We start from the raw sequence: 288,358 nt of genomic DNA, 5'->3' as shown, positions 1-288,358 counted from the left end.
CTCTGATTCATCCCAGCTGCGTCCACTCATCTCATCACGCCTCCAGACCTTCTTACGGAGCTCCAGGACCGGTATTCATCGCCAGTTCCTTGCCCCAGATGGTGCTTAGTCTGGTCTACTTAGTCTTCAAGTTCCATGTTTGTACTCTCGCCTAATCAACCTTTGCCTTGTCTTCAGGATTACCAAAACCGCGAGTGGACTCCTGAGTTTCCAGACAATCCAAGCAGTACTACATCACAGAAGCTTCTTACCTCGCCAAGAAGCTTCGCCGAACCTCAAGTCACGTCTCGAGCCGTCGCCGAACCTACAGCCACGTCACAAGCCATCGCCGAAGCACCAGCCACGACAAGAGCCATCGCCGAACCTCCAACCTCGCCGCCTTCCTGAAACCTTCCTGAAACCTCAAACCAAATCACATCGGAGAAAATAAAACTCCGTACTTACCACTTCACTCACCTGTTGTCTTCCTTCCGGGTTCCAGCGTCTGGGTCTGTCCAGCCTAGCAAGTCATGACAAACTTTAGGTAAGATTCTAACCTAATGAGGATTTTTGGTGTTCCAAAGCAACAAGCAATTTTAGTCCGATATGGGGGAAGAAGACGGAACAAACATCCTGAGTTTAAACCACTTTCCATTTGAGATGCAGTCAGCCAGCCAGCCAGCCAGCCAGCCAGCCAGCCATTTTCTTCACCCACAATGTCTGGTTTTCAGTTCTACATTGTCAGGTCATCTGCTTTATTTGTTTTTTGTTTCTTCACAGTTTTTTTCCTGTTTAAGTTAACCTCCAGTCAGTTCCTGACAGTTGTATCCAATGTGACTCTTGTTCTATGTTGGGATTCACAGCTAAATTCTCCTTTGCATTTGATCCTCCAAGCACAGGCTTTTGTCGTGATTGGAAAGATTTTAAGACAAAAATATTGTGAAACTGATACAGCGTTTAAAGACTCAGAAAATGTTATATTAAAAAGATACATTAGTTTCAGATCTGTTGGGAGGAACCTACAAACTCACCATAAATAGGGTTAATTTATTTTGGAATTTCTGTGGGAAGAAGCCGGAGTGCCTGGAGATAAACCCATGCATGCACAAGGAGAACTCTACACAGAAAGGTTGCACCTGGGATTTGAACCAGGCTTTGAGATGAGAGCACTAACCACTATGCCACCGTGCAGCAGAGCTTTTGAGACCTTTCCTGTGCACAGCTTTTCAGAGGTGACAGTTCCTGTGAATTGCTTTTTTAATTTGGCTAAATCAAGCTTGTCCTTGTTACACTCCCTATCCTGGTATTACCCCACTCTAATGACATCAAGACATTTTACAGACATAGTTATAAAGAAATGTTGGATCAGAATTGTCTAATACTCTTGTTTATTACTTATTGAAATGTGGTGAATTGACTATAATGCATGAGAACAATATACTTTTTCAGCTGATTCAAATGTTATGCTGACAATTACGATTGCTTCTAAAACTCTCTCTAAAAGCGTGTGTGAGTTTTTGGAAATTTGTCAAAAGAAAGCAATCTTTAAACCTAAATGAAAATGTTCGATCATTCTCCGCTCCCTCATACCTGCAGCTGCTTTAATTAAGTTGTGTGAAGAGGCATTCGTCCTTCTCTCAGAGTGGATTCGAAAAAGAGCCTTTGGAGCCGTGGCGGCGTAGGACTATCTTCCTCCCACTAATGAGCTGAGCTTTCAATGCACCCACTAATTAGTTCATCTATAACTCTAAGCAGTCAATTACTCTCCATCAGCACAGAAAGTCCATAGAGGCGATGAGACTGATAAATGCCTCAGCAGTGTGTTCAAGAGCTCACTGCTGCACACACACTTTGGGTGTGAGAAGTTTGTCTGATGTTCCTTGAAATATTCTGTTCAGTCAAAGTGAATCTTCACGATCCTTTTGTTGTTCTTACAGTTTTCTGCCTCATATTCTTGGAAAAACTGGACAGTATGAATGTTAACTGGGGCCTTAGTATTAGTATAAGTGGAGAAAAGTGGATGTAGTGAGGAGTTTCACAGCCTTAACCTCCATTTCATCTCAGGTTATTTTTGGAACATAACTTCTATAAAAAATCTGGGATAAATCTATCAAGATTTTTCTTGCTTACAAGACATTTTTAAATAGTAAAAGCGTAAACAAACTCAAATCTTAGACATTTGCACAACTGTTTTAAAAAAAAAACAAAATATCACTTACCAAAAATCCGAGCAACAAACGCTATCACAGTTGTTGTTCCTCAGGCGTTCCTTGTTTCCTGAGATTAAGCATCAGATCCACCAACAGCAAAAAATTGAATTTTTAGCAGAAAGTATTGAGCTTTCTGCTACAAATTCAATTTATGTCAATCAAACCAAGGCTGCTAAAGGAAGCAGCTCCTGGTTTGTTGTTAAAGTCTTGGCTAGAATTAGTTTGTGGTCTAAGCTCACTCTTATTAAAGAGGATGTCTTATTTTGGTTTAGACGTAAAACTACTAATTACTCCATCTGTCTGCTTGAGGTCTGTCAGCTTTAAAGCCACATCCGGAGTGTGTTTTTGTGTGCTGAACAGAAGTTTTGTGCTTGCCATGGTGATGTCACACAGCCACTACGTACATTTTGCGCGTACTGCACGGATGAAAATTGGTCACACGTGAATATACGTGATAAAAGTGAGAAAAGTTGTGGTCTTTACGTGACATTTATTGTTATGAAAGAAGTAGAAATAAACCACGGAAAGAACACATAAGTCAACTCAGAACATGAACCATGTGCGGTTATTGCACTGTTTATATGAAATTCCTTAGTGATTCGTGTGTCTACTATGTAATTTGAACGTGATATGTGCTGAATATGTGATACAAAAGTTAGACATCGGTGGTACATGCATATAAAATCTGTTAGACATACATTGAACGGTCGTGGTAAGGCACAAATTTGCGTGTGCATCTCGCAAAAAATTATGCACAATTGAGTAAGAATAACGTAATAATTGTGCATAAACTACGTGAAACACCTCAAAACCGGATTAACGTAAAGGCATGTGAGTCAAAACCCTCCATGGACATCTGCGCACATCAACGAATGCAAGGTATACTTATGAATTACGTAGATCATGCATTTGTAACGAAAGACCGAAATTTCATGCGTTGAAAATGTGTAAAATGTACGTGTAAACTTCAATGGCAGTTTTTATTGTAAAAAACACACACACAAAAAACGGGAGAAATTATTGAGAAGTAAACGATGAAGTTAGTACATACATGTCAAAAACAATATGATTTATGGGGATGAAAATGCTTTTATTAATATAAACACTATCAGAACATTCTTTTCTGAAAAAATCTGTAAACATAATGGTTCATTTTGGTTCCATTTCTCACCTGGCAATATTTTTTCACATTGTCAAATAAACACTTTCACTTCTGATTCTCACGTGTTGTGCTTTAGAGGAAGCATCGATTTCAGTTTGGCTCCTCAAGAAGAAAAGTTACTGGAACAACAAATGTAAATGATTTACTTTCTAACACCTGTTTATCCTAAAAGTAACTTTTGTGCATGCTTCCCTAAATACATGCAAATGTACCGCAAGTGGATAACCACTTTATTTGACTGCAGTTGTTCGTCTGCTGCACAGACAGACAAACTGCTGCACAGATGAACAACAAGTGATCTTTTCTACTACAGTAGAGACTACTGTATGTAATGTCATGGGACTCCAGTCATCAACCAACACAAAAGCATTCATCCGTCTATCTTCTATCCCGTCTTCGTCTGCTGCAGGGTCATGCGGCGACTGGAGCCTAGCTATTTATAAATATGAACTACTCTGATAAATGCACAAAGAACAGTGTTGTGTCAATACAGGAAGCAGAAGTTGTCATGCTGTCCCCTGCTTGGTGACAATGTTTTGACAGTTATGAAAGGTAAATCCAGGTGTGATGGAAATATGACAATCAAAGTCTGTATTCAAACCTTAGTCAAACAGAGGCAAATGTCTGCATGGGAGCTTATCAGGGCATCACTTTTGTTTGGGGTTCCGCGCCGTCCGGCGAGGCAGGTCCGGAGGACGGCCGGGGTTCCGCGCCGTCCGGCGAGGCAGGTCCGGAGGACGGCCGGGGTTCCGCGCCGTCCGGCGAGGCAGGTCCGGAGGACGGCCGGGGTTCCGCGCCGTCCGGCGAGGCAGGTCCGGAGGACGGCCGGGGTTCCGCGCCGTCCGGCGAGGCAGATCAGGCGTGGAGTCAGGCGTGGAGTCAGGCGTGGAGACAGGCGTGGAGACAGGCGTGGAGACAGGCGTGGAGACAGGCGTGGAGACAGGCGTGGAGACAGGCGTGGAGACAGGCGTGGAGTCAGGCGTGGAGACAGGCGTGGAGTCAGGCGTGGAGTCAGGCTTGGAGTCAGGCTTGGAGTCAGGCTTGGAGTCCGGCATGGAGTCAGGCTTGGAGTCAGGCTTGGAGTCAGGCTTGGAGTCCGGCATGGAGTCCGGCATGGAGTCCGGCATGGAGTCCGGCATGGAGTCCGGCATGGAGTCCGGCATGGAGTCCGGCATGGAGTCCGGCATGGAGTCCGGCATGGGGTGGTAGGGCCAGCAGTCAGGCTCTGGCGGGTCGGGCCAGCAGTCAGGCTCTGGCGGGTCGGGCCAGCAGTCAGGCTCTGGCGGGTCGGACCAGCAGTCAGGCTCTGGCGGGTCGGGCCAGCAGTCAGGCTCTGGCGGGTCGGGCCAGCAGTCAGGCTCTGGCGGGTCGGGCCAGCAGTCAGGCCCTGGCGGGTCGGGCCAGCAGTCAGGCCCTGGCGGGTCGGGCCAGCAGTCAGGCCCTGGCGGGTCGGGCCAGCAGTCAGGCCCTGGCGGGTCGGGCCAGCAGTCAGGCCCTGGCGGGTCGGGCCAGCAGTCAGGCTCTGGCGGGTCGGGCCAGCAGTCAGGCTCTGGCGGGACAGGCGTGGAGCCGAGCTCAGGCGGGACAGGCGTGGAGCCGAGCTCAGGCGGGACAGGCGTGGAGCAGAGCTCAGGCGGGACAGGCGTGGAGCAGAGCTCAGGCGGGACAGGCGTGGAGCCGAGCTCAGGCGGGACAGGCGTGGAGCCGAGCTCAGGCGGGACAGGCGTGGAGCCGAGCTCAGGCGGGACAGGCGTGGAGCCGAGCTCAGGCGGGTCAGGCGTGCCAGTGGAAGCAGGGACCGGTTGGGGTTCAGGCGGCACCCCCCTGGGAGCTGGAACGGGTCGGGGCGCAGGCGGAACCCCCCTGGAAGCTGGAACGGGTCGGGGTGCAGGCGGCACCCCCCTGGGAGCAGGGACGGGTCGGGGTGCGTCCAGGACCACCACTGAACGTGGCTGTGGTGCGTCCGGGACCACCACTGAGCGTGGCTGTGGTGCGTCCGGGACCACCACTGAACGTGGCTGTGGTGCGTCCGGGACCACCACTGAACATGGCTGTGGGGGACGGCGGGGACGACGGCGACGACCCCCCCTCAGGGCAAGACGGCTCCCTCTCCAGTCAAGACGGCTCCCTTCCATAGCAGGAGTGAAAAACCGGAGCATGTCAAAGTCCCAATAGGACCTGGTCCTCTCTGCTTCGAGGCAGTAGGCCTCCAAAAGCTGCATGTCCCGCTCTGCTGGGTCCAAGAAATATGGCTGGTCCATTCTGTCATGTGCAGGGGTGGCTCGAGAGCCGGTAGGACCCAGGCGCAGAGACGGGAGGCAAACGGGGTCAAGGGCAAGGGGTTTAATTAGAACAAAAAGCGCTGCAGAGCAGGATGACAAAGCAAAACTCACTGTGGCGTGGCATGAAACATGGCATGAACAGGACGAAGACACATGAAGACGTTAAACACACGACCAGAAGTTAATGGACCAGCACAGGAGGAAGGTAGAGACAGAACTTATATACAGACAGGGCAGACAAGACACAGGTGAACACAATCAGGGCAGATGGGGACCAAAGGAAGTAAAACTCACGACACAAGACAAGACAGGAAACCTTTCAAAATAAAATAGGAAACAGAACTTAACCATGACAGAACAAGACAGAAAGCAAAAACCAATACAAAAGAAACTCAAACCATGACAGGTCAGGGCATCACTTTTGTTTGTCTTTTAACTCCTCTGACAGATTAAGTATGTGTTGTATTCACAGAAGCGGCTCCGCTGAAGCCTGACATTTTTTACACTTGATTATCAGTGCTTATATTGTTATATGTTAATTCAACTAGCTACTTTTTGTAATAATTGGGGATGTCCAGATCAGAATTTTTTCACCCTGATCCGATTCCAAGACATTTGAACAACATTTTGAAAAATATTATAACAGATCCAGGTTGGTCCCTATTTTTTATTTTATCAACCTTCTTTTAGCATTGAACACTTAAGCAGAGCACTTGTGTGAGGTAGCTTGAACAATCAAGTAAAACTAGTACAACTAATAACTAAATTAAACTGTTAACTAGTAAGTACAGGTGATAATTGGTCATGTGAGAAAGTTTGAAAAAAGTAGCATTAGATCCTTTACAACTATAGATCTTCTGATTAATTATGATCCATCTTTACATGAAAAACTCGCATGAAACATAGAAGTGATTTCCTCCAAAAATTTATGTTGGAGTTGGACAGTAAGGTGATAATTAGTGATGTGAGAAAATTTGACGACTGTTGCTTTAGTATAAACATTTTTGATCAGATGTAATCATATCAAAGCAAGGAGTTTCTCCAAAAATCGTAATTGTAGCATGAAAATGGTGATGAGTTTAGAGAGTTCATGACTAGCTCATATCAATATAACAATTTATTAGTTCTGGCTGTTTTTGAGAAATTATAGATCTGTTTTGTTTGTTTTTTTCAATCACCTTTTCCCGGAGCCTGCTTTGCAGCATCTCATTGCAGCATGAGAGCACCATTTTCATTTAAAAGAAACACAAACTCTATCTTTTTTTCTGTTGTCTTTGTAGGTCGCTGTTTGCATTCAAACAAATGAATAGAAACACTTGCTGTCAGTTTTACACTTTATTAAAAGAGTTTTTGAGTCCCGTAGTCTGAATCAGTGAATATCTTGCTAACCTTCCCGAATTGTTTTAGTGCTCTTTCTGCTCAAACTGCAGCCGTATTGCGCTGTGCTTCACGACAGTTACATGTCGTGATCTGAAAGTGAAATGCAGGCATTTATCTGAAATAACAAGCTTGAAATATGCAGCTGATCAATTTTTTTTTTAAATATCTGATCCTGAACAGGAGATAACATTCAATTCCGATCAAGTCATCAACCACGTGATTGGAAATCAGGCCCTGTCACATGGTTGATTGAATCGGGACATCCCTAGTAATAATGTTAGCATTATGGGATTTTATGTCAGTATCAGATAGTTTTAAACAGGTGTTATATGAAAATATCTGTTTTCTTTTCCTCTCAGTTGATAATAAAAAAAGGAAAAATGTCAGCAACCTTCCACGTTTTGAACCCTCAGCATGAATGTTGGTGCTGCGTATAAGCTTGCAGTGGTGAGTGAAAATAGCAAAAGACGTGGTGATGTGGGGTGCAAACAGACAGGTATAGTGACAGGTTGTCATAACACAGCTGACATGATGAAGTTTGTTGCAGATGCTCTGATGCTTTCACTGTCACTGTGGCCATTTTGGTCTAAGCTTAACAACTATGGGGAGATTTTATGGGAGAATTTTTCATTTCACTGGATAAAGAGAAGTGCCGTTGCCCATGCATTGTTATACATAATAGATACATAACTGATATTCTTGTATCAGTTACTTGTGCTATCCTAGGCACTTTACCATTGGGAGTTGGGTCATCTAGACCCACTAGACAGTGCGCTGAACCATTTTTCTTCAATGATTCGTGATCTTCACTGGTGTCCATGGATTACATGAAATCTTTCCATCTTTATCCACCTTTGTCATGGTAGGGAGAACACGTCAATGCAAGGGTGGGGGTCATAGAATAGCACAAGGGTTAAGCAGGCACATGTTGCTGAAGCGATGTGTTTGTGATACATACATGTCATGGCTGAAATCCATAAATGATAAACTGAGACCTAATAAGTTAACAGACAAAGGGGCAAATATAAAAATGAAAGAGCAGTTTAAATGTTGTGCTAAAGATTTAGAGACGACAGCCAAAATAAAAAAAAAAAAGTGAAATAAAACCAGGCTTTAGGAATACATAGATTCCTGTGTATAATACTTGATTTCAGAAGTTTCATCTGTTTGACAAACTTGGACTCTTTTGATTTAGCATAAATACCTTTTTCAGCAACATCCTGTCATGTGCAGGGGTGGCTCGAGAGCCGGTAGGACCCAGGCGCAGAGACGGGAGGCAAACGGGGTCAAGGGCAAGGGGTTTAATTAGAACAAAAAGCGCTGCAGAGCAGGATGACAAAGCAAAACTCACTGTGGCGTGGCATGAAACATGGCATGAACAGGACGAAGACACATGAAGACGTTAAACACACGACCAGAAGTTAATGGACCAGCACAGGAGGAAGGTAGAGACAGAACTTATATACAGACAGGGCAGACAAGACACAGGTGAACACAATCAGGGCAGATGGGGACCAAAGGAAGTAAAACTCACGACACAAGACAAGACAGGAAACCTTTCAAAATAAAATAGGAAACAGAACTTAACCATGACAGAACAAGACAGAAAGCAAAAACCAATACAAAAGAAACTCAAACCATGACAGTACCCCCCCCTCAAGGAACCGCTCCGAGGTTCCCAAAGTCAACTGAGGGGGGGGCCCCGGAGGTCAAACCTCGACGGGCATAAGAGTCCAAGGAGTCAGGAGGACGGCCGGGGTTCCGCGCCGTCCGGCGAGGCAGGTCCGGAGGACGGCCGGGGTTCCGCGCCGTCCGGCGAGGCAGGTCCGGAGGACGGCCGGGGTTCCGCGCCGTCCGGCGAGGCAGGTCCGGAGGACGGCCGGGGTTCCGCGCCGTCCGGCGAGGCAGGTCCGGAGGACGGCCGGGGTTCCGCGCCGTCCGGCGAGGCAGATCAGGCGTGGAGTCAGGCGTGGAGTCAGGCGTGGAGACAGGCGTGGAGACAGGCGTGGAGACAGGCGTGGAGACAGGCGTGGAGACAGGCGTGGAGACAGGCGTGGAGACAGGCGTGGAGTCAGGCGTGGAGACAGGCGTGGAGTCAGGCGTGGAGTCAGGCTTGGAGTCAGGCTTGGAGTCAGGCTTGGAGTCCGGCATGGAGTCAGGCTTGGAGTCAGGCTTGGAGTCAGGCTTGGAGTCCGGCATGGAGTCCGGCATGGAGTCCGGCATGGAGTCCGGCATGGAGTCCGGCATGGAGTCCGGCATGGAGTCCGGCATGGAGTCCGGCATGGAGTCCGGCATGGGGTGGTAGGGCCAGCAGTCAGGCTCTGGCGGGTCGGGCCAGCAGTCAGGCTCTGGCGGGTCGGGCCAGCAGTCAGGCTCTGGCGGGTCGGACCAGCAGTCAGGCTCTGGCGGGTCGGGCCAGCAGTCAGGCTCTGGCGGGTCGGGCCAGCAGTCAGGCTCTGGCGGGTCGGGCCAGCAGTCAGGCCCTGGCGGGTCGGGCCAGCAGTCAGGCCCTGGCGGGTCGGGCCAGCAGTCAGGCCCTGGCGGGTCGGGCCAGCAGTCAGGCCCTGGCGGGTCGGGCCAGCAGTCAGGCCCTGGCGGGTCGGGCCAGCAGTCAGGCTCTGGCGGGTCGGGCCAGCAGTCAGGCTCTGGCGGGACAGGCGTGGAGCCGAGCTCAGGCGGGACAGGCGTGGAGCCGAGCTCAGGCGGGACAGGCGTGGAGCAGAGCTCAGGCGGGACAGGCGTGGAGCAGAGCTCAGGCGGGACAGGCGTGGAGCCGAGCTCAGGCGGGACAGGCGTGGAGCCGAGCTCAGGCGGGACAGGCGTGGAGCCGAGCTCAGGCGGGACAGGCGTGGAGCCGAGCTCAGGCGGGTCAGGCGTGCCAGTGGAAGCAGGGACCGGTTGGGGTTCAGGCGGCACCCCCCTGGGAGCTGGAACGGGTCGGGGCGCAGGCGGAACCCCCCTGGAAGCTGGAACGGGTCGGGGTGCAGGCGGCACCCCCCTGGGAGCAGGGACGGGTCGGGGTGCGTCCAGGACCACCACTGAACGTGGCTGTGGTGCGTCCGGGACCACCACTGAGCGTGGCTGTGGTGCGTCCGGGACCACCACTGAACGTGGCTGTGGTGCGTCCGGGACCACCACTGAACATGGCTGTGGGGGACGGCGGGGACGACGGCGACGACCCCCCCTCAGGGCAAGACGGCTCCCTCTCCAGTCAAGACGGCTCCCTTCCATAGCAGGAGTGAAAAACCGGAGCATGTCAAAGTCCCAATAGGACCTGGTCCTCTCTGCTTCGAGGCAGTAGGCCTCCAAAAGCTGCATGTCCCGCTCTGCTGGGTCCAAGAAATATGGCTGGTCCATTCTGTCATGTGCAGGGGTGGCTCGAGAGCCGGTAGGACCCAGGCGCAGAGACGGGAGGCAAACGGGGTCAAGGGCAAGGGGTTTAATTAGAACAAAAAGCGCTGCAGAGCAGGATGACAAAGCAAAACTCACTGTGGCGTGGCATGAAACATGGCATGAACAGGACGAAGACACATGAAGACGTTAAACACACGACCAGAAGTTAATGGACCAGCACAGGAGGAAGGTAGAGACAGAACTTATATACAGACAGGGCAGACAAGACACAGGTGAACACAATCAGGGCAGATGGGGACCAAAGGAAGTAAAACTCACGACACAAGACAAGACAGGAAACCTTTCAAAATAAAATAGGAAACAGAACTTAACCATGACAGAACAAGACAGAAAGCAAAAACCAATACAAAAGAAACTCAAACCATGACAGGTCAGGGCATCACTTTTGTTTGTCTTTTAACTCCTCTGACAGATTAAGTATGTGTTGTATTCACAGAAGCGGCTCCGCTGAAGCCTGACATTTTTTACACTTGATTATCAGTGCTTATATTGTTATATGTTAATTCAACTAGCTACTTTTTGTAATAATTGGGGATGTCCAGATCAGAATTTTTTCACCCTGATCCGATTCCAAGACATTTGAACAACATTTTGAAAAATATTATAACAGATCCAGGTTGGTCCCTATTTTTTATTTTATCAACCTTCTTTTAGCATTGAACACTTAAGCAGAGCACTTGTGTGAGGTAGCTTGAACAATCAAGTAAAACTAGTACAACTAATAACTAAATTAAACTGTTAACTAGTAAGTACAGGTGATAATTGGTCATGTGAGAAAGTTTGAAAAAAGTAGCATTAGATCCTTTACAACTATAGATCTTCTGATTAATTATGATCCATCTTTACATGAAAAACTCGCATGAAACATAGAAGTGATTTCCTCCAAAAATTTATGTTGGAGTTGGACAGTAAGGTGATAATTAGTGATGTGAGAAAATTTGACGACTGTTGCTTTAGTATAAACATTTTTGATCAGATGTAATCATATCAAAGCAAGGAGTTTCTCCAAAAATCGTAATTGTAGCATGAAAATGGTGATGAGTTTAGAGAGTTCATGACTAGCTCATATCAATATAACAATTTATTAGTTCTGGCTGTTTTTGAGAAATTATAGATCTGTTTTGTTTGTTTTTTTCAATCACCTTTTCCCGGAGCCTGCTTTGCAGCATCTCATTGCAGCATGAGAGCACCATTTTCATTTAAAAGAAACACAAACTCTATCTTTTTTTCTGTTGTCTTTGTAGGTCGCTGTTTGCATTCAAACAAATGAATAGAAACACTTGCTGTCAGTTTTACACTTTATTAAAAGAGTTTTTGAGTCCCGTAGTCTGAATCAGTGAATATCTTGCTAACCTTCCCGAATTGTTTTAGTGCTCTTTCTGCTCAAACTGCAGCCGTATTGCGCTGTGCTTCACGACAGTTACATGTCGTGATCTGAAAGTGAAATGCAGGCATTTATCTGAAATAACAAGCTTGAAATATGCAGCTGATCAATTTTTTTTTTAAATATCTGATCCTGAACAGGAGATAACATTCAATTCCGATCAAGTCATCAACCACGTGATTGGAAATCAGGCCCTGTCACATGGTTGATTGAATCGGGACATCCCTAGTAATAATGTTAGCATTATGGGATTTTATGTCAGTATCAGATAGTTTTAAACAGGTGTTATATGAAAATATCTGTTTTCTTTTCCTCTCAGTTGATAATAAAAAAAGGAAAAATGTCAGCAACCTTCCACGTTTTGAACCCTCAGCATGAATGTTGGTGCTGCGTATAAGCTTGCAGTGGTGAGTGAAAATAGCAAAAGACGTGGTGATGTGGGGTGCAAACAGACAGGTATAGTGACAGGTTGTCATAACACAGCTGACATGATGAAGTTTGTTGCAGATGCTCTGATGCTTTCACTGTCACTGTGGCCATTTTGGTCTAAGCTTAACAACTATGGGGAGATTTTATGGGAGAATTTTTCATTTCACTGGATAAAGAGAAGTGCCGTTGCCCATGCATTGTTATACATAATAGATACATAACTGATATTCTTGTATCAGTTACTTGTGCTATCCTAGGCACTTTACCATTGGGAGTTGGGTCATCTAGACCCACTAGACAGTGCGCTGAACCATTTTTCTTCAATGATTCGTGATCTTCACTGGTGTCCATGGATTACATGAAATCTTTCCATCTTTATCCACCTTTGTCATGGTAGGGAGAACACGTCAATGCAAGGGTGGGGGTCATAGAATAGCACAAGGGTTAAGCAGGCACATGTTGCTGAAGCGATGTGTTTGTGATACATACATGTCATGGCTGAAATCCATAAATGATAAACTGAGACCTAATAAGTTAACAGACAAAGGGGCAAATATAAAAATGAAAGAGCAGTTTAAATGTTGTGCTAAAGATTTAGAGACGACAGCCAAAATAAAAAAAAAAAGTGAAATAAAACCAGGCTTTAGGAATACATAGATTCCTGTGTATAATACTTGATTTCAGAAGTTTCATCTGTTTGACAAACTTGGACTCTTTTGATTTAGCATAAATACCTTTTTCAGCAACATCCTTGTCAACAAAAAACAAGCGGCAGTGAAAGAAAAAATGCTTTCATGCATTCAGGTATTAAAGGTTTGAGAGTTTAAAGTGAGTTGGGAGTGTGTGACACTGAGCTATGAACCCTTTAAGCATAGCATCTGCAATAGCGGAGTCATTTGATAGTGGGTTTTTTGCTGCATCCCAAAGGCCCTTTTCTTCACAGTTGTGCTTTGATTTAAATGAGTTAAATGATCCACAGAAATCATATGTGTGTTTGAGATCAGTGTTACAGTACGATCATGGTGGTTTCTAAGCGTTTCTGTACAAACACACACACCACGGTGTGAAATAGGCTGTTGGGGTGGTGTGCATAGTCTGAGGGAGGATGGATGAAAAATCCTCTTTACACAACACATTCCCATTCCAGAATAGAGAACCATCAAGCCCTCGCACTAAGCATCTGTACATAAACCTCAATTATGCTAATGCTAATCCCTGGGACATTGAGGTGAGTGGGAAAGGATGCTAACAGCTGAAGGCTTTGATGTGTGCTGCCATTTGGCAAGGCCTTCTGAAAGGCTAGCATTGGACCTCAAACTCAACCAGAGATTAAGAAGGAAGAACCAGCTCTGTCTTGTCTGTTTCTCCACTGATTACAAGGGCTTAGAGAGCTGCTTTTATTTGCCTCTTTGGTATGGACCCAATCATGGGTGTCAGTTCTCTTTACTGCAGCTTGGCAGTCCTCCTGCAGTCATTTTCTTCCTACAAACCCCATCCACTGAGCCAGATTTCTGCTTTTCTTTGTTATTTCACTTCCACGTCCCTGTCGGGTTGTGTTTTTATGTTTCTAGGGGACATGTGTTGTCCCTTAATAACAGAGACCCCACCAACTACATCGTGTAAGACATTATGCTTTTGAGGATTCATACTTGTTTAAATTAATCCTGAATTAATTGTGCAAGCATTGCTATATAAACAATTAAAGTCAGAGCTAAGTCATTTTGATGAATTTTGCACAAAAATAGTGGTCCTCTTTGGTTGTAAACGTAGGCAGGACTGATCAAAAGTTTACTTTTGGATTGTGAGCAGCCAGCTCTAATCTTTTCTCAGAAACAGGGGAACAGACGTGTTTTGATAAGCCTCATCAGGGGTGCTTTAGTTCCACTAATAGAAAGTGTGTCTTGGGTACTTTTCCTGTGATTCAGTTTCTCTGAGGACAAAATATTTGCCACAATTGGCGGATTATAGCTTATTTTTGGTTAAAAGGACAACACGTGAAGGTGGGAAAAGCATTGCGGTTTATGCAACAAGAAAAGATTATGAACAATTAAGATGGATTTAAGGAAATAATCAGGGTTTGTTGTAGTTTTAGTGGGAAGGGCTTTGGTGGCACAACCTGTAAGAAAACCAGAAAGAATCAAAGACGTGGAGCTTGTTGGTTCATTCAATTTTAATTAATTCTTTCATAAGAATACTGCTTATTTGAATGTTTTTTTTTTCTCATTTTGTCCTTTTGGGTGTCTGTGGAGACTGGCTGTGACTCCACGCATTCACTGGATCTACAAAACAGCAAACAACATACCTTTATGCCTCTGTTCATAGCTTTAGGGAGTGGGACAATACCTCATTTCATTTTGGGGATGCACTCCTGCACCAGTAGTTGCTATAAATTGTTTAGTGTTATTCTATAGATTGTCTATGATGCTGGCTCCATCTACTTCCAACTGGTAATTGGTCAGGGCATCGCTTTTGCTTGTAACTGGTAGTTATTCTTTGAAGAAATCGCGGATGAGAGTAGCAACAATAGGAAGACAAAGGCGGAAGGTGGGTTGATGTGAAATAGTTATGGTGGATCAGCTTTACCGCATTCATTTCCGATCTGAAATAGATATTTGCTGACATTGGCCTTGGCACCCCACAACAAGCTGAGTATTCTCTCTTAAAGATCCATTCTGATTAAAAATTATATTTTTAAATGGTAGATGGCATATACTTATATAGCGCTTTTATACCTACAAGGCCCAAAGCACTTTACAGTCACAGACTCATTCACCCAGTCACGCACGCATTTTTCCCAGGATGGAGGACATTTAAAGAAAATTAAGATCAAAATTACATTTCTGAGTATTTCTTTATTCAAGTCATTGGGAATCAGGGGCAGATTAAAAAATGCAGTTTCAAAAGTTTATAGTTGTAGCTCTCAGAAAAGGGTGATGGAAAGGGGGGTGAGGGGTTGCCCACAACTCAAAGGTGAATTTCTATTGAACTCCTGCTGCTCTGCAGAAACTATGTCCAAGAAAACAACATCGTTTTAATTATTTATTTTGGGCCTTAAAATGGTATCACCATAATTAGAAAACCTGTGGGAACGATTTTACAATTGATCAAAAATGGTCGCAGCTGGTCTTTACGAAAAGAACTTTCTGGAAGCCAGGTATCGCATTTTCAATCTGAAAGCTATAGGCTATTCTTTTTATATGAGTAGAATCATATCAAGACAGTGTTATGCTCAAGAATGCAACCTTAGACAAGTGTGTTGGTGAATACAAAGCTGCAGTGATGTGTTGTGAGCGTGTTTACTAATGGATCAGAGAGCTGAGGATGTGTTGAGAGAGACATTTCTGACAGATCCATTAAAAGATGTGAGCTCATCTCTGTTCAGCAGCAGAGCGTGAACTGAATGACGATCCCTCCGATTCCCTGACGAACTGACTGATTGGCTTATTCCCGGCTTCCTGATGTGGCGACAAACAATTATCCTCAATGACAGTATCACATTTGTCTAATTAATTAGATGTGTTTTCTGCAACAGCAGGTAGTTAGCACTGACAAGCCCGAGACTTTCAGGCTCTGCATGCAACTGAGATAAAGACCTCTGTAATTGTTCTTCGCAGCGAAACAACATACTCTTATTTGTGGAACTTTTTTTAATGCAGGGGTTTTAAACACAGATACGCTTCAAAGGAAATACTTCATCCTGGGTAAAAAAAGATGCTCCATCAGGCAGCTGTTGCTGGATGAGTGCAGCGATGATCTGTACCGTTAGACAGGCAGACATGACTAGCTGGAGTCTCTGTCCTCGTCAGTTGCCCTCTCCTGACACTTATCTGTCCTTACAACAGCTTCTGAAAGTAGGTAAGTTCACAGAATCCCTTGCTTCTTCACTCTCTTGATGTTATCTATGAATATCATATCCACTACAGCTATCATTTGGTGTCTGTTCCAAGAACCGGTAAGATTTTCATTGGTTAACTGGACTTTAAATGTGATCTTCTACAAATCCAAGGTGCAATACAAAGTTGACGATGTAACCCTTGTGCTATCCTAGGCACTTTAACATTGGGATTTGGGTCATCTAGACCCACTAGACAGTGCTCTGAACCTTTTTTCTTCAATGATTTGTGATCTTCACTGGTGTCCATGGATTACATGAAAATCTTTCCACCTTTATCCACCTTTGTCATGGTATGGAGAACACGTCAAAGTAAGGGTCGGATCACCTAAGATGGCTCAAGGGTTAAAGAGCCATGGTTTGTGTAGCCAGTATTTCTAAATCAAGGCAATGAAGTGGCTGTCCTATGCAGACAAAATCCTAAAATGACAATTTCCTCAGCTTGACTTGCAAGGATAATATGGCCCACAGCTTTGAGCTGTTTAGACAATTATCTCACACAGATCAGGCAGCCAATCTCTGGTCTCTGAAGATGCCAGATACTTCTCATTACTGTCCTTTACCAACAAGCCAGTTCCTGCTTTTGTGGGAAACAGATTCACTGAAGGTTGACCATGTGGAGAATCATCATGTTCATGGACCAGTCCAGGTTTTGCCTATAGCAGATAGACCATAGGGTCAGAGCGTAGTAACATTTTTGCAGAAGAAGAAAAATCCTTTCTTGGAGGCAATGAGAAGGAGGTGTCAGGCTGGTGTGGCTGTGGGTTCTCCCAAATGCTGTGGAGGATCCTGTTTATTACTCCATACAAAGAAATGTGTCCAACTTTATTCGTTCAGTCCACCAAACAAAAAAAAACCTAAATATGGAAATATAACAATAAAAATTTGAAAAAGTGTGCAAAACCCAAATCCTGCTACTGAATCGAAAACATGACACAATTTAAATGGCAACAAAGAAAATGAGATAAAGAATGCGCTAAACAATTTATATTTGTGTGTTTGTGTGCATCAAAGGCTCCCAGTGCTGCAGTCCCAGCAGCAACAAGCTGCCATTTGAGTGGGCAGGAAAGAGCCCTTGTGGCTTGGTTCCATCAAACTGTAATCCCAGCACATTATTACCATGGTGGGGTCACCTCTCCACTACTGCCCTAGGGCAAGAACAGGTGAAGAACACACATACACACACACATGGTACGCACACACTCACTGTGCTGTTTTTTTTTTTTTTTTTGTGGCAACCACTGCTTTGATAGTGTTTTCTTTGACAGTCCTTATATTACCTTGCCAACCTCCATAATGAATCCATCTGAAACGGGAAGGCTGAGGCAGCTGTCATGAATAATTTATCATCCAAACCCAACAAGTGCAAAATACACACACACGCACACACAACTTCCTCTAGACTCCACATACCTCACTCCTGTCATTCTTTCTGCCTTTAGCGGGACTTCTGCATTGCCAACTTGATGGACTCTCTTTGCAGCTTTGAAGATTACAATGCTGTGGAGGATTATGTGTATACTGGGTATACAGGTTTGGTCGGCCTGTGCCACAGCTCCATGTGCTTCTACCTAACAGGTTTCTCTTCGTGTGGTTTCTAGGGAAACCATCATTAGGGCATTGGACTGTGTGTGGGTGGAGAAAAGTCTTGTTCAGTCTTACAGAGCTCTTCTAATGTTCTACAGATTAAAGCTTTACTCCAGTATTACTGAAATACACCCTCTAACTGCCTGCTCAATAGAGGGAGGAGGGTTTGCAGGTTTAAGGAAAATCTGAGTTTACTTTTGTGCCACCGCAAATGTAACAGTCTTTTTTCAAACAACATTGGAGCCGTTTTTGATGAGTCAGTTCGCCTTTCAGTTGTACTCAGTTTACAGCAAAAAGGCGTTTATTTTAAGAAATGAAGATTATGCAAAAAGACCAAGAACTGCTTTCAGTAGGAAAACATCTTTCCTAATTACGTTGTTGCAACAGCAGTTTATCCCTGACAAATCAGCCTCAGATTACTTCACATTTCCTTCCCAACAACTCCATTTGGGCAAAGACATGAAAAAACATCTTATGACATAGTAAAAGCACGTTATTATTCATTGTTGGGAAGTAATTTATTTAACATTAACTGATGGTTAACTTATTTGGACAGACTGAAACACTGTAGAAAAAAAGAGGCATCACTTCGCCGCTCATTTGCACAACCATTTAGTCTGTAAACATTAGGGAACTGCTGTAAATGATTCATGGAGGGTGGGGGGCATGCTGAGACAGCAGGGTGCATTTCATCATGCCATTAACAGTCCAGCATGCAGAAATGACTTTTTCTGCTCCTACGAGCATGGCTGTTTCAGATCAATGCTTGTGGCAGTTCTTAAATCAATGAGTGGTGTTGTAACCATGGGATGCATCAGTGAAACAGACCCCCGGGAGACGTATAGCGAGCCACAGACCACTTGTCAAAAAAATAAAAACCGGAAAGAAAAATGATTGAGAAATGCAAGAAAAATACAAACTGGAAAACAGAAGGAAACAGGAAAGAATTACAGGGGGAGGGAGAATCATTGGAGTATGGCTTCATGTCAGCATCTAAATATAGTATTTTTTCGAGTATAAGTCACAGTGTTTGCACAATTTGGCCAGTGGTGCGACTTATGCTCTATGTGATTTTAAAAAAACATAAATAGGCTCATAAATTCATTATTTTCCCCTCTTACAAGTGGTTTTCCTTTCGTGGTTGTTTCCTAATAACATTTACTACAGAGAGCAATGCAGAAGAAGAAGCGCCGTACAAAATAAACATGGAGGAAAATCTAATCGTTCTCCTCATGAACTTTATGATTTTTTTTTAATAGCATTGAGACATATTATTCTTGTTTTTATTTTCCTCTCCTCAGATTAATGCGGGACAGCTGTCATGATGTGTATGACGTGGCAGACCTAGATGCTGGAACACGGAAGAAAACTCAGGTGAAGTAGTTGGTAAACAGATTTATTTTTCCAGGACGTAAAGGGGATGTTCGTAGAATGAATTAAGGAAGTCAGCAGTCTTGCCGATGCTTCAATGACGTCGGCAAGACTGCCAACGTCATTGAAGCATCGGCAAGACTGCTGACTTCCCGATGCTTCAATGACGTCGGAGCTGGACAAGAAGCGTGGCGGGGGGATTTCTTGGCTGACGTGATACTTGGCTGAAGTCGTGGCATGGCAGGAGCGAGCGAGGCAGGAAAGTGGCATGGCTTGAGTAGCGTGGCTGGAGCAAGACGGATCGAGCAGCTCGTGGAGAGGAGGAGACGAGGTGGACACTCGTGGTGAAGAACCTGAGAGTGAAGCGACAAGGCGAGGTAAGTAACTAGATAACTTTGAATACAAGACTTAACTTGGCGACCATATAAGCACCATTAGCGGCAACGAACTGCGAGGAATGCTGGGACCGAATCTCCATTAAGAAGGCTGGTAGCAGATGAGGTGAGTGTCCACAGCTGGTTCCAATCAGAGAGCAGAGCAGAGAGAGGAGGGGGAGGGTAGACTGCCAGAGGCACCAAGACAACAGCAAGTCACTAAACTGGGTCACAGTTTGATGATGACGGTCCTCTTATCAGTGGAAGTATAGCTGAAAGCGCCGTCATTCAGATGCAGCTCCTGCAGTAGATGGTCAACCTCATCAAAGACAAAATACACAATGATCTCATGAACCCAGACATGGGGAAGTGATTATCGATGTTTTTGTAGAACTTTCAAAAATAAATAAACCTGATCTCTAAACATCATCTGTCTTCGTTTCATAGTAAATGAGATATACAGTCAACACGTACAACAACATCAACATGTAGCGATAAGGCAAAAGATTTTATGGTAGCTTCTTCTACTCGCGACGAAAGCGTCTACTTTATGAACACAGTTTTGGAAGAGCACTGAGCATTGAATTTGATGTCAAATAAGAGGCAGCAGACATGAATGTGACGTGTGAATCGCATTTGGTCTGACCGCAGCATTACACCGGTTTTGGCAGATTTGTTCTGAAGTGTTGCAGTTTTCTCCCGATAGTGCGACTTATACTTCTTCTTTATTACACATATTTTGGCTCCTGTGACATAAAGTCCGGAAAATACAAGAAATAAAATGAGGTGAACATCTAAAAGCCCTGACCTCTTCAAGCACTGTTTGCTGCGGCACAGTTCAAATATGGCCATGCTAAAATAATTGCCTATTTAATGAGGCAAGTGAATCTCTGCAGCATGAATGACCTCCATCTTTCTCCATTCAATGTGTGTGTTTTCAAAAGGGGGGGTGGGGTGGAGTAATGGTCACAAAGTGGAGCGTGAAAAAGGTTAGAGAAAAAAAAATCACATCAGAGGAAGAGACGACAAGTGTGTCTGTCTCCTTTGGCCAAGTGTATTTACCTAGGTAATGATAGTCATCTGGACTGACGGGGCCTGTGTGTGTGTGTGTGTGTGTGTGTGTGGGGGGGGGGGGGGGGGGGGGGGGGGGGGGGGGGGGGGGGCTGGCTTAGCTTCTGTCTGCCTCGCTGTTTTGCTTTGGGGCTAGCTTGCTAAATTTTATATCACAAACACAAACAAACAACAACAAACAAACAGTCTATTTTTTTCTCATCTCATTTGATTTCCAGCTTTCTTTTATTCATCCCGTATTCTCTCCTACACCTGCAGTCTTGAAACATCGCTCATTTAACTAAATAACAGTATTTAGAGACAGATGTTTGCACATTAACCCTTGTGCTATCCTAGGCACTTTAACGTTGGGAGTTGGGTCATCTAGACCCACTAGACAGTGCTCTGAACCTTTTTTCTTCAATGATTTGTGATCTTCACTGGTTTCCATGGATTACATGAAATCTTTCTACTTTTATCCACCTTTGTCATGGTAGGAAGAACACGTCAATGTAAGGGTGGGGTCATCTAAGATTACACAAGGGTTAAAGCCAAACCATTTGTTTCTTGTGTGGAAAAACAAAAGCTCCCATTAACCCCTCAGTTCAGAGTTGAAACAGAACAAATAGGCTCTTTCAAAAAAAAGAACAACATATATATATATATATATATATATATATATAGTTGTGTGCATATCTACTGTATATATTAATGTGATTAAATTAAACTTTTTTTCACCTTAATGCTGTAAATCAAAAAATGTTAAAAATCCATTACTAATGGAATGACAGTGGTGCAGAGAAAGATGGTAAGAGGAAGGGGGGGATGATGGGATATCACATTGATGGCTGTGGGTTAATGGCTACACAGACGATGCATTTGTTTGTGTGTGTGTTATAAAAATGGGTTGAAACAAATGGAGCAGAGCCAGAAAGCCTCCATTGAAACATCATTACAGCTTCAGAAAAATTCCGCCTTTGGCCTAATAAGCACCGTGGGGTGAAGATCATTTTTAATGCGCACACGAGTCGTGCAGCGACGAAGAAAAAGTAAGTCAATGTAGAACGTGAACCGTGCGTGATTATAGCGCTGTTTATATGCAATCTATTAGTGGTTTGAACGCAATATGTGCATGATTATACAGTTATTATTATACAGTATACTTGAAATAAAAGTTATACATTAGTGGTGCATGCATGAAAAGTCCGTTAGACAAACGTGGAGTGTCGTGGTAAGACAAAAATTTGCAGATGCCTCTGGCAAAAATCACAAACAATTGCGTTATAATTGCGTTATAATTATGTAATAATTGTGCATAAACTATGTATAATATGCATAAATAGCTCAATTCTCAACAGAATTTTTTTTTTGATCAGCTTTAAACCGAATTCTTGTGAAAAAGCGTCAACCAAAACCCTCGACGGACATCTGCGCACATCAGCGAATGACGAACACAAGACACACAAAAATTACGTCTTTATCTAGAAAGACCAAAATTTAATCGGTGAAAATGTATGCAGTGGCTGTGTGACACAGGCTTTGGTTATTCACTTCTGAATTGTGGGTGGGACTGTTGGTGCGAAATAAACCCACCTCTTTCCCATCATCCATCTGCCAAGACTGGAAAGTTCATTTTTAACAGAAAGCCAAGGGTGCAGATTAAAGAAAATGCATAATTCTTTTTATTTCTTATTTGTTGGAGATCTATCCTGGTTAAAGGTGAATGCATATGGAGCCAGGCAGCTCAGCCCCCTCATTTCTTCATGTAATGAACTGAAGCATCTCACATGAGCAGGCATGGGCTGCTCATGCACAATCTGGCTGATGGGAACAAATTAATGAGGGAATGTTATCTTTAAGGAGCAGAGTAGGGTGTCTTTCCAGCTTTTTCTTAGTACTTTGCCCTTTTTTTTTTCTTCAAAAAAGCAGCAAAAATTGGGCCTAAATGCATTTAGACATGGATATTTGGAGACTTTTAGACCTTCAGTGTTTACCATAGGCATAGTTTGTGGATTTGCATTTATGTAGGGTTTGTCCTCTTACATTGTGGCTCTACTTAGGTTTTGCTTTCTTCCACCACATGTGGCTTCACAATGAAAACACGATTCTCCTCATCATAAAGAGGCAGGCAGGAAGATAATGTAAAATGAGTCGAAGCTGAATGACTCATTGGGGGCCAGCGCGCCTCACTCATCTTTTTCTCTCAATTTTGGAATTGTGAAGCCTCCGAGACGGCAATCAGCTGGAGATATGTCTTGAGGATAAAAGCGCGGCAAGAGAAGCAGAAGAAGAGCGAAGGAGAGGACGGCCTCTTCAGGCACTTCCATCAGCTTGTCGTTAGGAGGGTAATGAACCCAGCACCGCTGCTGCCAAGCAACCAATAAATCGGTAACACACACTGCATGCACACACAAGACAAAAACACACAATGAAAGTCTTTCAAGTACCTGAAATCTGTCTCTGTTACTCAGCCGCCATCAGACAGCCTTTATAATTACTGCATGTTTATGCGCAAAGGATGTGATCCAAGAAGTCCAACACAAAAGTCCATTGTTCTGCTGGGGCTTTCCAAATTACTTACATTTTACTGCATGTTCTTGTTCATCAGGTATGCTGATTTGGAAGAACCTGAACAATCTACAGTCTGTTCTGTCAAAAACACTTTGGTTTCGTCAAATGGGGTCACATTTGATCCCAGAGAGCCACACATACAGAATAGCTATACAATGTAATTGTCGTCTCATCAGACAACTATATATGTGTAAGAAAAATTCCTACTATAAACAGAGTACACAAACATGAAAACTGAAAAAGTGATCAAGATAAACTATATTAAAAACAAAACATGTTATGATGTTGTAATTGGTTGTTGAAAAGTATTTGTTTTTGTGATACAAATGCTACGTTTACTCTGGAGTTTCTAAAAGGTTTAAAATATATTTTTTTCCCAAGATTCTCTTTGAAGATATTTAGAGACTATATAAAGACTGGATCCATTATTTTACTTAAACACCTGCTCTAATTATCGTTTGATCTATAGTAAAAGCGGTGCTTGCAGTGTTTTAATAATTCTGATTGCAATTCTGATTGCAAAATTTAGAAAAAAGGGTCGTCTTCTTGGACATAGTTTCTTCAGAGCAGCAGTAGTTCAGTAGATTATTAAAAAAGCCCTTCCCCACTTCCCGTCAACAACCATCTGTTTACACTCTCTTCTGTTAGCTTACAGTCTCTCATAATCCCAGCCGAACTTTACAAATGTAATATAAATGGCGAGCTATATTGGAGCTATCCAGTCGTATAGTTTTGATCCAGATACCAGCACAGATGAGGAAAACAAAGATGTACATGGATCTATTTGTCTGCAAGTGGATTCATCAGAATGCAGCGGAGCAGAGAGATTGTTGTGTGCCTAGTGTATTTTCTACGTCACAAAATTTCAAACGCCCTTTTCCGTCTGCTCCTGATTTACAACTATTTGAGTAAATAAATACTCAGAAAGGTAGTTTTGAGCTTAATTTCCTTAATAGAAATCTTAAATCACCCGAAAAATGCCACAGGGAGATGCTAAAACGCAAAAACATGATTTTTATCAGAGTGGGTCTTCAACAGGAGATAATTAGAACATTCCAAACTGTAAAATATAAATCTATTGCACACACAAAAGCAAGGATTTTTGGTTTATGATAAGTTATATTGGCAAATCGGGCAGACTCCCAAATCTTGGCAACCTCAGTTTTTTATCCTTAGTGAGATGAGAAAGACTTTCATTATGATGAAGATATACAAGTCTCAAAACTAACGGCACCCAATCAAAGTCCAGCAATCGGATTAAATCAGAGTTTGGAAATTGGATCCACAGTAGAAGTTAAAGCAAACTTAAAAAAACATAGAACAGGTTTTTAAGGTTGCAAATATTTTTGTTAAAGAAGTGATGGATAAGTGAAAACAGATGGAAAGCTGCCAGCTGTCTGTTCACCTGGCAGCAGTCGTCACCAACAAACTGTCTAAAAGTGCGGCTCTTATCCTGAAAAAGACGTTTCTCACACACAGGTTTGTGATCAACTGTGCATAATCTTTCTTCAAAAAGCAGAAACCTCTTCAATCAGAAGTGAGAACTCATTTGTCTCCAGACTTGCTCCCTCAAAGTTCAGTTTCTCATCTATGTCCGTTTTCCAGCAAAATACTGTATCAAGGTCAGATTTAGAGTGACTGAATAATGTACTCAATAAATTCTTCTTCTTAATTTTTACTCATTGAAATCGTTTTTCATCATATATGGAATAAATTGCATTTACAAAGATCATCTTTGTATTTTGGTTTTACTAAGAAAAAAACTGAACTTTAGAAGGACGGATGAAGTATTGAAAAACACTGACATGCTAATGGCCGTTTGACACAAAGTTGATTTATTAGAGGAGAGAAAGTTTGTTTATGGCCATTTACTATTTATACATCTTTTTGGGGGTTTTTTTTGTGCAAAGTTCGATTTGAAAAGAAATCCAAGATTTATTCTTTTGTTCAAATTCTTTAAACAGCAGTATTTCACTGTGTTTTCTTACTTGTCTTTTATGATCACTGTTGATTATTTTCTCTTAGAGCAGAAATGTACTGTTATCATCTTAACAGAGTGGAAACGCCTCCTCTCTAATTTGATCTAGAAACATGTTAGTTAATCCCTGTAACCCTTGTGCTATCTTAGATGACCCTACCCATACTTTCACGTGTTCTCCCTACCATGACAAAGGTGGATAAAGGTGGAAAGATTTCATGTAATCCATGGACACCAGTGAAGATCACAAATCATTGAAGACAAAAGGTTCAGAGCACTGTCTAGTGGGTCTAGATGACCCAACGTTAAAGTGCCTAGGATAGCACAAGGGTTACAGTGCCAAAATACAGCCATTGCATTAGACATGTTGCATAAGATCATTCTGGGAGCATTAGAACATGTCTAAGCTTAATTAGCGAACATGAATCTCCTGGATGGCGAGGTATTCTCAGCGGTTCTCTGCTCTCGTGTCCACACTGGTCACACTCACAGAGTGGCTCGGTGGCCAGACTGTGCTGTTGATTGTAGGTGACAGGGACACTGCTGGCCAGAGGGAGCGGGGAATGTTGGCATGACAATGTTGAAAGGTCATTACCACAGCACTGTCAGCATCATCAGTGTGACACGGTGCTGAAACACCCGCAGAGAACATGACTGGAGACTGGAGTCCATCCCTCCTTTTTTTTCAGTCCTTAGAGCCAGAAACAAATACATATAACTTTCTCAAAGTAAGTGCAAAACTATTATTATTATTACGTCAATAAAAAATATAGATTCCAGATGTGTATTGCTGTTTCTTTTTTTTTTTTTTGGGGGGGGGGGGGGGGGTTGCATATTATCAGGTGTTAAAAGAATAATAATCAAATAAGTGGATTACATAATCTAAGTTTGCTCTTAGCTGAATCTAAATCTCTTCAAAAACACTAGTTTTGATACCAGAGGCAACAAGAATACTTGTTTATGGAATAAAGTTATGCAGCTGGGGATTTTTTCCACTCTCAGAGTATCTTTCTGACCCAGAGGTCTGCACTGTGAGGCTCTGGAGTCGCCGCATATGACTCTTTTACCTACCCCCCACCCCCCTGTGGTTCCTTGGCTAAAAATAACAATAAAATAATGGTAAATGAAGTGTTACTTATTTAGCACCAATTTTATTTTTAGTTAATCAGGAATATGATTTTATGACCGAGTTGCATCTAAAATAAACAGCAAAACACCACAATGTTGGCATTAAACTAAATCAACAGGCTTTATGTAAACAACCAGTGGATGCACAGGTTTTAAATCCTTTGGGAAAATGTTCATCCATCTGTAGGCTTTGTACACGATTGGAAAAAGTTTAAGCACGTAATGCTGACCATAATGCAGAGGTGGAGCGGCCGACCTCTCATCAGAAGATTGTAGGTTTGGTTCCTGTCCTGCTCGTCCATGTGTCAAAGTGTCCTGAGCAAGAACCATACGTTGCTCCTGGTGGTTATCGGTTGACGCCAGTGTTCAACAGTGGAGCGCCATCAGTGTGTGAATGTGTGTCAGAATCAGAAGGCTTTATTGTCATTGTACATAATAATACAACCAAACTGTTGCAGCCTCGATGTGGTAAATACTATAACTCTAAACAAAATATGTACAAGAATCAATAAAAATACAAGTAAAATGCTAAAATATACAAGTGTGTGTGGGTGAATCGGACTGTGACTGTAAAACCCCTTAAAAAAGGGGGTAGTAAAGAAGGTAGTAAAGCGCTATATATAAGTATAAACCATTCACACCATATTTAGAATAACAGGAGGATAAAGACACATCAAGGTACACTTAAGGTAAAACATTTGCTGCAGCAGGATGATGCAAACTTAAAAAATATTTTGTATGACTCTTTTTCAATAGGAAACAATTTCATGTTTAGAAAATTGTGATTTAGCTGTGTTGATAAATGACAAAAACAACAATCGTTAATTTTTATTTTTTATTCTTTTCTTTAAAACTTTTACTATGAATAAAAAAACTTTAGAGGTTTTCACCAGGGACTCTGGTACCCCCCACACTTTGTAAATTCTTCGTTTTTCCTTTTAATATAAATATCTTTAGAACTTTTACTTTGAAACAATTATTCCAAGTGTGTTGATCATTTTAAGTTGCATGCTGGTTGGACTACAGGTTTTGCTTTGCCTTCCATGTTCAGTCATCAAAGCAAAAGGCACTGGGAGATGGTACTCTGGCTTCAGCTGGACGGGGTTCAACTCCCTGCAATGTCCTTTAAATTTTTTTTGACTTTCAAATGAAACATTAACATATATAGTCTTCAAAAAAGGATTACTCTAAAGTCTTAAAGATTATTCTAAAATTTTTAAAAATAATTTAAAAGTTTTAAAGATGATTCTATGTCGATAAAGAATTGTTTAGGAATTGATTATTACATGTATATCATGTAAATGTATTCTTTTTTTACTCAATGGCTTGCATTGGTTTGTATTATGATGGTTCCAACCAGTGTTGCCAGATAGTGTCACAGTTTTCCATGAAAAAAGTCATCTGAAAAACCGCCCAACCATTTTATGACCGCGGACTACGGGGGTTGGGGGGCAAAGCAAAATAACAGTATCAAGAGAATCAACAATACACAGCTGCCCCACCCCCTACTGTACTAATTTCCTCCTAGACTAATTTAGATCCGGTATTTTTAGAAAGATAGATCAGACTAAAAGATAGATCCGGCTCATAATAAATAAAATGAGTACACATTGCTCGATGATGGCACCATGAAACTCCTGACAGTGGTAAAACACCATGCTATATGTTTCTTTGGTCTGTGTGGTCCTTGAGTTCTTTTAGTGGGACCGGATGTCTGTGTTACAAGAACGCAATAGCCTTACTCTCTTCGTTGATGGCGCCATCCACAACCGAAGGTCCTCATTTTTGTTCTTCATTTCGTCCCCATTCCTCTTTAGTAGCAGGTCCCTCCAGCTCTGTCACCTCTTCTTCATCAATATAACTTCCAGTCTCAACTTCATACCTGACTTCTGTAATACTGTAAAAGCAAAATGACAGTTAAAGAGCCACTCCAATTAAATGGTCTTTTAACATGTTCTTGTTCATTTTTCTGATGATGGGGGACATTGTGTTTCGGAGAATTACTTTATTTAAATGATTGTAAATCAAGAACAGGCAAAATAAATGCTGTGCGAAAAAGCTTGTAGTTGTTATGTAGAAGCTATCAGCAGGGCACAAGCTCCGCTCCATTCTGATACATCCACTTGCAGACGCATAGATCCATGAAAGCCTTTGTTTGCACCGACCCAATTTAATATGTTGATCTAACTTAAATTTTTGTTTTTTTTATTTATACAACTTAAATTGACACATTTTTCTAAAGTTTCAACCAATGGGACATGTAATTTCCATATCAAAGACATGAATGACCCAGCAATGTCTTGCATTACAAGCCAGGAGCTCGTGTGTCGTGGATTCTGTCTTTAATACTGGAACATACAGTGTTTTTCCTCACAGGGGGCTGGTCATCATCTTCCCCCATGCTGATCATGATCAATGGGTCAGACTGAGCACCTGAAACCTCGGAGGTAAAGGACTGCTGGAACCAACCAAAATAAACAGGAAAGGGTTAACAGTTGATTTATTTAGGAAAAAGTCATTTCAGATAAGTCACTGGTTTTATAAATGCCAAAGAAGAGAGACTTTTCCATCCATGTTGGCTGCTACTCATAATGATCAGCAAACTTAAACTGCTGCGTGTAAAACAGATCACAGACATTACAATGTGCTGCTGCCGTCACTTCAGAAAAGGTCAACACAGCTCCATTATTACCTGACGTAAAACCTGGATTCTTCATGTTTTGCTACTTTTTCAGCAGTAAAATTTCTCCTTCAAAATGGCACTTTTTTCATGATTTACTCAATTATTATTTTTTTTAAATTCTGTTCTCTGTCAAAAAGGTCAGGTTGAAATTTTAGACAGAACAGGAATAAAGTGGTATCAGAGAAAAAAAAAGGCTAATAATATTCAACACACGTGAAAATCATGAAGCAAAGATGTGTTGAAGCATCTTTAGTGTCATCTCTTTTATATTTCATAGGCATCATTTATGTCTCCATTCAGATGGGAGTGCAAGGAACTTTCATGGTCTCTGTAATAGCAGCACATTTTTCTTGACGCTTGCTTTTTGTGTCCTTTCAACAGAAATGGAGGCTGCAGGGTTGTGCTTCAACTGTGACATGCCCTGCTCTCTTTGTCTCGTCGTTCTGCATTCTTCCTCTTGTAGCTTCTCCAGGTTGAGAGGGAGCAGAGGGCAGGAGGAGGGAGTGATTGGAATTCATTATGGTCAAATGATTGCAAACTCTGCAAGCCAAGAGGCTTTTCTAATCACAGCTGAATGGGCTGGAGAGTTAATGTGGGCAGGTTGTGGAGTGGAGAGTAGAGGAGGAGCGAGGACTCCATCCACAGCGTAGCGCTTTTGAGGGCTCTTCACGCAGCTCTAATGGTGGAATTGTTCTGACACTGAATGGATACCTGAGATGCCGTGTTTATGCTCACGACTCACTCTCAAAGAAGAGTTCAGTTCACCGCTCTGCAGAGATTCTGACACACAGCTGCTTTTCTTTCACAGAACATGTGCCCCAGGAGAGTAGGTAAGTTACCAAACGATGCAAGATATTTTGAAAATGTTCAGGATTTTTAGAATTCAAGGCTCTCCGGAGAACAGGCCAGACTTGAATGCCAGTGAAGATCTATCATTTCGCTGATCTTGTTGCAGAATTTGCAGCCGGGAGCAAAATAACGACCAAGAATTTTCTAGGAATGATTACTCATTCAGTTACTTTCCATCGTGAGGGAAGGAAAATTACGTACGTAACAACAGTTCTATACATCCCAGATGACTGCCAAAGGCCATTCTTCAAGAAGTGATTGATCCTTCCAGTGCTTGAAGATCCACCTTTAGCGGTCAGAAGGGATAAAATAGAAAAACTGTAACTATGTTCACACTATGTTCACACCTTCAAGAATGTCACCTGTCATGTGACAGGTGACATTCTTGAAGATGCATTTAGCCCATGGTATTCACACCGGAAAAGCAGGAAGGGGCTTCTTCTTATTTGACTACTCTACTCTTTACTAGCACATGTCCACCACCAACAGTTGGAAGAGGGTTGGTGCAAAATGTCAAAGTGGTGCACATCTCGCAAATCGTGCTCCAGGCTTTTTCTTTCACACCTCTATTCCTTTTTTTTTGTTTGTATTTGGGAGATGAACACTTTATTTGCATTTTGTCATCATTTTGACTATCAAATGAATATACAAGCTTTGTATGGGTCTCACAAGACTTTCAACAGTAGTTCATGGTTATTGTTCCCTTTTTAAAATGCTAATCGTAAATGAAATAAACCAAGCCAAAAGAACATCAACATTTTTTTTCCTCTAGGGGCCCAACAGCATAGCCAAGCTTGCGACTCGACGTACCTGTTGTAATCATTAATGCCGTCGGTGTTGTCACCTAGTTTAATTTTTTTCTTGGTTTCCAGAAGTTTCTCCAAGCTGTTTTTGAGCAGGGTACTGACTTTGTCAGAGTCTTTGCATCTCCTTCTTTCCCAGCATACTTGTCAAAAACACCCCTGAGAGCCTGCAATTGCCTTAAACATTATAGTCATGGTGTCAAAAGTTGTGAGACTTACTAGACCCAAAGAGATGGTGTCACAGCTCTCATCCGATATATGCAAGACTTGGTGTCATGTAATTGATTCAAGCCGCGCACAAACCACAAATATTTAATTCTCCTTCATAATCAATATTTAAACATTTGGCCCTTCCATGAATAAAAACAGATGCCATCCTTACATCAATACCAAATCAAAGTCATCAACGCGTGATCAATGGATGTCAAAGGATGCACGTTTTGTGCGTAGGGTCCAAAAAAGGATTTAAAACTTGCATAGCTACTCGTGAACGTGGAAGTTTTGAATGCAGAAGCATGAAACGTACACATACATACATTTAAAGGACTTTTCATTTCCAGTGGTTGCTTGAACGCATGTTGCAGAGGCTGGTGTGAACGTGGCTCTGAGGCACAGTAATCCTGCTGTCCGTGCAATTCAATCTGACGGTGCTGAAGAGACTGTACCCCCTCCTTCTTATACTGTTTCCAGCAGAAGACGACTCCTGATTTTGGGTCTCTCTGCTCCTCCTCTAGCCGTCTGGGCATCTTGGCTCCTTCTACAAAGGAGCTGAACAGTTGGCACAGAACGGGCATCTGAGGGCTGTGGATCAGAGGAGAGGAGATCACTCATCCTGCCACATACTTGGCTCCGGTTTTTGGGACAGGCTCACTACAGATTAGCCTGCAGTGCTAACCTGTATGATGCAGAACACTGGTGGAGCAGATCAATGGCAACGAGACTCCCCGCAGACTTTAAAGACATATGTGCACATGGCAGATCAAATTAAAATGCTGACACTAAGGTGGTTTCATCTCTTGGCAGCGGGTTCTAAAGGGCCACCTGGCCGGCGCTCGGCGCCTCAGCTCGTGACAGTCCTCATTGCTGATAACCGCTGGTGTTATCTTGGAAATTTTTGAGTTCTTGGATTCAAAGCCATATGTCTCTGTTAGCCTGTGCATAATGTGGAATATATTACACCACTTAATGCTGGGCTTCTGTTTTTGAGATCCACAAAGATGTGAAAGAGCTAGAAGCTAGAGAGTACGCACTTTATCCAAGAAATAAATAAAAGGCTGACATAATTAGACATATTTTAAATGGATGCAGAGCTGCTACTATAAATGTCGTTCATTTTATTATTTATTATTAATAAAATGCTCTTTGTTTACAAAAAGCATTTTATACACCAACAAGCTTTTTCCTGGTGTAGAGCATTCAGTGGAATACTCATAAATATAAACGTCTGAGCATATTTCTGAACTTTTGTCAAACTTGTCAAAGGCTTTGAGGTTGCTATGTAAATTATAGTCCATGAACTACATCCACACACTAAGAGGGTCAACTCACTAAAATAAAAAATCTTCATCGAAATATTATTTTAGTTTAGAAAATAGTTCACACTGAAATACACCTGAAACACCTCAAGGACTGACGAGAAAGAAAGGATTCCTGCAGCATCTACATGAGGTTTAAACAAACCTAAAAAAAAAGTAAGCCATTTGAAAAAAAGGCATTTGTTATTGACCATATTATAAAAAATCATTTGGAAGCAATAAAACACCAGTCAATCCCAGCAGGGCAGCAGCTGTGCTCTTCTGTGGAAATCTGCAGCAGGGGGGCTGAGCGGTCAGAGCCTAAAAAAAGTGAGAAATCTAACTTTTGTTTGTTGTTGCCTGACGGCAGCATCATCAGAGCGTTGAGAACCCAAAGCTAGTGGCCCAACCCACCCGTCACTCACTGTTTCTGCTGCTAAGCAGGTGAACAGTTTGCAGGTTTTGCGTGTGAGTTTGAACAAAAGCAAAAAGATGTCACTGGGTCAGCCTCAGTTGTTTTCTAAAAAACACTGGCAGGTTGGATCTTGGCTCCCCAGGGCCTCGGAGAGTCATCAGCTTCACTCTAACCTATGCACAAGCACTTATGGGGTGCAGCCAAACAGCCGCAGAAGCATACATCTTCATGGAATTTTAGGTCTGAAGCTACGTAGACACTGGCCTGGTCAATTGACTTTCTAGCAACCGTGTTCAATGAAAATCAACGCCTGAATGCCTGCAAACCTGTGTTTTTCACGTCCACACATCGCTACGCAATTTTTAAAGTCCATTCTTGGGCTCTACATACAAACCAGGCATTTATTGAACGTACACTAAAAAAGTTCAACCAGTTCAACTTTTGACTGCCTGAACGCCAAAAAGTGAAACTTTGATCAATTAGGGAGTGGGATTCGGTAGTGACGCATAGGTAGTGTCCTTTTCAAAAGACTGAGGGGGCGACTTGTTTGAAATCTATCATGGAGGAGAAACGAATAATTACAGTTTGTGCCCGGCCGGGATTATTTTAGTCTTTCATATGTTGGAATAGAGCTCTGGAAAAAAAATCTTGGATAGAATTGCACCGCTTTGACATTTTGCACAAAGACTCTTCCAACTGTAAGTAGCAGACGTGAAAAAGAAGAAGCCCCTCCCTGCTCGTCCAGTGTGAACACCTAATGGTGAAAGCACGTTCAATATTTGTTTTTAGTGCATTCTTGAACATGCATGTCACATGACCAATGTGAATGTAGCCTTATATGCTCAGCAGCAGAAGAAATCATGTGCTTTTATACTAAAATCTAGATGTCAATCTACTGTGTGGCTCCATCTACCACTAACATGCAGACAAAAAAAAGAAAAAAAATATGTTTATTATAATTGCGTTCTTGCCTGAGTAAAATTTGGAATAAATAGTGCTTGTTAGCCAAAAGAATTAAACGAAAGTTTATAAAACTTTAATATGAAAGACCCTGATGTGTCTGGGACAACTAATCTTTAAAGTGTGAATCTAAATGGTGTTAAACTAAATATGAGATCCCCCTGCTGCTAATGAGACAGTTAAGCCAGAGGAGGCCGCACATTGCTAGAAAGCCTGACTGATCACACTGCTAAGAGGCATTTATTGAAGCTGGCAGATCTCATTTTCACACTCCGAGTAAACCTGACTCCTGGTGTTAGTGCACAGGAGGTGTGACATGTGTGCCAGATGCAGTTCACTGCTAACAGGGGTGGGATGGTGCAGACTCAAACTCGGGTTAACCAGCACTCCATGTTCCCCTGTTTATGTCCAGGCAAAGGTTGAGTGTCTCGACAGGTTAAATATATCCAAAATGAAGGGGGCAGAGTGTGCTTCATCCTGTAGATTCATTCGAGGGCTTGAAATTTCGGATTATTAATAACCAAAGCACAAACAGCCTGACAGTACTTGATCTCCACGGCTTCATGCTCTGTCAGCACTGTTAAAAAGGAAAAGGCTGCAATGTGGAACATACAGTCTGCCACTTTTGCAGCTGCTTTAGATAGCTTTCAGAGTGGATGAAATGAAGTGAATCTGTCTGCAAGCTGAGCTGGAGCCTGGATGACCCCTATATATGGAGGTGTAAATACCTTACACCACACCACTCGAAAATATCTGACAATGCAGATCTAATCCCAGCAAACATGTGACAGTTACGTCACTCAACATTTCAGGATTTCAGCGGTGGCCTTTAACGCGCAGCTCAGCCACCCGGCCTCTGCTGTTCTCTGAGGGAGAGGCTGGAAGGGGGCTTAAGAGGAAACGACAGGTGGAAGCTGGGTGATGAAACCTGGATCGCCCAAGGGGCCTGCTGGTTGCTTTCAGCATGATTGTGTTGTCACATCCCCCGGTGGTTTGACTGCCAACCTCCCAGCCCCCAGTTTCTTGCTTTATCTGCACCAGTCTCCCCCCTTGAGCACCAGCGCTCCTGTCTGCGCCCATTACCCATGCGACAGCAGAGACCCCCCAGCAGAAGGAGCCGCTGATACTTGTCAGCAGGGAGATAGTGTGTCTGTCTCCAGTCTCTCAGTGTGACTCATGGACGCACATTTACAAGCTTCAAACGTGAACTGTTGACACATACTCTTTCACAAACATCTATGTCACCTGATCATGCAGCACACAGACACATGTGAGATTACTGAACACGAGCATGATACCTGAGACATGGTTTCAGCCACTTCCATTATCTCTAACCTTAACACGCTTTGTATTTTATTGTGGGCAGTGAATTTAAATCCTAAATTTAGACCTTTAAGTAGCTGAATATTTTGGAAAACGTTTTTAATTACAATCAATGAGTATTACATTGTAATGTGCAATAATGATTACTGAAATGTTTAAATTACAATCAATAAGCTATTGATTTTCTTTACTTGATCTGCAATGTGTAGCAATAATTACTGTTTTTTTGTGATAATATGTTCTATTATACCATGGTCCGGGTGAATACACGATTCTGATTGGCTGCTGGGTGTGCATTAAAACCTGATAACCGCACAGTGAAAAAAGAAGTTCCGGCGTAGTGTTTTGTATCACTACGCCGGCTTCTTTAAAACAACCTTTTGCTTCATCATTTGGATAAAAACAAGCGGTAAGAGGTGAACTTTCTTTCTGAACTGGTGCTTTATTCCACTTATCGGGACGACCAGCATATATATATATCGCAGAATCTTGACTGCAGCGGTGGTGCGGTGCGACGCGGACTATTTGTTACGTGACGCCGCATCACGTAACAAATAGTCCGCTTTTTGTGAGAAAGGCAATCCAAAACAAGAATTAAGGACTAAAAACTGGTTAATATGTATTGCTTTTGTAAGTGACCATAGTATAAGCGGGTTAATGGCCTTCGAAGTGTGCGTTATTACTTTTTAATGCACTTCGCGGAAGCAACCGTCCAACCCAAGCTTCCACGGCGTGCGTTAAAAAATAATAACGCACACTTCATCGGCCATTAACACTTACATAAAAATCAATGATTATTACATATTGATTACCGATACTGTTTACTGAAATCATGAATGAATGTTTTTCGAAGATAATCAATCATTTTGTAACTTGAAAAGAATCTATCGGATCAGAACCGGATAACAAAAACTGTAAAACTATAAAATGTATTAACTCAGTAGGGGTGGAATTAGATAAGCTCACTTCTTCTCACTCCTTTTCAAGCAATAAATCAAGCTCTACTTGACTTTAGTTAATGATCACTGTATTTAATTAAGCAAAATGTGATTAAAGTGACTTTTTGCTTTGTTTTATTTTCTGTCTTTTTAAACTATGCATTTCAACATTTCTGTATTAAGTTGGATAAAAATGTGTAAATTCTTTATTGCTTTGACTACAATGTTTGAAATAAATCAATAAATCAAATCAAATCAAATGTTGAATAAATGTGGAATATTGGCACACAAAAAAATTGTTTTCTTCTCATCAAACCACATGAGGTGATAAAGTGTTTTTGGAATGTCTTTATGCTATAATTTTTTTTTAAATATTTGAACACTAAATGTTTATGTTATAGACGATACAAATTTAACCCTTGTCCTATCTTAGATGACCCCACCCTTGCATTGACGTGTTCTCCCTACCATGACAAAGGTGGATAAAGGTGGAAAGATTTCATGTAATCCATGGACACCAGTGAAGATCACAAATCATTGAAGAAAAAAGGTTCAGAGCACTGTCTAGTGGGTCTAGATGACCCAACTCCCAATGTTAAAATGCCTAGGATAGCAAAAGGGTTTCAACTGCAGAAAATGTACTCAGACTTGGTCCAAAGATGGCTGAGATAAACCGGGACCCTAACTTATGTGGAGTGAACACTCCATTTAACACTCACTGCTTTGAGCGTTAAACTGTAAAAACTTTGGTTGCTCAGAAAGTTATTTTGCACTTGAAACAGAACAATGCAGTTGAAGCTCAAAAATATGTGCAAACAAGACAATTTGTTTTTTTATACTTGTTTATATAATTTCTATTAGTTATTTTTATTTTAAAATATTTGTGTTTTTATGTTATGTTTCATTGATTCTGATCTCCTGTTCTTAAAGGTATAAAAGATGCATATTATTTTAAAGCTCATACATTCCATAAAAAAGGCAAAATATAGCCATCATTTCAATCTAATATTGAACAGTAAGAAATGTGGTTTGATCTGTGAATTGTATGTCTTGAGAGGTGAATGGAGTCAGATTGTCACCACAGCCCTCATGACTAGTGCTCTGTTTTTATTAACTCTAAGGAGTCAGCTCAACAAAACTCTACTGGTCTCGTTTGGTTTGAAAACTTAGTTGAGGAGCACAGGGAGAACTTTGGACAATGATTTAATTGTCCACTACTCTGTGGTAACAGCACATCAATGAATAATTCAGACCAGTGTTAAACTTTTAACAGTCTAGTTATCCAAGATCTGAGTTCCAAGTAAATAAAATCGTGGTTCAAACTGATTAAGTTTCAAGTTTCTCAGTTAACAAATGTCCATTAAGTTCAGGTGCTCCAAGAACAAATACTCTGCAGAGCAATTGTCATCAAGAACTTGTTGGTTTGGTTGTAATTTTATTCTTCACGCAAAACTGTATTTTTATTGCTATGTAAGTCATCCAACTCTTTGAACAAACATACATCTCAAGTGTCACAGGTTCTATCATAGATGTTTTATCTGCATGTTTTTTGCATTTACAGAAATCTAATTTACTTTTTACAAAACCCGTATTAATGCCATAAGCCAGGCATGTCCAAAGTCCGGCCGTGGGCCTGTGTTATCAAATTTCCACAGTCTCACATGCACCTGTCATTAAATCGATAATATGGACAAGTGGAAATTGCAATAATTTTTTAGTGAAATAGAAAACAGTACGCTAAAGGACTGGCTGTATTTGCTGGCTGTAGTCCTTTTAGTAAAAATGTATTTAGCTTTTTTTTTCTGCTGAAGAACTGAAATGTATGTCATTGCAGCAAAATGTCCATTATAGTTCATTTGTATTTTATGTTAACATAAGGGTTCAAAGAGTGTCAGAAAGAATGGTTGGCCTTCACACATTTCCACTGCACCAAATCTGGCCCTCTTTGGACAAAGTTTGGACACTCCTGCCAAAAGTAGTTTTCATGAAACTAGCTGTATATGCTGTATGTTGATGCCATGCATGGAGGTTCACTGCCCTTCCAGTGCAATGTCAAAATGGTCATTGAGTGACTGGAAATCATCCCTGGCAGGCGAATATGTTGACATGGCTTTAATTCAGGTTGCCATATGACACTATGCCTGGATCTGCTGTCAGGGAGAAGATATGAATTTAGGCTGTCTGGCTGACACAGCTTGCTGAAATTCCCAATGTAGCTTTGTTGGAAAAAAAGTCTCAAGAAATGTTCACATGAATAGAAATGACAGTACATTTTGTGGTAATGACGTTCATGGAGAATCTCAGAAGATCCTAAAGGTCAGTGATGAGAAACTGTCCTAGAAGAAGTAGCTTATAAATCTGGATGAAGTCCTCAGAAGAAAGAAAAAAAAAATCTCTATTCCTTCAAGCCTCAGTTTTTTGACGAGCTTACTCCACTTGTCAGACCGAGTTGAATTATATTTTCTTTTACAACGGACAGCACTATCATTTGAGCCACAAATATCTCTTTCTAAGGAGATGATTGAAGATGTCAGGAAGGCATCAGTGACAGTTGCTGCAGGGTTTTCTCCGTGGTTAAACAAAACCGGAGGATTGTCGTCTGTGCATGCGCTCGTCTCCGGGTGGCATCTTTGCACTTTGATCGCTCCTTGTTTTATGTTTGTTGAGCATTTTTATGTGCCGTGTTTTCACACTTTAAGAGCAGTTTTTTTTCCCCCTCTGACATCCTGTTATGAGCTGCACCCACATAAAGGAAGGATTTTTAGTCACAGCTTCTTGCCAAACTTGTCTTCCGCAGCCTCCTCATAAATCAAAAAGGCAGAAACACCCTTCCAAAGAAAACAAACAACTTCCTCGTAGACATTTAAAAAGGAGAGGTCCCTATTACAAGCATAAAGAAACATGACACACAAAATTCCATTTGTTCCCTTCCTGCACACTTACTACACCTCCCAGCTTGTTAGATAGACAGAGGTGGTGGCGTGAAGGTGACATCTATCACTGAGCGAGCTGGCATGCTATAAATACCATCAGCGGGCTGCCTGTGGCCCCTCATAGCTCAGAAACAGCTGATGTGAGTGCTGAGGAATGATGAGACAAGAATGAGAAAAGTCACTGCTGAAATGCATTTGCTTTGTTTATAAAACAGCCAGACGTGAGCTGAACTAAAGAGGGTTTTTCACACAAAGACTGATAAAAGAGCTGCTCTGTCCAGCTCCTGCTTCATTTCAGGGTTTGGCCAGTTTACCCGAAGATCAACGTTATGTGTTCAACAGGTGTGACGCTGCTAAACCATTGAGTATTTCCAAAACTATCAACAAAGAGGCAAACCTTAAAACCTGCCTTTTATAATGCGCTTAAACATGTATCACAGCTTTGAATGAACTGTTAACTCTTTTCTGTTTGTTTTTAACCGTGTTCTTTTGTGTGCTTTAGGTATAACATACATCTGTCATCAGACTAAGAGTCTTAAACCACCCTGATTGGAAAGGAGCCACGGGCGTTTTTCATCGTGTCAGAGAAAGATTTGTGGCTTTTGTCAACCTGATGATGCATGACATTCTTTAATAATGACCCTGAAAGATATTGACTATTTTCATCACGTCTGATCTGTTTTTTTATTCTGTTATTTTGCTTTTCTGAGTGTACACAAGTGCTTGTACAGATCTATTCATAAAAAACTTAAAAACCCATGTCTTTAGGTCCACATTCTGGATGTCAGAATTCTCAGATTTTCTTTTTTTTTTTAGTCCCATAGCATTATCCACTGAGATCAGTTCAATTTACATTATATAATCCTCCCACAATGCCCCCCCTATATATCTGTTGTTGTACATCATCACGAGAATTTGGCTTAGAATATTAGCTTTTAATCACATCTACCTGGGGGGGACTGTGGCCTCCCTTCCTTATAACCCCCTCTGCCGACTTAAAGTCCAACCAACAAATCAGCTCATGATCAACAAGCTCATCAGTGATGAATAAAACATGTATCAAATGTTATATGTTTTAATCCTGTTAGTATCCATTAAAGTGACCAAACTGTGTTTTTTGGGCAGGTCTGTCTGCAACATGGTTGTAAAAAATCGTTTAAACGTTCTTGTGAAAACTCAGGTAAATTAGTTATTTCCAACAGCAGCACTTTTCATTGGGATCAAGATGTCATTCATTGACTCGTTGTTCTAATAGATGTAGAGTGTCTTTGTGAAGCTAAGACTTAAAGGAAAATTACCAAATAGTGAGTGACTGCTCTGTGTTCAAAAAGGCCTTTTTTAGTTTTTTTTGTTTCTTTCTACAAAGATAGCGTTCTTGACAAGGCCCTCCTCAAAATTTAACAAGCTATATCTTAACTGTAACATCTTGAAGAATAAAACTGTAACAATTATAAGGAATGTCACTGCAAAAATACATTTTGACTTTTTTTTTTGTAAGTGCCTGGAAAACAGGGAAAAAAAATCCCATTTTCAGCTCGTCTAAAGGAAAACAAGTCTGGATGCGACACAGCACAGCAGACTGTTTGATCTCCATTTGCTGTTCTTCCCTTCTCCCCTGCCCTCTGCCCTCTCCTGACCTGTCATTCTTTGAAATGGAGCTGTAGAAAATAGCTTACAAGTTTGGAATTATTGCTGGGGCCAGTACCAATCTTCTAATGCTTGTTACAGCCTGTTAGTTGTAGTTTCTGTTTGTCATTTTGGTATGATGGATGCTATGATTGGACCTTGGAAAGCCTATGAGAAAATCAGCTTAAATACGGCCATTGTGAAGAACAGGCTACTATGTAGGAAATAAACATTTGAAAAGTTTTACCAATGGATTTTTTTATTATCAAATAATTGTGTAGAAAATGACAACTGTTGCTTTTGTATTTCTTTTTTTTTGGATTATTATGCAAATATAAATAAGCTGAATTTGAAGACATTCTCCTGAACACCTCATAGAGCTGCAAAAAGAAGGTTCCTCCATCACTGAGACAGTTCCCAGCCATGCTCCGATGATCTACAGTTGCTTTGCGGACATATTTTTTGGGAAAACTAGTGTTTTCACACCAGAAATAAGGCCTTTTCCAGAGAGAACCCCTGTTTAATTCAAGAAGGGCCCAAGTCCAGAGACTTTAGTTTGCTAGTCCTCTGGAATTATAAAAGTGAGGTGCTTCATATTATAGCATTTGTAAGCTTTGAAGTAGTGCTAAATCTGGGTAAAGTATTAATCATTTGGTGTAGCTTCCCTTTAAGCTATGCAATTAAAATCATTTCCTGGTGTGCGGTTGAAAAGATGGTTGTCACAGGGTCACTTGCAAGTTTTTAAACAGAAGATTTTCTTCCTGTTTTGCGCTATTAGGAACCATTTTAAAATGTGTTGTTACCCCATATTAATAACAACAAAATATTTCAAACTGTATTTACTGATCCTTTGTTGAACCCAAAGATTCTTCCTCTTTGCTCTCTTCTCATGCCACCGTGTTAAGACCTTTAGTTTTCCAATCTTCTCATATTGTCCTCCACCCAACCAGGGCATCCTCAATCATTGGCCTACCCACTGTCAACTTCAACCCCAGCAGCAGAGCCATTCTGCACAGAGACTCCTGACATCTCCAACACTGTCCCTTCCTCCACCTTTGAATCCAAACTATGTACTTTTTAATACTCTTATTGTGTTCCTTTTTGTGTGTGTTTTTTTGTTTTATTGCCATTTTGTTTAAACGCCTAACTGGTCAACGGTCAAATACCAAGGTTGGGATCAATAAAGTATGTTTATCTTATCCAGTGAACACTTATAAGGCACATGTAAACAAATTACTTTACAATTATTATTTTTGTAATGATAAAAAAAATACAATTTCATTAGTATGAGGAAAAATAGCCAATAGTTCCATACTAAAGAATGCAGAAATACTAATTGTAGAAGTTCTCATTTGATGTTCATAAACGTTTCTTGGGTTGGGTATGAAGAAACTCTGGGCATGAGGAAATGTCAGTGCAATTACAGAGAAGAACATAATGGGGTCCTCTTGCTTAAAAAATCTAATTAAGGCGGATCTTTGCTGATCTACTGTGTGTGGACTCCAGACTGAAGCAGCTCAGGTTGATGTGCTGCGGTACATCTGGTGGAATATACTCAGTCAGTGTGTAAATAAACAATTCTCCCAACGCCCCATGAGGTCAGTAATGTTTGGTGTCTGTGTTTTTGCTCTGGTTCTCTGCAGACTGCTGTAGCCCGTCCCAGTTTGGTTCCACCATCTGTCCTAGTGGGGGAGCACACAGCAGTTTACACTTGTGCTAATGATTCTGTCAGTATATACGGACCTTTCATTGTCTTTTTCTATTTCTGCACGCATGACTATTATGACTTTGTAGATTATTAGTCCAAGTTCTGTCCTCTAATTGCTAGATTAAAACTTCTTACAAACTCTTCATACTGCCTCTGAGTCCTTGGAGACTTTGTCCTCAACTGAAAAACTTAACACAAAGTTTCATCTACAGATGGCTCATTATACCAATTTTAAAGTTTCTAAATTGGCTACTGGTCTCTTTGATGTAGATTTTAATGTCTCCTCATTTGTTTTGAAGCCTTTTGATGGTATTTTTTCCCCTTTTTCATCTGCTCCAGTCTAATTCTGTGAGTAGCTTCATACCTTTAGGTCTGTTGATGGAGGGTTTTTTAATCATTCTCACAACTAGAGCGTGTATTCTGAAGCCTCCCTTTCTATTATAGTCCACATCTGTTGAATTGCCTCCAGACCAAGGAACAGCAGAGTAGATACATTTGAAATAAAAGAAGAAAATCTAAGTATTTTAGGTAAGGAAAACTGAATCAAATTATTCACACCATACCATGACAAAAACAAGTCAAATGGTGGAATAACACTTGTAATGGAACGAAGAATTATAAAACCAGACAAAAACTGTTTATTTAATTAAAAGTAGCAGCACTAATGCCCAGGATTTTACAGTAAACAGCCACAATTCAGAATTAGACAGTGCAGTCTCTTACTTAGATTTGCAAAAAAAGGAAAACGTTGAAAGCATCCTTAAAAGTCCAACCCTGCAGCTCCTAGAGCTTTTTTTTAAGTGACTATTAGTCAAGTTAAGCCGGCTGTCAATGAAACAGATGTTTGGCAAAAAACACAGATTTCCCTTCAACATGAAGTCATCAAACCCACTATTGAGCCCAGTTTTTTTTAACTTGTTCTGCATTCACAAGCAAATGATAATCACTGATTGTACATGATTTCTTGTTAAATGAAATGTTCGGATGTTTTTAATGACCCTTTCCATTAGCTGTCGGAATCTTTCTTTCCTAATCACATTCATAAATTCAGATCCCAAACTTTTCTTGTTTTCGTGTCTGGACAAAAATGGTTCGTTGTAAGTAACTGTGCCATTTTGAGTGTGCCTTGAAAACTGGATTTTAGAACAGCAAAAGATGAGATGAAAAACACAGAAAGCAAGGTGGTTGTCATTTCTCAAGATGTGCAAGACTCATGACTAAAAAAAAGGTGTCATGTTGAATAGAAGATGCTAAAAAAAACATGCAAATGTGTCTGTGGGTGCAACACATATGAACTCAATATTAAAACATAATACCTGATCTTTCAGCCATTGATCATATTCAGTCTTAGTTCAGAATATGGTGTCCATGTAAATGTAGAGAATCACATTTCTGTCTTTATTGTAGCACAAAGTTTTATAACCACTCTTGAAAAATGTAAAATGTCAAAAAACTAGGGGTGTAATGATTAATCACCCTATACTATTCTAATTTTTTTTCAAAAAAATGAAGAAGTTGATTATATTGATTTTGGAAAACACCTTATGGATCGAGGCACGGTAGATTTATTTTACTATAATTGTGACAAAGTAGTTGCATCTACTTGTCACCTGTCTGTCATAGCTCATCACTTTTAGACACATCATGCAGAACCACCAAATGTTTAAGACTGGTTTGAATTTGAGTAATGTTTCTTACCATCTCTTCCTGGTGCACAAGGAACAAAATGGTGGCAAAGGCCTTCACTTCCTGTTTAGTATTTGGGCACAGGAAGTGGAAAGAATTTGGATTTCTTTGTATATGCCTTTTGTTATGATTTGAGTTGTTTATTTATGTTTGTCTTTATTTGCAGGACTTTAACTGTATGATTTACAAAACATGTCTATCTTTTGTTGTAATTATTTGAAACGTTTGTTTAAAATGGCTTCCTTCCTGGGCGTGGCCAGCCAATTAACTGGAGCCTATTAAAGAGACGGAGGTAGGTGTAAAAAGAGACAGAGCATTGAACTAATGTTCAATTTGGATTATTTGGAATCTGGAAAAACAACAGTGGGCTGAACTTTTGGAAGCTAATATGTGAATGGATTTGCCATTCATTCTTGTTTACTTGTTTGTTTGTACACATATTTATTTGCACTTGATACAGGGAATCTGGAAAACTTCAGCTGCACTGTTCAGTACCAGGTATTTCTCTTTGAGTCACACTGGTTGAAGTTTTGGCTAAAGATGTCCTGGATCCATTTTAGGTCAGTGACTCGGATTGTTCAAAATGAACAAATATTGACTATGAATTGTACTATCAACCACAAATTATGATTTGAATTAAATCATTGTTAAAATGAATTGTTACACTCCTACAAAAAACATAGTGTGTCTTTCTACTTATTCAAGCTGATTATAACAAAGTTATGAAAACATGATAGTTTGGTTCTGCAACCTTTGTTTTTGTCATTATTTTTCTTAAAATTATATTAGAAGTATTTAATTTTTTTATATGTACGAGTTGATAAACATGTGAATTGAGGTTGTACTTTAACAAACCTTTCAAAAAGAGTATCAGACAACTTTTATCACTATTGGAAGATCGCAGAAATGCTCTCTCATTGGGACACTGGTGGGATTTCCACACCCATTTTACTGGACTGCTAACAATGCTACCCATCAAGAACTCCAGAGATGTGTTTTGGTCCAGCTCAGTACCTCAGTTGTGTGCTGAGCTCAGCATGCCACTTCTGCTGCTGCAGGCCTTTTTGGCTCGCTTAGCAGAGCTGGTTAGCAGAGCTGCCTTCCGCCATTAGTGTGGCTCTGATCAGATTAGCTGCCAGGACATTTGCCAGCACGGTCACAGAGGAGAGAGCACACTGCCTGGCAAGGTTTGGGTTTAGAATGGCATATTAGGCAGGATGGAGTGACCAACACATTTAGCAGCACAGCCATGATTAAGGCATAAGAGTGCTAATTTTCATGTTGGTGAGTCCAAGCAGAGTTAGTGGCTAAATAGGTTGCATTACACTGCGCTGTCTCCTGGCTTCTCCATTACATAAAGAACTGTGCTAACAGTGCTGGTTTTTTATCATTTGTTTCCCACTGCATGAGGATGATTAAACAGGGTTTGACAACTGCTAAAGAATGAGAGGTCTGAGCGGTAATTTTAAAGGATTAACAGAAAGGAGATCAAGCAGTGAGTGGTACAGCGGCAGTAACAACAGTGTGTAGCGTAAGTGCCATGTCAGTCCCCTCCCACAGCTCTTCCTGCAGTGGAACAGATTGGACCCGCCGCAGAGCCTTCTGATTGCTGTGTCGACCAAAAGTCAGCTGACAGATGGCTGCCTCCGAGCGTGGTGCACCAGGCTTTGCTCTGCTCACATTGATGGAGGTCCATGCACACAAAACACAACATTAACATGCAAAGAATCATGTCCCAAGAAAATGGAAAGAGCAACGAGGATGCAGTTGTTTTGATCTTGGCGATGTCAGGGATGGGAATGCTGTTCTTCTGAAGGCTAAATGACCAGCTCCACATAAGACATGTTCAACTTCAAACACAAGTGGCCAGTAAGACGACAGAAAGCACATGTTTTCCATGAGCATATTTGTTTGCCGCACCTCTAAGTTGCTTTGCGTGGGAGCGATGAAACAAAATCAACTTCAAATTCAAACCAAACTCTGTTTGATGACAAAAATGGATTTATGCTGTGTGCAAGAAGAGAAAAAATAAAACAACTCCATCTGCCCTTACAAGTTTGGGTAAACCAAAGCCCTCATAGTGCAGTAGATTAGACAATAGCATTTGTTTGTCATGTTTGATTATTATAACAGCAAAAAAATACTTAGGAAAAATCTGGATTTGAGAAAAAGCACTTAAGAAAGTGTATGTAACTGCAGGTCTTTTGGCCCACAGCCCATAGTTCAGCAGTAGAGATGTGAGTCATTCTAATCAGGTAATAAAGGTTTAATATCATGTCTACTTTGCTGCACTATTAAGGTTGAACTGCCTTAATTTCCATTAAAAGATCAAAAGAGTGGAAGTCATTCGCGTGAAAGTAATGAGAAACTGATCAAATTTCAAAATAAAGTACCACTTCTGGCCTTCAGGCATTGCTTAGGCAGCAACGCGTGATCCCACGAGTCCTGCGAAATTGACAGCACTTGAACTCACTTTGCTTATGAAATGTGTGCAGTGAGGCTTAAAGTTAAGCTGCAGAGACCAAGAACACTCCACTTATGAGGCACCCAGTGTGTCAGGATTCAAGAACCAAGAAAAAGGTTTGCTGCTTTTTAATCTAAAAAAGCCAAATTTGCACATCTAAAGATCTACATAATCTTATTTACATTGCTTGTGGTTTATGTCCTCCAAATAAATGCAAAACCAGCTTTATTTTACACTTTTATTAAATGCAAAAATTAATCAAATCTATGTTATATTTCACTCAGTTGCAAGTTTAATCATCAAAATATTACATACAAATTAAAAGTATTTGTAATTTGGTCAAACATGTTGTATTTCAGACTTCAAAGACTCACTCTGATGTAACTCGTGTTTTTGGTGTTTTTTTAATGTGTTCTCGTGACATTTTTCTCATAACAGAGGACTTATATAAAGACAGGTAAGCTCAAAATTGCATTTCTGAGTATCTCTGTATTCAAAGGGTTGTGAATCAGGAGCAGACGAAAAAAATGCTGTTAAAAAAATGTGTATTCGTGACAATAAATCTACACTGCAAGCTCCCTGCTGTACGACTGGACATTTCTCACCATTTTTGTTGCACCGGTATGTGAGCTTGCAGTTCTAAGGGGCTGTGAGTTAACAGGAGAGCATACAAAAAGATGGATGATGGGATGTGGGAAGTGGCAAATTTCTAATGAATGACTGGTGCTCTGCAGAAACTATGTCCTTGAAAATGACACAGATTTTTTGGTTTTGGCTAAAACAGCCTAATCATAAACAAAAGACCACTGGGAACGCTTTTGCAATCGATCAATAGATGATCAGAGTGGGCTTTTAAGGTCTAAAACACAATTGGGATACCTATAGTTTGCTTTGGACATTGATGAAACTATCCATCACTAATCGATAAGATATTATTTTATGTTGCTTTCCTATTTATTCTTGTATTTTGGCGTGATCTGACTTTTAAATCTAGTCACATATTTCATCTTAGACATTTCTGGTTTATTCCGCTTTCATATAATCTAGTCAGCAAACTCATACAACTGTGAAATAGACAATATTATAGCATATCGCAGCAGCCATTCCCCAAAACAATTCACTTTTTTCTGCACCATTTACCCGCGCCCTCTGCCACATACACAGCCTTTGGATCTCCGAAGCAAATGGGTTGCATGTGTCTTATGCTTCTCCTACATCTCCTGTTGCCATAAATATCTTGTTCTAAAAGGCAGGTAATGAAAAACGCTGCCTTGGTAATCCATGACGGAAGGCAGTTTCATGCTAGTTTAGCTTCCATCACCCCCTTTTTCCCTCCACCGCTCACTGGCACGAGCTCCCATCCCCCTTTCTCACGCTCACCTGTCTTCTCTCATCTTCTCCTCTTTGTCCCTTCTGCAGAGAAAATGCACAAGTCAGTGGTCTGCAACAACATTTATGAATATTTCATCTGTGTTCTTTCTTTGCTTTATTTACCAATCAAGGCACCTATCAAGCTAGACGTGGAGCGTAAGATTGCAACTTTTTCCATTAACCGATTCACTAGCATTGAACTCTGGATATTCCATATGTTGTTTTATAGGTTTTAGGAAAAACTTTACAGTAAACAAAAATACAATGAAAAACCACGTTTTGGTTGAATTTGTGGAAAGTGTAGTAACTCACTGGACTTTGAGTGCTTAACCCTTGTGCTATCCTACGACCCCACCCTTACATTGACATGTTCTCCCTACCATGACAAAGGTGGATAAAGGTGAAATGGATTTCATGTAATCCAAGGACACCAGTGAAGATCACAAATCATTGAAGAAAAAAGGTTCAGCGGACTGTCTGGTGGGGTCTAGATGACCCCACTCCCATTAAAGTGCCTGAGAGAGCACACAAGTTAGTTAGTAGTTACACAAAACCTTATTAACACCTTAACAAATTGAAATGTTTGTGCAGGTTTTTCAGAATCGCAGACTCTTAACATCATTAAGCTGTCAATTAAAAGTCTGTGTAAACGTGCGTTATGGGCCTCCATGTTCAAGACTCTTGCTGTAATGCGTACTTTTGCAGGTTTTTACAATTGTTTTTGGTCTCTACATACAAAACAGGCAGCCTTTGAACGTGTGTTAAAAGTTAAACCGGGTCAGATTTTTACCAATCACTGGTAGTGATGTATGGATGGCGTCTCTTTCCATTAATGGAAGTACTGTTTGAAGATTGGTCATGGAAGAAAAATTAATAATTGTGGTTTTATATGGCCGGAACTCTATGAAACCAAATGTTTCATATATCGAAATAGAGCTGTGAAAGAAAAAGCCTGGAGCAAGATTCCCCAGATTTACATCGCTTTGACATTTTGCACCAAACCTCTTCCAATTATAGGTGACAGAGATGCGCTAGTAAACAAATGAGGGTAAATATTTTTATTTTTTATCTGAGGACATCAGTGCCTCACCAGCCAGGATCCACACTTGCGTCAGTGTAGTATCAAAATGGTATGGCAAGAAAGAGTCCCCCTCCACAGTTTTCTTTGCCCTACAGTCATGGAGGGAACTGGCACTTCACAGCAAGCCATTGATCAGGGTGGATTGCAGGAGACAGCAGCTCAGAGCTGAAGCCCTCAGAGGAAGACCCTCTTACACATCCTGGCAGCCCTTCCAACAGAATAGATAACTCCGGAGCAGCGGCTTCTGCTTCAGTTGGTGCCAGCAAATTTGAAATTCAAACACTGAGCAAGGTGTTCTTGAAGAGTGGTCAAAACACTTTGTTTTAAGGTTGAACTGAGATAAAACATTGTAAAGGAAAAACAAAGACTTTGAATTATTCCATGTGGTTTATTTTATTTAGTTCACTTTTGTCAAAGTGAAAAATTGATAAATACTGTATTCAAGTCACAGCTAACAGTTTATCATTATTTTTTAATGTGGTCAAATTTATTGAGATTGAGTATTTTTCGGATAAATAAAGGATTTTCTTTAATTAAAAAGAGTCCAACAGATAGAACTGGAGTTTAAGTTCAAGCAGGATTTTTCTTAGTTTGACTTCACTTGACTATTCCTTCAGTTCATTTGGACTTCTACAACACATTGTTGTCACTTTTATCTAATTTTGTGATGTTTTGTGCTTAGTTTTTGACCCTTTCAAGTACGTTCAAACAAAAGGAACAATACAGAACATCTACCTTATTCAGAGAGAGTATGTTATAAAATGGTGTCTATAACAATTGAATCAGTTAGTTCAAAAGGGGCCCAAGTCCACAATTTTTCAAAATAGAGATATTATGTTCTATGGTCTTCAAGGGAAAAGCTATCTGATTATGTGCAAAAAAAAAAGTCCCAAGTATGTTGTAATGGATTGACTATGCTTGACATTTTAAATGCATTAAGTGCAAAATTCCTGGACTTGGGCCTCTCTTGAATGGGGTTTGCTTTATCCTATAGATGGCAGCACTAGTTATCCAACATGGCAGTGCCCCTGTTTAATTCAGGAAGGGCCCGAAAGGCGGAGCCTCAGAGATCGAGTTGTCTTACTTCTAGGGAAATGAAAATATGTCGTAAAAAATACTGATAGGTCATAAAAAAAAAACTTCTTTAGTGTGTCAAAGGTAATATATTATCACATACAGTGTATATGAAATAGTTTACTCTGAAAGGCTTTAGAAAAGGATGATATAGTGACTTTAATTTAGTTTCAAAATCCTTGTAGTTTAATCAGAGCAATATTGTAAAAATGAGAGTTAAGTCAACAAATTATTTTTCATAGAGCTTACTCTGGTACATCAGACAATATGCAAGAAGCGAGAAGTTTAATGATATGATTATCAGGGCGTAAGTAAAAGAGATGAAGATTAAACAGGTTTGTGAATGCATATAAAACCAAGTCATAAGGATAAAATTTAAAGATTTTTAAAATCAAAGTATAACTAAATCTAAAACAAAAAACTTCAGAAGTTGATTAAACAAATAGGTATTTTTTTACTTAATGGGAGTGGTTGTGCAGCACTATGAACATTTCTAGTTGTAAACAACAGTGTATAAATAAAAATACCCATGATGCTTTTTTGGGTCACATTTTGTTCAATATTAGTATTCAATCACATTTAAAAATGCTGAACAACACTTTTAAGAAAACAAGACAGGGTTCTTACATTATTCCTCAGACATCATCATCTTGTGTTTGCACGTGTACACAGGTTGTGTTTTGTTTATCCCTCACTTTGTCGCTCTGTGCCTCAGGCACAAGATCTCAGGTTCCTCCGTCCTCAACAAAATTGAAAACCATCAGGATGTAATTCTGGAAAAGGCCACACAGCCAACTATGTGCCGCTGTCACCTTATCTTCCAGACGTTAGTGCTCTGCTGGGCCTGTCTGTACCCTTGGGAAGACCGCTTAGAGCCCATTCTGGCCACAGCAGCAGAGAGGAGCAGAGATCAGTCATTTTAGTCGGCCTGTCACATTTGTTTTTAGAACCTGCAGTGATTCCATTCTGCTGGCTTTTGAATTATTTGACCCCAAAGGCATGTGACAAGCAGCAATGTGCCTGCAGTGGGAGTGGGGACTTTGAAGTGGAAGATTAAAAAACAATAAAGAAATCCAAATCAAATGTGGAACTTTTTTTTTTTTTTGGTGTAAAATATTTTGTCAAAGTGTTTACACAAAAAAACCTGAAAACTTTTCATTCATCTTCTTCCAATTTTTTCCCTTTCGGGTCACGGGGCTGCGAGAGCCTATCTCGGCTACTTGTGGGCGAAGGCAGGGAGCACCCTGGACAGGTCACCAGGGTAGACTGTCTACAATCACACACCCATGCACTCTCACATCTAGGGTCAATTTAGATTAACCAATTAACCTATGAAGCATGTTTTTGGATGGTGGGAGGAAGCTGTAGTCCCCAGAGAAATCCCACACATGCACAGGGAGAACAGAAAGGTCACCCATTGATTTTCTGGTTCAGGTCCCCCAGCCAGGACTTGAACTAGGGGCCTTCTTGCTGTGAGGCAAGACCGCTAACCACTGCACCACTGTGCAGCCCACCTGAAAAGGAAGTTAATCACGTCAGGAATAGAGTCTCCACCTTTCGTTGTCTATAGCAATATATTTCTTAGAAATGCAGAACAAGGAGAATCATGAGCCCAAGGGCCCTCATAGACCTGAAAACTTAGCACGATAAAAAAAGAAACACATTTAATAATATAAATGATGATGAGATGTAAAGCATTAAGACTCCTAGATATGAAGGTCACATAACTTCTTTAATTAAGAATTTATTTAATTTGTTTGTTAAGATACACCCATCTAATTAAAAATAAAGAGCAGACACAGCCGATAATGTTCAGATACTTGAAAGAAGTCGTCCTTAAAACACCAGGTTGTCTACTAATTCTAATGTACCATCACTGGGAAGGTTTTAAGCTTTCACAAGTTAAATATTTATCCTTTTGCTCATACGGTTACATCTGCAGCATATTTGACCATTCAAAAACATTAATTTACAGACTTCTGTCTTTATTCAGCAGTGAAAGGGTTAGAAGACAAAATGATCTGCAGTTCTACCCCTCAGCTCTATTTCTTACCATACATCACTAAAATGAAAGACCGTAGGGCAAAGCTAAAAATGTGAGGTACAAGGCTGAAGTGGGCATCTGAGAAACTGATTTTAACGTCCGGTTTCTCTTACCTTTTGAGGGTAAAGTTTATCTCCATCCTCTGTAAAATATCTGCATCTGGTTTACACTTGAACCATTAAAATATGTTATAGATTTTTCCTTAATCCGTAACTTTTAAAGTGGAAGCTAAAAAAATTGAACATAGACTTCAGCCTTGTCCAACTTTTAAGGTGCAACAGTTAGCTGGTATTTTCTAAATATAATCATAAATGTAAGTCCACTGTTTGAGCAATTTTATGAGCAGCATCCTTGTTTTCAAAAATAAAATGATGACACTATGTAGATAAAATTGCATTTTCAAGCACACCAGCATACATGCAATCTAGAGCCATCAAGCTACTCATGTGGGTGCTCGGATTGTGAAACAAAGCAGAAACCAAACATGCAAATTCCACACAGAAATGACCTGACCAAAGTTTTAATTCCCTGAATTTATATTTAGCTATGAAAAGGAAAATCCATTTCTGTTTTTGCTTTTAAGCAGAAGTGGTTTGATGCGAATTTGCATCAATAGATATCTAGGGGTTAAACCAGGAATCTTTATGCAATATCTTTCTTCCTATCTTGTTGTGCTTTAATCTAGAAATAATTACCAAAAACGACATGTAAAAAATGTTCCAACTTCTTCAGGGTGTCTATGAATAAACAGACACTGTAAAAGATGTGGTAGTTACACGCTGAGCTGGAATAAATACATATTTAAAATCAGTCTTTAAGCCATAATACTTAAAAACTATGCAAAATACAGGAATATTTTATGTATCTTTATTTCCCTTATTTTTTTAGGTTTCAACATGGTGCCAGTTCATGAGATACTAAATGCTTGTCTGCTTAAGCTGTTTTCCAGTGACACGGTTGCCTTTTATGTGAACCTGAAATGTTGTCTGACTTCACAGTTTCCCCTTTAAAACTCAGGCGGTGCACAACTGTGACAGACCAGTGTTTACAGGAATTTCAAACAAAAGCCTCACATTCTTTTACTGGATGATGTGATAAGTCCTGCTCAAATAAAAACAGATTTTTGTTTCTCTTTGCCTTTTAAAAAAAAGTCATGGAATTAGCAGGTCACTTACATTGAACAGACTAGTCATCAGGCTAAAAGAAAATCTTTTTTTCCTTTGCAGCAAAGCATGATCATGTTCTTCAGCGTTGCGCAGAATATTTGTGCGTTTATCTTCTGGTTACGGCTGCATGGAAGAGATATTGATCTGCTTCTATCAGGGTCAAAGGATCAGCCATCAAATACCGGCAGCCTCTATTTTGGTTTGGTCCACATACAAGTGGCAAAACTAGTCTTTATTCATAGAATCTAAATATGCGGGAGGGAGTGACTCCTGATTATCTAAAGCATTCATCTATAACCAACCCTAAGATTTGGCAACAATAAAACATATTTAAGGTCAGGAGTTTGTTCAAGAAACAAAAAAAAGCCAGAACAATAAGCTTAACTGAACTGAAACCTGGTCTTTGTTCACACTCGGGTGGGTGAAACTTTGCCGTTTAGGACATGATTTAGTAAATACCTTATTTCAAGGGAAGTAATGAAATACTTGAGTGTGAGAACAGCACAGCTGACTTGTCTTGTCTTAAGCTACATACTGACAAAATTCTTCTGCAAACTCCTGTAAGACATATTCTCAACAAGCTCTAACTAAATTGATGAATGCCATCCATCCATCTTCCAAACCCCTATCATAGTCACCAATTGCGGTTACATGGGCAAAATATCTTGATCGGATCCATGGTCGGTTTACAATTCAACCGTGCACATGGGCACAGAAAACCTTTTCCCGATTGGAACAAACATTCACATGGTCACACTTTCGGTTGGAATAAATCATTTGAGCATGCGCAGTAGTGTTGAAAATACCGGAAAAAGGAAAAGAGTCTCACAGTAAACAAACCTTGCTGTCATATAGATTTATGCAGCAGCTCGGTAATATACCAGACGATCTTCCAAACGTGCTTTTGTTAATGTTATGAATATTGTGAAGCGCCTGTTCGCTTATCATTTTATTTTTAATCCGTGTGGTCAGTATGCTTTTTTGTGGAAGAACGGAGCTGGAAGAAGCCAGGGTTAGGAGAGGCTAACACGCGCTAACAACATTTAGCCTATCTATGAACACAAAATTTAATCCATGCGGGAAACGCTGCAATCTGCATCTTGGCTGCACGTAAATAATTTGGAATAACATCAGCCTTTATTTTGTCGGGACACAACTGGAAACACAAATCCACGTGATTGAACTGTTTCTAAGCACTAAGAGGCATTTCTGCTCTAAGCTCGCACATCGGCCCAAAGCCGCTGTGTGTGCTAGCGGTCCGTGCTCTGCTCGGACGTGGTTCTCCTGAAGCCGGCAGCCGCTAACCCAGAGCGGCGGGATGGATCGCAGTCCATCCAAGTAACATAACAAACAACAAAACGCACACGTAACAAAGCATCCCTCCCCTCCCCTCAAACGCACATTAATAAATCCGGCTGCTCTGCTCAGACTCTGAGACACGGTTTACTCGGTCCACCAGCACCCGAACCCGGACGCAGAGCTCGGGTGCTGGGTCACGGTACACGAAGTGCTCTTCCCTGGCATCCCCCTCGAGGGGTGTAAGAGAGGGGAGAGGCAAAGAGCCAGCGGGGCGAGAGCGGAGTGGCGCTTTGCGTGTGGCCTCCGCAGAGCCGCTGGTCGGTCCCGTATGCGCTCCAAAGCTTTCTCTCAGCGAAACACCATCTATGCATGACGTAAACCAGAGCAGTAGTGACACACGATCGGAATGAACCGTTTACAAGCATAACGATCGGATAAACAATCGGTATAACCCACCTATCTCGATCAGAAAGAAATTTTGATCCGAATGACTCTGATCGGGGCAGACTATTCCGAACGGTGTCTTTACATGACGCATTTTCCTTCCGATCAGGCGTTCTTTCCGATTACTTTTGCCCATGTAAACGCAGCTACTGTTTGATGAAGGTGAGGCACACCCTTCACAGGTCACCAGTCTGTTGCACGGCGACACAACAACACATGCACACCTACAGGACAATTTAGTCACCAGTTATCCTATGAAGCATGCTTTTGGACTGCAGGAAGAAGCAGGAGTGACCAGTGGAAACCCACACTTGCATGAGAAGGGGGCATCCGGACGTGACACAGAAAGGACTGCACTGGGATCTGAACCAGGACCCTCTCCCTTTAAGGCGAGAGTATGAACAACAACACCACTGTGCAGCCCATTGAGGAATGCAAAAAGGTTTAAGTTTTGGTCTTTTGAAGGTTCAGAATGGGGTTTAGGGCATCAACCAACTAATAAGGGCCAATGTGGCTAGACAGTCATTTTATTTGTGTAATTTTTAAATATCAATGGTTAAAAGAAAGGAAAGTCTGTGTAATTTTTAGAAGAATTGGCAAAAGAAAATTGCATGGAATTCCATGGCAACAGACGTTTTTGTTAACCACGCCCACATTACTCATATCTTCATACCGTATCTTATTTCATTTCATTCGGCTTGAGCCAACGACTCATGTAATGAATTTCCACATAATTCTGGTAAAAAAAATATGAAATCAACAGAGAAATGCCACTTTTGCAAGCTCGCCAGAAGGTACTAGGGCAGGGGTCGGGAACCTATGGCTCGCGAGCCATATATGGCTCTTTTGATGGTCACATGTGGCTCGCAGACAAATCTTTAATTATACTTTTTTTTTTTTTTCATTAGACCAGTCCTTGTCTGGCGCGATGCGATGCCAGAGGCGCGCAGTAGAAGCGGTGCTTGGAGAACAAAATCTACACCAGCACTATCAGTTACTATTATCTATTATTTCACAGAGTTTGTACCAGCCGGAAACCTGTGAATTGACGTGCCTAAAACTGCGCGCTCCCGTCTCTGAGAAAGAGCGCGCAGTTGCGGGGACGGGATGTTAGAGGAAGAAACCAGGGGGGGCACGGCCAGTAAGGTGAACAGCGCAGGGATTGTAATAACGTAAAACCCGCTGCCCGTCACTCACTGCAGCGTGTGAGTGTGTGTTTGGCTCCCCGTCTTTATATGAGCAGTTATTGTCACATCTACAGAACAGTCAGACCTATGATCATGTTTAAAATCTCAACGCCTGCATGAAGTAGAAACTCACCACGTATCAACCAGACTAGACAATCAGCAAAACTACTACGAGAAATACTCATCATTTATTAGCAATAGCATAACGATGTTATTAAAAAGAACCCACAGACTTATTGTACTTTAAAAATGTTGAAATTACATCAAATGCAAACATTCACTTGTATATTTAGTTTTAAACATATTGTTGCGGACTGAGTTTAACTTGGCTGTTGGGCCGCGTTAAAAGTTCTGGAGTTCAATGAACGCATCAAGCAGAGATGTGATTGGCTCTCAGTTCTGTCGCTCAGCCTGTTGTTAGGTAGTTTGGACCAATGGGGTTCAGCTATGGGCCGAATAAGGCAAATGGGAGGGCTGACGCGGCAGGACGAATATAAAGTTGGGAGAAGCGCTTTCTCTCGCCTCGGCGGGAGAGATTCAGGAGCTGCTGAATTAATTGTACGGTGTTTGTTGCGGTCTGCAGTAACCAGAATTAAGAACCTTAAAAGAGGTTAAGTCTCCGTGCCTCAGTGTGGGAAAGGGACACTACATTATTGTATGGCTTCAAAATTACATTTAAAAATATGTGGCGTTTATGGCTCTCTTGGCCAAAAAGGTTCCCGACCCCTGTACTAGGGGTAAATATTCAAGATGGCTGCCTTTTCTCGACGTCAAAGGTCAACAAAACTTTGGTTGCGATTATGGACTCAAGCTTGCAATATGTGTGTAAAAGTTTGTGGACAAAAGTTTCCTTTTGTATATTGTGTGAAAATGTGATAATCGCCTTCCGCACTTTCCCACAAAATGGCCACCAAGCTGTAGGTCCTGTGGCCATCCCATAATAATTGTAAAACTTCCTTTGTAAGTTTCCCAACACATGTATTTTGGATTCATTAGTGGACATTATCATTTTTTTTACATTTTCTGCTCAAAGGCACAGTAAGAAAGGATTGTAAAGGACCATGCAGTCAGGACCATAGTTAACATTCAACAACTGTCTACAAATGTAATTTTCAGCTTTAGTCTCAGTCTTTGAGGTTCATTTTTAACTATAACATTTTTGAGTGTACATATTTTTCTCATATTCTCCTGTACCTACATGTTATTCGGAAATACAAGGTCTCTAATTGATTTCTGTGAATTTAGACTGCAGAAAGCTTCACACTCAATCCTAACATTTCTTACTTATTTAAATTAAATGTTTATATTTGAATTTTAATTTAACTTCAATGCAAACTTCATTCCAAAAATGTTATCCTTCCTGTTGTAAAAACAATCTTTTTTCTTGGTATCTAAAATTTAATACATAGACTTCAATTTTTTACTATATTATTTCTGCTATTAATTTGTAAAATATCTTGTTTTTGTTTTTCTTTTTTTGCAGTAAATGCGCAAAAGATTTTGTAAAAATGTCAACTTTGCAACTTTTTATTTAAGCTTTTTGTTCAAATTTAAACTTTCGTTTCTGAATTTATCCTTGACGCTCTACATAGATTTTTGTTCCTCCTTGTGAACTCAAAATTCAGCTGCATCCAGCTTCAATCTCATGCGATCTTTTAAATTAAAGATAAAAATGGCTCTACAGCCTCCACTTTGATCACACGGTCCTTTTTTCTTCATTTCCTACCTGGAGCCCACTTTGTTTGCAAGGAGATTATGTTAATTTGAAGCGGTTGTGCCTCAGCTGCCTGAGCGCGTAAACTGGCAATAGTCCTAGTTTCTCCTCAGAGAACGCCACTCCTCAGCCCTGTTTGATGGACAGCTCGGTGGCTGGCACCAGCAGATGAAAAAGAAGCTCTGGGGCCATCCATTTCTCAGAACAGCAATTTTCTCTTAGCCTCAGCACCACATCATTGGTCTGCATGAGAATGAGCCCAGGGCCAGCTTCCAGGTCTATCGCTGGTTGTCTGAAGATACACACCAAGCACACACTCACTACACTGCTCAGTACACCTATGTGAGGGAGGCATGAATATAAATGGTGCTTTCCAACATAGCATATTTCCCAAACCATGAGACGCACTTAAAAGCCTTAAAAGTTTTCAAAAAAATGACAGTGCGCCTTAAAATCTGGAGCGCCTTATATAGGGATTTAATCTGGTTGTTCTTACTGGTGTCGAAGCGAGTTCAAGAGGTGCAGAGTCAAAATGTTTGGTTAGGTGTTTTTAGGCAAACACAGATGTGTTACAATCAAATAGCGCAGTTACAGTTTGTTTTATTGGTATGTGTTTTTATGTGCTGAAAACAAAATATGTTTAAGGCGGTTCACATGTAGCAGTGTCGTACTGTGCTTTTTTAATGCTTCACTAACAAGGCTGGGCGTTAGTGTAGTTAAAGTAAAGTTTGTTTGATCGGTATCTGTCTGTTTTTTACGTGTTGCAAATACAGGTCTTGTGAATATAGTTACGTGGCTAACGTGCGTGTTACAAACAAATTCTAGGGTTATTGTGAACGCAGAACATACATTTTGACTCACTGTATGCCCCTTACAGTTTAGTGTGCCCTATAGTGCAGAAAACACGGCAATCAAACAGCAAACTGTTTAATGGTCAAAGAATAAAAACATAAAAGTCAGCAGGTTTATAGCTCTGAGCAAGAAATACAGAAATTGACAGGCTTAAGAGGTCTTACAGCTGATAAAAAGCCCACATTTCTGCAGAATCCTGGGGGTGTAATGCTAAAACGCTTTTCCTGTAAAGATTGATATCCGAACCGAAAGTAGGAAAGTATTGTTAACAAAGCACATGACTGAAAAATAAAAGAAAAATGTGTTAAAAAGAGGCAGGTGAAAGTTACTGGGGATGAATGACTTGTTTGGCCTGAACAGCAGGCACATATGGCCCATAAACAAACATTATACTACTGTCAATATTAGCTTGTTTATTTGCTTACCCAGGCAATCACTTACGCTGGTGTTTTGTGTCTGCAGAACAAACCGTGTTGCAAATGAGTGCTTCTCTGCCAGCTGAGGATGCTTGTAAGGCCCGCCCTCTTCCCTGATGGGAAAAAAAGTATGGCAAACATTTTGCAGCTGCTCCTTCTTTCTTCTAACTTCAACAAACAACAGTGTTCCTTTTAAAGGTGCAATAAGAGCCTGTTTAAATTTGTTTAACACTTCTTAAACATTTGATTTGCCTACGCCCATTGTTCAATTTCCTGTACTTTGACGTCAGCGGCTAGTCTGAAACGTTTCATGGCTAATACATTGAGTTTTGACAGCTTTCATTAATTCTTGTCCGCACGAAAAGTCCTACTCTGATCATCTTTTGATGTATTGTAAAAGCGTTCACAGTGGTCTTTTTAACTGTCATTTTCCAGGACGTAGTTCATTAGAGATTTGCCTCTGAGTTGTGGGGGGGGACCGTTGGTGCAGAGTAAGCCTGCCCCCACTTCCTGTCATCGATCTGTTGGCACGCTCTACTGCTAATCAACAACCTAACATTCCATTGCAAACATTACAACAAAAATGGCGAGCAATATTAGAGCTATCCGTCTTTACAGTTTTGACCGATACCAGCTCAGACGAGGAAAACAAAGATGTTCATGGATCTATTTGTCTATAAGTGAGTGCATCAGAATGGAGCAGAGCAAGGAGCTTGTGGTCCACCAATTGTAGTTTGTATTGTTACAGCTACAACCTTTTTCCAACTGCATTTTTTTGCCAGCTCCTGATTCAAAACAATTCGAACAAAGAAATACTCAGACATGCAATTATGAGCTCAATTGTCTTTATTTATGTCCTGTATTATCAGAAAAATGCCAACAGAACATGTTAAAGACACCAAAAAACATTAAAGTGGTTCTTTAAAAACACTTAACTTGGACGATTACCAGACAGATCTATGTAGGCAAAGCTGTCAGCAAAAATGAACATGGAACAGGAGCAAAAGCAACTGTCTCAATGTATCATTTGACACACAGCTGGACGTGTAAACCTCAAACTCTGAGGTATCGTGGCTTCTAACATGTGCGTTTTCTCTTAGGAATACTAGGTTAAGTTTAGGTTGAACATCAAACTTTTAACCACAAACAAAGCAGAGTCAAATAAACATAACCATGTAGAAATAGTGATCAAAGTCCTTCACTGATATAAACTTTTTACACAGAACTTTTACAAAAGCACAAAAGGCTGGCTCCTCTTTTTTTCTAAAGGTTTTTAAGGAAACTTCCTGGAACCCAATGTTGGCAAATAAATTCACATATCTTATCAAAGCAGTGCTGGGTTGCATCAGGGCTGCACTGATCTGACACAGTGACACCAAGAGACGAAATAAAACCTGTTCATAAAAGAAGAAGTGTGGCGTTTTGTCATTCAGTGGTGCCTCTGGCTGTTGCATCTGTCTTCCTTTTTTCTCACTTTACTTTTGTCCCCAGGAACGTTTATTGTTGCTTGTGTGTACTGTATTGACAGAGCTGACAGAGGACATTAAGCGTGCAGCAACACACATAGCAACTCCAGCTTGTCTGTGTGCTCTGCTAATATTTACATTGCCAGTCTGAACACTACCGCTATTGAGTTTGGCCATTAAACATAATGTTTGACTAGTATAAGAAAAAACAGTAAAAAAAAAAACACACTATCTGGGCAATAAGGCCAGTATGCCGGAGGCTGATGCCCAGATGGTGAAGGGTCAAACTCCACAATCTGACCTGTGCACTTTCATCCACTAAGCATTTGAATGGAATCAAATTAATCGGTTCTGTGACGTTTTTCCCATTTTAATGCAAACCTGACGAGAACATTTGATCATTTTTTACTGTGGAAACCGCTCAAGTGCACGACCTGATCTCACCTAGTCACCCTGTTCAAACAGTTACTCACTGTTTGTTTTAATTATTAGTAACTGGGAGTCTTACGTGTCATATTTCCTATTTTGAACAGTTGAATTACAAATGTAAATAGTTCCCTAAAGTAAACTGAGAATAAAAACGTGAATGTGTCATCTAGTTCAGCCTCCATCACACTCAAAGCAGTGGAACAAAATGATCTCCTGGAAATTGATTGAACTGTAAAATATTAGCCTGCGTTTGTTCTAGTTCAGGATGAATGTTTGCAGAGTTCAATGTACTTTGGCCTAACATCCCTGAAATGCTCATAAAAACGTCATTTATATCTTAGATGGATATTAAAGGAGACAGAGGGAGTGGGAGCAGGGTTTTAAGCTTTTGAAATTAATGGGACGCATAATGCTGTATATGTTTTATAGTGCCACCATGGTCTTGATCTATGTTGCATTACTTGGATTTTTACTAAATGTTCCTAAATATAAACTGATTTATGGCAAGTCATATTAACCCTTATATTTTTTTTACGGGTTGATTTAACCCATTGTTGTGATAACCAAAGTACTGGTTAGTATTTGTTTGTCTCTATGAAATTTTGTGACATTTTCTCATTTGCGGTCCTCAACTAGTGTGTAAAATCTTGACACTTTGACGTTTGGTGGACTGTCTGTGCAGAGTTTGCACCCAAAGGTGGTGTTGCGGGTAAATTTGACACATTTATGTGGGTAGCTCTACTAATCCAAAATAAATAGGCCTCTTTTGTGTCCTTTCAATCAACATCAAAGAGTACTGTGCCTTGAACGACCCACCAAAAGGTTTACAGCTGAAGAAGTTTCGTTACGGGTTTGAACTTGAATACTGACGAAGAGGAACAAAGTTTAGAGATAGTCTTCTAGAGTGTGAGGACAACACAATTGATGATACATATCCATAAAAACCAGAGCTAGTCAAATGGAACGAGACAAACTAGCAGCAAGTAGAGATGTATGAGACAAATGGGTCAACATTTTTTGTAGATTATAGTCTTGTTACATTTGGTGGGCGTTGTTCGTTCAGACAGTACATACATAATCAACAAGCCACTTTTTTACATGTTTATATAATCCCAAATAAAGTTCTCGTTGACTTAAACAATTTTTTGACTGTTTTGAATGGATTCTTACAGTACGGGACAAAATGACCCTCGACATAATCAATGTAATTTTTTTTAATATGAAAGGTAAAACAATGTAAATATAGATTACTTTTTTAAAGTTAGACATATTGTTATAATATACACAAATATTAAAACACAGAACTGTTTAGTGTTTTAAAACCATTTCTAATCTTTATTTGAGTGTTATCCTTAAAACTGCTGTGGGTGGGGAAACTCCTAATCAAACTTTTCACCACAGATGAAATACATTTCATGTATACTCTCCTTTGAGGTTAAGATTTCAATTTATTAAAGTATACTTGTGCAAAGTTCACTCTACCCACATGTGTAGCTGTGATATTCTCCTGAACTGTTTATCATGTAACCTTGTTTGATCAGGCTGGTAATAGACTGAACAGCTTCAGTGAACAGAAAAGATTTCAACAGGATCTGTTCTTTTTTTTTTTTTTTGGAGTAATGGGATTTCTGGTATTTGGAGAATATTTGATCTCCAAACAAACAATTCCTCGAAACTTCATTCAAAAGAAAAAAGTTGAGGAAGCAACACGACAGACCAAAACAATGGATTGTGTGAAACATAAAGGCAGGAATGGTCAAATATGTGAGCTAGAATATGAACCTGTGTTGGTAGTTGGTGGCATTAAAAGGAAAAATACTATAGTTTCCAAGTTATCAATGAAAAGTTTTGCCAGGACTCCCTTGGAAAAGAGGTTTTTAATCTCAATGGGACTTTCCTGGTTAAATAAAGGTAAAAAAAAAAAAGAAAAGTTCAAAAGGAAACTGTTGGCGTGGTCTCTTTATGAGCATGCCCAGTAACTGAGGTCAGTGAGCATGTGAGACCAAAAGCAAAATAGATCCCAGCAGGAGTCAGTATTCAGATGAGAGCAGTGTTAGAGCAGAAACAAGAAGAGTGAGGAACTGTATGTAAAGCAATCAATGTATTGTACAGGCTGCACACCATGAATTCTGCTGCTTTTTAAAATTCAAGTTCAGTGTCACGTCCTCGCTTCACTCTGCACTGAAAAGCAAAGGAGGTCAACAGCTCTCCCTGTCTGTGGCTTTCAGTCTGGACGCTAAAACAGAAAATATTGGCCTTGATATGATGTATATTTAAAACAACTGTTATTCACACAAAACTAGATTAAAGCGGGGCTTTGGTTACCAATGTGGTAAACGTGCAACAGCTTTTCAAAGCTTCTCAACAGAATTTTGAAACCTATGAAAGCGGTCAGCCTTGCTGGATTATTTAGGAAAACCCGATTTTTCTTTACACAAAAGAAAAAAAAAACACAATAATGTACAGTCAACTGCAAATGATGCATTCAAAGATTTTGTGCAAATTGCTGCCTATTATTTTATTGCTGGAAGGGTGAGAACTGCAACGATCCAACAGTTTTTTCAGCTGTTTGGCAACTATTATTGCACTATTTGAACAAAGGGCTTATATTTGTTTATGCTTTAATGAAAAAAATATGACAAATAAACAATTACTAACAAAGTATTTCATGTAGCTTGATAATAAAAGTGAAATAATATTAGCGATGCAACAAAAATTGAAGAATTATTGGAGATGTCTAGCCGTACAGTTTTGATCCAGATTCCAGCTCAGATGAGGAAAACAAAGACGTGCATGACTCTCGTGGTCAACAAGTGGATGCATCAGAATAGAGCTTTACGTGGTTTTACCAGAGGAAGAGTGGAAGAACTAAGACAGCAAACTGCAGAGACAAAATCCCAAACAGTGATTTATATCCGCGGGTTTGTAATACTTCATATAACTATGTAGCCACAAGGTGGCCTAAGTGTCAGGAAGGGCATCTGGTGTAAAACTATCTGCTAAACCACCTGTACTGATAAGTGAAAGGTGATTCACTGTGGCGACTCCTGAAGGGATATTCCAAAATGTCGACAGTGTCACATAGTAAAGTTTTGTGTATAACAATTATGGCTGCAGCTTTTTTATAAGGCAGCGCTTTGACTAGAAATAGCTGGTCATATATTTGTTTTGTTCACACATCACAATCGGAGAGGATGTGCATGTATGTCATGGGACCATGTTAAAGGCTTTATAGTTCCTGCTATTAAATAGAAAATGTTTTAGAGACAAACAGGAAGAAAGAGGAGGTGATGATGGCGTGGAGCAATAATCACTGATGGATGTGTTAAGGGTTTCAGCAAACAACTGTAATGAAAGCCCAACAATATAACCTCAATAAAACAGTCTAGCAGAAATGATTCAAGGCTTAGAATAGTTCATGTTACTATGTGTGTTTTTTCCAGCTCTTGTACTCAATAATTCTTCTGATCCCAGTTAGAAATTTTAAAACTTAAAAAAAATAAAGGAAACATATTTTTGATGCCGTTAGTTGGAGCCTTGCAGTTCAACATGTATGCAGAGAGACGGCAAAGGTTTCAATAAAGGTAAACAATCGCTTGCAAAAACCCAGATTGGAAAGAAAATTTCAGCAGTTCCTGTTAGTGTCAAGACTCAGGATGGTGCTCCTCCACCTCTCCCAGAACATTTTACTGTTGCAAACATGCATTAACCTACCAAAATAAAAGCAGCACATCCTTCCTGTCTTCTCACTAATATTACCTTAATCTGACTCAGTAACAGTGACGTGCGGTCAGGTGAGGCAAGTGTGGCACAGCCTCACCTGTCATAATCGGGATAAAATAGAAAAAGGTAATTGTAGTAGGTTTAGGGGATGTCATCTGGACTTGGTTTTAAAGTTGGAAGACGTTTCACCTCTTATCCAAGAGGCTTTGTCAATTCTGAAATAGCTGGTCTAAGAGCTGGTATATATGCGCTCATGGGGGAGGAGTCAGACCTGAAACTGGAGGTGTTGTCCACTTAGCCTACGTGGTTTCGGGTCGTTAATAGTCCTTTGTCCTCAGCTGGGGGTTGGGGAGTCAGTGACTCCCTCTCCAAATGGTCGTCTCTTTCAGCGGTTAACGACTCAGGTGGAACTGGTTTGGTTTGTTTAGGTTTCAAAACACTGCCGTAGATGGATGGAAGAATAAACCTGAGACCACCATTCTTATTAAGAGAAGGTTTATCCTTCTTGACAAAGATGGCTTCTTTCACTCCTCGCTCAAACCATCCTTTCTCTCTGGCTAGAATTCGGACTTCACTGTCCTCGAATGAGTGGTTTGTGGCCTTCAGGTGGAGATGGACTGCAGACTCAGGTCCACTTGGGTTGGCTCTGTGATGTTGGTAAGGCCGTTTGTGTAGCGGTTGTTTGGTTTCTCCTATATACTGTTCATTGCAGTTCTCTTTGCAGTGGATAGAGTACACAACATTACTCTGTTTGTAGCTGGGAATTTTGTCCTTTTGATGAACCAGTTTCTGTCTGAGGGTATTGACTGGTTTGAGATGAACTGGGATGTTATGTTGTTTGAAAATCCTTTTAAGTTTTTCAGACAGGCCTGAGATATATGGAATTGAAATACTGTTCCGTTTTGTCTCTTGTTCCTTCTTGTCTTGTTTTCCTGTATGTTGGGATCTGGTGAATGCCCACTTGGGATATCCACAGGTTCGGAGGTACATATCCACCAAGCCCTCTGAACCTGTGGATATCCCAAGCGGGCATTCACCAGATAAGTGGCTAAGTAGGCTAAGTGGACAACACCTCCAGTTTCAGGTCTGACTCCTCCCCCATGAGCGCATATATACCAGCTCTTAGACCAGCTATTTCAGAATTGACAAAGCCTCTTGGATAAGAGGTGAAACGTCTTCCAACTTTAAAACCAAGTCCAGATGACATCCCCTAAACCTACTACAATGGAACCAACCTGGATGAATGAGAGTCTTCATAGACATAGAAAAAGGTAAATTAAGTAAATACTATTTTCCACTGATCTTTGTTAAATCTACATTTTCAGTCAACTCAACATGTTTCCACAGTTTCTGAGGTTAAAATCACAGAATTTGAGTGTTGCGCGCTCACAGACGGAGCAGAAACTCTGGGTGAGGCTGTGAACTGCTGTGCCTCATGTCTGACGGCAGGGCTCAATGTTAACAGAAACGTGCGGATGAAGCCTTGCTATAGGCTTTAAGTGAGACAAGCCTCACCTGCAGGGGGCAGACACGAGCTGACAGCTGCTTTGTAGCTATCCTAGGCACTTTAACATTGGGAGTTGGGTCATCTAGACCCACTAAACAGTGTGCTGAACCTTTTTTCTTCAATGATTTGTGATCTTCACTGGTGTCCATGGATTACATGAAATCCTCTCCACCTTTTTCCACCTTTGTCATGGTAGGGAGAACACGTCAATAAAAGGGTGGGGTCATAGGATGGCACAAGGGTTAACTAAAATTATAAATGGACACAAATCTTAACACGGAAGCATACCTGTGACATGTGAGGAATTCACGTAAAGACTGTGAGATTTAATTATGCCCAACACAACCTGCCACATGTTTTATAACAAAGTAAAAATGGAGTGTTTGATCTCCAACCTGACAGTTTTGTGGAAAAAGCTTAGAAAAAGAGATGATTAAAGTCGGTGCTAAAGGATCAAAGCGCCTGTCTTAGACACAACACATTGTTTCATGTCTGAAAAAGAAGAGCCAGTGAAGTTTTTTCGGCTTTTATTTTGCAGGTGTTTACATTTGCTATCTTTAAAGTTGCATCTACACATAGGAAACTGGAGAAAATGGAGCAATAACCCTTGTGCCATCGTATGGGCTCCAGATGACCCCACATTTACATCGACGTGTTATCCCTACCCTGATAAAGGTGGAGAGGATTTCCTGTAATCCATGGACACCAGTGAAGATCACATATCATTGAAGAAAAAAGGTTTAGCGCACTGTCTTGTGGGATCTAGATGACCCAACTCCCAATGTTAAAGTGCCTAGGATAGCACAAGGGTTATAGCGTGCAGACACACTGCAGGTGTTGTGTCATGTGGCATTAATAAAGCCAGAGCGGCATTAATTTAGAGCTGAACTTCGTAAACGGGTGAGCCAGTTGGTCGAACTTGTATAGTTTCAATTAAACTGCGATAAAGTCAATATTTAGAACAAATAAACCAGCTCATTAGACATTAGCTTTGAAGTGTTGAAAAGAAAATGGATGGAGTCTCCAATAACTCCATAAAATGTTTTTAGTTGTATCTCCAGTCGCCTCTCTCAGAAATAATCACTAGATGGGTCGGAAAACTCCTTACAAACAGCAACAAAATGGCTCAGTTTGAAACATTTCCAATGTCGTTCATCATCTCCATTTGTGGGTTTTGTTCTGAATCAAAGTGAAAGGTATGAGAGTCCCTCTATCCCTGCATCAGGAGAAGCTGTCAGCTTTATTTCATGGCCTTCATCAGAGTGCCACTGCCGCTAACAGTGATGCAGCTCATCCATCCGCTCGGTGACACCAGAGAAACCACCAGCATGAACATTAAAGTTAATGTTGCTGTGTGAGATGTCAAACGCTCGCCGGCTGGATTTACATCCAGTATGTCTCAGATGAAACAAAGCAAAATAAGCTTTTATGTGACATTAGCACTCGAGGAGGGCTGGCTTGCTGAATTGTTTTCTCCAAAGGCCAAATCAAAAGGAGGTCTCATTCCAAAGAGATTGATAATGATTTCCCCTCTGTCAAACACACTTGTCCCAGTAGAAATAGGCAGACGTTCAGAAGGTCCTTGCACCTGTTTGTACTCATGGTCAGAGAGCACAGCCTTCTCTGAAGAAAGCTTCTTCTGAAGTCTCAGTCACAGCAGCTATAACTCCACCATTCAAACCATCGAAAAGTTGAACATCTGACAGGTTTATCCTTCTTCCCCTTTACAGTGCAACCTTCTCCAGATGTGCATAACAATCTACTTTGTTGGTTTTTTGAGATTAGTCCACCCAAGTGCTCAAAACGCTGTTTCAAACACAGTGAAATCTTTTGCATGTTTATTTGTTACCTTCTGTTTGCAATTCAAGTGAGACAGAACAAATGTTATTGAACATTTGAGCTAGTAATTTTTATACTGTACTCTGAGGTAAGTGTCTGTACCATTGACTGTACATGAGAACTGGACTGAGTGACTTCCCCCCTCATGTACCTATGGCTCCAAGAAGAACTCAAAATCCCTTAAACATCTATTTCACAGAAATAGAACCATTACTAATCAGCAATTGTATTTGTCAGAATACCTATTCTTGCTCTGATACTTATATTTAAACAGGTTCTTTCTAATCTTATTTTTTTCCATAGCTTTTCTGTAGTTAATGTTATTCAAGTCATAAATTGACCAATCAGATGCCTCAATAAAAGTATGCGGGTTCATGTTGAATATTCAAAACATTTGACAGATTCTCCTGAGCCTGCTTTCAAGTGGTAGGGGTGTGGCCTTCCAACAAGCTCACTCCTTATTGAAGAGAGTGGTTGCCATAGAAATGATGACTCAAGTCAGTTTGGACCAATCACTGCTTACTGGTGTCATCTGGCTCCAACATGGCGACGTCCGTGTCGCAAAAAAATGGCAACTAAATTGACTTTATTTCACTGGAACCATAGGTAAATCTTTTTCTATGGGTGATGTCCAATCTCACATACAGTCAATGGTCTTTAGAGAACTGGGCTCATACCTGTATATGCATAAAGTTTTCAATAGGTCTGACAGAGCGTGTCTTTAATTTACATTAACAGTTGGGAGTCTCTGTAGAGTTTACAGGAGTGAGGCAACAAGACTGGGCATTTGTCCCTTTCAGATCTATCTCTGTGTGTTCTGGGACTTAAACCAGAAAGATGAGGATCTCTGACCGTTTGGTCAGAGTTGTCCATTCTATATTAGAAAGTCAAACATTTACAATGCTTTGAGGCAGCCTTGGTTGTGAATCGGTTCTTCATAAATAAACAGAGTTTTTGAATTTTACAATTTCAAACTGATTGCATTACATAAAAGTGTATAATAATGAAAAGTCTGGAGCCTAACTACCTGGGGCTTTATGTAAAACTATTCAGGTTTATATTATGTTACTACGATGCAAATGTCAGTAGTTGCATGAACATTTTGAGTTATTAAAAGTTTCCTTTAGCAACAAAGAAAACCCGATTTTGACATAAAACCACACAATCTTGAGTTCAGTCTGGTGAACCGAGATCAGTCTCAAATTTGTCTTAAGCCACAGTCACTGAACAGCTAGGCTTTGGTTTGGAGTGCCTCAGAAAAGCTTAACCACTGACAGCTGCAGAACCTACAGGCTGCGCCAGAAGCGTGAGGAAAGCATCCAGCCCACTTTGGCGAGAGATTTTATCCGCCAACAATTACCTCAAATATTTGTGAGGATACAGAACCCAGAATTTTCATTATTCTTGGCAGGGACTCTCATGTCCTGGTTGCTGTTGATGAGGAAGCAGCTTAACGACAATCGCTTGCAAATGTAGTCATCTTTTATAGCTCACGATTGCCAACTGTTTTCTACAAAGGCTAAAACCAGGGCTTTTGACAGATCTCTTGAGTCTTGGAAGACAGTTTTACTTCCGTCTTACATGACTTTTGGTCTAACGTGTTTGGAAACGAGTAGCAAGCCAGATGACCCGATGCATTACAATGAGCCTTTAACAGTTGGTGTGGTTTAAAGCCAAGGAGACATCACACAGAGACTGAGCAATAGGCTGACAAATGAGGCCTCCAAGTGAAACAAAGCCAGCTTAGCCCATTTCTCTCCCCTGAATAAATGCAGGGAGCATCTTTTTGTGTGGCTAAAGGATAAAGCTTCTGCAATCCATTCATAGTATTTGTTGTCTTCTGATTTTGCTGTGGCAGGTGGCATGGCCCTTCTAAGCAATGGCAGCAGAGAATGAGATTAGCTACAGATAAATTGAAAGTTATGGATATGGCATCATGGGAGAAATCGAGGTAAATGCATTTAGAGCCTCTTATACAGGATGCTTTGACCGATGCAACGGAGCAGCAAACACAATACCTGAATCCATGCGAAGAAGTACTTTTCAGCAACAAATATTTACTGTTTTCTGTATTTTCAATTCAACTCCAAGAGACTTTTTCTAAAGCCACTTCCCAACTGGAAGACATCTCTCCGTCCATCCACCCAGTTACAGTACAGTCAGCATGCAGTGAGAAGTTTGCGAAGTAACCATTAAGAGGAGTCCTGTCAGAAATGGGCCAGGCGTTACCGATGCTCCCCTCAAGTTTGAAAAAAGGAGGGAATTAGACAAAAAAACTGTTTATCATACAGTAATCATTATTTTCAGACATAAAGCAAAATGCTTGATGGTATAAAGACACATATTACCTCCTATTAAAACAACATGACTTTTTTAAATGAGTCTCATAGGGATGTCAGTCCTTCCATCCATCCATCCATCTAATTCCGCTGATCCTCTGGGGGGAACCCCAAGATGTTCCCAGGTTTGCCAAGAGAAGTAGTCTCTCCAGCGTGTCCTGGGTCCTCCGCCCAGTGGGACATGCCCGAAACACCTCCCCATGGAGGCGTCCAGGAGGCATCCGTACAAGCCACCTCGACTGGATCCTCTAGATGTGGAGGAGCAGCTCCTCTATTCTGAGCTCTCTGCGGGTGACTGAGCTTCTCACCCTATCTCTAAGGGAGCGCCCAGCCACCCTGCGGAAGAAGCTCATGTCAACCGCTTGTAGCTGGGACCTCATTCTTTCGGTCATGACCCAGAACTCATGACCATAGGTGACTATTGGACTGAAGATGGACCTGACACGTTGTGCTTTTTCGTTTTTGGTTTTACCCTTTTGAACTTGTGCAGGTCTGCTGTGGCTTCTCCTTGCTGCTCCACCCACTCACCTGTGCTTCCTGCTGGAGTCCACAGCTGCACCCTATTAGTGATTTAAGTCACCTTGTTTTGTGTGTCTGTGTTGTAGCGTTTTGTGTGCTGTCTAGTTAAATATTGGTGTTGCAGATGCTGCTCCTTGGTTTTTTGACTTGCTGTAATTAACCAGTTTTTATCTTGCCCTCTTTGCATCGGAGTCTTACTCTGCATCTGGGTTCCTGAGCTCCAAACCGTACCAGGACCAGTACGATAAATTGAAAGCTTCGCTTTCTGGCTCAGTTCACTCTTCACAACATCGGACCAGTACAGCAACCGCATAACGGCGAGCGCTCCTCCAAACTGCCTGTCGTTTCACACTCCGATCTCCCTTCATTCGTGAACAAGACTGCAAGACACTTAAACTCCTCCACCTGGAGCAGGAGCGCTCCACCTACCCAGAGAGGCCAAACTATCTTTCTCTGGTCAAGAACCAAGGCCTCAGACCTAGCGGTGCTGACCCTCATCCCAGCTGCTGATAATGACAGAAAAATCTAAAACTGATGTCTCTGTCTTTTCTGGCTGACTATCATGTAAGTTGATGTAAGATTAGATTTTCAACTAAATGAGTAAAGCCATGGATTCTACTTACCACCAAAATTCATTGTTTACAAAAAGTTTGTCTTTTAATCTTGAATTACTAGATTGTAGAGAGAAAGTTAAGCATGTCTATTTAAAGTTTTACATGTTTGTAAATTATGTTTTATATCTATTCTGATTTTAAACTGATGAAACATGATATTGTCTAAAAAAATTTCATCAGAGCTCTGGATGCAACACTCATGATCTTTTGGAAGCTTTTCAGAGATGTTTTAGAAAAGCCAGATAATAAAGAATTATATAGTATTCTATCTCAAAGTTTTATCCTGATGTTTTACTTGCCGAATATGTTTTAATGTTTTTTTTTTTGCACAACTGTTATGCAATTGTTCAAAAATAGTGACAAATGATAAATCTTATTTAAGGTACGAGTACTGTAGAAAATACATTTCAAAGGCTAAATTACACATTTTGAAGATAAAATCAGAGGTTTTATATGAGCCAAAAAGGGAGCTTGAGACCACTGCTTCACCTCTCTTAAGACATACTTAAAGTCTTGTGAACTGGCAGACATCTTCTGGTTTATCAGATAAGTAAAACTGAGTATCATCAGCATAACAATGGAAATGTATGCTGTGCTGTCTAAAAAACAGTAGCTAAGGGAAACACGTACACAGTAAATAAGATTGAACCATTGCAGAGCCCTGTGGTACATTATGACTTACTCTGCTGGGTGAGAGACTTACATTTTAGATGAATAAAATGGAAGTTAGACCAGTTTAAAGCAGTTCCTGTAATATCAATGTGAAATTCTAATTTGAGCAAGAAAATGTTCTGATCCAATCAGACAGTGGAGTCATGATGAAAGAGATAAAGAAAATAAATTGCATTTCTGAGTATTTCTTTTTTCAAATTGCTATAAATCAGGAGCAGACGGAAAAAAGCCATGTGAAAAAGCTTGACGTAAAAGCTACAAAGCGTGTTCCTTTCTTATACCTTTTTGTAGATGAATAGATTCATGTACGTCTTTGTTTTCCCCGTTAAAGCTGGCATCTTGCTCAAAACTGTACAGCTGGAAAGCTCCAATTTTCACTCTGCACCGCTAATGTTGGTGTTGTGAGGGGCTGTAAGCTAAAAGGGGAGGGTGTAAACAAATGGATGATGGGAAGAAGGGGTGTGCTTACTCTGCACCAACAGTCCCACCCAGAACTCAGAGGCAAATTTTTTTTTTTTTTTCAATAGATCCAAAGAAATATCTGGCTCTTTAAAAAGATCATGTCTTTTCAAGTATTGTGATCTGCAACAGTTTTCTGAAGAACTACAAAATATAAAAGTGAGATTAGATATAATCTGTTAATTAACTCATATATCATCGAAAAACTTTTCAGGTAAAAGTTTACCTACAGCAACTTTAAAATCCAGAGGAGCAGAGCCTGTTAATAACAAATTGATCGGACTGGCACTGAAAAAAAAGGTTCATATTGACATTTTCAAGGCAATGTATTTTTTATGTTGAACAAAATCCACCCTTATTCCTGGGTCAGTTTATTCCCCTCATTTCATTAGCCCAGAGATGGTTTTAGGCCTGACATCTGATCAGCAGAGCAAAGACTGAGCTCTGGGAAGCAGACGATATGCAGCTAATGCACTTTCCTAATGTATTATTTAGTAAGTGGCCTCGCTAATTGAGTTTTAATGTCAGTGGCTGCTGTAAGACACACATTCGGCTGAGCACAGGGGAAAGTTCAGATCTTAATAGATTGCAGTGGGGCATCGATGGCAGCTCCAAAGGTCACGGGCGGCACCAAAGCAACCACAACAACCTCAGCTGTTTAAAGAGAAACCTGAGCATGACCACCTTAAATGCATTGCTCAACAAAGCCGTCACTTGATAAAATTCACAGTTGTTGTCCGGTACTTTAACACTTTAAAGCGGTGCTCAAATTACGTATGTACACAAAAATAACAAAAAAGGAACAATTACCAGAGTTAAAAGTGCTAAAACAAGAAATGAGAATGAAGGCTAAAAGAAACACTTGTCATGTCTCTGTAGAGCAGAATTGAAACCACAAAACTGAAATGGATCCAATTTAAAAAACAAAAATGATAAGAGTTTAAGGTTGGCAACTTAAATTTGCTACCCGAATAAGCAATTTCCATTTTAAACAGGAAGACATTATACGCTGCAGCATCGTGGAAGTCATTAGTTACACACTTCCTTGCAATTAGTTTGCAACTTAACCCCACACATTGCATATGACAGGGAGGCACAGAGAAGGCTTCTATGAGAATCACTCACTCAGAGCACAAGATAAAGAAGCAATAACTTATTTCAAAAAATCCCAGCTGGCTAATTAACATTGTGAATTCAAGCAGAAAGTCAGTATTCCTCTGACGAGTTTAATTTTATTGATGCTAGAGACAGAATTTACCAGCTCACGCAGAAAACTGCTTGTGCTCTAATAAATGACAATGTTTCCTCGCCTCATAGATAGGACTTCCAATGTGTATCTATGCATGTGTGTGTGGCATAATCAAGTTAAGCTTTACCTGAGCTCATTTAGTCATTTAAGTCTGAAATGAGTTTCCCCTAAAGGTTAATTATAGAGCAGTGAATTGAATTTGTCACCGTGCCGACTGCTTATTTATGTAAAGAGAAAAAGGCCTTCAGTTCTGCACAGACGTAACGCGATTAAAGCGAATAGCAGCTAAATCGTCTTATGCGCTCAAAGTCTGTTCATGAGTTTGAGGGAAATCTGAAATCTCAGCCACAACAATGAGTCTGACTGAAATACAGCAACAGCCTCACCACTTACATTCTTAGTCTTTGTTCCAGACTGAGAATTTAGGCAAGGCAAGTTTATTTGTATAGCACAATTCATACACAAAGTAATTCAAGGTGCTTCCCAAAACAGAAAAATGCATTAAAATCACAATACATCATAGAAATAATCAACATAAAATTTACTTTAAAAGAAAAGAAAAAAAAATTTTTGAAAACTGATTTAAAAATAAAGGATTTTTTTTAAGCTACATTCACACACAGTGTGTAGAGTTAAAGCAAGCATCACTTTGACTTACAAAACTCTTCTTTTTAAAAATGATGAAAATTGTGTTTTTGGTGTTTTTAACATGTTCTTCGTGTATTGCCCTTGTGTAAAGAAATGTAAAGAAAATGCATTTCTGCATATTACGTCATTCAAATCATTGTAAATCAGGAGCAATTTAAAAAATGTTGTTTAAATAAACTTCTGTATGTTACGTACAATCTACTATTAGCGGGTCACAAGCTCCCTGGTCTGCTTCATTTCGATGCATTCACCTGTAAACTACTACCGTATTTTCCGGACTATAAGTCGCTCTTATTTTAATAGTTTGGCAAGGGGTGCGACCTATACTCCGCAGCGACTTATATTAGAACTAAATTGAAATAAATACATTGTTAACCCTCCTGTTATGTTCATTTGTGAGGAACAGAGATGATGTTCCTGGGTCAATTTGATGTATGAGGTATGTTAAGTGTTAAGAGTATGTTAAGTGACTCAGAGAATCAGCAAACTTTTTTTTACAGTAAGATCTTGAAGGCTAACAACATTATATTCTATTTTCCAATGATTTCATAGATTCAGAAATGCAATAAAAGTGAAAACTGTTTCAACAAATACAGGATGAAAACAGAGTATTAGTTGGCCAATGATGCTTCATGAAAAGAATAAAAAAATAAGTTTGAGAAAAAATTACTGTGAAATTATTAGTCTGCTATGATTGTGTCATATAAGGTTGTGAAAGTTAAAATGCGACTTATAGTCCAGTGCGACTTATCTGTGTTTTTTTCTACTTTATAATGCATTTTTGGGCTGGTGCGACTTATACTCCGGTGCGACTTATAGTCCGGAAAATACGGATAAATCAAATCGAATAGAAGAGAACTTTATTGATCCCACAAAGGGAAACGTACCTTGTTACCAGAGCTCTGGTGAAAACAGCAGATAGATAATAAATAATAAATAACACTAAGATATACTCAGAAAATGAATTACATCAATACTTCTATTCCACTGTCTATTAAGTGTTGTAGAGTCTAATATCTGACAGGAAAAAAGATCTGTCAAAGCTCTCTTCCTGCAGTGAGTTGTTTAAGTCTCTGACTAAAGGAGTTCCTCAGTGTACTGAGAAGATGATGATGAAGAGGATCGTTCATGATGGATTCCAGTTTCCATAACGTCCCGCCCTCTCCCACACCAGAGTCACAGACTCTAGGGGACATCCCAGAACGGAGCCACATCTCCACACCAGTTTATGTATCCTCTTCCTGTTCCTGTCAGTGCATTTGCCCCCACAGCTCACACCGTAGAAGAGGGGAGATGCAACAACGGCATCATAAAAAACGTTGTTTTTTCTTTAAAGAGTCCTACAAACTCTGAAGCACCCCCGTCTCCTCAGCCTCCTCTGAGATCCCTGGTCGCTTCTCCTGCGTCATGTTGTTGTTGCCAAGCGACAAGAACTGATCGTGTAAACAATGCACCTGCAGACTACCTCAGACCCAGAAGGTGGTGAAAAACAGATTGAACAGGAGTGGCAGGCACGCCACTGCACTCACCACATGTAAAAAAAAACCAGGGTATTAATAAGCTAACACAGAGCGCTAACTGCCAGCTTACTGTGGCGCCCATCGGAAGATTGTGGGTTTTTTGTTTTATCTTGCAGTTTTGCAATCCCTCCAGTTCTGTAAATCAATGTTTAAAAGAGCCACTATGCAGAATAAGTGATTATACAATGAACTCACCAAGAAGAGCACTTCACACACTGTTCAGACAAATGAGTGTGATAAATGCTTGACCTTCATCAGAGTACCACCCATTACGTAGTTCTCCTAACAACCAGCAGCTAGAGTGTGATTTTTTTTCCCACTTTTAGTAAAGACAGAAGACTTTGGATGCGTGTCAAGCTTCTGACACATGTCTAAACAGGTTTATTAGTACAAACACTGAACAGATTTCCCCTGGCCTCTGTGTTTGAGGACTTTTGCAGAGGGAGCGGGTGTCATTCAGGAACCAGCTGCCACGCTCACAGTGACAGCTCATCAGAGCACAGCAGGTGATCATAATCAATCTCCTTCACTCGTCTATGGAAGCCGCTCAACTGTATTGATGCTGGCTGCCTTTCCTCTGAGAAATCTGTGACACAACACATGTTGGAGGAGGACTGCAAAAATCCTGAAGACTCCCATGTATTTGTCTTTTTCGTGTGAATTAAACCTGAGTGTTAATCTAATTAACAAAAGCTCAGGGTGTTTCTCAAACTTGTTTTTTTTTACCATCAGCATCTCCAGCTCTGAGTGATAGGCAATAACACTCATCATCGTGATGGACGCTCTCACTTTCCAAAGTCAATCTATTGACGATTACAATTATGCAGAGGGATTGAGCCCGTCCCTCCAGCTCCAGCGCCTGCTCCTGAAACATGCAGGTTCTCTAAATGAAACAATTAAGATAATTGATTGCACAGGCCCCATTAACAAAGCCTGCTTGAAGCTCAAAGCAGTAATTTGATTAATTCCTGTAATGGAAAAAGTCCTTGTTTCTCCATTGTTCCTTATGTTGCCTCATCTTTCCAGGTAACAGTCGTACTCTGAGAGCGGGGTCACGGGGCGGGCCGAGACTGCCATGTTGGCGTTGAAGCAGACTAAAGACTCTCTTGGGGTGAAATGTGTAATTCTGTGTGTTTTACTATAAGTTTCAGGGAGTTGGAACGAACACAAACAGCTGGGGGGGGGGGGGGGGGGGGGGAGCTATACTCAGTCAGGTGAACAGAACAAACCTTTATGGTTCCTGACCAAAACAAGGAGGCAGAAAATTCAAACCATTTTTGTCAGAATGAAGAATTTCTCAACTAGGAGTTTTTAACACACAAATGAAATAAGTTTGCACAAACAATTTTTACATTTAGGAATTAGTTAGATCAAGTGAATTAGGCACAATACTCATGTGCAGGACAATTTTGACTTGCACAGAATTTTTTTGCTATAGATAGATAGATAGATAGATAGATAGATAGATAGATAGATAGATAGATAGATAGATAGATAGATAGATAGATAGATAGATAGATAGATAGATAGATAGATAGATAGATAGATAGATAGATAGATAGATAGATAGATAGATAGATAGATAGATAGATAGATAGATAGATAGATAGATAGATAGATAGATAGATAGATGACTTTATTAATCCCACAATGGGGAAATTTCATTTATCTGTGGCAGCAACACGACATTCAGAAATAATCTATATAATATAACATCAATAATGGGTATTATAGGGCATCCCATACTATAAGGCCAACTGTCAGTGAAAGGTCAATTATCAAACGTATGCGCACGAATTGTAATCCTCATTAAGCAAGACCAAAGTGTCAGAGATCACTCTGTCTATCAGACTGACTCTAACTGCGCTTACGATAACTCCAGAATTTGTTTGTAACGTGTTACTCACATTAGAAGCATTACAGGTAATACAGGTAACTCCCAACATGTTAGTAAAACATAAAACACAGACTGATGTTTTATTTTACTTTTTTATAACAACTGTGCTATCCTAGGCACTTTGACATTGGGAGTTGGGTCATCTAGACCCACTAGACAGTGCTCTGAACCTTTTTTCTTCAATGATTTGTGATATTCAATGGTGTCCATGGATTACATTAAATCCTCTCCACCTTTATCCACCTTTGTCATGGTAGGGAGAACATGTCAATGGTCATCTTGACCCCATAGGATAGCACAAAGGTTAATCTGGGTTTACAATTTGTCCATTATTCATTCACTCCTCATCATAATTGGTGATAAGTTACTGATGTAGCCACAGCTGCCCTGGGGCAGCCTGACAGAGGCGTGGTTGCTAGTTCGCACCGACAGTCCGTTTGACCATCACCAAAACATTCACACAGCTACATTGGAGGCAGGGATAGGTGTCATACCCATGGACACAACAACAGTTGACTGGGGAGAGCAGGGATCGAACCCCTGACCCCTCAATCATTGGCCGACCTGCTCAACCGCCTGAGCCACTGCAACCCTTAAATGCTGATTTCAGCTAAAGGGTAACATCCATTTGTACCGACAAAGAGAAACAGTGGAAATCAAAATCCGTATCCAGGCAGGGAAAGCCGGTAGACTGAGCTGTGTGGGAGAGGTGCTTGTGTGGGCGTCAACAGGTCTTGTTCTCTGAGAGAAGAGCTACTGTTGGAGGGAGGTGAAGATGGTAGAGAACCTGAACCAAGCTTGCACCCTCTAAGGGCTGCTGTCTGTATCCTGTAGTTTAAATCTGGAGGTCGTAAAACACGATATATAAAAGATTTCCTGTGGTCAGTTGTCAATTATGTGGAAGTGAGTTTCTGTCAAAGCTGCAAGGATTTACTTCTGCTGTGCCAGCGTCAGGAGCACCGGAGGGATGCGGGCTGGCAGAAAAGCCAATGCCAGGGAGTATCAAAGGAACTGTCTCAACAGATCTCATACTCTGACGCTGACATCCCATCCAGGCCTGCATCACAGCTCCAGGGCCGGGAGGCCAGCATGAAGTCGAGGTTTTTAAAACAGAGATAGCAGAAAAGGCAAACTGGGAAACCAGATTGTGACTGATTTGAGACAAAACTGAGATTATTACAACTCTTGAGTCTCACAACAGTAGATCTAGGTGGAAGTTAACGACACCTTAAATATGTTCAATTTAATCCTATTCATTCCATTTTTGTAAAGCACCCATTCACTACTGAGGTTTTCTCAAGATGCCAAAGAACAATCTTAAATTAAAGAAAGTTTAATGAATTACAGTGGTTGTACTTGAAGTTATTCTTAATTATCTTACATTTTAAAATCTTAATTTCAGAAAGCAAGATTTTTTTACTGTATTTTGACCAAGGTGACCAACGTCATACCATGTTGGGCACACCAGATTGTAAGGCTTACCATCAATGAATGGTCAAATTTCAAATTTATGTCATATATAAGGCGAACCAAACTAAGAGGGACATTAAGTAAGACAAAAAAGTCTGAGATAAGTCTGTCAGTCAGTCTTTAATAACTGGGTTCACAGTAACTCTAGAAATATCTTACCTGTTTGCCGCATTTGCGTATTCACAATTCTTGTACCTCCCAACTTTGTGCAACTCGTCAAATAACAGACAGATACCGCAAAATGCACCACAAATGCTACTGTGACACCGTATTATGAGGCAAACTGTCAAATTTTGAAAAAATGAAGACTTTTAAGTGTGCCTTGAAGTGCAGAAAACATGGTATATTAAGAGAGTTAAATCCTTAAGCGAGAAGGGAACTTTGGAGAAAAAAAAACTCTAAATAGAAGAAAAACTTACCACTACATCACTGTCTTTTTTTTCTTCAATAGTCTCCATGTAATGAGTAGAAAAATCATTTTCTATCTAAAAGAAAAACAGTTGATTCAATCTTAATTTTAAATCAATTTAAACTTTGTCGTCATCAAGGAACAGCATGGTACTGGCAAGCCCTACTAGCAAAGCGTTGTCACATGGCCATGATGTACATTTTGTGCATTTTCCACAAATAAAATATTGGTCTTTTCTGGTACATGCGTGATATACATAATTTATAAGTGTTTCTTGCGTTCGTCATTCATTGATGTGTGCAGATGTCCGTCGAGTGTTTCAGCTGACGGGACTTAACGTGAATTTGGTTTTTAACCGTTCATAATTTTTGGTCTGTTGAGAATTAAGCATTAAATGCATATTTTGTGTAATTTATATGCAATTATTACATCAATCTTACACAATTGTGCGGGTCTTACGCCCCTTTTCAGGTCTAGGGGTAATTGGAGGGGCATAACAAAACCAAACACGGCTACAGCCGTAACAGCGTGATTTTTGCAAGATGCAAATTTGTGGCTTTCAATGACCGTTCCACGCATGTCTAAAGGACGATTCACACATGTACCGCCTATGTATAACTCTTACATCGCGTATGCGGCGCACACATGACGTTCAAATTACATAAGTGATGCACAAATCACCAAGGAATTGCATATAAACAGCGCAATAATCACGCACAGTTCATGTTCTACGTTGATTTGTGTTCTTTTGTGTGGTTTATTAGTACTTCCACCGTGGTTTTAACATGGTACAATACATCTGTGAAGACTTTACGTACAGACCACAACTCTTCACACTTTTTTCATGCATATTCATGTATGACCAATTTTCATCCTTGCAATATGAGCAAAATGTACATAGTGGCTGTGTGACACGGCCTTTACAACAAAACAGGTACAGAGGAAATTCATGAAACCATGTTTTAGTCAAGCATGAGGGAGGTAATTAGATTTACAACATACACAAAGATGCACACAAGCTTACATGCACTGGGCCACCCAGAACTGCATGGTTGTGATGCAGGTCCGCATACGTCAGTGTCATCGCCTCTTCAGCTCTCTGAAGAGTTTTTCTGAATGTTCGGCCGTCAAACTTTCCTTTGCCTCAGATGTTATTCTACAAAAGCACCAGGAAATTGTTCCTGTGGTCTGGATCTGTCCAATTCCCACAAGAATGCAGTCCTCACTGGCTTACAACGAGCCGCACTCGAAAGCAAGTCCGCAGGTTGCACCGCCAAAGGCAAGAATGCTAGCAAAGGGAGCGCACTCGTTGAATGCTGGTTTACTGAAAATGATTGAAAAAGAAAAGATAGCATTTTTGACATATTACTGGGCACGGAGCCAAGTCATTTATTTCTGTATTTGTAATAAAACAGAAGGTCACAGCTGCTCCGGGTTTGTCCTGCTTCTGGCCAGGTGCAGTGAGGGTCTCTGCATGAAGTCTGTAACAGAAGACAAACCAAATACCCTCCGGGTCAACATAACCCAGCTACATCCTTGAGTGAAAAAAATACAAATAAACGCCGGCTCACGCTAGATCACACTTGAAGGAATTTCATATACTCCTGTATTTATTTTCCATGAACTTTGGGAAGTAATAAAGGGGATATATTTTTTTATGGAGAGAATAAAATATTAGGTAAAATTTTGGCAAGAAGACGGTCAACTGGGGAAGAGAGGGAGAAATTTAAGGCAATGCTGACATTTTTTAGTTAGATTGCAAATACTTAGAAGTCGGTGTTTTGATCAGGAGCGTAAAAGATATGTATTTGATATAAAATAAATATGATAATGCAAATCTTCTTGAAAACACGTTAAAAATAAAACATATCAAATTCACACAGTAAATTTAAAATGAGGTATCTAAAAAAGTAACTTCCTTTTCCAAAGTAAACACACCTGTAAATTACTGTACATTTAAGGAATTCCTCATCCTTCATAGAGATGCAAAGTTTAAGACCCACCCCGATGAAAATTGTTTTTTTTACATGTTCTTGCTGCATTTTTCTCATGATGGAGGACCTTTTTTAAAAAAATTTAGCTTAAAATTTCATATCTTAGTATTTCTTTTTAAAATTGTTTTGAATCAAGACTGTAGTTGTGACACAGAAGCTACAATCAGCAGACCACAAGCTCTTTGCTCCGCTCCATTCTGACACATCCACTTGTAGACAATTAGATCCATGGACGTCTTTGTTTTCTCCTCCGAACTGGAATCTGGATCAACGCTATACGGCTGAATGGCTCCGATATTTCTCACCTTATGTGTTGCACCGTTATGTTAGATTGGGGCTGTGAGGGGCTGTAAGCTAACGAGAGAGAGTGTAAACAAAGGGATGATGGGGAATGAGGGCGGGCTTACAACAGCCAGGCTCACAACCCATAGGCAAATTTCGAATCAACTCCTGCCGCTCTGCAGAAACTATCTCCTAGAAACCAACACAGGTGTATTGATTTTAGCTAAAAATGGCTAAATCCAATTAAAAGACCACTGGAAAGCTTTTAGAACCGATAAAATAATGATGAGTGGGTCATAAAACAATACATATTTGTTCAACAGCCTCTCTCCAGTCCTTTTCAAGAATGATGCCTTCTGCCAGTCAATTTTTAATTCAAGAGGATTAAAAAGACAGAAAACCATTTAAAGGTCATAATCTCTCCTCCTAAAAACAAAAACCCAGGAGAAAAAACTGTAAAGGAGTTAACAGGCTTCTTTTTTGGTTACAGGCAGCCCGCCAGCATAAACTAATGTGGATTTATATACCCCCAAAAAAGTGCTTAGTTTAACATAATGAATATTTAATCATGCATGTGGCCCTGTAATGCAATTTTTCTGAAATAATTGAAAGCAGACATTCTGGGTTGGCTGGAGAAAAAACATGCAGAAAAAAAAATTCTACAGCTAAACAGTTGCCCCAGAGGAGCCCAAGACTTTCACACCAAATAAAATGTCCACACTGATGGCACACTCCCTGATAAATGAGGTTTGGAGACTGGGATGGAGTCAGATCTGCACACGCTCAGCCATGCGTTTAAACACACGTCGGAGAGCTCTAACCCTCAGCTGTTTTCAGACTTTTTCCACCCTGTAGCCGTTTGTACACAGATCCACTTATGAGCTCTGAGCCTGAAAAGCACTTTGATAACAAATCTGTTTATTTAAAGTAAAAAGGAATCCTTTTTCTTTATCATTTTTGCCTCAAACAGCCTTGTTGCCACGATGATTTTGACATAAGAATTTTATTTTTGGTTAAAAAAAAAGAAGGAAAAAAAATCCACATTGTACCCTTAATTGTCGATTTTATTAGGAAAAAGAACATACTTTTCACATGATTGGCCAGTAATTGTTAGTGCTCATGACAATATTCACAGAATGTGTGTGGCAGCAGCATCTCTCAGCCCCTCGTAGCATATAAAAGGGTGCAGTTGGACGGGCGGGGAGGGCGTAATATAAGAGGATTGGAGGAAAAGTGTTCACTTATGCAAAAATGAAACAGGTTATCAGGTCTATTTGGTGATTCCTCTGCACTCTTAATAAATCAGCTTAGGGTGCAGCCTAAAGGCTTCATTCACCACACAAATCTCTGCACTTCAATAACATGCGCCACCGAGCACAGATTAATTTAATAACTCTTTAATATTCTTCATGAAAAAAAAAGGAACAGGAGACAAATGAGTCACAGCCAAATGGGGAGGGTGGCGAAGCCGGCTATGTGTGGAATAGGATAACACAGCAGCAACAGATTGAATATTACATAATGATGTCATTTATATTCCATTCAAAGAGTCAGATCCCCAGACCGGGGACTCACACTGAGCTGGGATAAAGCGTAATAAAGAGAAAAACTTTATGGCCTCACTTCACATGAATAAGGAAACGGGTGAGCAGCTCTTGTCAGCTTTAGAGCGTCTGTAATGCAGACATGAAGTCTATTTTATATTAGGTTTATCTTTGGATTTATTTCTCATCTGTTTGGTTTGGTGTCCACCTGAAATAAGATAATTAAAAGCTGCAGTTTTTCCTCCACATTGCAGCAAAAGTCAGAATTTTACCAAAATGAAAAAAAGTTATCAAAAAACAGTTTTTTTAAATACTATCCTCACAGATTGTTTGGCATTGTGGCGTTCTTTTTTCCTGTTTACTAGTGACGATATGCTACAATAGGATGACACATCTGCAGAAGACAGAATGTTCAAGAGGTGAAAGGAGAAACATGGGAGACTTTGTAGAGCAAAGGGCTCCATCACGTGGACAACAGCGACATCATGTGGCAGACACTGGAACTACAATAATTAGATCATGTAACAGGAGGGATGCTGAGAAGAATTCATTTCAGCACCAATTTCAGAGTTCATTTCGGACATTTTTACTGACTACTTATTGTTAAAGTCTCAGCAGACTGAATAATTTTTAATGTACACATTCGTCTTCGTAAAGTTGCAGGTGTGCCCCTCTAAAGAGATCCTTTGTGTATGGTTTTAATTAACAAAATTAAACAGAAAATGTTAAAATTCCATGTATATAGTTTAAACAGTTGCTTCAGTAAAAGATTTGCTTTGGGTTCTGTGAACAACCTGGGAATTTCTATAAATCCAGAGAAGGAAGCAGTCTGGAGCATCCGAGAGGTCAAAGCTCTTTTAGCACCTTGTCCATCGTGCACTGCATGAACTGAGTGCAGTTCTGACAGTAAAGATGTGGATTATGGCTGGTTTTGATTGAGATATCGCTAAGTAACCAATTTATTCTTATTCTCATGCAACCAGTATCACTAAAAAAGTCTCAAGAACAATAAGACAGCACCAAACTATTTATTTATAAAAATTCCAGTCAGCTGATCCTCAAACAGAAGTTCGATCATAATAGATTCCCAATGGTAAACCAAGTGAATGCCTTTTCATGGAAAAGCCAACACTGTAAACCTCACCAGCTTTCATTTTAACATCTGAACAGTCTACTACAGTCTATGATTTGAATCAGTGGCCTCTGGAGTCCAAAGGTTTTTCGAGGTTTTCAGACGGCTCCATTGCCTTTTCATTTTGACAAAGAATTTACATGCTTTGCTTTTTCTCTTCCTCATTCAGAATGGTCGAAGTCATGTTTTTTTTTTGTTGATGTAATGATGTGAAGACACATCCTGAAACTCTCTCTGCAGACCACCCTGCAGGATGCTCCAGAAAGTTCCAGCCTTTGGAGCATCTCAGTCATGTCGACCATTTTTCTTAATAGTTGTAAATAAAAGTGTTACAATGAATTGATGACGGTTACTTTTTCAGACTCTTCACGCTACCGCCTCACTAAGCAGCCACAAGGGGGCCCAAGTTTGGGTCCCCCTGTGCCGGTCCCCAGCCCGGGTATAAACAGGGTTGTCAGGAAGGGCATCTGGTGTAAAAAATCTGCCAAACCACCTGTGTGAATCGGTGAAAGCTGACTCGCTGAGGCGATCCCTGAAGGGATGTGCCGAAAGGTGAACAGCATGTTTAAAACCAAGCTAAGGCAAAAGACTTCAGAGAAAAATGTTTTCAGGAGGACTGTGTGTCAAATTTGATGAGTTTTTAGAAACAATGAAGAGGGAAAAAGAGGGCAGCGTGATCCACTTCACACAACAAAACCAGTTTTTGCTGCCCCACCTGCAGGTGAGTTGAAAACAATTTTTTAAATGTCATTATAGAAGTTCAAATTTGGAAAGAATAGAGAGAATGGGAGTGGGGAAAAAGACAATAACAATCATTTTGGATGTTTTTTAATCTTTTTTTCCCCTTACTGTGAGAATTAAAGCTATGTTGTACTAATTTTTAATGGCATTGGTCACAAAACCTAGAAACGATACAACTTTAATACTTCTGGGCATAAATGCCATCAATTAAAATGGAATTTTGTCACTCATTGTGAAAATATAAGAAAAATGTACCTGGCAGGACTAATATTCTTTTGGGGCTTAACATTATTCTGATAATTACATTACAGCTTTTTGCTCTTATTTTGGAGGTTTGAGCCACATAAACTGCAACAAAAATGAAAACACAAAGCATTGACAGTAAAAATAGAAATTAAAATTTAAAGCAAAAATGTAAAAATTAACATGGAATTAAGTAGGTACAGGTTAAAGTCGACATTGTTGACATGGAACCCCCACAGATGGCTGTCCAAACACTCAGGAGGCAGATGGGAAGAAGAAGAAGCTAATGTTTGAAAAGGCGTCGTATATTTGGAGATAATGGTGGCAGAGAGTGTAATTAGGAAACACTCAGAGGTTAAATCAACACACGTAGCAGTGGCAGCTCCTCTGCAGGTTTAACTTTCTTATACATGAAGTAAAACGATACCAACATTAAAGAGTTTACAACTACAGATGTGGAGAATTCATATCAATAAAAAGGTCAAGAATAATCAAATGTGTACTTATAATTATGGATAGGTTGATAATAAATTCTAAAATTAAACTTTTAAAGCATCAGAGCTATGAAACTTAACGAAAAAAAATGACTTAATAAAATTAAGGGGAGTGGGTAATATAATGGGGTTTTTTTCATAGCATTTAGCATGAAAAGCTCTTTTACCAAGTTACAAGGAAACCATTCATTTATTTCCTTTTTTCTTTTAATGGACAACCAATCATTTAAACAGTCAAAAAAACAATAAAAGAAAAATGTCTTTGGAGATGCATTAGTTGTCTTCTTTTTGTTAGTTTTCATTTATGCTGACTTGCTTTTTCAGAATTCCAGCAAAAAGCTTCTATGTGCTAAACAAACCCCCACAAAAATATCATGTTTGAATGTTTTTCAATTAATAAAGAATTTACAGGTGTAACTAAAGACAAGTTAAATGTACGTTTCATCTCAGAGTTTGTTTAACACAAACTTTACCTACACATTTGTCCTGATGTGTCATACATGTGTGCGCACCCCTGAGTGTGTTTTTCTTTTTGTGGCCACACAAAGATAAAAAAAAACAAGCTTCAAAGTTGCCATCAAATAGCATATTTGAGAATCTCACACTTGTACAAAGCGGCACAGAAACAGGGCTCCAAATCAAACACAGTGAGTCGGATAAGGAGAGCTTTGTTGACACAACCATCAGCCAGTCAAAGAAGGCGGTTCCTGCAGCCCCGCTGTCCACTCTGCTTAACGTCTGCCTGGTTACACAGGCAGCAGAGAAAACAAATATTTTTACAGCAAAAAGGAGAAGAATGTGTCCATAGTCATTTTTCACATCTGTCTGTTTTAGTAACTGGCTGAGCCTAAAGAAAATAGAAACCGCCACAGGAAGAAATGTCAGGATTTCTTTAATTAAAGGAAACACTTCACTAAAATGTCAAGAAGAATATTTCTTAAACGGCAAGTTCTAAACCTATCTTTCTGAATCTAAATATTGAACACAAGAGAAGTGTGTTAAAAAGGCAATTCTGTTTCAGGCTAATTTATTAAGATAAATCATATATTTAGACAGATTTAGATAGAATTCAGATTTAGATATGTTTAGACATTGTGTGAACATGTGCTATTTGCCGCTCTCATCTGTCCCCTTTTTCCAATATTTCCATTTCCACTGGACGCCTTTGCCTGCCTTCGCCTTGTTAATGTTTTTGATTCTCTTCACAGAAAAAACTGCACACACTAAACTCTAGATGAAAAACAAAAACATGGTTGGTCGGCTGTTTAAAGGTTGGACCCACATCTACCTAATACTCAAAAACATGACTTTAGAGAAGCTGTGAGGCTTGGACATAGCTGGTGATGAAACGGATGTTTGTTTGTGAACACTTGTAGGTGTTTGTGCATAAAAATGCTGAATGTCTGGGCTTGAAATAAAATCTGAAAGCCACTGTAAAGCTCTGTTAATACCAGCCTCAACAATGTGCATTGTAGCAACCACTTCCTATAAAAAGTCACGCCGAAACTTGTGTTTTGGGATTCAAACTCTTGCGTTCATGTATAACTACCGGTATGCACATTTTTCAGACCGTTTCAAAACACTTGACCAGGGACTCGGATTTGGTAGTGACAAATGAACAGCATCCCTTTTCATTCACAGAAGTCTCAACCAGTTGAAAATTGATCATGGAGGATAAATTAATAATTGCATTATAATTGAATTATGACACTGATTTACATATCGGTTTAGAGCTGTGAAAGAGAAAGCATGAAGTAAAATTCATGAGATTTGCTCTGCTTTGATATTTCCCACCAAGCCTCTTCCAACTGCAGGTGGTTGGCATGAGCTAGTAAACAGTAGAAAGAGACAAAGAAGAAGAAGCCCCTCCCTGCTTGTCCAGTGTGAACACTGTATGCTAAACGTGCATCACATGTGTGGTGTGAACATTGCTCTACCTGTTTCATTAACTCACAGTAAATCAACAAAAACAGAGCAACACAGTTTTACATGAGACGCTCTCTTTACTACTGACCTAAAGCAGATGAAGAACTGTTAACCCCGATACTGTTTACTACAAACAAACGAGAGACGTGTGACCTTAAAGGACTCCAGGCTCTACAAAGAAGCTACCCGGTTTAAAGATAGTCTTTGCAAATCTGCTATTAGGATTTAATTGTTTGGAAACAGGAAATGACTGCTGTGAATATCAGAATCCAGTGACCCTAAAGTGCAAATCACGTCAACAAATCGCTCAACACAAAAACACATTAAAGATCATTACCACAATAAACAAGGAAAACAAACAAAAGTAATTTATCAGAATTCAAAATGAGATGTAAAAAAAAAAAAGAAAGAAACAAAATTAGAAACCGGTAAAGGTAGTTACTATGGGACACCACTGATTGGACGATGACATCGTTGCCGGAACATCAAAGAAATATCTTCTGCTGGCCAAATAACTTCCTGATGATAAGGTGAACAATCGCCATTATCCAATAAGTGATGTTCCAAACTACCCACCTTTTTCGGTTTCTTAGTGTTTTTTTTTAAAAGTACATTTTTTATTCTGGAAATGATTTTATTTTTTTCGAAAAGTTCTTTTTATTTTGTTTCTTTTTTTTTTTTATTGCGTTTTATTGTGTTTTTTTTCTTTTCTTTTGAGTTTCTGGAAATTTTATTTTGATTTCTAAAATGTAATATTTGTTTTGGCTTTTTAACTGTTGTTGTGATCTTTAATATGTTTTTGCGTTGAGTGATTTGCACTTCAGGGCCACCGTACAAATACGTCCTAATGCTTCTGAGGATCCCTACATGTGATGAGAGGTTACAAATGGTTGTAAAGTGGACGTTATATCACTTAACGTCAAGCTTGACCTTCACACAATGTTTATTTTTAGTAAACAATCGTGTTTTAATCACCAAACACAAGTTGAGATAGGTTTCTTTAAAACATTTCAAACAGTGAATAGCAATCACTGCATTAACTATCAATAAAGTCTCTATTTTCTACATTTAGTGACGCATAAAATTGTCCGTCAGAAAATGTAACAACACATAACAGTCTTGACCATTAGTGGGCCGATGCAACAATTACATTTTCGGTTGGTGGCAAACAGAAAATAATCATCTTTTCTTTGATCAGCCTTGTTTGGGTTTAAAAAATTGCCGTCCACAGTCGATTTCCTGGATGCACACGAGTCATTATTGCACCTCCTTTTCAGCTTCATTTGCTGTGACGAGGAAATGCTGCACTTTCACTCTTTGGGAGACATTAATGACAGCTCATTATCCAGGCAGTCCATCAAATCAGTGACCTCACCCCCCCGTCTATCCATGCGTGCACTGTGAAATATCACAGAATGAGCTGCGGCTCTGGAAACACGCTGCATGAAGTCAGTGGCTGTGACAGACTAGGTTATCTAAAATCGCTGTTCCAGGACCACTAGATCATTTTCTAGTTCAGCCAGAATCATTTCCAAATGGATATTTGATTAAACAAATGTATCCCCCAAAAAAATGTATTCCTCCCTGAGGAAGTAATGTTTAGCTCCATCCATCTATTGTCACTTCTTTTCAATCACGTTAGAGGCTGCAGCTGTTCACAGCTGTCCTCAGGCAGCTGGACGGGTCACCAGTCTGCCACAGAGCCACACGGGACCCAGCTAAGGCGATAACTACCACGCTAACCATGAAGCCATTCTGCAGCGCCAGGCGTTTGAAACCCACTACTGCCATCTGCTGTGTGCCCGCTCTGACCTAGAAAATTTCTGTTGAATATGTGCTGACTAAACAGAAAAACAGCAGATCAAATCCATCCGTCCATTGATGCAGTTTGTATAGAAATTCATCCTTACTAAAAACAAGATTGCTGCTAGCAACACTCATCCATGCTATTCATAGCTGTAGAAACTCTCACCAGTGAGTGAGGACCAGTGTTGTGGTCTGACAAAACCACAACACTGGTCATGTAAAAAAATAAATTACACTTTTTGGAAATTAAGATGGTTTTCAAACCATTTGAAGAAATGAAAAAAATATTTGCAATATCTTCAATTTAATGAAATATGGATAGTATTACTTATGATACTTTGGGTAATTTGGTATGTTTTTGCCACAGCAATGGTAGTGTAAGAAGTAAAAATATTGACATGAATATTAAGAAATAAAAGCCTCATTTACCCACTGTCAGGCCAAGCTAAGCACAGCCTGAAATGCGCGTTTATGGAACTTGGCGTAAGAATTAACATTTTGTGCTGAGAAATGAGCATTCAGTGGAAACGTTTTAGAAGGAATTGATATCAAAATACTCATTTGTCCACACAAGATGCCAATTTGTTCCAACAAAATGTTAAGATGGTAATTTGTGGCTAAAAAATACTAATTTGAGGCAAAAAATATTAGTTTGAGGGAATAATTTGCCTTTTAAAACCTCTTTAAATGGGGATTTCTTAAAGCAAAAAAGGACTTCTATTGAATAAACAAATACCCTCAGATTTTAAATTCACTGCTTCTTTAAAAGCAACATAGGCTTAAAAAAAAGAAGCATTTATGAATTTCTTTGAATATTTTTATGAAGTCAAACATCAGCACAATTGGCGATTGAAATAATTTAATGGCACCAAAGGAAAAATAAAAAATTGGTATACCACACGTCTTTGGAGCCTCTGCCAGTTCAATATTTACATTCAAAAATGTTTTTGTTCATCACAAATATATATTGCCTACAACAAAGCTTTATGATGAAACTATTCATAGACAAAAACAGTTTATTCATCCCTGAAAGGCGTGTCATTAAAAAAAAAATGTAAAAAATAAAACAACAAAAAAACAACATATACACTGTGTGTGATACAATAAAGGTAAAAAGTGAGCAGGTTTGTCATGGAGTTTTCATGTACGAACATTTATCAAGTTCTTTTTTTTTTTTTTTTTAATTCCAGCATTCATAAAGCAGAAAGAAAGAGCAAAAAATACACTATAGTCTAGAGCTATAAGCAGTGATTATTATATCATTGCACCATAATTACTTCTAATACGATAACATACAAGTAAAACTGTAAATAGATGCAGCTCTGACCACTGATTGACGGACTGTTTGAAAACAGGAGTCCTCCAATCGCAGAGCTCCTAAGGTTTCCTGCGTCTGCAGATGAAGAAATTAAATATGAGAAACATTTCATTCTGCAAAACAAGGACCAACGGCACACAAGCGGAGACTTTTCACTCACTTTTGATACGCAAGACTTGTGCTGATTGCAGGAGGCTGATGAGAAGAAAAATAAAATATCAGGAATATTCTGTCAACTGTTATGTTTAAAAGCATGACAAATGTTTTATTTTCATGAATAGAACATCGTCAGAGACACGGTTTACATAAATGAGTCAATATTGTTGTATGAAAAGTTACTTTGTTTTCCAGGTCCTCAATTTGAGCAGGTCCCTCAGCAGATCCAGAGCGTCTCTTGCGACTAAAAAATGAAAAAAGATTTTATTAATTCTTGGAATAGAATAGAAGTCAGTTCTGTACAAAAGAGTTGTAGGGCCACAATAAAAAAAATAATTTCCAAGAAAAAGTTGTAAAATTATGACAAAAAAAGTCATAATTTTATAAGAATAAACTTGTAGGATTAAGTAAGGGAGTAACTATATTATGATAAAGTTATAGTTTCATAATTCATAAATTAAGGATTTACAATATCAAAGTCATAATTTTGTGAGGCAAAAGGCCGTTTAAAAAATATATAATTTTACAACTTTCCAGTTCTCTCCATTTCCTTCTGTTGCGTTTGTTTTTCTGTTTGTTTGCTCTTAAGCGAGTCGACCAGCTGAGGGGTGGAACAGCTGATGGAAAGGCGTTCATCTGGACAGCTGATTGTCAGGAGAAGCTGACGTGGATGAAAGAGGAAGACACGCTGCGTGAAGGGAGAGCTGATGTTGACTAGTAAAGACAATAAACTTATTAACCCTAACCAGTGGTCCTTCAATGGGTTGTGGTGTCCTGTTTTCCTTCAGTATCCTCTTCACTTATGTTTGATTGGTAACAATTGGGGGCTTGTCCGGGATTTGTTTGTTGATGTTGGTAAGTGTGTGCTGGTTTTTTCTATCTGTCTTTTCTCCCCGCCGTAGGCCTACAATTGCTTCAGCTTTTTCACAGCTTCCTCGGTTAGCGTTGGGGTGCACAGCTGAGTTGCTTAGTGGATCTTCCATGGGACACCCACTTGTTATTTTTCCTTTTTTATTGTTGGGGCGAAATCTGGGTGAAAATTTTCATTTCTCCGTTGGGGGGGGTAGGCGTACTGCAGTTCCTTTTCATGTTTTTGACTTTTTTTCTCTCATAATGTTAGGACTTTTATTTTATTTTTAATGATGGCTCTAATCCTTTGTTGTCGTTCTGACTCCAAATAAGAAGATTTATTCACTTTTGTACAGGAGCTCATATCTAAACAAATTCCAGATATTTAATATTATTTTTTAGCGTGTTCTAGCTATGAAAAATTCTTTAAGGATCACTAAACGTAAATTTCCATGAAAACATTTCGTGACAATAAAAGAATTTCTTGATGTTGAGCTTTAAAGCAAGTTTGGAAGAAAACCAAAAACTAGCTCATATTGCCATTGTACAGGTTATATATATGGTAATAAATCCATAACCTTCTACTCTACTTCTCAAACTAAGCCAAACATCAGAAGATCAAAGCATATGTCCTCTGCTTTTAATAAAACTAATTAAATTGATTGACTAAGTTACTACAAATAAAATCTCAATCATGGTGTTAAAGGGGCAGAGTTCCAAAAAAACAAACAAAAGGAAAATCATATGGACTCAATATGAACAAACATTTGGCTCATTTTTAATGTAAAAATTATTTGCATTTTCTACCTTAGTTTGCAAAAACTGTTTTCAAACCCAAAAGTTTGTTTTCAACATTGATAGATAATTTGATAGATAATGGAATCGTGTTTACAGGAAATGGAATGGTGAGCTGGAATCTAACTGATCCAGATGTTTGGCAGTGATGCCCGGCTTCAGAGCCGTTTTCCTGGAAAATCGACCACCATGTTGTCAAGCAGAAACGAGGCCAGTTTTTGTTTCATAACCACATATCATGGCTCAGCAAATGTTTAGCTTCAAAACCTCGTGTTGCCTTTTCTGGTGGTGTACCTGGGCGCCGTTGGACACTCCTGTTTTAATGTCTCGATGTCAGTGAACTGGACTGCTTGTCCTCCACCTCTGGTTTTAAAAACGTTGCCCTGTGAGACAAAATAGACAGTTTTGTCAAATATTATACACAAGGTAAAAAATGGTTAAAAGGGACACCCAAGAAAAATAATTAACAGCATTTTATCGAATTTCAAAAATCCATGCAGAGTTCAAATCAAAATGATTAGTTTTACCTTGATGAGTTTGGTTTCAATCTCCCCGTCAGAGGCAAGCTCTTGGTGTCTTAGCACATACTTGTGGCATTTCGACAGAGCTTTCTCGTTCGGGGTGGACACCTTGATTGAATTGGGAATGATTGGCTGCATTACAGTGTCTAGGTCCAAATTTGAAGACGGTTTGTGGTCTACCCATTTCTCCCCGCCTGCAGAGTGAGATCGCCTGTGCATTGGATGAACCGGAGGAACCGTCTGGTGACCCCAAAGTGAGAACACAAACCAGGACATTATTCACATGTGGCGCCATTTCAGTTGGTCAGCGTTAGTGTGGAAGGCGTGCGGGAAAACCCACTGGGGAGGGTTAGCTTGGGGTGAAAATAAGCGCAGTGCTGGTAGTCACTGAGATATGGAAATGTGTCTAAATACAAATACTTTGCTACAAATTGACGTCATATAGGAGATTTTCAAGAAGTCTCTTCACATGGAGACTTTATAGACTAGGACTGTCCAGTAATGCACTGTTATTATGGCCAAACACAGTTACTGACAACTAGCATGCAAAGGAGCACAGACACGTCAAAGAATGCAAACGACATGAAAGTTATTCCTATAAATAATAGTAGTAGGTTTAAGGGTTGTCATCTGGACTTAGTTCTTAAAGTTGGAAGACGTTTAACCTCTTATCCAAAAGGCTTTGTCAATTCTGAATTGACATGATTGACTATGATGGAATCAACCTGGATGAATGAGAGTCTTCATCGACTTATTCTTATAATCAAGAAAACCTTCCTAACAGCAGCTCCCAGACATAAATGCAGGTATAACTGTCAGATTATATTGTTATTTTTACACAAAGAAAATAAACTATTTATTGAGTGAGGAATATCTATAAAGAAATATGGAATGAAGCTTGAAAGTGCCTTGACATTATACACCAAGCAGACACTGGAAATAATGGTTTGTTAAAAGTCTCTCAAAAATTTCAACTTGCTCAATCTTGAGTTTAATAAATCTCTCATTAATCATTCTGGTTAAAGCAATTATAAAGAGCTATTAATAGGGGCGTAACGATTCATCGATTTCTATTTCTACGATCAAACCAGATCTATCTGTCTGAGGCAGAATCGAACCGACGTATATCATTAAAAAAATTTTCAAAATTAGATTAATTAAAAATCTAAATTGATATTGGAAAATACCATTTGGGTTGAGACATGGTAAGTTTATTTTACGATAAGATCCAACCACATCGATCTGTCTGGTTGTGAACAGATTTGCCATTAATTCTTGTTTACTTGTTTGTTTGTACACATATTTAAGTTACACTTACAGATCTTCCCAGAAATTCAAGGAATCTTGAAAACTTTACCTGCACTGTTTAGCACCAGGTATTTTTACCTCTGAGTCACACTGGTTGAAGCTTTGGCTAAAGATGTCATGGATTGATTTTGTGTCATTGAATGGGTCAAATCAGATTATTTAGAATGCAGCAATATCGATTATGAAATGGATCACAAATGATGACTATGAATCGAATCGTTAAAATGAATCGTTACACACCTAGTAATACCCCAAATGTCACAATCCCACTACTTGACTGCTCTAAGAGGTCATCATTATTATACAGTAGAGGCCAGACAATGGGTTAAAAAGGTAGTAACACTTTCAATGTAAATGTTTCAGTAAGCTACATGTATCTAGAGCAGGGGTCTGCAACCTGAGGCTCTGGAGTTCCATGCAGCTCCTTTATCTCTCTATTGTGAGTCTTTGAAGAAAGATTTGAAAAATTGTTAAATTTGTAGTTTTGGTTAATTTGTTTTAACCAATATTGCTTGGTCATAGTTTTATATACATGTCAGATAACTGAATAAAATGATGGTAAAATGTTTAATCTACTGTTAGAGTGGTTTATCATTAGAATAAGCTTATAACACATTCTGATCTTCAGCTGTTTCTGTTCAGGGCATAATTAATAGCATTTTCATGTAACCTATAGATTTTTTTAAGAGTTGGAAGGAATTCTACATATATGTTTTCATTTTTTATTGCAACATGAGAAAAGGGATGACTGTGCACCATATTGATAGAAAATGCCATGTTTGACTTGGTTTTCTTGTATTTTTTTTTAAATAAATGTGGTGGATCCTATTTTAAACAGGGTGTATTTTATTTTGAAAGGAACTTTTATGTGCTGCCGTCACAAATAATGTAATGAAAACACAACACTTTAAGAATTAAATTATTGTAAATATTTAAATAAATACAGTAATAAATAAGTGACTTAGTGGCCACAAAAACAATATAGTAAATATTCTAAACGGTAAAGTGGGACTTTCTGGCTCTCCCTGGGATTTGGTTTGAAGGAAAGCTCTTTTAGCGTTACAGGTAGCAGACCTGGGATCTAGGATCAGTCACCCTTAATTCAGTCGTGACCTTTAATCCAAACGTAATATGTTTCTATATATTTGTTAACATATGTGTTGGTATTTTTTATATATCTTCCTGAAATTACTTTAGATGAAAATGTTTGCTTTGTTTTGATTAAATGTGCCGAGCTGCTGCTGCTACATAAGGTGCTAGTATTTTTTTTAAATTAGGTCAGCTTTTGCAGTTTAAGAAGATGCTACTCATCTGTGAAAGGACAAGAACAAGCGGCTATAAGCACAAAGAAAGCCTTACAAAGCAAGCAGAGTGAAGGAAGGAGCACAATGAGACACAAACAAACACTGATCTACCACAGAACTCGTCCACTAAAAACATTACTGGTGCAGATCTAGAATGAAACTCATGATGCAAACTTGAATAGAACATCTACAGACTGGCGCACACACTAACCCTTGTGCCTGCCTCTATGTCTAATCCATAGACAATAGGGGTGGCAGGGGTGTCGGGGGCCCAGCGTTGGCCTCTCCTGCGACCCACACTGCTTGCGCTGTAGCATTGGGCAGGAGTCCTGCTGCTGCACTGGGGAGTCTCAGGCCTGCCTGAATCTAGGGGATACCTCTGCTCCCAGTCAGAGACACAGGAGGCAACTGAAGGAAAGGAGGAGGAGGTGGAGGGGGTGGATGCAGGGTAAGGCTCCTGAACTACTCTACATCTGGCTTGATTTTTGTGAGAAGGATTTTGGCTCGACTCCTGTGAAGTGATTGGGGAACAGGGCCAGTGATTGTTAGTTTCCAGATCGACATAAACACAAGATTAACAATCAGCAGAACACAAAAGTGCCCAGAAGATTATCACATTACATTATACCACAATTAGCTGCATGCAAACTTTGCACATTAAGAAAGAGGGACTGAGGGTGCACTGCTGAGATCTAAGGATCATGGGACGCATGGCTTACAGGGAGTGGTGACGGAGAAGCAGACCGCTTCTGCGCGTGGTTGCGATCTCTTTCTCTGGAGGGTCTCTCAGGCTTTTCCTGCCGCTCTGCTGGAGCGCCGCTGCTCTCGGTCACAATGGCTTTGAGCTGCTTCAGCTTTTCATCCTTTACCCACAGCTTATTCTGCAACTCCAGCTGCTTGGCGTTCACTCGCCTCTCCTATAAAGAAAGCATAAACCATATTTGCAGTGGTCTCCAATCCTGATCCTCTTGAACTACCGCCCTGCTCGTTTTGCAGCTAACCCTGCTTCAGTAATTATTGGTCACCTGGATCAGGTGTGTTCAGCCAATTAGAAACTGGGCTCTAGGGCTGCATGATATGAGGAAAACATGCGATATGCAATATTGGTGATTCATATTGCGATAACCATATAATTTGCGGTACATGAATAAAGAGCAAAAGCATCTTTCCAATTTCATTGCAACAGTTTAAAAATTATACTCCAAATGACCCTCGTCAACATATGAGGCAAACATCTAACATTATAGGGCTCCATCTGATCGGTCAACAACGTGAAGGGGTCCATCCGACTGGTCAATTGCATAAAGGGATTTATTTGATTCGTTAAATGCTTCAAGTTGCCATAAGATTGTTTTAACACATTTAAGGTAACCATTTATTGCAATTTTCGCTGTCTTTTGCGATATGCATATTGCACAGCTTGACACTGCGATAACGATAAATTTGCGGTATATTGTGCAGGCCTACAGACAAGCAGGGCGGTAGCTCCCACAGAACAGGATGGGAGACGTCGATTTAGACGTTAAATTTCAGCTAGTTTGAAGCAGCAGGCATTTGACGCACATTTAAGAACACGCTAAAAGCGGTTCCTTAGAACACACATTTTGCCCACGGTGTTCACACTGCACAAGAAGGGGTGCGCTTCATCTTTTTCTACTGTAGCGACCTGTAGCTTATTTCCCTGCTCTATTCCGATATACATAAGAATTGGTGTTACATGAACACAAAACGCAATACTAATTTCTCCTACATGATCCATTCTCAAAGTTGTCACTTCTGTAAATGGAAGAGGAAGCCATCCATACAACCTACAGAACCTGATTTGTCAAAGTTTAACCTGGTTTAACTTTCATTGTGCGTTCAAAGACCGCATGTTCTGTACATAGAGCCCGAGAACGGTCGTAAAAACCAGAGTAGTGATGCACGAGTTTTGAACGAGGAAGCCTGAAACACACTTTTACATAGACTTCTCATTGGAAGTGGTCGCTTGAACGCACGTTGCTGAGGATTTTATGAACGTAGCTTCAGAGAAATGATTTTGGCACCTCATAAATATTTTATTCCTCTATCACTGTCATGGCCACTGTGACTTTGTAAAAGGCTCAAACTTTACAAATGCTTTGAAATAGTGTTGCATGAGTGATCAGTTTTACGCACACACTCCTTCTCCCACTTGAGTTTGGTGTCAGTGACCACGCCTTGCATGCGCTGCTCCATGCGCCTCCTCTCTGCCAGCTCCCTCTGCAGCCTCTGCTCCCGGCTCTCCAGCTCCTGTTGAAGGGAGCGTTTATCCTGCTCGTACATCCCTGTCGTTTTCTGAAGGATATCGATCTAAGGAGAGAATCCCAAGTAAGAGTAAAGCAGAGAAATTCCAACCAAGCTAGAACAAATATTCTCGGAACTGTAAAGATTAGTTTGCATCTGTAGAGGACCTTGTATTCCAGCGTCTTAGATTTCTTTTCCAGCCGTTCGATCTCTGTCCTCTGGTTGAGAATGACTTTGTCTTTCTCGTTTAGCTTGCTTTGTTGGTCATGGAGGAAAGTCTCCTTTGCACCCAGCTGACTGTTAAACTGTTGCAGCATGGACTGCAGTGTATTGGCTGAAAAAAACAAAAGTTAAATGTTATCTATCTGTCCAGTTTATACACAAATAAAAGTGTCTTCAGGTACTTGTGGCAAAGAAAAACTGGTTTGTACCGGTTTGATTGAACTGCTCCTTCATCATTTGACGGATATGTTGCCGTCTTTCCAAGACTTCGATCAGGCGGGGAAGCATCTGATCATCGGTGGGATCCACCAGCTCGCACGGAGGCAGAGCTGGGAGGCTTTCTATGAGCTGGTTCAGCAAACCTGGGTCGTCTGTGTTTCCGAATGGTCATAGAAAAGAATAACAAAGTAAATACTGAGTCCATGTTCCTGTTACACCTCTGAACTCAACATTTACAGTACAGAACAAAAGTTTGGACTCTCCTTCCCATTCATTTGAATGAGAAGGTGTGTCCTAACTTTTGGTCTGTACTGTATGATCACAGCACAATTATTTCAGCCAAACTTCACCCAACCTAAACCTAACCTAAATCCTTTGAGCTGTGCATGTGACATTGTCCTAACATCCCTGACATGAACAGTCTGAGCTCAGCAGAACACTACGGGGGGGGGGGGGGGGGGGGGGGGGGGGGGGGGGGGGGGGGGGGGCATACCTGGATTAACTGGACCTCCCCTCTCTGCCAGCCGTCGGGACAGCTCATCTTTGAACGCCTGGTTTTTGTGTCTGCGCCCGGCTGGAAGGCTATAGATTGCTCGATCTACTGGCCGAGCCACCTCCACTTCTTGGGTCATTTCTGCAAAGCGCATCACCAGCTGCAACACAAACAATGACACCCAACTTGCAGCCAAACCAGACTAAGCATTTCTGCTCTGCTACGCTGGAGCGGCTCTTTTCTGATTGGAATGTAGGCAGTTTGATTGCTGGGGTTAACCGCGTAAAGGTGTCTTTAGGAAACACAGAATCAAAAAGGCTAGATAAAAACAGTTTTTACAGAATTCAAATTATGAACACAATTAAAAAGTGTAGCATGTATAGGTACATAAGTACAAAAATAATAACCCAAATAATTTTGAAAAACAGTGAGTTTTTCGTTACCTGCATGAAAAAAACAGAAGTAAAAATCCCTCAGAAAGCATTTACAGGTAAAACTCTTAAACCCTTTTCTGTTTTTTCATGAGTTCATATGGAACAGGTTTTTTCCCCCTCAGTTTTTTAAGGAATCATTTACACACCATGAAAAAGTTGAAGTTGAGTTTTGAAAAACATATTTAAATTACTTGAAATGATAGGAGTTACTTTAATCAGCTGTCAACATTTATTATTTTAAATTAAACCATGTCCACAAACATGTTTGAATGGGGCTCAAAAGAGCGATAAATAAATAAAAGAAACTACAGCTAAACGTCGTCTCTGTAATGGATTTATAATCAAAGTTATACAAACAAAAGTATATGTTAGATATGGAAAAAGATTTTAGAATTTGATAACTTTAGGACAGCAGGAACTCTTATCAAACAAATCAAATGTGAATCATCAGAGAGAATCAAAAATAATTAACCGGCAAATATGAAATAATAAAATAAGACCTTTTCATAATAGATGGCTGATAGATGTTTAACAAAAGTATTTTGTCTCACCGCAGATTCTTCATAGTCATCTGCATTTGGGTTGACGCACACAATCATCCTGACTTTTCCCTCCCCATCAAAGTAGTTTTTAAACAGATGTGTGACTTTAGAGTCTCTGTATGGAACCATCTGAAAAAAAAAAAAAAAAAAAAGTTTTGTTGAGATCATCTTCATGGAAAATGAAGGTGGAACATTTAATAATTAATATGAACCTTGTTAGTTCCACACATCTGGTTCTCACGCAGGACCTCCATACATGTGCGCAGCGTCATTAGGGACTGATTAATGTTACCTGTAAACAACACATAAATAAATCTGTTTGAAATACCACATAAGTAGATAATATGTGAGGCCAAGCCAAAAACAGGTGAACCAACCTGCTTCACGGAGACGGCTCCCCTCTGCTCTGGTTCTGCTGGTGCGTTCACTGCCCGCCAGGTCAACCAGACACAGCTGACTCACGTTCACCTGGTTTTTGTCCTGTTTAAACAGACAACTGTCAGGCCTTTTTATGTTTATATTTTTACAGATCAACTGTTGTCATTTAGATTTAGCCAGCAAAGTATTTGTGAAATATTTTATAATGACATAACAAAACTTTTACCTATTTTATCTAGCTGTAAATTTAAATCGACTTCTGTGCAACACTTTTTAATACAACAATTTCATTTAAACCGTTTAAATTAATTATATTTGAATATTGCGTCCATCTAGAGTTAATAAATGTAATTTGAAGGCTTCATAACACCACGAATCAAATGGAAGATGTTACTTGCTAAAGAACCGTGCTTCGTGTTTAGTTTAGAAAACATCTATAAATGCAGAAAATAACGTCAAAACGAAACAACACGAAGGTAAAATAATAAAACATTCTTAAGAATAATAGAAAAGGCCTCATTACTGGTATATAAATTTATTAATAAATGAATAATCACAAAAAATTGAAGAGTTTGAGGCACATTTAGTAAACAATAATTTGTTTAATTAGGATTTCCACTTGAGTTATTTTTCATTTTAAAGTAATTTTTTGTAAAGTTTTTGATTTTCCAACTTATTGCTATAAGCCTGTTAGCACAATGGATAAAAATAATTCTTAGCCCTAAAGAAAATTATATTTCAATGAAAAAATAAAAATTATTTTGCCTTGATGTGCCAAACAAATGAAGATACAACTTGTACAGTATTGTTTTTGTTTAAATATATTTAAGGCATTTTAGGATGTTCTCAATCAAATCAAATCAAGCTTTATTTACATAAATAAAAAAAGCACTATTCATGCTCGGAGCTGTTTAAAGCGCTTGAATTTTTAAGCCCGACATGTTATTAAATAAATAAACAATATTCATACTGAAGCACGCATTTCACCTGCAGTATATGATCTCCATCAGCATCAAGTGGTGCTTGAACCAACTTGACGGTGAACACGCTGTGAGAGCGGCTGGATTCCCGGTTAAGCTGAGTGTTTGCGATCCGTCTCTTCTTTTGTCCTGGTAAAACATCCCAGGAGAACAGTAGAGTTACGTTCACATCACAACAGCTCGTTTAGGAACTTTTGCTTGATTTTACAGCAGCATCTGAAAGCTCAAAGGTCTTATTTTAAAGTCTAGCAGATGTTTAGTGTTTTGAGTATTTTAGTTTTCATTAAAAAAAAGTTACAAAAGCTATAAAACCACAGCGTAAACACTTTTTAAAAGTTTTTTATTTCAAAAATAAAAAGGAGAATAAAAGACCAACCTTTCCAAAAGATTTCAAAAGCCTCTTCTGTAGATTTCACTTCAACTTCTGTGCAGCCGGCAACATACATGTTATGGTTCTGATCTTCACGGAGAACCTTGGACTGAGGTGGTCTAAAAAAAAAAAAAACACACACTTATGAGGAAACAGCACAAATTGCAGCAAAGGTTTACTGGCTTAGTGATAAAAGCACTTAAAGCTAAATGAAGCATTAGTACAGGTAAAACGAGATCTGGGGGGGGGGGGGGGGGGGGGGGGGGGGGGGGGTCATACAGTACATGCACGCTGGGTTTGAACAGAAACAACTCATGAGCCATTCAGGGACATCACTTTGTTTTCATCTTCATGTTACAGAGCACAGCCAACAAGATGTCTCAAAGCTGGGTATGCAGCACCATTATCATTAACAAGTTCAGCGTTGCTGGGATGGAACAAGACTATTGACTCGTACCAAACAGCAGGAACAGCCAAGACGAGGCTGTGAATAAACACAAGGTCTAATGCTATTTCACTGGGGACATACGTGAACTCTTTGTTGCGTATTGGCGTGCCTCCATCAAGCCACCTACCAAAAGTTGACAACTCGTCAACAAAATGTAGACTTACTGTGTCACAACAACTGTAATACACAGCTTTTATCAAACTGCACACATCAACCATCACAAGCATGATATTTCCTAAAACAAATCTCGTGCAAATAACCTTTCAAACTGACACAAAAAAAAGCATGCACTTGTCCTACTTTGGTCTTATTGGATCAAAAGGAGCATCTTCAAGAAGATCATAGATGTAGTTGTTGTAGATCTCGATGTAGGACACAAATACGCTGAAACAGCAGTCTTCGTCCACACTCTCAGATTTGCATGCCTCATCTGGACTGATCATATCTGCAAACTCTGGGTCAGCCTTTTGCCTGAAAAAGCAAAAGTCTTATCAACTTTCTGAATCCGTTTCAACTGTTTTAACTAAAACACATTTAGATTGTAAAAGGAGAAAAGCATGGTTCATTTGTACCTGGATGATGGCGTTTTGGGCACCGACTGCTGACTATCACGCTTCTGTCGCTCAAGGAGAGCATCAACTTGACTCTGGATTTCCATTCCATTTTTGTCATCTGGCTTGAAGACCTGATGAAAATTTGAAGCAAATTGCAGAAGTCACAAATGTACCTAAACATGTAAAAGACAGGTAGACAAATTCCTGAGGTGGATCAACACCCGCAAGGCGACAGGTCCGGACAACATTCCTGGACGAGAACTAAGAGCATGTGCTAACGAGCTGAAAGACGTTATCACCTCGATATTCAACCTCTCCGTCAGCCAGAGAGCCGTCCCCTCCTGCTTCAAGACCACAACCATTGTTCCCCTCCCCAAGAAGAGCCCTCCCACCTGCCTGAATGACCACAGACCAGTAGCACTCACTCCGATCATTATGAAGTGCTTTGAGAGAGTGATGCTGACCCACATTCAGAGGAGCATCCCAGACACACTAGACCCCCTGCAGTACGCATACAGGCCCAACAAGTCCACCTCGGATGCCTTTGCCGCAGCACTGTACACCTCCCTCTCACACCTGGAGAATACAGACTCCTACATCAGGATGCTCTTTATTGACTACAGTTCTGCATTCAACATGGTCGTTCCCCACAAACTGTTCTCCCTTGGAATACACCCCCATCATCTGTGACTAGCTCCTGGACTTTCTGACTGGCAGGCCTCAGTCTGTCAGAATAGGGAACAGGACTTCAGCCAGCATCATCACAGACATAGGCACACCACAGGGTTGTGTTCTCAGCCCCATCCTCTACACCCTGTTCACCCATGACTGTGTGGCCTCTCATAAGGGCAATATCATCCTGAAGTTTGCTGACGACACCGCTGTGATAGGACGCATCACTGGCGGGGACAAAGCAGCCTTCAGGAGGGAGGTGGCCAGTCTGGTGACATGGTGTGAGGACAACAACCTCACCCTCAACACAGACAAGACAAAGGAGATGATAGTGGACATGAGGAAAGAGAGAAGGAACCCTCATCAGCCGCTTCTTATCCAGGATCTGGAAGTGGAGAGGATGAGCAGCTTTAAATATCTGGGGGTCCACCTCAGCCAGGACCTCACCTGGACACTAAATACGTCACAGCTGGTGAAGAAAGCTCATCAGCGGCTGTACTTTCTGAGGAGGCTGAGGAGGTTCGGCATGTCCCCAAAGATCCTCAGCAACTTCTACAGCTGCATGGTTGAGTCCATTCTGACCAAATGCATCACAGTCTGGTACAGCAGCTCTTCTGCCATGGACCGCAAACGCCTGCAGAGAGTGGTGAAGACTGCGTCCAAGATCATCAGGACTCCTCTCCCCTCGCTGCAGAGCATCTACAAACGCAGGGTCTGCAGGAGAGCTGCCTCCATCATCAAGGACCCCACCCACCCGCAACGAGGACTGTTCACTCTCCTCCCCTCAGGACGGAGGTACAGGAGTGTTAAGTGCAGGACCACCAGACTCAAGAACTCTTTCTTTCCCTCTGCCATCAGACTCCTTAACAGCTGACAGGAGTCTGAAACAACAAACTGCACCTTTGCACATCCTCATTGTTCGCTACTGTTATCATCACTTTTGCACATTTGCACTTTAAGAATTGCCACTCGACATCTTGTGTTTTTGTGTGTATGTTGTGTGTGAATTGTTTCTGTTTCCTCGATACTTTTTGGCATTCAGAGCAGACAGCAAAGAAAAAATTTCATTGTGCAGGGAAACCCGTTTCTTTACTGTGCATATGATAATAAACCCTTTGAATCCTGAATGATGAATTTAGAAAAAACGGATGCAGGTCTTACATATCTTTTGGCCTGAAAAGGGCCGATGCTGTTGAAGAGCATGTCCAAAGAACGCGGGAGAAGGCCGCCTTCTCCTGGAGAGCCCGTCATGGTGAAGGTTTTACCACTTCCAGTGACGCCATATGTAAACAACAAACCTGTGGATTTTGTTTAAATTTAACTGAATTTTTCTGAAATATTTAAGTTACAGACATCCTGTTATCTTTCTCTGGACAAAATGTTATTTATACAACACCTAAACTCTACTGACTACAACTAGTGCTGCTTCCTTTCCATTAAAAAGGGCAGGTTTACCTGCCAATGGCTCAGTTTTCCAATCTGACAAACAACTTAATATTTACGATACACATCTGTTTTTAAGCACAAAAACTATCAAATATAAGGCTTAAAAGTCTTAAACTCACCATTTTTACAGTGAATGAGGTCGTTTACCAACGGCTTAGCAACATCCTGAAAGAGCTCCATTTGGGTTGTATTAACTCCAAACACTTTTTTAAAAGAGTATTGTGTCTGGAAAAGAAGTACAGAAAAATACAAATGGATTTCATGTTTTTACTTTGCCTCTGCACCATATCTATAACCAATGTTGATTGTGAGCAGAAGGAGGTAAGCAGTGGCTAAAATAGAGTCAGGCCCTTTTAGAACTACAATGTTCTAATAATGTTCCCTTTGGATTATTTTGATGTGGAAAAACAACAGTGGGCTGAACTTGGGAAGCTAAAATGTGAATGGATTTGTCATTACGGTAATTCTTGTTTACTTGTTTTGTTTGTACACATATTTAATTTACACTTTATTTTCCCAGAAATCTGGAAAACTTCAACTGCTCTGTTCAGTACCAGGTATTTATCTCTGAATCACACTGGTTGAAGTTTTGGTTAAAAATGTCCTGGATCCACATTAGGTTAGTGAATAATCAACCACAAATTATGATTTGAATCGAATCATTAAAATAAATTGTTACATCCTCAATGAATATTTCCCAATCCACAAATTTAACTCATTCAATAAGACAGCAAACGTTTAACAATACCTTTGCAGTATTGAAATCAAAATAAAATAGGGATTTGATGACAATTAGTGTCATGTTTCACAAAACTTTTGATGGTGATGCTCTTACCTCTTTATATTCTCCATTGCGGTTGGCTTTGAGTCCATCGGGGGCGTGCAGCTGAATAGTCGTGCTGCTGATCATCTCAATACAGCATTCCTCATCTTCTGAAATGAGTGGACGAATCCGACAATAAACCTGTAGACAGCAAGGTCCAAATTAGTTTTAGGCAAATGAAAACATACTTATCGGTGTGAAACTTTCTGATTTAAAGCCCCAAGTCAATCATCTTTTGATCTATTTTCAAATCATTCCCAGTGGTCTTTTATTTATAATTAAGCAATTTACTAGCAAAAATTAAAAACTTTAAAATAAAAAACTCTCATTTTCTAAGACATAGTTTCTACTGAGCAACAGAAGCTCATCAGAAATTTGCCTCTGACTTTGTGCGAGCTAATAGCCCCTCACAACTCCAACCTAATATTAGCAATGCAACAGAAATGGCGAGCAATATTGGAACTTCCCAACCGTACAGTTTTGAGCCGGATGCCAGCTGGAACGAGGAAAACAAAGACATTTGTGGATCTATTTGCCTACAAGTGAATGTAACAGAATAGAGCAGAGCAGAGCAGGGTGGCCCACCCATTGTAGCTTCTACGTCACAGCTACAAGCTTCATAAAATTGTTTTTTTTTTCTTTGTTTGTCCCTGATTTACAATGATTTGAATAAAGAAATACTCAGAAATGCAGTTTTATCTTACGTTTCTTGATATATGTCCTCCATCATGAGAAAAATGCTACAAGAACATGTTAAAAACACAATTTTCATCAGTACTAGAGTTGTAATTCCATGCAATGATCAATTAGTTTAATATTAAACTTGACTTTCTGTTTAGAAAAAAAAAATCTGACAAGTTCAAGAAACTGCATACTTTTTGGGGATGCAAACACATTAAAATCCAAATAAAGTGTAATTTTTAAATTTGTCAGTTGAATTTACATTTGTCAATGTCAGTGGTTCCACGTCATTCAAGTGTGAGAATGACTCGAGCAAAAGACTTACTCCAACAGGGTCTCTTTCTGTGTTTGATGGCTTCTTTTGGCCGGGCCTCCGGGGAGTCCTCCCTTTGCTGCGACACACAGTGATGATACAGTCAACATTAGGTGTATGGAAATCCACATCTTTTTGACGAGTCTAAAGTCAGATACATCAATTCAACATTTCTTTTCTTACTCGTCATTAACTATGAGTGCTAAACCTTTAGCTAAGTTGCTAATGGCTAGCTCATGTGACATTTTTCCGTCAAAATAAACTCCAATAACAGCAAATAGACGTTCACGTCACAGACAGCTTGGTTACCATTTGAGTAGCGTGTATTTTCACATTTATTAGACAGTTTAGGAGGTGAGTTTATTGAGTTCACAAAGTTTTTAGGGCGAGAAAAGTCAATTGCTAAACAAACAACAGCGTAAGCTAACGTTCTTCTGTTCCCTTCCGGACTTCCAGGAATCACATATTCAAAGTTTATTTCGATAAACAAATATAAAAGTCGGCGTAAGAAATAAACAGTTAAAATGCCAGTAACGTCTTTCGTAGCTATGATCAAGTGGAGTGACACTGACCTTGTTTTCTGCATTGTTTATGTTACCGGTGCACTCTCAACTGCTCCACAGAGACGCCTCTTCTCGATTTGAAAATTCCCTCTTGTGAATCGTTGCTGCGTCACAAAAGTTATTCGACCAATCACGATAGAAGGTGAGTCAGCGGAAGTCCCGCCTTCATTTCCGGTTCACCTAGTCCATTCAAACCCATCTGTAAAACAGTTTTATGAAGGGATAAAACGGGTCTAGTCCTGTTTTAAAATGTTCACAAAGTTTTTTTTCTTACGTATTTAGAACAAGAAAAAAATGGTTTCAATTATTTTATAGCAATAGTGTAATTTAGGCTGACGTGCAGATTGTGCAGATAATTCTGTGGACAAATCCAATTTGTTTCTGCGGCGGTTTGTCACATTCTGTTACATGCTCTGTTACTCTATATTTTTTGCAGGCCTACATCCACACAGTTTTATTTCATACTACCAGAATGGGCTAATCAAATCATTTGAAAATTTGAATGAATTATATTAACTCAATATTCTACAAATATTATCAACCACATCAATAATGTGCGTAAAAACAAAATATATGCAGGTCTAGTTCAAAACCTAACAAACACCATATATTGAAATTTATTACATTTAGTTCTAATTTCACATATTTATAGAAAAGTTAAAAGGGAGGTAAAACTCAAATTATCTGCTTAACTGGCCTTATTTTTTTCTTGCAATAATGTAACAGTTTTTAATAAAACCTTGTTTTATTGTTTTCAAAAAAAAAAAAATTTTAGTTGGACCTTTAACATTATTTGTCATCAGTGACTAAAACTGTCTTTATCAAATTTACATTTATTTATGGTTTTTTTTTTTTTTTTTTGGGGGGGGGGGATGCTCATTAACCTTATTAAAAGGAAACTCAATCTACTGTGTCTTTGAACACGGAGAATCAATACATGGGGTTTCCTTTGTGTTTTACATGTAACATCAGTTTTAAATGTGACCTCATTTGTTGTTACCTCTTCTAAAAGAATTCACATAGTTGTAATGAATTAATTTGTTTTCCAAAGGTTCAGCTAAGGTGTTTGTTTGGCTCACACTTGTTTAAGTCCATTGAAGTTGCTGATATTGAGTTTATTGGTAATGTCTAGGCAGAGAAGTTGCTGACTTAACAAGGAGAATGCTGTGAGATATTCTGTATGTGTGGAATAACAGGTAAAATTTGGAAATTCAGAAGACAGCACTAGATTGCATATTTGCCAGAAGGGGTGTAGCTGTCGGAGAAATTCTAAACCTGTGACTTAGACAGTAAACTTGTTATATTTCCTGTGGTGTTCAATATTAGAGTGTGTGTGAATTATAGATTTAACAGTTAAAAATCAATGAAAAGGTGTGACGCCAAGAACAGCGGACAGCGGTGCACTTAGCCAAAGCCAGAACTGTAATATTTGTGAGATGCACCTATTGGGGAATTATAGGTTCTGGGTTTCTGCATTCACAACTCATAGGAGCTGTTTCATTCTGTAACCTCAATGCAAAAGTATATTTTGTTATGAAAACATAAAGGATCAAATTATAAGTGTCTATTATAGTGGTTGGTTATTCCTGTGTGCTGAATAATCACTACTTTTATACTGCACCATGTTATCTCCTGCTAACATAATTATTACAATTGAGCTGCACATTGTTGGGAAATCCAATGCGTGCAGGCAAACATTGTATTGCCGCTGTTTTAAACATATCAAAAACTACAAAAACACAAATCGAACAAAAACGAAAGAGTGACTAAAAAGTAATACCATCAATTACAAACATTATTGACTATAGTCCGGGTTCATTCTTACATTGACAATCTGTGTAAAAGCCATCATATCCAAAACAGTTTTAAGAAAAGGATCTCTGCTTTGATCGACTTGCTTTAGTTTACACCAAAGCCTAGCATTTTTTTTCCCTTCTGCCTTGCATCAGCGGGTGCACATTGGGGCAGTTGTTAGCGATGTCGCCTTATTTTCCTCATGCATGTGCGGGTTTTCTCCAGGCACCATGGCTTCTTCCCACAGTCCAGACCAGAGACATGCTTCTGAGGTTATTTAGTGACCATAAATTGCCCCTAGCTGTGAATGTGTGGCCCTGCAACAGACTGATGACCTGTTTAGGGTATAACACTACATTTGGCCAACGGTATCTGGGATAGGCTCCAGCAGCCCTGTGACCCCAAAGAGGATTCAACAGGTTCAGAAAACGGATGGAGAGATGGATGCCCTGCATGATTGCATAAGAAAAGTCTTTCCATAACATTGTCACATTTCTTTTAGGATGCTTTCAGGGGGCAGTAGAGTAATACTGTGATGAGCACTACTACTTGGTAAGGTGACTGATGCCCTGCCACCTCTACAACAGGTTTCTGCCTCCCATCCATGTTGTCATTCCTCCGTTAAGGTCAATCCTGCAGAGAAAACCTCCTAGTCTCATAGTTGAGTCCCTCCAGCTGTAGTTTTACAGCCACCCTCAGTTATCTGAGGATACTTTTTTTATGTTACAACACAACTAAAAGATAGTTTATAGGGGAGGAGCTGCAGAAGTCAGGAGTGGCAAAGGAAGTCAGGGTTGGAGACAACCTTATGAGAGCATTTGGAGAGTAATAACGTGGGTCGCACCATGGATCCGATCTTAATCTCTTTCATGCTTGCCAATGTTAATGGATGTCTGTGGGTCTCGTTTGTAGACAATACGCGTTTTGACATTCAGAAAATACTGCAGAAAATGTGACAGAACTCCTGAACCCTCAGATTCTGACTTCTAAATGAACAAGTTGTGATCTATAGATAAGGAACTGTTAAAAACCCGCGTGGATGAAAATCATGTTGTTAACATGTTCTTGTTGCATTTTTCCCATGATGGACATACATCAAGAAAATGAAGCTTAAAAAAAGCATTTGAGTAGTTTTTTATTCAAATCATTGTGAATCAGGAGTAAACAAAAAACTGAGTGAAAAAAAAGGTTTTTTTTTTCAACTGTTTATTTGAAATCTAAAAAATACAATAAATAACTTTTTCCTAAATACATTCCGTTCATGATCAGTGCAAAGAGTTAGAGACATCTTCATTTGTTCATGAGGTCCAGTTTTCCCTGGTAGCTTAATCTCAGGACCGAATCATTATGTCTCTGTGCAAAGACTGTCCAGTCTAATCCAACAGGCGGAGGACAAGCACAAATCTTACAAATACTATAAAGTACATCTTTACAATAAAATTTTCTGACGTAAAAGAAAATAATCTTAAACAGTAGGAAAAAGGGTTTAAAAACTCTTCATACATACCACAACCGTGGAAATCAGAGAATTAAAAGGAAATATAATTAAATACAAAATGCAGCAAAAGTGCAACATCGTTTCTGTGTTTCTGGATTAAACTTCCTCAGAAGCAAATTTATTGCAATGCAAAGTTCAAATGTTTGCTTTCGTTTGCATTGCAATGAGGTTTTTTGTGAAGATTTTGCTTTTCTATTCAGCTGTCTGACAGGTTTAACGGCAGCAGCAACAGTGCATTCTGAATAATGAGCTAGAATTGTTTTATGCACCTGTTAAAAAAAAAAAAAAAAAAAAAAAAAAAAAAAAAAAAAAAAAAAAAAAAGATCCCCAACACACTTTTCTGTTTCCTGGTCTGCAGCACATGAGATGGCTTGGGTCTTTCTAGGAGGACTTATGTTTTCTTCGGTTGTTTTCCATGGTTTCCCCCTGGACCAGAGAGAAGAGGTAGACTAAAGAGGGCGATAATGATGCAGTTGAGTACCAAACAGACCAGCGCCGGGCCCATCGAGTTGGCAAATGTGATGGGAATGGAGTTTGCAGTGAGCCAGGGGCGCCGTATCGCCATGTCCTGCTCCACAGCCTGCATCTGGAAGTGGGTGCCAAGGATAGCGAACACATGGAAGAGCTGGTGGCTGTGGCCTGCAGAGGGAGTAGTCGAGCCACGCAAAGAACAGAGCAAATGAGTTACTGCTGTCAAATCTTTATGCCTTATAATACTTTATACAGAGGATAGAATTGGTTTTGTTGTTTGTGCATGAACGTTGTGCTTCCAAGTCCATTCCTGATTTTTTAGATGTGAGCTTCAAAACAAAACTTCTAAGGATTTTTTTTAAATTTTTTGGGGTTTTGTTGTTATTTTGTAAAACACAAATCATAAAGGATTTGAGCCATTTATTTTATGCTACTTTAAATGGAATAATCACACTACATTATTTTGTTTCCTGCTTATATCCAGGTATAAAGAAAACTATTAACTTTTTTCCCCCCACATCTTTTCTGTTTGTTATCTATATTTCTGTTGCTCCTGCACTTGAGGTTTATCTCCATTAAAGGTTTAAACTAATTGATTTAGACTGAATCTCACAACTTCACTTTCACAGGAGTGTTTAGACAAGGATTCAGAAAACTAAAAATACTTTAATCTACTACTTTAATTCCAACAAGTTGAATTATATGAACAGGTAGAATTTAACTTCAAGACATTTCTTTCTTGCTTTTAACTCCATCTGATGTTTGATTCTTTAACTATTTGTCTTTCGTTATAAAAGATAACATTACTCCTACAACAAAACCAGTTAACAGGTGTGACAAAACAGGGCTGACAGGAGTCAGAACAAACAAAAGACATTAAGTAATGCATTAACAAAGAATAAAAAACTAAACAGAAGCTAAAGAAAGACAAGTATCGGTGAAGCTGCTATTGAGATTAAACAAGCTGCTGATTTACTAACTGAAATTGACTCATTCTTACCGATGTAGTCAAAGCTGCCAGGAGCCAGACGCTCAGGTAAATGTGTGGCAAACAGAAAGCCTGTGAGAAAAGCCAAGGCAACATGGTTGTAGTGCAGCATGTTGGTTTCGTTATCGGTGCAGCCTTCACCTGCACACAGGAACACCTGTAAACAAAAACAGTCAAATATTTGGTGGGTCTTGTGTTTTACATTGTTTTAGTTTATGTTCTTTAGCAACTTTTATTTTTATTTTTTTTAGATGTTTGCATGCAAATCATGTATGCTTCCAATGATCTTCTGCAAATAAACATTAAGGCACCCTTTAAAAAAACGTTTTTTTCCTGTAGCAATATCAGTTTCTCCTATACCTGGCTTCAACACATGATGCAGAAGCCTGGAAGGAGGTTTTTTAAGAGCCACTCCGATGAAAAAGATGTTTTTGGTGTTTTTTTTTTTTTTACATGTTTGAAGGACAATTTTCTGATGATTGAGGACACAAAGAAGATTAAGCCTAAAATTGCTTTTCAGAGTATTTCTGAAAAAAATGCAGTTGGAAAAAAAAAGAGCTGATTTGTGGCGTCGAAAATATGCTGGGCAGGCTACAAGCTCTCTGCTCCTCTCCTTTAACTTGTGGATGAATAGATCCACGTCTTTATTTTCGTCGTCTGAGCTGATATCCTGCTCAAAACTTTACGGCTGCACAGCTCCAATATTGCTCCTGATTTTTGCAACAGTAAAGTTTAGTGGGGGTTGTGAGGGGCTGTAAGCTAGCAGGAGAGCGTGCAAATACAGGGATGATGGGAAATGAAGGCAGACTTACTCCCCGCCAATACACCCACCCACAACTCAAGGGTGAATGTCTGATGAATTACAACCGCTCTGCAGAAACTGTGCCCCTTGAAAACGACACAGGTTTTTTTCAGCTTTTGGTTTAAAATGGCAAAATCATCATTAAAAGATCACTGGGAACGGTTTAACCATAGATCAAGAGATGTTCGGAATGGGACTTTAACAGACCATCCAAGAAGTACCATAAAAAGATGTGAACAAGCCGCATGTCAGCTGCCTTACCCTGTAGAACAGAGGGATGTTGTCGAACAGGTATGGGTAAGCAAATGCTACAACACGGAGAAATTTGCTGAACTTTGGACTCTGACACTCAGGAAACCTGGAAAAAAAAAGAGCAATGTTTTCATTGATGACAGATCCTCACTGCTACCAATTTATTTGTGGTTTAAAATTGTGGATTTCCTTTCCTGTTGAGTCCACCTGGCTAGGAAAATACATTTGCTTTACGGCACAATCCAGCACAACTCCTTTCAACCAGGAATCAGTGCTGATTGTGGTGCAGCTGGACTAAATGATTTTTTCCTTTCCCCAAAGTTTCTGAGTGCGGGTCAAATCTAGTTCAGGCCGTGTGAAAAGATGTTTTGTGCCTTCACGTGCACATTTTCATGCTGAGTAAACTTCTGTTTACTCATCCTGGAATATACCCAAGTGTCGTCAGGGAATAGAAGAACCTGACCTAACATATTCCCAAGTGAAGGACATTATCCAGCACAGTACTTTTCCTCTGACCTACAGCTTTACTGGCATATTTCAGTACTACAGAAAACAAAAACAAAAGAAGAGAAAATTATAATTTGATAATTAAAAAACAGAATTAAATACAGTAGTACTTAAACCATTATTATTTAAACAAAAATCCGTAAAATAATCTAAAATTTCTTGACAAACTGGTACAGATTAAAAGAATTAAAATGACAATGTAGATTATCGAACAGTTATAGTTTTGTAATAGATCAGAGTTTCTGTGAGTCAGGCTGTTACATAACAGACTGGGCTGCTCTGCGTCAGGTCTAACCTGCCCGGCTGAAACCACACAGGTCAACCACTGGTTCTCCCTGTCGTCGTTGGGAGACACCCTTTCTATGAAAGGTGACTTACTGAACACCTCCTCCTCTTCTAAATTAGCTTTGAAAAGCCTCTGAGGGTTTGGTTTCCCTGAAGTCAAAAATACTGTTAAGATAACCAGACATTTTTATAGGAGGGGGAGATTTGTAACAAGTGTTTTTTTTTTCGTTACCTCCTTGTGACGTCATGGTTATATTGCAGAAATGGAAAGCCCAGCCTTAGCAATGAAAAGAGACGAATAAAAAAAACAGTCATTAACTACATCAAGCCAACATTAAAGGACAAATCTTGAATGTCAAGACTATTGGGCAACAAAAGATAGAAGAGCAATATTCAACGCTTCAAACTTGTTTTGGCTTTATGATTAAAAAAATAAAAATAAAATGACCATCTTTAGCTTTATTTTAAAATATTGATCTGTTGGCCATTAGCCATTACTGTATTTACATCACAAACTGAGGTTTAAAGTGGGTAAATAACACATTTTTGTTCAATTTGAATTCCTGTACTACATTTTTTTAAATTAAAAAAAACACAGAAGTTCATTAAATAATTGATTCAAACTATTTCAGGTGCTGGTGCAACTTTCTACTTAAAATTTACTAAACTTGGCACTCTCAATTTAATAAAAATGGGTTGAAATCTCTGACTAGGTCTTCTTGTTCTGGGTTTAGTCTTTTTAGATAAAGCCTCTGAAATGAACATAGAGCTTTAGGCTCCAACTTTTAAAATATGCCTGTTTTTGCCATTTCTATTAATAGTTTTAACTTATCTGATACTGTGTTACCCATAACTCTCTTGATTCTACTAAATCCTACAAAATAGTGTTAACCCTATAAAGCTATTTTTCTTTTAAATTAGGAGGCTTTTTAAACCTTTAATGAAATACACAAAAACACTGCAATACTGAGATATGGATGGTATAATTTATGATCAGTTACATGATTTGATACGTTTTTGCTTACAACAAGGTTATTTTAAGATCAGTGTTTTGGGGGGGGGGGGGGGGGAAGCTACTCATTTACCCGCTGTTTCAAATTTAATCCACACATTTTGAACATGGTTTAACGTATTATAAAGAATTAATTATAAACAAATTTTATAGTCTTTAAATACGACAAGTAGTCCTTTAAAAATGACTACAATGCACAACTTATTCTTGGCATAAAGGTTTAAAAAATTGGTGAAACCTTTCCTGCCAGAAATGGAAGTGGCCATGTAGAATTGAACAGGAAAAGCTCCTCTACTGCCCCTAGTGGAAAGATAGACCACTACAGGGCAAAAAACCATGAAGTTATAAACAATGGGTCCTTAAGGAAAGTTTTAATCATTTTAATGAGGTAGAAGTAGAGGAGATATGATACAAATGGTCATATAGGGCTAAAACTAATCTCATGTTTATATAGTTAGCTTAAATTTTATCTAAATTTATGGGTCAAACTTTACTTTCTAGTTATTTGGTTGTAAACCTTTTCTCTGTATAAAAAGTAAAAACAATAAAAAAAAGATTGTCCAATGTGTTTGTAGCGCATACCTGGAGTAACATGCCAGCGTGGTGCTGATGATGGCGTTGAACACAGCAATGGGAATGTAGCACTGGTGAAAGTACCCGTTTGTCCACTTGTCAGGGAAAACATAAGCCGAATAAACAACTGCAGACCCTACAGAGAAAAGGAAAAGAAAAGTCAGAGTTGTGTCTTTTGAGTCGGTTGTTGATGTTTTAGCTGCACCGTGCTTTATTACCCATCCCCAGGGGAGCTGCCGTGAAATGTTTAGTGCTCATCAGGAGGAATTCCTGCTCTAAAGTAAACTGAACCTCAAGCAAACATGTTTTTATGACTATCCTAACTACTGTTATGCCAGTATTGCAAATGTTTATGACAGAGCAGAAATGAAACATGGCAGGCAGGTATCACAGAGGTGCTGTACGCACCGAGGCTGTAAAAGCTGAGGGCGCCGTAGTCAAAGAAGAAGCAGATGTGGCGAGCCCGCGTCGACATGCTGCTGAAGGTGTGCGCGCAGCTGGATGCCAGAGGATAAATGCAGCAGGAGGAGAGGAAGACCAGCAGAGGCCAGGTGAGGGAGTCCTGCCATGCAGTCTGCATCAGTACCACAGTCACCAGTTTCCATAGGAAGTACCTGGCAGAGAAAGAAAATCACAGCTTTACACTGCATTTAATTCAGGATGTGCAGTACAATATGAAGCTATCAAATGATTACGCAACAAACGTGCCTGCCACACCCCAGGGCAGACAAGAGAAACAAAAACAACCAAGTCCCACCTTGACCATGTCTACAATGAACACTCTAGACGGAAGAAACTGAATATCAGCGGTTTAAAAAAAGAAATTAAGCTTTATTTTCTGAAACACGCCAGAGAACAACTGAAAAACAGCCTCGTCTGGATTTGACATGGTGGTGACACCATCTTGGTTTGGGCCCATGTTGCTACATTCAATCCATCTTTTATCATTTCAGGGAAATTCTATATCTTTCTCTGTAGGAAAATGTTACATAATCTGAACCCTCAGTGTGTCTAAACCACAACATAAACCGTTTACCACCAAACAGTTTACATAAAAAAACCCGGTCTTTGAGCCAAACATAAAGCCATTTTTGACAGAACCCAACAGAGCAGGAAATCAAATGTTCACCCAATCTTACTTCTGCAAATATAAACCCTGTATAAATTTTCAGCACAGACTTAAACAGATATAATCATCATTTTGAAAGAAGGTAGGTTCTGTGAGGACACTAGAGTTTTAGCTTCCCGTTTAAAACAAGGGCGTGAAAGCAATATAAAGAGATCAACTTTCTAAGAAAAGAATAAAATAGAATAGAATAGAATAAAACTTTACTGATCTCACAAAGAGGAAATGACCTTGTTCTCAGAGCTATATTAAAAAAAAACAGATAACACTAAAAATACACAAAAAAAATTAACAACAATAGTTATTGACTAGTGTCTGAGGTGCGTAATGAAAACAGTACATGCTTTCAAGCTTTCAGTTAAAGTCTACAAACTGAAAAGTGATTTTAAAAAAAGTTATAGAAAATCTGTTGCTTCAAAAAAATAAACAAAATAAAATAATGAAAAAAAAATAGGAACAAATGCCTTTATTTCAATCATTATCAGTAAATTAAGCCATCATCTGTTTCCAGTGGTATTAAAATGACAGCTGGGACTGCTACATAACGACAAAAATACCTCTAAAGGTGGTGAGAAGGTGAAGTGTTCCACAGACAAGCATTTCAAATCAGATCTGCTCATTAGTGCACAGCGTTCCAGACTGCAACAAACCTCATGACTTAAGCACCCATGTGCCCTTCATATATTACAAAACACACACACACCGGCTCACACAAACAAAAGCAAGCACTCAGTCCCAGGGCTCAGTATCACTGGCAGCAGAAGGAACTCCATCAGTAACCTTCACAGTCTTCTGAAAGCCTGAGAGGCCCTCACGTGCACACACGGACACACGCGTGCCCTCAGGAAAACATGACATTAGCGACGGAGCTGCAAAAAGCCAAGCCACCATAGTCTGATGTCAAACAAACACCAAACAGCTGAACTAGAAGGGGGTCCAAATCCAGGCTGCTGCCCTGCTCGTTTCCCCATATACCTGTCCTACCTGCTGCTGATTACCCGGATCAGGTGTGACCAACCACCAGTGGGGAACTGCAATGACAGGGTTGTTTAGAAAAGATGCAGACAGCAGCCCTGACGCCTGGATTTGGACACCCCTATGCTAAAGCAAGCAGAAGAACTTTGGAACGGCACTACAGATCTGCGCTCTGTTTAAGAATTAACTCCTTAAAGCAGTTTGTCTGCTTGGTTTAAGTCCAATTCTTCCAGAAAAACCTGATATCCAAACAGACCAATTACATAACAGATTAGACAGATTCTTCACGGCTGTGGTTTGCTACATCCAGGGAAAGCGTGTGGATCCTCATGCATCTGAGGATCCACACGCGACTGACTTCAAAACAAACTGCTTCATTCATGTGAAGTGGCTGAAGTCATGCAGAAAACTGTGGATCATCATAGAGATCATAATGACTGAAACTTTATTAAGGATACTACTTTTTATATCTTTAAACTTCTGGAAATGTCGTTGATCAACAAGATGTGCAACATTCTCCATTCGTGACGCACACAAAGCTTCCTGGGCGTTTTTCTTGTTGTTGTGCAAACAAAACCAAAAAAATGAAACGAGCTCCTGTGAAGGCATGCATTCCTTCTGAGGAAACCCATAGAAAAAAGATAATGGAAGATAATGTAGCAAAAGCATAGAAATAAAAATAAAAAAACTAATTAAAAAGGATTGAAGAAGACTGTGTTTCTAACATGTTATAATATTTTTCACACGATGTAGGATATATATTAAGAAAATTATGTTTAAAATTGCATTTCTGAGCTTTTCTTCAAATCACCATGAATCCAAACCAGACAAAAATATGCTGCTTGAAAAGCTTTTAAGTGCCACACAGAAGCTATCACAGCAAACCCCAAGCTCTCTGCTCTGCTCCATTCTGATGCATCCACATGCAGATGACCAGATCCATGTACGTCTTTATTTTCCTCATCTGAGCTGGCATCTAGATCAAAACTGTCCGGCTGGATAGCTCCAATATTATTGTTGTTGTAAATTTTGTTTTACTGGTAATACAAGGTTGGGGGTGCGAGGGGCTGTAAGTTAGTGGGAGAGAGTGAAAAAAGATAGATGACGGGAATTGGGGGAAGATTTACTCTGCGGCATCAGTCCTGATCACAACTCCAAGGCCAATTTCTATGAACTCCTGCCGCTCTGCAGAAACTGTGTTCTAGAAAACACCACAAGTTTTATGATTTTGGCTAAAAACTGACTGCATAATCGTAAATAAAGACAACTGGGAAGACATTAAAAATAGACAAAAGATGATCCGAGTGGGGCTTTAAAATTAATATTAGTTGCAAAAATCTTTATTCCTCTCAACCTTGTGACATTTGGTAGTAAATATGCGTTTGTGTTGGATAGGCAGGAATCCCACAAATGCTGCTCTGGCATTCCGCACACAAGTTGTCTACTGCCATTCTTCTCATGAACACAGGTTCAGTTGTGTAACATCATAAGTGTACGTTTTTTGAATTGAAAAATTCCTTGTGCGGTCCTGATGGGATGGGTGAATACTGAGGTGCTGGGAGTGTTTGTCCAGGAATACTGGTTCTCCATGCACACAATGAATCACGAGATACGAGTTTGGGCTCCCCTCCCATATGCACCATGCCTCCTTCAGACTCACAAAGTTCTTCAGTTTATCTAAAATTAGTTTGGAATTATTCAGGAAAATTTCTACAGAGGTTTTCCAAAATATGGAAGAATTTTCTTTGGCCTCCAGGGATGGAAATTGTTTTTGTGAAAAAATCGTTTCTAAATAATATTCATGTTTCCTTAGGGGCAAAAAAAGAAACGTTTAACTTCCTCAGTCCTGGCATCCACATGCACGGACGTCACATTTTGGGTCACCACAGCAGTTGATTCTGCTCACATGGGTCCCTGGTACTGCGTGTGTAGAGCGTAAGGTCAAATATGGTGGGTTTTACGAGGTTAAGATAATCAAATTACCTAAATAATAAAAAATGAAATGATCTCTTCGTACCAGGTAGGCAGAAAGTGGGTCCAGATGTTGAGCGTCTCATTGGTCAGCTGGAAGAGGCTGCGGATGCAGTCGACAGCTGAGCTTCTGGGCTGCCGGTATCCTGAAATGATGCAGTCCTCTTGGAAAACCTTTGGGCACAAATTCCTTCAGTTAGTTCCCTGACAGCAGCGAGTGTGACAAACTTGTTTTTCCTGTCTCATTCTGGAGACATCCCCAGCCAGACAACACTGCAGCACATTTCACAACACACTGAACTCCTAAACACAATAAAGACAACTTTTTTTTTTGATTACCGTAAATGAAATAATCCGAGAAGAAGAAATTAGATTTTTTTGAAGGAATGTAAACAGAAATCATAATTCAGATTCCCATGTAGCAGATTCTGTTTACATTCCTTCAAAAAAAGGGGTTTGACTAAAGTGAAGTAAGATGCCTTTAGAAATACTGACTGTAACTCTAAAACAGAAGCATTTGTGTTTATATCACTGTGACAGGTCAACCTGTATGTTAAATTAGATGATCTGTAAACAATTTGAACCAAAATTGGAGATATTTTCCCAAATGGATCAGCTTTGGCAGCTAATAGTGCAGAAACGTCAATGTGAATACTTACTTTGGGGACCTGGTTGATGGTGAGAACTTGAGGGACTTTGATGAGGCTGAGCATGGCTGCTGCTGCTGCTGCTGCTGCTAGAGGAGACTTAAAGCTTTGCCACGGCAGGTTGTGCCTCACTCTTTATAGCCTTGTGTTGCCATGCTGTTCAAGGATCCTCCCCTTTTAACAAGGCAAAATACGGAGCACCTGCGCCACTCCTCTTCCTCCTCCTAATGTCTCTGTGGATGGGATGGGCGTGTGCGTCAAAGTTTGCACACCTCCACAGCTGTTTGACCAAAAGAAGTCCAGAATTTTCTACATTATTCCACTTTAGGGAATCAAGCTTGGAATTTTGTTTCTATTCATCCAGAATCGTTGCACTCTTCATTTTTTTTTTTTTTTTAAAGACAAAGAAACAAGAAAAACAGAAGAAGAAAAGTATGTTTTTTTTCCCATAAACATTAAACGTCTTTCACAGACAAACCCCTCAGCCACAACAACACTTTCAGTGACCATTTATCTCAGAGCTGTCACAGTTTCAGCTGGTACAGAGAAGACTGGCACTGTGAGTGAATGGTGTTAATGGCTCTGGCAGTAAAGTTAACACAACACCTTTACTCGCTCATCTCCTGGTTAAACTGTCATGTCTCTAGCTGCTCTGATCTGCGCGGGTAAAGAAACCCGTCTGTCAAGGCTGGGATGGGCCAGTCGCAGCTCCACAGCTCTGTTATCTAGTTCAAACTCTGAATCAATGAAAGCAAACGTTTCTACTGTCCAAGCTGTGAGACACACACTGAGTGGCTTTCTCCATCCTGAAGAGAACTATAACAAAATAAGGATAGTTTTGGTAATCATTGGCAACAGAAAAACTGTTTTGGTTTAAACACCAAGGCATTTGAGCTGGTTTTGCAAAATTAATTACAAAGAAAACATGCTTTAGACTGAAAATGAACTCAGCACTCCGTTTTAAACAGGAAACATTCCGCTCAAAAGCCATCAAGTGACATCAAAAGAAAGTAAAGTATCCAAAAACTGTTGTAAGGTCAAAAGAAATTCATCCAAACATTTAACCGCTTGTTGCAAATATGCATTCAACCAAAACTATCTTAAATTTGGCATCTACTTGATTAACAGTTTTTGCTCAAAACAGAGTAGAGCACCATCTTACAAATATGCCACAAAAGCCAGCGATATTTTTTAAGCTTTAAGAGTCAAATTGTTTAGTTTGAAACGCATTTGTCAGAAATATGGAGTTAAAACTGAAAAATCCACTTGAAACTGAAATTAGAGACAAGACAGACATCCAATCACAGACATTTGAGCACATACAATTTTTACTTTTTCTTTTAAGTTTTAGGCTTAAAACGGTGAGTGTTGCATTTGAAATAGTCGCATAAAAAAATCACTTCATACAGAAAATATTCAAGTGCTGAGTAGCAATCTGAACACACTTTATCTACAATCTAATGTGGAGAAAAACAATGTGCATGCAAAATTGGATATTTTAACATTTGTTTGCATTTAAAGTCTATGTACAATAAAGTTTCTCCCATTTTTGGAATTAATAAAAAGTTTGAAATAAATGTTTTAGCCCCTTTGGGCATCACTGCTACTTTGCAAACATAGTTGATACAGAAAATGAGTGCCACCATGCGACCGACAGTGTTGTGCATTTCTACGTCCAATAAATACATGAAGGGACTGGACAGGAGGAGCTCATTAAAGCGGAGGAAGAGTTTTGGTTTTCATTATGAAAAATTAAAGAAGTATGGCAGTACAAATTAAAAAACAAAGCAAATTTATACTTAAATGTCAACAAGTAAATGTAACTTTCACTAACACACGTCTGTGAAGCACCATGAGACTTGAAGCAGCTTTCTCTCTGAGGAGTTTTGATCCGAGCCGCAGCAACAAACCAAAACAAAGCAATCAAACTGGTTTCAAATGAAGAAAATGGTCAATCTTTGATCGTGGTCGCGCCAGGAGTCTGTTTAAATTGGCAGCGGGTCAGCTGTTAAAGTTAAAATGTGTGTTAATAAGTAATTCATCGAGACTTTCACATCTGACAGAGCAAACAGAGCTGAGAGTTATGGTCCCATGAGAGCCTGAGGAAATAAAAACAAGGTTATTCACCGAGCACTCAGAGGGAAATCACTTCCCCTCCCTTCACACGGATTCTGTTTCCTTTAAGCTAAGTTTTGGTATTTTACCTTCTTGGCATCTTTAGCTTGTGTTTATTAAAAAATACATAAAGTCACGATGTAAAAAAAAAAAAAAAAAAAAAAGTAACACGAGCACACTTAGCAGGTGACTAAGAGGTTACGATAATCAAATGACAAAAAAGTAAATAAGACAAACCTTGTCAACAAACACAAATCAAAACCTTTACCAATAAATAAAGAAAATTATTGAAATCCACTCATTTAGAGTTTTTTTTTAAACCTTTTGAGATAACTGCTCAAACAGATAAAAGAGCAACAGCCAGATGTAACTGGAGGGACAGCACAATTAGATCTTGTCTGAAGAGATTTGGAATTATACTTGAGTTTTAAGATTTCTGCATGGACACCCATATAACTACACACTGCAAAGTATTTTACCAGGTGTTCAGTTAATTCAACTTATTTTTGCTCTACAAAAAATCTCCCAAATCAGCACACACGAGCATCTCAATAAGAGCTAGGATTTAGAAATAAAAAAATTATTAAATTGAGTCCATACTCTTGACGATAAAAAACTTGATTTTTGGTTAAAATGTAAATGTAGATTAATGTTATAAGAATAAGTGGTAGTTTTAGATTTTATGGAGGATTTATCAAGATGGGATAACTAGTATCAAGATGGCGTTTTCATTTGGTCCACAGTCTGTTCTGCAATGAGCCATTTCCTCTTTTTACGCTAGAATTTTGTCACTGTAACAAAAATGAACTACAATTGGCTTCAGAAGAACTCAAAACTACAAACCAATTTTTTAAAGTGAGCCAAAAAAAGTGATCATTACACTGAATAACATTTAGTTAGAAATGTTTTGATCCATCAGATTTTTTTTCCCTTTTAAAAGGCTTGTGTGGAACTCCTCGTTACTAGATTTTACGTAAAATCGACTTTCAGCATGGAAAGATCATTTGACTGTGATTTTCCACATGTGACAACGTTTGCTCCTACTGGTTGTTTTGGAGCAGGTCTGCAACCTGAGGCTCTGGAGACACATGCAATTCTTTAATCCCTTCATTGTGACTCTGGCTTTGAAGAAAAATGCTAACAATAGGAATAAATGAATGAATGTGTAGTTCTGGTTCATTTGATAAAATGTTGTCATTTTTGTTTAGATTTTTTAAGTGACAGAAAACTGGGCAAAATTAAGGTAAAAGGTTTCATCTACTGTCAGTTTATTTATCATTAGAATAAGAAATAGAATTCTTATCTTGTGCAGCACAACAGCAACTGGATGCTGTTCAGAGGAAAAGTATAGAATTGCAGTTACATGTGTAGTTTTTATTTTTATTTTTTTGATTGGATTTCACAGCAGCTGTGAAAATCTGACAGGAGAAAAAAGATCACCAAGACTCATAATAATAGAAAATACCACATTTAACTTTGCTTTTTTTGCATTTTTAATTCAAATCTTGGAGGATCCAATTTGACACATGGGTGGATTTTATTTTGAAAGGAACTCACATCTGCTGCAGTCAAAAGTAAAAATAGTTTACATTGTCATTTATAGAAACATATTGCACTGTTCTAATCCAATTATTACAAATATTTGAAAGATGCAGATTAGAAATTATTTTTGCTTTATTGCCAAAATAAATAAAAAAATAAAAGCTGTTTTCTAAAACAGTGAAGTGGGACTTTGCGGCTCTCGCTGTTGGACCAGACAGCTCTTTTTGGGGTCAAAGGTCGCGGATTCCTGTTTTGGAGTGACAGACACTTTTTAAAAAAAAAAGTATCAAGACTTTACTCAGACTATATGAAGGTAGATGTGAACTCCAAAGAAGCACTGAGATGTGCAATTAAGGAGAGTTGGATGTTACAATTAAAATCTTTACTCAGGCTTTCCCTTTAGAGATTTGCATTTGGTCTCTGTTATTGTAATTTAATAATACATTACATTCCAAACTCTTTGGCTTTTTTTTGCAATTGCATATTAGTAAGCAGAGATCAGACCTGGATCTACCCTTCCATCCTGAAAGACCCTAAGATCAAAACAGATCTAAATCACTATGTTAAAAAAAAGGGAGGCAAAAAATATATACATATTAGGGTTTTTTTTAAGAATCCAAAACACATTGTGTAAACTTTATACCCAAAACAGAAAAAAATTGAAACTGCTCTTTCCCTCTGTGAAACTCCCAGGTTAAAAGCCGCTTCCCTTCCAGCTCTCAAAGAGCTTACTGTTGTTTCCTAGAGAATGATTTGAAAATACAGCTGCACCATTTTTATGATAGTGTGTGCAGCCCTTCCAACAGTTTAATAATCAACCAACAGACAAGCGCCATCTCAACTCAAACAGCATCCAAAGCCACTCCTGGAAGCACATGGGGCGAGTAGGCAGATGGATAAACAAAGTCCACACAAACTGGTCTTTAGAGGGGAGAACGAGCAGCGACAGTCTGCAGTCACACGTTAAAGCCAGGTAATTGGAGTGGTTTCACAAAAATGGGAATTAAAAGAGAAATAAGAAAAGTATTCATGATTAAATTAAAAAACTATCAGCAAAGGGAAAGGAAATTTGTGTGAAAACATGGGTCCTGACCAGATTTCAAAGGTTTGGTTCAGCTTCAGTGCAGACAAAACACCTTGTTCAGAGCTAAAGCTATTTTAAGTTTTTTAATGAGTTTTGTTACTACCAAGATTTTATCTTTACCATTCATATACATTCATATACTCACTATACTAGAGATAGGTTGTGTAAAAAACAAAACACAAACAATGGTTTTTAGGCATGTCATAACTATTTGAAGGTATAATGTCCCAGTCATGGTCAAACTAAATGAACATTATATAAACCACACTGTTGATTTAAAGCGTTCTTGGTTGAACTGTCTAAAAACTGAACTGAAATGATAAACTTTTGCTTGTATTGAAAAGGAGAACAACTGCCTGTGTGAAGTCACCAAAAATCCTTTTGAAACCATCGACTGTAAAAACAATGGGAAACTTTGTAACTACTGTCGCCGTTGCCATAGACACGATGACTCTGAGCGACTCAGACCAGTCACTGTCGACTGGTTACAACACGGCAGCGCCCGCATCAGGAAGCTGAAGTGAGGGATTTTGCCTTATTTTGCGAGAGCCGCAGGTCAGACATTTTCTATGGGTGACGTCACACTTTGATTCGTCCACAGTTTTTACAGTCTGTGTTTAAAACCAGTGTATATCATCAGAGATTCTTAAAGTAAATGAAAACAAATGGTAAATGGTGTATACTTGTAAAGCTCTTTACAGTCACACAGTCTCCATTCAACCATGCACACACTGCTGAACACTGGCACCAACCTCTAACCATCAGGAACAACGTGGGGTTCAGTGTCCTGCCCAAGGACACTTTGACAGGCAGGGTGGGTACCAAACCTGCAATCTTTACATCAGAGGCCGACCGCTCTACCTCCATCACCCAAAAGTGAAAAGACAAGTTGAAAACTCGTGCAGTTTTCTCAGCTGTTACATTTGTTTTTAAAAGCTCCTGGGTGGATGGACTAGGAAACCTGTTGCTGCCTCTTCTAACATATCAGATTTCACCAAAAGGTGGCAGTGTTTTCAAACAAAGACGCAACTGCATAAAGAAAAAGGAGCAAACACTTCTAGAGTATGAGGTTGCCAAATTAGCCTTCCACCAGTCGGTGACCCTAAATCTCATAAGAAAACTATTTTTGTCAAACACCTTGCAGTGAGACTGCTGCTGTGCAGGTTACACATCACGCAGGTATACATTCTCAAATATGTAATTTGCTCCCAAATAACTTCACTAAGTCCAATTCTCCTGCTGCATGCTCACAATTTGGTGAACACACCCCACAATGAGTAGTTTTGCTTTGCTAACTTTGTGTTGTGTTTTTGTAAGAAGGAGAGTCCAGACTGCTGTGCTGCAGAGTTGGAGGCTCCCTGGAGTTTCTGTTGATGAGGTGCAGTTTGTGTCTCCAAATGAGGGGAGCGGGCGGCACAGTCGCTCCCCTGATGCATTATTAATACTTGCCAGACTCCAGGCACCCTTTTTTTTTCCTCTCCTCTTTGTTGAATATCAGACTTTCAGCCCCCTCCCCAAACACACACACACTTGGCGTCTCCTGTATGTCTCCATATCATGTCTCCCCCACCCCCTGCAGCTCCGTCTGTGGCATCATTATCATATTTAGCTGGGGATTGGGCTGATAACTGATGAAGCCTTTTTGTCCTCGTTGAGTCTGTCATTTAGAAACTAATGACCTGCTCTGGAAGGTGAGACAAAACATGATTTCATTTAAAAAAAAAATTGATTTCTCCTCTGACTGGGGTCGGTTTGCGAGGAAGACAGAAGCTGAGCTGCACTCGGCGGGCGTGTCTTCACATGGCACGACCAGATGAGCAGTAAAGATGATTTGACAGGAAGCAGGATGATGCAGGTTTCTCTGACAACACCGGACTGCTAATGAGGTCACATTTTTCCAGACATCCATCACTGTTTTTCAAACAAGTTTTTGTTCTCTTCCCAAGCAGAGAGGCAACTAACGTCACTCAGTATTCTCATGGATAAATATGAAGCTGCAGCTGCCAGCTAAGGGAAGTTCTGGCCTATAAACAGGAAGTCAGCATCTTATTGAAAGTCCCACAAAAGTCATACTTTAGAATTTATTTTTTTCTAATCAGATCTAATCTATTTATTTGTAAATCTCCAGCTCACAGTAGTGGCTGCAAAAATGATAAACGTTCCCGCTTGGCCACGTAAGTTTCTATAACCATTTTCAGGCTCTACATACATAACGAGTATGCCATTAAAACGCAAATTTAAAGTTAAGCCACTTGAACTTTGACCAATCAGGGACTCAGATTTGGTAGTGATGTATGGAAGGCGTCCCTTTTTAATTTACAGTAGTGCCAACTGTTTGGAATTTGAACATGGAGGTGGAATTAATAATTGTGGTTTGTGTTCAGCCGGAATTCTCGGACACCAAGTCTGTCATTTCTTGGAATAGAGCTGTGAAAGCAAAAATTCTGAAACAAGATTTGCGACATTTGCACCGCTTTGACATTTTACACCAAACTTCTTCCAACTGTAGGTGGTGGACATGTAAAGGATAATGGCCGCCGAGGTAAGCATTATCAGAGATTGACGCTGGAACCATCCAACGTTCCGCTACCATCCTCCTCTTTTTTCACAAAAGCGGACTGTTTGATGCGTCGTGCAGTGCGTTGTCATGGTAACATGATAATGCACTGAGCCGGCATCGACCTCGACTGCAGCGACAGACGAAAACAATATATATATACATATATACACAATATATATGCTGATCGTCGCGACGGGTTAAATAAAGCATCAGTTCAGAGAGTTCACCTCTTACTGCTTGTTTTTGTCCAGATGATTAAGGTAGTTTGTTGTAAAGAAGCCAGCGCAGTGATATATAACATTTAAGCTATGTGACTGGAACTTCTTTTTTTGGTGTACATTAATCACTATGGATTATCACTTTTTAACTCAACACTCAATCAGAATTGAGCATTCACCCAAATCATGTTCTGTGTGCAAACACTTTGCCGTGGACCTGGCCTCTGGCTCGTCTCGCCCCCCCCCAGCTGTTCCCCTGTTCCATCTGGATGAAGCCCATCTGCTACACTACTCAAACATGTAGTTGTAGAGTTAGACCAGCTAATTTTTCTTTAACAGTCAATGTTGCCTGTCCATCCTGGCAGAGGATGCCTCCTTCATGTGGACATCCTTGAGATTTCTTCTTTTTCCTGTAATCAGTTTTTTTTCTTTTTAGGGGCTCCTTACAGAGAAGGAGGTTCTAAGGGCAGGATGCCCAGTTTAGTTTAGCCTGTTTAGTTTATTTTTTTAGCATAGCAATCAGCTATAATATTTTATAACTGATTTAATGTTTTGTACAATAATTGAAGCCCGTTGAGACAACTGTGTTGTAGTATTGGGCATTGTAAATCAAACTGAAGTGAATTGAATTGGTTCCAAAGTAGAAGGTAAAAAGTAGTTACTGGACCTGGTTTTTCCTTCTTTACATTGAAGATTTTCACTTTTATTCCAAGAGGCTTTCCCATTTCACAAAAAAAAAAAAAAAAGAATGTTTTTAAAGAAATTCCTAATTGCTTGGCAACTTTGAGAGCAAAAACCACAATAACAATAATAATGAGGTTTTTTTTCCACTATATGCTTTTCACAGTGTCACATTCCAAGTGTTTGGGCTGCAGTAAGACCCTTCCACAAGGAGGAAACCTAGACTTTATATTTGGGTTCAATTAGCAATAAAGTGTGAAATAAACAGGATCTGTGTTCACAAACCTTATAAACCTGCAGTTTCCACAAGGTTATGAGTTTTCAAAATCACTCAATCTGAAAATCACAAGATTTCCTCTTTTCTTTTTCTAAGTACTCCAAGTCACTTCTGTTTTTCTACACAATAAAATCTACTTCCAGTCCAAATGTTCATGCTTGACTTCTAAGTTTACTTCTGAGATTATAATAATTCTGCTGCCCAATTATTGAAAACTGTAATTTGACCAAAATGAAGTCCTCCCCTTCCCTCCTGGCTTGGTCTCATTTCTGATTTGCCAGAACTAAAGAGCTGTCAGCTTTTAGATAAAGAAGTGGTTGAACATGAGGATCTTTTGCTTTTCTGTGCACTTACAGTGCTAAAATAGTTCTGGCGAGTTCCTCTGTCTAAATCAAAAGCCTAACATGAACACTTTACAGGTCCTGCGAGACCTTGATCCACTCCAGCTTCCATTTCCCCTCCTCCTGTGGGACTGACAACCACACACAAATCAAATAACCCATGGTTCACCGTCGAGGTAATTTCATCAAGATGGTACAGTTAGAAAAACAGAAAAGGCAAGTGAATCTGGATATAAACATAAAAGAGGTCAAAGTCAAACAGGGATCCATCTGAGGGGCAGCAACTGGAATCTGAGCTCATCAGATCTGAGGAGGTCAAACGACAGGACTGGGAGACCAGTCTGAAGCCGAATAATGTGACTTCTGTGTCTGTGCGAGAAATTATAGCTGGATTGTAATAAGACCTGAAGGTAATGAAAACTGCAAGCAGATGGCAGCAGACCGTCCTCATCAGGTTTCTCTGCCCCTCGCTGGATCATAATGGCCTAATTAGGATTAATTATTAATCTGGAGCATTTGTCTTCTCACCATTTTCACAAGGACGGCATTAAAAACCACTTCTCTGTAACACAGACCTTTCTGAACCTGAACGAGGGTGGAAGTGAACAAATGTCTGATCAGCTCATAGAAGCAGCAGAAAGGTCTGCAGCAAAAAAAACACTAAAACAAATTCCTGAATTTTTTTTTGAGTTAATGTGATTCCAAGCATCTTTTTTAACATATTCTCACAAGTCATCACCTGCATGTTCAAATGTCATTTCAGTTTGGATTTTTGCTGTTTTCTTTTCCTCACTTACCTGAGCCACCATCCTTCCTCTCAGCTAGTCGACTCACCTGGAGCTCATTCCCAATTACCTCCCATGCTTCCTGTCTTTTAGCAGCTCCTGCTCAGTATTTATATTCTAGATTGGTTTCAAGCCAGACCTTTAGAAATTATATTTGCTCTCAGTGTATCCTTTAACTCCTAATTTGTTCTGCTAATGGTTGCACTGAGAAATGAGATATTGAAAAAAAAAAAAGAAGAAAATTAATATTCAGGACCAATTAAATCCACAGTAAAAGAAATAAAACATTTTAAGATTAAACTTAAAGCATTAGATTTGTAATTTAAAAAATGGCTATAAAAACATCTGGGTGCTTAAATAAAATGTGAAAATTCAAAAGGACAATTCTGTTAATAGAGGAAATTCTTCAACTGTTATTCTAAAAATTTCCTTTGAGTTTTTCTGATGGAACCAGCTGAACAGCTGGAAATGAGCAACTTCTGCCTTCAATGAGTTTTCTGTCCAATTAAATTTTAAACCAGCTGAAAAATACATAAAAAAAGAATATAAGCAGCTTCAAGAAGCAAAAACTGGATCAGAACTTTATCAATCTGTGAGGTCCTTGGAAAAACAAATCACAGTAGATAATTAAGAAAAATTATTTTATTAATTTTTTTTACATCTTTAAAAAGCAATTTCCTAAAGAACAAAGAATTTCTCTTTATATAAACACTTTCTCAGACTAAAAAACAAAACAAAAAAATCATAGTACTTGCACATTGTGCTTTGATTGCAGAGTCTGTACAAACCCTCCGGGAGTGTCACCCAGACACAAAACCCAGGAAACTTCTTATTGCATAAATCACACCGACCGCTACGGCCATCAGATGAACTTATTCCATCCTTTTTTTTTTTTTAAATAACTAAACGAAAACAACTGAAAAGAGAGAAACAACTGTGACTACACAACAATAGCAGCCTTCCCAGTGAGAATGCTGCACAGTCTTAAAAAGATAAAAAAATATATATAAAAGAACTCCAAGAAGTAAAACCATGTGAGGATGATAGAACAGCATTTGTGCTTTTGTAGAACCTAACAAAAACCGAATCATTTGGAATCTACCAATAAACAAAAACAAGGTGAACTGCAGCGCGCTTCCCTTTGAAAACAGTAGTCGAGTAAACGCGTCAACGATTAAACTTCATCCAACTTACCTAACCTACACCCAGAAAAACTAGCACTTCTAAAAGGCAGAGTCTGTTTCCATGCTAAATTACCATCATCTAAAGCTGAATGGAAGTCAGTTTGCACCAAAATATACAGATGACTCTGAATAAACAACTTTGGTACAACAACAAAAAATGGTATTCAGAAAACAAAACAAAAAAATCAGTCTATGTTAAACATGATAGTGTTTACAGTTCTAACAAAAGAAATAATGACATTTTTTTCTTTTTTACAATAATAGAAAGAAAAAAGAAAAACTGCATCACATGTCCAGCATTTCTACCCAATACTGCACATATTCATATTCAGACATATTCAAATCTATGTGCTAACATTTATCGGCGTTACATGGAAGGAGGTCGATACATGTCCTTCGTCAATTTCACATCAAAGTATTTATGTTTTACGATCAACATTACCAAATTGTAAATGGATCAGATTTCAATTATGTTCAGTCAATTCCCACATAATCTCAGGAACGTTTTCTTTTAAGGATTAGACCAATTTTATGAAAAGGAGCTCATGATCTTTATGTCAGTGTCGATGAGAGCTTCATCGACACTGACAGCTTGTTAAACCGCTGACTGGTGACTGTGCAGAGCTGCAGCCTCTCCACCTTATTAGCAGGGAGAACTGGCTTTCTGCGGGCCATCACTCAGGAGTTCATGCACTCAGCTGGGCCGGAGAAGCGCCAAGAGCCCTGCGGGGTCTGAGTCTACCTTGAAGAATTCACCTCCAGCTTTCATTAGGCTGGCACTCTTCTCTCACGCTGGGGAAGCTGAGCAGCGGCGAGAGGCAGCGGCGACTGCCCACCTTCCTCTGCAGCACGAAGACACCGCCTACACTTGCATCTGTAATTACAGCTTTCTGCTGTGAGCTGCAGAGGAAGGGCTTTAATGACCAGAGCTCAAGGAAACAACGCAAACGAAAAGCAGCGGGGTGTGAACACAAAAAGAAATAATTCTGCAAAACAAACGTGATTAGAAAAGGCTCATTACATGACAATTCAAACATGTTTCTTTAAATGTGAGCTAATATTGTAAGAATGCCTGTTTTCTTCAGTTCAAGTCATATATATGCTGCCAAAACATCTGGGAAAAGATGCAACAATTGGTGTTACGTTCACACCGGGATTGTGACGCACGCTCAGTCCACTAGTGGAGCTGGTTATTTAAGTAATCACGCATTTTGTGGTACATCCGAAAAATTTGGCATAGATGTTTCAGAAAAGCAGCCTTACCCACAACAAAATCCAAGATTTTAAATTATATACATACTATACAATAAATAATATTCTGTAGGTACTTTAAAGATTGCTTTTCGATTTTTCTTGTGGCTAATGTGGTTTTCTGAAAGATGGGTTCCTAGGGTACATCCATGCCAAAATGTGGTACTTGTGCCACAAATGTCAAAATGGTGAAAATTAAGTAAATTCTTCCTTTCACAGCTCTGTTCTGATATATGAAGGACTTGGCATCACATACTTCTGGCCGGGATCAAACAGCAACTTTGAATTTCTCTTTCAGACGGTTGGCTTTTCTATTAATGAAAAAAGGACTCACTACCAAATCTGAGTCCCTGACCGGTCCAAGTTCAACCTGGTTTAACTTTCAACACTTTTTGTACGTAGAGCCCAAAAAATGGTCGTAGAAATCTGCGTAACGACGCATGAACGTGAGAGTATTAAAGCCTGAAATGTGCGTTTCCATAGCCTTTTCATTGAAAGTGGCGGCTTGAACGTTGCCGAGGCCGGTGTGAACGTAGCTTTAGAGTTGATTCTTCAGTCATGTGGGTGAGCAGGTCGGACTTTTAGCTTCATTTTTGGGCGATCGCCTCCTATTTTCAAACTGGTTCGCCTGTTTGAGGACAAACGCTCAGAACAAACGCCTGCTTTTACTGGTAACTTGTCTCATATTAGCAGCTTCAGAAGTAATTATAAGTTAAGTCAGCGGCAGGAAGGACTGGAGGGATGATATGTTTGTTTCTACGGTTCTTCCTGCTTGGGATTTGAGAAGGATTGTTTATTCCTTGGAGCTCAGTTTAAGCAGCAAACAGACACCTAATCCATTCTTCAGTGTTTACATTTAGGAGGGAAATAAAGACAACCTCATTTGAAGTTTTAATGTAATTCCGTAGTCAAATGTTTGTCCTGATTTTAGAGAGGAGGGGTTATATGTCAGAATGAAACTTCAGACTCTGTAGAGAAATAAACAGAACGGCTCACAGATCAACCTTTTTGGCAACATCCTCCATCAACTCTGTAATAAAATACTCTTATTATGTACAGTTGCTTTTTCATAAACTTTGAAATTCTGAGATGAAATAAAAAGAAATGCTAAAAAAAAAGAAAAATAAATACAGTGGTTGATTTTAAGAAGGTCGTAAATGTGGTTCTGTCTCTCCAACATGATAATTATTTATTTTTAAACAAAATACACATCCATTTTACCTGAACATAACTCACACTCGGAGTCCAGCCTCTTGGGAACAAAGAAAATCAAAAAAAGTATTGCAGCAAAGCACACAAGGAAGTTGCAGCATTGGAGGCTGCAGCTGATGGACTTCATTCAATCATCCCACACACAGAATACACAGGCACCACTCCTTCATTTGTCTAGTTGTGCTTGGCTCGAATCCCTTTCAAGTAGCCTTTCCAGCGCTTGATGACGTCCTTAAAAATGGCGGCGTTGTCTATGGACGCAAGCAGCTGGAGCTGGTTAATGTGGGTGGTGTGATAGTCCCAGCGAGCCAGGTTGGGCGCGGTTCCCAACATAAAGTGACGCAGGTCATAGATGCTTCCAGATCCTGTGTCAAAGAGAGGCAGCATAGCTTTTAGTGACTCCATGCCACGGCTGAAGAGTTGCCCCGCCTCCCTGCCCAGCTTCTCGCCGGCTGTCTCTGCTAAGTCGTAGAGCCCGATCAGGGAGTAGATGAAGCCGTTGAGCACAAACGAGCTGGGGCTGGTGGGGTATTCCTCATACCAGTCGTACTTGTTCATGAACACGGCTTTGACCCCATGCTGCGCTGAAGGCACCTTGTAAGGTCCAACTGCCTTGAGGGCAGCCTTGATGTACGCCTGGTTCTTGGTGAGCAAGTAGGCTCTCACCAGCGTAGACATGGCTTGGCCCTGAGCCATGGCCGAGTACCAGCCGGGCTCCAGAGGCCGGAAGCTCTCGCCAAGTTTACGAGTGACCATGATGGGCCATCCTCCTCGTTCGTCCTGGTTCCGCAGCAGCCAATCGCTGGCAGCAAAGAAGGCGGCCATGTGGGAGGTGGTGGAGACGGTGATGTTGTCTACAAAGCCCCGCCCATGAAGGACCAACTGCACCACCCTCCTGGGCATAATCTGAGAAAACAAGGCAAATAGGATCACAAAAAGCACACTTAGGAGTTGTTATGGTCACTTTTATGCTCATCTTTTTTAAAAAGATTTTCAAATACTAAACATTAAAGTAATCTGTAAAGAAAAAAAATTATAGAGCTGGTAAATGCAAAAAAAACGTAAATACAAATTTAAGTATGAAAAAAAAGGCAATTTTAATTTTCGTAAAAAACCTTGTCCTAATTATGTCAAATAATATCGTAAATGTTACTTAGGATTAGATTAGTTTAGGTTAAAAGATTGGATTATTATTCAAGAGGCATTAAATCATTTGCTAGAGCACAGCAGTCAGTTTGAAAAATCACGTCATGAAAAAATGTCCTAATTTGTGTTTTAACACTTTAAATGGGCAATATCATAAAAAGAAAAAGGCACATTTTTCAGCTTTTAAGTGTATTATAATGTCATTTCCTCACAAAAAGAAACTTCAAAGTGGTATTTTGATCCATTCAAGCATCTCTGAGTATTCCTCTAAAAACCTGCGCTCTGAGCACCAGCCCCTCCCAATCCATTAAAAAACAAGAGGGTTCTCACGTCACAAAGTGACAAACAGCCCCTTCCAAGAAGAGTCTGCTCTGCCATCACCGCCCCCAGGCTAACACACACACACAAACACGCACAAACTTTCTCCGCCGAGCTAGCGGTGTTTGGCAAAAATGCTTTTGTAAGGCTCCATGGACAAAATGTAGACACGCTGCCGAGGTCGGCTCTAGGTTGACATCATGAAATGGGCGGCGCCCACAAGGAGAGAAAGGCGGAGCCTCAGACATCGAGTCGTCTTACTTCTGGGTAGAAAAAATGGCAGCGAAAACAACTCATATTTCATAAAAGTAGTTCTTAAGTGGGTCAAAGGTAATTTATTATCATATATATATATATATGGATATCATTTACTCTAAAAGGCTTAAGAATTGCGTGATATAGGCCCTTTAACACTGGAGATGTCGCTGGTGAAACATGAATAACACACGCTCTTTAACACACTGTAACATAACAATAACACACTGTGACTCCTCGACCGTTTATGCGATCAACTTAAATCGCCTACATCTGATGTGGAGACAAACAGCTGCGCCAACGTGTTGCATAACTGCGCTAAGGCGGTTTGCTCCGTGACAGAATCAGTTGATTTAAGATTATCGCGTAAACACTTTACTACTGTAAGGTGTTGCAAATCTGCACAAGGCTGCTTCAGAATCTGCTGGAATTACGTTAAATGGTTGAGGTAGTCAAAAGAATGTCTAGGGTTAGTTTTCATTTATTCTACACAAATATTCAGTGTATTGTTTCTGCTTTAGTTCCAATTAAAGCAGCTTCTGTATTTTCTTCCATCCGCTCCATGGACTGTGGTCTCACGTTACCTTTGTGGCTTTGACAGCCTTAGTGTTTGACAGACCGACACCCTTCCTCAGGTCGGTCAGCAGGTCTCGGGTCAGGGTGCTCCATGCTGTGCGCAGCCCGATGCCATAGGTGATGTCCCGGTCCTTGAAGGCAATGAGCTGTGTGCTGGTCACATAGTGAATGGTGAAGGGGGGGCCCTTTTCTGTGGTTTCCAGGACCACAGAGACGCTGCCGTTTGAGACAAACTTGATGTCTAAGCTTAAGATGAAATCTCTGGAGTTGCCAAGTTGGAGAGAAACACCTTCTGAAGACTCTGAAACAATATAACCACATCAAAAACACAATGAGGGGAGACTAAATGAAAATGTCGGATTAAAGGAAACATTTCAATACGTTACTGGACAACACAGACAACTCTCCGAGAATTTATAAAAAATGCAGACAACTAAAAACTCTACGTTCAAGACTCAGTTTTTACTTTAAAAGTTTACCCAGTGTTCTTTTAATTATGCTATTCTTTTAGTCAAAATAAAAAAAAAACTGCATCATTTTCTAGGACGTAGCTTGCAGTGTGGCAGAAGTTCATTCGAAATTCTGTGGGAAGAACTGTTGGTGCAGAGTAAGCCCGCCCCCCCTTCCCATTGCCTACATGTTCTCCCGTTAGCTTACAGCCCCTCACAACCCCAACCTAACATTAGCAATGCAACAAATATGGTGAGCAACGTCAGAGCTATCCAGCCGTGAAGTGTTGATCCAGATTCCTGCTCAGACAAGGAAAACAAAGACGTACATGGATCTAGTTGTCTCATCAGAATGGAGCGGAGCCGGGAGACAAAAGGCTCTTGTAGCACTTCTACATCAGCTACAAGTTTTTTCAAACAACAATTTTTTTGTCTGCTCCTTATTCACAATAAATTGACTACGAAATAAACAAATTTAATTTTGAGTTTAGTATTCTTTATACATGTCAAGTATTATCAAAAAAAAGAAGAAAAATGCAATAAGAACATCTTAAAAACGCCAAAAACTTGATTTTCATTGGAGTGGGTAAACTTCTGCTTCTCAAATCCGGTATTTTTTCTCGGCTGGTTTAGCTTTGACTGTTCAGCTGTAACTTGTGAAATGTCTCAAGACAGCCATTCCGTGATCTATGAGCCTTTTTTTTTTATTTAAAGGGAAGCTCTAAGGATCGAGAAATGAAAGGACATAAAAGTCAAGGAAAAAGAAGTATAATGCAATAATGGATTTTGCAAATGCTCCTAAAGCTCGCTCAAACTGGAGATTGTGAAAATGAGCCAACAGTCAGCGGAAGACAGACAGAGCTCACATGAAATGAGCCGCAATAGCAGAAGCCCTCGATGCCGAATGAGACAAAGACAGTCGATCAGGCGCAGAGTGAAGGCAGAGACAGTCTGGCAGGGGCCTCTGGAAGACTACGGCTCTTTAATGCACTCATAAATCCATTACTTAAGGCAATGCATAGAGTAAGTGGATTTGTACTCTGGCCCTGTGATTACTCTGCCATCAATAAAGGATGAGCAGCGAATACAGACGAGATTCCACCTCCACTGCTCGGCTCTCTTGCTGTTTAGCAACCAGCCAGACAGCAATGACATACTGCTGGAAATATGTCAGTGTCAACCATGTTTGTATACACGAGGAGGCATGACACAAACATGTGAAAATGTAAACAGTTGGTACCTGCTGTGCAATGGTAAACATGTGACTGATGACATTTTCAGCTCCTTCCATTCATGCTCATATGTGAAACAATGCTTCACTCAAAGCTGTGAATGCGTTTAGGTCCCACATGCTTCTAGAAATAAATAGATCTGGTTTTGAATTTGCATTTATGTCCATAAACTGCATTTAACCATCTACTTCATGACCATATTTAATAACCCACTCCAATGAAAATCATGTTTTGGTGTTTTTAATATGTTCTTATAGCATTTCTGTCATCATGGACATTTATAAAGAAAATTAATCTTAAAATTGGTATTTCTTTATTCAAATCGTAGCAGATAAAAAAATGCTGTTTAAAAAAAGAGCGTAGAAAATACCCTGAGCACGCCACAAGCCCCCTGCTCTGAGCTCTCAGAAACAGAGGAAGGGTTGTTTTTTTTCGCCACATCAAGGCCCCACCCACCAATCTGAGGCAAGTTTCTAATGAACTACTGCCGCTCTACAGAAACTATGTCCAAGAAAAACGACACAGCTATTTTTTTATTTTATTTCGGACAAAAACGGTATAATCGTAATTAAAAGACCTCTGGGAATCCTTTGACAATAGATTAGAAGGTGATTATAGATTTAAGACAAAAATATATGAATAAATATTATTGGATTAGAGGTTGACATGCAAGTGCTTTAATAACACGGGTTTTTCCGAAAGGTTACAAACAAAAAGGACATTTAAACAGTCTAGAAACATTTTCTGTCAAAGGCCTCACAAATTCTCATCTGCTTCAAGTTTTGGCCCCCACCACTGGGGACCCACTTAGTCATTTGAAGAAGACATTTTATATGAAAGAGCAGCAAATATCTTCTAAAGGCACTGTTATCACACATGTATTTCACGTATTTGGTCATTCCAATCAGATAGTTTAGACAGTTTCAAAGCCTGTTTATCAAGAAATGGACTGCATAGATAGCCAGATTATAAACAAACTATGGGAAGTTGCTGTATGAATAAGTAATTTTTGGAGTGCAGGGAGATGATGGAGTGAATGACAACTCTTGCATCAAAATGTTTGAGCAAACTTGCCGCAGTTCTGGCTGCTTCCCCAGCCCTTATTTCTCTTCAGGTATTCTGCAGCTGTTGTTGTTCACACAAACTGACTGCTAAAGAGTCTTCTTTGACATGCAGTAGTCGAAAGGTAAAATCTTGCACTTTTGCATGCAGCACATTAAGCTGGTGGGAAACCAGTAGCTCAGTGAGAAAGAAAACATTGTAAACTTTCAAAGTAAAACAGCACAAGAGTACTTTGACCTTTCTTACTAAGTGTCACATAAAAACAACAAAAAAAGCAGTGACATCCCAAAGTACGAGTAGAGAGGGGAGTAACAACGTTAGTAATCCCACAATCCTTCTGTTTTTTCCCCCGTCCAAAAGGAAACACACACACACATAAAATTTAGCCTCAAACACAAAAGAAGTTTGTACAAGTATACTCCTGTTGTGTCCAAAGCTGCATAAATCACTTTTGTAAACAGTAAAATTTGTACAAGACAGCAGGCCCTCGGCTCTTTTCTGTTTGGTCAGCTGCTGAACAGTAATGGTAAAAAAAAAATAAAAAGCAAAAGGTAGTAATCTGTGAAACCACATGGTGAATATCTGCTACTTCAAATTCATGATATTTCTCTGGATCTAAACTTGAATATTGATACTCTTTAGTTTTTACTTTCTGGTTTGCCAGGAATTCAACTGCACTATTGCCGTTCTCCTAACGATAAATTAGATAATTCTATTCTAAAAAGGATGTGATGATTAGCACTGTAGCTTTGGCCCACTGGCTCCTTCCAAGGTAGATTTTCTCCGGGAACTCAAGCTTCCTCCCTCAGTCTAAACAGTTGCTTGACAAGTTAATTGAAGAATCTAACTTGTTCTTTTGCATTGAATGTGTGTGGTTGTTGGTATGTATGATGAATTAGCAACCCCTATCCTAACCCCAATTTAGCCTGAAAACTGTAGGAATAGGCTCCAGCATCCCATGAAGCAACAATAGGGAAAAGCTGGTCTTGAAGACAAAACTCAAAAAAAGTGTTTATTGTTATATTTCAAGAAAGATACCCACTTTTAACAATTCTCAGTCAAAAGCTAAAATGTAAGTTGTCTTGTCATTTCCCGCAGCATCACTATGCATCAACAGGAGATACTACCGGACTACAAGCTTTTAAAGGTATCCCATCATACGGGTTCTCAGTTCATTTCTTTGATAAGTTGAAAGATGAGAATCGACCTGGAGAAAGAGGCTTTACTGAACCTCTGGATCAATCATCCTCTTCCTGTAAGTTGTGTAACTTCACCATCACCTCAGTGAACATTCGATTCAGATCAGATGCTCACTGAAACACAAACGATCGGCTCTAGTGCCAGCTCTCAAAGGTAGAACTGTACCTCAAATGGTTATTGAGTGATCTGTTCAAAATGGGTTTCCATGGTAGCCTGTCGCTGTAGAACCACTGAAGAATGGGGGTTGGAGGGGCTCATTTCACCAACCTGAGTGAATATGCTGTGAAAAGGGCATCAAAAAGCTCAAATACGACACTCCTCTCCTGTGGGATTTTGTAACAAATCTCCTTTCAGCAAAAACTTAAAATATTCAAGAAATGAAGTCCACAGTACTTCAAATCTTTTCTTGCTACAGCTTCTTGTTTGTTGGCAGTGGCACAGTCCTCAATTCCTGAGCTGGATTCAGATTGCTTAAAGACACACGGGGGAATTGTTGCACGCATGTAACCCAGTATCATTGTTTCTGATGTCAGCATCATATAAACTCGCCCCTCTCATGCCGCTCTGTCAGAGCCCATTTAATTACTGCAGATGCAACTTATTCTGCTGTGGTGGCTTCATGTTTACAATTCTGATGAATGGAAGGGTTATGGTTCTCTACCGTGATGCACAGGAAACAGAGTTTAAGATTCTGTCCATATCTGCACAAAATATACAACAAATTCAAGGACAAAATGTACCAATATTTGTTTGTTAGAACACTGTAAAGTCAGTCCAACACCTTTTCTTTCAGGATAAATAAAATGCGTAACATTTCTCTGGAAGATTCTACAACACAAACATACAAATTACAATCATGAAATAGGAATGAAAAACTAACAGTTTCTTGTTTTTAAAATGGAGGTAATACTCCTTCAGGATTATATTTTTTTGCATAAACTTGTGGTACACTATGATAAAACTCCTCAGAAACCTTAAGAAAATAAGAACATTTGGCTTGGCTCTTAATATGATGCTACTGAAGAACTCCAAGAATGATGCAAGCATCCCACACAGAAGTGAGCTGTGATTGGCCACTTCTTGAACCAGACAGAGACAGACAGGCACAAGTGGGAGCTAGTTTTCTGCAGTTGTGAGATTACGTCTGATCGGGAGAATGGTGAGAACAAAATGAATTTCTGAAGTATCCATCGACCAAACAGCTTTGGGAAAATAAAGGTGCTCAGTGGCAGACAGTGCTCACAGTTATGAGTGGATACTAGACAGCAGGTTATTATCAAGGGACAGACAATTGATCCACTTGTCAGAAGCTTTGAGAGACTGTTCAACACCCGCGCCCTACATACTGTTAGGAGGCACTGAAGGAAAAGAGGGAGGTGGAGCATGAAAAGACTGACAGCAAGAAAGAAAATTGGGAACATTGGATGAGAGGAAAGCATGTACCACTAGTATAAGGCAGACGTGAGTGTTATGTCGAGGAATGATAAGTGGTGGGAAGTGAGCAAACAGCAGTGCAAGACTGACAGAGATCTGGGTTAAACTGGGGAAGATTCATGTGAAAAGAAACCAAGATGATGAGAAAAAAAGTGCAGTGCTGACAAGCTGACCTTCGAGACAAGCTTAGCAGGGAAGAGAAGGGCTTAGAAGGGGAATGAAAAGGAGTTGGTGACGCTGAGAGGTGCAGAGCTGAAAAATTAGTAGGAGGAGAAAATTACAGCAGGGACAGGAGCTTGACAGAGGACAGTGTCGGATTTATCAGCAAGAGATGAGAGGAGAATGAGAGGAGCTCACAGTCAAAAACGGGCAAAAGAGTGACTTTTCCAAGTTCCAAAAATAACTGCTTTCTGTCGTGTTATAGCTATAAACCAGGCTGGACCCAACCTCCAGTGCAAACACAATACATGCTGTGCTGTTAAAGGCTTTCACAAACCCAAATCTAAGATCCAAATATAATTATATTTGATTAAAATACATACTGATTTTAAATTTGCACCTTCAACTAAAAAAACCTACAAAGCCATTTTAATTTACAGAAGTCTGAGAAAGTAACGGCAGCCAATAATATTGGTCCTAAATGATCTCCATACTTCTATGGCAACAGCGTCCATGACAGTGCAGGAAATGCAGATAGCAACTTCATCTGGCCCTACAGCATCAAAGCTATGTCCAAATTCACGAAAGACAATCTAGTGCAGTGTTTTTTAACCTCTTTTGAGCCACGGCACACTTTAACCGTGACAAAAATCCTGCGGCACACCAGCATCCAAAAATTTAAAAAAAAAGGAGAAACTGTATTGATCTACAGTCCCTCTGTAATCTCACATGCATTTTTGTGATAATTGTGGCAGAAAAATCTGGAAGCTGCAGCTGTTTTTTTCTAAAAGATGTAATAAAAGTTAAGTTAAAAGATTTAAAAACTGTTTGATGTGTGTTCATTGTGGTTTCAAGATGTTTAACAAGGACGACTCATTGTGCGCTGAGACGCTGTCACTTTAGCCCAATGCATCATGGGAGATGTGATTGAGCCTCCAAGAAGGATTGGTGGAGACAGTTAAAGGGGCGGGATTTTTTCGAAAACAGTTATAGCTGCAGCTAAATCACGGTACCGTCATTCTTATCAAAATGTCTTTAGTAGAATCAAATAAACACAAAGAAAAAAGTATTTTATGATCTTTTATATTCCTAACTACTCAGTGTTTTATCAGGACCTGTTTGGATGAAGAAAGGAGCTGATATCCTGGAGATGGAAAATGTTTTTAGATCAGTTAATGAGGGCAATTTCCCACGGCCACACTGGTTGAAAAACACTGATCTAGTGCCCTGGATTTTTATGCGGTACATACACCGTGCTTTCTTATTTTTTTTTTAATTAGATGTCACTCATTTGCTGAATTAAAAACCTAATAAACATGAACACTTTATGAAGACTATTTATAAATCCAATGAATTCTAATGATAAAACGTACATTTGTTTAAACAATAAATCATTCAAACGCAATGCATTGTGTTCTATATTTGACAATCTAGTGAGTAAGGATGCTCTCTAGCTTTTAGATTCAGACAGCCCAACAACATGGCGAATGCTCTATATAGAGCCCAAAGCTGCATTCAGAACTAACACGATACGGGGTGTCCCGTTTCAATGTTACCTTTTAATGAGCGCGATCCTGCGGTGCTTCAGGTGTTGCGGCGCAACCACCAATTAGGAACTTAGCCTTGGCATGTGACATGTTGAATACATGATTAGTAGGTGGAGAGCAAAACCAACATGGAGGAGAATCCGATCGCTCCCGTCCTGAACTTTAAGGTTTTTCTCATCTAAACAATAACAAAAAGGTCCTCTAATTTTATTCTTATTCTTATGTTTTCCCTCCTCTGACTAAAGCAGGTCAGCAAGTTTTCAAACTCGTCCACAGAGACACAGAAGTAGCGCTGATAGGGGTTATCATTCAGACGCAGCTCCTGCAGTGGACGGAGAACCTAAAGAGATTCTGTGAAAGATCCCATTGAACCAAGACATGGCCATAGCTCCTCACACATGCGTCTGATGCGCCAATTTTATTAACACATTTTTAGGCAAGCTTCTGACAGTGAATTTGATGTTTTTAGCATTTTAAGCTATACATGTGACAGGAGGGCCATAAACTTGTTATTGCAAAGAAATGACAAAAAAAAGACAGAACGCCAGAGCGTGTAATTAAGAGAGGAACTGGATGCAACAGCTGCAATTATGTCACAAACTAGAAATCATACTTTGAATAGTGCTCACCAGAGACATCTCAGCTGCATTTCAAAACCAAATAAGTGAATAAATCAGGATGAACGTGTGCTGCTTATTAAGTCAGTACCATGTGTCTAGGGTTGAATAAATGGGATATCTACCATGAACCACAAGAGCCAGAATTCTCCTTCTGTGGTGGTAACTCACACAGCTCATCATCCTCTCCAGAGGGCTACATATCGAGCCCGCCACAGCCTCAGTTAACAGGAGATAAGGCGGCAGCCCTCAGGCTGTACGGGCAAATGGAAGAATCCCATACCTGGAGCACTGAACTGCCGCACAGAGGTGGATCTGAACTTGTCGTGGACGCGGTTTAGGCTGCAGCCTTTTGGGACGCTCCAGGGTGCTGTGGCCCTGCTGTCCTTCTCCTCTGCTGTGTCATAGACCTCCACATGGGGCGCACGCTCTGTCAGGTTCTTGCTGTAATGGCTCAAACCGTACTGGGCAATCTGGATGGCGTAGAAGTAGCCTTGAGGACCCCATTGAGTGGACAGAGGAACACCTAGGAGAAAATAGGAGGAAGAGTTTTTTGCTTGTTTTTTTAAACTGGCTAATATTAAAAAAGCAAACGAAAAAAAGTTTATTTAAATGTACTCATCTTTAAATAAAAAAATTGAAGAGTTTTAGTTCCAATGTTTACAGGTTTACCGATTTGCAAAGACCTTTTGCCGTGAACATCCCATTCAAACATGATTCTTTCTTCCCAACAAAAGAAAATGGCAACAGTAGAAATTGTCAGTGGTATGTATGAAACCGACAGTCACAGAGCAATGGCAGGTGATTAGATGGTGATAAAACGTCAGATAATGTGTTGCGTTTCACTGCAGGCGAACTAACCTGGTGAGAAAAACATAAAAAGCTCAGGCAAGAGAATCAGACAGATAGTTCACGTAAAAAAAAACTGGCACACAGACAGTGAACGCATCACCTAACACACGTCCTACAGAGAACAAAGAAAGAGTGACAATATGCCCTTTTGTTGAAACATATTCATTATGGATGAAAAAAAAAATGCTTTCAGAATTTTTTTTGGTTTTACTTTGCATTTTACTGTTGAGCAAGGTCAATATTCAATTCAAAATAATTATGTGAACTGGGGATGATTAGACACAAGAAAGCACCAATCTTTGGTGTGTTAAAACATCCGCATCAACACTATCTTTCTACACAAGTTTGTAGCTACACACTAAACTAAGCAGGAATCTGATTAAAATATGCATTAAAAAAGGCAAAGCCACAAAACATAAATGCTTTATAATTCCAAAATATATTTAGTTTTTTCAGCCCAACCCATCCTGCGTTTACCATTACTGACATTTCACTTAACACTTTAAGTCAAATGGCTTTTAAATCCTGACAGAGAAGCATATAACTGCAGTGCTGCAAGTATTTATATGGGTGAGTAATCCATGAGGAAATGGCTTAAATCTTCAACCATTTCCAGGGTTTCAGAGCTCAGACAAATCCAGAAATGTAAGAAATAAAACCCAAAAGTCTACAAGCAGCTCTGCTTACATTTAAATCCTTCTCGGACTCAGGCAGCAGTTATAAAATCAAATAAATATTGTGTGATGCTTGTTTTAAAAATAATGCTTTTAATTTTCAGTAAAAGTAAACTATAAAGATAGCCATGCATAGGACAGTGGGGCTTTTCTGGTTTGTTTACTATATTCTGATTAAGGAGTGAGAGGTTTTGACAAAGATTTGCTTTGTTTTAAACACGAACAACATTTTCTCTATATTAAGCCATCAATCATCTGAAATGGGATGGTGAATTGGGGATTTTTCAAATCTGCTATTGCATCTGTGTAGGTTCAGTCTTCAAGTGAATGTAGTCTGCAGTCAAACTAATGACGTATTGCTGTTTACTGCCTATTGGCTGCCATTAAACATGATTCTTTCTCAGCTGTTTTTATTGTGCGATAGTCTGACTCAGTCATAAATAGAAATTTCAATTTAATTTCAAGAGAAACCAACAAAAGTGACCAGAGCATGAAAACTATAAGTAGATTTAGAAGAAAAATGTTGTCAATTTGTAAATATTTCTATCCCATTTGTCTTAATTTAAGATGAAATAAGGTTCATGAACCATCACAGCTTTATCTGGGAGAGTGGAGCACCTGAGGCAAAGTACAAATGGGTCAGAAGGCAAACCCAGAAACAGAAGGTGTTTCTTTATGTGGTTTCTTTGAATCCTTTTCTTTTGTGCAATGGCGCACATTACAAAACCAGCATTTCCATGACCTGGTTTAAGCTCTGCTGTAGTTCTGATTGTGCCGTGGCAGGGTAATTAACACGCTGCGGTATGCATCCACACAAATATACTTAGCAGAAGGAAGAGGTGAGTGCTAGAGCATTTCCATGTTAAATAGCAGAGAGCCTTGGGTTGAATGAACTTATAAACTGACTGCATGTGGATATTTGTTCTTAAACAGGATAAACAGGCACGATATAAGGAAAGATGGGGTGAATTGTTAGTCCTGTAACTCTGTCGTGCCCCATTTCTTATGGGAAGTGTTCTTCTCCTGTAGCGGCAAAGCAGGTCAGGCTGAAGAATATGTACCAATATAAAACTGCCCCTAATAGATACACACATGTCATAATCATAGGCAATACCAGTCCTTATGCAGTTCAATTGATCTAAATGGTCTTTTTTTAAATGTAAAAATCGGTTGCTTTTTTCCTTTTTATTACCATAACATCTTTTTCTCTATATCCCAAAAAGTTGGAAACATCTGATAGGAATTGTAGAGAATACATCAAACTAATTTGTCATTACTGTATTCAGCATATGAATCAGAAGAAGTCGATTTTAAGCACAATTAATATTAAGTTGAAAGGACAAACATAACCAAACTTAAAATCCTTCATGTTGTGTCCGTCTGCCCTTCCTTTTTTTTTAAGGATTTCTACATCCGACCTTTGACCCTAAAAAAGGCATTTTGCTCAGTTACCAACTGACCAAAACCCAACAAGAGCCACAAAGCCTTAATATTTAGAAAAATTTGTATTTAGGTTTAACATAGTTGCATTGTAAAAGTGTTATATTTTTCTGTAAACTATTTTTACTCCTTTTCCTTTTGACAGCAGAACATTAAAGTTTCCTTTCAAAATAAAGTACACCCTGTGTCAAATAAGATCCAAGTCAAACATGACATTTTCTATTGTTATTTTGACTTTAGTGCACCATCATCCAATCTATACATGTAAACGCTGTTATATACTTCAGGGAACTTTAATAATTTAACAACTAGACACTGTTGTGCAGCATAGATTAGAATATGTGCTTACCGTAACTTAACTAGATAACCTAATATATTTTTTATTTTTTTAAGCATTTTTCTTTAAGGCCAAAAAGCCTCAATCGAGGACTTAAAAAATGCATGTGGCTCTGCAGCCTCAGGTTACAGACCGTTGCCCTAAGACATACATTATGAAAAAAATGCAATCATGAGGTGGCAGAATGCAAAGGAATGCCCCAGCCACAGCAGTATTAAGACAAATTATTATTTTAGTGAGTATTGAAGTAACCTTTAGAGGGATTTTTAGAGTTTACAGCTGATAAATAACACAATGAGTTTTTTTTATTTTTTATAATTTTTTTTAACATAAAGAATATCATTGATTGTTAAGTATTCCCTCTGTTAACATGCTATAAATTCAACTCGCTACTGCTCAACATGCCGTGTTTTATTAGAATAGAATTAAAATAGAAAAACCCTACCCTAAAGACTCATTCCAATCATCTTTTGATCTATTCTAAAACCTTTTCAAGCGGTATTTTAAATGATTGTGGCGTTTTTAGGACAAATCAGAAAACCGTTGTTGTTTTCTGAGCCATATTTTCTGCAGAGTGGCAGGAGTTCATTGGAAATTTGCCTGTGATTTGTGGGCGAGACTGTTGGAGTACTGGTAAGCCTGCCCCCACATCCCGTCATCCACCTGTTTACACTCTTCCGCTATCTTACAGTCCCTCACACCCCAACCTAGCATCAGCGGTGCAACAAAAATGTTGAGCAATATTGGAGCTATCCAGTCGTAAAATTTTAAGACAGACACCAGCTCAGACGAGGAAAACAAAGACCTACATGGATATAGTCGTCTAGATCAGTGTTTTTCAACCAGTGTGCCGCGGCACACTAGTGTGTCGTGGGAGATGGTCAAGTGCGCCGTGGGAAATTGCCCTCATTCACATTTTCCATCAGCTCTTTGTTCATCCAAACGGGCACTGATAAAACACTGAGTAGTTAGGAATATAAAAGATCTTAAAATTACTTTTTCTCTGTGTTTATTTAATTCTATTAAAGACATTTTGATAAGAATAACGGTAACGCGATTTACCTGCAGCTATAACTGTGTAAGGAAAAGTCCCGCCCCTTTAACTGTCTCCGCCAATCATTCTTGAAAGCTTAATCACATGTCATCAGTCTGACCAATCAGAAGTGCTTAAAGTCTTCACTTCCTTGTTCTTAATTCTGCTGATAAAGTCGCTCAGTTCTAACATAAATACCAGCTAAAGCTCGTCTTTAGCGGTGTAGCTTTCCATAGAATCCGGTATCAGACCGTGGAACAAGTGAACAACACAATGAAGCTCAGAGACGCCAGTCTTTCTGCCCTTTTTCGACTGTTTTCACACTACATCTCCCATGATGTATTGGCTTAAAGGGACAGCGCACAATGAGTCGTCCTTGTGAAACGTCTTGAAACCACAACAAACAGTTTCTAAATTTTTCTAATTTAACTTTTATTTCATCTCTTAGAAAAAAACAGCCGCAACTTCCTGCTTTTTCTGCCACAATTATCACCCAAATCCACGTGAGATTGCGGCGGGGGTGGGGGTGGGGGGTGGCTGCCAATCAATACAGACCATGAATTTCTGCTTTTTTTTTTTTTTTTTGGATGCTGGTGTGCCGCGGGATTTTTGTCAAGGATAAAGTGTGCCGTGGCTCAAAAAAGGTTGAAAAACACTGGTCTAGATGAAGTAGATGTATCAGAATGGAGTGAAGCAGGGAACTTGTCGCCCGCGGATTGTAGCTTCTACATCATAACTAATATTTGTCCACCATAGTCAGAAAAATGATACAAGCACATGTTTAAAAACTATAAACATTATTTTCCTCGGAGTAGATTGTTAATTTCAAAAGATAGGGCAATTTTAGTTGACTTATGTTGGGCGCACAGCCACTCTATTCATTTACGTTTTCCCCTAAGGACTTCTCATACTATCCACAATCCAAAACATTCATTACAAGTAGATCAGCACTAATGTGGCTGAAGTTGAGTATTTCAGGTTGACTTCTTGTTAAGAAGGGATTGTATTTTTGGTCAAACACTGCGTAAAAATTCAAGCTTATCAGACCTGTAATCTTTGGACCTGTCCCAATAGTCTTTACTGCAAAAGAAGGTTCTTTACTGAGGGAAATGAACCGCAAGTAATGGACTGTCTCCTTTGATAAAGATGTTCTAACTCAGCTAATTAAAAAGGAAAGGAGGTCTGGTGCTTCCTTTATTATCTGCTTAAGCAAAGGATAAACCAGACTGTTCCGTCTGAAAGAAGAAATGATGATGAAATCGCACAAACCTTTGTGGTCAAGAAATAAAAAACACACATTTATTTAATAACTTTTAAGAGCTGGCCCTTTTATGTTTCGTCAGGGTTCTATGGGTAAAATAGGCAACCATTGCAGAAATCATTTTCACACAAACAATTAAAGCAGTATAGAACTTCCCAGAACGACTTTTTTTTGTTTGCCATCTTTGACACAACAATGAGTCCAGAAGTTTTCTTGTTTTGTTTTGTTTTGCCATTAGTGTGTGTTTTTTTGTAGTCCATACTGAGCATCAGTAAGCAGCTGGATGGCTCAGTTGGCTGCATGTAAGACTGGCGCATGGGAAACCAGGCTTTGTTTGTCAGGGGGAACGGTGAACTTGATCCGGGGTGAGTCCTTTCACGCTACTGCCCAACTATGTAGCCACAAGGGGCCCTACGTCTGGGTGCCCCTGTGCCTGTCCCCAGCCTGGATGCAGTACAGGGTTTTGCCAGGAAGGGCATCCGGCGTAAAACCCTCTCCACCTGTGTGAATCAGTGAAAGATGATTCGCTGTGGTGACCCCTGAAGGCATATGCCGTAAGGTGAACAAACATCTTTGTACATCAGTTGTTCACTTGAAGTAACACTGCTTCTCTTCGCTGCTGTGTAACTGTAGGACAAGTGAAGTAATATACTGCTAATGCAAAAATCTTCTTAACTTGTTGACTTTTGATTCTCCCTCGCCTCATTTTCTTTGACATGACATTTTCCAACAGGCTCAAGGAAAAATGGCAAAAAAAAAAAAAAAAGGGAGAAGAAGAATTTGGGGCATTTAAATGCAAAGCTTGTCTTTCTCCATCAATCAGAACCGAACAGCATCAGGCTAATCAGTGGTGAGTGGGCTGGATGCAAGCAGTGTGCTAGCTTTAAAAAGACCAGGAATGAGCAGCTCTGACAGAACTAAAACGCTGGGTTATACAAGTTATTTAATCGGTTTCAAACTATAAACTTTTATTACAAAAATATCCCTTACTGCATGTCCCTGTATATACTGAAGGCATCATTGTGTATCTTTTTAAGCTTTATTCAGTTCAATTCAATTCAATTCCTTTATTTCAAACACAAATGAAAATAAACACAAGAGTTTAAAATAGACAGATTAAACAAGACAGTGTGCTTGAAAAGGAGTGGGTTAAAGATAAATCTTGTATGATCCCACAACCTTTTTTTTACAACACCTGATGATCTGCGCATTTCTGTTTACAGTTCTGTACATGTTATACATTCAAGTTACATTATGCATAACACCTATGCAGAAGTGACATTTTTGTATTTATTGATCATTTCTTGCCTTGTGCAGTTCCATCAGTGACATCTTGTAGTTTTTTTTATTGCATGTAAAGTTTTGGTTTGTTTTAAAGTTGTTATCATTTGTTTGACCCATAATCCAAATCTCTGAGTAATCTATGGATGACAGGAGCCGTACTTCCAGTGTGCTATTTTCTATTGGGACGTCCTCATATTTCCACCATACTTTACAGTTTACTCATGTTTTAGCAAAACTACAAAATCAACAGGTCAAAGACACAAAAAACATTTGAATTTATGAATGAAGATCTCATTGAATCCCACATTGCTCCAGTGTGGCATCAGTATAAATGTGTGTGCATGGGAGAAAGACTGATTGTAAAGTGCTTTGGGCCTTAAAGCAAGGTAGAAGCGCTTTATAAATATATGCCATTTACCATTTAATATTCATGTCAGTTATTGTTTTAAAAACAATGATTTGTTTGCTTAAGAAAACCAAAGAACTGAGTTATTTTGATGACCGAGTGCTTTTAGCCAATGGCCTTTTAAATTAGATATTGATTCTTTCCTTCAAATTAATTTAGGTGAAACCTTGAAAACTGAATAACATCCGAGATCCTATAGTTCACTTCGCTGATCCTATATTTTGTCTGATTTACAGCACAAGAAATGCGACACAGGTTAGCCCTGAAGAACTGTTCAGTGCTCACAGGAAAACCTGCTCCATTTCCTTAGGTTGGAAAAAAGAGAAAAGTGGTGATGTTTCGGCCGTTTCCTGTTCATTTTAGGGGTTTCAGGGCAGTGAAGTGAACCGAATGGTGAAGATGCCCTTCCTGACTCTAAAAAGGAAGCAAACCGTGACTTGCTTGTAATGAACTGACTGCACCAGAGAGAAAAAGTCAGCCTGACAAAACATAAAAATAATTGACTATGGATGAAGACAGAACTAGAGTTTCACATGTGTGATACATCTTCTTCTTTCTCTTTCGGCTTCTCCCATCAGGAGAAAAAACCTTTCCTTTGAGGAGGAGTGGCATGGTTAACTTGGCAATGTTTTACGCCGGATGCCCTTCCTGATGCAACCTTCTCAATTTATCCGGGCTTGGGACAGAAGCAGAGAAGGGAATAGGGAGCAACCTGGATTCGAACCCTGGTTTCACGGACGGAAGGCACCCCAAACCAGCACGAGCTAAACTGGATTGAATGTGCCTAAATATTAAATGAAAATGAGAGACCATTCTTTCCCAGAAAGGTAGCTGTATGTATTCAAATGATGACCATGCTAAAATGTGCCGTTTTCCAGTGCAAAGGCCAATATTAACATCCAGCGCTTACGGAGGATGTTCAGATGTAGCAGCTCAGAGGAAAAAAAATGGAAATACTAAATTATACTTTTATCCTTAGGGGCTTAGAGTAATGGAGACCGTAAAAAACGTTTAGGGTAAGAGCTGATTTAAAAAAAATAAAAATCAGTAAATACTAATAAAAATCATAGCATAGTTAATTTCTTACAATGAAATTATTTCAACAGAACTTTTCCTGGACACAAACATTGTCTGGAAAGGGTTGCCATGGTCTTATTTAGCTCTGCTAGAAAGATATTAGAGGCCGTTTCAAAAAAGGCCTAGGGATAATGATCATATTTCAATTGAAATAAAATAACTTGTTGTGTTTGTATTATCTAAGCAGACAAGAAAAGAGACATTTCTTATTAAAAGAATCCAATCATTAACTTGAAAGATACTTTGAAAGGCTTACCCTCCACTCCACTGATGCATTTGACTCGATCCCTAACCTCCACGTTGTAGCCCTCGAAGGACATGAAGACTCCATCGGGGTGATAGGGCTCGCGCTGTGCATACACCTTTGAGTAGCTGTGCTGGAACTCAAAACGATCGTAACCGTCGTACTGAACTACTTTCCCGTACACTTCAAAGTACTTTTCCATCCAGTTGAAGGGCATGTAGATCTCCCCACCTTCTCGTCTGCCTTTGATCGTGGTTTCGTCATTAATCAAACAGTCTATTTCCTCAAACTTGACACCCCCGACAACAGGGGGAGGCTCCGGAGGCTGTGGAGGATGCTGTTGGCTGCTGATGCCTTCGTCCCCTATCTTAGGGCTCGGAGCGACAAAGGCGGCTCGGGGAAGGAAGTATATGGAGGTATTACTGGAGCAGCGGTTCCACAGCAACACAGTGATGAGGGTGAAGAGGGCACAGATGAAAATGAGGGTTTTGTAGTTCACCCGAGCAGCCAGGCAGCGCATGGTCAACCCGCCTATGTGAAACAAACATGAACAGAAGATCAAGACAAAGTGAATATGACATATTCATAATATGAATTTCAAAGTCTTAAAACAGCCTTTTTGAGTCACAATTCAGTTTTTCAGTCAGGTCTCTGTTTCTTAATTTTCACCAAGCAAACAAGAAATCAATACACATCTTTAGATCGCCTCCTCCTCCTCCTCACTAATTACAGCTTACTGCCCTCAGAATTTACGGTTATAGTGATCACAGAGGAGGGAGTGGGGAAAATCACTGTGTTCATTTCACCATAACATCCTGATTGAAATGCCTTCCACCACCTCCCGAGGTCAATGTAGTTAATGAGTGTGCAGGGAGGAACGGTAATCTGCTTTACCGATGCAAAGTCAAACGATCGAGCCAGATGACTCGAACAATGGTCCTGCCTAAGATCGCTCAGAGCAACAGGGGAGTGGATTTCCAGAGCGCTTAGAAAAGCAAACACTGAAATGGATCAGACTGGAAAAGATTGATACTCTTACTGCACATGAAGGGAACTAAAGATGGTTGACTTTTCATGTGACTTTCAATAAAAGGGCTTTCTGCCAAATCCTATTAAAAAAAATCTTATGGTTAACTTCAACATGACTTATTGCCACTCATTAAAACCATTATTGATATTCTGAGCCTCGCAGTCTAAAGAAGTGATGAGATATAAAATGATGGGAGCACTGACTAGGACGAAAAAGTGACGGAGAAGACCTTGGAACTGCACCCTTAAAGGGAAGTAAAACCATCCATTCAGGGAAGAAACTATAAATAATTGGGTCTCTTTATAGTTGGATGGTGGTGTTGAATCCAGGCTGGAGAAGGATAAACGAGGATTAACCAAAAACGCATGACAAAGGGGCATCTTAAAGCCTTTTTCTCTCCCTTAGCCACATAATTTACAGCAAGATCCATCACTTTAGCCGTGTAATTTTCATCTCAATACTAGAGTGGTAAGCACAGTGAAAGAGTTACTCTCATGGGTAAAACGACAACCAGGCTAGTTTGTTGATGCATATGATTCTTTTTTCTGGTTCTGCCAAATCCAACTGGAGGAAAAAAGAAAAGAAAACACGAGACCCAAGAGTGAGGAACAGAAGATGCTTGTGGCACACAGAGAAACAGATGGTTCTCTCAGCAGAAACTGAATCTTCACTCATTCTATTCTTCTCAAAATATACTCAGACAAATATTCAGCAGCATGCCTGGTTCTATCAGTCGTTGTTTTGCAAAGCACAAATCACAATGAAGGCTACACCACATGTAGGTTATATTCATTCTAGTTTCTGGTAAAAGAAGAATTAGCTGATACTAAGTACCTGCGTGTGTAAATTTATTGAGACAGCTGCATTTTTCAAAGCTTCCAAATAAATAAACAAGTAACTCTTGCTAGTGTCTTTACAGAGAGATTGGGTGTGTCAATGTCAGGAAACCAACTTAACAGCTAGAGAGTTAATTTTGCTAAAAGTGGAATGAAAGTTTGCTATTTTTGCAGTACAAATACGTGCAGGCAACGCAGCAATGTGCCATCTTCTCTACTCTCGCACCTGAGCTTGTATAATGCGCATGCGCTCCTGGCCCGTTGTGACATCACAACGGCTCATTAATTCAAAAAGAGCGTATTTGCAACAGTTTGATTGACAGCATTTAAAATAAGAAATACTCAGAAATGCAAAAATGAAATTATTTCTTATTACATTTGTTCTCTTTCATAAGAACAATTCCACACGTACATGTCAAAAACTTTAAAAACAGGATTGTTATTGGAGGGGGACTTTAAGGTTCTCCAGAGTCTGCAGCCTCTGTTTGTAAACCAGATTTAATTACAGAGCAGACAAACAGCATTTCGCTGTTCAGGCAGACAGAGCTGCATCGTCTCTTGTGTTTTTTGACCCAGATTCACTTGCATTTATCAGGAGGCAGCGCTTTCCAGAAAAATACCAGAGCTTTGGTGTCGTTTCAAAGCTCAATACGACTTGTTTCAAAGTCATTGTCAAAAGTGACCAAATCAGGACCCCTAAGCTGCAACTACAAGTTAAAGGCAGCAGCAGTAAAAAAAATTATTTTGGTGGAAGGACAGGCAGAAACAGGGAAAATGAACACAAAAATGTAATTTCCACCTCATCTGCTTTGATTAAGAAGCTCAAAAATGACTTTTTTGGTTTTGTCTCGTACAGTTGAGTTTAAAGACTATTATTTATGATACATCATTTCAATGAAATACTATTACAATACACATTAAAGCAAGCTATTGTTGCAAATCACAAAGGTGAGTCCTTATTTTAGAGAACATCTCCTCCCAGTTGATGAATTTTACGCCAACATTTTCTACAGTAAACTTCTCAAAAACACCTTAAAAGAAAAAGTTAGAAATACCCAAATCCTTTCTGCCATCCTTTCTGAAAGCTGAGGAATGGCAGTAAACTACAATAAAGGATGCACAGAAAAACAGAGGCAGGCAGACAAGCTTTACTCTTAGTTTTTTTCTCAAAATTTTGGAGATATGAAACCTCCATGAGCTTAGTGCCATGTTGAACTCTATATATTCTTAAACTGCCTGGTTTATAATCCTGAATGTTGAGAAAGCTTGGAATGATTGAAAGAAAGTTATTTTCAGCTACATTTACTCTAAAAATGTCAGAGCACCACCTCAGAGGCGTTTCTATTACATGGTTTAACAACTTTAAAACCAACAATAGTGATTTGTATCCCATCCCAGCAGTGTTTCGAAAATGCATTTACGATTAACATTAAATGCCATTAAATTTTGATTACACTAAGGTCAGCATGACAAACGATAGATTAATAGCAACCGATGTTGTTGGATGTAATGCAGTCTAGCAGGTATTTGATATTGCTGACAGTTACCCACTGCTGATGCCTGAATGAACATGAGCTTCTCAGACTGGTATGTCAAACAACTTGACTGCAACAGTAAATCCCTGCGGTCCCAGGGAGCTCACATGTCTTCTCATACAAATCAGCTTTGCAGCTCAACATCAAAGGCTTTGAACTTTGACTCTGAACATGCATCTGAACGTGCTGATGCAGGAAGCAAGGCCTTCTGTTCTAAACACCTCCCAGTGTCTGAAGATGCGCAAAATCTTTCATTAAAAATTCCAGCATAGTTTGGGATTTTTATTCGTGTAACAAGTAATCTAAGACGACAAAGTTATTGGGTTTATGTAGTTTTGGTGCCACAAAATCTATTCCTAATCAAATTTAAATTGACTATGTTGCTAATTTGTGTTCTCTGTCCCATCAGGGTACAGCATGATGACCCTTACCACATAAAACATCAGGAAATGTGCCAGTAAGTACAAACAGAATTGGAGTTGGGGATGAGTGAAGAGAGTTATTTTTCTACAAGCCCTCATCACAACAATAAAATGTCAGAGGGTGTGTGAGGGACCCTTTGGGACGTATTACATCACAAGTATTTGACACTGAGCTTTGACAGTGGTGAAGTAATACAAGACAAGACAAAACATTTTTTGTTTATGTTGACGCCGAGAGGCCTGCTAGTGTCAAGTATGTGAATAAGTGGGCTACTGTGCTTCTGATCCCAAAAACGATGCCATGGAGATCTAGAACATATAAAAGGTTAACAAAACAAGAATAAAAGAGAACTCTTTTAAACTAAAAAAAAAAGACTTAAAAAGGCAACTTTTTTCAGAATTTTTATTTGACTAAAGACCCACTCCAATGAAAATTGTGTTTTTGGTGTTTTTAACCACGAGTTATGTAGGCTAGAGTCGCTACGCTAGCTTGTGTCCACAGAGTTGGACGGCATATTGGATAGATCAAGATGTCAGCTCACTGCTGTGCTACAATTGCACAAACAGAGCTGAAAAAACATTATTACAGTCAGCTAATAAAGGAAAACTTGTAGAAAACATTTTAGGAAGATCTGAGTGACTACTCTCAAAATAGTGGACGTTTAGGCTGATCTTGTAGACTTTTCAAAGTCAATGGTAGAATTAGACTTTGCACCAATTCTACATTTTCTGGCAGGACCGCCTGATCTTTTTTGTTTTTTTGGAGGATGCCACATTGAATTGAGGCATATTACTAAGCGGAGGAAAAAAATCTAACCGCGATTCCCTCAGTAGCAGCGAGCAAAGACAGCCAGGTACATGTCTCCCGCTGCGGTGCGTCTCGACAAGCTCAATAAGCCCCCGGCCGCCCTATGCTTTACTGCCGTGGACTGAAGTGCTCATTACTCCCTCTTTCCAGTCAGCAGGGCCGGCGCAACTGTCGATCAGGATGCACTATTCTCAGTCCGCTCCGACCATGTCTCATCGCCCCGGGGACACATTCAATGGGCGCAAGGGGTCTGTAGTGATATCGGCTACCCACCAACCTATTGTGAAACACTGACCAAGGAGTCTAACAGTTTGTGTAAATCTTTGTATGTGTGTAGATTTGGATAACATCATGACGATTTATTAGGTATGCATTGGATTTCCTATATGATGACGTATTTATTGATAGAAAAGTTTAAAATGTTGCTCATTAGTTGCATTTTGTACAAAAACATTAATACCATGACCTGGGTCTTATTTCTGCGAAGATCAGAGTTTTTCTTTTTAAAATTGGGCCAAATAAAGCATTTTAGGGTTGAGTTCACTGTATCTGCTAAGCCATATCTCATTGTTTAGAGACCTTTTCAATATGGCATTGCTCTTTATGCATCTGGGGTAATGGTAACAGGCTACCATAGCATTTCCAGCAATAAAACTCATTGGTTTTTGACATGTCCTTGTGGCATTTTTCACATGATGGAGGGAGGATAAACATACAAAATTAAGCTTAAAAGGGCATTCCGAGTATTTCTTTACTCAAACTTTTCTGAATCAGGAGCAGACGGAAAAACAAAGGCATTTGAAAAAGCTGGTAGTAAAAAAAAAAACTGTTGCAAAGGGCAACTTTAACATGTTAATTTAAATGCAAAATATATTTATTTTGTCATTACCACTGACATGAAAATATAACCCAGAACTTTTTTTTAAATCCTAATGCACTTTTATATTTGAGGACATAAAAAAGTTAGCAACATAGTATTGGAAAAAGTTACACAAATCAACCTGAGCTTGAAAAATATGCAACATTTCCTGAATAGTGCATCTTCATGGCAACAAAAACTGCCAAGCATTTCTGGATTTTTACTGACAGAAAAGTCCTGTGTGTTTTCACCTGGTGCAATTTAGTACAAAATGTAGAACCAACATGAGATCAATATAACATGATCAATCGGGGGTCAGTCTAGCAGCTCTGCCTTACCTAACCCTCCTTACTCATACGACCACTTATGGTGATGGGCAGGGGTCCTCCTCCCATTGTTGCCACATAGATTCGGCAATTTAAATTCCTCTCAATTTAAATTGCACCATAGGCATATAGGTAAGAAAGAAAAAAGAAACTCACTTCTGAATTATAGGCGAGACTGTTGGTGTGGAGTGGAGTACATGTTAGGATTAATGTTAGGGTTTTATCCATTTATCATTAACAATATGGTTTAACATCAAGCCATCCCTGAAACTGGGGGAGAAACAACTATTTTTGAATAGCTCTTAATACCCAAGCTGAACCAACATCTCATGCCTAAGACAAAATCCAGGCAACACCATCAAACCTCTTTATTTAATGGTAGCCAGAAAGCGAGTCAAATGCTTTGAGGTTAATGCAACAGCTTGTTTTGCCACAGAGGATTAGGCAAGTCATTACCAAAAAGCTTACAGCTAAGGGCTACTGAAAGATTAGGCAAGCTAATGCTCAGAATGGATACAAAGGAAAGACAAAGGCATCGCGTGAGAGGCATCTTAAGCCAGGAAACTTGGACAGAATGTTACTGAATATGCCTGTTAATAATTTGAATCCAAAAATACTAAACTTCAGCAAAAATAGAAAAAATGTGTCTAGTAGATTTTATTGGTTGTAGATAATTCTTTATAATAACTTATTTGACATTTTTACTTTCCTGCTTTTATGCCATATTTGTAAAGAGAATGAATTTTTAAAACAAGCAATGAAGCTCTTTTGTTCAAGCAATATTGCAGACTGAAATCTGTGCAAACAAAAACAAACGCATGAACATACAATGCATATGCATATATTCCTTCAATTTATTTCAAATTAAATTCAGAAACACCATCAGAATAAAAAACAACCTTATCATGCCAAATGTGTTTAGATATTGTATTTTTTTAATTTTTTAATGACTGTTTTTGCATATAAGCATAGCTGTTGACCACCCTGAGTAGCAACAACATGACAACTCTTATGTCTTTAAATGCTCCTGTTTGTGTGAAACAAGGTTGTTTACATTTATCGCAGATAACCACCTTTTTTATATCAGAAACCATGTATTAAACTGCAGTATTGCAAACTAGGCTCTTTTTAGGCGCTTCAGAGAGCAGAACCCTTTTCTGTATCCTCCAGAAACTCCTCAAGAAGACAAATGTATCCGTCACACAAGCTACTGATCTGAGACAGTTCAAAGGGCTTTGACTTTCCCTACACTTCAAAAAAGATGATGTAAGAGGAAGGCTGGACTTGAAAAAGTATGAGAATGGCTTTAAAGAATACGTGTTTTGCATTACAGGCAATGTGTTGCTTTTGTCGTAAGTCTTATCTGTTACAGTTAATAAACAAACATAAATATCTGTCTGTCTACTTGGCTGCTCCACTGAGACTCAAAAAAAATTTAAACAGTAGGTGTGATGCAATATAAAAAATAAAAAAATAGGCCTTGGTCTGCCTTGTACAAACATACGGTCTTTTCTTGTGTTTTGACTTTAAGCTGCTGTCATCTCATGCAAACCTCTTGCTTAGAGTTTTAAATTTTAGCCAAGTGTTGGATTTTTTTTAAAGACAGGAAATCTGTACAACAATGGAAACTGTACTACTGCTGCTTGGCCTTTGTGCACAAGCTGCTGGCAAGAAGATTCATTACACCAGAAGTTCTCAAATTTTTTTCTCTTGTTCCCCTCTGACGAGGAGGAAAAATGTGGCAGTGGGACATTGTCGCTTACCTAAATATAATTACCTTTTTTTTTATAAAAGCACCTACTAGTCCTAATAATGTCCTTGTGTTTTTATACATATGTTACTCTAGCTCTCCTTTCAGACAGCTGAAGTACGTTGCTCTAAAAGTTCCATTTATAACTAAAATTTTAAATCTTAAAGCCCTGGAGGCCTGATTATTTCAGAGATATGTGCTACACAACTCATTTTTCCAGTTTTCCAATTTCATCCAACAGATATGTTGGCTGACATCAACTGAAAGAGTAGATTAAGTGAAATGTACACCAAGTGGAAATTGCTGATGAACAGTTGGCAGTGACGCTCATTGCTCAATATTCCTCAGAACACAGCTCTTTCTGCCAGCGTTGCATTTCTAACTGAATCTGTTAAACCGATTTAATAATTTATGACAAACAGCTCCTTAGCAGCTTTCCAATACAAGCCTTTCAGATAGAAAGAAAAATAACTGCTCTAATATTTTAATGTGACTAATTATCCAAATAAATTCATGCTTTATGCACTTTGACAACCACGGGGTATAATTCCTAATCTGTTCTACATTTGTAATTGTAGCCTAGATTCATTTACAGGCTTCTTTCAACAGCAGGGTCCTTAATTGTAGGGCCAATCAATCCATGGGAATTGCCTCCGATGGCTTACTCTGTCACTGATCTCAACAAAATCACCAAAGCTTAATCTAATTGAGTTATTTGGATCCCTGGCCTTGAAAGACGACAGATCAAAGTTTGATTCTGATGTACTGTATGGATAAATACTAAGTTGTTTTGTATTAGCCATTCTCTGATGTTCAGAACCTGCTAGGTCCCTTTCGGGGTCATGGGGCTGCTGGAGCCAACCTAGCTCCTGTTGGTCAAAGGCGGGGTACACCATGGACAGGAAACCAGTCTGTTGAAGGGCCACAAACTCACACGCAAACCTAAGGGACATTTTAGAGATGCCAATTAATATATTAATCTCATTTTCGGACTGCACGAAGAACCCAGAGAGCCCAAGGGAAGCCCACACATGCACAGGGAGGACATGCACACTCCACACAGCAAGGTCCCAGCCGGGATTTTGAACCAGGGTCTTTTCACTGTGAGGTGAGAGCACAAACCACTACACTGAAAGACAGTAGGACATAAAACTCAATGAAAAGGACAAATCAATCATGATACACTTCAAGATAAAGCAGTAATTTAGAGTTAAATTAGCCAGAGAAGAACTCATTAACATGGTCATTAACCTCATTTCATACTGAAATATAACACTGGCATTTTGATCTCTTTTTGAGCAATCCTTTTTATTACCTTCTGAAGATCAACTTAAACAAAACATTTTTTTATGACATACCTGACATACATTTAAATAATGCAGTGATATCAGCTTTCTGATTTTAGATTTATTTGAAGTAAAATAGTCCAAATGAGAAGCAGGTTCTGGTAAATTATTTTCTAAATTTGAATATTCAATCTGTATGTTTACCCTTCCATGGTTTAAATATAAGAAGCAAGACTACTGATGACGTTCAATATTATAAACATTCCCTGTCATGGTATGAGGATAATACATTCGGATCACTGTGCAAAGCCAGATTTCAACTGAGAAGACAACACTATAACCTAGTCGGGGATAAAAAAAAAAGGCAAAAAGCAGAAATGTCAACAGTCTGGATCAATGCTCCTTGGCTACCGTCTCAGATCTCAGGGCACAAATGATTTTTTAAGCAGGTGTGTAAGAAGGTGGAGGTAACAAGTTGGAAGATGAAGATAAACAGACTGAATCCAGATCTTTCTATTTCTTCTAAGCGACAATCTCATTTGAAAGCGGCAGTAAAGGCATCGACCAGATTCTCCCATAGAGGTTTACAATTTTCTGCCATTCTGTCATTTTTTATTTGCCCGTTTGTGTATTTCTTGCAATGAACTAAAATAATGTCCAAAAGCATGATGTAGTATGATCTGATAAAACTTTCAAGTATTGGAATTTACCGGCAGGATTTACTCCTCCATCTTACTCTGTACCTTTAATCCAAAGGGTCATAGACCCACAAGTGCTTAACCCTTTAAGACCAGAAATGTCACCGGCGACACCCAGTAACACGCGCTTTTTGACAACCCGTAACTCTGTTTAGGAAATCAACGTGAATCAGAAAATTCTGACACAGAGAAAATCGGCTTTGCATGTCAGCTTCACACGATTATGTAACACTTAATGATGCTGAAAGTAAGGCGTTGCATATCAGCGCACGGCTGCTTTTGTCCACTTCAGAATCCAAAGGAATTACATGTGAACGGTTTAAGAGTTATGGCAATCAAAAGATTGTAACCACTGGAGTAGGGTTATGAGTAGGGATATGAGGAAAACTCGCGATATGCGATATTAGAGATTAATATTGCCATAACGGTATAATTTGCGGTATATAAACAAATAACAAAATAAACAAAAACTTCATTCCCATTTCACTGCAACAGTTTAAAAATTATACTCCAAATGACCCTCCCCGACATAGGTGACAAACATCTAACATAATAGGCCTCCATCCGATTGGTCAAATCCATAAACAGATTTATTTGATTCGTTAAATGCTTCAAGCTGCCATAAGATTGTTTGAACACATTTAAGGATAACGATTAATTGCGATTTTCGTCGTCCTTTAGGATATGCATATTGCAGAGCTGGATATTGCGATAACGATAAATTTGCGGTATATTGTGCAGGCTTCCACTGGAGCTAAAGTTTTGGTGTACCAGGTTTAGGCTAAATGTTCATGACAAAAACATTTAGCAAAAAAACTTTTTTAAAAAGGTATTAAAACCATTTACAATCCATTCAAAATAAAACTAATTTTGGCCATAACAAGGTCAGCTTGTTGATGGGAAATATGACGTGCCCAAAATAAATATTTCAAAAAAGTCAGGATATTGATCATGTGTTATGACAAGATATCAGCTAGAGAAAACTTTAAATTAAATTATGGAGTTATTTTGTAACCCAAGGTTTGGCCAGAATAAGACCAAATAAATTCCATCATAGATTATTAAAGGCATGAATCAAACTCACAGCACACCTGCGGTTTCCAAACTACATCTTTAACCCAAAAGATAAATAGGAAATAAGTCATTAAACACCATCTACTGCCTCTCCAAAAAAAATGACAGGATGTGAAAAATGCATGAGGCTGGAAAGGATGAAGACGCTTTTTTCAAAGACTTCTTTTTTCTCCTTTATTTTATTTATAAACAGCATGTTTAAAGTTTAAGTTCAACTAGGCCAAGAAATCCTTACTAAAAATATTTCCCACATGATGTGTGATCAAGGGCAATGAAAGCAAAGCAGCACCAAGTTTCCTCAAGGTGCTCTAGAAAAGAACTCTTTTTGATTAGTATCAATGTGACATTGTTTTCATTACCTTTAAATATTGTTCCATTCAATTGACCCGATTTCAGCAAATGGTTGACATTTTGCACATGAATTACAGAAACCCATTTCATGGCTTCCTCTCATGGATTAATTTGAACACGAGGCTGAGGATAAATGTTTTACAGCAGAAAAAGTGGAATCTGTATCTTATTTTTTACCCCTGCTTTCCTGACACATCCAGGTGTGGTTTATGCATTTAATCGTATTTCCATTATATTTTTTTTACTTACGTCTTATGCATTTCGTTTTAACATCTTACTATGATTTTAGCCTCAGTGTTTCCTGTGGGGAACTTTTCTACCAGGGCTTGCCATCTTGGTCAGTGGTTTTTGCTGCAGGTTTGCCCTTGCTGGGGTGGCTGGAGTTTACAATTACTGCAGCCTCACAGCTGTAGAGTGGACCCCATTGCTGTTCCGGTCTGGGTGGGCACTGTGGTGATGTCCCTATGACTGAGCTGGCTCCTGGTATGAAGAGATTCCCAAATACTGTTTCCTCACAGCAGAGCCAAGCTTCAAGTTTCTTTTAGAAAATCTTTATAAGTTTTCTTTTTTTGTGGGGTCATGGATCTGTTAATGGAGGGGAATTGGGGGTGGGGGTGAAAGGGTGGGTTGGGCTTACGCGTGTGTGTATTACACACAGGATTTTATGTTGGGGGGGGAGGGTTAATTACTGTTCTCCTTCACTCAGTAAAACCAAACATGAACGCGCGCTGTTAGATTTCCATGAATATCACTACATGTTTTGTTTGGGAACTATTTTGTGCAGCGCAACACTACGTGTCTATAGGGATGGGTATCGTTAAGGTTTTAACGGCACCCCTACTCTTATTGATACTGCTTATCGATTCGGTATTTTAACGGTACTCTTATCGATACTTTTTTAGGACGAAAAATAAATAAATAAATAAATAACGAATTAAGAACATATAGTGTTTTATTTCCTCATTATGCAACAGCATTATTTTTTTGACAAAACATTTTACTTATACATGAGAATGTTCCAGACAGGATATTTATTTAATCTAATTGTTTTTATTCTTTATAAGCGTGATGTTTCCTTTGATCTTTTGTCCATTTTCCACAACCTTGAACAGACTTTTCTGTCTGTCAAACACCCAGAGTTAAGTTAAGTGAGATGATGGAAACAAATTCACTTTGATGCAGATTAGTTTCTATTTCTTTATTTTTTGTTTAAGTCCAGTAAACCCAATAAATTATATTAATTTTTTATATGACAAATATCATTAGTTATTATTTTTATTACATTTTAGGAAGCAGCCGTTAGTTTGTTGCGGGTCTGGAACCATAAGCGGTGGGTCTGAGGCCCGCCTTCCTACCTGTTCGTTGTTTGCTCCGCGTGCAGTCACCCCCCCCCTCCGCGCACAGCGTGTTCACAGACAGCGCAACATACGGTCATCGTAGCAGCAAGGTGACAGAATGGTAGGGACTCCTTGACGCAAACTTCATTAATTTTACACGGAAATGGGTGTTCTTAGTGTATAAGGGGATAAAAGGATTTTTTTCATGGGGGCGCTCACGTGTCCCCTACTAGATCACCGCTGACTGGGCAGGGCTCCAGACTAACTTTTTTCACTAGGAGCACAGTGGCCCCTAACTGAAAATTTTAGGCGCACAACCAGAAAGTTTAGGGGCGCATACCGTAGATCAGGGGTCGGGAACCTATGGCTCGCGAGCCATATATGGTTCTTTTGATGGTCACATGTGGCTCGCAGACAAATCTTTAGTTATACTTTTTTTTCATTAGACCAGTCCTTCTCGGGCGCGATGCGATGCCAGAGGCGCGCAGTAGTTGCGGTGCTTGGAGAGAAAAATCTGCGCCAGCACTTTCAGTTTACTATTATCTATTATTTCACAGAGTTTGTACCAGCCTGAAACCTGTGAATTGCCGTGCCTAAAACTGCGCGCTCCCGTCTTTGAGGAAGAGCGCGCATTTGCGGAGACGGGGATGTGTGAGGAAGAAAGCATAGGGCGGGGGTGGGGGGGTTGTGGGGACCGGCAGCAGGTGAATCGCGCAGGGATCGTAAAAACGTAAAACCCGCTGCCCGTCACTCACTGCGGCGTGAGTGTGTGTTTGGTGCCGCGTCTGCATGTGATCAGTCTTTGTCACATCTAAAGAACAGTCAGACCTACGATCACGTTTAAAGTCTCAACGCCTGCCTGAAGCAGAAACTCACCACGTATCAACCAGACTACACAATCAGCAAAACTACCACGAGAAATACTCATCATTTATTAGCAACAGCATAACAATGTTATTAAAAAGAATCCACAGACTTATTGTACTTTAAAAATGTTGAAATTACATCAAATGCACACATTCACTTGTATATTTAGTTTTAAACATATTGTCGCGGACTGAGTTTAACTTGGCTGTTGGGCCGCGTTAAAAGTTCTGGAGTTCAATGAACGCATCAAGCAGAGATGTGATTGGCTCTCAGTTCTGTCGCTCAGCCTGTTGTTAGGTAGTTTGGACCAATGGGGTTCAGCTATGGGCCGAATAAGGGAAATGGGAGGGCTGGAGCGGGAGGGGGGAATAAAGTTGGGAGAAGCGCTCTCGTCTCAGCGGGAGAGATTCAGGAGTTGCTGGATTAATTGTACGGCGTTTGTTGCGGTCTACAGTAACCAGAATAAAGAACCTTAAAAGAGGTTAAGTCTCCGTGTCTCAGTGTGGGAAAGGGACACTACACTGTTGTATGGCTCTTTGGAAATTACTTTTAAAAATATGTGGCGTTTATGGCTCTCTCGGCCAAAAAGGTTCCCGACCCCTGCCGTAAATCAACATGCTAACCAAATCTACTAATTTCGACTGCATTACTAATAAATACTTTAATAATAGATGCAGAAATTACAATGTGCTGTTTCAAATTCAGAGTCACATTTTATTCTGCACTTTTGAAGATGCATCAAGAAGGTAAACTGACAAAAGCATCGCTGTCATGACAGTACAAATAAGTAAAGAAAACGGATGGAAATTTATCTTTGTGACACCAAATAGGTGCAGCCAAGATGCACAATAACCGTGTTTGAGATCACCCAGGTGAACTCAACGCTGCGCAGATCACCTGGTATGTGAAACATATTTTTGTTTTTGCTCCAACATCAACTGTCAATCATCACAAAAATATCGCGAGAAAGGGGTGGGAGCAAGGGGCAAACCTACCCGGACACAGCTGGAAACTGAACTGACTGAAAGCTGCCCTACAGACTACAAAACAATGCATTATGGGACATGTGTCCTGATGGTTTTTGTAGTGGAGTGATTAATTAAAATAATTTAAAGTACCAATTCATTAAAAAAGGCTACATACATCACAAAACATTAAAATAATCATAAAATATATAATAACACAGATCATACTAAGTGGGAGAAGAATATTAAAACTAAATTGAATGTTAAGGACAACTCCAATTTCCTGTTCTCCTTCAGTCTTGCTGCAGATCGACTTTCATCTCACAGCCCCCCCGCCTGGTGTCCCCAACGATCCAGGCGAGGTGCTGGTTCATCTCAAACACGTCTATCGTTGTATTTTCCCCACGTATTTTCAGTGAGTCTAAAACTAATGTTGTTTTTGCTTGAGCGTGTTTAAAGTTCAAGACCCGTTAGCTGTCACGCATGTAGGTGTGGGACATTTATTCTCCTCAGCTGACCCCACTCCCGCGGGAGCGGTGTGCTGCCGTAACGGCCGTGCATAAACCCTTTGATGCGCCGCCGTAACCGTAACCAAAACCTAAACCTTCCTCCGGGTCCGTGCGTCTCAGAGAAAAGTTCAGCACGGACTGCATGTATGTAGAAAATAACGAGCGAATAAATACGTTCTAAAGCAGGGGTCGGGAACCTTTTTGGCCAAGAGAGCCATAAACGCCACATATTTTTAAATGTAATTTCAAAAGAGCCATACAATAATTGACTGATTCACCGAGCCACGGAGACTTAACCTCTTTTCAGGTTCTTTATTCTGGTTACTGCAGACCACAACAAACGCCGTACAATTAATTCAGCAACTCCTGAATCTCTCCCGCCGAGACGAGAGAGAGCGCTTCTCCCAACTTTATATTCTCTCACTGCCGCATCAGCCCTCCTATTTCCTTATTCGGCCCATAGCTGAACCCCATTGGTCCAAACTCCCTAACAACAGGCTGAGCGACAGGACTGATGGCCAATCAGATCTCTGCTTGATGCGTTCCATGAACTCCAGAACTTTTAACGCGGCCCAGTCACCCAGTCCAAGTCAGACCGCGACAATATGTTTAAAACTAAATATACAAGTGAATGTGTGCATTTGATGTAATTTCAACATTTTTAAAGTACAATAAGTCTGTGGATTCTTTTTAATAACATCATTATGCTGTTGTTAATAAATGATGAGTATTTCTCGTGGTAGTTTTGCTGATGGTCTAGTCCGGTTGATACGTGGTGAGTTTCTGCTTCATGCAGGCGTTGAGACTTTAAACGTGATCTTATGTCTGAATGTTCTATAGATATGAGACAGACATGGAACCAAACACACACTCACACGCTGCAGTGAGTGACGGACAGCGGGTTTTTTACTATCCCTGCGCGATTCACCTGTTGCCTGTCCCCCCACCCCCACCCTCTGCTTTCTTCCTCACACATCCCGTCCCCGAAACTGCGCGCTCTTCCTCAAAGACGGGAGCGCGCCGTTTTAGGCACGGCAATTCACAGGTCTCCGGCTAGTACAAACTCTGTGAAATAATAGATAATAGTAAACTGATAGTTTTCTCTCCAAGCACCGATACTACTCCGCGCCTCTGGCATCGCATCGCACCCCGGAAGGACTGGTCTAATGAAAAAAAAAAAAGTAAAATTAAGGATTTGTCTGCGAGCCACATGTGACCATCAAAAGAGCCATATATGGCTCGCGAGCCATAGGTTCCCGACCCCTGTTCTAAAGGAAAGTAAGGAACTCCTTAATGTGGTCCGGGGAGGGAGGGGGCTGTCAGGTGTCCTGCTTTCAAACCCTGTCATTGTCACGCCCCCAAGAGTCATTTACCCCACTGTGATTGGTTGGTCAGCTCCGCGCACGACAATAAAAAAGTGTCATTCATACAAACTGGCGGGCTGCAGTAACATTAAACCTTCATATTAAGGCGGGGGCCGCAAAATATCATCTCCGTTTCCTTCCCACAGATGTTTACGCGCACTCGATTATCTCTAGGCCCCTCCCCCTCCACGCATTTAGCCACTTACAGTGGCTTTCCCTATTCTTCTCACAAGCAGTGGCCGCCTCACACACAGGCATCACGCGAGTGTGTGCTTGCGTTTCATGAGTATGTGCGCGAGTGTGTGCGTCTACCTGCGTGCGTGTGCGCTCGCGTCTCATTGATTATTTCATTGATCATTGACGTGCACCTTCCACGTTTAATGTATAAAAAAATACGAAGGGTGGGGGAAGCAAATTTACGGTCGCACATGTGCGACTGGATGTAAAATTCAGTCGCACACTCTCAAATTTTGGTCGCAAAATGCGACCAATTGCTCGCAGTCTGGAGCCCTGCTGGGTATGCGCTGCCTTGTCCTGTGTGTGCGCACGACGCGCGTACTGTCTGAACAGCCCCGCCCCCCGTGCACACAAATAGGCAGAAAGACCTCTACTGTTAAGCGAAAGCAGCAAAATTAACATCATTAATTAAAGGAAAATTGACTGACTTGAGTTAAATATGGCAGATAATGTTTATATTTTGTGGGACACAAAAAATAAAGCGACTTCTCCAGTTAGCAGAACCGTTTAGGTCAGATCTTAACGATACTGCGGTCATGAAGAATGTTGCCCCGGGGCGCGTTCAATACCGGGGCTCGGTACCCATCCCTACGTGTCTATAGAAACAACGGTGGAGCCTCCTGTCCCGTGTTCTTCATGGGTGTCAGGCTCATGGCTACCGGAAAGGTGACAAAGTGTCTGCAGTCTTGTTTATTACAGGGCAATTTATAATATTCTGAGAAGATTTCTGCACCAGAGAGCACAGGTGAAGCCTCGCTTGCAGCTCCAGAGCGGTCTGCTGCAGAAGAATCAACACGCACCCCCAACACACTTGTGTACTCTCCTTCCTCTTACACACGCAGCGCGCTGACACACATACACATTCTACTACACCTCTATTGTTAGTTCATTAGTTAGATTGGTAGTAGTTAGTTGTTACTGTTATTTGTTAATGAAGAATACTGCGTTGTAATTGTATTCATTTGCGCCGAGGCCGCTGGGGGATTTTGTGTTGGGGGGGGCTGCGGTTAACCACGTCTCCTGCTGGTTCATCTCCTAAATCCTCAGCCGGCCATCAATATCAGGATTATAATTCTGTGCAGCAACACATTTACTGTCATTCAAATATGCAAAACAAAATTAAATGCCCAAGAGTCTTTTCCTGGTTTGCTGCCTGAATTTGTGGCATCACCTGCCTTCTTCCTGACCTTAAATGAACAGTGACCAGACTGACATCATGTGACCACTTCATTCCAACATAGTCTGGTGCAGTAACAAGAGAGCTGACTATGTTATCAGCTGTGGTTGTGTCCATCAACTCAAGAAACTCCACTGTGACATCTCTTTAACACCTCTAATAAATATGCACAGTTGTGCAATATCTGTATCTGTGCTTTCATCAATAGTGACCAAAATGACTGTATTCCTTCATTCGGTGCCCAAGTCTCCTCAGAGATGTTGTATCTATAATCGTAATCCTTGACAGACTCATGTTGGCAAAGGTCGACTGCTTAATGTGGCACAAGACTTCTGCAGCCTTTTAATAAGTTCACCATCCGAAAATGGTTTGGATGTTTGCTCCAAATTTTTTGCAATAAGGTAGCTAGCTGTCACTGCTCCATCACTGACCTCACGGCTGCTGTAAATGCAGACGGTTATTTTGTCAGTCCAGCTAATAATTGGTAAATCTTCTCGTTTCTTATCTCCCTCTGGCAAATGGTGAAACCTTTCTTTATGGAGAGTCTCATAGTGGTGCTGAATGTTGTATTCTTTGAGCACCTGCTGATGACATACCAAGCATGCAGGTTTTGCATTTAAATCCGTGAACAAATAAAACTCTGTCCATTTTTTTTGGAAAGCTCAGCCCTCCACTTCAACCTTTTTTTTCTTTATGACAACATTTTGGTCATTAGGGTGTCACTATTGATCATTCTTATTTAGGGTGTCACTATTGATAATTCTTATAGCAATGCAACCGCGGTTGGCTTCGCGCGGAACCAAACTACATCTTACTCAGACACAAAGCTGTCAGGTTTTGCTTTTGACACGTGCAGAGATGTGGTGTTTCACCTGTTTTGCTTTTCCTTTGCTCCCCCTAGGGGCGGAATTGCACATTTAGGTTATTTCTTTAAAAAAAATCATAACTCGCCACAGGAATGCACTAGAAACATCCTTTTTTTAAAACATCCTTATAACTTTTACTGTTCATGACTGGGCCAGATTGAACCATCTGGGCCGTATGTTTGACACCCCTGGTTTATAGGCTGAGCAAATACCCTTGCTTTCTGACAAGTGTCTGGGGTGATCTAAGTAAAGAATTCTAAAGAAAAACAGAGTTAAAAGGCTTTGGCAAAGGAGCATAGTGATAAACATAAACAACTTTCAGTAACAAAAAATTATGTAGAGGAAATTCTGTCATAACAACTGACAAATTTTATATCCTCCATCATTAATTTTCACCCTAAAAATGCTATAAAGCTGAGCAATGTGCCGATACTCACGCACCAAGTACTGAAAAAAAAAGTGTTAGGAGTGTGTTTCTGCTGGCTCCGGTGTTTTTGACAACAACTTCTCTGAATTTGTGAGCAGCCCAGACACTGCGATGAGACTTTAGAGAAAGAACAGGACTGCACCCACCTGCCTTTCACAGAAAGACAAGACTTGCATCTTCACAACCTTGTTAGTTCTCCAAAAAGGCCACAGACTAGTTTGGAATATTAAGCAGGTTGCATTGTCAGACGCCAGAAAGGTTTGTGCGGTGGAACGCGTTGTAAAAGCTTTGATACACAATCTCTCCAAGATATGACAGAATGGGAAATAAAAACAAAGAAGCATTAAGGAAGAGGAAAACAGATGTTATTTTTGTTACCTCCAAATTCTGCATATGCACACAAGTCTAAGCTCCGCCCTCAAAATGTCAGGACTTCTGACAGAGACAGAGAGTCAACCAGATGAAAATAGAGATAAAAGAAGTTGCTGATAATAAACACCTTAAGGATGGTGTCTCATTTCCAGTAAAACATTCAAATGCAGCTGTGCTTATCTACACACATGGACAAAATTCTAAAAAGAAAAAGAAAATAATGAAACCGTTACTCAAATACCTTCAGACTGACCAAACTAAGGCTGCATCTGAATTCATCCCCTACGGCTTCTCTCTACCTCTACATTTAGCCTCCCAAACAATGAGTTAAGGAAAAATAGTGTTTTCGAATTTGGACATTCCTTCCACTTGATGACACTTCCGTTAGTGCGGAGCTGCTAGCACTCGGAAATGCATAACAACATCTGTTTTATAACTTTTTTTTTTTATAACTTTAAAACGGTCATGCCAAAACAAAAAGTCGTTACTTAAATTTAAATGTAAACTTCTGTGCATTAGAGCACACCCATTAGAAGAAAAGCGCCTGTCCTCCACAGCTCGGCACTTTTCTGTGTGTGCGATACATTTCTGTCCAGCTGTCTCTGATCTCTTGTCACTTTCACACTTTGATAGTTCTGTAGACATTGATTGAACGAGCAAAGAATGCTAGTAAATTTCACCTTCATCTGGTTGGTTTGCCTTTACATACAGCACTTTCAGAGGGGAACCTAAGACAGAAGCAGAATGAATAGAAATTTTTTTTACGGTAGTTCCAAAAAAACTGTTTTCTTAGGGACAGATTGCTTCCAAAAATGTATAAATAAGAGAGAATTAGAGAGGACTAGCAGAATCCTCTAATAATTATCAGAGAGACGAGTGCCTAAGTGCAGAATTGGGTTAACTTCAACATCTCTTTGCTGGACAGGGGTTCACTTCATTGAATTGAACCAGGGTTCAGATGAGCTTTTGCAGTTTCCAAACACAGCGACCTAGACAAGGAAAAATAAACCTAAAAAAAGTCAAATGACATGATCATAATTCTGCCAGTCTCCATCCCTAAACTAAAAGAGAATAATTTAAAGTTCAGCTCCAATCATCGTTTCATCAATTGTAAAATCATACCCACTGGTCTTTTAAGCATGATGTCGTCTTTAGCCTGAATGTTATTTTGTTGTACATAGTTTATGCAGGGTGCAGCAGTTCATCAGAAATGACTCTAAGTTGTGGGTGGGACTGCTGACGCAGAGTCAGCCTGCCCGCTAGCTTACAGCCCCTCGCATCCCAACCCAACATTACAGCTGCAACAAATATGGTGAGGATTATCGGGGCTATCTAGATGTACACATTTGAATTTCTATATTATGCAAATTATAGCAAAGTTAAATCGACTGACAACAGTATTTTGTCCTTTTTAATCTTAAAAAAGATGCTCACTTAAGTAAATGGCTGTCAAAACAAGAGCAGAAAAAACATCACATTTAATATATCCAGAAGATAAAAACGTAATATGTCTCTTGGGCCAAGGTCGAACCTCCTGTCTCCAAAATGAGGATAACTTTATTTGCAAGCCCAATTAAGTATAAAGGTCACAGGGGCATAGTCATGTCAGGATAATTTTGTTAAGACTAGATGAGACAGCTTTTGATGTTGTCGGTTTTGCAATATTGGGGGGGCGTCAGGTTGTAAAAATGCTGTTAAAACTGTGTCTTCAATCACTTTTATGCCAACTAGGTATTAAGTCTGGATGATTCTTTCAAGAAAAAATACAAAACTGCAAACCAGGGTCTTTTTTAAATCAGCTATTTTAATGCACCAAGCTACCTGATTATTACTACATTGTCTTTTTAAAAAAAATAGTATTTCTGACTGGTGTTCAATAATGATGTATATAGGAACATTAGAATCTTCTAAATTAATTTACCAGAATAAAAGGAACTACTGACGTGCATTGTTCTTACACGTAACGTTGGGTTTTGTCATAGCTTCAAAAATAAATTATGATGGACTGACTAACAATAGTCTTTGGAGTATAAGTCACGGCTTTTGACATAGTTTGGCCAGGCTTGTGACTGCATCTTGTTGTGCATCTTATTTGTAATTTTTTAAAACATAAATAGGCTCATTTAATCGTTATTTTACTACCACCCTTTAGCAGTTGTTTCCCACCAACAACCAATAGAGGGAACTGTGGGCGTGTCGATCAATATTTACTACTGACAGCATCCCAGAAGAAGGTTACAGAGAAACAATATTATTCATGTTTTATGCTTTCCTTCCTCAGACAAATGCAGGACAGCAAGCTATCAAACTGGGTTAGAGAGACAGAAGTACCGCTGAAAGCACAGTCATTCAGACGCAGCCCCTGCAGAACAGAAAGTGAAGATTGCCGTTAGAAAATGTAAAAATAAATAAATAAAGACTGGAGGATCTTCTGAACCCAGACATGGAGACATGCTCACTCACCCATGCTTTTGTTGAGCTCTTTGAAATAAGTAAACCTGATCTCTCAACATCATGCGTGTATTGTAAATGAGATATATTTGCACACACACACACACGACGGGAGCCTCTAGTTTATAAACACATTTTTTGGACAAGCATTGAGCTTCACATTTGGTGCGCGTCAAAAGAGCCAGCAGATGCTATTTTAACGCGGGAACGGTGCTGGGTGTAAACGCAGCATTATGTCGGGCTTGGCCGTGTTGTTTAAAAGCGTATACTGCGATATATGTTTTTGTTCTTCTTTATTCTGCATTTTTTGGCCCTTGCAACTCATACTCCAGAAAGTAGCACATTGAGCTGAAAACTCCATCTGCTTTACTCTGGTTGCTACTCAGCACCACAATTGATTTTAAGATTCTTTTATTAGCTTATAAATCTCTTGATGACCTCATGCCTTACTATCTTTCAGGTCTTCTTTTACCTTATAGACTTCCCAGAACGCTAAGGTGTGAGGCTGAATTTCTCCGTTAACAGTCCTTGCCACTGGAAAGGTCCCCTTGAGGACCCGAGACTTTCTGCTTCTGTCAGGAAGTATTTTAAACAAAAGTTGAAAAACTGTCTTTTCAATACAGCTTCAACCAATGTAGGTGGGTGCTTTAAATATTTTACTACTCTACTAAATGTCATTTTTAACCTTAATATGTTGCATTTAGTCCTTTAACAATAGATGTATGCTAATGAATGTCTTTTTTTAATTCAATACTATTTATAATTTAATACAATTCATACATCTGTTATTGATTTTAATCTGTACTCTTACTTTTTATGTTTCTGGATTTTTTTTATCTCCACTGTTTCCTTGCTCTGCTGTGACTTTAATAAAAAATAGATTATAGCATTTCAGTTCATTAAATTTGCTCATCGTTTCTCTTATTTTTAAAGTTTTGATTTTCAGTTATCATATTGTCTACATTTGTATTTCACAGCTTCACAAGTCAGAAGACTTTTCAATTCAGACCTACATTGAAAACACCAAACTTGCAGAAAAATAAGTAAATCATAAATTAAGTTGGGGTTAATCAGTACGAGGCCTGCACAATAAACAGCATATTTATTATTATCGCAATATCAAGCAGTGCAATATGCATATCGCAAAACAAGGCAAACATTGAAATAAATGGTAACCTTAAATGTGCTAAAACAATCTTATAGCAGCTTGAAGTATTTAACGAATTTGATAAATCCATTTAAGCATTTGACCAATCGGATGGAGCCCTTTTATGTTAGATGCTCACCTCCAGACGAGGGTTATTTGGAGTATAATTTAAGTTATGTTGACTCTTATTTAAATTAAACTGTTGTAGTGAAAAGGAATTCATCCCCTACGGGATGATACGTTTTTTGGTTGTTTTACTATCTGTTCATGTATCGCAAGTTATAATGTCATCGCAATATTGATCACTAATATTGCAAGTTTTCCTCAGATCGTACCGCCCTAATCAGTACTAAAAAAATTATATTTTTTTTCCTGTCTGAATGGATCCAGTTTATAACATAAATAATCTTATGGATGGGACTCTAAGAGTCCTGGGAAAAACTGACAAAATAAACCCAAATACTACTGTACTGGATTTTAAAAAAGAAAAGAAAAGCAGTTAATGATTAAATCTTTGAGGATGTGTGCATTTAGACCTTTTTAAAGGATTTAGACTTTTTGTTGGTGGTGTTTCTTCCCCAAAGAGCCATTAAAAATACCCCATGGGTACATGCATTTGAGAACCCCTAGTTTAGTGCACTTTAGACTTTGTGACATACTTATATATAAGATATTAACATATTACTTGCATGTAACCTGTATGACTCAAACACGCTGATTTTCTTTTTATATACCTATTGGATTTAGCTCTTAAAACAGTTAGAAATCTCTATGGTTGAATATTTTAAGCATTCTTTCACATTCATGTAGTAATAACTACATAACAGCAGCAGCAACAGACATGTGTTATCAGACATAAGATGAACTGGTCTGCCCCCAAAGGGAATGCAACATTTGTCTGCAGCAGTTGGCACGAGGACATTTTTAAAATATTACACATATTTAAAACAGTGAGGTGAAGTGGACGACAGCTTCAGGCAGGCAAAGTTAAGTTTGTTGGTTTGATAAACAAACTCATGTAAGGACTTCCCCGTCCCTGTTCCTCTAAAATGAGCACAAAAAACGGATGTTCGTGTTGTTTTATGAAGATGAGGCGTCAGCTAGCTTGAGAGCTCTGCTTCTTAACACTAGTAAGCAGCAGATGTATCGTTAGCATGCAGGCTAACAGGGACATGCATTCCACAGAGTCCAGCTTTGAAGTTCGTGCGCTCGTCCTCAGCTTCATTTACCGAAACAGAAGCGCTGGGAGTTTTAAATCACACAGTTTAATTTAAAACCACTACACCAACAAGAAAATGAAACAACCGCAATAGGAAAATGATACAGAAGAAATTAAAATGTGTTGCTTTGCTGATGTGAAACTCCAAATGTGTCACTGTCAGCTAGCACTGCAATGAGAATCCCAGGAGGCAACAGCAACCTTACCTGCAGAATTACGTCTTAAGAAGAGGCCGACTTTGTTCAATGATGCAGGCGGTTGCTGCTTTCGGGGAGAGCGAAGTAACTCCTGGTATGCTCCAGGCTGAATAACAGTTGAGGAAGCACACAGAGACTGCTCCTCCAACCAGCCACAACAGCAACTAAATACCATTCAGATCTCGTTAGGAGAAATGTTGGATATCGCGAGACTAAACGAGAGTTCAGGTACGTGTGTGATCCAATGAAATGTATGGATTTGAAGCAGTTTGTGTGTATCACCGGGAGGGATGCTCTGCAAAGACAACTTCTTCAAACCATACCCCCCCCCCCCTTTTTTTTTCGTTTTTATTTAAGCATTCACTGTTCTTCGTGTGACCTCTTTAATTTTCTTTTCAATTTAATTTGTTGAACTTTGCAACAACGGTTTTAAACTTTAAATGGAGTCACATAAACAAAATACAAATAAATAAATACATTTTATTAGGTAAATGCAGAGTAATAAAGACTTTTCCTAGTTTATCTTTAATGTATTACTGAATTTGATCAATTATATCTTTAAAATGTTCATACTCCCAAAGTACACTGTATAGAGTGGAAAATGTGTTCTTCCCTGTTTTGTGAGTAATATTTTCTCTTGTTAATTTTTCTTATTACTCTCTCTCTCTGTTTTTCTACGGAGCCCGTGTCCTGACATTAAATAAATAAAATATATCTCGTTCCCACAAATTAATATCTTGTTCCCACAAATTAATATCTTGTTCGCTCGAAATAATATTCCATTACCACAAGATAATATACCATTCCCACGAAATACTATTTAATTCCCTTGAAATAATTAAGTTCTGGGAACGTAATAGTATCTTGTTCCCACAAAATAATATTCCATTCTCACGCATTAATTAATTTGTGCGTCATAAGTCATTCATAAACACGGATTGATGCTTCGCCTACCAGACATAACTCCTATCTTCATAAACACGGATGTGAGCAAGAGTTGGATTTACAGCAGATACCTTTACATTTCTGTCTGTTTGTGTCTCATTATATTGCATTGAAGACACGGAGGATGTTTAGAGATCAGATTTATTTATTTAAAAAAGCTCTACAAAAGCATCATACTCGTTAGCAGTCACTTTACATCCGAAGGCTAGAGGGCTACATGCTACGTGTCCCATCGTACATCACGTTTTCCCCACAATGCATCTCGACCAATCACTGTGTCCCTATAGCTGTAGTGTGACAACAAGACAAATGGCTACATCCTACGTATGCCATCATGCATCACGACCAGCCAATCATTTGTCTTGTTGTTACATCTTCCGTTTCTTCAATGCAATGAAATGAGACGCACACAGACAGAAATGTGAAGCTATCTGCTGTAAATCCAAACAATGCTCACATCCCTGTTTATGAATGCCGCCATGACGTGCACAACAGGGTTAATGATCGGCTAGGTAGCAGGTAGCATACTAGCCGTCGGATGTAAAGTGACTGCTAAAGAGTATGTTAATAAAAAACAAGTCCTGAATATTATTATTCCTTTTCGACCCAAATGACAACATCCCATACCGCAGCCGGCCAACCAGGCGCCCGAATGCCGGCAAGACAAGCTAAAGAGCTCTGTGGCGGAGCTAGGTGCTATGTCCGAGAATCGCTGCGGTGTGGCGAAACAGCAAGCTTGGGCATCCTAAATCTTATGATATTTTTTTTATAGCCATTGAGACAATAATAAATTGATCATTCTTGTTTTTCTTTTTCCTTTCTTGATTGTATGTGGGTCACAGAGAAACGGAAGTTACCGCTGAAAGCGTCTTTTGCGGCCGGATGGAGAGCATATCCGTGTTTATGAATGACTTATGACGTGAACAATTATTTCATTTGCACGAATTAATCATTTCGTTAACACGAATTAATCATTTCGAGGGAACGAAATAGTATTTCGGAACGGAATATTATCTTGTGGGAACGGAATATTATTTCGTGCGACCAAGATATTAATTTGTGGGAAAAAGATTTTAATTTGTGGGATATATTTTATTTTTTTAATGTCAGGACACGGGCTCAGTTTGGTAACTTGTGATTTTTTTATTCATGTGGATTTTGTGTTCATTGCTGTGTTTTTAATACACTTTAAAAGTTTTGTCAATAAGGTTAAAAAAATTGCTCTGACAAGTAAAAAAATTAAATATTAAAATATTTTAAATAATCAAACACTGCTAAGTGTTTCCCATGTGACCATGGCAGAGTAAATCAGACACTACTGAGTGATAAAGGTTTACTTGGATCTAGGTCTGCACAATATACCGCAAATTTATCTTTATCCCGATATCAAGCAGTGCAATATGCATACCGCAAAAGACAGCGAAAATTGCAATAAATGGTTAACTTAATTGTGCCAAAAACAATCTTATGGCAGCTTGAAGTATTTAACGAATCAAATAAATCCATTTATGCATTACACCAATTAGATGGACCCCTTCACGTTGTTGACCAATCAGATGGAGCCCTTTTATGCTAGATGTTTGCCTCCTATGTCGACGAGGGTCATTTGGAGAATAATTTTGAAATTGTTGCAATGAAAAAGGTATGATGTTTTGGTTGTTTTGCTATTTGTTTATTTACCGCAAATGTTATCGTTATCGCAATATTAATCACTAATATCGCATATCGCCAGTTTTCCTCATATCGTGCAGCCCTACTTGGATCTATTTTTATTGTAATTTTGGTACCAATTGTACTAATGCAAATATATTACATCAGAAATTTGGGTTTAGATGTGCCAATCTCACTAAATACTTAATTATTATTACATATCATGAAATGTGTAGGAGTTACTGACTAGTAGATTTGTGTCTAATACTGAGAACCAACACAAAAACAAAGCAAACAAATATTTGTCAAGTATGTGCCAATGTGCGGCAGTAAGTTGTTGAGAGTGGGAATTTTTTTTTTTTTTCAAAACTAGTTAAGCCTGTCATCATTTACCTTGGTATGGATTTTTTTTCATCCAAAAGATGACAGAAATTTTTTTTCATCATTTGAAAAAGGTCTCTTTGTATATTTTGCTCATTTTTGTCCGTATGAAAGCACTTAAAAATGTAATTATTTCCTAGTTTTAATAATTTTGTTATCACATTTATAAAAAGATTGCGTCGATGTCTTTCCGTTCAATCCTAAAGATCAATATTAAACTTTTTTTATGTCCAAAACTGCATGAAATGAATGAATAATGACTATATTTTACTTTATTTTGTCAAATAAATATTTTCTTTATCGTTTCTCATCTGTAAGTTTTTCAGCATGTGGTAACCTGATATCGCTATTTACTTGTAAATTACAATTCATTTAGGTAATCAAGTTTTCCAGGAAGAAATAAATTGGTTTAATAGCTTTTGACAGTTTTTAAATGTTGATCAATTTAAGGTCAGCATAGTTTAGATGTACACTTTTTTTCACCATTTACAGTGTTTTTTTCCCATTTCTATTTATTTGTTTGTTTCTTGATATTTAAAAAGAATTTTGATGAGCAGAAATCCCATGCAAAAATGTGTTTAAAATTATAAGCCACCCCAGACAAGGACAAAATAAACATGGTAGGGATGAAAAAGTGCTTAAATATCTGGAGTAATTGTCAACCTGTCTGCGATTAAGCCAGAAAGCTGGCGCCGTGGACCATCTCTGAGTCTCTCTGAGCCTTTGAAGAAATGACAAACTGACTGACTGAGATAAGGAGCTCCAATTCCCACCATTCATTTGAAGGTTATTTGTATGCTTAGTGTGTTTTTCAGTTTCTTTTTAGAGAAAAAAAAAACAGCTCAGGTAGTGTTTGTGTCAGATTTGAATTCCATGGCCAAGAAATGTAAAAATACAAGTCTCACAATAAATGGAAACGTTCAAAATAAACTTTAAAATTTCACAATTATTTCATTTAGACACCAGATTTCTTATTTAGACAGGAGTGAATTTTTTGCTTTCTATGCTTCAAAAGCTGATAATAAAATACACAAAATGGTAGAAATAGTTGTGAATGACAACAGTTTGTGAGTAAGAATGCTAAATTGCATTTGGGATCCTCCACTGTGAAGTTTTGCTGCTATCAAATGTGAAGGGAAACAAGGAAATAGTCTAATCCTAATCTTCACACACTGTACAATGAAAAAAAATGATGCAGGATTGGGTGCAGTTGCCTAAATTAACATGGAACTGAGTCATTCTGTGTTAAGTTATGCACTAAAACAGATTTACCGCTTGAAGGAAAAAAAGTGAGATTAGAAGAGGGAGTTACTGCCAAAAAATGGGTTTGTCTGAGAAATTAAACTGACTTTCAATCAAACCTGTTCAGGGTTTTTACTGTTCCCAACAAAATAAAATTCAAGTGTTTTTTTAATATTTACACATGCTCTTATGTCAATCAAATTGTGACTGCAAACACCAAGTACCCAAATGTAAGATTGTAAGTTTCCACAAGATGCTTTAATAAACAGAAACTTGATTCATGGCACACAAGAAATCAACAGGACATCCCAACACCGGTGATGCTGTGAAAGGTCGCTAAATACAAATGTGGGTTATAGACAGTAATTAACAAGGACCTTTTTGCTGCTCCAGGATATCAATAAAATCACAAGGTTGACTAAGTGACCCGTGTTTTTACTTTCATCAAAATCTATTACTCTACAGCGATCAACTAAAAGGTTATATTATTAATTTGTTCAACATTTCTTCACTTCTGTTAAGATTCAATGATTTTATTCATTAAATCTATTAAAAAGAGCATTAAAAATCATTGCACACTTGCAATGTGACATAGAGGGATAAAGAAGTGAGTATATCCATCTCACTTCTGTAAGCATATTTTTTGCATCATTCCTCTGTCTAAAACACTGAGTCACTGTCATTTAAAATTCCATGCAGAGCAGAGTCTGTCTTACCGAACTTTGATTGATCGGAGCGTCCGGGCAGAGTGCTCTGTGAGTACAGCCTCTTTTGTCTCCATCTTTATCTGCTGTTCCAGGGTCATAAAAGATTCATGTACTGTGACTTTCAGCTGTATTTCATTTACTTTAAGTAGCACATTGAGGAGACTCTTAAGACAGAACAGAGGTGAGTTCCTTTTTTTACCCCCCCAAAAAAACACATTTCCACCATTCCTCCTCCCTGCAAGATGTTCTTTTTACCTGAAACAGACAGAATTTCTCACTGAGACATACAAAATATTAAAGCCACAAATCATTTGTCAAAGCAAAGGCAGCAACAATCCATTACATGGTCCGCTCATTACACAAGCTAATTTAGATGTGGAGTCATTACTGGCTTTGGTCAGAAAACTTGCAGTCTTTCAATGTTAGCTATTCATAGCTTTGCAGCTTCTGTTGAACATAGAGCTGTTCATCTTTTTAAGAGCTTATGGAAGTGCGAAAGATAGCAGCACCTGCAGAAAGCCAAAAGAAAGCTCAGCTTTTTCTCTTGGAATCACTGACTAAGCTAGAACTTCTCACATTTATCTGAGAGAGCAATGCATCTCCCAGAGCTGCAGTGGCGAGACGTCTGATGTATTCTTTTAGGGACACAGCGTTTGTAGAAATAAACATAGTTGTGATTTGAAACAAAACAAAACAAAAATCTACTTGAGTTCTCCGTTAAGGTCATCAGTGGGTAAGTGTTAGTAGTCAATCTCATAAATCCTGTTGGTCTCGACTCTCAAACACAAAGCCATCCATAAAAAGCAGAAGTTAGTTAGTAGGTTGGCTTTAATATTTTAAAACATGTGTGCCCTGTACAACCGAGCATTAAGGTCACCTTAAAAATGAAAAATAAAAACATTTCTGAAATAAAAGTCAGAGATTTATGAGAATAAAGTTGTAAAATTGTGATAAAATTCCAAATTAAAGACCTAAATTCCTGAGGCAAAAATTTATTTTCTAAGACAAATATGTGTTTAAGTATGAGCGGTTACTTCCTCACTGGTTTCATGATTAAGGAAATACTATGTCTTTTAGTGAGTCAACATGGTTTTATTCTGAGAAAAAGGACATTAAAAACAATTGGCAGGAAAATTAGCCCTTTCAGAAGGAGATCCTTGACCCACAAGGAGTGGATTTCAGGCTTTTAAAAAATCGTGGTTTTTAAAATTTAAACTTTATTCTTGTATATAACTTTATTCTTTTTTTTTGGAGGACCCAATACTCTGCCGTAGTACTATACACCTGCATCTACTTCCATATGTTCATAGTTTTGGGTTTAGTTCAAAACTTTACTCATGTAGGTTTTGACTAATTTTTGTCTATTAGGATGAATCAGGATCAGTTTTATGCTCAAAAAGCTTGGTGATTGAAGTCCCACTCCAATGAAAACAGTGTTTTTGGTGTTTTTAGCATGTTTTTATGGCATTTTTATGATGATGGAGAACATACATAAAGAAAACTAAGATTTAAATTGCATTTCTGAGTATTTCTTTATTTAAGTCGTTGTAAGTCAAGAGCAGACGCAAAAATTGCCAGGTTCAAAATGTTTAAAACTGTTGGGGAAAGCTTAAACTGTGATGTTGAAGGTAACACAGCAAGCCACAAACTCCTGGCTCCCCTCCACTCTAATGCATCCACTTGTACAACTAGACCCATGTACGTCTTCATTTTCCTCTCCTGAACTGGATCAGAACTGTATCTCTAATATTGCTGGGGGTGTGAGGGGATGTGAACTAGAGTTTTCTGACAAAGGTCAAAATAAAGAGCTCCCTGCTCTCCCCATGTTCCTTTTTTTCAGTGGCACATTCAGTAAACCTGCAAATCTCTGTGGAGTTCAAATCTTTAGCTTGTTGAGCTCTATTTTTTATTAGTCCAGACTTGTTCCCTGACCTTTTGCTCCAAGAGGTATTTTCTTTGTCAGAGAAGACTCAACTGCGTGCCAAGTTACTTTCATTTTTAAAGGGCCTATTCTGTGTTTTTCTTAAGCCTTTTATAGTTAACTATATCCATATTTATGATGACACATTGGCGCACCAAAGAAGGATTTTTTATGAAATATGAGTTATTTTCACAGTTAATTTTCCTGTAGACTGTGGGTGCGGCCCGTTCCTAACGTCATCCTAGAGTCGGCCCCAGCAGCGTGTCTGGGTTTTGCCCATAAAACAAACATCCAAACTTTTGCAAAGATGGATGTGCATATTGTGCAAATAAAAGGAAAGAGTTTTTGCCAAACACAGCTAGCTCTGCAGTGGGTGTGTGTGTTAAGCTGGGTGTGGTGCTGGCAGTGCAGACTCTTCCTGGAAGGGGCTGTTCTCACTTTGTGATGTCACAATGTGTATCGGGAGGGGCTGGTGCTCAGAGCGCAGGTTTTTAGAGGAATGCTCAGAAATGCATGAATGGATCAAAATCCCACTTTGGGGTTGTTTTGTGAGGAATGAACATTATAATACACTTAAAAGATCAAAAATTTGATTTTGCATGATATAGGACCTTTAAAATAAAAACACCACTTTTGAACTCCACACATTACCATTGGGGATAAACTGAATAGGCAGTGACTAAACTTACAAACATCAGGGGTGAGATTTACAGTTGAAGTTAAACTTCTTGTACTTCTTGTCAGGAAGTGTTCTGGGCTTTTTGACGTGACCTCATGTGCATCTCTTGTGAAATGGAAAACTGTGTCACTGGTTTGGCTGTTAGTATTGTGAACACATGTTTGAAGCAACTCTTCTAACATGTGAATCAGCATTGAACTCTTTGAAAATCCACAAACTGAAATGTATCATTGAATAGAAAACATCAGGTCAAATAATTCAGACACCACTTGTGATAATTCTCTAGATTTTCACTGAGTGTGTGACCCATAGCATACTGTAGGATCCTCTCACCCTGCATGTGATCTGTCTTTATGAGGTCCATCAGAAGACACAACCTGGGTCAAAGACAGCTTTTATCCCAAATTTTTATGTTAATTCAGATTTTACGTGAAATCTGATGAACATGTGTGTGTGTGGTATACATGCTCAATTGGACATAAGCATTTCATCCTAACTTCAGGCGGGTGCATTGACTGTGTATGAGAAGTATATGGAACGTGTGTATGATGTCATGCATGGAAAATGCTTCATTTTTTCCTCCAACGAAATGATGTCAATTCAGTCGCCATTTTTCACAACACCATGTTGGAGCCAGACTTCATCAGTAGGCAGTGATTGGTCCAAGACAGTCTGAGTCCACATTACTATGGCAACCATTCTCGCCAATCAGGAAGTCCACACCCCTACAACTTAAAAGCAGGCTTAAGGGAATCTGTCAATCAAAGGTTCAACACACACCTTTATTGAGGCATCTGATAAGTGAGTTTATGACTTGAATAACTTACACTACAGTAAAAAAATGTAATTTAAAAAATGGGATCATCAAGAACATGTAAAAAAAATGTAGCAAAGCAAGAATGTTATTCTGTTAAATAACTGAGTAATAGCTGTTTATTTCTTAATTGAAGTCTATGGGATTTTGGATTTTTGGAGCCGGCACATAGTTCCTGTTTGGAACGCCAGGGAGGAGGGGTCACTCAGTCCACTTCCCTAATGGTGTCTGAAAGTGGAACAGAAATTTCATGACATTTGTATAATTGGAGTGAAGCCCCTTAAAGCAAGAGTTGAAGCAAACAACAGTTTTAAATAACTAACATCCCAATTTTAACACATAAACAAATATTACAATGAGCTGTGGATCTTACCATTCCAAAAGTACACATAATATGCACATGAAACTTTATTGTTCCACACTGTTAACAAACAAATTCCCACAATGGAGACTGAAAGAACTTAAAACTGACAAAAGAGTTGGTAAAATAATTATTAAGCATCATCACAGACTCAGTGTGTAAAATGAGTTCTTTGGTATTTGACCTTACCATCTGGGGGAGCTGTGAGCTCCTGTCACAGCTGTGCTTGGAAGCATTTCAGAGTTTAACTTTCAAATCCAAATTTAAATGCTAAGTGTCAAGCAGGGATACACTGGCTCTATTTTTAGAATCTTTGGTATGATGTGAATGTGAATTCAAAGTCATAATCTGTCTTCGGTTGGACGTTGTTCCACTAGGTCACTGAGCTATTGAAAAAAAACAAGCCTGGATAAAACTAATGGTGGCATTTAAAAAGTCTGACAATAATTTCACCAAAGGTGTGTCCTCTAGTCATAATCAAAGGAGTATTCAAACAACTGTGCTGTTTGGTGAGCTGGTGTGTATGAACCACAGACAGAGATGGAGAGATTTCTCCGAAGAGGTTAAATAGAAAATCATAAACAATTGTGCTAAAGGTAAAGACTATACAGTCATCGCAAAGAAACCTTAATGTTCCTGTGTTCACAGCTGCACATACTCAGAAAGTTAAAGTCCAAAGGACTGCAGACAACCTCCATGGACACGACAGTAACAGAAAAACCATCCATCCATTTTCTCAACCCAGTGTATCCCTTTTGGGGTCACGGGGCAGCTAGAGCCTAACCTGGCTACTGTTGGACAAAGGCAGGGTACACTCTGGAAGAGTTGCCAGTCTGTTGCAGGGCCAAACTCACCCATCCATACACACTAACTAACAAGTAACCCATGAAGCATGTTATTGAACTGCACTGAGGGAACATGCAAACTCCAATCAGAAGGGTCCTAGTTAGGATTTGCAGTGAGGCAAAAGGTTGGGTTTTATTGTAAATATGCTAAAGTAGCTAAGTTAGCTAGAATTACTATAAACACAGTTAATCAAATCTGACTGACAGACTTATCTCTGACTTTTTTGTCTCCCTTATTGCGCCTTATAGTTCGGTGCATCTTATTTGTGACATAAGGTTGAAAATAGATGATGGTGCACCACTGTTAAAAGCAAATCATAAAAGAGAAAGACTGGAATTTTCCAGAATTTTTATTGAAAAAGCATTAAAAATTCTGGGAGGATGTCATTTTGATATGTGTGAATAAAGCACTTTGGCAACAGCAGCTCTATCTTCATAGAGATAAAAAAAAGAAAAAAAAGAAAAGAGGACTGACAGTACTGTGAAACATGGAGGGGGTCGGTCATTTTTTGCAACTGACAGCAGGTTTGGTCTCAGTCGCAAGTCGGGAGTCTTACAACAAAATAATCCAAAACAGAGCTAAAGCAAAACAGGACAGTTTTGAAGTTGCCTGATGTCAGACGATTGATCATCAATCAATATTAAACAATTTTCAGTAAACTTATGAATTTTAAATACTGTCACCTTTGACAGTTTCACTTAATTAGGGTACCATAGTGGATTTTGTTCTTGTTAGGAGTGTCAACAATTTTACCCAAGTCTCTCTTCATATGTCACCAGTCTTAGTTGGCCATGTCACCTCCATGTCCATACCATATCCAGAATCCATACCACCAATTCCTGTTTGCTGTTGTCAATGCAGAGTAGTACCAAAGTTGCACAGAGCTACATTTAACAAAAATTATGCAGGAAATTTGTACAAAAAAAAAACTGGTACAAAACCATAAATCTTACCTGAACTCTCTTCCGGGATTTCTAGACTTGTTATGACATGGAAACCGCTCGACTGTCAATAAAAGAAGAAGAATGATATTTAATACTCCAAAAAAGCCAGTTTGTCGCCGAAGCTTTTTAGCGTATTCTCAGCATATTCTTCAGCCTCCGGCTAAAACCAAAGTAGGCTGTGGAAACCTCCATTGCTGAGCTACATGCCTTGGGGACACTGAGACTGGCAGCATCTGTCATTTTGCTGATCCATTTCTTAAGTCTCTCTTTACAGTTGGAGACAGATGAGCATTAGGGGAAGATGAGGTTCTCTTGAGTTTTTGGATGGGGCCTAATATGAGACTCAACAGGAGGCAAACTTCCCACAGAAATATCCTTAAAACTTTCGACTTTACATTAAAGCATTTAGTATCCCTCACCACACAGCATTTGACTCTTGTCAGTTTTAATCTGTTCCTGTATGTTGTGTACGTTGTTCTCAGTATTCATGCTGGACCACTTATGCGTTTATCATCGTCCTTTCCTGCTGGGGTTGCATTGCAAGGTACTGTCTCCAAACTACCATTTCCCTCTTATCTTAACAGTTTTTATGACTATGTCTCCTTTACTGATTCCTTCACATCTGGACATTCAGCATGACATGGAGTTAAATAACAAGGATGTACTTTTATGGGGACCATAGTTTGTAGTTTGTCTCATTCAGACATTGGCTATGTCCGAATTCCTTTACTACACACTATATAGTGTGTTTGCCATTTTTTAGTGCCATCTGAATCCACAATGCCAAAATTGACTGCACCAGAAATTTCCCAGAAGTCTCTGCCAAAAACCAATGTGCATCAATGCTCAATAGATTAACAAATATAGACCACAATACATTGCGTTTGAACAATTTTTCAAAGAAAGAATTTGCAAAAATTGCATTTAAATATATTTTTAATAAATTGATGAAATTTTTATCTTGGTCGTCGCAAACCGCTGATATCAATGAGATTTTCACTTCGTGAAATCGAGTAAGCCTGGTCTCTGAATTGCTTTTAAAATCCTGGGCACCAGATAGTCCCGCACTATATAGTTTTTTAGTAGTTAGGTAGTAGAGTGGGAATTCGGACATAGCCTAAGTAATTTTCCATACTTTTTTAACAATAAGCCGCAGATGCCAAAAAACGTATTATTATGAAGAAAAAAATCATATTTAAGTCATATTTTTGGGAAAGATTTGGTCATTTTTTTAAAGAAAATCAATCTTCTGTGCTTCTGTCAGTAGCAATTGCGGATACTAAAAACCTACAGTTCCCTCTATTGGTTGTTAAGATAGCGATCACATAATTTTTTTCAAAGTTTAAGTCGCACCTTCAGCCAAATTATGGGAAGAAAAAAAAACTTATACTCAGAAAAAGATGGTATGCAGCTTCCTTGAGGCTCACAGAACATATCCCACTCAACAGGTCAAATCCGTTTTGAGTTTCCTCTTCACGTCTTCACAGTTCCTCAGGTCTTGGTTTAGCACAGTTAAGTGGATATGCTGGTGGAGGCGAGAAGAAGAAGGTAGACAAATGAAATGCCCACATCACAAGCCCTTGGAACAAATGATGAATTAATACATTTTTCCTGTTTTGTACTTGGCCACCTCATAATAGAGCAGCAGATAAAGACGTGTGAAAGAAATCCCCTGAAACACCATAAAGACACTTAAATGTTTATTTAGTGTAGCCTAGCAACAGCTGAGCTAGTCACATGACGTCAGGACTTGGCAGTGGCTGAATGTTCAGTGATAAATGGTATATTTCAGCCTGCTGGGTAGATGGAATGACTCTAATCAAATGCTGTAACAGATGAAATTTGCTTGTTACTGTAGCAGAGTACTGAACTTTAATTCTTTACTTTTTGTAGTAGAAAGGAATCCCTACGCTATGACTAACTTTAATTATGGTTAATACTAAGACTCTAGGAATAAATCTCCATGAAGAAAATACATGCTGACACACTGATTGAGCCTCACTAAAAAATGTCTATGTTTGAGAATGTGTCATCTGATTTTTACATCCATATTTTATCTTATTCTCTAATTCTTTTTTTATTCCTGGCCTCCACCCGTTTGTCAGATTTCATGAAATTTAGTTTTACAGATCTCCAAATAAACTCAAAATGATAGCAGAGCATGATTCTGGTTTTGTCAACGTCCTTCTATGAAACCCACAGCTTTGTCACCTCTCTCTGAACTGGATCTCACCACTCTGGTAACAAAGTCAGTGCAGCTATGGCTGCAATGCTGTAAGTCCTGCTTAATTATTCTGTGAAACTAATGTTTGTTTGTTTTTTCTGTCAAAAGCTTACAGCTCAAGTAGAGAATTGACCCCTTCATGTCTGTCTTTATTTGAAATTATGTTAAAAATATTTCTTCTGTTTTTTCCATTCAAGGCAACTCTAAATGAAAGTGTCCTACATTTAATGGTACGCTGCAAATTAGTGACAAATGGCATGAAGGGGTTAAATAGCAAAAGCTGGAAATGTGTAACAGTACAGACTAAAACTTTGCTCCTCGAGATAAGCCTCTCCTTCTGCTTGAATGTTCAAATTATAAAAATAACGAAGGAAATGTGGCTCATTAAAGAAAAGAAAATATTTTCAAAAGAGAGAAAAGGAGCATGAAAAGAACAAAACTGAAGAAGTATTTTTGCAAATCTGCAGACCAAAAAAGAATCCTAAACAGCACTGATGCAAAAATATAAACTCATAGAGCTGCAGTTCTGTTTTTTAGAAGTGTGAGCATCAACATATTCTGAATATTTAATAACAGAAAAAAATATTAGAAAACAGCTAAAAAGTCCAAGATTGCAAAAATGTCATCCATCTCATTGCTCTATTTTACCAGCTGTTAACCTCTATTTTTTCTTTTTTAAAGCTATTCACTTCACTTTAGTCGAAAGTTTGATGTGTATTGGAAGTCGTTAAGACCTTTTCTGTCTATGTGGTCAAAAATGTATGAAATTAGTCTATAATTGTTTGTAATTCTACACCAGGGGTCTGCAACCTGAGGCTCCGGAGCCACATGTAGCTCTTTTATCCCTCCACTGTGGATCTTTGGCTTTCAAGAAAATCCCAGCAATTTGAATAAATAATGTTTTATTGGTTAAAAATGGTCATTTTATAGATTTTAAACTGAGGTTATCTTACATGAATACAAACTATTACATGTTTTGTTTTTTGCCGCTGCCGACGTTACACTAAATCAAGAGAAATTGAGAGCTTTACCATTCCTCCAAAAATGTCAGATAACTAAGAAAAATGATGGTAAAAAGGTTTGATCTATTGTCCAAATAACAATTTATTATTATCACAAGATTAAACTCATATTCTTTTGTCTAGTTGCTTCTCTTCTTAAAGTATAATTGCAAATAAATCTGCTGTATCAGGATCCTTTTTAACACAAGATGTATTTTATTTTGAAAGGAACTTTGTTGCTCTCAATTGAAATATAATAGATATATAACACTGCTATAATTTAATAATTATATTGATATTGATATATTATAATGATAATGATTTAATGCTATTTATAAGCTACATTTTATAAATGAATGACTTAATGGCCACAAAAACACAAATAGTGTATTTTCCTGAACAGTGAATTGTATTGGTGGAATTTTGTGGCTTTAGTTGCATTTTGATCAGTTAGAAACTGGACCAAAGGGCTCATTCATCTTCTTTACCGTTTATTCCCTTTTGGGGTCATGAGGTTGCCGGAGCCTATCCCGGCCACTTGGGCGAAGGCAAGGGATGCCCTGGACTGGTCGCCAGTCTGTCGCAGGGTAGAATATCCTCATTCACACATCCATTCACTCTCACACCTATGGACAATTTAGAGTTGCCAATCAACCTATGAAGCATGTTTTTGGACAGTAGGAGGAAGCCGGAGATCCTGGAGAAAACCCACGCATGCACGGGGAGAACATGCAAACTCCACACAGAAAGGTCCCCCATTGATGTTGTGTTTTTCATGTTGATGTTTTCATGTTTTTCATGTTCCCCAGCCGGGACTTGAACCTTCTTGCTGTGAGGCAAGAGCGCTAACCACTGCGCCACCATGCAGCCAAAGGGCTCTTTTAGCATAAACAGTTGCAGACCCTTGTCCTCTGCTATACACTGAGCTCTTATTACACTTCTGTGAATACGCATAGCTGTATTTTGCAGACCTGCTTTAGTGGCACAAATGTTTAAAGAATATTTTAGAGTGCCCATTTCTTATAGAAAATCCACAGCAAAGGAAGGACATTTACCTTTTCCAAAGGTTTGTGAGTGTTCAGTCTTTTTATAGGAGCCAAATTCATGGATTTTTCATGGGGATCTTATTTAAATTGTGCACCAGTGGAAATCTACTTGATGGAAACTGAGAGAAAGAAGAAGCTACTGAAGGGTAGAGAGAGTGCATGGCAACATGCGACCGCCTTCGCAGAGCAGTAAGGAGAAGGCTCATTAAATTTTAATAACAGCACCGCGCTGCATGCAGTGCCGTCATCAAGATACATGTGACCTCTTTTTCACCGAAATGAGCATATGCACCACACAAATCCTGCTCGTGCAGCGCAGGATTAGAATAAAACTGGTTACTCGGATAAATGTTCATTTTTTATATGAAACACCGAAACAACTCGGATTTCCATTTGAAAAGTACTTTTTAAGTGCTAATAGCAACATTACCCCCCCTCCCCTCCCGTGTCTGTGACTCGCTAACAAAGCAAGCAGCCTGCTCAGTATGCATGCTGGACCACTCTTATGAGTTTATCATCGTTCTTTCCTGCTGGTGTTGCATTACAAGGTACTGTCTCCAAACTGCCAGAATCAATTAACATGAATAATGAAAGCTCGCTGACTCTGTCAGTCCAGAGTGCTCTTTTTGTTCCAGCTTCCATTGTTCCACCCACATGCAGGGCAGTTTAATTCTGCAGCCACTACAAGGAGCTAATTCTTTTACAGCAGGCAGATATGACCTAAGTCGCTCTTTATAAGGTTAAAGGCACCACTTGCTCTCTCTACAAGCCACACACCACGTACTCTGCTCTCCACCAGCACCACAACCGTGAACTGCCAAGGCTCTTAAAAAGGCAAGTGATCCATTAAATCAAGAAACATCGATGTCATTACACGCCTCACTAAGCTCACTTTACACAGCCTGGCATCCGCAGCTGCAGGCCTCACATGTAAGCCATGTCAGCAGATATCAGGCCATGTCGCTCAACTCCAGCAGACTGCTGTTTTCCTGGACTTTACATGTGAAGGGGCTTCATTATTCCCAGACTTTTGAATTCATCCTTTAAACAGTCTGATAAAGAAGGCAGCTCCAGTTCAAAGAAGGCAGGGATGGGAGGATCAAACCCATTCATTGTAAATTACTTTCCTTGGTTATTTAAAATTGATCCCTTACCTACAATATTTCTGTTTCTACATTGTTGTGTTAAAAGACTTCTGTATTACTTTTAAGTTCTTTTCTGAGTAAAACCTGCAGAATAAAAACTGTATTTTCCGCACATTAAGAGTTAATTTTATTTCAAAAAAATTACTGTGCGCTGTATAATCCAGAACCCCTTATGTAGAGGATAATGGCTGACCGTGGAAGCCTGAACCGTCCGACACGAAGAGGACGGTTGCTTCCATGAAGTACGTTAATTTCTGATAATGCACACTTTGTCGGCCATTATCCCGCTGATACCATGGTCACTTACAAAAGAAATAAATATTCAATCAGTTTTTAGTACTTTATTCTTGTTAATTTTTTCAGTTTAGATCGCTGTTTTCATAAAAAGCAGAATATTTTATACGTTGTGTGGCGCATTGTCATGGTGACGCTTTGTGTTGCTGCTTAGTCGGCACCAACCTGGACTGCAGCGGCAAAGGAAAGCGATATATATGCTGATCGTCACGATGGGTTAAATAAGGCATCAGTTCAGAGAAAGTTCACCTTTTACTGCTTGTTTTTGTTCAGATGATGAAGAAAAAGTTTGTTTTAAAGAAGCCAGCGCAGTGATACAGAAAATTTAAGCTATGTGACCGGAACTTCTTTTTTAGGCGTGCATTATCACTTTTTAATCCACAAACTGCAGCCAATCAGAATCGAGTATTCATCGTGTTTTGTTTAGGAGAAAATGGTCTTTAAGGGGAGTTTTTTCTCTAACCCATTTGGTGTTCTGCATACATTTTTATATTTAGAACTGTGCCTGTAAGGGTAGCATTAAATACCAAACTCAACTCTGGGAAGTACTTTGAATTATCTCTGTGTACAAAAGGTGCTAGACTAATAAAGCTGCCTTGCCACTGAACATTGGCAATCTGATGCATCATCCTCATTAAGAAAGACTCAAGAGGTTCAAAAACTGACAGAAAGATTGGTCGTTAAAACCAAAAGATGAAATGGTTTGGATAGTGTAACAGTGACAGCATGTGCTCCTAATGAGAACATTCAGACTTGTGAAACACTTTGTTATGGAAAGGAAGATACTGTTTTGAACCGGCAGCTTTCTCATTGTTTTTTGTTGTTACTTATGTTTGTTCATAGTTAGAGCCACTTTACCAACATCATCCTAAAAGAATGAAATGTACAAGAAATATTACTTACAGTTGTGAGAGTTGTGTAAATATGTAATATATTTTAATGACTTTACATAACACATTTTTGGAGAAATTGTGTTTAAATGAGGATCTAGGATAGAATAATGCATGAAAAAAATCAACTGTTTCACTATCATTATTATTATTTGTTGAGTCATCATGTCAGATCTAAAATGCTTGTGCTCTTGCAGCCTTTTTCATTCTAAACAGAAAAAGTTGATCCAACTTAAAAGAATCACTTCAATTGGTAACACGTAATTGAATTAAGTTTATTCAACTTCATTTTTTATGTCTATCCAACTCAATATATTGATCTAACTTAAATTCTTTTGGATAAATGTGTTACTCAGAGTTACTCAGAGTAACACATTTATCCAACATTATATAATATATTTATCCTATTTATTACAATGTGTTTGTGGATCCTCTCAAAGTACCGCATCAAAGTTACAGGGCAATATTCTTTGAGGCAGGTGACAGTTTTTTTTTTTTTTTTGGCACTGGTACATGGATGTTGTATGACAGAGAAGCAATGTGCTGAAGGAAAAAAACTGTGAATAAAGCAGCCTCAACTCGTAGAGAAAAACCAATGATTGGTATTCCGTTGACTACAGTTTTTCCTATACAGTTATAAAGTTAACCCTCCTCCTTTATCCAGGCTTGGGACTGGCAAAGTGCCTGTCTGGCAGCGTTACTTTTTCTAAAATCTATAGAATTTGCGTAGGAAGCCGGAGTACCCGGAGAGAAACTATGATGTACACAATTTTTTATTTCATTACTATTTTATCTTATTTTTTCTATTTCCATGGTGCTTTATTTTATTCTAATTGATCTAATTGTCTACATTTTAGCGTCTCTGTTTGCAAATATTAAAGTACATTGTGCATTGTCTTGCTAACTATTGTGGTACTGTATGACTTTATTTCTCCTTTGTCCTTTATTATGTTCTACTTTATTTACTATACTGATCTTTAGCCTATCTACTACTACTAAAGTACATTGTGGTATGTCAGATTTCTTGCTATGCTGGGCAAAACAGCCTCATTTTCCATTCTGTATGTAGAAAAAAGTCCTATTTTATTTACTATTCTAACTTTTAGCTTCTCTATTACCAATACTAAAGTACAGACAACACACAATACAACAGTTTAACTGTCATCAAATTAACAAAATAAATTAAGAATGAAATAATGAAGACAAAATATTAAACAAGATTTGAATAATCATAATTACATTTCAATACAATGTGACATTACCGAAGGTGCATGTCGCCTTTTACTATCATTTTTTATGGATTTGTTTTTACAGAAAGAGCTTTAATGAAAATAATTTTGTTTGATTTTTATAAATCCACCCAACTACTAGTAAATAAAAAAACATCCTTCATAACACAATCAATACTGTTAGTATTAATAGTGTAAAATCTGATTTATTTTGAAATAGGAGTAAATAAAAATATTTTCTTTGTCACCAGTTTTCAATAGTATTTAATTATTTTTTTGTATATCTGCATTAGCTTCAAATCTCAAAAACTGAATTAAAAATATAATAATTCATACCTGAAGCAAAGTTTTTGTTTGGTGTTTGATCACAGACGTCAAATGCAGTAATAAATCAAAGAGTCAAATATTGGGATCAGTGAAATATTGGGATCAGTTTTCATCAGACAGTTCTGACCTGCAGACAACTTGACCTTAACTTTCAGTGCCGTTGATAACAGGCAAAGAAGGATACAGACCTTCATCTAATGTCTGCAGACATAACAGCAAAGAGAACTATAAACTCTGTTTAAACCCAGAAGAACGGCTGTTAATCAGCAGAAGACGAATACCAACATTGGACAATCAACAGAATATGAACCCTTTTTTATTTCACAGCATGACATAATAACTAAAAAAAAAGCTTAGCCAATTTATAAAAATGGTTAAAATGATTGATTTTTAAAATTTATTATGTCACTTGCTTCAAAAATTGATTCATGATTTCCTAATGAAACATACTTTGCACATATTTTTAAATTTTGATATTTGATCAATTCATGCCCTGAAGATTTTTGAAACAGTGTTATGTCTATTTTACTGGCATCGCATTATATTTTAATCATATACATGATTTTTCTAATTAACATAATATGCATATATTTTAGATAACTGATCTGCATTTGCCATGTTGATTTCTAAAATAGTTATGTCTATTTTTAACATAATAATTAAGTAATTTATCTTTGTTATGTGCTTTATTGAAATGTATTGAAAAATAATTTATCATAAAATTAAGTACTTAACACTCTTAAACCTCCCACATTGTGAAAAATGCATTTTATAATTAATTTTGAAAAAATGTTAGAAATGAAAGGGAGATTTTAAAAAGAACAGACTTGTTCAAATCTATGACACTCTTGTAAAGAATGCATGTAAAAGATCTTTGTTATATGAGCTGTTATTATTATTACCTATATTATATATACTTGAATTGTATTTCTTAATCCAAAAGCACAGATTGGATTTACTACTCAGCACGACATTTTGTTCTCCTGTTTTTCACTGTTTCATGTTTGCAAATAGCTTCAAGTCTGTTTCTATATACTTTTGCTCCTTTGGTGAAATGCACAATCTTAGTGTTTTTGTTATTTCAGCATGATGTGTAAATGACACTTCTCTCTAAAATTATTAATTTTTCTCTTTCACTGAATATTTTTTGTGTTTACTGGTGACATTTTATGCAAGTAAACAACTGACTGTTGCTTTTTTTTTCACACCACAGGTTGTTCCGAAAGAGGAGACATTGTGATGAGCATTGTGTTGGAGTCAGCACAAATAAAAAAGGTGCCGTTGTTGCTGCTTTCACACGTTCAGTTCCCATCAGACCCACTCACTTTCTTCACTTCTTCCACCCTGATGTTAGTGTAACTGTAATAAAACAAAAGCTTCCTGTTTCACATTTGCATGTAGGTGTTTTACAGCATTGCTGTATGGTGTTAACACCACCCTGACTTCTACTGGGATTAGCAGCAGCTCTCTAAATGGGTGCTACTCTTTTTCAACATTTCTCCATCATGATGCAACGGATCTGCAGCCAATCCTGGAGTGTTAAGGCCCGTACACACCGGGACGAGTTTCGCGCGCGATATTCGCCGACGTTTAACGCCTCATGACTAAACAAAGGGCACCAATGTGAGTGTGCACAACGACGCGAAAAAACGGCACGTGTCAAAGCGTCACTTTTTAAAAAACGCCTCGGGTTCGTTTTTTTGGTTTGACGCGCCACGTCAAAAACTATACGACCAATGAGAATGGCGCTTTTGCACACGTGTCTGGAGCTTCTGAAGTTACAGTAAAACACAACTTGGGGGCGCTCAAACACAAAACTGCCTTTCTCAGCACACATACCAGCGAAGAAGATAGACGCCAAGTAGCATCTACACTGCCTCGAAGAAATAATGACGGACATTCTAAAATATCCCCGAAAACGCTCATAATACATTTTCAGCTCTTGTACCAGTCGATAAAACTCCCCATGTTCTTTTCTTCTCGTGACTATGGGATGTACCCAAAATGGTGTCTTTTCCGGCGTCTTTCATCATTCAACAGAACAATAATTTCTTCATCGCTGGAACTGGAGCTACTGGTGCCGGAAATATTCAAGTTTTCTTTGTATGATTCTGACAAGAGCGTAAATACTTGCTCTCTTCTTCTGAGTGAAAAGCGACTTTAAGAAGCGTGAAGTTGCGCAGCGCCACCTTGTGTACAGGAGTATTTCTGTTTTACATTAACCGCCATCTAATGTCAGGGAATGAAATTGCATGTTGGCTCGGCTCATCGTCAGCGAAAATCGCCTGGGTGTGAACACAAAAAACGTGTTGAAAAACGCTGGCGAAAAAAAGGCTGGCGAATATTCGTCCCGGTGTGTACGGCCTTTAGATGCTGCCTCTTTTTAAAGTTGGGATGCTTTGAAACATTACCAAAAAGGGCTGCACGTTATGAGGAAAACTCGGGATTTGCAATATTAGTGATCAATATTGCGATGACGATATAACTTGCGATACAAGAACAAATAGCAAAACAACCAAAAACATAATTTCCATTTCACTCCAACAGTTTAATTTAAGTAAGAGTCAACATACCTCAAATTACACTCCAAATGACCGTCGTCTACATAGGAGGCCAGCATATAACATAAAAGGGCTCCATCCGATTGGTCAACAACCTTAAGGCCCGTACACACCGGGACGAATATTCGCCAGGCGTTATTCGCCAGCGTTTTTCGCCACGTTTTTTGTGTTCACACCCAGGCGATTTTCGCTGACGATGAGTGGAGTGAACATGCAATTTCATTCCCTGACATTAGATGGCGCTTAATGTAAAACAGAAATACTCCTGTACACAAGGTGGCGCTGCGCAACTTTACGCTTCTTAAAGTCGCTTTTCACTCAGAAGAAGAGAGCAAGTATTTACGCGCTTGTCAGAATCAAACAAAGAAAACATGAATATTTCAAGCACCAGTAGCTCCAACTGGTGCTTGGTTCGGGGATATTTTAGAATGTCCGTCATTATTGCTTCGCGGCTGTGTAGACGCTACTTGGCGTCTATCTTCTTCGCTGGTATGTGTGCTCAGCAAGGCAGTTTTGTGTTTGAGCACCCCCAAGTTGTGTTTTACTGTAACTTCAGAAGCTCCAGACACGTGAGCAAAAGCGCCATTCTCATTGGTCGAGTAGATTTCGACGCGACGCGTCGAAAAAAAAAAAAGAACCCGAGGCGTTTTTTTTTTTTGACGCTTTAAGCGTGGCGTTTTTTCGCGTCGGTGTGCACACTCTCGTTGGTGCCCTTTGTTTAGTCACGAGGCGTTAAACGTCGGCGAAAATCGCCGGCGAAATTCGTCCCGGTGTGAACAGGCCTTTAAGGGGTCCATCTGATTGGTCAAATGGATAAATTGATTTTTTTGATTCGATAAATACTTCAAGCTGTCATAAGATTGTTTTAGTGAATTTAAGGTAACCATTTATCACAATTTTTTCTTTTGCAATATTCATATTACACAGCTTGATATCACGATTAATGATAAATTTGCAATATTGGGCCTATTACCAACCCTCTTTCAAAAGACAGACCAACTATTCTTTCAACACAACAATCGTGCAAACACCTCAAAGAAATGTTGACATCTCTTCGTCAAGTTTGAATTAGTTAGAATTTGTCTAAATTTTATAGGTTGTTAATCATCTGCCTGGGTATTTATCCCTGAGTATTTACCCTTTATTTGTACTTTTCAGAATGCTGTTTGCATATGTGTTTTGTCTGCAGACCCTACCATGGAGTTTTTTTTATCAGAAACCACACCCAAGAGCCAAAGACGTGTTTCAGGAATGCAATAACAGGAAGATCCTCCTCTGTGAGGAGCTCATTAAATGAAGTAGTGAAGCTGCACATCACCTTTTTCTTTGTCATTTATGTCCTTCAGAGATGCTACTTTGGTTTATTGCTATTGTTTCCCCTTGTTGCTTCGTTCAAAGTCACCTTCGGAGATTCTCATCCAGGTCATGTCAGGATTCTGTTCTTTAGGGCAACTGGGCTTTAAAAAAATCTAAAAATCCAAGTAGCTTTGCTTCTGTATGCCTGCAGGATGTTGTCTTTTATTTAACACATTTTTACCATATTCAGGTTTGCTAGTCATTTTGAGTATGGCGCTCTGTTTCTATTGGATCTATATGTTACATGAGGATCAGTTCAGCAAATGGCCAAAAGCTTCACCTTAATCCCCTCATCTTGAGCATTTTTCCTTGAGTTTCCGTCGTACCCTCCTTCAGTGGTGTGGGGGTGGGACACTCTTTTGTTTCCCTTGCGTGTTCTTTGTTGTGTTTACTTCCTGTCGAGTCCATTGTGTGGTCTTTGTTAATTGCCTCGGCTGCTGCACTTTACTTGTGGTGGAAAAGATTCTCTGAGTGAAAAAAAGAGGATGTTCGAGTTTTTCTGGTTAATCTCAGCTGCAGCAACAGTAAATGAACCGAAGGTTCCAGTATTTTGCCTGGAGAAGTAATTGTGAGATTTTACAGTCTCCAGGGAGGCACCCAAACTTGATAACCCAGTATACTCTAAATTTTCTCTTTTTAAATGTTGCCTTTAGAATTTTCCTCTTTTTGCAAATTCTCATCCAGTTTGTGTGCGTTTTTCTACAATTTGCTATTATAGCGCTGCACTGTGGTGCGCAGTGAGAAGGTCCTGATTCACATCTCACCTGGGTGCTTTCGTTTGGAGTCTGCACGTTCTCCCTATGCATGTGTGGGTTTTGAATAGTGCAGAAAATTTACATTTAAAGGTTAAATTAATAAAAGTGTTCCCAGCGGTCTTTTTTATTATGGTTATGCCGTTTTTAGCCGCAAAAAAAGTCATTTTCTAGGACGTAGTTGCTGCAGAACTAAGTTGTTTGTGGGACTGTTGATGTGCAGCAAGCCAACCCCACTTCCCATCATCCATCTGTTTACACGCTCACCCGCTGGCTTACAGTCACTCACACCCCAACCAACATAAATCTCCACATAATTTTAACATTCTGACCTGTGTGTCTCATCCAGAAGTATAATCTTAAATTTTCGTTTTTTGACTTTTCTGTCACCTTTCAGCAGAACAACTATAAAAAAGATCATCCCAGCAGACCGCCCCATTGTCCCATACTCACACTCTAAATTACACCTGCCAGATCTGTGCTTTTAAACGTCAAGGCTGCGTGAAGAAAAGCTGCCAGACTGTTTTTAAAATGCTAAAGAGGAAAACTCTGCTTAGCACCCGTGGTGTTCAGGCTTTTCTTTTTCCAGCAGACGTTGTAGGAGGACTTAATTAGACCTGACAACTGTGAAACGCTGTGAGAAACATTCAATTCAGAACTGCATTTGGTGAACTCTTTAGGAATAGGTTAAAAGACGCACAAAGGAAAACGCGGAGAAGGAAGAAAGGGAAGCGCAGACGCCCTTTTTCCCCCGTCCTTGGTGACTTGATGTTTTTTGGTTGTTCATAATGTATTTGAGGGAAACCTCTAAAAAAATGGACATCAATATTTTGTTTACAAACTAGCCTCTGACAATTTAGAAAGGATTTTTTTAAAACATATTTTACAAAAAAAATTGTCTTTGGTGTTTAGCTAATTGATTTTCAGCCTGTTGGTGCTGCTACAATTTGGCAAATAACGCCCTCTAGTGGTACGAAAACATAGTCCCAGCCACATGTGTAATGAAAATCTGACCCCCCCCAAAAAAACTTTTTTTTTATATACATTTGCATTTTTTGTGGTACGTGTTTTTTGTGTAGCGTTAAATCTCAGGTTTTGCAGAAAGAAAAACAAGAAGACAGACGAAAAACTTTAAAAATATCAGAAGCAAGGATGCTCGATGGATCGGGGAAAAAGTGTTCTTTATGTCGGTGGAGCACCCCCCCACCAACACACACAGTTGGCTAAGTTGCCATAGTAACATCCAGGAACAACATCCGCAATATCTGTACAGAAAAGTCTAGCACTAAGAACAGCTGATTGAGGGAAGCTGAACTGTCAGGTCTGTGACAGAAGAGCAGAACTTGGATGAAGACTGTCAAATATCATTCATTTCATTTTCCAACACGGTCAAAGGTTCAGTACATCCACCACATTCTTTCAGCCTAATCTCCATTGGATTTATTTAACAAGCAGGAATGGATAGATTTTCGCTTTTATCTACAAAAAAACTATTAATTTTAACTAGACAAGCAGAGGCTGAAACTCTGACAGGTTCAATTCTGATTTCTATAATAAAAAATAAATCATTGCTTTTTCATTAGATTAACATTCAAAAGAGCATCTCAACTCTTTAGAAAAAACAGTTGTTTTCATTTAGGTTTGCATTGGAATAAAGTGGAAAACATCCACCTCTGATATTTGATGCTGCAGTTCAAATTCTGCCCTGAGCTCTACAACCCTGAGCCTTATTCTATCTTTATATTCTGGTTTGGGGTTCTTTTCTTGGGTGTTTTGCTTTTTTTTAAACAGCCAAAAACAGGAAGAACATTCAATTCAAGTCTTGTTTTAACTGGTATCAGATGAGCTCACGGTGTTACAACTGAGGAGAAAAACAAAAATGGGCTTATTTTAATTCCGATTTTTCAAGAGGCTTTACTATTTTCAGGCAAATCTGCATTTTCTGTTCGTACACAAAGACAACAGCAATGGAAGAGTGTGACATAAGTGTCACTATAAGTTGACATAAGTGTGACTATAAGTTCAAATAAGGACTGGAGTTTTGGAAAATATATTTGAATCGGGGTTGTATGATGGTGTAGTGGTTATCACTCTGGCCTCACAGCAGGAAGGCCCTGGTTCAAATCCCAGTAGGGCTCTTTCTGTGGGGAGTTTGCATGTTCTCCTTGTGAGTGTTGGTTCTCTGCAGTCATATTCCAAAAACATGTTTCATAGGTTAATTGGTACGTTCTAAATTGTCATATAGGTTTAATTCCTTGTGCTATCTTGTGGGGTCCAGATGACCCCCCACCCTTACGTTGATATGTTATCCCTACCATGATAAAGGATTTCATGTAACCAGTGAAGATCAAAACTGTCTTGTGGGGTTCAGATGACCCCACTCCCAACGTTAACGTGCCTTGGAGGCGCAGGGGTTAAACATGAGTGTTTGTGTGTGTGGTTGTGTGTGTGTGTGTGGTTGTGTGGCTCGGCAACAGACTGGCAATCTGTCCAGAGTCTACCCAAGGCATGACCAATAAGCATAACATTTATTTTCATTGCAATATCAGCTTGTGCAATACACGTATCGCAAAAGACGGCGTAAACTGCGATAAATGTTTCCATGCATGCACAGATAGAGAAGCCATTATGTTTTTAAAGCACACACTACCTACATTGTTCTTTGCTTTTGTCCATGTTGGCCAGTACTACCGGAAAGGGGGATCATTGTTTTTTAGTGCGTTTTTCAAGTTTGTCTCCATCTCCTATTGCGGTAACTTTTGTTTAACCCTTATCGTCAGTCAGAATTGACCTCTTTCACACTTGAAAACCGATGTGAAATGGAAATGATCCATCGGTTGTTTTTTTTGTTTTGCTATTTCTACAAGTGTTGCAAGTCAAATCATCCTCACAATATTGGCGACTCACATTGCAAGTTTTCTTCATATGGTGCAGCCCCGCCTTTGCCCAACACTAGCTGGTTTAAGCCGCAGCAGCCTCACGACACTGAAAGGCATTGAGTCGCTCCAGAAGATAGGTGGATCAGATGCTGCGTTACCAAACTGCTCACCTTCAGCAACTTCCTTCAGATCTAAAAACTGCAGTAGAGATAAAAGGCTGATGAAGTGATGGGTGCTGGTTGGCTGTTGACACTGAGCTAAAGAACCAAGGTACAAAACCCAGGTTATTTATCTGATCCAGATCCATCATGATTAGAATAAAGAAATACTCAAAAAACGCTGTTTAAACCTTAAATTCTTATATATGTGTCCTCTATAATCAGAAAAATGCTACACGAACATGTTAAAAACACAATTCCATGTAATTATGTCCAGTTTTTATAATAGTTCTTGTAGTTCTGAGCATAACTATTCCTGATTTTTAGGTCTGACTTTAAGGGTGATGCCTCTGTGCTGCTTTTTTTTTTTGTTTTCTTTTCTTTGAACAAGTTTGTATGTCACAATCTGGTTTAGTTCAGGATCAGTTTTTCTGCAAGGCGAAGCTTTGAGTTTGGACATTACATCTGTTGAGCTCATTAAGTATTGCAATAATCTGGATGTATTACAGAGTCAATTTAAAAAATCTTGAGTAAAACAAACAAAAACAAACTAATAGCTACTTTATTTGGGTGAGGATGGGGCTACATGCTAGATCCATTGCAATACACAGTAGAAAGCTTTGCCAAACATATGGTAGATTTACATTTTGAAGCAGCTGTTATACTCTGCTGTTAGGATTAGTGTCTTCCTTAAGGGGTTACATTTTCGGTTTTCATTCCTCATCATTAGTGGGACTGCATATCACTGCTAAACTACTGAATCCAATCAATTTCTACTGACAAGTTCAAAGTTTAGTTTAATGTCAACAGGATTCTACTAAATATCAGTTTTTTTGCACAATATAATCTCTAAAACCAACTTTGTTTGGTAATCAAAACTCATTTTTACATAACTTGCTATTTAAACTTGACAAAAACATATAGGCAACTGTTGTACAGGAAAATTGATAGATTGATTTAGTGAATTAAAGTTGCCTTTCTCTAATTTAGGATCAATTAGAGTTGATTGTTTAAGCCCAGCCGTACTGTTGAAAAAGTAGATGTTCTAACGAGCAGTTACGTTTCATCTCAGCTTATCATGGGCCTGCACATATTTTATCACACACAAAGAATGACACAGACTCCTCCCTGCAAAGCCCGCTCTTTTTTTCCTCTGACTTTTACTACTTTAGGTTTTACTTCCTTTACAGTTTGGAACTTTAATCCATCAGGTTAAACATTCAAACACTTTTTTATTATATATACTCTGGAATTTTTATCATGATGGTTTTATCAACAAATTGATAATTTTTTATATTGTTTTCAAATCAGTATAAAAGTTTTCAATTATTTATGGATAGAATTGTATTTTACTCTGCTGCCCTCTTGTGGATAAACTGGGTATTGCATGTTAGCTAATCGTTAAGAGTTTGGCTTTTTGAAGCGCCTCTCAGTGGAGGTTTAAATGTCCAATTAAATGTCAATAATATTGTCTTTTTTTGTCTGCCAAGTGGCATGGAAAAACCTTATATACAGAATGGCATCTAAAGATTTGTGTTTAACAGCCAACAATACATAGTAGTTTTTCTTGATGGCATGTTGACTTTATGATTCCTAACATTGTGTTTTGTTGCTTGTTTTTGTGTTTTTATTATCTTGTAGTGAATGATAAAAAGATTAACTATGAAGTTTATGAAAGTTTGCTTCACATTTCAGACATACTGTTGGGTATGTGAGTGGCAGAGCAATATTTTATGCCATCCGATGGACTTCATTTCAGGGGTTTATAGGTTTTGTTTTGAGAGCACGAGGACATGCTTTTTCGGTGACGTTTTGTGGCACGCGCACATAAAAGTGAATTGATATATATTTATATGGTTAATAATTAAATAAGTAGTGCGATTCCATGTAAAGCTCCAGTTAAATCAATTTAAACTTTAGTTAAACAACCAAACCCCGACAACAAAACCCCACCCAGTTTTCTAAGCGCGGGCCCCATTGGGTGGCGTGTCTGTAGATACGTTCCCTCTTTATTTGACGCGTCTGATTGGTCGACGGTGACGACAATCCCGAAACGTGCTCCCGCCCACCGAGCGGATCAAGTTTGAATGAACAACAGCAGTCTGTTCGGAGGTGGTATTTTTGCATTTGCGGTAATTATTAAAAGTGTGTAATTGTAGCACGGACGCGCCGATCGAGGATGGAGATGAAGAAGAGAATTCATCTAGAGTTGCGGAACCGCACTCCGTCAGACGTAAGTTAGCCGCACATTTCGCAGTGATGTGTCTCCCCCCCCCCCCCCCCCCCCCCTCTGCTAATGGAGAATATTTCATGTGATTTCTGGCGTGGGGATACAAAGTTTTGTTCCAAGTTAAAAGGTGAAGGAGACCCCGGGTTACATTGTCGCGTCGCGATCGTGTATTCTGCCGCTCCGTGCTGTAGGTCCGGGGCTTGAACTTTAGCTCCAACCTTTTGATGTGCAGTTTGAGAATCCAACACGGCTTTTTTTATGTCAGTGGTATAAACACGGCGAACAGTGCGAGAAGCCATATTTGTAACTTTTGATCTACGAACGAACGCGCCCCTTTCATCGGTGAACATCCCGCTGAAAGAAGGCTACTGGTTGTTTGGCTGCCCGTCTCCAGCTTTGGGCTGTTAAATGCGTTCGGAAGCGGTGCACTTCGCGGGCTAGTGATGCGGATCATAAAAGTCCCGTATTTATCAATGATGCGTAATTTTTAGCCCGCAATTGTCCTACAATTACGGCCCCGCATTTACTGTTCGTCCACCTGCACGGTTAGGATGGCTCGTGCGGAGAGACGGAACCACCGAGCGTCTTAGACCGGCGAGTCCGCAGTCCGTGCAGCCTCCAGCTGGAGTCACGGTGAGCTCGGTTGGTCGAATTGCAGCGCGGACCGACACCAACCGCGGGACATGTAGCCAAAACACACGAAAAGGTCTTAATAAACCGTTGGGGGTATTCATCTTTGTTATTATTGCAACCGGAGAACTCTCCCGTCTCCAGCGCGAGGACTCCACCACACGTAATGAAAACAAATGGTCGAGCCGCGGTGTTGCTCTAGTTTTCTAGAAGTAGGACAGGCCGCCATTTTACTGAGAAACAAAGGCAATGCGAAACACATCGAAAGCCCGTTCGTTCGGCACAAACGACGGACAATTCATCATACCTTCTTCATATTAGAAGTCTACATTCGTCATCTGTCCGTTCAGGAACTATTTAGCGTATGCAATAGTCAAACGTTTGCCTGGCAGCTATCTAATCGGCTTTAGCGGCCCCTCCTACTAACAAATGACCCTGTGCACGACTCGTAGGTCTGTGTAGTCCCAGCTTGCTTTCACTGATGTACACTTTCGTCACTCATAAAAACGCCTGGTATTGGAGTGTACGTGGACGAACGGGTCCAATTGAACTCGTAAAAACTCATTTCTTTGTCTGTTCGGCCGAATTTAATAATCTTATATGTTATTTCTACGTAATGGAAGGAGAGCCAAAGCATCGCGATATCTAAGACGATGAGGCGTGTTTGCATTTGGATGAGGGACAGAAAACTCTACAGCGCCCGTCCTCGCCGCTGATTGGCTGAGTCACGCGCGTGAACGCGGGTAAAAGGGATCTGCCAGCATTGCTCCCGTGACCGAATATCACACAATATTAATGCGCAGTCAGAATTGACATACTGTACTTCATTTCTAATATTGCGCAACGTTCTATTTAATAACGTTTGATAGCTCAACAAAAGGCAAATGCTTATTTGATGTTAACTATAATTTTTGGAAAATTTGACCTCCCCACCCCCCAAAAATGTTTATAAAATTAGTTCTAGTTATTTTGTTTGAATTTAAGCTAATCAACAGCTCATAAAGCTTTCTTGGTCATATCATTACTCAAAAATGGTAGAAAATTCATCTTTTATCTTAGTATAAAATTTCAAATTTGCCCATGCAGTTTTGATATTTCCCGTCTGTCAAATTTGTCTGAATTTTCTCTAGTTTTTCCTTCATCCATAATATTTTTGCAGGGATGTAGTGCAGCTCAGTACTCTGATGTTATCAAAGGAAGCTTATTTAAAAAAAAGAACAAGTTTTTCATAGGGGCTCTGATGAATCGATACATATAGTTAATCTGTTTTCATCCTATCTAGACGATCCTATCTTTCAGCTGGGTTAAAATGTGGGTAATCCATGTATTTGGAATTAACATTTGCTTATAGAAAGTAGGTCCAAAGGTTAGATGCATAATGTCGAATTATTTTACGCAAACTTAAAAAAGACAACATGAAAGTCTTTGATTTCATTCTCAAAAATGCTCCGTGTCATGTGTTACGTACTACTAATCGGATGTTCTGTTCTTCAGGTCAAAGAACTCGTGCTAGACAACTGTCGCTCAAATGAAGGCAAGATCGAGGGCCTAACAGACGAGTTTGAGGAGCTGGAATTTTTAAGCACAATCAATGTCGGTCTGACAACAGTAGCTCACTTGCCCAAGCTAAAGAAACTCAAAAAGGTGAGTGTCTTCTGGATGGATGGAGTCTTTTAGGCCGTGACACTTGTGATTTGTTCTTATGTACTGAAATTAATCAACAGCTCGAACTCAGCGATAATAGGATCTCAGGAGGTTTGGAGGTTCTGGCAGAGAAATGTCCCAACCTCACACATCTCAACCTCAGTGGCAACAAGATAAAAGATCTCAGCACAATAGGACCACTGGTAAGTGTCACTTTAAACCTCATGGAATAAACAAAAGTCCAAAGTAACAGGCTGTTTAATTTTACATTTTAATCTGTTGTCTTGACAGAAGGAGCTGGGGGCCCTGAAGAGCCTAGACTTGTTTAATTGTGAAGTAACAAACCTGAATGAATACAGAGACAACGTCTTCAAGCTATTACCGCAGCTCACTTACCTGGACGGCTACGACAAAGACGACAAAGAGGCGCCCGACTCTGACGGCGAAGTTTACGCCGAGGGACTGGATGACGATGAGGACGATGAAGAGGGTGAGGCTCAAACCTATTCCCTCTCATAGACGCGCTCACATTAGCATCTGTTCGTGTCGCTCATTCGAGCATTTGAATGTTTTAATCATCCAATGTAGATGAGGAGGAGTATGACGAAGATGCACCACCTGGAGACGAGGAAGATGAAGAGGGAGATGAAGAGGAAGAGGAGAACGAAGAGGAAGAGGAGGAGGACCTCAGTGGAGAGGTGATCAAAGAATGATGGACAGTTCAAATTCTATGGCCTTTGAACGGATAACATTGGTGTGGGCTAAACGTTACTTTCATGTGTGTGTCTTTATGAAGGAGGAAGAAGAGGACGACTTAAATGACAAAGAGGGGGATGATGATGATGAAGAGGAAGGTGAGCAAAACGGTGAGTAAATACAGCTTAGAGGTTCTCATTTCGTGCTTAGACGGCCTGTTTTTTGCATCAATTTTTACCGTTAGTATTGTAGCGCTGCGCGATCTTTGCTCAGTGGGCCTAATTGAAGGCATTCAGCTTCTTTTGACTTTATAAATTGTCGCTCACGGCACGTGAACTGCATTCTTTAATATGCCTAAACCCCATTCCTAGGAGTTTAGATTCACACTAGACAAGCAGGGAGGGGCTTCTTCTTCTATTTCATGTTCTACTGTTTACTAGCTCATGTCCGCCACTTAGAGTTGGAAGAGGTTTGGTGCAAAATGTCAAAGCGGTGCAAGTCATGTGACTCTTGCTCCAGGCTTTTTCTTTTACACCTCTATTCCCGATGAATGAAAGACTTGGTGTCATAGAATTCCAGCCAGGCACAAACCACAATTATTAATTTCTAGTATGTGAGAGTTTAGAAAAAGGAAACAAGGATTTGACCTTTTCTAACTGATCATATCAGCAATATGTCTATGAAGACTCTCATTCATCCAGGTTGGTTCCATTGTAGTAGGTTTAGGGGATGTCATCTGGACTTGGTTACCAAGTCCAGATGACATCCCCTAAACCTACTACAATATCAGCAATATGTAACAAATAATGAAAAGTCTGAGCTATATGGGTTTACTGTAGTTCAATACATTGATAAACTAGGGAACCGATTCTATTTTCTAGTGCTAACTCATTTTTTCATAAAACATGAGAGTTTGTAAAATAGTTTTACACTTTTTAAATATTTTCCTCTTAAAATATAAAATTGTGTTTTGTAGACGAAGAGCGAGGCCAAAAGAGAAAAAGGGAACTGGATGAAGAAGGGGAAGAGGACGATGACGACTGAAAATCTTCAGTAAGCCAAGTCGTGAACTGTTTGAAACCTGTATCTCCCAGTCACTTCCCTACAAGCCCTTATATATCTCTTTTGTTTCATATTGCAGGAATAACTTGTTTTTTTTTTGGTTTTTTGTTTTTGTTTCTGGCCAGTCAGGTTTAACGGATTACTTGGAGGAGACAGATTTCTGTACCTTTCTTCTCCTGTGTTCCGCTTTCTGCTGTCCACTTTTAACAGCTCTGTGGACAACAGTTTTGTAATATCAACTTTTTTTTTGACACTTTTTTTGGTTTTCTGAGTTGATGTAACACCACTTTGTCATGACTTCTGTATTTTATGACCTCCCCATTCAAAAATACCAATAATAAGAAAAGAGTGCATGTATAATACATTTAAAAGTCAACTACTGGAATCCATGTATGACTGTCCTCGTCTTGAACTTATCTTTTTGCATTGTACTTTAGTTTTTTTTTTTTTTAATGTAAGTTATGTGTTTGTAGTGTCACCCTTATGCCAATACTCTGCTGCCCCGGCGTGGAACTTCTGTCTGATCATGCACAGTGTGACCCTCACGGTGCATCTTTTTAAATTATAGCAAAAAAAAAACAAAAACAAAAAAAACATGTCTGCCCTTGTCAGAGCCGCTCCTCCTCTTTAGAACCCTCAGCTTTGATAGTTTGGAAATTACGTGTTCTTGTAAATACTGACCAAATCTATTTTTTTGTATTCACTTTGATGATGGCAGACATTGAACAGACAACTGAGGTGAAATTGTGATAAAAACAAATAAATTCATGCTTTATCTTAGATGCGCAGTGTAACAATTCTTTTCTTGAATTTGAACATTTATATGCATAACCTTTTTTTCCATGAAGAGAGTTTCCACCATCAGAACTCGTTGCTTTTCTCCCACGTCGTTATCTCGTATCCACAGGTTGCAATGTTTGAATTAGTTGTGGTATTGTAGCTTATTACACGCTTTGAAAGGAGGTTCCTACTACAACTCATGTAAATTTAAAATGTATTGGCTCAAAAAAGGTCAAGTTATATTATGGATTATGTTTTCTCTAGTGTACACAATGGTCAAATTGGCCTACCTCAGTGACTTCACTGTTAACAATCCACTGTCATCGGCAAATTTTTTTGTTTTGTTTTGTTTTTTCCCCTCGCACTCACTTCAATAAATCCCTTTTATATAAACTGTCTGGTCTTTGTGTCGCAATACTGAGAAGTACAAGGATTTGTTTGTGCGCAGATTATGAAAAAAGTCACTAGTCAATGCAACTGATCAAAACAAAAACAATACCTCAATTATTTTTTAGCAAAGCAGTATAACATCCCTATACAAAAGCTGTCGCACAAACACTAGGTACATTTTGGCGCATATTGTACAGATGAAAATTGGTCATATGTGGACAAAGGGAGAAAAGTGTTCTTTACTTGAAATTTTCAGATGGATCACAAATGAACCATACTAAAACTACGGAAAAAGTATGAATAAACTGCGCAAAGAACATATAAATCAATGTACAATGTGAACCATGTGTGATTGTTGCACTGTTTGGATGCAAATCATTAGTAAAACTTGCATCAACTATGTTCTATATCGCCATGTGCGATATAAAAGTTATACATTGATGGCACATGTGGGAAAAGTCTGTTAGACATACCGGTACATAGACATATGGATCTTTTGCGGAGGGCCTCAAATTTGCCAATGCATCGCGCAAATATCACGCACCATTGTGTACAATTTACGTTATAATTGCATATAAACTACGTATAATATCCAACAACCAACCAATTCTTGGTCTCAACCGACCAAAGATTTTGAACAGCTCAAAGCCTATTTCACGTTAAGACCCGTTGGCCGAAATTCTTGCCAGACATCTGCGCGCATGAATGATGAATTCATTCACTTATGAATTATATCAGGAATTTAATGTACGTCTTTGTTTTCTTCGTTGGAGCTGGCATCTCACTTAAAACTGTATGGCTGGATAGCTCGCCATTTTTGTGACGCCGGTAATTTTAGGTAGGGTGTGTGAGAGACTAAGCTAGCAGGAGAGAGTGTAAACAGAGGAATGTTGGGAAGTAGGGGAAGGCTCACTCCATGCCAACAGTTCCTCGCACAACATAGAGGTGAATTTCTAATGAACTACAGTCGCTCTGCAGATTATATGTCCTAAAAAACAACACAGGTTTTGTGATTTGGGATAAAAACAGCATAATCATAATTAAAAGACAACTGGAAACACATTGAAAGTAAATCAAAAGATGATCAGTGAGACTTTAAGTTATAACAACATTGAATGTTTCATTATGTCGGATCAGTAATTAGTAGCACACATGTATAAAGTGACCTGACATGATACGACAGCCAAGACTTCATGTTTCCGTGTTCCTCAGCACAATCATCTAATTTCCTGCAGCAGTTTTGTTCATACAAGTTATTATTAATTTCTGGTTGTTTTTGCTTATTTTTGGCTCTTAAACTGAAACCACTACTACACTCTGTGGCCATAAGTTCTTACTTAAATGTAGATTCTTTATTTTTTGTTTCAAAAACAAAGATAAACATATTATGGCTTTGCAGCTTGTTATAATTGTGCCAAAAGAGTAGAACTACAGGTTAGTCTGGATTTAAAACCAAAAGGGGAACAAAGAGTTTATTTAAGTGTTTATTTAAGCTAATTTTTGACTGGCAGCAGATGAGTCAAACACATCTCAATAATAGCAATATCCTTCAGTCAAAGACAAAAAAATGTAATAGTTAAGCTGTTGGGACTTAAATAACTAAAACCGTTAAACCATTTCAAAAGGAAATGATGAAACAATCTATGACGGATCACAATCAATATTTGTGCAGTCAAGTAATAAAAAAACAACAAGATAAACAAATATACAAGTTGTTTAGGTAGAAAGAGAAAATGTGCCAAATAAATAGAAGCAAATATACAACACCCCCAACATCTAATGTTGCCCTAAGATAACAGCAATGGTTGCATTGATACAGAATAAAGTTAACCGCCGACATGTTTGCTTTTCCCCACTTTAAGCATGTAGAAAGAAAAGGAAAGGTGAGCCATCTGCTCCCCTTGAGGCATTGCATTTCTGGAGCTATACGTTATGAATTTGGGTTAGTGGGTGAGAGCAGCTTTTGCAAAACTACTTCTAGTCAGTTTCCTGCTTGTGAAGTCATGGCTGTAAGCAGCAGAGTCTAAGGCCATTGGGGGGAAAAACAAGCAGACTAGGAGAGATAAAACACGAAGATGGTTGGTATTGAAGGAAAGGTAGGGGAATTTTTTTCTTGTTTTTTTTTTTTTTTTTTTGCAAGGATTTCCAGGCAGACACGGTGAGACCAACAGGTAAAAAAAAAACAACCCGGTTAATTCAATAAAACGTTAGTATGTTAAAGCCAGAAATGTACATTTATAAAAACTGAAAATCCAAAAACAGATTGGCCTTCAGATAACATGAAAATCCCTGAACTTTCTTTTCTCAACTACTTTTACCTATTAGCACTAAGAGATTTCTAGTGATTGAATCAGTTAACACACTAATGGCTATATTCTCTTGCTTAGGCTATGCAGTGTAGCAGGAATAAAAGTATGTTACAATGTCATATCAAAAAAAGGAGGTTGGTGGGCTCAGAGGCTTTGTTGGAGGTCAGGTTTGGGGGCAAAGAAAGCAGCTTTTCCAGTCCAGAAGCTGAGAGGTCAGACGTTGTTGGGGCTAACGTTCTTAAGGTTGTTGAGCTCCAGCTCTAACTGGCGTATTCGCACGTCCTTAGAGGTGAGCTCGTCTTTAAGCCGCCGCAGCTCATCCTGCTGCCGGAAAAACATCCGCAGAAGCTGAGGAAAGAAGACAAGAATAGGACTGTAGCATCACTATTACACTAGAGGACCTCTACTGGATGCGTCTAATGCTACGTACACACTGGGAATGTGTGACACGTTCAAAAACGCATTGAATGCAGGGTTTTGAATGTGCTTTTAGCAGATGTGTGTTTGTCTGTTGATACACGATACTAACACATGTACAGTTGGAAGACGCTTGGTGCGAAATGTTGAAGTGATGCAAATCTGAATCTTGGTCCTGGCTTTTTCTTTCACAGTTCTATATCGAAACATGAAAGACTTGGTGTGATATAATTCCGACCGGGCACAAACTACAATTAATAATTTCTCCCTCATGATCAGTTTTCAAACTGTTGATACTTCTATTCTTTGAAAAAGACGCTACCCATACGTTACTACCAAAGCAGAGTCAGTGATTGGTCAAAGTTCAACTGGTTTAATTTTCAACACGTGTTTAACTGCCGCGCATTTTTTCTACGTAGAGACCGAAAATGGACTTAAAAACTTGGGTAGCGACACGTGACCGCAAGAGTTTTGAACGTGAAAACTTGATAGACGCATATGCACACGTTTACAGCGATTTTTCTTTGGAAGCGATTGTATTCCAAAGATGTGCATTCAAGCAATGTCAACATAGCTTCAGTCTATCATTTATGACAGCTGTGGAACCAACTCACAATAGATTTTCATTTACTGCACTGATACGGTTCTTGTAGCCTTGATGTGGATGTTAATAACAACTCGCCTAAAGTCATTCAATTCACCCCACATCTGCCGCCATGCATCAAAAGTGCCACCCAACATGGGTGGGTATTTTTTTTATGATGTGCCTGATGGATGGTTTGTACAGAGGAACTCACACACCTCATTCTCCGTCCTTGGCGGAACATTCTCCAGCAGGTCAATCCCATTGACAACGACGCTCTTTTTCTCCTTGACTGGAGCCTTGAACACTAACTGGTTGGGCTTGTGATAACCATCTTTCAGGGACATCAGGACTGGGTCTGTTGGGAGGACAATCATCTTAGACTAAGAGTAGGAAAACAGTTCTAAGAAAAAAAAAGAAAAAAAGCTTAAAAACCAATAGAGATTTTGTTGTCACAGAGCTTAGGACAGCAATATACACAATATCTTAAGGCGCTCTTAAAAGTCTTGAATGAAAAAAACAAACAAACAAAAAACGACAGTACGCCTTATAATCCGAAGTGCCTTCTATATCAATAAAATATGGTTGTGCTTACTTATGTCGAAGTGATTTTGAGAGATTATTCTGTTTACCTCTATTGATGCCACTCAGCCATTCACCGGCACTCAGGGCAGGTTCGATCCCTGCAGTCATCGGGTAGATGTCCTCCTGGTACGTGTCTGACTACAAATTAACATTTGATGATGCTTTAGCTTTGCTCTTGATAGACATTTTACTATTACCCAGAATGCAACAGTAAAAATCAATGAAGCCAGATTTGATTTAGGCTACACACTGCTGACAATTCAACAGTCTGCAAACTGCACGAATGCTAGCTCTGCAGTTTCTCTGCACATCTCAACTACTGTAGAGATTTTGTATTTAAAGGTGCACTGATCAAACCCTTTTACCGTAGTTTTGCATTGTTTTACTAGTCTTTTTAAGCGACAAGGGACCATGTTTTTTAATACTGTTTGCACAAGTTATCTACTTCTACACATGAATCAGACTGCATACTAATATTTAACATAAACATATCACATAAATATAAATAACACATTTTTTTATTCTCATTTAAATTGCATAAACATGAAATATGTTGATTCATCATGAGAAAACAGATTTAGAGTACCACTCACTCGTCTAGGCACAATCATGGAAATGGGCTCAATCAAGCCTTTCAGGGTGACAAGTTTGTAGAATCGGAACACCTCGCAGGCTGCTACATCCAGTCCATGCTTTGGCATCACACCTGCAGAGGACAGCAGAAACCATGAGTCCATGGTGCATTGTTAGAAACAGAAATACACTTGACTGACAGATGATAAGTATAGGACCATTAACACATCCTCTTTTCTGATCATTATGGGGTGAGTTTCTCTGTCTGCTCTGATAGAAGAGGTCAGATGTTGATAATCAAATCTGCACTTACCAAGTCCCTTCTGCGGAGCTGGGGAGCGGAACTCTGTTAGGTACTGAACATATGGCTTCTCTGTGGTGATTTCAAAGTAACGAATGTTTCCGTCTCCCTGAAATTGAAAAATCACAAAGACCATCTGTAATACGCTTTTTTAAATATCTGCTCTTAGTAAGATAAGATAAGATCAAGCTTTATTGTCATTGTACAGTCACACTTGGTACAACAGTACAATGAAATTGCAAATTGTAGTATTCTATTACATTTTTAACATGACTAACATTAAACTTGAGGATAACAAAACGGTAACAAGAAGAATTGAAAAAACAGACACACAAGAAAGAGTTCAACTGACCTCTCACAAAACAACTATCACGTTGGTTCAAAAAACAAAATCAACCTAAGATCTGGTTTTACCAGATCTTAGGTTGATTCAGATTGGAAAATAAAGTACTTGCCACTAATGATACAAAAACTTGTTTTACCTGTCTTTTATTTTTTGAACTAAAAAGTCCCAAATTCATAAGCTCAGAATTACCATCCCTGTAGGAATTAAACATGTAAACACAATCCAGAAGGTATTTCTAATCAAGTTATCTTCTATGTAAATCTTAATTTACAAAAAGAAAGGATGCATTTTAGGTGTTGTGTTGTTTCATAAAAATTTCAAAGGAAAACAAAGACACCTGCAATCATCTTAAGGAACTTAAAGAACATTCCAGTCCCTCACAACCCCAACCTAACATTCCTGGTGCACCAAAAATGGCGAGCAACATTAGAAATATCCAGATGTATAGTTTTGAGCCAGACACCAGCTCAGACAAGAAAAAAAGGCGTACATGGATCTAGTCATATACAAGTGGATGCATTTGAATGGAGCGGATCAGGGAGCTTGTGGCCCGCCAATTGTAGTTTGTCTGTAACAACTACAAGCTTTTTCCAACTGCATTTTTTCATCTGCTCTTGGTTCCCCTCGATGTGAATAAAGAAATACTATAAATCAAATTATAATACTATAAACTATAATAAAGAAATGCAGTTTTAATCTTAAGTTAATTGATATATGTGGAAATAAAGGCTATAAGTGTTAAAAACACACACAAAAAACATTTTTATTGGAGTGGGTCTTTAAAGTATTGTGAGGCTGCAACAATAATTTGGAAATGTTCAGTGTTAGACCAGTTCTGCTCTTTAAGATCAGCATCCATAACAGAGTGTCTGAAAGAATAAAGACTTTGACCTTTTCAAAGCCCAGACTTTGATTTAATTAAAATGCTGTCAAGAATTTTAAACAGTTTTTACAGTAAGATAAATCAGCAATCCTACATAAACTAAAGGGTCAATGGCTATTCTAAATCTGTAAAAGAGTGCAGTACAGTGTATAATTTTGATAAACTGGACACATTTGGTTCAATAAATTATGACAGCCTTGTGCGTCATACATGATGTTTCATTGAAGTCATTTAAAAAAATGATTATGGCTTATTTGCATTTTTGAATTTTTCTAAATCTGTAAAAAGGAGGAAGATTTTCCATTTTTGTTTTGCCAAGACTACTTCACTACTAACACTTTGCAGTGCAAATATTTCACTGCAGTCTCGGGTATCTGCTGCAGAAATGGACTCGTGTGAATTTCAAACAGACACAGTGAATATACAGGTTGGATGAAGTCTGACCTTGCCTGCCAGATACAGCATGTGTGTGTCAGCATCATAGAAAGGAAATAACAGTCCTGATAGCCCGTCTATGTCCTCCTCCACAATTGGCATGGCTAAATCCTCCTGGATGGACAAGAGCACAAGCGGAGAGTGAAACACCAACTTGCTAAGCCAAGTTTAGCCCACAGATACAAGCTGTGTCGGTGCTTTTTCTGACCTGATCCCACAGAGCGATCTGCCGGGTGTTCCAGCGAGAAACCCCAGTGGTGAGCAGCCGTTTCATGTTGCCCAGGAAGACCACTCGGTTTACACGGTGGTTCTTGCAGCTCGCTTGCTGGTGGAAAAACATAGCATAGCCCTTAAAACAAAACTTGCATTCTGGATTAATTTAAAAAAAAAAAACAACAAAAAAAACATTACATTACTGGAAAAAAATACCACAAATGTCTGTCTTCAAGCATAAATAACAAAAGCGTTTTTAAGAGATGCTTGCTGTTTCTTTTATTATTTGGTAAACATGGCTGGTTTATAAAAAGAAAATTAAATAACTGTTATTGAATGAATCTTTAATTCGAAAATAAAAATTGAATGATTAAATCAAGTCAAATGCTATGATTCATTTTTGCACGGGAAAAAAAAACCTTTGCTTTGTTTTTAATGCAATAGATTATAATTTCAATTAGGAAATGTATTTTACGGCCAAATGGAATTTGTTTTGATTAAACTTTTTTTAAATGAAATGAAATCCTACAGTAACTTGCAAATCAGAGTGAAATGGATTCAGTATTTTGGTATTGATACTCATCTATGTCAGTATATCTGTCTTTTGTGAGAAACCAGTATACAAATGTGGCATGGGGAGAAATGTAGAAATGATTTTTAACAAAGGTTCAGTCTGGAATCTAATGAAATGAGTCTCAGTGACTTTTATCTTTAGGTACATGTTCTGAGCATGTTTGGCCTATAAATATTTGTTGGGATGCATTTGTCTGAAGAAAAAAATAGTACAAAAGTAGTAGTCGAAGTACTAAGTTAAAAAAAGGCTTTATCTAACATTTTCCAGTCTTCCTTTCTTTTTCTGAACACTACTTTGCTGATCTAACAGCAAATTCTAGCTAATGTTTTTTTACAACAAAAGGGTTTAGTCTTGCTGCACAGTGGTGTAGTGGTTGGCACTCTCGCCTCTATGAGTGGAGTTTGCATGGTCTCCTTGCTCACGTGTGGGTTTTCTCCGGGCAATCTAGCTTCTTCTCACAGTCCAAAAACATGCTTCATAGGTTAATGAATGATTATATAGGTGTGAATGTGAGTGTGTGGCCCTGCGATGGACTGGAGACCTGTCCAGGGTGTACCCTGTTGTCAGCCACCAGTTGCTGGGATAGGTTCCAGCAGCCCCGTGACCCCAAAAGGGGTTAAGCAGAGTTGGAAAATGAATGGATTTTATCTTCTTGCCCCTTGGTTAAACATTTTATATTTTAAAAATAGAAATCTTTAATACAATATTTTTAGTCTCAAATGAAAATTTTAGCATCCATTTTGTCAGTGAATGCAATTTTGAGACCAATAGTTTGAGTCACTTCAAAATAAATCTGATCATTGGTGTAAACCAGGGGTTCTCAAAGTGCGGCCCGGGGCCAATGGCGGCCCGTGGGAAGATTTTTTTTGGCCCTCAATAAATCCCAATTGATGGTTAGTAAACCAGCTGTACATTGCTTGGAAAAATATTGTTTCATGCTTTCTGGCAACATCTGCAGGAAGAAAAGGTAATTACCCTCATTGTCAATGTTACACTATGTTCATTTTACCACAAGAGGGCAGACAACATTTTCTGCCTCTGCAAAAGGAAGGACCGTAACGACGGCAGTAAAAAAGGAAGCAGAGCGGGATTCGGAGAGATCACCAGAGCAGGTTCCTTTGAAGAAAAAATGTTGAGTTGGCGAGGAGAAAAGGCGCTTTCTAGCTAAGTGGACAAATGCTTACTTTGTCATACCTCATGGGCTGGAACAAGCCATGTGCCTTATTTGCACGCAGGTAAATGTAATGCTCAAAGGAATCAATATAAATCGCTACTATGTTACAAATCAGAAAAACTATGACAAATTGCGGGGAGCGCAACAATAAGCTCCAACAACTACGAGGCTATGCTGCGCAGCAGATTTTTACTAAAATGGCTAAATCCAGTGAAGCTGTGACAGATGCTAGCTACGTTGTGGCTTTAGAAATGGCCAAAAGCCAGCCCTTAAGTGACGAGGAGATTGTAAAAAGAATCTATGCTGAAAGTAGCTGACATTGTTTGTCCAGAGCAAAAGAAAAAGTTTGAAGAAATAAGTCTATCAAATAAAACAATTACTAGACGAGTAGAAGATCTGGGCAGTAACCTCTGACCGCAACCGGGAAAACATCTGGAGGGCCTGGTTAACTGTACAAATGACACTTGGTCATTAAATTTATTAAAAGCGACTATTTCTGTTTATCCTTTTTTTTTTTAAACCAAAATTGGCCCCCAGTCTAATTTCGAGTTCCTAATTTGGCCCTCTGCTACAAAAACTTGGTGTAAACAATTTAATGTCTGGCTTATGAAACCAAACGTGAAAGCAGATAAGTACAGTTTTTACTGATGAAGAACTGTAATGTTGTTTTCGACGACTATGTTAGGAAGCAGCAGACTGTTATGTCACGTCAGCTGTCCGTTTGGCAGAAAGACATTATAACACTCTTTAATAGTAATCAGCTGCTGCAATACACCTGTTAATTTAACATATCATTGCAAACTTGGAACAGCTTAACATAAGACTCAGAGGAAAGGCTAAATACTGCGGAGCTTTTGTGGCAGAGGTTTTCTAGAAGAATCTATGAAACAAACTTAAGCACAAGCAGAGAAAAGTTGATGTTTAACCATGAAAGATTAAGAAAAAAAATCTGAAAATCTTTATTCCTGCAAATTAATAAAAAAAAATGCATTTTACATTGAACTGTGTCTTCTTAAATGTTATTTTAACCTGAGAAATGTGGCAGATACAATTCTTGTGAAGCTTAAGTCTAACACAAATAAGTAAAGGGTAAAAACAAACACATTAATAAATAAGGCCCAGTAGCAGATGTATGCCAACATGCTAAAAATATGCTCTTTCCTTTCCTAACCTGCAGGACTCTCCCTGAGCGTGGCTCAATGACTCGCAGCTTCTTGTCTTTACAGCTGGTGGCCAGCAGGCTGCCGTCGGTGTTGAAGGACATGCTGAGGATGACGTCAGTGTGGCAGTCAATCATTTTCACCGGCTCCCCAATCTCCAGGTTCCAGATCAGGATCTAAAAATGGAGACAGGATTGCTCAGTGGGGAGATTGGAGAGAGCAGCTATGCTTTAATCAGTATTTTGAACGTTGTGGGCCTGTAATGTACCTTGTAGTCATAGCCTGCACTGAACAGGATGCCGCTGGTGGTGGGATGCCACTCGATCAGACCCACTCGGCGGCTGTGGCCATAAAGCTCCATCACTGCTTCTGTCATGTTCCGTCTCAGACCACTGTCTGGGATCTCCCACACCCGAACCTGTGCAGTTACATTTTTAGTCAAAACACACCAGAGGCATGCAGACCCCATAACTTTCCAGTTGTTATCATTTTTCAGAGCCCATCAGCCTCCAAGCCTGAAAGCTGGAGATCTCTATCATCAAAAATAGCACCAGATATCAATGTAGTCCATCAAACAGGGATTAGACCGGATTACACGTCAGGGTAGAGGCTCTATGTTGAACCACACCAGATTATTCCTCAACAAGTGAGAGCACCAAGCACAGCACAGTGCTAAGACAGGTTTATGGAGTTTAACCAAATTTCCACACATTCCGGTTTGGAAAATGTAGCCAACAGTGACATTACAGACAAAAATTCATACAAAGATGAGATAAATGACAAAGATAAATGAGAAGCTGTGCTCAAAGTATCAAGATCAGGGGTCTACAACCTACAACACTTAAAGAGCCATTCCAGTCACCCAGTAGGAGCCACAAAATTTTACTTTAGGCTTAAGAAAATTGAAAAATAGTTTATTACTTTAGATGGAGGTTCACATGACTTCCTTTCAAAATAAAAGACACCCTGCATCACCCATCTCTACGCAGTGGTGTAGCAGTGTAACGTCAGCAGTTATAGTAAAAATTAAAAACAGTACATTTTACCACTTTGGGTGCATCTCAGCCAGAAATTCATTAATCTAATGAACCACAATCAAATCAGAGCCAATTCTGTGTCTTTTAAAGCACAGGTAAAATCCTTGAATTTGCTTAATAATAGAAGTATGAATTCTGGTGGTGCTTACTGAACTCAAATGGATTTTCTGACACAGCTAAAAAAATCTGTTAGTGTTTTGAAGGACTTTGGTGAGATAGAAAGGATTGATGGATTGTTGAAGAATTACATCTACCATAGTCAAGAACCTTGTGGAGTGACGCGATCTGTCCTTTCAGCTTCTTGTGAACGAGTTGAATAAAGTTTCACTTAATTTAGTTTACTACTTACTTTTGACTTTAAAGATACTTCTTAAAGCTAAAACCTTTTCATTTTTCTTTAACCAGCAAGACACAATGGACAGCAGGGGGTTAAAGAACCACATGTGGCTGTAGAGCCTCAGGTTGCAGATCCCTGGACTACCATCTTTTGCATCTGAAACCTTTACTTTACCACAAGAACAAGACTTTTCTTTAGGGTCAACGACTGACAAAACAGACAAAAAGAGAGTTGTGGGTCACTAACCGAGGTGTCCTCGGAGCAGGAGGCTATGATGTTTTCAAAGAACGGATTCCACTTGATATCCAACACATTGCCTTGATGACCACAAACTTTTGGTTGGTGAGAGTCCAGGCGACCATACTGGAAAAGAAAAAGTAAAATACTGTTTATACTGACTTTATGTACGCAGGCTCACATAAAACCCAAATCTTTGTATCGTCTCAGGAAAAACTGCCAAAAGAGAAGCAGAATCCAGAAAAAAAGAAAAGAAAAATTAAAGAAAATTACAGAACACGAGTACTGGAAACAACTTTTTACCGTCATGGATGAGAATATGAGAAACGTTGCATCTTTGATTATGAGCGAGTCAGAAGGCATAAAAAAATCTCAAGCAATAAAAGGAGAAGTGGCTGTTGTGTGGGGACGTGTGAGTCACATTGCTGTTATTGCAATAACGTAGTGAGTCCACAGAGGGGCAGTGGCTCCTAGCAACAGATGACAGGCCTCTCTGAGCGCAGTTATGATGTCATGAATGTTTGATGCCACTCCAGTCCACTGACCTCCTTTTTTATTTCCCTGGAGATTTGTACCGCCGCGTTAGGTTAAAGCTCTGAAAACTGACATGTGTACGCACGAGTCACCCTGACTGAACCTTGATGGCAGGGCCCGCCTGCACTTTCACACCTGGCTCCTGGGGGCTTCAAAAGTTGCATTTTAATCTTCCTGAGTCAAACAGAGAAGACTTTTTAAAGACCCACTCCAATGAAGATTGTGTTTTTGGCGGTTTCAACATGTTCCTGTGGCATTCTCCTGATGATGGAGGACATATATAGAGAAAATTTAGCTTAAAATTTATGAGTATTTTCTATTAAAATCTACATGATTTAACCCTTGTGCTATCCTGGGCACTTTAACGTTGGGAGTTGGGTCATCTAGACCCACTAGACAGTGGGATGAACCTTTTTTCTTCAATGTTTTGTGAATCTCACTGGTGTCCATGGATTACATGAAATCTTTCCACCTTTTTCCACCTTTGTCATGGTAGGGAGAACACATCAATGTCAGGGTGGGGTCATCTAGGATAGCACAAGGGTTAAGAGGAAATTTAAAAATTCTATTCGAAAAAGCTTGAATGTGTGATGTAGAACTGACTTCAGGAAGCCACAAGCTCCCTAGTCTGCACCATTCAGATACATCCGGTTGCAGATAAATAGATCCATGAACGTCTTTGTTTTTCTTCTCTGAGCTGGTATCTGGATCAAAACTATATGGCTGGATAGCTCCAATATTGCTTTTTATTTTTGTTGCACTTGTAATGTTGGGTTTGGGTTGTGAGGGGCTGCGAGCTAGCGGAAGAGCAAGTAAACAGAAGAATGATGGGAAATGGGGGTAGGCTTACTATGCACCATTAGTACCGCCCGCAACTGAAGTTTTATTGAACCACTGCCGTCCTGCAGAAACTATCTTCCAGAAAACAACACAGCCTGTTTTATTTTTGGCTAAAAACAGCATAATTATAATTAAAAGACCATTTGGAACGATTGTACAATAGATCAAAACATGAACAGAGTGGGACTTTAAGTTACAAAAAAAGTAGAAAAAAAAATCTTTTAACTACCCATTAAATCATTTTACCAAAAAAAATTAGAGTAAGGTAAATGGTGCCAATCTGAAGCTAACTTAATTAGATTAACAGCATTTTATATATTTTTTGTCCTTCACTGGAGCTCAAATCTGCTCAATCTTAATTTGCTGTGGGGGAAAACCGTCCGTCCTTCAGGAGGAAATGTGAAACAAGACTGGCTAGTAAAAGGCCTAATGACACCCGACAGCAGCGAGCGGTAGCTTTCAACAATGGCTTTAAAACCTTTATAGAGTGCGATCTCTGAGTCTTCTTATTAAGGTAGAACTTATTATCTGCTAATTTCTTCTGGGAACCACCGAAGGTCCAAAATCAAAGTCTTACTGCAGCATCAAATGAATGAGATGAAAAGGAAAGAGAGCATAAAGGAAAGACATAAAATAAGTAGTTTATGTGCGTCCCAAACTACTGCCAGACCTGCATTAGAGTTTGCGCACTCCATTAGCTGAAACCTCAGAATTGATGTACAGTTCCCGACATTTGCAAAGCACCCGAGGTGCCGTTCTATGAATGCCACCAACCTTTATTGATCTTCCCAGAGCCCAATAAATCTTTACTTATGTGAAATCACCCTGCTGCTCTGAAAACTTTCCACAGCCTACTCTCATGGCAGACATGATAATGTCTGACACTGTTGAAATAATATCGTGGTGATGCGTTTCATTGGTGTTGCAGTATTGTCAAAGAAAACAACAGACTGTAAGTCTTAGCAGAGGAGGTAATGCATATTTATAAGTGGCGTCCTCTCCCATGCTGAGTCATCTGGGCTAAAATGAATTATCTGACCATTTTGCTGTTGCGGTTCGCTCAGCTGTTGGTTCTGTTTCAGCTCGCATTGATCCACCCTTCCAGGCTCCTGTAATTGGATTGCTGTGGTCATGTGATTTACTGTCGTGCAGGAGCTTGACCTTTGAATGATTGCTCTGCAAAATGCCCATCACACACCATGATGTGACTCTGTCCTTGTTGAAAAACATATTCAGTGTTTTCTGTGAGACTGGAGTTTGCTTTGTATATCACACTTGTTCGCACATAGCACTTTTTGGTGTTATTGTAGATAGGATGGGTCATTTATTGTAGAAATAGCTGGTAGAATATAAAGAAAAATATGACAAATTCAGATTCATTACCCCTATTGAAACAGTAAAATCTGTTGAATACAAGAGGCCTTCAGTTCTCATCTGTGTGCTCAGCTGCTGGACAGGACAAGTTGAATAAAAAAATAAATCAGATGAAAATGCAAATCTTGAGGCAAAAACATTCTCAGAACTACAAGGTCCGACAGGAGAAAGTACAGAAACAGATAAGAGAAATGATACTGGGGTAGAAAATGAAGAGTTTGTGACCTTGAATGTCATTTTTCTGAGCCAGCTGGTGTGCCAGGTGGCGCCAGCGGTAGCTCTCTCCTTTGTCACAGGCTGTCTGTGAAGAAGCATATGGGCGTCTCGCCGGCTGTCATCACAACATGGCAGACAGGCTCATAACTCGCCATTAGCCCATCCCAGCTCCTTGGTGTTTGTTTACCTAGTGGAGATGGTTGATGGTTCCCTTTTTGTACTAAAGTAAGAGTTAAGAGTTTGTTTTTCTCATTGCTGCTTGCCTCTAACCATTTACCAAGTGACAAAGCACAGCTCAGTATTTCAGCCACAAAAATGGATTTAGGCTGTGAAATAATGACATATTTCTGGGTTGCAGTTTTTTTTTTTTTTTGTAAATCTGTCAGCCTCTTGAACTGTGATGCTAGTCTTACATTTGTTTAATTTTTTTTTTTACTGGAACTATTCATTTATAGTTTTTATGAAAGGTTATTGTGACTTTGTATGCTGGGATATGTTTCATTAGTTCATGTTTTAAGGTTACATCTTTTATGTATTTGTGCGTATCTCTACAACATAGAGGTACGCACACCCTGAGAATGTCACCCTGAGAATCACTGTTTTTTGTCAGTTCACTGTATCAGGAATGGATTCTACTTGATAAGTAAGTCCACTGTTTTGTTCGAGGGGCTGCAGATCTTGCAGAACTACATGAAAATGATTGTTGAACTGCGGGTCTTCTAATAGTGTCAGCCAGTTTTAATGGGTGTTGTTGTTTGAGGTAGATTTGAACAGTTCTTAAAAAATAAAATAAAAAAAACAACCTAAAAATTGATTTATGGACATAGAAAAAAGGAAGTTACTTGGCTTTATATACTCAATGTTTTTAAAGCCCAATGGGAGAACAGCCATCATAGATTAGTTGAACCCCAAACTGAGAAAGATAAAAAAAAAAAAATGGAATCAGCAATCCTAATTTCTTAAAATATGACTCCCAGTTGTCTTAATTATGATTATGCCATTTTTAGCCAAAATCAAAAACCTGTTTCGTTTTCAATAAAGGGCCTCGGTAGTTAATTAGAAACTAAGTTGTTGGCTGGTCCGTTGGCACAGAGTAAGCCTACCCCCACTTCCCATCATCCAATTGTTTACATGCTCTCCTGCTAGTTTACAACCCCAGCTCAACATTCGTCTTAAAGTGGATGCATCAGAATGCAGCGGAGCTGGGGTCTGCTTGGCAAACAGTAGTCCTGCAGACTTGGTTCAAATGGGCAGAGACTGCTAATTAATTTCACACCTTCATCTTACTTTTACAAACAGGAGCCTCAGAAGCACTAAAGCAGAGCAAACTGTCCGGAATAGTCAGGCAGATCTAATCTCACTTTGAAGTGATATAGCATGACCAAGACAGCAAAAAAAGAATTAACAAGAAGAAAGCAGGGAACGCCTATACTCTAATCAGAACATGTCTGTACCCCCTCCCTACTACGTTTTTATGAGTTCTGCTTTGAATGTTTTGTGCAGTGGTCAGTTTAGTTCACTCCTCGTTAAACCCTTTGTTTAATCTCCTTACTTTACCTTAAGTGGATCAGGGTTCATACATTCACTGTGCCTTAAAGTTCAGCTGAGTTTTCACTCTTTTGTTAGAAAAAGCCAGAGGAAAAAAAAAATCAAATTATTGAAACCTATGAACTCTAGTGTGAATCAAGCCTGCAAGTGTGAATAAGAAGACACAAAATGTGCAGCGGAATGAACAAGATGTGGAGTCAACATTTCAACATTGTTTCATCTTCACAAGAATGATAAAAAAAACAGCTTTGGGGGAAAATCCTGCTGCCTCATGCTGCTATTGAGGCTGTGATCCACGAAGAGTATGCAGAAACAAAACATTACATTGTATGAACACGCCTGCTTTAAAAATGACTTGGCACAATTTAAAATGTTTTGTTCTTTAAAAACAAAAGAGAAAATCAAACCTTCCAGCAGAAAACAAAGAACTTTTGTCTTTTAATGGGAAATACCTAAAAGTCTTTATGTGTTTCTAGTGGTTACACCGTGTTGTTAAAACTTGCTTTAAGCTGCAGATTTAAGACTTGGACAGAGTGAAGCAGCTTTATGTTGATGTGGAAAAAAGTGCAAACAAAGTGTCAAACTGTTCAAATCAGCAAATCTTACAAATCTTATAAAACCACAAAAATACTAGTAAATTATATGGAAACATCACACTATAACACCTGACACAGTTTTCAGCTGACAGCTTTTGCTGAATGGTGATGTGATAACCAACTAAAGAAAGATCCCATTTAGTTATGACCACCAAGAGTGTCAGTTACCTGTGATATAGGTACAACAATGAAGGAGCCCCCGCCAGCGCTCTCTGTGACGACGGCGAGGAACTTTGAGTTGACGGCGCAGAAGTGGTTGTCATGGACGTTCTTGGTAATTGGGATGCCATCAAAGCAGTGTTCTCTGTTTGCCACTTTCCCATAAACGTTTCGAAACTTGGAGCTTCGGTAGGTCGGACGCCATGACATCTGAGAGGAAGAGACAAAGTCAAAGGGATCAAATATGTTTCATCTCTAAAATCAAAAACAAAGGAGCTGTAACACATTTCATGTTGTTTAGAGGCTCATTCTCAAACTTGGCAAGCTTTTTAAAATTAAACTGGTATAAAAAACAACCCTTTTGCTGCTTTTTGATTTCGGACAGAAGTTTAAATACCTTATTTACCCCCTGTTAGGGTCACTAAACACACTAATTTAGATTTGAAAATGACAGAGGGCCTTATAAATGGAATAATTCTGGTCGTTTTTACTGATGTTGAAGCGATTTTGAGAGATACACGGTGGTCTGTCAAAGTGTCAGTGTGGTTTTTTCACAAGTTGAGGCGAGGTTGTTATAAATATGCTAATACGGCTAATAGCGGCTGTGACCTTTGTTATTTTTACTCTGTTACTAACAAGGTTGGGAGTTACAGGTATTGTGACTGTGCCAGCATGGCGTAGGCTTCTAACGTGCCTAACGCGTAGCATGCTACAAACAAATTCTAGAGTTACTGTGAACGCAGCTCATAAAGTCTGTCGGATGGCCGGACGGACTTCTCTCTGACTCTTGTCTTGCTTAATGCACCTCAAGCTTTATTCACACCGCCCTCAGCAACGCATGTTCAAGCAACCACTTTCAATGAAAATTCTATTTAGGCATGCATAAATGCACTTTTTGGGCTTCTACGTTTAAATTTCACATTCACAGTTTGATTTGCAATTTTTTACCACCGTTTTCAGAGTTACATCAAAACGTCAACACACGTAAACACACGTTGAAAGGAAAACGGGTTAAACTTTCTTTGATCAATCAGGGACTTTGATTTGGTACTGACATATGGATGCAGTCTTTTAAATTCCACTGCAAGTGTCAACCATTTGAAATTTGTGGTTTGTGCTCGGCCAGAATTATTTGACATCAAGTCTTTCATATAACGGAATAAAGCTGTGAAGAAAAGATTCACGAGATTTACACCGCTTTGACATATAGCATCAGGCTGTTGGTGGCGGACATGAGCTAGTATCGGGTAGCGACCGTCCAGTGTGAACACCACATACTAAACGTGCATTAAAGAACATGCTTTTGGTGCGGTCTTGAACACGCACAACATGCCTGGTGTGAATGTAGCATTGTAGATTGGTGCGCCTTATATATGTCAAATTCAAAAGTAGACCCTTCATTGACGGTGTGTCTTAATCCAGCGGGCTCAATGGTACGAAAAATACAGTAGAATGTGTAGTTTTACCTTCTGACCCAGCCAAGTACATATGACTTCAGTTTGTAAAAGGAAACTCTTGGATAAGTATGTTTGTGCTAATCATGCTTCTAGACTATTGACATTATACGCTCACTGTCTAGATCAGTGTTTTTCAACTAGTGTGGCACAGCACACTAGTGTGCCATGGGAGATGGTCAGGTGTGCCGTGGGAAATTGCCCTCATTAACTGATCTAAAAACATTTCCCATCTCCAGGATTTTTGTTCTTTGTTCATCCGAACAGGCCCTGATAAAACACTGAGAAGTTAGGAATATGAAAGATCGTAAAATACTTTATTCATTGTGTTTATTTGATTCTAATAAATACATTTTGATAAGAATGACGGTACCGCGATTTAGCTGCAACTAAACCCGTTTTCTGAAAAGTCCCGCCCTTTTAATTGTCTCCACCAATCATTCTTGAAGTCTTAATCACATGTCATCATTCTGACCAATCAGAAGTGGTTAAAGTCTTCACTTCCTTGTTCTGATTCTGCTCATAAAGTCGCTCAGTTCCAACAAAAATACAAACTAAAGCGCGTCTTTAGCCGTGTAGCTTTCCACAGAATCCGGTGTCAGACCGTGGAACAAGTGAACAAAACAATAAAGCTCAGAGACGCTAGTCTTTCTGCGTTCGGCAGATTTTTGCACCACATCTCCCATGATGCATTGGGTTAAAGTGACAGCATCTCGGCGCACAATGAGTCTCTCCTCTTAACGTCTTGAAACAACAATGAACACAAATCAAACATTTTTTAAATCTTCTAACTTAACTTTTATTACATCTTTTAGGAAAAACAGCTGCAGCTTCCAGCTTTTTCTGCCATAGTTATGACAAAAATGCATGTGAGATTGCGGAGGGGCTGTAGATCAATGCAGACTACGAGTTTCTCCTTTTTCTTTTACATTTTTGGATGCTGGTGTGCCGCGGGATTTTTGTCAAGGTCAATGTGTGCCGTGGCTCAAAAAAGGTTGAAAAACACTGGTCTAGATTATAGGAAAGAATCAGTGAAGTCTAAGGCCACATTTGTATCTTCTAAAGCCACTGAGAAAGGGCGGGTTGCCCTGTGTGTGCAGGCATGATAACAGTCACACATGTAGTGGGAAACTCTCCAAACTGGTGATGGGTGTGAGACTTTTAAAGGGTGAAAAGTCTGTGAAAACTGCTTTGACGCCATTTACCCTGCCTCACAAACTGTGTTGTTGGTGGTACGGACATTCCTTCACAGAAAACACGTTTTGTTCGCTTCACAGGAATCTCGTTCCACAAGAAAAAAAAAAAGCATCCATTGTTTTCAGACGCCACACACAATGAAAGAAAGTTGTGAAGTTAAAATGAAAGGACTTTTTCTTTTTTTGTTCATTTTGTCTAATCCACCATTTTATTTCAGATTTTAGCTGGCTCGGGTGGGAAGTGACCTTTGGCTCATCAGAGACAAAACTGTGGGAATTCCTTTTTAAATGAACGTGGCCAACATTTTGACAAATGTTCTGGAACAGAACTAGTTCTTGAGAAACAGAGATGCTATTATGGGTGTCTATATCGTGACAGGAACTCTGGAACGAAATTCATGAGCCTTTGACTGATCTGTGGCAGTGATCCTGGATGACATCAGGCCGTCTTCTATGCAGCATTGTTCAGCAGATGGGGAGGGGGGGGGGGTGAGCTGCTGGTGGGAAGGTGCAAACAGAAACATCCTCTGACCATGCTGCTCATGTCTTTGCCTGTCTCAAAGCAGACTGGAGGAATAGCGACCATCTTGTTACATGAGATTGAACAATCACTTCAACGTCTGAAAATGGGGCTGATCTGATGACACATTCGACTGGCGGCAGCGTTTAAACACAAGCTTGAGCTCTTAAGTTTCACAGTGTGTGCACCTTATTGCATCCCTAAATATTTTTTTTAAGTTGAAAACTTAATGTAAAATAAAACCTTTCGTTGAGATTTAATCCAATTTTCTTGAATAGACATTATTTGACATTTTACTTTCCCTATTACTACATTGAAATTGATCCCGTCTACCTTGTTTTAAAAAAAAAAAACATTTTGCCTTTTGAATGAAAAAGGAAAATTCTGGATCATAACTGTTTCAGAACTTCAGTAGCAGTTTGGAAGGGGAGTGAATGAGAACAGCAGGGCAGAAAACCATTACAAATGAAAGAATCAAAAATACGAATTTTACTTTTATTGTTGTTACTGTTACAACTATTAAAGCAGCCGTTCTTTTAGATGAGGTGACATCAAGGATTTCTTAATCTTTGTAAAATATATGCTAATATTGACTCAAAAATTGGGGGTGGCAAAGCTTTTAACTTGGAGGGGCAGCTGCCCTCTCTGACCCCCCACCCCCCTCTCAGCCCTGCCCCTGCTGCTTCCACTTTTCTTCTTATTGTAAAGACCCATGAACTCTCCTGGGTCAGGTTACACACTTGCCTGATTGAATTGGTATTTCATCAAGTAATAAAAAAATAAAAAATAAAAACAAAAGAGGGAATTAAAAGAATAAAAACAACAAATCTTTTTGCTTTTTTTGTGTGTATGTCCCTGCTACTGTATAGGCTTTCTCTTGCTGAGGTACATCCTCCAAGCAGCGTATAAACATCTCACCCTCATTCCAGTCGTCTGATCTGGACCCATGTCTGCATGAGCGGCTTAATGGGAGCTTGTTAAACAATTAATGAAAAACAGAGGAGTGGCAGAAAGTGGCCCGAGGGACAGTGAGGAGCCTCGTCTGCTTTGAGTTTTCTCTACAAGGATGCTCATTCATTGGTGAACCGCTTCTGGCAGAGATGGCATTTTTAGTGTCTTTTCCACCTCACGAGGTTTTGGAATACACACAGAGAGGTCAGGAGCACTGCTGAAAGCGCCGAGAGAAAATAACGCAGTGCATCATAAGACTAACGGGTCAGGAGCATGATCTCCTTCATTGATTTGGTAGACACTTTATCCACAAAGAGCTGCCACGTGACTGATACCATGCAAAGAGGAACATGAGAAACTTCTATGTCTGACAGCCCACTAAAGCTCAAGCTACTGAAACATCACCTTACCTTCCCAGTGTCCTTCGAGTGACACTTCCTTCACAAAAGCCCTGCAGTCCTCTGACTGCTATGTCCACCCTACAACCAGGCTCTCCCTTCTCCCTTCCAACTGTAAACAGGCCTAAGTCTGCTCTGCCTCCTCCTCTCTCATGTTTTTCTACCCCTTCCTCTTTAATCTCACTCTTCCCACCCTCTTCTCCTCCTACTCGTACTGATAGCTGCAGGCCCAGCACTTCCCCCCTTCAGCCTTCTCTCCCATCCTGCCACTCAGCCAGCTCTCTGCCTCTCATCTGTCTCAGTCTCTCCAGCAGAGAAGAAGCTATTCATCCCGTTTCCTCTCCCACCCACTGCTTGTTTGGAATCACAAGACCTTTCTGGCTGATTCCCAACACCAATCCAACTTTTTTTGTTTTTCTTTTGCCTTTCGCTTGTTTTCTTTTTAAAATATTCCAAATTTCTCTTCACAGTTTCTCTGCACAACAAACCTTTATTTGCTCTGTGATGCTTGCTTTATCTGAAAACAGAGGCATGCCAAGAACAAATGCTTTAAAGCTCTGACTCTGCAGGCAGCTGCAGTGTCAGGTGGAACACAAGGAAAAGACTCAACAGACAAATATGCTCTTTTTCATCACTGAACAGATTTAAATTGTTTTCAAACAGCTTAGATTGAGTGACAAAAACACTATAAAATCTTTATTAAAAAATGTATTAATTAATAATGACAGATATCAACTTTATGAGCAGCAACAACATACCCATTGTGGAATAAGGATTTGTACCATTTTCTATACAGAAAACAAATAATAGGCCTAAAACTGAGCTAAACCTGTCAAAATTCTGCCATACTATCATTCTATTTATGGTGAGTAAAGAGGATTTAATTATAATTTCCAAGACTTATTTTTATCATGTCAGTGAGAATGATGCAACTTTAACAAACAAGATGATTTCCATGCCAAGAATGTGTGCATTACTGTCACTATTGCAAACAATCTGTAGCCTCAAATCTTAAAAATGTTTCTGCCCACATGCAAATGTAAAGGTTTAAGCATCTGAGGGGAAAAGCATTCGAAGCAGCCTCTGGGTCGGCTCACATATTGCAGGTGTTTGTGGTGAGAAGTGGATCCCCTGATAATCATGTGTTTAAAATGGATGTTGCCCTTCTGGTGCACTGTGAGGAGGGGCTTCTTCTGTATTTTCACTCGTGTTGCATCAATAGCTTTCCTGCATGTTTATCCAATTGCTGTAAGGCAGAGTTCCTCTGTGTTTTTCCATTTTTCAAATTTTTATTTAAATCACCCAGCCTCCGGTCAAAGCTGCTGCTTTTCGCAAACGCTCTTTGTCTCTCTTAAAGCTTTGGAAAACTACCACCCCAAAAATGTCTACTCAATTCAATGAAAGGATAAATAAAAACAAAAATGTTGAAGTTAGCACAAAAAAATTCTTGTTTTTCAACTACGATTTTCCTCCATCCCAGCTGCAGACAGACTTTGGTTTTGCTCTGAAACATAAGACCACTCAAAGATCACAAAGTCAAATAGATTGGTGAAATAACCCCAATTAAGATTTTCTTTATGCTGCTGCCAAGTTAGGAAGTGCTTCCCTTCGACTGCAAAAGGAAATCTGTGGGGTGGCTGCGTGTCCTGTCACTCAAAACAGTGACGATCCTCATGACACAAAGTCTCCTCCAGTATGCAGTCATTTTAAGGACTGTTCAACTTTGTATGAAGGAGCTTCGACAAAGGGAAGTATATTCCACCAGCCAAAGTTTCACTCAGTGTGAAGTGGACTTTTCTTTATCCGACTCCCACAGGACGTGTCAGCTTAGCTGACAGTAAGAGAATATTTCTCTGCTGTGGTGTGGCAAGCCTTGATGGATGGCTTTGCCTATGAAAGGCTTTTGTTTGTCGTGAGTCAGTAGATTGTGCTTAAAAGGTTCAGTTTTTTCTTTGGGTGGTTTATTCGAACTTCTTTCATGGTTTTTACATGGTTCACTTGTGATCTGTGAAAATTTGACGTAAACACCACAACGTTTCTCTCTTTTGCGCAAAGTGTGGCAGTATCACACGGCCTTAAGGTATTCTGTGCCATTTTTGTTTGCCGTACTGTATTTTTGCTCTACAAAGGCACACCTAAAAGACTTAATTTTTTTCCAAACACTGGCAAAGCGACTTATAGTGCGCTGCGCCTTATGCATAGCTTAATTCTGGTTGTGCTTACTGTTGTTGAAGCGATATTGAGAGGTTTTTCACGTGTAACTAAAAAGGTTGGAAGTTGACGTAGTCACAGAAATGTTTCTTTTAGCGTTATCAGTCTTTCTTTCTTTCTGTATGTCAAAGGAGTTATAGGTATTGTGAATACACTAATGCCTCTAACGCGTGCAGCGTGTAACTAACTCTTGAGTTACTGTGAAGAAGTGCACATAGACAGCTTCCCAAATGAATGGAAAATGTTTAAGCAGAGTTTATTTGCTCGAGCTTCTCTTTTTTTTATACCAGGATTGTTCTTCCAGCTAAAGATGAGAAGAAAAGGCACTAAACTCCAAAGATCAAATGGAATAAAGATAAAATATTGATTTTAAAAATTACTATATGAGACTCCAGGCCAGTATGGACAAAGATAAAGGATAACACTGTGTTGCTGTAATGCCATTTATAAACACTGTTGCATTTTGTTTATTTCATATGGAAGTTCTCTTTAAGCCTAAAACGGGGTTTGGACAACAGAAGTCAAAAATATTTGGCTACATAAGATGCCTTCACTTCCAAGTTTTCATGTGAGATCCTGTGGAGCTGAAACTGAATTCTGATGCAGACAGGAGAGAGGCCTTCTAACTTCTGCTTCGGTTGCCACAGGCGTGAATAAAGGCTTACCTTTAGGAGTCAGAAACTAAGAGTAAAAGACAAATGGAATGCAATTGCATGAATGCAATAATTTTCCCAACTGATTCAGCAGGGATCCTTCCATCTGGAATTTCGTTGAAAATCCCACATGGTCAGAGCAGGAATGTTGGAAAGTGAGTCTTTTATTTAAGCTCACATTCCTTTTAGTAACTTGAAAAGAGGAAGACAGAAGCTTACTTTATCTCAGCTGCTGAACAGGTTTTATGGTAACAAAATCCTTGTTAGCGACAATCAGAAATAGTAAATGGAGTAAACTTTTTTTTTTTTTTTGAGATCATGATAACTAATCTCAGGACATATCATGAAGTTCGTGGCTGCAGCTCTCAGGACTCAAGCCAGCCCCATTAATGCAGAGAGTGCAAACTTCAGGACAGGAAATGTAAAAAGCCATCAGGTCAGCACTTAGAGCAAATGAAAAAGTGGGGGTCCTGCAGTCCATCTACCTCTGCAAAGTAAAGGAGTCTGCTTTCTGCAACAGTGGATTTATAATTCAAATATTGAGATTACTAATTTAGATAACATATTCAGAGTGTATTTTTCCCTTATGTTCTGCATTGCGCAGCCCATCTCTCAATCATACATATTAAGAGGGGACTTTTTACAGTCCATATCAGCCATCCAGAATATAAAGGACCTAAATGAAGAATCTCCCTGTGTTTGCCCTTTCTTCTCCCCCAGGAGCGTCTGCCACATGCTTTTTGGAGCATAAAGATGCAAGACGGTGGGCCTCTCAGCCTAAATGATAGAGCTAAGGAGGGGGTGGACATGAGTTGAAGGAGATATTTAGAGGGATGATGTGGAGATAGAATGGATTTGAGGGGCAGAGTGACAGATTTCATGGACAGAGGTTTTAAAGCATTTAGGATAAAGAAAAAGAAAGGGGAAAAAGAGAGCAAGGTGATTTAAGAAGGATGATGAAATATTTAGAGAGGGGGAGCTGAGGTGGCTGTTACCAGACTGAGATTAACTCCCCTCTGTTGGACCACCTGCCACAACCCACACAAGCCAAACCACACACAAGTAAGAACACACACACAGACCCTTTAAAGGTGCATATGCTGTCACAGTTTTGAAGTTTCTGAGCTTTCACAAGGAAAAATGAATATATTTAATCACTAAAAATATTTATTCCACAATGATGTAATCTATTTAAAGTGCAGTCACTACATGCTTACAAGGTTTACAGCCGCAGAAAGTTGACTCACGAGGAATCTTATCACATCATAACACAAAAAGCTTTGGATGTAGCTTGAATAAGAAAAAAAATTGACAATAAAATTGGATGAAAGAGATGAAGGAGCTCTTTGATCAGGTTATTAAAATCCATCACTGAAGCAAGCCTACAGGAATAGCCCTAGGAAATAAATAAGCAGTTGAGTTATGGTTGCAGTTGTGCAGATATATTGCTTTTAGAGATTACTAATGCAGCGTCCCAACTCATTTTTTAATCTGTGCCTGGAAAGGGCTGAGGATGGATCCAGAGTCATCCCGTTTGGGAATAAAGAACTAACAGTTCCTCCATTGTTTGTCTGACAGGTTAACCTGAATCATGGGGGATTGGAATCAATGTAGAAGGAATTTTTTTCTCCTTACTTTTGTGCTTGCGGACTGACAGCAGGAAGTGTTGTTTAAATTCATTTCATTTGGATGATATTTCTACAGAAGCACCCTTGTTTGGAATTAAGTAAATGGAAAAAATCTCTCAGATGAAGTCCTGGAAAAAAAAAACCATAAACAACTTTTTTTATATAATTCGATAAAAAGAAGTATCACAATATTTAGCAAATTAAATACACTCTTTTGCCTTTCAGAGGGCAATCTCTGCATTCTTTTTTATGTGTATTGTTTTTTTTTTGATTTGTCTCTTACCTTACAGAACTTCCTGGTTGGACAAAAGACCCGAAAACAAAAAAGGTGTCTATTTATATGCCCACATGGGCCACACAAATGACCGAAGAGTTAGATTATGTGAATATTTTTAACAGAACTCTTATTTATTATTTGTTCAAGCAAAAACACACAAGGGTCACAAAAGCAACAAATACAATACAAACAATGAACTGGGTAAGAAGTAATTAGGGGACAAATATACAGGATTTCTATATGAAACTAAATCATGATGCTGTAGTGTTAAAAATTGAGTAAAAGTGTTTTTTTTTAGCTACACTAATAGTAATGTTGCCAAAGTAACCCCCCCCCCCCCCCCCAAAAAAAAAATAAAAAAAATATAACATGATAATATGACCTCCCATACAAGGACTTCTACATATTAGATTGTGACTTTATAAAACAAGGTCTTTTGCATTATTTGAACATTGACACAGAATTTTATATACAAAAAACATTTTTTCAGTAATGGAAAACAAAACCAAAATATTGAAATGTTTGATTTTGTACTATTTTGTACCTGCAAAAAAGATGGTGCATCACTTGTACAGACAAAACTTAACAACACACATTTTTTTAATCTTGGCGTGCATCCGAAGGCAGGAGTGCAGAATTCTGCTTGATTTTACAAGCGTAATTAGGAGTTTGCAGCTTACATAAAATTACAGTGTGCCATGGATAATTGGTAATTTTATGGATGCAGCAGAACAAAGTCTCCACCCAGACCACATGTTTGCAACTTCAAGGAGTACAGACTGCTGCTTACAGTTCAACATCAAATTCATGGGAAAAAAAAGATTGCTAAGGATTCATTACATCTGGGTTTTAGGGACACGTGAAATGATTTTAGAGCTGAGGGGGGAAAGTATCACAAAATAACCTGTTTACACCAAATAATGGAGGCAAACTAAAATTCTAAATTTTGGAAACAAACAAATAAAGAAAGATTGCAATTATGTGTTTTAACCTAACATTTAGAATACTTTATTATTTTAACACCATCGGTGGTTTTACAAACTGTGTTTTCTGGAGTATAAGTCATGTTTATATTCATAGTTTGGACGAGGCTGCGACATATACTTAGTAGCGACTTATTTGTGAATTTTTTAAGGGTGTCTTCAGACTGGATACATTTAGTTAGCTTAAAGTGAACCAGAGTTCGTTTCCCCCTATAATCCAGAACAAATTTTCAGTCTGAATACACGTTTTGTACCCATCTTTGGAGGTGGTCTCGGTTCATTTCCAATCGGACTGAGCTTCAGTTCGCTCTGAGATTCCTCTGTCTGAGTACAATCCCTCCTCAGAGCAGAACAACTGGACCCAAACAGCCACCGTAGTTGACGTAAACAGAGTAGGAATGAAGGAACAAATGAGCCGCGGACAAATATAAAGCCACAATTGTTGTGTTATCAAACCAAAAAAAAGAAGGGTTCAACCGTTTAACTGTTAGAATGTTGATTTTAACACAGCTTAAACACATCTTACATGCTTTTCTGTGATTCCTCACGTGGCACGCGCTGTGCTGTGACGTCGCCCTAAAAGCTACCTTGTAGTTCCTCAACAGAATTCACTTAAAATAATGCCGTAACACCAAAAGGATGAGACACAACAAATTTTTGATGATTGGATGAATGCAGGCTCGTCAAAACACCTTTCAGCGTGATACACATTGCTTCTCACTGCTTTCTCAACAATCTACATGTCATAAACACTTATCAGCGTACCCTCAGACCCGACGTCTCCTCATTACTGCAGTTGCTAGCATCCTCTGAGTTAAAGCACACACTCTTTGCCAGTAACCGCCTTGCAGCATGCTTCTGCCGAACAAACGTAACAACTAAAGTGTTGTTCCCGACGTCCAAAACTGGTGATCGAAATATAAAGTTTTAAAAAGTTAACTGTCCCGAGATGGATTGCAAGGCGCAGCACGTCCGTCTTTGTCTTGTTGCTTTGACCCGCCCTCGTAGTTCCTGGCCGATGACTGAAGACATCTTTAGTCAAGTGTTTTTTGTCTCAATGCGAAACAAAGGATGTTTTCACTCTGAATACACCCTAAAACAGAGAAAGGCACATATTTGGTATTTTCCCACTAACAATCGATTGCCCTCTAGCGGTTGTTTCCCACTAACAACCACTGATAGACTATTTTACCTTCACGTGTACACCCATACTCATAACCATACCATACACGTGCCCTCATTGTGTTTTTTTCTTCTGTTTGAAAGTTTATTAAAAAAAAATACGAGGTCATCAAGACGACATGGAAGAACAGTGTTTTTTTTTGCTGGCCCCATGTTCTACAGTATTTCAGCTAAACAGTCCCTCATGCACAAATTTTGAAGCATGTTTTGATCCATCAATTGCCTTTTTGCCAGCTGTAGCAATGTCAGACTTGTATGCCCTATGAGCCAGATGTCAGACCTAATTTTCTTATCCTCCATGGAGGGAGGCATTTAATTTAGAATGGTATTACACAACAAGGGCCCAGTTGGCAGTCTCGTCTCCCTGTTGAATTTGCTCATTTTCAGAGTAATACTATAACCAGCAGATCTGTGTCATCTTGGTTTTTGTGTAAAACATTGTTTCATGTGCCAGATTCCAAATAGATCAAAAGGAAAGAGGTTACAAAAAAAGCTGTAAGTTTGGATTTCTTCGTATGCAAACTGCAAAGCAGATGCAGACAAAATAATAAGAAAAAAAAACTTAAAAATAGACAAAACCCTGATAATTAAATAATTAGGATCTCTCTGATGCTGTCAGTTCAAACGTTATTTTTTGACATACAAGGAAAAAAGGACAGGAGATTATTATTTTTAATTTACCAAGCTATCTTTCCAAGGCAGCACTTTAGAGAGAAACCCTCTTTAACTTTGAAAGACTACATAGTGGATGTCGGAAGCTTTTAATCCCCAATTACTGTATAATGTTGTAGCTTTTAATGCATCCCCACCAAAAACAGCCCACCAGCTCTGTCCTTTTATGCTGACATTGCATGTCATGATTTGGCATTGATGCTAATTAAACTGACACTCACACTGAAGCTACAGTACGTACACAGTGGGCATTTGACACACGTTCAGCCTATGGTGTTCACACAGGACAAGCAAAGAGGGGCTTCTTCCTCCTCTTTTTTTTCTACTGTTTACCAGTGCATGTTTGCCACCTACAGTTGGTGTAAAATGTCAAAGTGGTGTAAATTTCATGGATTTCGCTCCAGGCTTTTTCTTTCAGATCTTTATTCTGATTTTTGAAATGATTGGTTTCACATATTTCTGGCCGGGCACTAACCACAGTTATTAATTTCTCCTCCACAATAATTTTTTTCAGTCAGTTGGCACTTCCATGAATTAAAAGGGACCCCATCCATACGTCCCTACCAAATCCGAATCGCTTATTGGTCAAAGTTCAACCTGGTTTTACTTCCAACACAAGTTTAATGGCCGTGCATTTTCTATGTTGAGCTCGAAAACTGTTGTAAAAAGTTGCCTAATTATGTGCGAACGCAAGAGTTTTGAACGTAAAAGCCTTAAAAGCGCGTAGATGGGGATGGTGTGGATGTAGCTTTAACCTTGTGGTTGATCGTAGTCTGTTTAGTCCTTACTTAACATTTTCTTAAAATAAATGAGTCCAGTTCAAACATCATAGCCTGCTTGTTTCTACCTGAATATTGTTCAACCAAGATACCTCCCCAGAGGAGTTGATAGCTTCTAGTTGTAATAATACAGAGCTCCTTTTTTGCTTAGTGAAGTTATACAATCTGTAAATGTGTCTGAATAGAGCTGAATGAAAGTGCCTTACAATATCAGGTTTTATGTCTTATATCAGCTGTTGATGACATAAAATTTTTATTTCATGTGTCTCAGGAATTAAAAGTTGAAGTATGTTCAGCTCAGGCTTGTGCTTCTTGACTTTTGAGAAGCTATATTTTTCCACAACGTCCCATCTTTGTCTAATTTGGGGTTAAATTTATGGCAAGAAAAAGTCCGGAACCTCAGCATAACACACAAAATCCTTTCAGCTGCCGTCAGCTTCAGTGAAGATGCTCCTGGCTGGGAAGCAGACACAGCTGGCGTTCAGCTGTGTCTACAATAACCCTTTGAAACCAGCATGTTGCCTTGTTGTCTTCTAAACCAGAGAACTCTTTTTAGTTCCAACATAAAAATAACATGTTTATTTCCCAAAAACTGGACAAAATTTGAGCAGCAGCTAGAACTGCAACTACTTGATTGACAATCAAACAAGATATTTAGTTGTAAATTAGCTTGTGTTAAGAGCAGCAATGGTAACTTTTCCAACCAAAGCACCCGATACTAAGAAATCAAAATGCGCGGAAGTGGCTTTTGCGTTGTTTTAATCAACAAATGTTTCTTGTTTCAGTTTGTTTTTTATCAACTTTCTACTCTGTGGTTTTAGTTTTATTTTGGATTTCATGAAAGACGCTCCTAAATAAAATGGATTAATGTCAAACTCTGTTCATGTTTTTATACTATTTTAAAAGCATTCCCGTTAAAAGCGTTTTCTAGATGTAGTTTCTGCCTCTGAGTTGTGGGCAGACTAAGCCTGCCCTGACTTCCCATCATCCCTTTGTTTACACTCTCTCCTGCTAGCTTACAGCCTCCCACAACCCCTACCTTACATTATAGGTGCAACAAAAATTTCAAACAATAATGGAGCCATCCAGCTGTATAGTTTAGAGCCAGATGCCAGCTCAGACAAGGAAAACCAAGTCGTACATGAATCCAGTCGTCTGCAAGTGGATGCACTAGAATTGAGCGGAGCAGGGAACTTGTGGCTTGCCGTAGTTAGTTCAACGTCACTGCTGCAGCTTTTTTTCATCTGCATTTAGTCACTACTCCTGATTTATAATGATTTGAATAAACAAATACCCAGAAATTCAATTTTTAGCCTAATTTTCTCTATACATGTCCATCATCAGAAAAATGCCACTAGAACACAAAAAACATGATTTTCATGAGTGGGTCTCTAATACCATTATCACTATTACTAATTTCCTTTTCAGAGTAATTTTTAAAACTATGTTTAAAAGTCTAGTCTACTGCAGGTGTTAGAAAATAAAAAAGCTTTGTGTGTTGCAGGCCCAAAAAACAACAACAGTCTTCTTGTGGAATCATTAATTTTTTTCTTTTAGGCTTTAGTTGCTTTTTTTTGCTTTTCCGTGTGACCTTTCCCACACACTACAGTTTGTAAAGATAACCTCAATTGTTTTAATGCTTTAATTGTAGTAAAATTGTTTTCTTTTTTCTTCTCACACAAAGCATCTTAAAGAAAGCAGGTTGGGTAAAATGATCTTTTAACCTGCTGTCCGCCTGAGGCCATTTTTTCACAGTTAGTTTTTGGTATCACTCTCTCCACAGCTGATCCTCAAAAACGACAAAGTAACAGTGACAGAGCAAATGATTTTCTTTTTTTTTTTTACTCCATGAAACAGAACCTATGCAGCATTTTTGAAAGCTTCAAGATCTCAAACCCTCAACGGACTTGAAGTATTGCTTGACATATTTTATCCATTTGCGACTGCTGTGTGTAAATGATATGTGGACAAAGTGAAGCATTGCTTTTCAAACCGATTGCTTTGGCAAAACTCATCAAATAAAATGCTGACTGACCCAGACAAACCCAGCTTTAGCAGTGAAAGCTGACACTTTTGTCATCTACTGCAACCTTTTTAAGAGGCTTATGCTCTTCTGTGATCTTGTCAGAAAAGCTTGACTCTTTTTGACCCAGCATGATGGACAGGATGCATCTCACTGCCTTGAGTGAATCTAGCTGTAGCACAAACTAAAAGGATTTAAAAAAATAAGGGGGTGGGGGGTAAAGAATGTACAGGTATGGTAGCTACAGAAACAGAAAATAGCAGAAGGATATGGTGCTACATGGACTTCTGCAATCAGTACCCCCAGGCGAAACACAGTATTGAATGTGACCCCATGAACTGAAATGCAGATGCCTGTTGAAATGTGAGCGAGATGCTGTAGGCGGCATCATCATCATCCTCCATGAACACTTAGTCTCATGCCTCTCGGATGTTCTCTCAGAATTTTAATGCTGTCATAACCAGGACAGAATATACGGTAGGCTTTCCAAACCAAAAAGACATAAATGTAAAATGCCTGGGTTCATATTGTAAATGCTGTTTAAGACAGTATTTTACTGCTGTCAAACCTACAGGAATAATTCCTATTCATCATATTTTTCATGAAAAATCGAGTACTGTGATGGTTATTCTAAATGTTTCATTATGGTATTAATGATAAATAATACAGAACATTATTTTTTCAAATTTTTCAAAAGAGTATCATTTAATGGGGTCTGTAAATGTCGAAAGAAGCCATATTCAGTTTTAAACAAACTGTATTTCCTGCACTATAGGGTGCACCAGGTTATAAGATGCACTGTCAATAAATGCTCTATTTTTCAATTTATGGCTTATAATGGCACAGCAAAACATAAGACGCATTAGGCAAGACAACCAGAATTAATCCACACATAAGGCACTCTGGACTATAAAGTGCACTGCCGATTATTGAAAGAATTAGGGCCTTTAAGTGCGCCTTATAGTGCAGAAAATATGGTATTCCCTAATACTGTTGGTTTTTAAATAAGTTTATTAAAGTGATTTTTACAAATTATGACCTGATCATGTTTGCTCTTTTTGATATTTTTCCAGAAAAACCAGACTGTTAAAGTGATGCGTCACCGTGTTGATGTCAGGTCCTTTCTGATAGGGTTTGACTAACAATTTGTAATGCAATGCTGTGGAACTTCTAATAAAATTATTTCCCTTGTGAACCCTGCATACAAATTAAGACATGAACAATTTGCAATAAAACAGTTAAAAAGATGACAGCAGTTGCTTGATAACTTCTTTACAAAGAGAGGTGCTACAAGATCCCTGCAATTGCTCCTTTAAGCTTCAGTCACAAGCCCATATGGGCGCTGTGGGGTTTTTTTTCGTAGAGAGGAGCAGCGGGATCTTAAAGCGAGGCCAGGTGTGTCTTGCAGTTCCCTTGTGGCTCATCTGGCCACACAAAAATGGAACGTACCATTGTCATGCATGGATATTGTGAAGTATCTGTGAGGATAATGTAAGCTGAACACACTCATGACTTATGGATGATGCATTTGTGCCCTTATACCACACTCCAGTCATTAGTAAGGGATGGGCACTGGCTCCTTACTGACCGCCCACAAATGCTGCATGCATGGGGTGTGCTAAGATACAGTACGTAGGTGCCCGTAGGATGCACACACAGTCAGTCTGCAAGCATGGAGCACACAAAGAGCGTGCACTCATCACATGAACAGCACCAACGAACTTCCTGCACAGCGTGGAGAGTTTGAGGAGGTTGAAAAAATTAAAAATCCATATAAAAGGCCTGTATCTCATAGACTTAATCCTTACTAACTATTGAATGCTGGATATGTGGTCACTATGAACCGTCAGCTGCAGCATTCCCATGGAAAAAAATGTGTGCAGGAAAACCTTTGCTCTTGGGGCTCACTGAGTTGTAACGATCTTAAAACTTTGTGCAGACCACCTGCATGCCCCACACAGGATTCCGCCCTTTTTTCCCCTGCAGACAGCCAAAATCTAAGAGCAGTATTTCAGTGTCAATTTTTATTCATGACTTAAAAATGTGTGGTTAGTTTATGGTGAAGTTTGGTGAAGTTGTTAGAATGATGTAAGTTACACGCACATTAAAATTTTGCGTAATACCAACCTATTCTGGTGTGTAGTCTAAAGTAAAAAAGGTTTAACTTTACAGATACATGCTGTTATTTCATGCATCTTTGTTGTCTTTCAGGGACCTTGGTCGCTCCAGCAAAACCATCTTATCCTTCTTCAAACCAACCACCTTTATGTCCTTTATAACTACCCACATAAACTTCTGCTTTTAATCTTTTTCTTCTCATCTATTTGATTGTGTTGCAAACACACTCATTCTAGATTTTCAGCAGACTCCTGGTCGTTTAAAACACTTAATTTGAGAAGAGGCTTGAGAAAAATATATTCTTGAAACATTGATATTCAAAGAGTTTGAGTGTTAACTCTTTCTAAACAGCACATTAACTACAAGGGAATGCCTAAACAACAAGTCTTTCTGCTCCCACCAGCCCAGTGATACTTTCAGTGTATCTCAACCTCTGCGGGTGTGTGGAACATCAGCATTATAGCATGTAATCTATCAAAAAAATTCTGATCTCCTTTGAAACTAACATTTTACTTTTTATAACAAGGTAAAACTACAATGTGAGGCGATTCGTCTAATGAAACATGTGGGTTTAATGTTTTGTTCCATTTTTAATTACTATGAGGGTCATAGTAACAGAAAACATTGAAAAAACAGCCACTCGTTGGGCTGTAACATATAAGGACCAACATAACCTTTCATCTACATTTTTTCATACTTACAGAGAATAAAATCGAACAGATTATTGATAAAAGATTTAGGTAGTGTGAAAAGGAGTAAGAGTGTAGCTTCCTGTGCTGGATCCTAAAAGTATCTTTTCAGAATTTACCTCATATGAAAACAACCCAAGCTAAATAAAAATGTAAAAGGTTTTAGAAATAATTGTCCAGTGATTGTATACATGGACTCAAAAATGTGCAGCGACTTAGAGAAGGAACTTTTTTTTCATGAGGGATTTATAGCTTTGCCTGTAATCCCCGAAACAGGAAGTATAACCAAATCCCAACTGCACAGGCACAAATGCACACATACACAAGCAATGTGCGCATAATCTCAGCTGAGGGGGAAACCAAATGAATGCTTATTCTCTCCAGCCTTTTAATTTCCTATAGACAAAGTTAGGAAATATGCATGATTTCTGTCCCTTCTTTAATCCCAACATCTGCATCGAAATCTAGCAGAAGTCCCTCCGAAGCGCATTTTCACAATAAAGTTCAAATCTAATGCTAGCAGGATGATAACTTTAATATCATCTGTGATCTGGAGTTTTTCAGTGGAAGGACTATTTATGCAGAAAGACATTGAAATAAATGTTTTGGAAGTGCAGTGCAGAGGAAGGAAAGAGGGATTTTTTTTTTATAGTCAGACATGGAGACACGCTGAGGGCAGGAAGGGAGCTCTCTGACAGCCATGAGCTCATGAGATCTGAATGTCTCACCCTGACATATACTTTTTTATACATTTCTCACAGCTATTGTCACTTTTCCTTTACACTCCATGTATTTTCTCAAATGTAATCTGTGCCTCGTGTTAGTCATTCTGTTTACGTGCAATTATGAAAAATAGAGTTTTGGATCTGGATTGAGTTCGTATGTTTGTAAAGTTCTCTGCTTCTGGAATAGCAGTTTTTGGGGTTGCTAGGATTTCGCCTTCACTTTAATGAGCCAGTCTGTGTGTCAGTGTGTTTGTGAGAGTGTGCAAGTAAACATTAAACTTGACAGATAGCCAGTGACCCAAATCCTACTCAATTAGGGTTTATGGTGGGAGAGGTTCCACGACTGAGGAATTTAGGCAGTTTCTATTTAAACGTTTTTGCGTTTTTACATTGTTTTTCCTTCATTTAAGGGGACATTTGAAGTTATGATCAAAACAAAGTAAATGGGAAGAGATTAATGCAAATTTAGGTCTGTTTTAAGCCCCAGGAGTCTTGACAGCTTCACACTTGCCAGCAGAAGTTGCTCCATAAACACCCAGAAAATGACTTTCAGACATTTTTCCAACCACATATGTGCCTGACATCAGAGCACTTTGGGTCTGCCTCTTAATTGCAGATATGTAATTGCAAACACACTCAATACAGCTGGAATGCCCCTCTGAAATTGCTGGATTCATGTCTGTTACTTTAATGAAAAGCCTTTGCTGGAAAAAGAAATGTATTTGCGGGGAAGTAAAGACCAAATTTTAGATATAAAGAGAGAGTTGTTTTTATACAAAAATAATTTATCACATGCGCGTTCCAATTTTCATTAGAAAAAGTTATTTTTACTTGTGTTTTAGAGAAAAAAAACTCAATTTAAAGAGGCCAGTTGCTCCCCTCAATCTTTTGTTGGCCTGTCTCTTTTTCCCTCCCCATCGTTAAATCTTCCACATCGCCTTTTGTGAGGGATCTCACCAAAAACAAGTGAACTGTTTAAGGGGTTGTTTTATGAATTACACAGATGTGTGCGTGTTTTTAATCCTTAACCTGCCATTATACTTTTTGTTAATCACTACAATTTCATTCTAAGCTTCTGCAGAGGAAATCAAGGCCTGAATGAATCCAGTTTTTTGAAACAAATTCGTTTTCATCACAGAAGCCAGTGTGTTTCTCCCTCATGATGAACTGTTACCTAAACTGATGACAAAGTAACTCTGAGCAACAATCAACGCTGAACTGAGACTCTCCTGTACTTAAGGACTCTGAAATGGCCTGTGATGGAAGAAAGTGTAGGCTGAGTGGTTCTACAGTAATGTATAGATGCCGTTTGTTGTATGTATAAGCTGTAGGCTTTCCATTCACACACACTCACACACAGCGGAGTCAGAGATCCAAATACAGCTCACAAACCATGCAAACTAAAAAACTTCATAGTTTGTATTGGGAGTTTGCCGCCAATTTACCCATCATGCTTAGAGTGATTCAACTCAGGTCCCCCATCCTTATACTCACATACACAAAGGTAAACTCAGACAGAAGGTGATTATGTTTGCTGAACTTGTCATATGCTATTTTCCATTCAAACACAAACAAAACCAATTTTTCTGTCTTTCATAAATTATTATGGAACAAACAAAAAAAATACAGTTAAAAATCAAAGGGTCTGCGGTTCGATCCGCCGTTGTTCGTTGTTGTGTCCCTGGAGAAGACACTTCACCCAGTGCTGCTCTACTGGTGTGTGAATGTGTGTGAATGTCTCAGTGATGGTCAGAGCGACCCAAGGGGCAAACTGGCCACCACACCTTTGTCACTCTGTCACTCTGTCCCAGGGCAGCTGTGGCTACATCACAGCTTACCCTCCCCAAGTATGAATGAGGAGTGAATGAATAATCCAGTCCATTATTATTATTATTGTGCAACCAGTGAAAAGGCTACACAGTTCAGTTTAATGGACTAAGTGCCAATTATAATCTGTAAAATGGTTTTACAGATATGATCCTCTTTTAATAAACATGACTTAAAAATTCTGTAATTGTTGCTGAAATGAAGGTGTACAAAGTGTATTTTTGTCAAACATACTGAAGAAATGCAGGGCACTGTTTAGCTGAACTCAAAAAGAAGTGTAATCTAACAAAAAAGAATAAAATCAATTGCTCTTATATTTCTGGACTTCGGGTCCTTTTATTTTTTTGTTTTAAAATAATAACAATTATGCACAGACTTATGACTTATTAACAAAAACCATTGCCTGAAAATCTTTTTTAGAAAACTTTTTTGAAACGGTCCAAGTAAGACAACACCAGACGCTTACCAGTACTGGACTGGTAAGTACAGGACTTTATCGCCTGCTCTTAGAGTATTTTTGGTGTGGAAATGACTACATTTTGCTTGTGGGGATGAGATAACATCCTCAAACACTCATTACACAAATTATCATCAGTTTACATTTTTAACCAGTCTGAATCGGTGTTGCACAGCAGACAAATGAACTCCAGGCAATATATATTTTGAAAGGATTTGCATGCATGTGTGCATCCATAATGTCAGATTCTTACTTTTTATCCTTAAAATTACAGTTTGGTTCCAATTGCATGATGTAGAAACATCATGAAAGGGGATTTTTTTTTTTTTTAGCTTTGATCTATCCTAATATCATGCAGCTAGATGTATTTGTAGTTGTTGTTAATTGATCATCTAAATATAGCAGCTTTCTTCCCTTTCGGCAAAAATTGTCAGAGTGAAGCAGATGGCAAAGCAAACATCATAAATGGGTATTTATTCTAATCTAATTTTAATGTCTGCCATACAAGTTAAAAGGGACATTTGCCCCCGATCTATGTAGGATGTTTAGTAAGAACGTCAGGGCATGTGCTAGAGTTCTCCATGTGTGTGCTGAGGGGAAAAAGGGCTGTTTGGCCTCGTCAGCAGATAAGCTCACGTCCTGCATCCTTCCCAAGGTGACTCCTCTGCTGTTGGTATGCAGAGCCAGGCAAAGAGCTCCACTCTCCCTTTTTCGTGCTTTTCCACATTTCTAATCTTTTAGATTTCACTCTGTGATGTGCTTTTGGATCCAAGCTTACTATTTTCATCCAATTTCTACAGCTTTCACAAAGGGATCTCAACGGCAGTGAAGACAAATCTGTGGCTGCATTCATTAACATTTTGCACTTGTCTACTGTGAGATTTAGTTGGAACTCTGCGGCAACACGGGGACCTTTTCCTTTTTCAGTTGTCATAATGGTGATTCTCCACCTACACAGCAGCACTCTCAACTCCCACACAATCTCTCACAAAGGAGCAAAAATGGGCTTTGTCCTTAAATGTGTGTCATGTACCTGCTAATGGAAGTTATGGTGCGAATTTGAAGGGTTGTATCTCAATTAAGCATGTGTCCGTCCTGCGACTGCAGTGGGTCATCTATTTTAGTCTGAACTCTCTGCATGGGAGCAGGTGTGCCAGTTTCCTCTGTGTGTGTGTGTCTTCCTCACTCTCTTCTAATTGTTTAAGAGGATTTTATCTGGTGGCTGCACGTTGAGCTCAGACTGCAAAAACAAACACACTCTTAGGTGCACATGCAACCCTGATTTGCTAAGATATTGTTGAAAAATTGTACATTTAAAAAAAGTAACTGTTGTTAAAGTGTTTTCCATTTCTGTAAAGTTCCACTCCGATCATTTTTGATCTGTTGTAAAAGTGTTCCCAGTGTTTTTTTAATTATGATTGTGTCGTTTTTTTAGACAAAATCTAAAAACTTGTGTGGTGTTTTCTAGGTCAGACAGAGTTTCTTCAGAGCAGCAGTAGTTCATCAGAAATGAGCCTCTGAGTTGTGGGCGGGACTGTTGGTGTAGAGAAAGCCCTACCTCATTTCCCATCATCCCTTGGTTTATACTCTCCCCCGCTGGGTTACAGCCCCCCACAACCCTCAAAGTACCATTTCTGCAGCAACAAAAATGCAAAGCAATATTGGAGATATCCAGCCGTACAGTTTTTATTCAGATTTCACCTCAGACAAGGAAAACAAAGACGAAGATAGATCTATTTGTGTGCAAGTGGATGCATCAGAATGGAGCAGGGAGCTTACAGCCCTTCCAGCGTGTTCTCTGTGCAACAGTATTAGCCTTTTCAAATAGCAGTTTTCCTTCACAATGACTTTAATATAGAAATACTCAGAAACACAGTTTTTAGCTTCATTTTCTTAATATATGCCCTTCATCATCCAAAAAATGCCACAAGAATACGTTAAACACACCAAAAACACAAATTTAATTGTTATGGGTCTTTAACCCTACAATCCCTTTTGATGCAAATATGCATCAAAGCACTTTGTTTCCAAAACTATCTTAATTATGCATCTACTTAATTGATTTTTTTATTTTAATTGCTGGAATTAAATTTAAGATTTGAGGGATTATAGCATATAGAAGTTGCCAGTAGGATCTAGAAAAAAAATGCCCTAACTTGCCAATTTTTTCCTTACCTAAAAATCCATGAATTTCTTTCATTACCAAATCTGAAACTTTCAAATCCTGTTTTTATATAAAAAAATATTTAAAAAAAAAAGGTAACAGAAAAAAACACAGCAATATGGCTTTGAGATAAATTTTTCCCTATTGCAACACTCAGGAATTGTAAAAAAATACAAATAAAATCAGCAATGGCCTGACTGTTGTCACTTCATCAACCAAACGACAGAGCCAGAAACATTTGTCAATAATTCAAAGGTAAAAAGCTGCAATCATTTTTTCTAGGGTTTTATCACAAGTTTTGTTTTCCTGTCGTCCCTAGTATGGAATTTACACTGCAAAAATCAGCCCCTTAGAAATAAGTCTAAAATTCCTACCCCCTTAGTAGATTTCCTTTAAATTAGCAAAAATAAAATCTGCCAATGGGGTAAGATTAATGGTCTCACCAAGAATTCTTATTTTAAGAAAAAAAAAATCTCGTCACTACATATTTTTTCTTGAGATTATTTTGCTTTTTAAAAACTTTCTTAATGAGATTGATTTTCTTGCAAGAGAGTAAATAAGACTAGTTTTTTGAAAGAAGGGCCTTTTTACTTTCTTTAAATTCAGTCTTTGCTGTGTAACTTAATATTCAAACATTACAATACACTTGTTTTTTTTTTATCATATAACAGTTTTCCGTCCTCATTCCTACAAATTGTTGTTCTAAGTTGATAGTTAACTTGCACGCAAATTTTTCTGCACACCTTTTTCTTATCACATCCAGACAGTAACTGACTGGTGACGTGCAGCAACATCCAGATAGCCTGGCCTGGTGCAGGAACTTGACCAACGCGCAAAAAGTCACCTTCACCCATGAAAACATGTGAAATGCTTCTAAAATCATTCAGCCTGATCCAAACGCCAGCTGCTCTTTGATCAGAAGTGGTCTTACCTTTGTGACAGTCATGCAGAATCAGTGGGTGAGGAGCAGGCCGGTGTCCCCTTCAAGCAAAGAGCACTGCCGCAGGAGTGGCAAAGTGATGATGAGGAGAGGAAGGGCGGCTCTGCTGAGTATGCAGAGAGAAGGGGAGAGAAAGGGAGCAAAAAGAGGAGGGAACAGACAGGTTAGCGTGTCTGGCTCGCTGAGGGCGGACAGGCTGCTGCTGCTGCAGTGAAGTAATGGCTGGCAGGAGGCGTGCAGTCGGTTACTACAACAGGGAAAAGCTTGCAGCACGGATACACCCCTCCCTCCTCCTCCTCTTCTTCCTCCCCGTCAACTGCTCACACACACATGCAGTGATGTTGCAGTCAGGGTTTGTCTGTCCCTCCTTACATGATTAGACGACTGGATAATGCAGCTTATTGATGAGCAGAGAGGCTGCAGGAGCAGTGCTGCCTGGGACAGGAGGAGGCTGCAGAAAAAAGTGGGAGGGGGGGTAGAGTGTGTCGCAGTCTGTTCCTGGAGATCTCTGCAGGTCTTCTGGAGCAAAATGAAATAGTGGCTGTGACACAGACATCGGCAAGATGGCAATAATGCATTTATATTCACTGGTGTCCATGGATTACATGAAATCTTTCCACCTTTGTCATGGTAGGGAGAACACGTCAATGTAAGGGTGGGGTCATCTAAGATAGCACAAGGGTTAAAGAAAACTAAAGACAACGGAGCAAATCTATGATTAACATTTAAACTCTATGTTAACTTTTAATCATCATTAGTGATCTCACTGACAGCAAAGAACTGACTGACCTACGTCCAACTAAAGACAATTTGACTTCCATGGTTGGAATCTCTTTCACTCCATGTGAAAAGTTTGTTTTTGGTGTTTTTTAACGTGTCTTTAATTGAGGACATTAAGAAAAATTAAGATTAGAACTGTACTCAATTGTTGTGAACCAGGTGCAGACAAAAAAAATGCTGTTTAAAAAAGCTTGTAGCTATGAAGTGGAATCTTCAACAGCAAGTCACAGTCTCCCTGCCCCACTCCATGAACGTCTTTGTTTTCCTCGTCTGAGCTGGAATCTGGATCAAAACGGTACGGCTGGATTGCTCCAAACTACTAGCTGCATTGCAACTTTCTTGCACCTCATAATGTTAGGTTGGGGACGCGTGGTGCTGTAAACTAATGGAAGACAGTGTAAATAGAGGGATAACAGGAAGTGGATGTGGACCTACTAACAGTTAACTAACAGTTCCGTCAACTTTGAAGTAAACAAAACGTTTAAAAGGAATGGCAGAATAAATCAAAGATTCAATCAATGTTAAAACAGTGAGTCTCAAAGCACAGAAATTGATTTACCACAACCAGACAAAAGTTCAAATTTACCGTCTCATATTAAAAACGTGAAATATTTATCCTATTCTACAGTGTAGAATAGGCAGTGCTCTATTAATCATCTTTTCCTGGTTTTACTTGCCCCTCGTGCTAAAAGAAGAGCAAAATCGAAGTGTACTGGATTTTTTTAGGACATCTGGGGGGTCTCTGTTCCTGTTTAGCACAACATTTCCTGTGTCTTTGTGCATACTTTGGGATTGAAGAGAGTGCCTTTAAAAGTCAGGGGGAAGAATCGGCTTCTAACTGTCTATTCTGGTCTTGTAGTATTGATGTTTTTGGAAAAGAAAATCATGTAATTTCATTGTGTGATCTGGGTTTTTTTTGCCTTAAAAAAACTAAATATGTGTTTCATGCTTCAAAACTTTAGACACAAAAAGATCATACAGTCATTTGGTCTCAGTCATTTAAATAAAAAAAAATAAATAAAAAAAACCTCAACAGAAGCTGTCCACTATAGATGACAGTTTGCTGCCATCTAGTGGTTAACGTGTATAAGTACATACATTTCCCCTATCGGTTCATGTCTGTATGGCAACAAAAACTTCATACGTGTCCTGGAAAGACTTCTGGACAAAGGTGAGGGGCTGACACTAGCTTAAGGTATAGAAACCCCTCAACAGTTTGAAATGACACAAACACAGATGAGAATTGTGAGAGAGAAGGACACACAGTGTCAAGTATTCTCGGTCTTATTTGCAAAGTCAGGTTTTATACAGATTGAGCTAGACGAGCCTTCGTCGTTCCTAACAACTTTCAACAGACCCTTTGGGAGATTCAGGTGGTTGAGACTGCCATTTGGCATCAAATGCGCTCCTGAGATATTCCAACGCATCATGGATTAAATGCTAGAGGGCAATAGTGGAGCCACGGGTGTAATGGATGACATCCTCATAGCAGCGCCAACACTTGTAGAACACAACAAAAAACTAGAGCAGGTTGTGCGCCGAGCTACGAGTTACAACTTGAAGTTAACCCTTGTGCTATCTTAGATGACCCCACCCTTGTATTGACCTGTTCTCCCTACCATGACAAAGGTGGATAAAGGTGGAAAGATTTCATGTAATCCATGGACACCAGTGAAGATCACAAATCATTGAAGAAAAAAGGTTCAGAGCACTGTCTAGTGGGTCTAGATGACCCCACTCCCAAAGTTAAAGTGCCTAGGATTGCACAAGGGTTACACTTTAACAAATGCCACATTCGTCAATAGGCTGTGCCTTGTGTGGGACACTTAATAACAGCTGATGGGCTAAAACCAGACCCAGCGAAAACTGAAGCTGTTAGGCGCATGCCGCCCCCTACAGACGAGGAAGGTGTCCGACGATTCCTGGGATTTGTGACTTATCTGTTGAAGTTTGTTCCGAACTTCAGTGAATCCGACACGCCACTAAGGCAACTTACAAAAAGAGATGTGGGATTCATGTGGCAGCCAGCGCAGCAACAAGCCTTTGAGAAGCTCAAGGATATTTGCACCCAACCCCCTGAAATTTTCCCCTCCCCTGAAATTCTTCGATGTGTCGAAATACGATGTGTGGAAATATACTGTGACGCCAGCAGCACCGGTCTGGGTGCTGTGCTGGTACTCGGCTACCGGCGAGTAGCCTTTTCATCAAGATCAATAACAGATGCAGAGACGCGTTATGAGCAGATTGAAAAGGAAATGCTCTCCATTGTCCATGCCTTCACCAAGTTTCTCCACTATGTTTTGAGGAAACATGTCACAGTATTCAATGACCCCAAGCCACTCAAGGACATCTACAAAAAGCCGCTGCTGTCCACACCACTGCATATCCAAAGAATGCGCTTGCAACTTCAGTGGAATGACATCACAGTCAGATACAGAAGAGGCAAGGATATGGAACTGCCGGACACACTGTCTCGAGTTCAACTGTCAGACACACATCAGAGACAGAAGGTCTGGAGTGTGTCTCCATGATCAACTTTCTGTCTTTGAGTGAAGAGAAATACACTGAGCTGCAGACATGCAGACATGAACTGAGTCTTCTCCAACAGGTCATTCAGCATGGCTGGCTGTACAACAGACGACAGGGACCTACCCCTGTGCAGCCATACTGGGACTCAAGAAGTCAACTAGTGGTAACAGATGGCAACGTCTACAAAGGTGTGGTCCCCCCACCATGCAAAAAGACATGCTTTGGCTCTCATACACCAGTCCCACCTGGGAATGGTGAAAAGCAAGCAGCGTGCACGTGAAGTATTATACTGGCCAGGCATGAGCGCCTAGATTGAAAATATGATCAGAAAACTGCCCCAAGTGTTCTAAAGTGCAAAACCAATACCCCAAACTACCACTAATGCTAACTGAAACACCCGAACTACCCTTTGAAGTAGTTGATCTGTTTGAGTACGAGGATAAGCATTACATTGTACTTGTGAATTATTATTCTAAATGCACTGAAGCAGACAAACTAAAATATAAGTGCCTCCGCACTTTTGAGGCACTAAAACCTCAGTTTGGCAGGCATGGCATCCCTGCCATCCTAAAACCAGATTATGGTCCACAGAGTTCATCAGCAGAGTTCAAGGAGTTTTACCAAACTATAGAAACCAACACAAAATATCACACACTCCACACTCCAATAGTGAGGCGGAAAGGGCAGTACAAACTGTTAAAAGACTGATGTGGAGCAAAGCAACGGATAAATATCTTGCATTATTGGACAACCGGACAACACCACTCGAGTCTGCAGAGACTTAAGTCTGCAGGGACACCAGAAGCTAAGGAGGAGCAGTATGCAGTTGGCCCATCAGAGCTACCATCCTTACCCTCAGTGGTTCCCCACTGTTCTACACCACAAGGGAGCAAACCATATCGCATCAGATGAGGCAGAGCAGTGAAGCTTCCTGATAAAGTGGACTTGGCTACATCTAGTGCCAGGTTGTAGTCAGGAACAGATGTAATGCAGACGTGTGATGGAAGTGATGTGCTGGTAACCTCTCCTTCCTAGATTAGTTAATAGAAGCTGGAAAGTTTGTTTATGATGTATTGGGTTAAATTATTTCAAAAAAAAACTACAAGATGCACTAGGATTGCCATTTATTTTGTTATTGTGAACTGTTTTTGTTTTTATTTTATGACTGAGAAAAGGGGATGTAATGTTTGGTGAATTAAGCTATTGCTTTTGAAAATGTCCCTACTGTTATCTGTCGTGCTGAGTTAAGGCTGTCGTAAGCATAATAGTAAACTTTAGAGGAACAATTTTCCCTTTTTGTTGTTTTTCTGGTCAAATTAACATGTTTTTTACAGCGTTTCGTCTAAATTTGGACTATTTTTTAATTTTTAAATTTTTTAACTGTAGAATACAATACAAAAATACAACATTTATAAACATTCAATATAAGAAAAAAAGATAATTCTAAATACAAAACAACTTTGCTTTGATCTTTTTAAAATCTTAACCATTAGAGCCAAATTATGAGTACCGGTAATATAAAAAATGTTTAAACAAACAGGTATTCAATAATAACCAAATAAAGCAATCACAGAAGGAAATAAATAAGTAACTATAAAAATGGAAAAGAGGAAAAAAATAGAAAACATAAAAGTTAATTTATGACACTAATCCAAATTATTTAATGATGTTAATCGTTTTTGAGGCTTTGTATTTTTTGAAGCAGAAATGCATTTTAAATATTGCTGCAGTTCCAGTTTCAGTTGGAAGAATTCTGTTTTTTCATAGCAAATTTACTTTTGTTAAAATGAAATGTAAGCATGAATAACAACATTTTTTTAAAACAAAAGGAGGCATCACGATCTTTCTGTTCAAAATTATGAAAACCAAACATGATGTTTTTATAATAGAGTTGAAATTCAGCTAAAATAGAGTCCGTGATGTATTTGTGCATGTTTTTCCATAATTTGTACGTGAATTCACAAGACCAGAATAAATGAGAGCATGTTTCTGGTTTCTTCTTGTAGAAAGTACAACTGGTGTTTAAGTCAACTTTAAATTTGGATAAGTAATGCTTTGCTGGATAAATGAGATTTCTTTGACTTTGTTGGTTAAACATGATTTTTATGGTAAAGACCAGACTTCTTTCTATTCAATGTTATGTACAAAATTAGCCCGTCAAAAGTTGGACTCTTTTTTTTTTTCTAAATCAACTTTATTGCAAATTATGTCATTTTACAAGGATGTACTTTTAGGTATAAAAAACACAACTGCAAATATCAAATACACATCTGTAACAAACAGAAGAACAAGAATAGGGATAGAAAAAAGCCAGGGGGCTAAACTCTACGAGAAAATACTGAAACTATCACATACAGACAATGTTCTGATTGCTTTTTGCTTCTCTGAATTTCAAATACTGTTGATATACTGATTTAATTCAGAAAGGAATACAGTGAAACAAGGTTTTCTACCAGATAATTTACATTTATGAACATGGAATTTACCCAAAATTAGTAAAAGATTTTTAAAAAAAGCAGCTTTTGCACATTTTTTGATATTAGACCCAACAAAACATCTTTACAAAATAAGACAAAACAAGAATCAATTTCATCATTAATAAAATCACACATCTTCTGCCAAAACACCTTAACTTTGGAAGACAAAAGTTGGACTCAATCGTTCCTCCGCAAATCCATGTGACGTCATCAGCGTCACGTGGAGGACGGAGAACCTTCATCGTAAGGTTTTTAAACGATAACAAGAACATTTCGAGTTGTTTATTTTCCGGATCCATGGTCACCATGACAACAGTGTCTTCTAAACCCTTGCAAATGTTGGAAAGTCTTCATTCCGTCGAGCGACCACTTAGTGCCAACACGACTGAGCTGAACTTGACTGTTTTTTTGGCGACAAGATCGACTCTTTCCATGATGAAAGGTGACATGAATTCTTGTTTGAAAGATCTGCAGAGCCAGGTGGAAATTCTGCAGCAACAGCTGACTGAGTCCAGGACTGAGAACAAGCTCCTCAAAAAAGACCTTAAAACCCAAAGAATGGAGGTGTGGCACTACCAGGATGAAAACGTCGACCTGATTGAGGTATGCTGGAAGAGATTCATCTTGATGCAGGCCTTTTTTCTCTGTATTCTATCCACCTGACCCAGCAGAAAGCTGAAGTTCCCCCAATTTCTCCAATTGAAACATCACACTATCTTCTCAGCATTCCCAGTATTCTGACTTTTTTCTTTTTTATATGTTGTCAGGTAACCAGCAAGCAGAAGAGGAAGATCAAAACTTTGAAAAAGTTGCTTGAAGAAACCTCTGGTTGTCGTGACAACTTGGCAAAGCAGCTCCAAGAGACGGGAGAGCGGCTGGACAACACACAGAACAACCTCCAACATAGGGAGCAGCCCAGCCAGATGGAGAAGCTGGAGGAGCTCACAGAGAAACTGGATGAGACCACCATGGAGCTGAAGGAGAAGAACTGGAAGATAGAGGTGAGGAAGAAGAGATGTGATGGAGGGGGATCAGGTGGAATAATGATTTTATTGCTGTACTAATCCATGCATTCACATCTGCAGTTGTTGGAGGAAATGCTTGAAATCAACAAAATCCTGAACGACTTTCAACAATTGAAGCATGAAGCAGAGACCTTTCTACTCAGATTTGATTCTGCTAAATTGCATGAGCAAATCGATCAGCAGAGCAGAGACATCAAGGTAAACCCGAGAGTTTCTGACTGTTCCAATTCTCAGCCTTTCACTGACAGACAGACATGACAAGTCTCTGTAATTCATTTGGACTTTTTTTGTTTTCTCTAAAACAGAAAAAGCAGAAAAAACTTGAGAAGATTAAGATTTCCTCCAGAAAGTTCTCTGGAGAAACTTGCAAAAAAGGTGCCCAACTAATCTAATTTACTGTAGCATCAGAAATGTCTTATTTCTGATCAGTGGTCTAAGACTTGTACTCCATTTCCAATTTTAGCAAACAAGATGGTGCAGACGGATGGAGATGACCTCATCCCACAGTCTGCATCACGCAAGTCCAAGCGAGTCCGCTTTGCAGCTGAAACCAGCAAACATCAACGAAGCACCGTTACCACGGTAATAGGAATACAGTAATGGTTGATGTAAATGTTTCCTATAGTTACTTTACTGGTGGTTTAAACATTTTTTGGTTTCAGTTTTGTGACAGACCAGTGGAGGGCTCCTTTCCTCCAGAAAAACGCCTGGACAAGATCAATCCAGCTGATCTATTGAAGGAAAAGCTCCAAGAAGATCCTCAGGAGTTTGCAGGTAAGCTTTAGTGATTAGCAATTCCTAATCACAGCAATTCTGTGGAAAATATGAACACGTTACCCACATTGAAAGATGCTGAGATGGAGGTGTTTGTTGTTAGAGTCTTCAAAGAGCAGCCATGTTGGCAGGAGCCCCAAGCGCCGGATCAGGAGGCACTATACACCTAAAAACAACGCTCCTCAAAATCCACCAGAGCCAGAGCCAAGCTGGTTGAAAGAACCATCAGGGAGACTGAGGACATTTTTCAACCACCTCAAGAGGCTCCCTGAATACATTGTGAAGACTGTGAACTAGAACTATAAATAATTATGTGTAAATATTTCAAACTGTAAGTATAAAATCTGTAAAAAGTTCCAACTGTTGGAAATACATCTTTGTGATCATTTTATTTGTTATGGCCATTCATTTTGCTGTTCTCATTGGTCCCCTTCCAAAATCTCCTGCCCCCGTCTCGCCCTCCCATACAAAATGTTCTAACTCGCCCCTGAGTCCATCCCACATTTTCAATAGGAGTCAAGTCAGGGCTTTGTGCAGGCCAATCAAAAACGTTCAGCGTGGTCTTCTGAAGGTAGTTCTTCATCAGGAGCGCCCTTTGTTTTAGATCGCTGTCATGTTGGAAGACAAAGTGACGACACTAACATTCCCCCTCCTGGTGATAAATACATTTAGAATTTGAAACAAATACATACATAAAGTCTGGTTCTAGTGGGCAAATATTTCTGCAGCCACAGGCTGAACTCCATGGATGACAGTTTGCTGCCATCTAGTGGTGAAACTGTATAAGTACATACATTTCCCCCCTTTACAACGGTTAAATATTTTTAGATCTTGTAAAATTATTTCACAGGGACCAAAAGGAAAGTTAAATACTTTGATTTTTATTTTCAAAATGAGTGAAGGTTAAAATAATTTCATGTTTTATTTTTAACCTTGACTTACAGGGAAAAAAACAACAACAACAAGTCAACAGCAAACTACCTCCTTTTTTCGACAACTGCAGAAAGAATGACAAAAACAAACCATATAAGCTGAACAACCTGAAATTGCTGCAATGAAAAAAATAAACACCAGGTTAAGTGGTTACAAATAATGATTCTATTTTGCATTAAAAAAATATTCAAAACAATTTTTTTAAAGTCATAAATGGCGTTTAACAGGATTACTTGGGTTATCTTCTTTATCTTTGTCCTACATTTGTTTTTCTACCGTTTGTTTCAATTAATAAATAAAAGAATGATAATGAGGATTTTCTTTGGTTCTAATAGTATTAACTTAGAGATGTCATTTAGAAATGCGTGATTAAGAAAGTAAACAAAAATAAACCAAGTTTATTTGTCATTTCAAAGATCTTAGGCTTAATGTGTCCATCATTAGCTACATGTCCAGGAAATAATAGAAAACACTGAAAAAATGTCAAGTAGTTTTGTCAACAAGTAGAATCCATCATAATACTGATAACTAAAGGGTTACTAGTAGAAATTCTCAACTACTTCAACAACTTACATCATATAGTGGAGTTTAGCTTTGGGTCCTTATGGTTCTACAGTTTTGAGAAGAATGTGTTCATTTGAAGCAGAAGTGTCACTAAACAGTGTCTTGATGGTGCAGCCCAGTCATCAAAAACTATTCCACATCCATTTAGTCAACAGACCAGGGTTTTATCAGGTAAACAAGCTCAGTGAAAAAAAATCAACCTTCCATTACGACCATCTGTAGCAACAAAATAATGCTTTGACCCAGTTTGGAAGCTTTAGTACAATGACTTATTTAGAATAAAAACTATTGTCTGTACAAAAGTAATATATTAAATATTGCGGGTCATCTGCCTGAAGCTGCCCTGTCCCAAGTGTGAACCAGTTCTTTTCCTTCCCGTCTCAGTGTTTTGTCTGCAGAAAAATATCTCAATATTGGACCTCTTGCAAGGCTGAAGTAAGCTCTGTCATCCAGGTGGAATACATATCAACAGAGACATGTTACCTGAACACTGTTGACTTTTGACTCAGAAGGAAGAGACCAATGAAGCGCAAGATGTATCTTCTAAATTCAGGAGCAAATAGATCAGCTGAGCAGAGACATCAGCCAAAGAGTTTCTGACTGTTCCATCCTCAGCCTTTCACTGACAGACAGATAAAATTCTTAATAAGCCAAACAAGCCAGTCTTTTAAACAGCTCATTGAAATGAACTGATCCAAAAGCTTCAGGTCCCAGAAACCCAATCTCTAGTGGGCGGGGCATGCCAGGTAGGTGTATATCAGGTAGGGGCGTGGTCATTGTCATTTCCAGAGTCATTATTGTATTTATCTGGATTAATATTCATTCTTGGATTATGTTGATGGTTCAGACTGATGGCTGTCACTTCACAGGAACTTCTTTTTATGGCCTTCCGGTCAAATAAACTTTGAGTTAAAATAAGTTGGACTCAATCGTCCCCCCCCCCTCAACCAAGTGACGTCATCGGCATCACGTGGAGGACGTCGGAAGCTTTATCGACATAAAAATGAATAAACCTTTATCGACAGGTTTTAAATGATAACATGAAACACTTTTGACAACATGACAACAGCGTCTTCTAAAACCTTTCAAACGTTGGGAAATCTTCATTCCGTCTAGCGACCAGTTAGTGTCAACATCACTTTGCTGAACTTGACAGGTTTTTTTGCGACATCAACATGATGGAAAGTGGCACGAAGAAGGAGACCCGGGTGGACCAGCTCCCTGTACGCCAGCTGGAGGAGGAGGAAGATGTTTACAGCACGGACAGATCCGGTTGGTCCAGTTCTTCCTCCTCTTACCGGGATCCTTGTGAAGAGAGCCCTGATGACGTGTCTCAACGTTTAATCATCCCTGAAAGGAGCCCAGCTGGACCTACAAGAGGTATTATTTCTGGAGCATTTGGATTATTTTGATGCGGGAAAACAACAATGGGCTGAACTTTATGAAAGTAAAATGTGAATGGATTTGACATGAATTCTTTTTTGAAAGATCTGCAGAGGCAGGTGGAAATTCTGCAGCAACAGCTGACTGAGTCCAGGACTGAGAACAAGCTCCTGAAAGAGGACCTTGAAATCCAAAGGATGGAGCTGCAGTACTACCAGGACGAAAACGTCCACCTGATTAAGGTATGGTTGAAGAGATTCATCTTGATGCAGTTCTTTTATTCTCTGTCTCTATCCACCTGACCCAGCAGAAAGCTGAAGTTCCCCCAATTTCTCCAATTGAAATATCACACTATATTCTCAGCATTCCCAGTATTCTAAATTTTTTCTTTTTTATATGTTGTGAGGTAACCAGCAAGCAGAAGATGGAGATCAAAACTTTGAAAAAGTTGCTTGAAGAAACCTCTGGTTGCCGTGACAACTTGGCAAAGCACCTCCAAGAGAGGGGAAAGCGGCTGGACACCACACAGAACAACCTCCAACAGCTGCATGGGAGCAGCCCAGCAGGATGGAGAGTCATCAGGAGTGTTTTATCTATGATCAGCATTCTAAGATCATCATTTATTATATGAAACAAATAAATAAATAAATTCTGCCTAAAATATCCGCACTGTTGTTCAAGCATTTTGCATTTTAGAACTTCCAGCACCTAAAGGCTCAAATCCCTGAAACCTAAGTAAAGCTTAAATGAACAGAGGACTTCCTATGGATAGTTTCTGACTCAGAATCAAAAAATATATACATTTAATATTTCCAGCCTCTGAGATTTCCATGTTTTGAAATATGGCATTCCATTTTCACAGTAAAAAGAGAGAATTGGTTCATCAAATATAGACGTTCATCAATACAAATACAAGAAAGCTAACTTGGAGCTACTGTAACTAATGGTCTGACCAAAAACTAAAAATAAAATATTAATAATAATGATGTTAGGAATTTGGAGAAATTTGAACTATCGTAACAAATCAATGTATTGAAATCAGTAAAGGTAATTTCTATTCTAGTCTGTATTTCCTTTAACTTATTTCAAGTGACAAACAATGGCTACATTCACATCTGCACACTTAAGATGCCAAGTACTTGGAAGTACGTGAAAAAAAAAACAATGGCATGCTTGCTACACATGACTCATTAAAGATGCATTCTGGTGAAAATTGTGTTTTTTGTTTTTTTAACAGGTTCTTGTAGCATTTTTCTTATGGTGGATGACATACATGAAGAAAATGAAGCTTAAAGTGCTGCTCTCATCAGTTTCGATGCATCCACTTGTAGACAACTACATCCAAGTTGGTCTTTGTTTTCCTTGTCTAAGCTGGCATTGCTCGCCATGAATAATTTTAACCGTCAAATGAAAAAGGCAAGATCAGACTACTTCTCACAATTAATTAATACCAATAGAAATAATCCCAGGGTACTTTTTAAGGTCATTAATCAGCTAAGTGAAGCCCCACATACTAGCAATTTACCGACTTCCCCAGTAATCTGTGAGCAATTTGCAAATCATTTTATTAACAAAATTTCTAACATTAGGTCTCAGATATCCATTACCAAATCTCTGTCACCTCCTTTTCTGCCAACTCCACCTGCAAGACCCACAGTGATCTTTGAAGACTTTCAGGCAATCTCCCCCAACACTCTTTCTGAGATTGTTTATAAAATGAAACCATGCCATTGCTCTCTGGACATTATGCCAGTTAGATTTTTTAAAGAAATATATGGATCTGTTAGCTCCTACATACTGTTCTTAATGAACACATCTCTTTCAACTTGCACAGTCCCAGATGATTTTAAGGCTGCTATGATTCAGCCACTATTGAAAAAACCCTCCCTGGACCCAAGTTGCTTTGAGCATTACAGACCAATTTCAAAACTACCTTTTTTGGCTAAGATCCTGGAAAAGCTAGTAGCTGAGCAGGTAATTTCCTTTTTAAATAAAAATAGATTATTTGAGACCCTTCAATCTGGGTTTAAGGCCAACCACAGCACAGAGACTGTCTTGCTGAGAGTAATGAATGACCTTTTAATGGCTGCAGACTCAGGAAAAATATCGATTTTAGTTCTTTTAGATCTCAGTGCAGCATTTGATACAGTGGACCACTCCATTTTATTATAACGTTTAAAATCTTGGGTTGGGTTTTCTGGCACAGTTTTTAACTGGTTTTATTCTTATTTATCGGACAGGTTTTTTAATGTTTTCATCGGCAATTTTTGCTCATCCAAGGTGAAAATGACATGTGGCGTTCCCCAGGGTTCGGTACTGGGACCTCTGCTATTTTCAATTTACATGTTACCACTGGGGGAGATAATACGCCAACATAACCTTAATTTTCATTTTTATGCCGATGATACGCAACTGTACTTATCTTTTAAACCTGGTGACCTTGGTCTTTTAAATAATCTCAATAGCTGCATTGCTGATATTAAAACCTGGATGGCCCAAAATTTTCTGCAGTTGAACATGGACAAAACTGATGTGATTATTTTTGGTTCAGTTGAGGCCCGACATGGTGTGGCTTCGAAATTGGAGTCTCTATCGAACAATGTTTCTTCAAGCTGCAGAAATCTGGGGGTGATTTTTGATACTGATCTTAATCTGGAGACACATGTTAAATCAGTGGTCAAATCTTGTTTCTGGCAACTACATAGGTTATACAGGATAACCCCCCTCCTATCAAAAAAATGTCTTGAGATGGTGATTCATGCTTTCATTTTTTCCCGTTTGGACTATTGTAACGCACTCTACACATGCCTTTCACAGCAGAGTGTGTATCAACTCCAGTTAGTCCAAAATGCTGCCGCCAGACTCATAACTGGAACCAGAATGAGAGACCACATCACTCCAGTTTTAGCGTCTTTGCACTGGCTCCCAGTCCGTTTTAGAATAGATTTTAAGATTTTATTGATTGCTTTTAAAGCACTCTGTGGTCTGGCCCCTAAATATATAGCCGATCTCCTCACTCCTTACGTACCTGGTCGCAATCTTAGATCTTTGGCAAAAGGCCTTTTAACACTCCCACAATCTAGATTGAAGACCAGGGGAGATAGGGCCTTTGCTGTAAGAGCCCCAACACTCTGGAACAGTCTCCCTGAAGAGATCAGGCTCGCTGGGTCCCTACCAGTATTTAAATCTCTTTTAAAAACTTACCTCTTCAGGTGTGCTTTTAATGATTTTATTGGTTCTTAAATCTAAACATTGTATTTTATTGATTTTATTGATTTTACTGATTTATCTATTTTATTGATTCTAACCACTATCACCATCTCATATGTGTGCTGGTTTTATTTCTCCATACTGGAAACTGTTTTTAACACTGATTTTGTCTCATATTAACTGTACAGCACTTTGTAATCTGGATTTCGAAAAGTGCTATATAAATAAAGTTTATTATTATTATTATTATGGCCCGCAGCAGTCATAGACTGCAAGGACCATATTGTAACTGGTACGAGGGTCGAACACTCAAAAAGTCCAAAACGTCAAAAAAACGCGTCAAAACGCCAAAAAATGGGGTCAAAAGTCGCCCAAAGCACAAAACAACACGACAATTGTGTAACGCAACAAAAATACACACACACACGCACAACACCAACGCAAAAACGTAAAAATTGTAGTCGCAAAAATGACGACAAAAGCACAAAAAAGCCCAAAAAAGCCCTCAAAAGACGGGTTTAAAGCCAAACAGACATGCCCAGCCTATAGTAAAAGACAGGCCGCATTGAAATACATAGGCCACCTGACTGCAAAAACTTCTATATTGTTTCTGCTTCGTTTCATTATTATTATTATTCTTCTTGCACACTAACGGCGTCTTTGAGCTTAATTTTGACCCCCGCCACATACCCGAAAACTCACCAAAATTGGCACACATCTGGGATAAATTGAAAATGAATTTTCGGCAAAGAGAACGTCACCCCCCCGAAGTCGATGACATCACAGCGAGCGTTCCCGTAAAAAAAATGAATGGGCCGAAAATCGCTTATGGGGCCAAAAAAAAATATTTCAAATTAGAGCAACGAAACCAAAACACGCGTGTTGGAGATATCCCATAGAAGTTCTGAAATCATTATGGGATGGCCACACGACCTACGGCTTGGCGGCCATTTTGTGGCGAACTCAGAGAAATGGCGATTTTCGTGTTTTTTCACAATATGGGAAAACGACACTTTTGTTCAAGCGATTTTCACGAAATTGCACACACATGCCACAAACACGATTCTACAACTACCAAAGAAGTTTTGTTGACCTTTGACCTTGGCAAGGGGCGGCCATCTTGAATTTTCATAAAAAAGCACCTTTAGTAACGGATACAAACGAAAACTCGTCCTAGGGATTTTTATCAATCTTTTTGAAACTTCTCGGGCATCAATGGCAAGCTACTGTGGACAAAATGTTGGAATTAGAAGTTGTAGAATTTGAAACGCGTGCGCGTGGCGAATTCGCAACCGTCGCCATTTTAGCTAGCTCGCACATATTTTATCGGAATAGCCTGAAAATGAAATATGCGATACCCTGGCCCACACTGAACAAAATGATGTCACACAAGACAAAATCCATTAAGGAATGTGTCCGTGGTAAACAAAAAACGATCGCAAAAAAAAGTGCTGACTCGGCTAAAAAAAAAAATTTCGGATTTTTTTTTTAAGAATCGGCTAGCGAAACCCAGATAACTTTGTCGGGTATATCCAAAGAAAGTTTTGAAATCATTACGTGATGGCAACACGACCTACGGTTTGGCGGCCATTTTGTGCCAAAATCGGCCATTTTGAGTTTTTCGCGTTTTTACACAATATGGAAAAAGGAACTTTTTTTTGAGCGATTTTCACGAAATTTGACTCGCATGTCCGTAGCATAAGTCTACAATTACCTCTGGAGTTTTGTCGACCTTTGACCTCAGGAAAAGGCGGCCATCTTGAATTTTCGATAAATATTACCTTTATTGGCAGATTCAAACGTAAACTTGTCGTTGGAATTTTCAACGATTGTCTCGAAACTTTTTGGGCATCAATGACAAGCTACTGTGGAAAAAATGTTGGAATTAGAAGTTGTAGATTTTGAATGGCGTGCGTGTGGCAAGCTAGCAAAGTGGCGCAGTGTTATAACTCCCATGCATTTTAATACAATACAATGAAAATTGAATGCATGCATTCATGCCTGAAACTGAATACATTGAAAAACACTGGATATGGACATATAAGGAATATGGGCGTGGTTAGCATAAAACCACTGTTGCTAAGGACGACAAAAAGTTTACTTTTACCGATTTGTCCGAAACTGACGTCAATCTGTTCGTCCTCCCGAGGGGACCAAAACATAAAATGGTTGCTATGGAGATAAAATCAACAGAGAAGGCGCCATTTTGGAAAAAGTGGGTTTTTTATCAACTTATGACATATAGCTCTCACCAATGGAGGAATGTGTTTTTCTGAGTCAGTTGATGATGCTGATCGCAATGCTAGCACTTTTAGCCACATTAGCATAGCTAGCATAGTTAGCATAATTAGCATTTTTAGTAATGTGTTTTTCTGAGTAAGTTGATGATGCTGATCGCTATGCTAGCACTTTTAGCCACATTAGCATAGCTAGCATAGTTAGCATAATTAGCATTTTAGGTAATGTGTTTTTCTGAGTCAGTTGATGATGCTGATCGCTATGCTAGCACTTTTAGCCACATTAGCATAGCTAGCATTGTTAGCATAATTAGCATTTTAGGTAATGTGTTTTTCTGAGTCAGTTGATGATGCTGATCACAATGCTAGTACTTTTAGCCACATTACTATAGCTAGCATAGTTAGCATAATTAGCATATGCAGTTTTGACTAGCCATTATCAAAAGTTTGCGGTGAGGGCGGTGGTGCGTAGAGTTGGGCGTGGAAGGCGGGTTGCGTCTGCGGGCCATACAACGCCGCTTGCGGCTTTAATTATGGCCCGCAGCAGTCATAGACTGCAAGGACCATATTGTAACTGGTACGAGGGTCGAACACTCAAAAAGTCCAAAACGTCGAAAAAACGCGTCAAAACGCCAAAAAATGGAGTCAAAAGTCACCCAAAGCACACAACGACACGACAATTGTGTAACGGAACAAAAATAAACACACACACGCACAACACCCCCGCACAAACGACAAAATTGTAGTCGCAAAAATGACGACAAAAACACAAAAAAGCCCCAAAAAGCCCTCAAAAGACGGGTTTAAAGCCAAAAAGACATGCCCAGCCTATAGTAAAAGACAGGCCGCATTGAAATACATAGGCCACCTGACTGCAAAAACTTCTATATTGTTTCTGCTTCGTTTCATTATTATTATGGCCCGCAGCAGTCATAGACTGCAAGGACCATATTGTAACTGGTACGAGGGTCGAACACTCAAAAAGTCCAAAACGTCAAAAAAACGCGTCAAAACGCCAAAAAATGGGGTCAAAAGTCGCCCAAAGCACAAAACGACACGACAATTGTGTAACACAACAAAAATACACACACACACGCACAACACCAACGCACAAACGTCAAAATTGTAGTCGCAAAAATGACGACAAAAAACCAAAAAAGCCCCAAAAAGCCCTCAAAGAACGGGTTTAAAGCCAAAAAGACATGCCCAGCCTATAGTAAAAGACAGGCCGCATTGAAATACATGGGAAATCCTAACCGCAAAAACTTCTATATTGTTTCTGCTTCGTTTCATTATTATTATTCTTCTTGCACACTAACGGCGTCTTTGAGCTTAATTTTGACCCCCGCCACATACCCGAAAACTCACCAAAATTGGCACACATCTGGGATAAATTGAAAATGAATTTTCGGCAAAGAGAACGTCACCCCCCCGAAGTCGATGACATCACAGCGAGCGTTCCCGTAAAAAAAATGAATGGGCCGAAAATCGCTTATGGGGCCAAAAAAAAATATTTCAAATTAGAGCAACGAAACCAAAACACGTGTGTTGGAGATATCCCAAAGAAGTTCTGAAATCATTATGGGATGGCCACACGACCTACGGCTTGGCGGCCATTTTGTGGCGAACTCAGAGAAATGGCGATTTTCGTGTTTTTTCACAATATGGGAAAACGACACTTTTGTTCAAGCGATTTTCACGAAATTGCACACACATGCCACAAACACGATTCTACAACTACCAAAGAAGTTTTGTTGACCTTTGACCTTGGCAAGGGGCGGCCATCTTGAATTTTCATAAAAAAGCACCTTTAGTAACGGATACAAACGAAAACTCGTCCTAGGGATTTTTATCAATCTTTTTGAAACTTCTCGGGCATCAATGGCAAGCTACTGTGGACAAAATGTTGGAATTAGAAGTTGTAGAATTTGAAACGCGTGCGCGTGGCGAATTCGCAACCGTCGCCATTTTAGCTAGCTCGCACATATTTTATCGGAATAGCCTGAAACTGAAATATGCGATACCCTGGCCCACACTGAACAAAATGATGTCACATACGACAAAATCCATAAAGGAATGTGGCCGTGGTAAACAAAAAACGATCGCAAAAAAAAGTGCTGACTCGGCTAAAAAAAAAAATTTCGGATTTTTTTTTTAAGAATCGGCTAGCGAAACCCAGATAACTTTGTCGGGTATATCCAAAGAAAGTTTTGAAATCATTACGTAATGGCGACACGACCCACGGTTTGGCGGCCATTTTGTGCCAAAATCTGCCATTTTGAGTTTTTCGCGATTTTACACAATATGGAAAAATGAACTTTTTTTCGAGCGATTTTCACGAAATTTGACGCGCATGTCCCTAGCGTAAGTCTACAATCACCTCTGGAGTTTCGTCGACCTTTGACCTCGGGAAAAGGCGGCCATCTTGAATTTTCTATAAAAAACACCTTTACCACCGGATTCAAACGTAAACTTGTCGTTGGAATTTTCATCGATCGTCTCGAAACTTTTTGGGCATCAATGGCAAGCTACTGTGGAAAAAATGTTGGAATTAGAATTTGTAGATTTTGAATGGCGTGCGCGTGGCAAGCTAGCAAAGTGGCGCAGTGTTATAATTCCCATGCATTTCAATACAATACAGTGAAAATTGAATGCATGCATTAATGCCTGAAACTGAATACATTGAAAAACACTGGATCTGGACATATAAGGAATGTGGGCGTGGTTAGCATAAAACCACTGTTGCTAAGGACAACAAAAAGTTTACTTTTATCGATTTGTCCGAAACTGACGTCAATCTGTTCGTCCTCCCAAGGGGACCGAAACATAAAATGGTTGCTATGGAGATAAAATTAACAGAAAAGCCACAATTTTGGAAAAAGTGGGTTTTTTATCAACTTATGGCATATAGCTCTCACCAATGGAGGAATGTGTTTTTCTGAGTCAGTTGATGATGCCGATAGCTATGCTAGCACTTTTAGCCACATTAGCATAGCTAGCATAGTTAGCATAATTAGCATTTTTAGTAATGTGTTTTTCTGAGTAAGTTGATGATGCTGATCGCTATGGTAGCACTTTTAGCCACATTAGCATAGCTAGCATAGTTAGCATAATTAGCATTTTTAGTAATGTGTTTTTCTGAGTAAGTTGATGATGCTGATCGCTATGGTAGCACTTTTAGCCACATTAGCATAGCTAGCATATTTAGCATAATTAGCATTTTAGGTAATGTGTTTTTCTGAGTCAGTTGATGATGCTGATCGCTATGCTAGCACTTTTAGCCACATTAGCATAGCTAGCATAGTTAGCATAATTAGCATTTTAGGTAATGTGTTTTTCTGAGTCAGTTGATGATGCTGATCGCTATGCTAACACTTTTAGCCACATTAGCATAGCTAGCATAATTAGCATTTTAGTAATGTTTTTCTGAGTCAGTTGATGATGCTGATCGCTATGCTAGCAATTTTAGCCACATTAGTATAGCTAGCATAGTTAGCATAATTAGCATATGCAGTTTTGACTAGCCTTCATCAAAAGTGGGGGCTGAGGGCGGTGAGGGCGGTGAGGGCGGTGGTGCGTAGAGTTGGGCGTGGAAGTCGGGTTGCGTCTGCGGGCCATACAACGCCGCTTGCGGCTTTAATTATTATTCTTCTTGCACACTAACGGCGTCTTTGAGCTTAATTTTGACCCCCGCCACATACCCGAAAACTCACCAAAATTGGCACACACCTGGGATAAATTGAAAATGAATTTTCGGCAAAGAGAACGCCACCCCCCCGAAGTCGATGACATCACGGCGAGCGATCCCGTAAAAAAAATGAATGGGCCGAAAATCGCTTATGGGGCCAAAAAAAAATATTTTGGAATACAGTTACGAAACCAAAACACGCGTGTTGGAGATATCCCAAAGAAGATTTGAAATCATTATGGGATGGCCACACGACCTACAGCTTGGCGGCCATTTTGTGGCGAACTCAGAGAAATGGCGATTTTCGTGTTTTTTGACAATATGGGAAAACGACACTTTTGTTTATGCGATTGTCACGAAATTGCACACACATGCCAAGACCCTGATTCTACAATAACCAAAGAAGTTTCGTTGACCTTTGACCTTGGGAAGGGGCGGCCATCTTGAATTTTTATAAAAAAGCACCTTTAGTAACGTATACAAACGAAAACTCGTCCTAGGGATTTTTATCGATCTTTTTGAAACTTCTCAGGCATCAATGGCAAGCTACTGTGGACAAAATGTTGGAATTAGAAGTTGTAGAATTTGAAACGCGTGCGCGTGGCGAATTCGCAACCGTCGCCATTTTAGCTAGCTCGCACATATTTTATCGGAATAGCCTTAAACTGAAATATGCGATACCCTGGCCCACACTGAACAAAACGATGTCACATACGACAAAATCGATAAAGGAATGTGGCCGTGGTAAACAAAAAACCGTCGCAAAAAAAAGTGCTGACTCGGCAAAAAAATTTTTTTCGGATTTTATTTTTAAGAATCGGCTAACGAAACCCAGATAACTTTGTCGGGTATATCCAAAGAAAGTTTTGAAATCATTACGTGATGGCCACACGACCTACGGTTTGGCGGCCATTTTGTGCCAAAATCTGCCATTTTGAGTTTTTCGCGTTTTTAAACGATATGGAAAAATGAACTTTTTTTCGAGCGATTTTCACGAAATTTGACTCGCATGTCCCTAGCGTAAGTCTACAATCACCTTTGGAGTTTCGTCGACCTTTGACCTCGGGAAAAGGCGGCCATCTTGAATTGTCTATAAAAAAACACCTTAACCACCAGATTCAAACGTAAACTTGTCGTTGGAATTTTCTTCGATCGTCTAAAAAATTTTTGGGCATCAATGGCAAGCTACTGTGTAAAAAATGTTGGAATTAGAAGTTGTAGATTTTGAACGGCGTGCGCGTGGCAAGCTAGCAAAGTGGCGCATTGTTATAACTCCCATGCATTTCAATACAATACAGTGAAAATTGAATGCATGCATTAATGCCTGAAACTGAATACATTGAAAAACACTGGATATGGACATATAAGGAATGTGGGCGTGGTTAGCATAAAACCACTGTTGCTAAGGACGACAAAAAGTTTACTTTTACCGATTTCTCCGAAACTGACGTCAATCTGTTCGTCCTCCCGAGGGGACCAAAACATAAAATGGTTGCTATGGAGATAAAATCAACAGAAAAGCCGCCATTTTGGAAAAAGTGGGCTTTTTAGCAACTTATGACATATAACTCTCACCAATGGAGGAATGTGTTTTTCTGAGTCAGTTGATGATGCTGATCGCTATGCTAGCACTTTTAGCTATGTTAGCATAGCTAGCATAGTTAGCATAATTAGCATTTTAGGTTATGTGTTTTTCTGAGTCAGTTGAAGATGCTGATTGCTATGCTAGCACTTTTAGCCACATTAGCATAGTTAGCATAGTTAGCATAATTAGCATTTTAGGTAATGTGTTTTTCTGAGTCAGTTGATGATGCTTATCGCTATGCTAGCACTTTTAGCCACATTAGCATAGCTAGCATAGTTAGCATAATTAGCATTTTAGGAAATGTGTTTTTTTGAGTCAGTTGATGATGCTAATCGCAATGCTAGCTCATTTAGGCACATTAGCATAGCTAGCATAGTTAGCATAATTAGCATTTTAGGAAATGTGTTTTTCTGAGAGAGTTGATTATGCTGATCGCTATTCTAGGACTTTTAGTCACATTAGCATAGTTAGCATAGTTAGCATTATGAGCAAATCCAGCCTTGATTAGCTTTTAATTTGTGGGCGGAGAGGGCCGCGGTAGTGCGTAGAGTTGGGCGTGGAAGGCGGGTTGCGTCTGCGGGCCATACAACGCCGCTTGCGGCTTTAATTCTTCTTCTTTCTTTCTTCCACTTTGAGCCAAAATTTGACCCCCACCACATACCCGAAAACTCACCAAAATTGGCACACACCTAGGATAAATTGAAAATGAATTTTCGGCAAAGAAAACGTCACCCCCCCCACGATGATGACATCACGGCGAGCAATCCCGTCAAAAAAATGAATGGGCCGAAAATCGCTTATGGGGCCAAAAAAAAATATTTCAAAATACAGTTACGAAACCAAAACAGGCGTGTTGGAGATATCCCAAAGAAGTTATGAAATTATTATGGGATGGCCACACGACCTGCGGCTTGGCGGCCATTTTGTGGCGAACTCAGAGAAATGGCGATTTTCGTGTTTTTTGACAATATGGGAAAATGACACTTTTGTTTAAGCGATTGTCACGAAATTGCACACACATGCCAAGACCCTGATTCTACAATAACCAAAGAAGTTTCGTTGACCTTTGACCTTGGGAAGGGGCGGCCATGTTGAATTTTCTTAAAAAAGCACCTTTAGTAACGTATACAAACGAAAACTCGTCCTAGGGATTTTTATCGATCTTTTTGAAACTTCTCGGGCATCAATGGCAAGCTACTGTGGACAAAATGTTGGAATTAGAAGTTGTAGAATTTGAAACGCGTGCGCGTGGCGAATTCGCAACCGTCGCCATTTTAGCTAGCTCGCACATATTTTATCGGAATAGCCTGAAACTGAAATATGCGATACCCTGGCCCACACTGAACAAAACGATGTCACATACGACAAAATCGATAAAGGAATGTGGCCGTGGTAAACAAAAAACCGTCGCAAAAAAAAGTGCTGACTCGGCAAAAAAAAAAAATTTTCGGATTTTATTTTTAAGAATCGGCTAACGAAACCCAGATAACTTTGTCGGGTATATCCAAAGAAAGTTTTGGAATCATTACGTGATGGCGACACGACCTACGGTTTGGCGGCCATTTTGTGCCAAAATATGCCATTTTGCGTTTTTCGCGTTTTTACACGATATGGAAAAATGAACTTTTTTTCGAGCGATTTTCACGAAATTTGACGCACATGTCCTTAGCGTAAGTCTACAATCACCTCTGGAGTTTCGTCGACCTTTGACCTCGGGAAAAGGCGGCCATCTTGAATTTTCTATAAAAAACACCTTAACCACCAGATTCAAACGTAAACTTGTCGTTGGAATTTTCTTCGATCGTCTCAAAACTTTTTGGGCATCAATGGCAAGCTACTGTGTAAAAAATGTTGGAATTAGAAGTTGTAGATTTTGAACGGCGTGCGCATGGCAAGCTAGCAAAGTGGCGCACTGTTATAACTCCCATGCATTTCAATACAATACAGTGAAAATTGAATGCATGCATTAATGCCTGAAACTGAATACATTGAAAAACACTGGATATGGACATATAAGGAATGTGGGCGTGGTTAGCATAAAACCACTGTTGCTAAGGACAACAAAAAGTTTACTTTTACCGATTTGTCCGAAACTGACGTCAATCTGTTCATTCCTCCGAGGGGACCAAAACATAAAATGGTTGCTATGGAGATAAAATCAACAGAAAAGCCGCCATTTTGGAAAAAGTGGGTTTTTATCTACTTATGACACATAGCTCTCACCAATGGAGGAATGTGTTTTTCTGAGTCAGTTGATGATGCAGATCGCTATGCTAGCACTTTTAGCTATGTTAGCATAACTAGCATAGTTAGCATAATTAGCATTTTAGCTAATGTGTTTTTCTGAGTCAATTGATGATAATGATTGCTATGCTAGCACTTTTAGCCACATTAGCATAGCTAGCATAGTTAGCATAATTAGCATTTTAGGTAATGTATTTTCTGAGTCAATTGATGATGCTGTTCACAATGCTAGCACTTTCAGCCACATTAGCATAGCTAGCATAGTTAGCATAATTAGCATTTTAGATAATGTGTTTTTCTGAGTCAGTTAATGATGCTGATCGCTATGCTAGCACTTTTAGCCACATTAGCATAGCTAGCATAGATAGCATAATTAGCATTTTAGGTGATGTGTTTTTTTGAGTCAGTTAATGTTGCTGATCGCTATGCTAGCACTTTTAGCCACATTAGCATAGCTAGCATAGTTAGCATAATTAGCATTTTAGGTAATGTGTTTTTCTGAGTCAGTTGATGATGCTGATCGCTATGCTAGCACTTTTAGCCACATTAGCATAGCTAGCATAGTTAGCATTATTAGCATTTTAGATAATGTGTTTTTCTGAGTCAGTTAAAGATGCTGATCGCAATGCTAGCACTTTTAGCCACATTAGCATAGCTAGCATAGTTAGCATAATTAGCATTTTAGGTAATGTGTTTTTCTGAGTCAGTTGATGATGCTGATCGCTATGCTAGCACTTTTAGCCACATTAGCATAGCTAGCATAGCTAGCATAGTTAGCATAATTAGCATATGCAGTTTTGACTAGCCTTCATCAAAAGTGTGCGGTGAGGGCGGTGAGGGCGGTGGTGCGTAGAGTTGGGCGTGGAAGGCGGGTTGCGTCTGCGGGCCATACAACGCCGCTTGCGGCTTTAATTATTCTTCTTCTTTCTTTCTTCCACTTTGAGTGAAAATTTGACCCCCGCCACATACCCGAAAACTCACCAAAATTGGCACACACCTAGGATAAATTGAAAATGAATTTTCGGCAAAGAGAACGTCACCCCCCCCACGATGATGACATCACGGCGAGCGATCCCGTCAAAAAAATGAATGGGCCGAAATTTGTTTATGGGGCCAAAAAAAAAATATTTCAAAATAGACTTATGAAACCTAAACACACGTGTTGAAGATATCCCAAAGACGTTATGAAATCATTATGGGATGGCCACACGACCTACGGCTTCCCGGCCATTTTGCGGCGAACTCAGAGAAATGGCGATTTTCCTGTTATTTGACAATATGGGAAAACGAAACTTTTGTTTAAGCGATTTTGACGAAATTGCATACACATGCCAAGACCTTGATTCTACAATAACCAAATAAGTTTCATTGACCTTTGACCTTGGCAAGGGGCGGCCATCTTGAATTTTCATAAAAAAGCACCTTTAGTAACGGATACAAACGAAAACTCGTCCTAGGGATTTTTATCAATCTTTTTGAAACTTCTCGGGCATCAATGGCAAGCTACTGTGGACAAAATGTTGGAATCAGAAGTTGTAGAATTTGAAACGCGTGCGCGTGGCGAATTCGCAACCGTCGCCATTTTAGCTAGCTCGCACATATTTTATCGGAATAGGCTGAAACTGAAATATGCGATACCTTGGTCCACACTGAACAAAACGATGTCACGCACGACAAAATCGATAAAGGAATGTGGCCGTGGTAAACAAAAAACGATCGCAAAAAAAAGTGCTGACTCGGCTAAAAAAAAAAAATTCGGATTTTATTTTTAAGAATCGGCTAACGAAACCCAGATAACTTTGTCGGGTAAATCCAAACAAAGTTTTGAAATCATTACGTGATGGCGACACGACCTACCGTTTGGAGGCCATTTTGTGCCAAAATCTGCCATTTTGCGTTTTTCGCGATTTTACACAATATGGAAAAATGAACTTTTTTTCGAGCGATTTTCACGAAATTTGACTCGCATGTCGCTAGCGTAAGTGTACAATCACCTTTGGAGTTTCGTCGACCTTTGACCTCGGGAAAAGGCGGCCATCTTGAATTTTCTATAAAAAACACCTTTACCACCGGATTCAAACGTAAACTTGTCGTTGGAATTTTCATCAATCGTCTCGAAACTTTTTGGGCATCAATGGCAAGCTACTGTGGAAAAAATGTTGGAATTAGAAGTTGTACATTTTGAACGGCGTGTGCGTCGCAAGCTAGCAAAGTGGCGCACTGTTATAACTCTCATGCATTTCAATACAATACAGTGAAAATTGAATGCATGCATTCATGCCTGAAACAGATTACATTGAAAAACACTGGATATGGACATATAAGGAATGTGGGCGTGGTTAGCATAAAACTCCTGTTGCTAAGGACAACAAAAAGTTTACTTTTACCGATTTGTCCGAAACTGAAGTCAATCTGTTCGTCCTCCCGAGGGGACCAAAACATAAAATGGTTGCTATGGAGATAAAATCAACAGAAAAGCCGCCATTTTGGAAAAAGTGGGTTTTTTAGCAACTTATGACATATAACTCTCACCAATGGAGGAATGTGTTTTTCTGAGTCAGTTGATGATGCTGATGGCTATGCTAGCAATTTTAGCCACATTAGCATAGCTAGCATAGTTAGCATAATTAGCATTTTAGGGAATGTGTTTTTTTGAGTCAGTTGATGATGCTGATCGCTATGCTAGCACTTTTAGCTATGTTAGCATAGCTAGCATAGTTACCATAATTAGCATTTTAGGTAATGTGTTTTTCTGAGTCAGTTGAAGATGCTGATTGCTATGCTAGCACTTTTAGCCACATTAGCATAGTTAGCATAGTTAGCATAATTAGCATTTTAGGTAATGTGTTTTTCTGAGTCAGTTGATGATGCTGATCGCTATGCTAGCACTTTTAGCCACATTAGCATAGCTAGCATAGTTAGCACAATTAGCATTTTAGGAAATGTGTTTTTTTGAGTCAGTTGATGATGCTAATCGCACTGCTAGCTCATTTAGGCACATTAGCATAGCTAGCATAGTTAGCATAATTAGCATTTTAGGAAATGTGTTTTTCTGAGAGAGTTGATTATGCTGATCGCTATGCTAGGACTTTTAGTCACATTAGCATAGTTAGCATTATGAGCAAATCCAGCCTTGATTAGCTTTTAATTTGTGGGCGGTGAGGGCGGAGAGGGCCGCGGTAGTCGGTAGAGTTGGGCGTGGAAGGCGGGTTGCGTCTGCGGGCCATACAACGCCGCTTGCGGCTTTAATTATTATTTTTGTTGCACAAGTTAAACCTGCAGCCTGCAGCTGGGTCTGATAAACGGCTTGCCTGGCAGGTTTTGCAGAAGTTAAGCATCAAAAGCTAAAAACACAATGTTCAACATTTTCATAAAAATATATTTTGGTATAGTAATATGAAATAAACTAAGATCTTAAAAATATTTTTCTACCCACTTCCTCTTTGAGGACTTTATCACTTTCTATTCATCATGTTTCTTTAGCTATTTTTTTTGTGTATGAAAATAAAAAGAAATCAATCAAAACTTAAAATTCAAACAAATCTTTGCCTGATGATGATCAGAACTTTAACTGATGTCTTGTCGTTTTTAAAATCAAGGTCACTGCTTAAAACACGTTCACAGACTCTTTTACAGTTCTGTGGATATGATTAATTTATTTAATGTGAGTGTTCATGGGTGTGTGATTTGTGGCATTGCGACAGACTGGCGACCTGTCCAGGATGTCTCCTGCCTTCATCCACGAGTGACCAAGAGAGGCTGTGGCAGACAAAGCGGGTTTAAAAGATGAATAAAGGAATTTAGATTCAGCCTTTTTTTACACTTTGGGATCCCGGCTCTGATTTGTTTTCTTTGTCGTTTTGCTCAATAGAGGTTATTACAGCAGGAACAATAAAAAAACATAAAAGTTGTGAAATTTATTTAAAATAAATTAAATATTTATCACAATGAAGTTAAGGAGTTGGTTAACATACCTCTTTAGACCAGAGGGGGGTGCCACAAGCTCTGAAAAGAGGAAACAAGAAATTTGGTGCTGGATGTAGCATGACTGTCTGAAATAACTGCTTTCCTTTCATGATCCACAATCCAAAATCTACAGCCCATCATCCAGCCACAGATCCGAATTATAACATGAGACTGAATCATAAACAAAGAACCAGCTTCAAGGTTCAAAGAGGGTCAGGAACTGGTAAAGGAAATGCCTGATTGTCACTGTGAGGCATAAGAGACAATCTGGCCAGGAAAAGAAAACTGTAGTCTGTGTATGAGGATAGGCGAAAAAAAGAAGAAACCAAAACACTCTAAAAATAAAATCTGAATACCAGAGGGCATAAAAATAAGACAATAATCAGCATTCAAGTTAAATTGGGTCAGGTTAAAAAGCAGCCAGAATATTAAAGCAAACTGTGCACAACTGACAAGCAGCAGCCAAATGACTTTAAAGTCACAATTGATTTATCCACCTTAAGGTGCGAATGGCTTCACTTGACCTGTAGTGACTGATTGATTGTGTCTTTGTGCATTTGATTGTCTTTTTGCCAGCACTTGAAGACCCAGTCTGACAGAAATCACATTTTTGGTGTTTTCAACATGTTCTTGTAGCATTTTTCTGATGATGGAGGACATATTTAGAAACTTAAGGTATTTTATAGACTTTATTTCAGTTGTTTTTTAAAATTCAAATTGTTGTAAAATCAGAAGCACATGAAAAAATGTTGTTGGAAAGCTTGTAGCAGTGACGTAGCTACAATTTTCAGACCACAAGTTCCACGCTCTGTTCCATTTTTATGCATCCACTTATAGGCAAATAGATTCAAGTCGGTCCTCGTCTGAGCTGATATGTGGCTCAAAACGGTGTGGCTGGATAGCTCCAATGTTGTTTGCCATTTTTTGTTGCAATGTCAGATGTGGGTTGTGAGGGACTGTACGCTAGAGGGTGAGCGTGTAAACAGATGGAGAACAGCAATTGGGGGCGGGTTTACTCTGCACAGTTCTGTCCACAGGAGGAAAATTTCTAATGAACCCCTGCCACTCTGCACAAACTACGTCCTGTAAAACTTTTTTTATTTTCCCTAAAAAACGGCACAATGGTTTTACAATAGACCAAAAGATGATCATCCTGGAACCTTGAGCTATCTCAGTCATGGTACTTATGTAAATCTGTAGTCATTATTTTTCCTTCTCTGCTTTAAACATTGTTTAGCCAGCAAGAAATAGGTGAGTAGATCGATGGCAGGAAGAGAACTTTAGACTGCAAGAGACATGGATGAATAGGAATGATGAAACATAGATGTGGTGAGGAATTTCTGCACTTTTTATCAACGCCACGTAGCTATACCGTCTGACCAGTGCCGACACTGGAATAGCCAAGCTTTTATTTGTGTCAAAAACCAATTCCTGTTTTCTCAGCCCATCTGATTCTCTGACACCAGCCCACCACAAGGTTTCCTTTTGCAGAAACTGTTGCACAAGTGGAACATTTAATACATAGAATCTCAGATTTCACCAGTGTGCAGCTGTGTGTTCCAGCTTGCCACAGTCTCCACACCAACGCTGCGGGAGAGAGGAGGTAAAGAAAAGCAGCAGAGGAACAAAAGTCTGCACAAACGAAAAATAATCACAAACAAATTGATTAGGATGTACATAAAAAAGAAAAACTGTCTTTTTTTTATTTGCAAAGAAATACTCCGCAGACACTTTCTGTACCACATAGATGTTTGCATAGGTGATGCATAACTCACCCATGAGCAGACATTTCCACTGCTACTTCAGTCACCACGTAATTTTATTGCTCCAGACCTGCCTCCTCTTTAGGTCCCTTTCCACTTCTTTCAATTCATCCAAGTCTCTTCTCCAGATATGTTTTCCTTTCCCAAAGAATCTCGTTTGCTCTGTTTTTTCACCTGCTGGTCATTGGGGCAGATTTAGAGTCCTCAGCCCCTCCTGACCCTGATTCATGACCTTGTCAGGGGTAGGGGGGGACTTTTTAAAACTCTGCTGTCATAATTTTAATGGTGTATGGTTGATCTTACAATTTTTAAAAATAACCTTGCTAACCTTTTCCTAATAAGTGATGCATAAGATTCATGAAAAACTTTATGAATTAAATTATTAGGTAAGACGTTTTTCTAATTTGGGGTCCACTTTTGGGGGGGAAAAAGCCTATGACTGAATAACCAGATGGACACTAACATTTTTTTGTTTTTTATTTTACCATTGTTTAGCTGTGTCATGCACCACAAAAAGCCTGGAAAGTCTGCTCACTTTGATTCTATGACAGCTGTACAAAAGATTTTCATGTGGTCGCAGTTAAGTGGACTTTTACAAGCTTGCAAAGCTCAGAGATGGAATCCAAACAAATCTGGAAAACAGCACACACATTTTGTTGTTTGATGCATATGTGATGTCAAAGGATATGTTGTCTCCCTTTTATCAAATCTTCATATAAAATCTCTTTTATTTAATCCCATGAGCAGATGAACAGAAATAAAAATTGCTCATTTAAAAGCTAAAATAATACAACCTTACAGCGTAGAATTTAAGGGGATCAAATTATTGCGTTTATCTTAATTAAAGAATTACAGACAATTATCCTTGTTGTTTCATTAAAGGGCTTATATTGTAAAAAAAATGACTTTTTGAGCTTTTAAGTGTATTATAATGTTCGTTCCACATAAAAAACAACCATAAAGTGGTATTTTGAGCCATACACACATTTCTGAGCATTTTTCCAGAAACCTGCTCTCTAAGCACCAGCCCCTTCCAATCCAACAAAACCAGTGGGTCCTCATATTGTGACGTCACAAAGTGAGGAACAGCCCCTTCCAGGAGGAGTCTGCACTGCCAGAAGCCTAATTTACTTCCACTAGTCCATTCATTTTTACGTTGTCATAGTAAAGGCAACAGCCCCTGTCCCGAATTCACTTTCCAGCTCGTCTAAACATCTTCCAGATAATAAAGCAAAATTTTGTTTCAAACCTCCACATGTAATGAATAAAGGGTTATGGTTTTAACTCATTTTGAGTCTAATGCAAAATTTGGCCCATCCATTAACATAATTGTGCTTTATCAGTTTCTGACTTTCTTTCACACCTGATCATCTTTTTTGCTAAATAAAACATTCACAATGGATTATTTGTGATTTTTTTGAGAAGGAGCCATGACATTTATGAAAAAACACAATGATCCCCTCAAGCTCCCCCTATGCCCCCCCTGGAGTAAAAACACTCAAAGTGACTGAACTTTTAGTCTCTTTATCCGAACACTGGCTCACAGGAAAAGCTGGTTTGATCTTCTGGGAAAACAGGAGAGGTCTTCATCTGGCCGTGTGGTCTTCCTATCTGGAAAGCAGCACAGTCTGGAAGGCACACTCCTGGTCCAGCTTTAAGTCGGCTGCGCTTTCTTCTATTAGTGCCTTGCTTACACAGCTTGTTGGGCAGCCTGAAGTCTTCAGTCTTAGCTTCTCCACTAACAGTCTAAGGCTTACTTCAAAAGTAAAGGAATGTGACTGAAACTTCTACAGCCATTTGTGACTAGAATTCTTGTCACAAGTAAAAGAGAAAACATAATCTATCTTTGAGAGGTCAAATATGTGTCAGTCACTTGGAAGTTCACAACTTCTTGCCTTTATTTATTTTTTATTTATTTATTTATTTAACATTCTGGCTGCAATGCGCCAGAATTAGCCCAAAGGCTATTTTTCATCTGTAGTCCCCGGATAGGTGTTAAAATCGTCAACCTAAAAAGTGCGGAGCATGAATTAAATACATTACTTTAAGTTCCCTCTAGAGCCAAATCTATTTCAGGAAGGTTGTTGAGATCGATAACTGTGTTTCCATTGATTCTGAAATTTGCACAAAAAAATCCCCTTCTGAAAACAAGACATTTTAACAAAAAAAGTATTCATTGTGCTAGGAGGAAGTGGTTTTTGAGGCATATCAAAATTAACGTATTTTGCAAAACTGCAATGGAAACACTTTTTTTGAATTAAATGAGTCACATGACCAACAACCTGATGGGAATGTGATTCTTACTGGCTGCCTTGGGCACTGCACAATGGGCGCCACAGGAGGTCCCACAGCATCACACAGCTCATCAAAAGTTGAGCGTGACATGCACAATTGGTGGATCCACACCTTCTTTGTTAAATCACCAACTACCATATCCCAAAATCGCTTCATCCACAGCCGCTCCCACATGTAAGGAGCTCGCCGCTCCATGGCCTGAATAAGATGCCAACGTCTTCTTTAGTAAATAGCGCTAGTGCTGTGGCAGAAATTTGAATTTATCTGCTGTAAATCAAAGTATTGTTCACATCCGTGGCCATGTTTTTAAATTAATTATTGCATGACTTGGTCTGTGTTCATTTGCATAATCACGATTTAATGGGCATATATGCCATGGAAACAGCTACTGGTGTGTTAATGTGGTCTGAAAACTAAAGTTTTGTTAAAGGCATCACACTAGGTGATCCTTGCTTGTGCAATGGCTTTAATCTGCAACATAGATGGAACTTTAAGAGGACAACTAGACAAGTCAATAAAATTAAAACTATGAAAGAAAAAAAATCGCAACAGAGTTTTCAGCAGAACTAAAAGCTTGTTTCCACAGATAGCAAATAATAAATGCCTCTTGAACAAAGAGCAAAATGACTTCTTGACCTTTATAGAGGAGAATTTAAATGATTTGGGAAAAGGCCAAGAAGAGTTTTGTAGATCAGAGTCACAAAGTGAGAATGCCTTTATCAGTGTTGGGTAAATTACTTCTTAAAAGTATTTTTTTACTTTACACAGTTACTGGATCAAAATTGTAATTAAATTACTTTATTTGTTACCTATTTGAAAGAGTAATGCACTACTTGTTACTTTACTTTACTTTTTTCCTCTCGTAAACAAATTTTCAAAGGAAAACAATTTGCCTTAACAAGATCCTTTTGTCTTTCATTTAACATTGTCTTTAAAAAAATGTCCTCATGCAAAGTGTGAACCTAGTTCAAGACATAACCTTGTTATATTGGAATTCATGCAACAGTGTGAAAAATGACACCAAAATAAGTTACAACACATGTGATCTATGCTACTGCTCAAAGTGAGATGTGGAAAAAAAACTGTTAAGCCTTTATTCATATCTATCAAATCTGAAATTAAGCCACTCTTTTGACAAAACAAAGAACTATTTTATGCCTCCATGTTCATTTTCAGAATTAGTTGTACTAATTTCTCTATGTCTGTTTTTTGTGCAAAGTATTGAACTGCTGCAAGTCAGAGAGATACCAGAGACATAGTCGCGTGCAGCTTAGAGAGAAAATAAAGTAAGGAAGAGTGAAATATTATAGAAAAAACGTCTCCCAGGAAAGAGTCGGCTCTTGTCTTTCACACCAAAGAGCCAAGTTTATTTTGACTTTATTTCATTCACAACTGACACATCAGTACCCGGGCGGGTCGCTGCTCTTCTGCTCACCTGCTGCTCCATGGGGATGAGAAGACTTCTTGCAGCATCTCCATTTGTCTCATCTTTGAGTTTGGAAAGCAATGTACTGCAGCAATGACGGCATGTCTGTACTTTGACCAATCCCCAACTATTTTTTAATTTATCTCCGTTTCGTTTCATTTAACCGAGAGAAAATGTCGGAGCCTAACATAAGCAACGAAGAAACGAGGGTTTCTGTAGTCTAGTAATAGTAATTATTTATTGAAATTTAAACTATAATTTGTTAAGTTCCTCTGTTACTAACAAAATTAATTAAATTACAGTAGTTTCTGACGTTGTAATCTGTTACCCCCAACATTGACCGTCACACTCTGGTATGTACAGTACTTCAGCAATGAATAGAACGACTACAGCCTATTTCAAATCTAAGAGCATGACAATACCCGTGGTTTAGAGACTGAAGGCATTTTGTGGAGGCATTCATTTACAAAACATAATCAACCAAAGGTGAAAAGGTTGCAGATACCAGGAGTTTACGAGCTCTGAGGGAAAAGTTGGATTTATTTCTGTGGAAGAATCCAAGCTTCATCCTCAAATTTACAGATCAAATTTACAACATGTGCCTGAAAAGACGTGTCCTGATTTAATAAAAATCCAAGATATTTATACCGTAGCTTAAAACTCCTTCTATAGATATATCATAAGCAGTTTGTAAAAAATAGCATGTTCTCTGGCAATTTAAGTGTATGTACTGTATATATACCATGACTTTCTTTATCTCAGCATCTAATGTCCATTTCAGTAAACACAAATGACACTGAACAACTAAAAAGGCAAACTGCAAGTGTTCAAAAGGCTGTGTGAAAAAGAGAAATGACAAGGATACATGACTTTTGACAAGTTGGCTCTTATTGATGCAAATAAAGCCTAAAATCGAGCCTCGAGGCACTCTCAGCCACACTGAGTTCTACTGTGGGTAAACCTTTAGAAATGTTGTCATTGTACCTAACATTTGACTGATAAATTATTCTCAAATAGGGGCATGGCATGTCCCCACTGAAACTTTAGCACTAAAACAAAATAAAAGTTGGGGTTCAACCGCATAATTGGTTGCAAAAACCACCTTGTAGCTGAGTGCAAACCGGTAGGTTACAACACACACTTTCACTCCATCTATGAACAGTCATTGGGGTTAAAGTAATGCCTATTGGGAACATTTTAAGTTTGTTTGTTTCCTGTGTCTGTTTTTCCTTTAATTTTCTTGTCTATTTTTGCAGTAGCTATGGTTTACAGATATAACAACTTTAGATTGACTGGTATGAAACGTTTTTGATTGAAGTCATGCACATTTAGATTATGAAAGAGTGTCTGACAACAGGGCCATGTTTCTGCCCCAAGAAACAATTCTCACCATAACGTTTAATAAATGCTCTGTAGATGCAATTTCTACACTGCAAAGGTATTGGATCCCCATTAAAAACTAACACTCAAACCCCTCCCAGCTTTGACATACTTTCATATTGTCTCATTAAACAATACTATGAGTTTGTTTTTCTGAATGTGTGAGTTACATTTGAAGGCTTTAAGGCTCGTTCTGGATTTTGCATCCATTAAACCCAGAGCATGTCTCATAAGAATGAAATAAAAAACTCATTATCGTGACTAAAACAATTCACCAATCTGCTTTTCATTGTTCCTTCATCCCTTTATCTCAGATCCTTCAACTCAAGTCACATCTGACTCAAAACAGTTGGTGCTTGCTTCGTGCATTAGAAGCTCTGAAACAGAACAAACTAATTAGGTGAGAGGCCTGCATTTTTGCTGAGGTAAAGATAAAAATTCACAGCCTAATTTTCTAAATGTGTGTGTTGCTGGTTAGGGCACTTTGATCAGAGGACGATGAAAGATGGTTAAGAATCAGAATGATTCTTCTTGAGACATCTAAAGCAATGCAAAACAAAGAATTTTACCAAAACTGACGATGTATATGCAGCCAGAACCCTTAAGTTCTAAAAAAGGACTCATAAGTCATAAAGAGGGGGATTATAAGTTGAGAGTTCAGCTGTTCACATCCACAGGAGAAATATTTACCTTTGACTGGCAGAGGAAAGACCCAGCATGCAGGGACCCTGCTAGCCCTGCACCCTTCTCCGGTAACCATGCTGTCCTTTTATAGTAAATCATTCGGCGGAATGGCTCGTTGAAAAAGTTCAGACGTCTGAGTTGGTATTTCCATTTAAACGCCTCATTCCTGGACACCAGCTGTTTGGCTGAATGACGACGAGGCACTGGACAGAAGTATCTTTGTGGTTTGAGCTGAATGCTTTGGCACGCTTTGAAGTTATTTTCTCTGTTAGTGGATGATAATATTTGTTCTTCCTCACTTTATGTTATTTTATATGTCTGGAATGATTTTAATTAATATATAAATAATATAACAAAACCACGTGACTGAAGATTCCGTCACTGGCCAGAAATTACGAGGGTAGGGTAAAGCAACGACAGGAAGACTAATGGAAGTCAGAAGCTTTGCAATCCTTTTCTGGATATGCTTTATATGTCTTTGACCACTTTTTAATGTCTGTATCAACGTCAGGCTCAACACTTCTTACTCGCTTTTTGGTCCAACAGAGGCATCCTGCAAGGCAGTTAGAGGAGACGTCAGCCATAAAGGTACAGTGATAATTGTCTGACATATAGGTTGTCTGCAAAACAGTGAGAAGTAATGTCTATCATGAAAAAAATTGTTTTAATGAGCCTACATTCATCCAACCATTTTTCTATGAGTTGCTGTGTCTGATCGTTGTGGTTCCTTCCTTCCTATTCTGTTTACATCTCGTAATGCTCGGCTATGGTGGCCGTTTTGGTTGAGTTGTTCCGCTCTGAGCACAGAGCGTATTCAGTCTGATTGGAATCAAACCGGGACCATCCGAAAGATGGATCAGAGAGCGGTTTATGGTCCTGGACCAGGGTGTGGTTGGGTGTGTTAAGACTAAAATTGTGTTTATCTGGGAAAAAAACTTGTCTTTACTTTAAGTGAACCAAATAGGTCCAGTCTGAATACAACCTTATGCTAAGGTCATATACAACTGTCACAGCTGGATGATTAACTGCCGCTGCCCAATTTTTCTGAAAATCATTGACATGTTCATGAATGCAGACAGCGGCAGTGAGTTAGGCAGAGATGACGTCACTACAAAAGTGGGCAACGGCTGGACAGTCACAGCCGGATCTCCAGCTGGCAGCCGCTCTGACCGGACGATGTGTAAATACCTGCAGATGGCGGCCGTCCATATCAAGTGCCACCTGCCGCCAGATGCCCGGTAGCCCGAGGCAATGTTCCCTGCACGCTTGCGCAGTCACGCAATGCTAGCACATTGTCAGCGCACAAGAAAAATACATGCAGCGCACTGAATAAAATCACACTTACATACACAATTATGCCATATACATCAAAAACAAAGTTATAAACACAAATTCTTTAGAGATGTGGCATTCTCAAATGACCCAAACAGGTCATTACCATGAACAATGGGAATGCGGTCGGCTGCCGTTCTTTTCGGAATTTCCTTTTTTTCTCCTTCCCCTGAGTTTCACACGTTTGCATAAATGCTTAAACAAGTTCATTCTTCTTATTTTAGATGCAAATATCACATGAGTTGTGCACACCCGATGTACGTGAGTACCTCACGAAAAAAGGAGACTAGGACAGCCGTAGAGCAGCCCGTGCAGCGCTCAGGGAGCTATTGTGTGTTTGCGCAGACACATGAAAAGTTAGAGTGAATAATTGAACAGTCCTGCCACTGGACTACCACGGCGCTACATCCAGATGTGCCAGGGTGGTGGCTGATCAATGTAAAAAAAACTTTTTTTGCATATTTTTCATGCTGTTAAAATGCATGTAAAAACGTATGTAACAACACGACTGCTGCAGAATGATTATAAGTGCCACCTCGTGGCCACTGCACCAACACTGTGCCACCACCTGCTGAATTTGATTAAAAACTGCCTTTAGATCCCTGCATCGTGGAATTTTAGCACATATAATCATAGCTTTAGTCACAACTAAAACTCCTTTACTGTATTGAAAAAAATGTGTAACTCACAATTAGTACATGTCTGCAGCATAAATGGAGATTGTTGGCCTTTCTGGTTTCTTATCACGAATTCTTATCCAAATCTAGTTCAGAAGAAGTTTATATACAAACAGTTAATTTTCACTCATTTTTCGTTTTAAATCTTCTGATTACCATGAATCCCTCATCGGGAAATCACAGACTAACTGGGTTGCTCACTGACAGTATAGACTGATTTGATTGTACAATTTTTTTATTTGATTTTTGATATGAAATGGTTTATTTAAAGCTATCAGGTAAGAATAATACACAAAACAATACAATCATCAGTTATAAATTCATACAGGGATAAAGATAATAATTTTATATCAACAATCTAAGCTAGTAATAAAGAATGGGGGAAAAAATAATTGGGAAAAAAAAGACAATAAGGTGACAGAAAAAATCCTTATCATAAAAATCACAATGGTATTGATAGTAATAATATTATGGTATTGCAATTATCAATAATCACCAATAATTACTCACATGATAGAGTGAGGTGGAAAACGATGATTCGCTGTGGCGACCCCTGATGGGAAAAGCCGAAAGAGAAAGAAGAATTACTCACATAACAATATGTGAGTAATTCTCATCATAAGATTTATGATAGATAGACAGAGCAGATGGATCCAGCACATCTACAGTAAATATACAGCCCATAACTGCTGGGTGTAAGATGCTGGCAGGGAAAGCATACATGGAGCTTCACTACCATGTGGCTGAAATCGTATTCAGAAAGATGAGCTTAATATGGACTGGAAACCCAAAGGTCAAAATGGGAAACACCTTCGAAAGTGGTACAGAATTAGAGAGCAAACATCCTGTGGGACTTCCAGATCCAGACTGACAGGATGGTAATGATGAAGCGACCAGACACTGTAGTGGTGACTAAAGAACAGAGGAAAGCCGTTGTGGTGGATGTGGCAGTACAAAGTGATGAAAATATCAGGAAGAAGGAACATGAGAAACTGGAGAAATACCAGGGACTCAGAGAAGAACTGGTGATTGGAACACTCGGTGCAGAAATAAGCTTTCTTTGCCACCCTTCCAAACAAAACTTATTGTTCTGTCTTCCTCCAATCATGAATAAAAAGGAACATTGATGCACTGTAAAATTTAACATTCTCAGTGAAGCGTGT

The 288,358-nt window shown here is 39.3% G+C and overlaps 7 protein-coding genes and 1 long non-coding RNA gene across 19 annotated transcripts; 3 read left to right on the top strand and 5 right to left on the bottom strand.

Moving 5' to 3' along the window:
• Positions 1 to 17,307: 17,307 nt before the first annotated feature.
• On the bottom strand, positions 17,308 to 31,257 carry LOC105356546. The gene is made up of 4 exons (XR_910660.3): positions 31,063 to 31,257; positions 27,934 to 28,088; positions 19,523 to 19,783; positions 17,308 to 19,443 (listed from the first exon to the last, which is right to left on the bottom strand). It is a non-coding gene; the product is annotated as an uncharacterized LOC105356546 (long non-coding RNA).
• Positions 31,258 to 90,505: 59,248 nt separating this feature from the next.
• On the bottom strand, positions 90,506 to 107,429 carry kif23 (kinesin family member 23). Of its 4 annotated transcripts, XM_023952972.1 has the most exons (23): positions 107,327 to 107,429; positions 106,767 to 106,833; positions 105,773 to 105,901; positions 105,057 to 105,162; positions 104,653 to 104,789; positions 102,838 to 102,950; positions 102,566 to 102,736; positions 101,824 to 101,936; positions 101,455 to 101,576; positions 100,467 to 100,569; positions 100,302 to 100,381; positions 100,099 to 100,218; positions 99,114 to 99,273; positions 98,611 to 98,772; positions 98,347 to 98,513; positions 98,072 to 98,245; positions 96,634 to 96,831; positions 96,126 to 96,425; positions 93,309 to 93,542; positions 93,076 to 93,164; positions 91,321 to 91,381; positions 91,142 to 91,176; positions 90,506 to 91,056 (listed from the first exon to the last, which is right to left on the bottom strand). In XM_023952972.1, the coding sequence occupies exons 1-23, from the start codon at positions 107,338 to 107,340 to the stop codon at positions 91,041 to 91,043; spliced, it is 2,871 nt and encodes a 956-aa protein (XP_023808740.1). In that variant the 5' UTR covers positions 107,341 to 107,429; the 3' UTR covers positions 90,506 to 91,040. The 4 variants fall into 4 exon arrangements, with proteins under 4 accessions (XP_023808740.1, XP_023808747.1, XP_023808749.1 ...); XM_023952979.1 differs by lacking the exon at positions 93,309 to 93,542; XM_023952981.1 differs by lacking the exon at positions 96,126 to 96,425.
• A 2,871-nt stretch (positions 107,430 to 110,300) lies between these two features.
• On the bottom strand, positions 110,301 to 129,918 carry paqr5 (progestin and adipoQ receptor family member 5). Its single transcript, XM_023952966.1, has 9 exons — positions 129,834 to 129,918; positions 120,231 to 120,451; positions 119,618 to 119,745; positions 115,908 to 116,113; positions 115,509 to 115,635; positions 114,147 to 114,191; positions 113,132 to 113,228; positions 112,081 to 112,225; positions 110,301 to 111,248 (listed from the first exon to the last, which is right to left on the bottom strand). The coding sequence occupies exons 2-9, from the start codon at positions 120,282 to 120,284 to the stop codon at positions 111,001 to 111,003; spliced, it is 1,050 nt and encodes a 349-aa protein (XP_023808734.1). The 5' UTR covers positions 120,285 to 120,451; positions 129,834 to 129,918; the 3' UTR covers positions 110,301 to 111,000.
• Positions 129,919 to 130,448: 530 nt separating this feature from the next.
• Positions 130,449 to 206,881, bottom strand: glce (glucuronic acid epimerase). Of its 4 annotated transcripts, XM_020712232.2 has the most exons (8): positions 205,701 to 206,881; positions 202,404 to 202,573; positions 188,062 to 188,196; positions 186,681 to 186,732; positions 152,084 to 152,602; positions 143,747 to 143,989; positions 135,772 to 136,064; positions 130,449 to 134,374 (listed from the first exon to the last, which is right to left on the bottom strand). In XM_020712232.2, the coding sequence occupies exons 5-8, from the start codon at positions 152,589 to 152,591 to the stop codon at positions 133,643 to 133,645; spliced, it is 1,776 nt and encodes a 591-aa protein (XP_020567891.1). In that variant the 5' UTR covers positions 152,592 to 152,602; positions 186,681 to 186,732; positions 188,062 to 188,196; positions 202,404 to 202,573; positions 205,701 to 206,881; the 3' UTR covers positions 130,449 to 133,642. The 4 variants fall into 4 exon arrangements, with proteins under 4 accessions (XP_020567891.1, XP_020567885.1, XP_011486319.1 ...); XM_020712226.2 differs by having other exon boundaries at positions 186,681 to 188,196; XM_011488017.3 differs by lacking the exon at positions 188,062 to 188,196.
• On the top strand, positions 204,583 to 209,575 carry anp32a (acidic nuclear phosphoprotein 32 family member A). Of its 3 annotated transcripts, none has more exons than XM_023952957.1 (8): positions 204,583 to 204,766; positions 206,888 to 207,037; positions 207,118 to 207,240; positions 207,329 to 207,527; positions 207,626 to 207,735; positions 207,834 to 207,903; positions 208,710 to 208,786; positions 208,921 to 209,575. In XM_023952957.1, the coding sequence occupies exons 1-7, from the start codon at positions 204,713 to 204,715 to the stop codon at positions 208,775 to 208,777; spliced, it is 774 nt and encodes a 257-aa protein (XP_023808725.1). In that variant the 5' UTR covers positions 204,583 to 204,712; the 3' UTR covers positions 208,778 to 208,786; positions 208,921 to 209,575. The 3 variants fall into 3 exon arrangements, with proteins under 3 accessions (XP_023808725.1, XP_023808716.1, XP_004067004.1); XM_023952948.1 differs by having other exon boundaries at positions 208,875 to 209,575; XM_004066956.4 differs by having other exon boundaries at positions 204,584 to 204,766; positions 208,710 to 209,575.
• coro2b (coronin 2B) lies at positions 209,206 to 250,668 on the bottom strand. Of its 3 annotated transcripts, none has more exons than XM_011488003.3 (12): positions 250,235 to 250,668; positions 226,406 to 226,606; positions 221,139 to 221,255; positions 219,787 to 219,936; positions 219,530 to 219,694; positions 216,606 to 216,722; positions 216,407 to 216,511; positions 214,746 to 214,842; positions 214,453 to 214,565; positions 213,907 to 213,997; positions 213,493 to 213,632; positions 209,206 to 212,622 (listed from the first exon to the last, which is right to left on the bottom strand). In XM_011488003.3, the coding sequence occupies exons 1-12, from the start codon at positions 250,247 to 250,249 to the stop codon at positions 212,488 to 212,490; spliced, it is 1,446 nt and encodes a 481-aa protein (XP_011486305.1). In that variant the 5' UTR covers positions 250,250 to 250,668; the 3' UTR covers positions 209,206 to 212,487. The 3 variants fall into 3 exon arrangements, with proteins under 3 accessions (XP_011486305.1, XP_011486308.1, XP_020567903.1); XM_011488006.3 differs by lacking the exon at positions 250,235 to 250,668 and adding an exon at positions 230,928 to 231,141; XM_020712244.2 differs by lacking the exon at positions 250,235 to 250,668 and adding an exon at positions 230,485 to 230,691.
• A 5,628-nt stretch (positions 250,669 to 256,296) lies between these two features.
• Positions 256,297 to 258,219, top strand: LOC101167603. The gene is made up of 7 exons (XM_004066876.4): positions 256,297 to 256,632; positions 256,797 to 257,030; positions 257,115 to 257,252; positions 257,360 to 257,429; positions 257,518 to 257,636; positions 257,717 to 257,828; positions 257,932 to 258,219. Exons 1-7 carry the CDS (start codon positions 256,327 to 256,329, stop codon positions 258,123 to 258,125), a joined length of 1,173 nt encoding a protein of 390 aa, XP_004066924.3. The 5' UTR covers positions 256,297 to 256,326; the 3' UTR covers positions 258,126 to 258,219.
• Positions 258,220 to 260,281: 2,062 nt separating this feature from the next.
• On the top strand, positions 260,282 to 261,373 carry LOC101167351. 2 transcript variants are annotated; one of them, XM_011487984.1, is made up of 3 exons: positions 260,282 to 260,705; positions 260,814 to 260,950; positions 261,123 to 261,373. In XM_011487984.1, exons 1-3 carry the CDS (start codon positions 260,501 to 260,503, stop codon positions 261,162 to 261,164), a joined length of 384 nt encoding a protein of 127 aa, XP_011486286.1. In that variant the 5' UTR covers positions 260,282 to 260,500; the 3' UTR covers positions 261,165 to 261,373. The 2 variants fall into 2 exon arrangements, with proteins under 2 accessions (XP_011486286.1, XP_004066923.1); XM_004066875.3 differs by having other exon boundaries at positions 260,325 to 260,705; positions 261,115 to 261,373.
• Positions 261,374 to 288,358: the final 26,985 nt, after the last annotated feature.

This window comes from Oryzias latipes, chromosome 3 (assembly GCF_002234675.1).
Source record: "Oryzias latipes chromosome 3, ASM223467v1".
Lineage (NCBI taxonomy): Eukaryota > Metazoa > Chordata > Actinopteri > Beloniformes > Adrianichthyidae > Oryzias > Oryzias latipes.
This window is presented reverse-complemented; position numbering and strand designations above follow the sequence as displayed.

Excerpts from the sequence above, each read along its gene's own strand:
- LOC101167351 (XM_004066875.3), top strand. The coding sequence starts at position 260,501 with ATGATGGAAAGTGGCACGAAGAAGGAGACCCGGGTGGACCAGCTCCCT. Across the intron at positions 260,706-260,813 it reads CCCAGCTGGACCTACAAGAG|ATCTGCAGAGGCAGGTGGAA; the intron begins GTATTATTTCTG and ends CTTTTTTGAAAG. Across the intron at positions 260,951-261,114 it reads AAAACGTCCACCTGATTAAG|GTAACCAGCAAGCAGAAGAT; the intron begins GTATGGTTGAAG and ends ATATGTTGTGAG.
- glce (XM_004066878.4), bottom strand. The coding sequence starts at position 176,356 with ATGGTATTTAGTTGCTGTTGTGGCTGGTTGGAGGAGCAGTCTCTGTGT. Across the intron at positions 136,065-143,746 it reads GCGGCAGTTCAGTGCTCCAG|AGTCTTCAGAAGGTGTTTCT; the intron begins GTATGGGATTCT and ends ATATTGTTTCAG. Across the intron at positions 134,375-135,771 it reads AGGCTGTCAAAGCCACAAAG|ATTATGCCCAGGAGGGTGGT; the intron begins GTAACGTGAGAC and ends TTGTTTTCTCAG.
- kif23 (XM_023952972.1), bottom strand. Across the intron at positions 102,737-102,837 it reads CCCAAAACGCCATCATCCAG|GCAAAAGGCTGACCCAGAGT; the intron begins GTACAAATGAAC and ends TTGCTTTTTCAG. Across the intron at positions 98,514-98,610 it reads GGAGCAGTTCAATCAAACCG|CCAATACACTGCAGTCCATG; the intron begins GTACAAACCAGT and ends TGTTTTTTTCAG.
- anp32a (XM_023952957.1), top strand. The coding sequence starts at position 204,713 with ATGGAGATGAAGAAGAGAATTCATCTAGAGTTGCGGAACCGCACTCCG. Across the intron at positions 207,038-207,117 it reads AGCTAAAGAAACTCAAAAAG|CTCGAACTCAGCGATAATAG; the intron begins GTGAGTGTCTTC and ends ATTAATCAACAG. Across the intron at positions 207,904-208,709 it reads AGAGGAAGGTGAGCAAAACG|ACGAAGAGCGAGGCCAAAAG; the intron begins GTGAGTAAATAC and ends TGTGTTTTGTAG.
- paqr5 (XM_023952966.1), bottom strand. The coding sequence starts at position 120,284 with ATGCTCAGCCTCATCAAAGTCCCTCAAGTTCTCACCATCAACCAGGTC. Across the intron at positions 113,229-114,146 it reads AACCATGACGTCACAAGGAG|GTTTCCTGAGTGTCAGAGTC; the intron begins GTAACGAAAAAA and ends TTTTTTTTCCAG. Across the intron at positions 112,226-113,131 it reads ACATCCCTCTGTTCTACAGG|GTGTTCCTGTGTGCAGGTGA; the intron begins GTAAGGCAGCTG and ends TTTTGTTTACAG.
- coro2b (XM_020712244.2), bottom strand. The coding sequence starts at position 230,514 with ATGGGTCCAGATCAGACGACTGGAATGAGG. Across the intron at positions 214,566-214,745 it reads AGCTCCGCAGAAGGGACTTG|GTGTGATGCCAAAGCATGGA; the intron begins GTAAGTGCAGAT and ends TGTCCTCTGCAG. Across the intron at positions 213,998-214,452 it reads CCATGATTGTGCCTAGACGA|TCAGACACGTACCAGGAGGA; the intron begins GTGAGTGGTACT and ends GTTAATTTGTAG.
- LOC101167603 (XM_004066876.4), top strand. The coding sequence starts at position 256,327 with ATGGTCACCATGACAACAGTGTCTTCTAAACCCTTGCAAATGTTGGAA. Across the intron at positions 256,633-256,796 it reads AAAACGTCGACCTGATTGAG|GTAACCAGCAAGCAGAAGAG; the intron begins GTATGCTGGAAG and ends ATATGTTGTCAG. Across the intron at positions 257,031-257,114 it reads AGAAGAACTGGAAGATAGAG|TTGTTGGAGGAAATGCTTGA; the intron begins GTGAGGAAGAAG and ends TCACATCTGCAG.